The 288,358-nt window shown below is 35.8% G+C and overlaps 15 protein-coding genes, 4 non-coding genes and 1 pseudogene across 20 annotated transcripts; 17 read left to right on the plus strand and 3 right to left on the minus strand.

Moving 5' to 3' along the window:
* Nucleotides 1-29,088: 29,088 nt before the first annotated feature.
* LOC131990687 (E3 ubiquitin-protein ligase TRIM39-like) lies at nt 29,089-30,669 on the plus strand. Its single transcript, XM_059355797.1, has 2 exons — nt 29,089-30,300; nt 30,478-30,669. The coding sequence occupies exons 1-2, from the start codon at nt 29,089-29,091 to the stop codon at nt 30,667-30,669; spliced, it is 1,404 nt and encodes a 467-aa protein (XP_059211780.1).
* Nucleotides 30,670-35,233: 4,564 nt separating this feature from the next.
* On the plus strand, nt 35,234-36,747 carry LOC131991464 (E3 ubiquitin-protein ligase TRIM35-like). Its single transcript, XM_059356919.1, has one exon. It carries the CDS (start codon nt 35,234-35,236, stop codon nt 36,632-36,634), a length of 1,401 nt encoding a protein of 466 aa, XP_059212902.1. The 3' UTR covers nt 36,635-36,747.
* Nucleotides 36,748-40,657: 3,910 nt separating this feature from the next.
* Nucleotides 40,658-42,055, plus strand: LOC131991471 (E3 ubiquitin-protein ligase TRIM35-like; annotated as a pseudogene).
* A 3,058-nt stretch (nt 42,056-45,113) lies between these two features.
* On the plus strand, nt 45,114-50,899 carry LOC131990737 (E3 ubiquitin-protein ligase TRIM35-like). The gene is made up of 4 exons (XM_059355851.1): nt 45,114-45,631; nt 45,692-46,325; nt 50,433-50,556; nt 50,757-50,899. The coding sequence occupies exons 1-4, from the start codon at nt 45,114-45,116 to the stop codon at nt 50,897-50,899; spliced, it is 1,419 nt and encodes a 472-aa protein (XP_059211834.1).
* A 1,753-nt stretch (nt 50,900-52,652) lies between these two features.
* LOC131991230 (E3 ubiquitin-protein ligase TRIM35-like) lies at nt 52,653-54,050 on the plus strand. Its single transcript, XM_059356569.1, has one exon. The coding sequence runs from the start codon at nt 52,653-52,655 to the stop codon at nt 54,048-54,050; it is 1,398 nt and encodes a 465-aa protein (XP_059212552.1).
* Nucleotides 54,051-57,300: 3,250 nt separating this feature from the next.
* On the plus strand, nt 57,301-58,695 carry LOC131991662 (E3 ubiquitin-protein ligase TRIM35-like). Its single transcript, XM_059357155.1, has one exon. It carries the CDS (start codon nt 57,301-57,303, stop codon nt 58,693-58,695), a length of 1,395 nt encoding a protein of 464 aa, XP_059213138.1.
* A 5,635-nt stretch (nt 58,696-64,330) lies between these two features.
* Nucleotides 64,331-65,728, plus strand: LOC131991618 (E3 ubiquitin-protein ligase TRIM35-like). Its single transcript, XM_059357084.1, has one exon. It carries the CDS (start codon nt 64,331-64,333, stop codon nt 65,726-65,728), a length of 1,398 nt encoding a protein of 465 aa, XP_059213067.1.
* Nucleotides 65,729-67,373: 1,645 nt separating this feature from the next.
* LOC131991361 (E3 ubiquitin-protein ligase TRIM35-like) lies at nt 67,374-68,833 on the plus strand. Its single transcript, XM_059356748.1, has one exon. The coding sequence runs from the start codon at nt 67,374-67,376 to the stop codon at nt 68,769-68,771; it is 1,398 nt and encodes a 465-aa protein (XP_059212731.1). The 3' UTR covers nt 68,772-68,833.
* Nucleotides 68,834-77,235: 8,402 nt separating this feature from the next.
* rnaseh1 (ribonuclease H1) lies at nt 77,236-85,862 on the minus strand. Of its 2 annotated transcripts, none has more exons than XM_059355697.1 (9): nt 85,721-85,862; nt 84,564-84,767; nt 83,475-83,599; nt 82,945-83,139; nt 81,195-81,294; nt 81,029-81,083; nt 80,801-80,885; nt 80,541-80,665; nt 77,236-77,475 (listed from the first exon to the last, which is right to left on the minus strand). In XM_059355697.1, the coding sequence occupies exons 2-9, from the start codon at nt 84,689-84,691 to the stop codon at nt 77,386-77,388; spliced, it is 903 nt and encodes a 300-aa protein (XP_059211680.1). In that variant the 5' UTR covers nt 84,692-84,767; nt 85,721-85,862; the 3' UTR covers nt 77,236-77,385. The 2 variants fall into 2 exon arrangements, with proteins under 2 accessions (XP_059211680.1, XP_059211679.1); XM_059355696.1 differs by having other exon boundaries at nt 85,690-85,862.
* A 434-nt stretch (nt 85,863-86,296) lies between these two features.
* rps7 (ribosomal protein S7) lies at nt 86,297-94,231 on the plus strand. Its single transcript, XM_059356980.1, has 7 exons — nt 86,297-86,368; nt 87,919-88,004; nt 88,946-89,017; nt 89,415-89,558; nt 91,584-91,648; nt 93,054-93,204; nt 94,113-94,231. Exons 2-7 carry the CDS (start codon nt 87,930-87,932, stop codon nt 94,188-94,190), a joined length of 585 nt encoding a protein of 194 aa, XP_059212963.1. The 5' UTR covers nt 86,297-86,368; nt 87,919-87,929; the 3' UTR covers nt 94,191-94,231.
* LOC131991740 (small nucleolar RNA SNORA73 family) lies at nt 89,084-89,303 on the plus strand. The gene has a single exon (XR_009396172.1). It is a non-coding gene; the product is annotated as a small nucleolar RNA SNORA73 family (small nucleolar RNA).
* Nucleotides 91,010-91,229, plus strand: LOC131991742 (small nucleolar RNA SNORA73 family). Its single transcript, XR_009396174.1, has one exon. It is a non-coding gene; the product is annotated as a small nucleolar RNA SNORA73 family (small nucleolar RNA).
* Nucleotides 92,274-92,493, plus strand: LOC131991741 (small nucleolar RNA SNORA73 family). Its single transcript, XR_009396173.1, has one exon. It is a non-coding gene; the product is annotated as a small nucleolar RNA SNORA73 family (small nucleolar RNA).
* LOC131991743 (small nucleolar RNA SNORA73 family) lies at nt 93,551-93,770 on the plus strand. Its single transcript, XR_009396175.1, has one exon. It is a non-coding gene; the product is annotated as a small nucleolar RNA SNORA73 family (small nucleolar RNA).
* Nucleotides 94,232-99,155: 4,924 nt separating the features above from the next.
* On the plus strand, nt 99,156-175,494 carry cnksr3 (cnksr family member 3). The gene is made up of 21 exons (XM_059355852.1): nt 99,156-99,427; nt 125,786-125,949; nt 135,217-135,419; nt 139,521-139,608; nt 144,398-144,439; nt 150,771-150,890; nt 151,188-151,247; nt 151,401-151,469; nt 153,013-153,162; nt 156,241-156,371; nt 156,483-156,643; nt 157,489-157,569; nt 159,006-159,303; nt 165,333-165,597; nt 166,663-166,736; nt 167,771-167,842; nt 169,354-169,409; nt 169,709-169,788; nt 171,440-172,031; nt 173,511-173,734; nt 175,006-175,494. The coding sequence occupies exons 1-21, from the start codon at nt 99,376-99,378 to the stop codon at nt 175,183-175,185; spliced, it is 3,162 nt and encodes a 1,053-aa protein (XP_059211835.1). The 5' UTR covers nt 99,156-99,375; the 3' UTR covers nt 175,186-175,494.
* A 4,430-nt stretch (nt 175,495-179,924) lies between these two features.
* LOC131991617 (serine/threonine-protein kinase D3-like) lies at nt 179,925-234,089 on the plus strand. The gene is made up of 19 exons (XM_059357082.1): nt 179,925-180,237; nt 182,818-183,438; nt 200,640-200,778; nt 203,096-203,227; nt 208,316-208,473; nt 214,609-214,801; nt 214,927-215,004; nt 215,699-215,864; nt 216,688-216,811; nt 218,371-218,448; nt 220,422-220,698; nt 225,484-225,536; nt 225,669-225,741; nt 226,030-226,136; nt 227,223-227,384; nt 227,494-227,592; nt 229,239-229,506; nt 232,284-232,369; nt 233,874-234,089. Exons 2-19 carry the CDS (start codon nt 183,142-183,144, stop codon nt 234,045-234,047), a joined length of 2,664 nt encoding a protein of 887 aa, XP_059213065.1. The 5' UTR covers nt 179,925-180,237; nt 182,818-183,141; the 3' UTR covers nt 234,048-234,089.
* Nucleotides 234,090-238,406: 4,317 nt separating this feature from the next.
* Nucleotides 238,407-250,627, minus strand: ndufaf7 (NADH:ubiquinone oxidoreductase complex assembly factor 7). Its single transcript, XM_059356500.1, is given in 11 exon segments — nt 238,407-238,942; nt 240,399-240,476; nt 240,478-240,573; nt 243,039-243,182; nt 245,276-245,389; nt 245,671-245,729; nt 246,552-246,816; nt 247,878-247,988; nt 249,037-249,117; nt 249,338-249,498; nt 250,266-250,627. Coding segments are annotated over 11 exon segments (1,395 nt in total). The 5' UTR covers nt 250,330-250,627; the 3' UTR covers nt 238,407-238,720.
* Nucleotides 250,628-251,654: 1,027 nt separating this feature from the next.
* On the plus strand, nt 251,655-268,489 carry cebpz (CCAAT enhancer binding protein zeta). The gene is made up of 18 exons (XM_059357000.1): nt 251,655-251,859; nt 253,219-254,217; nt 256,192-256,682; nt 258,207-258,438; nt 259,625-259,793; nt 260,028-260,116; nt 260,506-260,559; nt 260,676-260,778; nt 261,518-261,577; nt 261,662-261,728; nt 262,391-262,503; nt 263,015-263,075; nt 264,276-264,481; nt 264,656-264,694; nt 265,740-265,835; nt 265,983-266,050; nt 267,538-267,619; nt 268,004-268,489. The coding sequence occupies exons 1-18, from the start codon at nt 251,662-251,664 to the stop codon at nt 268,162-268,164; spliced, it is 3,288 nt and encodes a 1,095-aa protein (XP_059212983.1). The 5' UTR covers nt 251,655-251,661; the 3' UTR covers nt 268,165-268,489.
* LOC131991545 (protein CEBPZOS-like) lies at nt 268,164-272,281 on the minus strand. The gene is made up of 4 exons (XM_059356999.1): nt 272,099-272,281; nt 270,561-270,678; nt 270,419-270,463; nt 268,164-268,301 (listed from the first exon to the last, which is right to left on the minus strand). Exons 2-4 carry the CDS (start codon nt 270,676-270,678, stop codon nt 268,219-268,221), a joined length of 246 nt encoding a protein of 81 aa, XP_059212982.1. The 5' UTR covers nt 272,099-272,281; the 3' UTR covers nt 268,164-268,218.
* An 8,097-nt stretch (nt 272,282-280,378) lies between these two features.
* Nucleotides 280,379-284,054, plus strand: LOC131991181 (forkhead box protein A2-like). Its single transcript, XM_059356511.1, has 2 exons — nt 280,379-280,760; nt 282,795-284,054. Exons 1-2 carry the CDS (start codon nt 280,686-280,688, stop codon nt 283,968-283,970), a joined length of 1,251 nt encoding a protein of 416 aa, XP_059212494.1. The 5' UTR covers nt 280,379-280,685; the 3' UTR covers nt 283,971-284,054.
* The last annotated feature ends 4,304 nt before the right edge of the window (nt 284,055-288,358 follow it).

A 288,358-nucleotide genomic window follows, 5' to 3' on the forward strand; every position in this document is an offset into this window, starting at 1 on the left:
CCAAAAAGACTAAAACACATGAACACTTTTTCTTAGAAACAGTCTGAGTAAAGATTACAAACACTTTCTGTGTGGAAAAACTTGCCTTGGGAAAATGTTTTTAATATTTTGAGAACAGATGAGAGGATTAGAGTAAAATCCTTTTGACTATTTATTTAAGACATGGGTCTCAAACTCGCGGCCCGCGGGCCAATTTCGGCCCTCATTACGATATTTTGTGGCCCTCACCTTGATATGAAAGTTTAATGTGAGTTTTATATGAATGGCTCTTTACCGTGTTGTGTGTGGAAGGTCCTTTTAATTCCTTTTTTTGGTAATTTTGTGTCTTTTTTAAATAATGTTGTCTTTTTTAAATAATTTTGTGTCTTTTTTGTAATTTTGTGGGGGGTTTTGGTAATTTTAGGTCTTTTTTAAAATAATTTTAGGTCTTTTTTAGTCATTTTGTGTCTTTTTTGGGTCATTTTGTGTCTTTTTTTAAATAATTTTGTGTCTTTTTTAGGTAATTCTGTGTATTTTTTGGTCATTTGCTCATTTTGTGTCTGGAAGGTCCCTTTAATTACTTTTTTGGTAATTTTGTGTCTTTTTTTTTATAATTTTGTGTCTTTTTAAAATAAGTTTGGGTCTTTTTTTAAATTATTTTGTGTCTTTTGTGAATAATTTTGTCTTTTTTTGGTCATTTTGTGTTTTTTGGCAATTTTGTGTCTTTTTTTTTTAAATAATTGTGTCTCTTTTTTAATCATTTTGTGTCTTTTGTTAATAATTGTCTTTTTTTGGTCATTTTGTGACTTTTTTTGTCATTTTTTGTCTTTTTTAGGTAATTCTGTGTATTTTTTTGGTCATGTGATCATTTTGTGTCTTTTTTTGGTAATTTTGTGTCTTTTTTTATATGTATAAGAATATATGAGAATATGAGGATAAAGTTTTGGTAAATCTTGATGATAAAGTCCTGTTTTATAATCTTAAATTTTTATAATTCTGCAGATTATACGAGCAGACAGAGCTGTCGAATACAACGTGTGTGTGTGTGTGTGTGTGTGTGTGTGTGTGTGTGTGTGTGTGTGTGTGTGTCGGGACAGACTGTATATATCCCCGAGTGTCTCTGCTCACCTGCTTTATATTCTGCTCCTCACTCTCACTTTCACACACACTGATGGTCTCGGGACGGACTGAAAGAAAGAGACAGACAGTGAAGAGAGAATCCTTCCTCCTCTCTTCTATCCTTCCTTTTCCTTTCATCCTTCAGTCTTCTCCTCCTTTCTCTCTCCCTCCATCCCTCCCTCTTAACATGCAGATCATGCTCAGTTATCTGATTTTGAATACTACGCTTTTCAAAGTAAAGGTTTCAAATCAAACTAAAATAAAAGTCCATTTTAAGTCTCATAAAATATGTCGAGTTATGATTCTGTCAATACTTTCTGTGGCTCACACATATGAATTCTGAGCAGCTGTTTTAGTGTTTTTGTTGTTAAACAAACAGGAGGTAATAGTGCTTTTTTTTGGGGACTATTTTCTGCGGCGGATTAATCCACATTTGGTGCTGTTGTGAGTGTTTGTGGCAGCAGGACGGTGTGTGTGTGTGTGTGTGTGTGTGTGTGTGTGTGTGTGTGTGTGATTGAGTCAGAATAAACTGCAGTATGTGTGTGTTTGTGAGGGAACATTGTTCCTTTGTTCATTGTGTCTTTTTTAAATAATTTTGTGTCTTTTATTAGTAATTCTGTGTCTTTTTTTAATAATTTTGTGTCTTTTTTACTAATTTTATGTATTTTTTTTGTAATTTTGTGTCTTTTTAAAATAATTTTGTGTCTTTTTTAAAGTAATTTAGTTTTTTGTGTCTTTTTTGTGTCATTTTGTGTCTTTTTTAAAGTAATTTAGTCTTTTTTTAAATAATTCTGTGTCTTTTTGGTAATTCTGTGTACATTTTTTTAATTTTTTGTCTTTTGGGGACATTTTGTGTCTTTTTTTGTAATTTGTGTCTTTTTTGGTCATTTTGTGTCTTTTAAGTAAGTTCGTTTTTTTCTGTCATTTTGTGTCTTTTTTTGTGTAATTTTGTGTCTTTTTTTGGTCATTTTGATACTGCCTCCAGCGTCCCCCAGGTAATTAGAGTTTGAGACCCCTGATGTAGAGAGTTCAGGTGTTAATCAAACCAGGACTTCTTGTTCTTGTCCTGTATAAAAACAAAAGTAAACAATGTTATTTGAAGTAACGCCCCTTAACTTCCATGCATCATGGTTTTAGGTCCCCAACAGACTAAACTTCCAGCAGTTACGTTGCATTTATTTGACTTTTTAAGATATCATGGTCATGGTTAACGTCTAAACAAACAGCAGGGAATAAGTGCTTTTGTTGGGGATTATTTTCTGCGGCGGATTAATCCACATTTGGTGCTGTTGTGAGTGTTTGTGGCAGCAGGACGGTGTGTGTGTGTGTGTCTGTGTGTGTGTGTGTGTGTGTGTATGTGTTTGTGTGTGTGTGTGACTGAGTCAGAATAAACTGCAATGTGCTTTTTTGTGAGGGAACATTGGTGCATTTTTAATAGTTTTTTTTTTTAAACAGTGGAACAATTGGTGGAAGTGGGACACATTTAACATTTACATATATTTATATCATCAGATTATTAACTGTCATAACTCAAAGAGGTTGAAAAAGAAATTTTAAAAAAGAGAGATGAGGGATTGGGAGGACTCGTCAGGGAGTTAAACGCTGTTAATAAGTTAATAAGAGAAACTGGATTTTACATAATAGACCATGGGTCTCAAACTCGTGGCCCGCGGGCCAATTGCGGCCCTCGTGATGATATTTTGTGGCCCCCACCTTGATATGAAAGTTTAATGTGAGTTTTATATGAATGGCACTTTACCGTTTTGTGTGTGGAAGGTCCCTTTAATTACTTTTTTTGGTAATTTTGTGTCTTTTTTGGTAATTCTGTGTCCTTTTTTTGGTAATTTTGTGTCTTTTTTGGGTCATTTTGTGTCTTTTTTAATAATTTTGTGTCTTGTTGGTAATTCTGTCTTTTTTTGGTAATTTTGTGTCTTTTTTAAATAATCTTTTGTCTTTTTTTTGTCATTTTGTGTCTTTTTTTGGTAATTTTGATACTGCCTCCAGCGTCCACCAGGTAATTAGAGTTTGAGACCCCTGATGTAGAGAGTTCAGGTGTTAAACAAACCAGGACTTCTTGTTCTTGTCCTGTGTGAAAAAAAAAAGTAAACAATGTTATTTGAAGTAAGTAGTAGTGAAGTATGTGTTTTCGTGGGTTTTAAGTGGGTTTTTTGTAATAAAAAAAATAATAAAAAGTGTTTTTTATGTTTGTTTTTGTAATTTTGTGTGTGTTTTGGTGTGTTTTTTGTGTTGAAAATGTTGATCCAGTAAATCAAAATGAAAAAAAAATCAGGTCATATAGGTGAGGTTGTGCTGAAAACAATGATACCAACACGGCATGCTGAACATTTTTTAAGTGGTTTATACAGGCAGAATGAAAACGAGTCAAAAACCGACAAAATAGCCCCAAACTCCAAAGGGTTAACATCTAACCAGGCTTGGAATTTCGTCATTTTAGGGGCAAGGCCATCTGGCCTTCCTGTTCACACTTATTTTAAGGGCACAAAGGCCGTTTGGTTAAATTACGCTGGTTTTTACCTTTCAGATTAATACCTTAACATTCTCATTCACCAAGAAACATTAATGCACAATATATTAAATATATTAGAAAGGACCGTTTTGGAAAATGACAAATTAACCTGTTTTGAAAGACGGCAAATGCATATATTTTGAAAAGATGGCAAAATGAATCTCCTGCCTGAGTTCATAAGAGTAAGGAAAGAGAAATGCCTCCTCCTGCCATAAAAAGGAACCTGCTGAGGTGAAATTTACATCAGCTAAATGTGGAGCCCTTGTCCCTGAGCTAGGGAAGACGTTAGCGCTATCCCAACTAGCTAGCTATCGCTAGTTTTCATGGCGCAAAAATGTAACGTTAATGAGTCGACTTTAAATAGGTAAATACAATGGTAATTACCTATCAATAGTACTTTCTATAAAAACGGAAATGTTAAGTTCTGTCAAGTACTACCACATACTTCAGTTACAACATATCAAAACAGCTTGTCAGCTAGCTTACCTGTGCTGCATCAACACATGGCTCATTAGAATATTCTAATGAGCCATGTGTTGATGTGCATGTGATAGTATGATTTCATGTGTGGTTAAAGACATAGACATAGAATAAATAGAATAAATACGTTTGGTAAAATTATATTTAAAAAAGGGTTAAAAACTTCATAATTCATTTAAGGTATTAAAAATATGTGTTCATGGGTTAAGGGTTGAGTAAAATGCGTTAAAATACATGTTCAATGGTTTAAACTTTAAAGCTTCATAACAGTGCACAGTGATGTTGGGAGGATGTGTTTTTTCGGTGATTGATTGGTTTTGCCTGCAGGCCTGAGGAGGGAGCCTTTGCCGCTCAACGCTTCACTTGTAATGAAGCTGGCAAAAGGATTCAATCGTGTCCTGTCCTTTTCATTTACATTTCCCTCTTCAGAGGGCGCAACACGCACCCGTCTCGAAGGACGGGGAGTGGGTCGGGTTAGCGTTGTGTTTACTGGAACTTTGACAGGGGTGCAAAGGCCACCTTGGCCATAAATTGAACATTTTTGAATTGAACATCACAGGGCATCAAGGCCAGAGTGTGGAAATTCCCTCCCTGCATCTAACCATGTCGTTTTTTGCCCTAACCTTAGAGAAATAGTTTTGTTTATCTTTGGAAGCTCCTCTGTGTGTCGTGTCTGAGGGAAGGAACAGATGAGGTTGTTTGGTTTGGAGGATTTGTTGATATACAAAGTCTTGATTTCCTTAATTTGCACCAAAGAGCCATTAAAAAGAATCAGATCAGTCATCTCATGGTTGTAACATCACGATGTGACACTCTGTTTAAAAATGTGTTTTATCATTTTACAACCATTTCTGTTGTAATAACTGTGTTGTTTTGGGTCACTGGGAACAGCAGGTAGGTGTGTGTGTGTGTGTGTGTGTGTGTGTGTGTGTGTGTGTGTGTGTGTGTCTGTGTGTGTGTGTGTGTGTGTCCTCTCTCTAGGTCATTCAGCTGGCTCACACACATGCAAACAGCCTAAAACTTCTGCAAACACACAGCGGGAGTCTCTGGTGCATCGTGGGTAGAGAAACATCTGGACGCTGCACACAGAAAAATCTGTCGTGTTGTTTTTTCAGTGTTAATAATTTTGAGTTGGTGAGTGTTGATTCTGGAGTTGTTTTAACACTTGTAGTGATCAAAAAGCTCTTAGAGTTAGACTGACGTTAGTTGAATGTTAATTATCACATTAGTGAAAGGAAATAACATGATTTTAGGGTTAAAAATACACTTTAATGTGTCAAAGTAACACGATGTTTGTTAAAAACTAACTCACAGTGAAAAGGAATAACATGAATTGGAGTGAAAAGTTCACTAATGAGGTGTCATAAAACACCAAGGGTCTCAAATATTTAACACTATTAAAGAGTTAAAATATTAACACTTTAATAATGTAATTTTAACTCAGAATCCATGAGAACTATATAAACTGACTCCTCCTCCTCCTCCTCCTCCTTCTCCTCCTCCTCCTCTCCCTCTTCCTCCTCCTCCTCCTCCTCCTCCTCTCCTCCTCCTCTCCTCCTCCTCCTCTTCCCTCCTCCTCCTTCTCCTCCTCCTCCTCCTCCTCTCCTCCTCTCTTCCTCCTCCTCCTCTCCTCCTCTTCCTCCTCCTCATCTCCTCCTCCTCATCCTCCTCATCTCCTCCTCCTCCTCTCCTCCTCCTCTCTCTTCCTCATTTCATTGACATTTTTCTTTCTGTCCTCCCCCTCTGCTTAAATTAATCCTCCTCATCTCCTCTTATTCTCTTTATTCTTTTTATGCCTCTATGCTTCTTCTCCTCCTCCTCTTCTCTTTTCTCCTCTCCTCGGCCCGCTGCACGCTTCCAACAACTCCTCCAAACCTCCAAACCTCACGTGTCATTTGTAACTAACCTTAAATACCTACAGGAACATTCACAAAATGTCCCCACTGCAGGATAAATAAAGTTTTATCCTGTTTTATCTATAAAAACAGCGCCCCTGCTGGTTGCAGGAGATCAACACATCCTCATATAAACGTAACAATCAGCGTTGTAAAAAGGCAAATTTGCACCATAAATGCGACATAATGACTTCTCTAAGGTTAGAGCTGAAAAGTTCCTTGTTTGGCATCATAAAAGACAGTTTAAAAAGTGAAATAAATACACAGGAATGTCAGAAATAAAGTGGTTACTATAACGACCAGGTAACTACCAAAGTGACGTAATGTTGTTGGTTACTTACCTACTTACTATTTACTTTTATGATGGTTTGTTTGACCTTAAAGTAACTTTTCGTACCATACACTCCACCTTGGTGTCATTTATAATGACTACATTTTATAGAGGGCTTCGCTTACTACAAAAGTAAACCTGGGGTGATATTTTTAGGGAGGACAGTCTCTTCCTTTCGGTTGTTTTTCGGCTTTATTTGATAGTAGTAGAGACACAGAGTGAATGGGGGAGACTTGCAGGAAAGGACTCGGAGCTGGATTCAAACCCGGTCCTGATGCACCAGGACGCCTCAGAAAAGATAAAAACATGATGCATGCAAGTTAAGTGACGTTACCTTGAAAAAGATTGTTTTCACATGGTGGTCAAGGAGTAATCAACAATACTAAACACCTAATTCAAAGAACACTGAATATACTGCCATTTAGTTAAAAGGGACAAAAGGGACAAAATTAATTGCTACGTCTCCATTATTCTGAATAGGTGTTTAAGTACTTCACGTTTAATAAAAAAAATTTAAAAAAGAAGAAGAAAGGTCTATGTATTTAAAAAAATAAAGTAACAATCTCAGATGTATACTCGGGTAAAAAAAAAGTTAAAATCTTAACTTTAATTTTCCTTCAAATCATTAGAATAAAAATGTTTTGTCACGAAGATATTCAGCAGAATAAAGAGTCTCTTCACAGTTTAGTTAGAGAACCACTGACCTGCAGGATCTTCTAACCTGTTCAGAATCTGGAACACCCCAAGACTGTCGGGAGGAACCAATCAGACCTAAAATCCGTCCGGTTTTCCTCTAGTCAGGGCCGGTTCTAGGCAGCATACATGAATAAAATCAAATAAAACATCCTTCATCCAGATTTCAACCAACAATCGTGTATCTTGTGTCCCTTTTTCGTCGGATTTTTCCGCTACTGCAGATCATTTTTTTCTAATTGTAAAGTATATTAATTTTGTGAGTATATTAAAATGTGCTTTCTCAACTTCTAAAATTTTGATTTGAGCGGGCAAGACATTTATTTACTCTCCTTTTCTTCTTCTTCTTCTTCTTCTTCTTCTTCTTCTTCTTCTTCTTCTTCTCTTCTTCTTCTCTTCTTCTCTTCTTCCTCCTGAAAGAAAGTTTCACCTGTGGTTTCTCAGCGTTGGCGCCTCAGGCTCAAAGATCTCCTCCTCACACCTCCTCAAAGCCTACCACCTCCTCATCACACACACACACACACTCTTGTAGTGCTATCTTTGTGAGGGCCCTCATTGGAACAGTGAATTTTTCATTAGTTTTAGTTTCGTTGTGAATTTTTGTTTTCAAATTCAGTTAGTTTTATGCGTTTTTAGAGTGAGTTTGCTAGTTTTAGTTTGGTATTTATTTTTTGAAATGCTTTAGTTTTAGTGTTAGTTTTTATTAGTTGTAGTTTTTTGTAATGGGGTATTTGAAATGAAAAAAGTTGACAAAGACGAAAACGTAGGACATTTTCACTATAATTTTAGTTAGTTTCGTAACCACACAATACAGTTTCAGTTATTTATCATTATCATGTAACCTTTAACCCTTAAAACAAGGTCTGAAATCTCAAAAAAGCCTTTAAAGAAGTGAGGACCGGCCGAAATGTCCTCACTTTGCAAAAATGTCCTCACTCTGTTGGTTAATAACGTATCCCGGTCCTCACTATGTAGGAAGTACAAGAACACACACACACACACACACACACACACACACAGACAGACAGAACTCCATGTTTGGATCCAGTTATCTAACGTTATTGAGGCCTGTCATGTTGCGGTGGGCTCTACCTTCGATGTTCAGATGGGGGGGTTTCGGGGGGGTTGGGGGGGTTCGGGGGGGTTTGGGAGTCGTGTGTGCGTAAATTATTCATCGCCCCTTGAAATGCAAACGACAGCCGAGGCGAGGGAGCCGCCACGCTATGTAGGTCACTTCCTATCCTCGCACGGCCGCCGAGCTGGAGGAGAGAGAGAGAGAGAGGTAGTGAAGTGATGAATCGCCAATCAGAGGAACACGCAATCACAGCGACAGGAAGAGGAAGAGGAGGTGATAGTGGAGGAGGACCAACATCTCTCTGAAGGAGAAGGAGGAGGAAACTCTACTCCAGCACACACCACTTCTACTCTAGTTTTACTTTAGGCAAAGTAGAATTTCTACATTATTATTATTATTATTATCATTATTATTATTATTATAAACTCTTATTTAACATCACTAATATTTAAATCTAATAAACAACAACCTGTTTCATAGATTGTTTCAATATTTTTTGATGACTTTGTTTTTCAATTTATATAATTTATTTAATCTGATATATATATTTTTATATCAATAATATTCAATAAATAATATACATAAAAATATAAAAATGTAGAAAATGTATTAAATTATATGCAAAAATAAGTTTAAAAAAATACATTTTACATGTTTAATGTATATGTATACATGATTAATATATATATAAAATATATATCTCATTTTATTACATACACATAATACACATACATGTAATATATAAAATGTTACTTATATTTTTATTTATATAATTCAATTAATTTATATATATATATATATATATATTAAACAAATTATATACATTTACAAAAATATAAATTATATCATTTTTTTAATTACATATCTATAAAATTAAATAAATTATGTACATTTAAAAATAAAATATACATATTTACACATTTTACATGTATATGTTCATGATTAAAAAAATATTTATACATACATATAATTTTATTACATACATGTAATACACAGACATGTAGTAGTAATAATAATAATAAAAAATAATAATACAATATATTTTTTTATTTAAATTATATATTAATACATTATAATATATTGCTGCACTATTTTATGCTTTGGATTTTTTTTTCCGATTTTTCTTTTAGAGAAATTCATTTTTATAATACATATCTGTTAGAATGCTAATTAGTTCCAAGATTTTAATTATCAGCTACTGCTTCACTGTGAATATTAAGCATATCACAATAAAATACTGGAACTTGAACGCAATATCTAATCCCCAAAAATACTCAGATATGACAGTTTGACTTCAGCAGTTAATAGAAAGTCATTAGATCTCTAATTTCCATCGTTTTAAACTTGAATCTAAACAAACAAACTCTGTTGAATTTGTGCTTTCAGACGGAACTTGAAGGCATCACGACTCTCTCTAGCAGCAGTGAATGTGTTTCTTCATTCCTGTGTGAAATTAAAGAGAAGCTGTGACCTCTTTGTCTCTGCTGGAGGAGAGAGAGGCTCATTCATCTCGGCGGCGGCGGTTTGGGGACTGAGGGGGCGTCTGTTGTCTCCGTGGAAACAAGCAGCCATTTTGGATCCTCACAGGGAAGCTGATGGTGTAAATGTGGCTGCCATCAATCAAAGTGTGGATCCCCGTGGTGACGGTGGCGTCTGATCAGCTGCACACACACACACACACACACACACACACACACACACACAGCAGAGGCTCAGATAAGCATCCTGATGGTTAACGTACAGATCATTAATTCACAGAGAGATTATATTATAAACTGCATTTCTCTCTGTGAAAATGCAATATTTCATGCCGAATCCACTTATATTACATCCCACATTCACCATATATTAGAGCAATTCATTCATATTATTATTATTATTGAGATATGAGATATCCTAATATTGCATTTATGTTTCCTGGTTATAAAGGCTGCAAAACAGAAAAATAACATAATTTTCTAAACTTACCGTCTCTTCTATCTGTTCTATAATTTGTCCTTTAACCACTTTCTCATTAAACCTGCTGCAGCATTAAAGTGATTAACACATTAATGCATCAATAATCATAATCTAATATATGTTTCAAGACAATTTAGCATTATAATAAGTACTTTTACTGAATTGCTGCTTATGTCGTAGCTCTAGTGAACTTTTTTGCTTCTTTTAGCTCGTAGTTTTGGCTAATTGGCACGTTTATTATTAGTTTCAGTCTCAAATAAGCTCCAATAAAGCCTATGAACACCAACAAACAACAGACAGACACAGTTAGAGACGAGCTGATGAACAAAGTGGAGCTTATAGCAGCTAAAAAGACAAAAGAAAACTAAATATTTTTTCTCAGGAGGTGGTGGAGACCAAAAATGGAGCGAAAAGAGGGTGAAAATTGGACACAAACACAACTGGAATATGATGAAAATGAGTCTGCTGGATATAAACAGGCAGATATTCACTAACAAGTTCTTCAGAACAACTACAAATTGACGAGAACTGTGCTGTGGATATTACAGCTCTCGGGAGGATGAATCAATTACTACCAACGTTGCAGCTCTACTGAACTTTTTAGGTTCTGTTAGCTCATAGTTTTGGTTTTCTGTCCCATTTATTATTGATGTCAGTCTCAAATTAGCTCCAATAAAGCCTCTGAACACAAACAAACAGACAGACCCAGTTAGAGACAAGCTGGTGGACTAAATTGAGCGTTTAGCAGCTAAAAAGACAGATATTGTTCTCAGGAGGTGGTGGAGACCAAAACCGGAGCAAAAAAAGGGTGAAAATTGGACACAAACTCAATTGGAATATGATGGAAATGGATATTGCAGCTCTCGAGAGGATGAATCAATTGCTACCAACGTTAGAGACGAGCTGGTGAACTTTTAGCAACTAAAAAGACAGATATTTTTCTCAGGAGGTGGTGGAGACCAAACATTGAGCAAAAAAAGGGTTAAAATTGGACACAAAGACATCTGGAATATGATGAAAATGAGTCTGGTGGATATAAACAGGCAGATATTCACTAACAAGTTCTTCTGAACAACTACAAATTGAGAGAACTGTGCTGTGGATATTACAGCTCTCGAGAGGATGAATCTTAATGATTTTGTCGACCCCTTGACCTTTCCTCTGCCACCACCAGGGCAAAGTTTCCACCTGTATCCAAGAAAATATCCAGATCTGTGACCCCGTGACCCTCCTCCTCCGGTGGAGTCACCCTGAAGACAAGCTCTAAAAATAGCCGTCTGTTTATCTACCTCGTATTTAGGGAGCGTGGCTTGTCTCTCCGCTGGGTTTTTTGGCTTTGAAAAGGCTCCTCTTTTTATTTTTTTTTCAGGCTGATTTCTGCATAAAGAATGAGGAGAAGATTTGGAGCTGAATTAAGAAACACGAAGCCGGAGAGAGCAGCTGAGTCTGCAGGAGGCTGATTAACATTTAATACAGCAGAGAGACAGACAGACTGAAGGAATCTGTACCAGAAACAATACCACAACATTCAAACGCCTCATTATGATTTCCTGATAAGTATCCTGTCTCGTCGTATAAAAATTAATTTCAAAGCCCCCGACAGTATTTCTCTATAATTAAATGGTCATTCCAGTGATTCTTACACCTGAAGTTCAGTTACGCGGGGAACCACTCAGCCAAAACAGTTGTATAATATCTTCTGTGGCGCTGGAGGAGCTTTATAAAGTTTGAAAAAACAACACTGATGATGTCGACAGAGGTCTAATGAAAAACACAACTGAGGAACATCATGGAAATTGTCATTCGGGGGGCTTGACTCGTTCTATAACGGAGAAAAGTCGAGATATCTCAGCCTCTGCTGCTTCGATTTCAACTCTTTCTTTTTGTAAATCCTCAGCGTTTTGACTCCTTTCGTAGAGAATCGTTGGGGGGGATAACTGGGTATTTAGGGGGAGATAGCAGGTCAACAGTAGATGCCACAAAGACGTCAACTGAAAGCTGGAACCCTGGAGATTAATGGGCTAAGAACATTATTATATGAGTATAAAAAGTCCATTCCCAAGCTCAGTTATGTCCCATAAGTTGTTGCAGCATTTTTTTGTGTTGATGCCATTTATTACACAAAATTGGTGCTAAATTTAACCCCTTTTGACCACTAAAGAATTAATAAAAATGGTCAAAAATCCCTCCAAAGTACCACATAAAGACACCAAGACCTTTAGGAACACCAGAGAAAAGTCCATGCTGTGATTTGGTTTCAAAAACTTTGACTTTTTGGAGCTTTTGCATAAGAATTATGATTTTTTTGGTGATTGTATGGCAAGCTCGTGTTGTGTTTCCTGCTGAGAAAGCCCCTTATGGTGAATCTAGTGTGTCAGCCATCCATCCTCTGAATGCTCCAGGTCTCTAGTTTGAATGCTCCAGGTCTCTAGTCTGAATGCTCCAGGTCTCTAGTCTGGATGCTCCAGGTCTCTAGTCTGGATGCTCCAGGTCTCTAGTCTGAATGCTCCAGGTCTCTAGTTTGTGGTTGTAAAGTTTCATGAGGCTGTGATTCTCCTAGAGGTCACAGCAGCTCATTTTATACACTGAGCTCAAGTTTCACTCACTAACATCATCACACATGAAGAACATTGGGCTCATTGGATCCACAAGAGTCTCAGCTTTACACTCAGACCCCATTTATGCAGCTCACAGACTGTTTACGGACCCCAGGATGCACAAAGATTCACATACAGTAGACAAAAATTACACATTTAATGCATGAGAAACACTTTCTGCCCCAAAATGCATGAAATCAGCATAAAGTGGGCATGTCTGTAAAGAGAAGACTCGTGGGTATGCATATAACCCAATTTTCATTCAGATATTTTGAGCTCAGGGACCCCTTTAGGGACTAACATCATCACTTTTTAATAAAATTGGATTTGAATCCACAAGAGTCTCAGCTTTCCAGTCAGACCCGATTTATGCAGCTCACAGACAGTTTAGGGACCCCAAGATTCACATACAATAGGAAAAAATGACATTTTACTACAAGAGAGAAACTGTGTGGTTCTTGCCCAAAACAGCATGCTATTAGCATAAAGTGGGCATGCCTGTAAAGAGACGACTTGTTGGTATCCATAGAACTGAATTTCATTCAGATATCTTGAGGTCAGAGGTCAAGGAACCCCTTTGAAACTGGCCATGTCACTTTTTCCCTCTCTAAAACTTTGGAGTGTGCTTTAAAAAAAAGTTTCAAATCTGCCTGCAGTCGTTACCGTGGGCAAATATTCCCTGCTTCTCATAGGCAATGAGTCATTTGTGTGATGCTTTTTTTGCCCTGAGTTTTGCCTCTCAGGCTGCCCCATTCTATTTCTGGATGCTTGCAGCCACAGCACCCTGAGCACACCCAATCCAACCAAATTCATTTTCATTTTCTGAGCTGCTGAAACCAAACCCCTGCTTGTCGATGTTTTCTTTCTCTCCCCCCATATTGAGTTTTCAACAACAGCACAACACATACACAAAAAAAATCGAAATAAAAACAATTACTGGACCACAGCGCTGGGAGAATCTATAAAAATCTGTTTTGATAAGTGATTTTTATGATTCTGCTCATCAATACACGCAGCACAGTAAAGTGTGCATCATTTCTGTTTGGAGAAAGATCCTGGCAGCGTGCTACAGTGGGATCTGGATCAGCTTTTGAAGGAGGAATTTGGGTTTGTTGACTCATTTGACCAAAAATAATTAGTCCAAGCAGAACATCATAATAATTAAAAATCAATAGTCCTTAAAAAAAGTCACTCAAAACCTCACGTAGCTCTTTGTTGTGTGTAAAAACTGACATTTCGGAGCACTAAAGAGAGATTACTGTAGATGTATTTTTTTATTTTATTTCTTAGTCAATTACGACTCGCCCACGTAATAATAATTCCTCCTATTAACTGCGGGCTGAATCACAGAGGAAGCTCCGGCTCCCCCGAAGCAAAACGATGTGAAACACTTGATACAGAGTGAAGAAATGAGCCAAAAAAACTAATTTATGTAGAAATATGCAGATGCTCATTGGCCTGTGGCAGCTCTCACAGGGCTTCACTTTGGCTCCCTGTAATCAAGTGATACAGCAGGAGCACACGATATGTTGCCCGTCATTGTTTGCGTTGCATCAACAAAACAAAAAAAAATTGGGACCACATTTCCCAGCAGCCCCCTTTTTTCCCCCTCACTGAAGAGGATAAAAGAGCAGCTTTTCCCTCTCAAATCTGATCCAGAATTCTGTCTTTACTTAATATGTTTGTGTTGATTTATCGGCGCTGAAACACGAGCTGAAACGCCTCCAACAGCCCGAATGTGTGGATGAAGATGTATTCTGTGGAGGCAGGATGTGTGTTTGGGATTCAGACTGTCTGCCTCACTGGATCTCAGCCTGCTGCAGACCTGAACAGCATTTTTAACAGCCAGCAGGCAGCTCGCAGCACCACAGTGTCCCATTTCTACCACATGCAGTATACTGAGAGCTCAGAGAGTACATTTACTCAAGTACTGCACCGAAACACAGCAGAGGTAGCTTCATTCCCTCCTAAATATCCTTAACTCAGCCTCATTTTAGAGTCAGTACAGCTACATTTATCCATCAGAATCAGGAGCTGTTTCATTAGGCCTGTCATGATAATTACAACATGGATTTATCGTATGATATATGGACGTGACGACAATAATCTTGTGTGACCTGGATATCTCCCGTTGAGTTTCCATGCGGGTTTGTTTACCTAATAATGTCAGAAACACTTTAGCCAACATGATGTTTGACCAACAGCAGGTTTGACCCATTATTATGAGCATGTTTTCACAGCATTGAAGCCCAATTTCATCCCTGTCTCCCATTTGTCATATTATATGTATGTTATGTATATGTTTGGACGGGTTGGTGGCTAATTTTGTTGTCCTAGTACTTGTTACTCTGTTAATGACAATAAAGGTGATTCTGATTCTGCTTCAGTGAACAGCATCATTTCTGCTCTGTTGTTGTATTTATTGAGGATATTTTATTGTTCTTTGAAAGGATGTACTTGCATTAAATTCCTGTTATATTATCATCATATTAGCGGTATAAATTGGTCTTAAAATTACAATAATATCATTTATCGTGATTATTTGCGGGACAATATATATCGTCTGACAACAATAGTTATTGTGACAGGCTACTGAGCATACATTAAATGTGTCCTGGTACTTTAGTTGTTGTTTTTTAACTACATCTACTCTATAATAGCAAACATCGAAAATCAAACATATAGCTTCTTTACATATTTTCCTTCACTCTTTTTTCTGTTATAAGCATTTCTTGTCATTTCTGTCTTCCTTCATTTTAGAGTCAGTACAGCTACATTTATCTATCAGAATCAGGAGATGTTTCATTAGGCCTGCCACGATGATTACAACATGGATTTATCCTATGATATATGGACATGACGACAATAATTGTGTGTGACCTGGATATCTCCCGTTGAGTTTCCATGCAGGTTTGTTTACCTAATAATGTCAGAAACACTTTAGCCAACATGTTTGACCAACAGCAGGTTTAACCCATTATTATGAGCATGTTTTCACAGCATCTAAGCCCAATTTCCCCTTTGTCATATTGTATGTATGTTATGTATATGTTTGGACGGGTTGATGGCTAATTTTGTTGTCCTAGTGTTGTTACTGTTGCTGCGATTCTGATTCAATGAATAGAAATAAAGCATAATTTCTGCTCTGTTGTTTTATTTATTGAGGATATTTTAATATTTCTTTGCACATTCATGTGTGAATATTTTTAGTTAAAAGTCGATTAATCTTTGAAAAGGTGAACTTGCATTATAAAACTGTTATATTATCATTATATCAGTGGTATAAAGTGGTCTTACAATGACAATAATATAATTTATCATGATAATTTGTAGGACAATATATTGTTTGACAACAATAGTTATGTAATATAATATTAATAATAATAATCCTTTAAATATTATTTATTAGTTTTTTGTGCTATTACAATGACTCGTGTGTCTTCTGACCAGATCTTTACTTGTGTATGAGTTTTTATTTTTTATGTAATTTATAAATTAAGGTTCGAAATAAAATGTCTATCTCAACTTCGCCTGGTTTTAAAAAAGCTATATTTTTAAATATACTTTATTAAAGAAAAAAATATAGAAAGAAGAGAAACATGCAGGTGAAGCCAGTCAATAAGTTTTTGTTTTTTTTTAATTGCAAAACTTTTCTCCCATCCTCAGTCAGGACCTTAAACGCACCATCACCTGCAACCGGACGGCTGATTTTTGAGGAATTTTATTGCTTTTTTCCCTTCTCCATTTCTATTTTTCATGCTTTTTCCTTACAGGTGTCTCTCATTTCACTTCCTGCTGATTCTTCTCTCTTCTCCATCTGTCTCCATCCTTCATCTCTCTTCCATTCCCTCGACCACCTTCTTCCCCGGCTCACTTTTGTCTTTTTCCCTCTTTCTTCCTCGAGTTCCTCCCACCTCCTCCCTCCTCCTCCTCCTCCTCTGTTTCTGTCTATCTTTGTCTTTCTGTTTCCTCAAATGTCCTCCTATTCCCTCACCACCACCGTCACCACCGTCGCCTCCTCGCTCCCCGTCTCTCCCTCCTCACTCTCATCTTTTCCCCCTTTCTTTTTTTTCTACTTCCATCACGTCCGTCCTGTCTTTCGTCTCCTGTTTCCTGCCTTCTGAAACATCAGCGCTCACAGCGGGCTGCCGAGCCACCCGCCGATTCTACCCACAATTCACCTCTCCTCATAATGAGGACGACGGGCGCTCGCGGTGCAGAGTTCAAACATTGAAAGCAGCAATTAAAGGAAGTTTATGAGTCAGTTTTGGTGAGGAGGTGAAAGAGGGAATGTGCTGTTTGATGCTGCAGTCAGCTGAGTGTTTCCCTCTGATTTAGACATTTTTACATCGTTTTTTTTGGTTAAAATTCTGACAGAAAGACTTTTATTTTGCTTCGTCTGCTGGTCAGATCTCTACCGGTCCAAGCACACATCTTTCTATAAAGCAAGAAGCGTCTGTAGGTGTGTGTAGGTGTGTGTGTGTGTGTGTCTCGTGTTGCGCATGGCACGAAGGTGTACATCCTCGATTTTGAAGATTTTTTAATTCATTTTTCTAAATATCATTATTTACGTAGGCTCATAGACTGTATATAAATAACTGACATAGTCACCGTGACGTCACCCGTTGGTTTGTGGCCCGTTGGAAGCATCGAGTTCAGCGTTACTCGTCGCCATCTTGTTTCCGGTACGGGGAGCAGACCATATTTGGACTGTGAGCGACACCTCCACCTGACTGACTCATGTTAGCATTAACTGGAGCATTAACTGGGATGTTAGTTTTGGCAAAGAACAAAAACAAAATGTTCATTACTGACCTCAGAAAACTGAGCAGCGACTCCTTGGAGTGTCTGTTAGTCCAACCAAACACTGAACAAGACATTTAATGAACAAAACGTTCAAATAAACTGTCATTAAGTGAAAATACAGTGAAAGGGTCAAAGTTATGAGACCAAACCGCTAAACATCCTCTTTTCTATCTATATAACGTTATATATAACTTTATTGACACGTTGCTGTGGATACGAATTGTTCTGCTTCTCTCCTGATGACGGCTCACCTTGTCAGTGACCTGTCAATCAAAGGTAGCCCCGCCCCAAATCATACGATTCTTTATCTTCTATTTTCTTCTAAATGGGAACATTATTTACACTATTAACATGAAATTGTCTTGAAGAAGATTTTTTACTAGTGATTGAGACCATAGTGTTGTCCTAAAAAATGTTTTTGAGGTAATAAATCAAGTGAGAAGTTTTCTCATTTTGCACTGAAATAATTTTTTTTGCAGCCAAACTTAGCGCCCCCTGCTGGAATTTTCAGTAGATTGCAGCTTAAGGCACTTCCTAGCTTGCCTCCCTGCTAAGACCCGGAGGTTGCTGCCTGCGTAGGACGTGTTGCTGCATTGCACTGCATTGTTTCCGATCGGACGCCTTTTAGTGGAGCTCCGCCCCCTTTTAGGGGAGCTCCGCCCCATTGTGTGATAGGCCTACACCTGGTCAGTAACACAATTCACTCTGGATTTCCACCCTGACTCATCTCATCTGTAAGTCGCAAGAGGGTTTTTTTAACAGCATACTGCGTAATGTGCTATCTCACTTTTTTTGTTCATTTTGTGTCTTTTTTTGTTCATTTTGTGTCTTTTCTGGTCATTTTGTGTCTCTTTTGGTCATTTTGTGTCTTTTTTTTGGTCATTTTGTGTCTTTTTTAAATCATTTTGTGGTCAATTTGTGTCTTTTTTGGTCATGTTGTGTCTTTTTTGGGTGACCTGAACTGTGAGTGTGAGATTGTGTTGAGTGAGCGGGGGTCGCGGACAACATGCATGTTAAATTGGGGGTCGCGACTCAAAAAGGTTGAGAACTACTGCGTTGAAGGACAAAATAACAAATCCGTACTTCCTACGGGCACGGCACTAGTCCTACATAAAGACTTATCTAATGTACAGAAAGTGGTATATCACCTTTTCCACACAGTGTGACATGCATCAAGACACTTATAGCTCCTGTTTAAAAGGTTTGAACTTTCCAAACCGTACACCTCTACAGAGTCACTTTGTCCTGTGAGACACTGCAGCTTCCAGCTACACTGCCTCAGATAATGAATGCACACACACACACACACACACAGACACACACACACACACACACACACACAGGCAGGCAGATGAACAGTGATGCAGGCTGACAGACACACAGACAAACAGACCCTCTCTCCTCTGGAGCTCCATCTGTGTAATGACATCTCACGCTTGGTTAGGACTCTGCTGCATAATTAGAGCTGTGGCAGCTGATGGATGGCGCTGCAGCACCTCCACCCTGCCGACCTTGGCCTCACCGAGGGCCGGGGCCCAGGGCCCGGGCCTGCACAGGGCCCAGAATTCACCCGACCAGAACTGGAACCGTAATGTGGACCAAAAGCGAGAATTAACACTCACTGCATTTTTTTAAAAAGAAAAAAAAAGGGATTTTTAACAGAGAACAGACGTTTGGAAAAACCGATGTACACTGTTAACTTTAGATGTAAATTCGTAGTGAAAAATGAACAATATTCTACTGTATTGATGTCATACTGTGTCATACTGTATACTGCAATGCATTCTGGGAGAATAAATAAGAGATTGCGATTATTTAGTGTAAATTTACACTGATAAAATTGACAGTGTAGTGTAAATATTCAGTATTTCACAGAATTGCATACAGGAATACTATAATAAACTCATAATTTGTCCGTAATTTACTGACAAAACTGTGAACAGTATTGTGTTGTTGTTAGAATACAGAAAAATACTGCAAATGTATATCTAGTAATACACTGTTTCTAAAACACAGTAAGATTTTTTTTTAAAGAGTCTTTTCTGTCACGTTGACTTATTTCAATTAGACTTTTTTCATAATTTCCATCCAATTAAGACAAGTAATTCTAATATAAGCTAAAAAAGTATAATTTAAGCTAATAGAATTGCGTAATAAGAGTACATGTGTCGTTTGTACAGCAGCTCATTACAACCCGTGTTTATTTAGATAACAGCACCCTCTGGTGGCCATAGTGTATTTTGAATGATGCGAAGGCAGAAGTGACGTTGTGAAGTGTGAAAGCAAATGGCAGAAACAGAAAAAAGCACAATGAGGTCTAATTTGTACAGAAGAGGATTAGGGCCAGGGAGGAGAAAAAAACATTATTAATGCGAGAAAAAAGTTGAAATACAATGTCGAAAAAAATACATGTATAATATTTAATATAACACAATATATGTCTAAAAAAGTCACATAAATAACATAAAAGCAGTTTTTCCCCAAAACAATAGTTGTGACAGTTCACTACCAAGAATATCTAATTCATGTGTCGGGGGATTTTAGTTCTACTGCACCTTAAATATTGTGGTTATTGCTCATTTTATCACATTGATGAAAATCAGGTTGTAGCTTGCAGTCAACCGAACTGTTCAGATAGACACCGTTTCTCTAAAACAATGTTCCTCTGATGACTTATTGACAGGAATCTGTGAATATAATTTTTTGGGAGCGTGTTCTTTTTGGGTTTTAAATGAAAATAAATACTATTTGAAGTTATATAACTAAATTTCTGTGTGTCACGTTTTTACATCACCAACACAACCACCTCACTTCCGGCAGTTATGTGCATTTATTTTGCATTTTAACCATTTTTAAAACCCCTAAACCACCCACCTTTACCAACAGAAGAGCCAACGTTGCGCAAAAAAAGAGAAAAAAATGTCAGAATGGAGCCATAAACCTTATTTTGAGCGTCACAGTGAAGAAAAACAGCCTACTTAGTCTAAATTACCCTACCAACATTACTAATAGGTCATAATGAGCATTTATTCACATGCTTTTGTCAGAATGCAGCAAGGACCCAATTGCACATTAGAGGCCTAACCATGTCGTTTTTTTGCCTGAAACTTAGGGAAGTTGTTTTGTTGCAGAAACTGGATGGAAACTTCTGCATTTTCACATTGTTAATGTGTTTAAAATGGTGACAGTTATGTTTATGTATGAAGGTATCCTGCCACCAGCAAGAGTACAATTTTTGGAAACTCCTGTTTGTCGTGTTTGAGGGTAAAAACAAAAAAAATGACCCATAAAGACGCATGTTATGGAGGACTTGTTTATCGACCATGGAAACATCCAAGAGGATACTTTTGCAATATGTAGTTTGTTTGTAATTTATTAAAACAGCAGTTCACTGTCATTTTTATCAAATATACCGGTGTAAAAAATGTGTTCATCAGCGACACATAATCATGCTTTCATACACACACTAACACGTGCTAGTTCATTGACTGTTGGTTTTGGTCTTTTTGTTAGATTTTTTTGACAATAAAATAAACTTTTCTTTTAATAAGGAGTCTAATAAAAACAAATAATTTCTGATGTCTTTATCTTGGACTTGTTAAGGGGATAAAAACGTCACCTTTCTATATTTGAAAAACACAGAATTCTTCCTGAAAACTGTCTCCTCATTTGCAGGCAAATCCCATGAATAGTCAATAAGTTCAATGTATTTCCATAATGAGTTTTACTTTCATGGCAGTATTGGATTTTTTTTTTTTCTTAATCAGAGTAGGCGTCATAATTTCCAAATGTTGGAAATCTCATTTCAGAGTGAAACTTTAGATGGCTGCAGGGATGCAGAACTCTCCACGAGGGCACAAATTGATTCATAGGTTTCTGTCCACGATGCAAATCAGCCGGGAGACGAGATAATGAAGCCCCTCATGACAGGAACCTGCCAAGCTGCTAATAGCTGATGCACTGATCGGTTAACATAATGAAAACATTGATCTGATCAGGCTCCATCACAGAGAGGTCTGACTGAGGCCAGTGGTGCGTTCACTGACCTGGCTGTCCAACACGTTTAGCCACAAAAACATCCATCTGTCCACTTTAGCTTTACTGTGAGTTGTGTTGGCATATGGATGATTTTGTCCATATACGAAAGCTTTAAAGGGCACTATTGCACGACTGAAATCCAAATCCAGACTTGTTGATGACATCCAGTGAAGAACTGCACTTAGATGAGCTCAGAAACTCAAAACAGCGAGTAAAAGGCGTTTCATTATGAAAGAAAACATCTGTAGCTTCTTGCAGACATCCATTTTTGGAGGAAATAACTGGCTTAATGTAGTTTTGATCACTTGTGTTTTGTGACACCTGTAATGTGATCAGTAATCAGCAATCAGACGACTTTAACTCTATGGAGTTTTGGGCTATTTTGTCCATTTCTGAATCCTTTTCATCCTGCCTGTATACACCACTTAAAACATGTTTAAATGCCATGTTGGTTGTTGTTTTTTTCCAGCACAACCACCTATAAGACCTGACAATAATTTATTTTTTATTCTGACTTGCTGACCAAAACAACCAAAAACAAACCAAAAAACAAAGAAAGAAAAACCAACATAAATGTGATCTTGTCAATAAAAACTCTGTTTTTTATTCCAGTGGGACTCTATTTTATTTGTGTCTTGTGTGTTTAGCGTAACAATTTTGGTCATTTTGTGTCTTTTTTTTTTGTCATTTTGTGTCTTTTTTGGTCTTTTTGTGTCATTTTGTGTCTTTTTGGTCATTTTGTGTCCTTTTTAGTCCTTTAGTCCAACATAAAATGTGATTTTGAATCTTTTTTTTTACTTTCAAAAACACTATCATGCTCAATAAAGAATTGTAAATGTGTCAAATGTGAACAAAGGTGTCAAATCTACCATATAAGAGGGTTCCATCCAGTGCTATCATTTGATACTAAATCTATTTGAGCTTGTCTCCAGTTTTACTTGGTATATCATCATCAAACTGAAACTGGCCTCATGGAGTTTACAGCCAGAACTTTAGAGGTAAATTTACAGTAGGGCTCCACGCTGCTTTGTTTTCTAGTCTGGATGGAGTCAACAAGTCTGGATTATTTGGTGCTTTTGGACACTCCAGAGGGTTAAAGTTCCTACAGTGTGTAAGAAAGCGAGTAAAAGGCGTTTAAAACACAAAAAGGTCCAGTTTGGTCGGGCTGGAGGAGTGGAAGGATCAATAAATAAATAAATAAATAAAACCTTCATGCCTAAAACTTAGGGAAGTAGTTTTAATGCCATTGCAGCTACGCAAAACGTAAATGTGTTTAAAACGGTGGCCGTTATGTTCACGTATGAGGACAAGGGCACAATTTTGGGGCATTTTGAGCGTAGGAACAAACGGACACATGGATGTTTTTGAGGACTTGTTGTTTACCAGCCATGGGGGCATGGAAGAGGGCATCTACTGCACCATCTACTGCAATTAGATGAGCTCAGAAACTCAAAACATGATCTCATTGATCTGAGAAAAAGTCCCTCAGATGTTCTCGGACACGGCTTGGTTTTTAACAAGTGACCTCAGTGGACTTTGACATCAACTCCAACATGAGCTCTGCAACACAGAAAACACACACCTCAGCATCTCCACACATGAAGTCAGAGGGTTTAAAGTCCATTTTAACTGCTGGTTGTGGCTCTTAACTCAGTGACTTGCATGTGGCCATGGAAACTGACCGAAACAATGAAAATAAACTTAGCGACTCCGGCATCACCTCAGTGACTCGGACCCTGACTGAGCTGTGACCTCAGAGACTAAAGCATGAGCTCATCAATCTGGACAGGACCTTGGCAGGACCACAGCCAGGTTTTAGCCCTGATTTTCCCTCTGCCAACAGTTTTTTTTTTTTGCTTTGTTTTGTGACCTCCAACAAAAAGTCCCAGATCAGAGGCGAATGGCAGCTCACTCCTGTGATTTGCTGCCCAGCAAACACTGGGACGTTTAATGAACAACACCGTTTGAACTTCAAATCACGACGTCCCATTATGGTTCAGAAACAGCTTCAAAATAAAAAGACAGCTAAACATATTTCATGTTTAAAAAATGCAGTTGAGTAATACTAGTCTTTGGACATCACAGAGTCACAACCATAGACTATAAATAATGGACGTAGTCACGTTGGTTTGTGGCCCCTTTGAGGCATCGAGTTCAGCGTTACACTCATCGCCATCTTGTGTCGCCATCTTGTTTTTGGAAACGGGGAGCAGACCATATTTGACAAAAACAAAATGTTTAGTCCAACCAAACGCTGAACAAGACACTTTTAATGAACAAAACGTTCAAATAAACTGTCATTAAGTGAAAATACAGTGAAAGGGTCAAAGTTATGAGACCAAACCGCTAAACATCCTTTTTATATGTATATAACGTTATTTATAACTTTATTGACATGTTGCCGTGGATACGCATTGTTCTGCTTCTCTCCTGATGACGGCTGGCCTTGTTAGTGACCTGTCAATCAAAGGTAGCCCCGCCCCAAATCATACGATTCTTTATCTTCTATTTTCTTCTAAATGGGGCCATTATTTACACTATTAACATCAAATAGTCTTGGAAATTTTTTACTAGTGATTGAGACCATCGTGTGAAAAAAAAAAAACATTTCTGAGGTAATAAATCAAGTGAGAAGTTTTCTCATTTTGTATTGAAATGAATGGACCAAAATCAGCGCGAAGTCAGCGCCCCCTGCTGAAATTTTCAGTAGAATGCAGCTAAAGGCACTTCCTGGTTTGTCTCACTGCCGTTTGGTCACGACCAAAGACATTGTCAATCAAACATTATTGTGTTTTTTTTATTTTAAAAAGACAAAGACACATGCACTTGTCCTTTTCTATCCAATAGTATTATTATGTCTTGGTTTGTAAGAGAGAGTCTGACTGGACAATTATTGGACGTGGAAACAAAGTCTTGTTCTTACATCCACCTGAGAAACACTTTGCAGTTTTTTTCCCATCTGACCAGGACCAATTTTTGGCCAAGGACACAACACCACCGTCTGACCAATGTTTGCTGGGTTTGTGTGAATCTGAGAGATTTGCTGCAAACACCTGAGAGATATCTGGCGGGTTAAATATCTGGACCTGTCTGCAAGGCCATATCCTGGAGTCGTAAAAAGGTTTTTTCAGACAAAAACCAGCAAGAGCCCAGGACACAGGGTGAGGAAAATACCTGCAACGGAACATGGGCAACAATGGTGGTTCTTTACTTTCTTTTGCCTGTTTTTTTCACTAAAAATACTTGGATCTTGGAACTTCTTGCAGAGCCCATTTTTGGAGGAAAGAACTCTCGTCTCGTGTATTGTCTTGCATCTTTTCCCATGTCTCTTCTGCTGTGTTAACATAGTTTTGATCGCTTGTGTTTTGTGCACACCACAACATCTTCCAGATAAAATAAGAGGGACAGCAATGTGACGACTTTAAAGTTCTTACAGTGTGTGTAAGTGTCACTCGATGCGACCACGGGGACCGGACGTGACCGTGACTCGGATGCGATCTCCAACTTCAAGACTCGACTACAACGCCGGCTGCAGTCTGGGTTTGTTTCCTGTCAAGACACTGACTGTCTGCATGAAGTTTTCTTTCTTCCCCATTAGCTCTGCGAGCACTTTAGCGAACATCCTCCGCTCCGTGTCAGACGGTTTGTGGTGTCAGAGAGTTCTTCAACCCCGGCAGAACATTCCGGTTTATTTTAGACACTGTTGGTCTAAAAATTGACAAAACCTCTAAGTGAAGTGCGAGCAGGATGTTTCTAATGTCTGGTTTGTTAAGTTTCTTTACAGTTTGCTCGGTCTTCTTCCCCTCCAGCAGGGCAGCGGTGGACCAATGCCAGAGCTCAGTCTGCCGAGGAGAAATGTGTGTGTGCCGAGGAGGAGTGCTAACGAGGCTCAGCCAGCGAGGAGGTGAAGCTGCTGCAGGGCGACCTTTGACCTCCGAGAGGCGCTCTCTCTCAGACTGGGCTGCCTCTGGCGGGGTCGTGGCGCCCCACGCTCGCCGCGAGGCAGCGGTCGAGGTCAGAGCGAGGAACCCCGAGCCTCCGTCCTGCCGTTTCCAACATCGACACCGACCGGCCGCAGGAGGACGGAGGAGGAGGAGGAGGAGGACGAAGAGGAAGGGAGCGAGGGAGGACATGTGAGTCTCTAATTTCTCTTTCTCTCTCAGTTTCCATCAGCAGAAACAAAGCTGATGATGTTTTACCAACACAAACACTTTGTCTGCCAGAGAGAAGGAGGCGAGAAGCAGCAGAAGAAGTACTCGGATACTTTACAACAGTCAAAATACTCCATTACAATGTAAAGCCTGAAGTAAAAGCTGCAAAAAATGTACTTAAATTACTTGTTTGGTGGTGTTTTATATACATTTAAACTATATTGTAGGAATATTATTGCTGGTGCAACAATGTGTGACCTTTTACTGCTGTAGATTGAGTCATTTTAACTAGATTATAAACATTTATGTACATAATTAGGTCTTAAAAAACAGTTATTTTTTTCCTGAAACAACTGCGAAAAGAGCATTACATTCATCCAGTTTTATTTTACATCTGTTTGTTTACGTTGCTCTGGAAAGATGTCTGCACCTGGAAACAAGGAAGCACCAACACAGCTTTGTTTTAGTAAATAATTGAGATGCAGAATTTGTGCAGGTTGTAATATTCTAACTGCACTATCACTTATTTAAAAAGGCTTAAAGACTAAATTAAAGACTAAAACAAGTCGATAAAATTATCTTGTGCATCCAACGATTAGCATCAGAACTTTCTCTTACTTTATCCTTTATAATCTATGGAGAATTTTCAAACTCAAAAGTGCTTCAGAATAATTAAATATACAATAACTTCTTAAAAAGCTGCACGACTCCTACAGAAGGTCAGGACCACTTATAAATTGTTGTTTGTGCAGAACAAATAATTTAAAAATGGGAGAATGTGGCAAATAAGACATGTAAGAATGAACCTTTATTTGCAAGTGGTTCTTGCATGAGGCCCAATTTATTATATTTATGTGGTTTATATTTATATTTATTGTGCAAATGTAGTTTTTGCAGCTTATTGATAACATTTATTGTTTATAATTTGTTTTATCTTTCCTATTTTGTACTGCAACTGCTGCACAGTTATTTTCCTCGGGATAAATAAAGTCATATTTTATCTTATTTTTTGGTTGTTCTGTATTAAGACTTTTATTCTGCAAAGGAACAAGTAAATATAGCTGCCAAATGAATCAAGTGAAGTAAAAAATGGAAATTAGAAAAAAAAGAAATACTAGAAATGTACTTGCTTACAGTACTAGAAGTAAAGAGAGAAGGGAGGAGACGAGGAGGTGAAGAAGATGAGGAGAGAGAAAAAGAAGAAGAAAAGAAGAAGAGGTGGAGAGGAAGGAGAGAGAGAAGAAATCACATTTCACCCTCATGTACTGCAGCATCTTTTGAAACTTTGAGAAACTCCACTAGAATTTGAAATAAAGTTCTGTCTGGCTGAAACATGAATCTGTAAAGATGGAGACAGAGAGAAAAATCCATGCTGTGATTTGGGTTCAAAAGATTCAGACATTTTGGAGATTTCTGCAAGAACTGCATTTTTTGGCGGATGGATGGCGAGCTCTTGTGTTGTGTTTCCTGCTGAGAAAGCCTCTTATTGTGAATCTAGTGTGTCAGCCCTCCATCCTCTGAATGCTCCAGGTCTCTAGTTTGTGGTTGTAAAGTTTCATGAGGCTGTGATTATCCTAGAGGTCACAGCAGCTCATTTTATACACTGAGCTCAAGTTTCACTCACTAACATCATCACACATGAAGAACATTGGGCTCATTGAATCCACAAGATTCTCAGCTTTACACTCAGACCCCATTTATGCAGCTCACAGACTGTTTAGGGACCCCAGGATGCACAAAGATTCACATACAAGAGGACACAATAACACATTTTAAGGGATGGTTTCCACCTCAAACTGCTTGTTATCAGCATAAAGTGGGGATGTCTGTAAAGAGGAGACTCATAGAAACCGTTTTCTTTCAGATATCTTGAAGTCAGAAGTCAAGGGACCCCTTTGGGGACTAATATCTAACATGAAAAAAACAGCTTTCCAGTCAGACTCGATTTATGCAGCTCACTGTTTAGGGAGTATGTACAAATATTCAAATCCACCATTTTTAGCATATTTATATGCATGGAATCAGCATAAAGTGGGCATGTCTGTAAAGAGGGGACTCATGGATACCAATATAACCCATTTTCATTCACATATCATGAGGTTGTAGGTCAAAGGACGGCTTTGAAAATGACCATTTGGGGTCATTGAATGCACAAAAGTCTCAGCTTTTCAGTCAGACCCGATTTATGCAGCTCACAGACTGTTTAGGGACCCCAGGATGCACAAAGATTCACATACAAGAGGACAAAATAACACGCATGTTACAGCATGTCTGTAAAGAGACTTGTGGGGAAACACAGAACTTATTTTCATTCAGAGATCTGCAGCTCAGAGTTATTCACCAGTTTGGAATGAGACTCAACTTGATAAACTGAGTTAAAGCTCCGCCCCTCAGCTGACTCACCTGAGATGAACCAGGTAACAGGCTGTTATTCTGCCTCACTGAGATGAAGAGACACACACACACACACACACACACACACACAGAGAGAGAGAGACAGATAATGTTTTTACTTTAATTGGGCATTAAGTGTTTCACAAACTTTTACTGTTTTTTAAATTATTCTTTTAATTATTTTACTTATAATTTAAAAGTTTTAATCTAAGAAAACAAAACGTTTCCTTAATTTTACATTCAGCAATGTGTTTTTTTTTATTTATTGTTTTTGTTTTTTTTATACGTAGAATTAACTGTCATTTAACATTCAAGATAATTAAGCAATTTAATAATACTGAAAAAATACAATTATAAAAATATTTCCCATTGTTTTAATGTACAGATTTCTACTTTCATGTTCTGGTTAATATTTGTTATTAATATAATTAACTGTATGCCATTTGCAGTGTTGCATTATTGGGCTTTTGTTGTGAAGGGTGGTGCTTTTATTGTGAAGGGTAGGGCAGGTTTGTGGCAGTAACCAGTAATCTCACATTCAGACTCCAAGAGAGAAAAATTCATTCTGTCATTTGGTTTCAGAAACTTTTGGCTTTTAGTAGATTTGTGTATTTTGTGCGATTGTATGGCAGCACTTGTCTTGGAAACACAGAACTTGTTTTCATTCAGAGATCTGCAGCTCAGAGTTATTCACCAGTTTGGAATGAGATTCAACCTGATGAACTGTTAAAGCTCCGCCCCTCAGCTGACTCACCTGAGAGAAACCAGGGGACAGGTTGTTATTCTGCCTCACTGAGATGAAGAGACACACACATTCTTTCTGAGAGACGGACGATAAGATTCAGCTTCGGACTAAAACCTCCACTTTGACTGAAAGAGGAAAACTTCAGGAGATTACTGGTAATACTGGAACAGCTCCACTTCACCCAGCTGCTGAATCCACAAACTGAACGACAGTTTTACAGGAAAGTAAAGTAACTTTGAGAGAACAGGGAGTGGCTGAGCTGTTTGTCTGCTGTGTTTTCAGCTTCGCTCAGAGACTAAATGGCTTCCAGATTAGAGGACGATCTCTGCTGTTCTGTCTGCCACGACATCTTTAAAGATCCTGTCGTCCTGTCATGCATCCACAGCTTCTGTAAAGACTGTCTGCAGAGCTGGTGGACGGAGAAACAGACCAGAGAGTGTCCAGTTTGTAAGAGAAGAGAGTCAAGGGAACCACCTCTGAACTTTGCGTTAAAGAACCTGTGTGAGAGTTTCTTACAGGATAGAGATCAGAGAGCTTCAGAGGCTCTCTGCAGTCTGCACTCTGAGAAACTCAAACTCTTCTGTCTGGACCATCAGCAGCCAGTGTGTCTCGTCTGCATAAACTCAGAAAAACACACCAACCACACATTCAGACCCATCAATGAAGCTGCACAACAACACAAGAAGAAACTTCAGGAAACTCTGGAGCCTTTAAAGGAGAAGTTAGAGGTTTTTGAGGAAGTTAAAGTGAAGTTTGATCAAACAGCAGAACACATTCAGGTCCAGGCCCGACACACAGAGACGCAGATTAAGGAGCAGTTTAAGAAGCTTCACCAGTTTCTAGAAGAGGAAGAGGAGGCCAGGATGGCTGCACTGAGGGAGGAAGAGGAGCAGAAGAGTCAGATGATGAAGGAGAAGATGGAGGCTCTGAGCAGAGAGATAGCAGCTCTTTCAGACACAGTCAGAGCCACAGAGGACGAGCTGAGAGCTGAACACGTCTCATTCCTGCACAACTACAAGGCTGCAGTGGAAAGAGTCCAGCAGCGCCCCCTGCTGGAGGATCCACAGCTGCCCTCAGGAGCTCTGATAGACCAGGCCAAACACCTGGGCAACCTGGCCTTCAACATCTGGAACAAGATGAAGGACATGGTCTCCTACAGTCCTGTTGTTCTGGACCCAAACACTGCTGGTACAGAACTCATCCTGTCTGAAGATCTGACCAGTTTGAGACGAGAAGAGAAACAGCAGCTTCCTGATAATCCAGAGAGGATTGTTTATCCCTGGTCTGTTCTGGGCTCTGAGGGCTTTAACTCAGGGTCTCACAGCTGGGAGGTCGAGGTTGGAGACAATATAAGCTGGCAGCTGGGTGTGTTAGCAGAGTCTGTCCAGAGGAAAGGAGACATAGAGTCTGGATTATCGGGAATACAGTTCTATAAAGACAAATACTCATCACATTCACCACCAGGTGAAGGAACTGCTCTCAGAGTGAAGAAGAAGCTCCAGAGGATCAGAGTGAATCTGGAGGTTGGAGACAGTAAAGGCTGGTCACTGGGTGTGTTAGCAGAGTCTGTCCAGAGGAAAGGAGACATAGGGTCTGGATTATGGACTATAGATTTTTATAAAGATAAATACTCATCATGGTCACCATCAGATAAAGTCACTGCTCTCGTAGAGCAGAAGAAGCTCCAGAGGATCAGAGTGAATCTGGACTGGAACAGAGGAAAGCTGTCGTTCTCTGATGCTGACACTAACACACACATACACACCTTCACACACACTTTCACTGAGAGGATGTTTCCATATTTTGGGAACAAGGATGATGATCTCCCACTGCAGGTTTTACCAGTGAAGGTCTCTGTGGCTGCAGGACAACAGAAATAGACGATCAGCATCGTTCTGTTCAAGACGTCCTGAAGTCTTTGAGGAACATGTGACTATGTTGTCCTTGTGATGTTTTTTTTTTCTCCGTCAGTGTGAGGAAATTATGTCATGATGATGTCATGGTGATGTGACATCAGCAGAATCAACAACTCGGATCAAAGAGCTGTCAATCTGGCAGGCGTCTCTGTGGTTTCCTGTTCGATTATTGATCAAATCTTTCAAGGTAATTCTCTGTAAAACTTAATTCTCATTGATTGTTTTTTCTTTTATTGGTGTTTGAGGGTGTTATATAACAAAATATTGTCAAATAACAGAAAACAACAAGTTATTTTATAGATAATTTCTTTAAAATAACAGATATAAACAGCTAATAGCTGTATTTAAATCTATCTATAGAATAACTAAAGTGTCTTTACTTTAATTCGAAAGTAAGTACAAACGTACTATTTTTTTGTCTTTTTACATTTTTTTGTGATTTCTTTTTATATTTTTTATGATAGATTTAAAGTTCTACTGTAAGAAAACTCAGCAATATGACATACATTTTGTATTTTTACATAGAATTAACTGTCATTTAACATTCCAGACCATAAAGCAATTTAATAATACTGTTAAAAAAAAAAATCTTTCCCATTGTTTTAATCAACAGATTTCTACTTTCATGGTCTGGTTAATATTTGTAATTAAAGTTATTAACTTTATGGCATTTGCACTGTTCATGCATGATTAGGCTTTTATTGTGAAGGGTGATGCTTTTATTGTGAAGGGTGGGGCAGGTTTGTGGCAGTGGGCGTGGCGTCATGTACGGCGGCTGACAGTAACCAGTAATCCCACATTCAGACTCCAAGAGAGAAAAATCCATGCTGTGATTTGGTTTCACAAACTTTTTACATTTCACAGATTTGTGTATTTTGTCCAATTTTATGGCAGTTTATTTTAAGAGTTGAGAAAGCCCCTTATTGTGAATCTAGTGTGTCAGCCATCCATCCTCTGAATGCTCCAGGTCTCTAGTCTGAATGCTCCAGGTCTCTAGTCTCTGAATGCTCCAGGTCTCTAGTCTGGATGCTCCAGGTCTCTAGTCTCTGAATGCTCCAGGTCTCTAGTCTGGATGCTCCAGGTCTCTAGTCTGAATGCTCCAGGTCTCTAGTCTGAATGCTCCAGGTCTCTAGTCTGAATGCTCCAGGTCTCTAGTCTGAATGCTCCAGGTCTCTAGTTTGTGGTTGTAAAGTTTCATGAGGCTGTGATTATCCTAGAGGTCACAGCAGCTCATTTTATACACTGAGCTCAAGTTTCACTCACTAACATCATCACACATGAAGAACATTGTGCTCATTGAATCCACAAGAGTCTCAGCTTTACACTCAGACCCCATTTATGCAGCTCACAGACTGTTTAGGGACCCCAGGATGCACAAATACTCAAATAAAATAGATAAAAAATGCATTTTTGCTTTGTTTTGCATGTTATCAGCATTTTATCCGTAGACATGTCCGTAAAGAAGAGGCTTGTTTGGTTTCAATAGAGCATATTTTCATTCAGATATCTTGAGGTCAGAGGTCAAGGGACCCCTTTAAAATGGCCATGTTTGTTTTTTCCCCCTTAAACTTTGTAGCGTGTTAAAAAAGTGTCAATGTGTTTATTAAATGCCTGCAGTTGTTAACGTGTATATAATATTCAATACTTCTCATAGGCAATGAGTTGCATATATGTTGTATTTTTGTTGCTTTGTTGTCAAACGTTTTGCCTCTCTGTCTATTTTATTCATGTCTGAGTCAAAGTCCGCCCCTCCTGATGCCCTGAGAGAAGCTCTGCACTACTTCTATTTTGTCATTTTCCCAAAGAGTTCAATAGAGCTGCAGATGGGTTTACATTATAGTCAAAAGGCTAAAAGGCCATTAAGATGTTTGTTGTGAGTAGTGTGTTGATTTATATAGATATGAATGTGTACAGATGGGTGTAGGTGTAAACTGTTTATATAGATTGTGTAGGTATAAAAATTAAAGGAAATTGAAAGCCACACGAGGGTGGAGGGTGGGGGGTGGGATGGGTCTTTTATTTATTTCTTTATTTTTACTTTATTTTATTCTTCCTTGTCAAAAAAAAAAAGTCATTATGCTTGTACGGTGTGTCTGTAAAGTTATGCATTTGTTCATGTTCCTTTTGGAAAATACGACTTTCAATGTAACAAACTGAAGATGCTTGCTGTACACCATAAACATACTGTAAGAGCTTCTGTTAATAAAAACAAATCTTTGAAAAAAAAATTGTACGGACTGATTTGCCAAATCTTTTTTATTAAGTCTTACCTTACACACTTACAGTAAAAAATCATTTAAGACTTATTTTACAGATAATTTGTTTAAAAATACGGATAATATACAGTAAATCTCTGTATTTGAAATATGTCTATATATCTGTAGAATAACTAAGGGTTTTAATATGACTAAGTGTAAATTTTGCTGCCAGATTTTTCCATGATTTTCTTTTTGCAATAAATTTAAAGTTTCACTGTAAGAAAACACAGAAAGTGGCCTTAATTTTACTTTCAGCAATATGATGTGTATTTTAACGTAGAACTTCACTGTAATTTAACATTCATGACCATTAAGCAATCGAATAATATTGCAAAAGAAAACATACAATGTCCCATTGTATTAATTTACAGATTTTAACTTCTATTTTATGGTATTACTTGGAATAAGAGTAATTTCGTTTATTATAGAATTTGCCTTTAACAAGAAAAACCCTGTAAAATAATACTGTACATTTCTAGAAAATGACTGCTTATAATTTTTACAGTGTAGTCCAGTATATTTCCATATCAGCCAGTTTTCTCCAGAGCTGGTGGAGACCAAACCCGGAGCTTAAAGAGGAGCGAACTTCATCAGGTGGACACAAACTGAACAACTCCACATGAATCTAAATGCTGCTCCACGTCTGCTGGATGTGAAAACTGTTTGCGAACAACTGTAAAAACGTTATAAGGTGATATGTCAGAGCCTTATGTGTCGTGTAAAAAAATTTGATTTAAGCAACTTTAACATACTGAAGCTGTTCTTCAGGTCTCCGTTGGCCTCAGAGAACTCTGTGGAGTTACTTATTGCCTCGGGGGAAGAGGGAAGACGTCCGCTGTTAGCCGACCAGGTCTGCGCTCAGCACGGAGTCACGTTATAGGAACACCGGCAGGTTGGAGAACGGGGACACAACCGCCAGGACCAGAGGGAACGGACAGGTAGAAACACCTTGTCAGGGCTGGAACTTCATCACCGCTAGCCGACTTTCTTCTGTGCTAACATCCCACCGCACGCGCTAGCTTGCGCACCGCAAGCAATGCGCCGGTAAAGGATGTCAGCCACCGTAACCGATTCTCCCTCTGTTACCGGCAGGTTGGAGAAGCTTGTTCTTGCCCGCTGTTAGCCAGCTTTATGTCTCCGCTCAGCACGGGTCCACCGCACAGCTCGTTAACTCAAGAAGCCGTGAGCAATACGCCAACGCTGAGAACACAACCACCGGGACCAGAGGAGATTGACAGGGAGAAACACCTTGACATGGCTGAAACAACATCACTGGTAGCCAACTTTCGTCTGCGCTAGCATCCCACCGCACGCGTTAGCTTGCGCACCGCAAGCAATGTGCCGGTAAAGGATGTCAGCCACCATAACCGGGAAGCACTCTCCAACTGAAGCACCGTCACTGGGATTACCAGAGACAGGGCAGAAACAAACACAGAAACAAACAAAGAGAAAGGGAACAGCAATCAAGGGAGGCTGCCCGTAGACAGACGCCCAACTTGCTGCCTTGTTATGGTAAGTTGATACAATGCTGCCCCCCATACACTTTTCAAGATTGTCACACACACACTGCACCCTGACTCAGGTGCAGATCAAACAATCACTGATTGCACGCCAACACAGACAGACGATAAGATTCAGCTTCAGACTAAAACCTCGACTTTGACTGAAAGAAGACAACTTCAGGAGATTACTGGGAATACTGGAACAGCTCCAGTTCAACCAGCTGCTGAATCCACAAACTGAACGACAGTTTTACAGGAAAGTAAAGTAACTTTGCCCCCCCTCATACACAGACACATTATTGAAGAAAAGAAGAAAAACGAAGATTCACCAGATTTATGTTTCTCAACTACATACTCTCTGACATCACTCTGACATTATTTCTGTGTGTATATAACAATTATTAACCAGTTTGCAATGAGACTTTGGAATGAGTCCTGGTAAACTGTTAAAGCTCCGCCCCTCAGATGACTCACCTGAGATAAACCAGGTAACAGGTTGTTATTCTGCCTCACTGAGACGAAGAGACACACACACTCACACATTCTGAGAGACGGACGACAAGATTCAGCTTCAGACTAAAACCTCCACTTTGACTGAAAGAGGACAACTTCAGGAGATTACTGGGAATACTGGAACAGCTCCACTTCACCCAGCTGCTGAATCCACAAACTGAACGACAGTTTTACAGGAAAGTAAAGTAACTTTGAGAGAACAGGGAGTGACTGAGCCGTTTGTCTGCTGTGTTTGCAGCTTCATTCAGAGACTAAATGGCTTCCAGATTAGAGGACGATCTCTGCTGTTCTGTCTGCCACGACATCTTTAAAGATCCTGTCATCCTGTCATGCATCCACAGCTTCTGTAAAGACTGTCTGCAGAGCTGGTGGACGGGGAAACAAACCAGAGAGTGTCCAGTTTGTAAGAGAAGAGCGTCAAGGGAACCACCTTTTAACTTTGCGTTAAAGAACCTGTGTGAGAGTTTCTTACAAGAGAGAGATCAGAGAGCTTCAGAGGCTCTCTGCAGTCTGCACTCTGAGAAACTCAAACTCTTCTGTCTGGACCATCAGCAGCCAGTGTGTCTCATCTGCAGAGACTCAGAAAAACACACCAACCACAGATTCAGACCCATCGATGAAGCTGCACAACAACACAAGAAGGAACTTCAGGAAACTCTGGAGCCTTTAAAGAAGAAGTTAAAGGTTTTTGAAGAAGTTAAAGTGAAGTTTGATCAAACAGCAGAACACATTCAGGTCCAGGCCCAACGCACAGAGACACAGATTAAGGAGAAGTTTAAGAAGCTTCATCAGTTTCTAGAAGAGGAAGAGGAGGCCAGGATGGCTGCACTGAGGGAGGAAGAGGAGCAGAAGAGTCAGATGATGAAGGAGAAGGTGGAGGCTCTGAGCAAAGAGATAGCAGCTCTTTCAGACACAGTCAGAGCCACAGAGGACCAGCTGAGAGCTGAACACGTCTCATTCCTGCACAACTACAAGGCTGCAGTGGAAAGAGTCCAGCAGCGCCTCCTGCTGGAGGATCCACAGCTGCCCTCAGGAGCTCTGATAGACCAGGCCAAACACCTGGGCAACCTGGCCTTCAACATCTGGAACAAGATGAAGGACATGGTCTCCTACAGTCCTGTCATTCTGGACCCAAACACTGCTGGTACAGGACTCATCCTGTCTGAAGATCTGACCAGTCTGAGACGAGGAGAGGAACAGCAGCTTCCTGATAATCCAGAGAGGATTGATCATTATTCCTGCTCTGCTCTGGGCTCTGAGGGCTTTAACTCAGGGACTCACAGCTGGGAGGTCGAGGTTGGAGACAATATAATCTGGCAGGTGGGTGTGTTAGCAGAGTCTGTCCAGAGGAAAGGAGACATACGGTCTGGATTATGGAGAATAGTGTTCTATGAAGATAAATACTCATCACATTCACCATCAGATAAAGGAACCGTTCTCGTAGTGCAGAAGAAGTCTCAGAGGATCAGAGTGAATCTGGACTGGAACAGAGGAAAGCTGTCGTTCTCTGATGCTGACACTAACACACACATAAACACCTTCACACACACTTTCACTGAGAGGATGTTTCCATATTTTTTGAATGATGATAAGGATGATCACTCACTGCAGGTTTTACCAGTGAAGGTCTCTGTGGCTGCAGGACAACAGAAATAGACGATCAGCATCGTTCTGTTCAAGACGTCCTGAAGTCTTTGAGGAACATGTGACTACGTTGTCCTCGTGATGTTTTTTTTCTCTGTCAGTGTGAGGAAATGATGTCATGATGATGTCATGATGATGTAACATCAGCAGACTCAACAACTCGGATCAAAGAGCTGTCAATCTGGTAGGCATCTCTGTGGTTTCCTGTTCGATTATTGATCAAATCTTTAAAATGAATTCTGTGTAAAACTTAATTCTCATTGATTGTTGTTGTTTTTTCTTGAATTGGTGTTTGAGGGTGTTATGTAGAAAATACTGTCAAATAACAGAAAGGAACCGTAAGTTGTTTTACAGATAATTTCTTGAAAATACAGATAATGAAGAGTTAATATCTGTTATTTATATATATATATATATATATATATATATATATATCTGTCGAACAACTGAAGTGTTTTGACTTTAATTGGGCAATAAGTGTTTCACAAACTTTTTACTGTGTGATGATTTCTTTTTACCTTTTTTTTTACGTTAAATTTAAAGTTTTACTGTAAGAAAAAAAAATGTTTCCTTTATTTTACCTTCAGCAAAATGTGTTTTTTGTAATTTTGCATGAAATTAACTGCCATTTAACAATCAAGACCATTCATCAATTTAATAATACTGTAAAAACACAAAAAAATAATTTGTCTCATTGTTTTAATTTACAGATTTCAACTTCCATGTTCTGGTTAATATTTGTGAATAAAGTCATTAACTTTATGACATTTGCACTGTTCATGAATTATTGGGCTTTTATTGTGAAGGGTGGGGCAGGTTTATGGCAGTGGGCGTGGCTTCATGTACGGCGGCTGACAGTAACCAGTAATCCCACATTCAGACTCCAAGAGAGAAAAATCCATGCTGTGATTTGGTTTTACAAACTTTTGACTCTTCGCAGATTTGTGTATTTTGGGAGATTTTACGACAGCAGTAAATAATTAAGATGCAAAATTTCCGTAGGTTGAAATATCCTAACTGCACTGTCACTTTTTTAAAAGGCTTAAAATCTCAATCACAGACTAAAACAACTCAATAAAATGGTTTTGTGCACAGAGCGATTGGACTATTCTTATCAGAACGTTCTCTTACTTTATCCTTTATAATCTGTGGAGAGTTTTCAAACTAAAAAGTGCTTCAGAATAATTAAATATACAATAGATTCTTTAAAAACTGCATGACTCCTACAGAAGGTCAGGACCACTTATAAATTTTTGTTTGTGCCGAACAAATAATTTAAAAATGGGAGAATGTGGCAAATAAGACATGTAAGAATGAACCTTTATTTGCAAGTGGTTCTTGCATGAGGCCCAATTTATTATATTTATGTGGTTTATATTTATATTTATTGTGCAAATGTAGTTTTTGCAGCTTATTGATAACATTTATTGTTTATAATTTGTTTTAATCTTTCCTATTTTGTACTGCAACTTCTGCACAGCTATTTCCTCGGGATAAATAAAGTCATATTTTATCTTATTTTTTGGTTGCTCTGTATTAAGATTTTTATTCTGCAAAGGAACAAGTAAATATAGTTGCCAAATGAATCAAGTGAAGTTAAAAAAAAATGGAAATTAGAAAAAAAAGAAATACTAGAAATGTACTTGCTTACAGTACTAGAAGTAAAGAGAGAAGGGAGGAGACGAGGAGGTGAAGAAGATGAGGAGAGAGAAAAAAGAAGAAGAGGTGGAGAAGAAGGAAAGAGAGAAGAAATCACATTTCATCCTCATGTACTGCAGCATCTTTTGAAACTTTTAGAAACTCCACTAGAATTTGAAATAAAGTTCTGTCTGGCTGAAACATGAATCTGTAAAGATGGAGACAGAGAGAAAAATCCATGCTGTGATTTGGGTTCAAAAGATTCAGACATTTTGGAGATTTCTGCAAGAATTGCATTTTTTGGCGGATGGCTTGCATTTTTTGGCCGGAGCTCTTGTGTTGTGTTTCCTGCTGAGAAAGCCTCTTATTGTGAATCTAGTGTGTCAGCCATCCATCCTCTGAATGCTCCAGGTCTCTAGTTTGTGGTTGTAAAGTTTCATGAGGCTGTGATTATCCTAGAGGTCACAGCAGCTCATTTTATACACTGAGCTCAAGTTTCATTCACTAACATCATCACACATGAAGAACATTGGGCTCATTGAATCCACAAGAGTCTCAGCTTTACACTCAGACCCCATTTATGCAGCTCACAGACTGTTTAGGGAGCCCTTTGCGGACTATTATCTCACATGAAAAAAACAGCTTTCCAGTCATACCTGATTTATGCAGCTCACTGTTTAAGGAGTATGTACAAATAATCAAATCCACCATTTTTAGCTTATTTATATGCATGGAATCAGCATAAAGTGGGCATGTATGTAAAGAGGAGACTCATGGATACCCATATAACCCATTTTCATTCACATATCTTGAGGTTTTAGGTCAAAGGACGGCTTTGAAAATGACTATTTGGGCTCATTGAATGCACAAAAGTCTCAGCGTTCCAGTCAGACCCGATTTATGCAGCTCACAGACTGTTTAGGGACCCCAGGATGCACAAATACTCACATACAAGAGGACAGAATAACACGCATGTTACAGCATGTCTGTAAAGAGACGTGTGGGGAAACACAGAACTTGTTTTCATTCAGAGATCTCAATTTGAGAAACATGTGACCACGTTGATGATGCTTTTTTTTTTCCTTCGTCAGTGTGAGGAAATGATGTCATGATGATGTAACATCAGCAGAATCAACAACTCAGATCAAAGAGCTGTCAATCACTCTGTGACTGGCAGGCTTCTCTGTGGTTTCCTGTTTGATTATTGATCAAATCTTTAAAATTATTTCTCTTTAAAAATTAATTCTTATTGGGTTTTTTTCTTTTATTGGTGTTTGAGGGTGTTGTATAGAAAATACTGTCAAATAACAGAAAAGAACCGTAAGTTGTTTTACAGATAATTTCTTTAAAATACAGATAATGAAGAGTTACTACTGTAATTCAAATATATATATCTATATATATCTATATCTATATATATATATATATATATATATATATATATATATATGTAGAACAACTAAAGTGTTTCTTACTTTAATTGGACAATAAGTGTTTTACAAACTTGTTCATTCATGATTTATTTTCACATTTTTTTTACGTTAAATTTAAATGTTTTACTGTAAGAAAACAGAACATTTCCTTAATTTTACATTCAGCAATATGATGTGTCATTTAACATTGAAGACCATAAAGCAATTTAATAATACTGTAAAAAAAAAAAACAATTCAAAAATATTTCCAATTGTTTTAATTTACAGATTTCCACTTCCATGTTCAGGTTAATATTTGTAACTAAAGTAATTAACTTTATGCCATTTGCAGTGTTGCATAATTAGGCTTTTATTGTGAGGGGTGGTGCTTTTATTGTGAAGGGCGGGCAGGTTTGTGGCAGTGGCCGTGGTTTCATGTACAGCGGCTGTAACAGCAACCAGTAATCCCACATTCAGACTCAAAGAGAGAAAAATCCATGCTGTGATTTGGTTTGAGAAACTTTTTGCTTTTAGTAGATTTGCGTATTTTGTGCGATTGTATGGCAGAACTTGTCTTGGTAACACAGAACTTGTTTTCATTCAGAGATCTGCAGCTCAGAGTTATTCACCAGTTTGGAATGAGACTCAACCTGATAAACTGTTGTGTTAAAGCTCCGCCCCTCAGCTGACTCACCTGAGACAAACCAGGAAACAGGCTGTTATTCTGACTCACTGAGACAAAGAGACACAAACACACTCTCTGAGAGACGGACGATAAGATTCAGCTTCAAACTAGAAACCTCCACTTTAACTGAAAGAGGACAACTTCAGGGGATTACTGGGAATACTGGACCAGCTCCACTTCGCCCAGCTGCTGAATCCACAAACTGAACGACAGTTTTACAGGAAAGTAAAGTAACTTTGAGAGAACAGGGAGTGGCTGAGCTGTTTGTCTGCTGTGTTTTCAGCTTTACTCAGAGACTAAATGGCTTCCAGATTAGAGGACGATCTCTGCTGTTCTGTCTGCCACGACATCTTTAAAGATCCTGTCATCCTATCATGCATTCACAGCTTCTGTAAAGACTGTCTGCAGAGCTGGTGGACGGAGAAACAAACCAGAGAGTGTCCAGTTTGTAAGAGAAAAGATTCAAAGGATTATCCACCTCTTAACTTTGCGTTAAAGAACCTGTGTGAGAGTTTCTTACAGGAGAGAGATCAGAGAGCTTCAGAGGCTCTCTGCAGTCTGCACTCTGAGAAACTAAAACTCTTCTGTCTGGACCATCAGCAGCCAGTGTGTCTCGTCTGCAGAGACTGAGAAAAACACACCAACCACAGATTCAGACCCATCGATGAAGCTGCACAACAACACAAGAAGGAACTTCAGGAAACTCTGGAGCCTTTAAAGAAGAAGTTAAAGGTTTTTAAAGAAGTTAAAGTGAAGTTTGATCAAACAGCAGAACACATTCAGGTCCAGGCCCAACGCACAGAGACGCAGATTAAGGAGCAGTTTAAGAAGCTTCACCAGTTTCTAGAAGAGGAAGAGGAGGCCAGGATGGCTGCACTGAGGGAGGAAGAGGAGCAGAAGAGTCAGATGATGAAGGAGAAGATGGAGGCTCTGAGCAAAGAGATAGCAGCTCTTTCAGACACAGTCAGAGCCACAGAGGACGAGCTGAGAGCTGAACACGTCTCATTCCTGCACAACTACAAGGCTGCAGTGGAAAGAGTCCAGCAGCGCCTCCTACTGGAGGATCCACAGCTGCCCTCAGGAGCTCTGATAGACCAGGCCAAACACCTGGGCAACCTGGCCTTCAACATCTGGAACAAGATGAAGGACATGGTCTCCTACAGTCCTGTCATTCTGGACCCAAACACTGCTGGTACAGGACTCATCCTGTCTGAAGATCTGACCAGAATGAGACGAGGAGAGGAACAGCAGCTTCCTGATAATCCAGAGAGGATTGGTTATCCCTTCTCTGTTCTGGGCTCTGAGGGCTTTAACTCAGGGACTCACAGCTGGGAGGTCGAGGTTGGAGACAATACATTCTGGGCACTGGGTGTGTTAGCAGAGTCTGTACAGAGGAAAGAAGACATTAAGTCTGGATTTTGGAGAATACGGTTCTATAAAGATAAATACTCATCACGGTCACCATCAGATAAACGAACCGTTCTCGTAGTTCAGAAGAAGTCTCAGAGGATCAGAGTGAATCTGGACTGGAACAGAGGAAAGCTGTCGTTCTCTGATGCTGACACTAACACACACATACACACCTTCACACACACTTTCACTGAGAGGATGTTTCCATGTTTTTTGAATAGGGATGATGATCCCCCACTGCAGGTTTTACCAGTGAAGGTCTCTGTGGCTGCAGGACAACAGAAATAGACGATCAGCATCGTTCTGTTCAAGACGTCCTGACGTCTTTGAGGAACATGTGACTACGTTGTCCTAATGATGTTTTTTTTCTCCGTCAGCGTGAAGAAATGTCATGATGATGTCATGATGATGTAACATCAGTAGAATCAACAACTCGGATCAAAGAGCTGTCAATCACTGGCAGGCGTCTCTGTGGTTTCCTGTTCGATTATTGATCAAATCTTTCAAAGTAATTCTCTGTAAAACTTCATTCTCATTGATTGTTTTGTTTTTTGCTTTTATTGGTCTTTGAGGGTATTATATGAAAAAATACTGTCAAATAACAGAAAAGAACCGTAAGTTGTTTTTACAGATAATTTCTTTAAAATACAGATAATGAAGAGTTAATATCTGTTATTTAAATATAGCTGTCGAACAACTAAAATGCTTTTACTTTAATTGGGCAATAAGTGTTTCACAAACTTTTTACTGTGTTTTGATTTCTTTTTACATTTTTTACGTTAAATTTAAAGTTTTACTGTAAGAAAAAAATGTTTCCTTTATTTTACTTTCAGCAATGTGATGTGTGTTTTTTGTAATTTTGCATAAAATGAACTGCCATTTAACAATCAAGACCATTAATCAATTTAATAATACTGTAAAAACACAAAAAAATTAATTTGTCTATTGTTTTAATTTACAAATTTTAACTTCCATGTTTTGGTTAATATTTGTAAATAAAGTAATTAACTTTATGACATTTGCACTGTTCATGCATTATTGGGCTTTTATTGTGAAGGGTGGTGCTTTTATTGTGAAGGGTGGGGCAGGTATGTGGCAGTGGGCGTGGCTTCATGTACGGTGGCTGACAGTAACCAGTAATCCCACATTCAGACTCCAAGAGAGAAAAATCCATGCTGTGATTTGGTTTTACAAACTTTTGACATTTCGCAGATTTGTGAATTTTGGGAGATTTTATGGCAGCAGTAAATAATTGAGATGCTGAATTTCCGTAGGTTGGAATATTCGAACTGCACTGTCACTTTTTTAAAAGGCTTAAAGTCTTAATTAAAGACTAAAACAACTCAATAAAATGATTTTGTGCACAGAACTATTGGACCATTCTATAGAACGTTCTCTTACTTTATCTTTTATAATCTGTGGAGAATTTTCAAATTTAAAAGTGCTTCAGAATAATTAAATATACAATAGATTCTTAAAAAACTGCATGACTCCTACAGAAGGTCAGGACCACTTATAAATTGTTGTTTGTGCCGAATGAATGATTTAAAAATGGGAGAATGTGGCAAATTATCCTAAATCAGTCATACAAGACAAGTAAGAATGAACCTTTATTTGCAAGTGGTAATTGCACGAGGCCCAATTTATTATATTTATGTGGTTTACATTTATATTTATTGTGCAAATGTAGTTTTTGCACCTTATTGATAACATTTATTGTTTATAATTGTTTTAATCTTTCCTATTTTGTACTGCAACTGCTGCACAGCTATTTCCTCGGGATAAATAAAGTCATATTTTATCTTATTTTTTTTGGTTGTTCTGTATTAAGATTTTTATTCTGCAAAGGAACAAGTAAATATAGCTGCCAAATAAATCAAGTGAAGTAAAAAAAAATGGAAATTAGAAAAGAAACACTAAAAATGTACTTGCTTACATTACTAGAAGTAAAGACAGAATGAAGGAGACAAGGAGGTGAAGAAGGTGAGGAGAGAAAAAAGAGGAAGAAAAGAAGAGGAGGTGGAGAGGAAGGAGAGAGAGAAGAAATCACATTTCACCCTCATGTACTGCAGCATCTTTTAGAACTTTTTGAAACTCCACTAGAATTTGAAATAAAGTTCTGTCTGGCTGCAAACATGAATCTGTAAAGATGGAGACAGAGAGAAAAATCCATGCTGTGATTTGGGTTCAAAAGCTTCAGACATTTTGGAGATTTCTGCAAGAACTGCATTTTTTGGCCAACCCGTTCTCATTCCCAAAGCGCAATATACCGACGATTTGTCACACCCCTAGACGTATCATACTGAGGCAAAGGGTACCCTTCCATTATTATTCCACATTATAGTCCATGTCAACACCTTTCTATAACAGTAGGTCTCATGTCTGTAACCCTTTTTGTCTCTTAGTTATAATCATTTAAATATGCCCCAGGGTTAAGGTTCAAAGGTCAATATCTCAAAGCAAGAATATTATAGAACCTTGAAATTGATATATGTTACTCTCCAGGCCAAGACCTTTCCGGTGATGTATTTGGTTTAGCTCTATGACAAAGTTTTATTTTTTTCAAACCTTGGAAATCTGCCCTAACAGACTTAGATTCCCACAGCCCTTTGAGTGCTCTGAGTGCGAGATGTGAAAAAAGTGCGAGACGTGGAAGGGTACCCTTTGCATCAGTATGATACGTCTAGGGGTGTGACAAATCGTCGGTATATTACGCTTTGGGAATGAGAACGGGTTGTTTTGGCGGATGGATGGCGAGCTCTTGTGTTGTGTTTCCTGCTGAGAAAGCCTCTTATTGTGAATCTAGTGTGTCAGCCATCCATCCTCTGAATGCTCCAGGTCTCTAGTTTGTGGTTGTAAAGTTTCATGAGGCTGACAGACAAGAGGACAAAATAACAAATTTTACTGCATGTTACAGCATGTCTGTAAACAGACTCATGGGGAAACACAGAACTTATTTTCTCTCTGAGATCTGCAGCTCAGAGTTATTAACAGTTTGGGATGAGACTCAACATGTTAAAATGTTGTGTTAAAGATCCGCCCATCAGCTGAGTCACCTGAGAGAAGCCAGGTAACAGGCTGTTATTCTGCCTCACTGAGACGAAGAGACACACACACACACTCAGAGAGACGGACGATAAGATTCAGCTTCAGACTAAAACCTCCACTTTGACTGAAAGAGGACAACTTCAGGGGATTACTGGGAATACTGGAACAGCTCCACTTCACCCAGCTGCTGAATCCACAAACTGAACAACAGTTTTACAGGAAAGTAAAGTAACTTTGAGAGAACAGGGAGTGGCTGAGCTGTTTGTCTGCTGTGTTTTCAGCTTCACTCAGAGACTAAATGGCTTCCAGATTAGAGGACGATCTCTGCTGTTCTGTCTGCCACGACATCTTTAAAGATCCTGTCATCCTGTCATGCATCCACAGCTTCTGTAAAGACTGTCTGCAGAGCTGGTGGACGGAGAAACAAACCAGAGAGTGTCCGCTTTGTCAGAGAAGATCTTCAAAGGAACCACCTCTTAATTTTGCGTTAAAGAACCTGTGTGAGAGTTTCTTACGGGAGAGAGATCAGAGAGCTTCAGAGCCTCTCTGCAGTCTGCACTCTGAGAAACTCAAACTCTTCTGTCTGGACCATCAGCAGCCAGTGTGTCTCGTCTGCAGAGACTCAGAGAAACACACCAACCACAGATTCAGACCCATCGATGAAGTTGCACAACAACACAAGAAGGAACTTCAGGAAACTCTGGAGCCTTTAAAGAAGAAGTTAAAGGTTTTTAAAGGAGTTAAAGAGAAGTTTGATCAAACAGCAGAACACATTCAGGTCCAGGCCCGACGCACAGAGACGCAGATCATGGAGCAGTTTAAGAAGCTTCACCAGTTTCTAGAAGAGGAAGAGGAGGCCAGGATGGCTGCACTGAGGGAGGAAGAGGAGCAGAAGAGTCAGATGATGGAGGAGAAGATGGAGGCTCTGAGCAGAGAGATAGCAGCTCTTTCAGACACAGTCAGAGCCACAGAGGACCAGCTGAGAGCTGAACACGTCTCATTCCTGCACAACTACAAGGCTGCAGTGGAAAGAGCCCAGCAGTTCCCCCTGCTGGAGGATCCACAGCTGCCCTCAGGAGCTCTGATAGACCAGGCCAAACACCTGGGAAACCTGGCCTTCAACATCTGGAACAAGATGAAGGACATGGTCTCCTACAGTCCTGTCATCCTGGACCCAAACACTGCTGGTACACAACTCATCCTGTCTGAAGATCTGACCAGTCTGAGACGAGGAGAGGAACAGCAGCTTCCTGATAATCCAGAGAGGATTAAAGGTTATGGCTCTGTTCTGGGCTCTGAGGGTTTTAACTCAGGGACTCACAGCTGGGAGGTCGAGGTTGGAGACAATAAAGGCTGGCATCTGGGTGTGTTAGCAGAGTCTGTCCAGAGGAGAGGAGACATCCTGTCTGGATTATGGGGAATGCAGTTCTATAAAGATAATTACTCATCATGGTCACCATCAGATAAAGGAACTGGTCTCGTAGTGCAGAAGAAGCTCCAGAGGATCAGAGTGAATCTGGACTGGAACAGAGGAAAGCTGTCGTTCTCTGATGTTGACACTAACACACACATAGAAACCTCCAAACACACTTTCACTGAGAGGATGTTTCCATATTTTTACAATGGGGATGAGGATCATCACCCACTGCAGGTTTTACCAGTGAAGGTCTCTGTGGCTGCAGGACAACAGAAATAGACGATCAGCATCGTTCTGTTCAAGACGTCCTGAAGTCTTTGAGGAACATGTGACTACGTTGTCCTGATGATGTTTTCTCCGTCAGTGTGAGGAACATGATGTCATGATGATGTAACATCAGCGGAATCAACAACTCGGATCAAAGAGCTGTCAATCACTCTGACTGGCAGGCGTCTCTGTGGTTTCCTGTTCGATTATTGATCAAATCTTTCAAGGTAATTCTCTGTAAAACTTCATTCTCATTGATTGTTTTTTTTTTCTTTTATTGGTGTTTGAGGTTGTTATATAAAAAAATACTGTCAAATAACAGAAAACAAGTTATTTTATAGAATAAATAGTAAGTATATCTGTATTTTAAAAATATATACATATATATATATATATATATATATATATATATATATATAAATGTATGTAGAATAACTAAAGTGTTTTTACTTTAATTGGGCAGTAAGTGTTTGACAAACGTTTTACTGTTTTTTAATGATTTCTTTTTACATTATTTTAGGTTAAATTTAAAAGTTTTACTGTAAGAAAATAAAACCTTTCCTTAATTTTACATTCAGCAATATGATGTGTGGGTTTTTTTGTTGTATTTTTTACATAGAATTAACTGTCATTTAACATTCAAGACCATTAAACAATTTAATAATACTGTAAAAAAAAAAAATCTTTCCCATTGTTTTAATTTACCGATTTCAACTTCCATGTTCTGGTTAATATTTGTAAATAAAGTAATTAACTTTATGACATTTGCACTGTTCATGCATTATTGGGCTTTTATTGTGAAGGGTGGTGCTTTTATTGTGAAGGATGGGGCAGGTTTGTGGCAGTGGGCGTGGCGTCATGTTCGGCGGCTGACAGTAACCAGTAATCCCACATTCAGACTCCAAGAGAGAAAAATCCATGCTGTGATTTGGTTTCACAAACTTTTGACATTTCACAAATTTGTGTATTTTGGGAGATTTTATGGCAGCAGTAAATAATTGAGATGCAGAATTTCTGTAGGTTGGAATATTCTAACTGCACTGTCACTTTTTTAAAAGGCTTAAAGCCTCAATTAAAGACTATGACAACTCAATAAAATGATTTTGTGCACAGAGCTATTGGACTATTCTTATCAGAACTTTCTCTTACTTTATACTTTATAATCTATGGAGAATTTTCAAACTTAAAAGTGCTTCAGAATAATTAAATATACAATAGATTCTTTAAAAACTGCATGACTCCTACAGAAGGTCAGGACCATTTATAAATTGTGGTTTTGTGCCGAACAAATAATTTAAAAATGGGAGAATGTGGCAAATTATCCTAAATCAGTCATACAAGACAAGTAAGAATGAACCTTTATTTGCAAGTGGTAATTGCACAAGGCTCAATTTATTATATTTATGTAGTTTATATTTATATTTACTGTGCAAATGTAGTTTTTGCAGCTTATTGATAACATTTATTGTTTATAATTTGTTTTATCTTTCCTATTTTGTACTGCTGCACAGCTATTTCCTCGGGATAAATAAAGTCATATTTTATCTTATTTTTTGGTTGTTCTGTATTAAGATTTTTATTTTGCAAAGGAACAAGTAAATATAGCTGCCAAATAAATCAAGTGAAGTAAAAAAAAAAAGGAAATTAGAAAAGAAACACCAAAAATGCCCTTGCTTACAGTACTAGAAGTAAAGACAGAATGAAGGAGACGAGGAGGTGAAGAAGGTGAGGAGAGAAAAAAGAGGAAGAAAAGAAGAAGAGGTGGAGAAGAAGGAAAGAGAGAAGAAATCACATTTCACCCTCATGTACTGCAGCATCTTTTGAAACTTTTAGAAACTCTAGAATTTGAAATAAAGTTCTGTCTGGCTGCAAACATGAATCTGTAAAGATGGAGACAGAGAGAAAAATCCATGCTGTGATTTGGGTTCAAAAGATTCAGACATTTTGGAGATTTCTGCAAGAACTGCATTTTTTGGCGGATGGATGGCGAGCTCTTGTGTTGTGTTGTTTCCTGCTGAGAAAGGCTCTTATTGTGAATCTAGTGTGTCAGCCCTCCATCCTCTGAATGCTCCAGGTCTCTAGTTTGTGGTTGTAAAGTTTCATGAGGCTGTGATTATCCTAGAGGTCACAGCAGCTCATTTTATACACTGAGCTCAAGTTTCACTCACTAACATCATCACACATGAAGAACATTGGGCTCATTGAATCCACAAGAGTCTCAGCTTTACACTCAGACCCCATTTATGCAGCTCACAGACTGTTTAGGGACCCCAGGATGCAAAAATACTCAAATACAATAGGTGAAAAAATGCATTTTTTGCTTTGTTTTGCATGGTATCAGCATTTTACCAGTGGACATGTCTGTGAAGAAGAGTCTTGTGGGTTTCCATAGAGCACATTTTCATTCAGATATCTTGAGGTCAGAGGTCAAAGGACCGTTTTAAAAAAGGCCATGTCAGTTTTTTCCCGCTTAAACTTTGTAGCATGTTAAAAAAGTGTCAAAGTGTTTATTAAATGCCTGCAGTTGTTAACGTGTATATAATATTCATTACTTCTCATAGACAATGAGTTGCATATATGTTGTATTTTTGTTGCTTTGTTGTCAACTGTTTTGCCTCTCTGTCTATTTTATTCATGTCTGAGTCAAAGTCCGCCCCTCCTGATGCCCTGAGAGAAGCTCTGCACTACTTCTATTTTGTCATTTTCCCAAAGAGTTTAATAGAGCTGCAGATGGGTTTACATTATAGTCAAAAGGCTAAAAGGCCATTAAGATGTTTGTTGTGAGTAGTGTGTTGATTTATATAGATATGAATGTGTACAGATGGGTGTAGGTGTAAACTGTTTATATAGATTGTGTAGGTATAAAAATTAAAGGAAATTGAAAGCCACACGAGGGTGGAGGGTGGGGGGTGGGATGGGTCTTTTATTTATTTCTTTATTTTTACTTTATTTTATTCTTCCTTGTCAAAAAAAAAAAGTCATTATGCTTGTACGGTGTGTCTGTAAAGTTATGCATTTGTTCATGTTCCTTTTGGAAAATACGACTTTCAATGTAACAAACTGAAGATGCTTGCTGTACACCATAAACATACTGTAAGAGCTTCTGTTAATAAAAACAAATCTTTGAAAAAAAAATTGTACGGACTGATTTGCCAAATCTTTTTTATTAAGTCTTACCTTACACACTTACAGTAAAAAATCATTTAAGACTTATTTTACAGATAATTTGTTTAAAAATACGGATAATATACAGTAAATCTCTGTATTTGAAATATATCTATATATCTGTAGAATAACTAAGGGTTTTAATATGACTAAGTGTAAATTTTGCTGCCAGATTTTTCCATGATTTTCTTTTTGCAATAAATTTAAAGTTTCACTGTAAGAAAACACAGAAAGTGGCCTTAATTTTACTTTCAGCAATATGATGTGTATTTTAACGTAGAACTTCACTGTAATTTAACATTCATGACCATTAAGCAATCGAATAATATTGCAAAAGAAAACATACAATGTCCCATTGTATTAATTTACAGATTTTAACTTCTATTTTATGGTATTACTTGGAATAAGAGTAATTTCGTTTATTATAGAATTTGCCTTTAACAAGAAAAACCCTGTAAAATAATACTGTACATTTCTAGAAAATGACTGCTTATAATTTTTACAGTGTAGTCCAGTATATTTCCATATCAGCCAGTTTTCTCCAGAGCTGGTGGAGACCAAACCCGGAGCTTAAAGAGGAGCGAACTTCATCAGGTGGACACAAACTGAACAACTCCACATGAATCTAAATGCTGCTCCACGTCTGCTGCATGTGAAAACTGTTTGCGAACAACTGTAAAATCTTTATAAGGTGATATGTCAGAGCCTTATGTGTCGTGTAAAAAAATTTGATTTAAGCAACTTTAACATACTGAAGCTGTTCTTCAGGTCTCCGTTGGCCTCAGAGAACTCTGTGGAGTTACTAATTGCCTCGGGGGAAGAGGGAAGACGTCCGCTGTTAGCCGACCAGGTCTGCGCTCAGCACGGAGTCACGTTATAGGAACACCGGCAGGTTGGAGAATGGGGACACAACCGCCAGGACCAGAGGGAACGGACAGGTAGAAACACCTTGTCAGGGCTGGAACTTCATCACCGCTAGCCGACTTTCTTCTGTGCTAACATCCCACCGCACGCGCTAGCTTGCGCACCGCAAGCAATGCGCCGGTAAAGGATGTCAGCCACCGTAACCGATTCTCCCTCTGTTACCGGCAGGTTGGAGAAGCTTGTTCTTGCCCGCTGTTAGCCAGCTTTATGTCTCCGCTCAGCACGGGTCCACCGCACAGCTCGTTAACTCAAGAAGCTGTGAGCAATACGCCAACGCTGAGAACACAACCACCGGGACCAGAGGAGATTGACAGGGAGAAACACCTTGGCATCAATGAAATCAAATCAATCAAAATTACTTTATTCTTCCCCGAGGGGAAATTCAGTTAGTCTGGTAGAATCTCTTGAAGAATGAGACAGCTTGATGGCTGTAGGAACGAAGGATCTTTTGAATCTCTCCGTCCTGCAACGGAGAGAGAGGAGCCGTCCACTGCTGTTTTTTTGGTCCATAAAGGTTTTCTGTAGTGGGTGATCTGGGTATTTCAGGATGGCCTGGAACATGTTGACAGTTCATCTCTCCACCACCTCCTCCAGTGTGTCCAACCTGGCTCCAACCCCAGAACCAGCTTTTTTGACCAGTCTGTCCAACCACCTTGCATCTCTGTGTCTGACATGGCTGTAACTACATCACCGCTAGCCGACTTTCGTCTGCGCTAGCATCCCACCGCACATGTTAGCTTGCGCACCGCAAGCAATGTGCCGATACATGATGTCAGCCACCACAACTGGGAAGCTCTCTCCAACAGAAGCACCGTCACTGGGATTACCAGAGACAGGGCAGAAACAAACACAGAAACAAACAAAGAGAAAGGGAACAGCAATCAAGGGAGGCTGCCCGTAGACAGACGCCCAACTTGCTGCCTTGTTATGGTAAGTTGATACAATGCTGCCCCCCATACACTTTTCAAGATTGTCACACTGCACCCTGACTCAGGTGCAGATCAAACAATCACTGATTGCACGCCAACACAGATTCAGCTTCAGACTAAAACCTCCAGTTTGACTGAAAGAGGACAACTTCAGGAGATTCCTGGGAATACTGGAACAGCTCCACTTCACCCAGCTGCTGAATCCACAAACATAACTTCCTCGTGTCTGGAATTTATGTGCAGTTATTCTTAACGTCGAACTGAATACTTTTTTGGGCCTAATCTGAGCCTCGCCTGCAGCAGGAAATGTTGGTATAGTACGTGTCTGGAAACCACAGATCTGTTAATTAGCAACTTCTCTTTAGTCCAGTGACAAAGTATTATGTTGTTAAAAGCCACCAAGAGCCACTATCAGGTGGGAGGGTCAGATTACCTCAGGACTTTAGACCTGTTCATGTCCTGCTGGTGGAAGTTTTGTCTGGTAGAGGGATTGTTAATAACCCTGTTATTTTTACCTGACCTTAAACCAGTGGATTTGGTGCCTAACCTTAACCAAAATGTTTTTATTTTTCAGTGTTAAAAACAGTGATTGTCATGAGTTTACAATAGCCCCCAAATACATAGACACATTATTGAAGAATAGAAGAAAAACGTAGATTCACCAGATTTATATTTCTCAACTACATACTCAAGGCAAATAAAGAAGTAGTCTGACATTAAATAATTTCTTTATTTACATTGTATATATTTCTATGTACATAACAATTATTAACCAGTTTGCAATGAGACTTTGGAATGAGATCTGATAAACTGTTAAAGCTCCGCCCCTCAGCTGACTCAACTGAGACAAACCAGGAAACAGGCTGTTATTCTGCCTCACTTAGACGAAGAGAGACACACACACACACACTCTGAGAGACGGACGATAAGATTCAGCTTCAGACTAAAACCTCCACTCTGACTGAAAGAGGACAACTTCAGGAGATTACTGGGAATACTGGAACAGCTCCACTTCACCCAGCTGCTGAATCCACAAACTGAACGACAGTTTTACAGGAAAGTAAAGTAACTTTGAGAGAACAGGGAGTGACTGAGCTGTTTGTCTGCTGTGTTTTCAGCTTCACTCAGAGACTAAATGGCTTCCAGATTAGAGGACGATCTCTGCTGTTCTGTCTGCCACGACATCTTTAAAGATCCTGTCATCCTGTCATGCATCCACAGCTTCTGTAAAGACTGTCTGCAGAACTGGTGGACGGGGAAACAAACCAGAGAGTGTCCAGTTTGTAAGAGAAGAGCTTCAAGGGAACCACCTTTTAATTTTGCGTTAAAGAACCTGTGTGAGAGTTTCTTACAGGAGAGAGATCAGAGAGCTTCAGAGGCTCTCTGCAGTCTGCACTCTGAGAAACTCAAACTCTTCTGTCTGGACCATCAGCAGCCAGTGTGTCTCGTCTGCAGAGACTCAGAAAAACACACCAACCACAGATTCAGACCCATCGATGAAGCTGCACAACAACACAAGAAGGAACTTCAGGAAACTCTGAAACCTTTAAAGAAGAAGTTAGAGGTTTTTAAAGGAGTTAAAGTGAAGTTTGATCAAACAGCAGAACACATTCAGGTCCAGGCCCGACGCACAGAGACGCAGATTAAGGAGCAGTTTATGAAGCTTCACCAGTTTCTAGAAGAGGAAGAGGAGGCCAGGATGGCTGCACTGAGGGAGGAAGAGGAGCAGAAGAGTCAGATGATGAAGGAGAAGATGGAGGCTCTGAGCAGAGAGATAGCAGCTCTTTCAGACACAGTCAGAGCCACAGAGGACGAGCTGAGAGCTGAACACGTCTCATTCCTGCACAACTACAAGGCTGCAGTGGAAAGAGTCCAGCAGCGCCCCCTGCTGGAGGATCCACAGCTGCCCTCAGGAGCTCTGATAGACCAGGCCAAACACGTGGGCAACCTGGCCTTCAACATCTGGAACAAGATGAAGGACATGGTCTCCTACAGTCCTGTCATCCTGGACCCAAACACTGCTGGTACAAGACTCATCCTGTCTGAAGATCTGACAAGTCTGAGAGCAGGAGAGGAACAGCAACTTCCTGATAATCCAGAGAGGTTTGGTGTTTATTCCTGCCCTGTTCTGGGCTCTGAGGGCTTTAACTCAGGGACTCACAGCTGGGAGGTCGAGGTTGGAGATAATACAATCTGGTCACTGGGTGTGTTAGCAGAGTCTGTCCAGAGGAAAGGAGACATTAAGTCTGGATTTTGGAGAATACAGTTCTATAAAGATAAATACTCCTCATGTTCACCATCAGATAAAGGAACTGCTCTCATAGTGCAGAAGAAGCTCCAGAGGATCAGGGTGAATCTGGACTGGAACAGAGGAAAGCTGTCGTTCTCTGATGCTGACACTAACACACACATACACACCTTCACACACACTTTCACTGAGAGGATGTTTCCATATTTTACCAATAGGGATAATGATCACCCACTGCAGGTTTTACCAGTGAAGGTCTCTGTGGCTGCAGGACAACAGAAATAGACGATCAGCATCGTTCTGTTCAAGACGTCCTGAAGTCTTTGAGGAACATGTGACTACGTTGTCCTGATGATGGTTTTTTTCTCCGTCAGTGTGAGGAAATGATGTCATGATGATGTAACATCAGCAGAATCAACAACTCGGATCAAAGAGCTGTCAATCACTCTGTGACTGGCAGGCGTTTCTGTGGTTTCCTGTTCAATTATTGATCAAATCTTTCAAGGTAATTCTCTCTAAAACTTCATTATCATTGATTGTTTTGTTTTTTGCTTTTATTGGTGTTTGAGGGTATTATATGAAAAAATACTGTCAAATAACAGAAAAGAACCGTAAGTTCTTTTTACAGATAATTTCTTTAAAATACAGATAATGAAGAGTTAATGTCTGTTATTTAAATATATCTGTCAAACAACTAAAATGCTTTTACTTTAATTGGGTAATAAGTGTTTCACAAAGTTTTTACTGTGTTATGATTTCTTTTCACATTTTTTACATTAAATTTAAAGTTTTACTGTAAGAAAAAAAAATGTTTCCTTTGTTCTACTTTCAGCAATATGATGTGTGTTTTTTGTAATTTTGCATAAAATTAACTGCCATTTAACAATCAAGACCATTAATCAATTTAATAATACTGTAAAAACACAAAAAAATGTATTTGTCTCTTGTTTTAATTTACAAATTTCAACTTCCATGTTCTGGTTAATATTTGTAAATAAAGTAATTAACTTTATGACATTTGCACTGTTCATGCATTATTGGGCTTTTATTGTGAAGGGTGGTGCTTTTATTGTGAAGGGTGGGACAGGTTTGTGGCAGTGGGCGTGGCTTCATGTACGGCTGCTGACAGTAACCAGTAATCCCACATTCAGACTCCAAGAGAGAAAAATCCATGCTGTGATTTGGTTTTACAAACTTTTGACATTTCACAGATTTGTGTATTTTGGGAGATTTTATGGCAGCAGTAAATAATTAAGATGCAAAATTTCCATAGGTTGGAATATTCTAACTGCACTGTCACTTTTTTAAACGGCTAAAAGTGTCAATTACAGACTAAAACAACTCAATAAAATGATTTTGTGCACAGAACTATTGGACTATTCTTATCAGAACTTTCTCTTACTTTATACTTTATAATCTATGGAGAATTTTCAAACTCAAAAGAGCTTCAGAATAATTAAATATACAATAGATTCTTAAAAAAAACTGCATGACTCCTACAGAAGGTCAGGACCACTTATAAATTGTGGTTTGTGGCGAACAAATAATTTAAAAATGGGAGAATGTGGCAAATTATCCTAAATCAGTCATACAAGACAAGTAACAATGAACCTTTATTTGTAAGTGGTAATTGCACGAGGCTCAATTTATTATATTTATGTAGTTTATGTTTATATTTTCTGTGCAAATGTAGTTTTTGCACCTTATTGATAACATTTATTGTTTATAATTTGTTTTATCTTTCCTATTTTGTACTGCAACTGCTGCACAGCTATTTTCCTCGGGATAAATAAAGTCATATTTTATCTTATTTTTTGGTTGTTCTGTATTAAGATTTTTATTCTGCAAAGGAACAAGTAAATATAGTTGCCAAATGAATCAAGTGAAGTTAAAAAAAATGGAAATTAGAAAAATACTAGAAATGTACTTGCTTACAGTACTAGAAGTAAAGACAGAATGAAGGAGAGGAGGAGGTGAAGAAGATGAGGAGAGAGAAAAAAGAAGAAGAGGTGGAGAAGAAGGAAAGAGAGAAGAAATCACATTTCACCCTCATGTACTGCAGCATCTTTTGAAACTTTTAGAAACTCTAGAATTTGAAATAAAGTTCTGTCTGGCTGAAACATGAATCTGTAAAGATGGAGACAGAGAGAAAAATCCATGCTGTGATTTGGGTTCAAAAGATTCAGACATTTTGGAGATTTCTGCAAGAACTGCATTTTTTGGCGGATGGATGGCGAGCTCTTGTGTTGTGTTGCCTGCTGAGAAAGCCCCTTATTGTGAATCTAGTGTGTCAGCCATCCATCCTCTGAATGCTCCAGGTCTCTAGTCTGAATGCTCCAGGTCTCTAGTCTGAATGCTCCAGGTCTCTAGTTTGTGGTTGTAAAGTTTCATGAGGCTGTGATTCTCCTAGAGGTCACAGCAGCTCATTTTATACACTGAACTCAAGTTTCACTCACTAACATCATCACACATGAAGAACATTGGGCTCATTGAATCCACAAGAGTCTCAGCTTTACACTCAGACCCCATTTATGCAGCTCACAGACTGTTTAGGGACCCCAGGATGCACAAAGATTCACATACAAGAGGACACAATAACACATTTTAAGGGATGGTTTCTGCCTCAAACTGCATGTTATCAGCATAAAGTTGGCATGTCTGTAAAGAGGAGCCTCTTAGAACCCGTTTTCTGTCAGATATCTTGAAGTCAGAAGTCAAGGGACCCCTTTGGGGACTAATATCTCACATGAATAAAACAGTTTTCCAGTCATACCCGATTTATGCAGCTCACTGTTTAGGGAGTATGTACAAATATTCAAATCCACCATTTTTAGCATATTTATATGCATGGAATCAGCATAAAGTGGGCATGTCTGTAAAGAGGAGACTCATGGATACCCATATAACCCATTTTCATTCACATATCATGAGGTTGTAGGTCAAAGGACGGCTTTGAAAATGACCATTTGGGCTCATTGAATCCACAAAAGTCTCAGCTTTCCAGTCATACCCGATTTATGCAGCTCACAGACTGTTTAGGGACCCCAGGATGCACAAAGATTCACATACAAGAGGACAAAATAACAAATTTACTGCAGGTTACAGCATGTCTGTAAAGAGACTTGTGGGGGGAAACACAGAACGTGTTTTCATTCAGAGATCTGCAGCTCAGAGTTATTCACCAGTTTGGGATGAGACTCAACATGTTAAACTGTTGTGTTAAAGCTCCGCCCCTCAGCTGAGTCACCTGAGACAAACCAGGTAACAGGCTGTTATTCTGCCTCACTGAGACGAAGAGACACACACACACTCTGAGAGACGAACGATAAGATTCAGCTTCAGACTAAAACCTTCACTTTGACTGAAAGAGGACAACTTCAGGAGATTACTGGGAATACTGGAACAGCTCCACTTCACCCAGCTGCTGAATCCACAAACTGAACGACAGTTTTACAGGAAAGTAAAGTAACTTTGAGAGAACAGGGAGTGGCTGAGCTGTTTGTCTGCTGTGTTTTCAGCTTCACTCAGAGACTAAATGGCTTCCAGATTAGAGGACGATCTCTGCTGTTCTGTCTGCCACGACATCTTTAAAGATCCTGTCGTCCTGTCATGCATCCACAGCTTCTGTAAAGACTGTCTGCAGAGCTGGTGGACGGAGAAACAAACCAGAGAGTGTCCAGTTTGTAAGAGAAGAGCTTCAAAGGAACCACCTTTTAATTTTGCGTTAAAGAACCTGTGTGAGAGTTTCTTACAGGAGAGAGATCAGAGAGCTTCAGAGCCTCTCTGCAGTCTGCACTCTGAGAAACTCAAACTCTTCTGTCTGGACCATCAGCAGCCAGTGTGTCTCGTCTGCAGAGACTCAGAAAAACACACCAACCACAGATTCAGACCCATCGATGAAGCTGCACAACAACACAAGAAGAAACTTCAGGAAACTCCGGAGCCTTTAAAGAAGAAGTTAGAGGTTTTTAAAGGAGTTAAAGTGAAGTTTGATCAAACAGCAGAACACATTCAGGTCCAGGCCCGACGCACAGAGACGCAGATTAAGGAGCAGTTTAAGAAGCTTCACCAGTTTCTAGAAGAGGAAGAGGAGGCCAGGATGGCTGCACTGAGGGAGGAAGAGGAGCAGAAGAGTCAGATGATGAAGGAGAAGATGGAGGCTCTGAGCAGAGAGATAGCAGCTCTTTCAGACACAGTCAGAGCCACAGAGGACGAGCTGAGAGCTGAACACGTCTCATTCCTGCACAACTACAAGGCTGCAGTGGAAAGAGTCCAGCAGCGCCTCCTGCTGGAGGATCCACAGCTGCCCTCAGGAGCTCTGATAGACCAGGCCAAACACCTGGGCAACCTGGCCTTCAACAACTGGAACAAGATGAAGGACATGGTCTCCTACAGTCCTGTCATCCTGGACCCAAACACTACTGTTACAAGACTCATCCTGTCTGAAGATCTGACCAGTCTGAGACTTGGAGAAGAACAGCAACTTCCTGATAATCCAGAGAGGATTAAAGGCTACGGCTCTGTTCTGGGCTCTGAGGGCTTTAACTCAGGGACTCACAGCTGGGAGGTCGAGGTTGGAGACAATACACACTGGTTACTGGGTGTGTTAGCAGAGTCTGTACAGAGGGAAGGAGACATAGAGTCTGGATTATGGAGAATACTGTTATATGAAGATAAATACTTATCAGGGTCACCATCAGATAGAGGAACTGTTCTCGTAGTCCAGAAGAAGCTCCAGAGGATCAGAGTGAATCTGGACTGGAACAGAGGAAAGCTGTCGTTCTCTGATGCTGACACTAACACACACATACACACCTTCACACACACTTTCACTAAGAGGATGTTTCCATGTTTTTTCAATGGGGATAAGGATCACCCACTGCAGGTTTTACCAGTGAAGGTCTCTGTGGCTGCAGGACAACAGAAATAGACGACCAGCATCGTTCTGTTCAAGACGTCCTGAAGTCTTTGAGGAACATGTGACTACGTTGTCCTGATTATGTTTTTTTTCTCCGTCAGTGTAAGGAAATGATGTCATGATGATGTAACATCAGCAGAATCAACAAGTCAGATCGTCTCTGTGGTTTCCTGTTCGATTATTGATCAAATCTTTCAAGGTAATTCTCTGTAAAACTTCATTCTTATTCATTGTTTGTTTTTCTTTGATTGGTGTTTGAGAGTGTTATATAAAAAATATTGTCAAATAGCAGAAAACATTAAGTTATTTTATAGATAATGTCTTTAAAAATACAAATATAAACAGTTAATATCTGAATTTAACTCTATCTGTAGAATAACTAAAGTATTTTTACTTTAATTTTACAGTAAGTGTGTAATAACATTTTTACTGTCTTTTATGTCTTTTTACATTTTTTCACGTTAAATTTAGAGCTTTACTGTAAGAAAAAAAACAACTTTTCCTACATTTTACATTCAGCAATATGACGTACGTTTTGTATTTTCACATAGAATTAACTGTCATTTAACATTCCAGACCATTAAGCAATTTAATAATACTGTAAAAAAAAAAAATCTTTCCCATTGTTTTAATCAACAGATTTCACCTTCCAGGTTCTAGTTAATATTTGTAATTAAAGTAATTAACTTCATGACATTTGCACTGTTCATGCATGATTAGGCTTTTATTGTGAAGGGTGATGATTTTATTGTGAAGGGTGGGGCAGGTTTGTGGCAGTGGGCATGGCTTCATGTACGGTGGCTGACAGTAACCAGTAATCCCACATTCAGACTCGAAGAGAGAAAAATCCATGCTGTGATTTGGTTTTACAAACTTTTTACATTTCACAGATTTGTGTATTTTGTGCAATTTAAAGCAGCTTACGTTAACAGCTGAGAAAGCCTCTTATTGTGAATCTAGTGTGTCAGCCATCCATCCTCTGAATGCTCCAGGTCTCTAGTTTGAATGCTCCAGGTCTCTAGTCTGGATGCTCCAGGTCTCTAGTCTGAATGCTCCAGGTCTCTAGTTTATGGTTGTAAAGTTTCATGAGGCTCTGATTATCCTAGAGGTCACAGCAGCTCATTTTATACACTGAGCTCAAGTTTCACTCACTAACATCATCACACATGAAGAACATTGGGCTCATTGAATCCACAAGAGTCTCAGCTTTACACTCAGACCCCATTTATGCAGCTCACAGACCGTTTAGGGACCCCAGGATGCAAGAATACTCAAATAAAATAGGTGAAAAAAATGTGTTTTTTGCTTTGTTTTGCATGTTATCAGCATTTTATCCGTAGACATGGGTTAGGGTTAGTCTTGTTTGGTTTCCATAGAACATATTTTCATTCAGATATCTTGAGGTCAAAGGTTAAAGGACCCTTTTAAAAAAGGCCATGTCAGTTTTTTCCCGCATAAACTTTGTGGAGTGTTAAAAAAGTGTCAAAATGATGATTATACGCCTGCAGTTGTTAACGTGTATATAATATTTGTTACTTCTCATAGGCAATGAGTTGCATATATGTTGTATTTTTGTTGCTTTGTTGTCAAACGTTTTGCCTCTCTGTCTATTTTATTCATGTCTGAGTCAAAGTCCGCCCCTCCTGATGCCCTGAGAGAAGCTCTGTACTACTTATATTTTGTCATTTTCCCAAAGAGTTCAATAGAGCTGCAGATGGGTTTACATTATAGTCAAAAGGCTAAAAGGCCATTAAGATGTTTGTTGTGAGTAGTGTGTTGATTTATATAGATATGAATGTGTACAGATGGGTGTAGGTGTAAACTGTTTATATAGATTGTGTAGGTATAAAAATTAAAGGAAATTGAAAGCCATATGAGGGAGGAGGGTGGGGGTCGGGATGGGTCTTTTATTTGCTTCTTTATTTTTATTTTATTTTATTCTTCCTTGTCAAAAAAAAAAAATCATTATCCTTGTACGGTGTGTCTGTAAAGTTATGCATTTGTTCATGTTCCTTTTGTAAAATACGACTTTCAATATAACAAACTGAAGATGCTTGCTGTACACCATAAACATACTGTAAGAGCTTCTGCTAATAAAAACAAATCTTTGAAAAAAATGTGTGTGGACTGATTTGCCAAATCTTTTTTATTAAGTCTTACCTTAAACACTTACAGTAAAAAATCATTTAAGACTTATTTTACAGATAATTTGTTTAAAAATACGGATAATATACAGTAAATCTCTGTATTTGAAATATATCTATATATCTGTAGAATAACTAAGGGTTTTAATATGACTAAGTGTTAATTTTGCTGCCAGATTTTTCCATGATTTTCTTTTTGCAATAAATTTAAAGTTTCACTGTAAGAAAACACAGAAAGTTTCCTTAATTTTACTTTCAGCAATATGATGTGTATTTTAACATAGAAATTCACTGTAATTTAACATTCATGACCATTAACCAATTGAATAATATTGCAAAAGAAAACATACAATGTCCCATTATGTTAATTTACAGATTTTAACTTCTATTTTATGGTTATTACTTGGAATAAGAGTAATTTCGTTTATTATAGAATTTGCCTTTAACAAGAAAAACCCTGTAAAATACTGTAAATGTCTAGATAATAACTGCTTTTTTTACAGTGTAGTACAGTATATTTCGATATCAGCCAGTTTTCTCCAGAGCTGGTGGAGACCAAACCCAGAGCTTAAAGAAGAGCGAACTTCATCAGGTGGACACAAACTGAACAACTCCACATTAATCTAAATGCTGCTCCACGTCTGCTGGATGTGAAAACTGTTTGCGAACAACTGTAAAAACTTTATAAGGTGATATGTCAGAGCCTGATGTGTCGTGTAAAAAAAATTTGATTTAAGCAACTTTAGAATACTGTAGCTGTTCTCCAGGTCTCCGTTGGCCTCAGAGAACTCTGTGGAGTTACTTATTGCCTCGGGGGAAGAGGGAAGACGTCCGCTGTTAGCCGACCAGGTCTGTGATCAGCACGGAGTCACGTTATAGGAACACCGGCAGGTTGGAGAACGGGGACACAACCGCCAGGACCAGAGGGAACGGACAGGTAGAAACACCTTAACAGGGCTGGAACTTCATCACCGCCAGCCGACGTTCGCCTGCGCTAACATCCCACCGCACTCGTTAGCTCGCGCACCACAAGCAACACGCTGGTAAAGGATGTCAGCCATCGTAACCGATTCTCCCTCTGTTACCGGCAGGTTGGAGAAGCTTGTTCTTGCCCGCTGTTAGCCGACTTTATGTCTCCGCTCAGCACGGGTCCACCGCACAGCTCGTTAACTCACGAAGCCGTGAGCAATACGCTAACGCTGAGAACACAACCACCAGGACCAGAGGAGATTGACAGGGAGAAACACCTTGGCATCAATGAAATCAAATCAATCAAAATTACTTTATTCTTCCCCGAGGGGAAATTCAGTTAGTCTGGTAGAATCTCTTGAAGAATGAGACAGCTTGATGGCTGTAGGAACGAAGGATCTTTTGAATCTCTCCGTCCTGCAACGGAGAGAGAGGAGCTGTCCACTGCTGTTTTTTTGGTCCATAAATGTTTTCTGTAGTGGGTGATCTGGGTATTTCAGGATGGCCTGGAACATGTTGACAGGTCATCTCTCCACCACCTCCTCCAGTGTGTCCAACCTGGCTCCAACCACAGAACCAGCTTTTTTGACCAGTCTGTCCAACCACCTTGCATCTCTGTGTCTGACATGGCTGTAACTACATCACCGCTAGCCGACTTTCGTCTGCGCTAGCATCCCACCGCACGTGTTAGCTTGCGCACCGCAAGCAATGTGCCGGTAAAGGATGTCAGCCACTATAACCGGGAAGCACTCTCCAACAGAAGCACCGTCACTGGGATTACCGGAGACAGGGCAGAAACAAACACAGAAACAAACAAAGAGAAAGGAAACAGCAATCAAGAGAGGCTGCCCGTAGACAGACGCCCAACTTGCTGCCTTGTTACGGTAAGTTGATACAATGCTGCTCCCCGTACACTCTCTAGAATTCAATTTTACGAGATTGTCACACTGCACCCTGACTCAGGTGGAGATCAAACAATCACTGATTGCACGCCAACACAGATTCAGCTTCAGACTAAAACCTCCACTTTGACTGAAAGAGGTCAACTTTAATGAACCTTTATTTGCAAGTGGTAATTGCATGAGGCCCAATTTATTATATTTATGTGGTTTACATTTATATTTATTGTGCAAATGTAGTTTTTGCACCTTATTGATAACATTTATTGTTTATAATTGTTTTAATCTTTCCTATTTTGTACTGCAACTGCCGCACAGCTATTTCCTCGGGATAAATAAAGTCATATTTTATCTTATTTTTTGGTTGTTCTGTATTAAGATTTTTATTCTGCAAAGGAACAAGTAAATATAGCTGCCAAATGAATCAAGTGAAGTTAAAACAAAAATGGAAATTAGAAAAGAAACACTAAAAATGCCCTTGCTTACAGTACTAGAAGTAAAGACAGAATGAAGGAGACAAGGAGGTGAAGAAGGTGAGGAGAGAAAAAAGAGGAAGAAAAGAAGAGGAGGTGGAGAGGAAGGAGAGAGAGAAGAAATCACATTTCACCCTCATGTACTGCAGCATCTTTTGAAACTTTTAGAAACTCCACTAGAATTTGAAATAAAGTTATGTCTGGCTGCAAACATGAATCTGTAAAGATGGAGACAGAGAGAAAAATCCATGCTGTGATTTGGGTTCAAAAGATTCAGACATTTTGGAGATTTCTGCAAGAACTGAATTTATTGGCGGATGGATGACGAGCTCTTGTGTTGTGTTTCCTGCTGAGAAAGCCTCTTATTGTGAATCTAGTGTGTCAGCCATCCATCCTCTGAATGCTCCAGGTCTCTAGTTTGTGGTTGTAAAGTTTCATGAGGCTGTGATTCTCCTAGAGGTCACAGCAGCTCATTTTATACACTGAATTCAAGTTTCACTCACTAACATCATCACACATGAATGAAAGGGCATGTCTGTAAAGAAGAGCCTCATAGAACCTGTTTCCTTTCAGATATCTTGAAGTCAGAGATCAAGTGACCCCTTTGGGGACCAATATCTCACATGAAGAACATTGGGCTCATTGCATCCACAAGAGTCTCAGCTTTCCAGTCAGACCCGATTCACTTATTATTCACTTACAAGAGGACACAATACCAAATTTACTGCAGGTTACAGCATGTAAGAGAGACGTATGGGGAAACACAGAACTTGTTTTCATTCAGAGATCTGCAGCTCAGAGTTATTCACCAGTTTGGAATGAGAGTCAACCTGATAAACTGTTGTGTTAAAGCTCCGCCCCTCAGCTGACTCACCTGAGTCAAACCAGGTAACAGGCTGTTATTCTGCCTCACTGAGACAAAGAGACACACATACACTCTGAGAGACGAACGATAAGATTCAGCTTCAGACTAAAACCTCCACTTTGACTGAAAGAGGACAACTTCAGGAGATTACTGGGAATACTGGAACAGCTCCACTTCACCCAGCTGCTGAATCCACAAACTGAACGACAGTTTTACAGGAAAGTAAAGTAACTTTGAGAGAACAGGGAGTGGCTGAGCTGTTTGTCTGCTGTGTTTTCAGCTTCACTCAGAGACTAAATGGCTTCCAGATTAGAGGACGATCTCTGCTGTTCTGTCTGCAACGACATCTTTAAAGATCCTGTCGTCCTGTCATGCATCCACAGCTTCTGTAAAGACTGTCTGCAGAGCTGGTGGACGGAGAAACAAACCAGAGAGTGTCCAGTTTGTAAGAGAAGAGCGTCAAGGGAACCACCTCTTAATTTTACGTTACAGAAGCTGTGTGAGAGTTTCTTACAAGAGAGAGATCAGAGAGCTTCAGAGGCTCTCTGCAGTCTGCACTCTGAGAAACTCAAACTCTTCTGTCTGGACCATCAGCAGCCAGTGTGTCTCGTCTGCAGAGACTCAGAAAAACACACCAACCACACATTCAGACCCATCGATGAAGCTGCACAACAACACAAGAAGGAACTTCAGGAAACTCTGGAGCCTTTAAAGAAGAAGTTAAAGGTTTTTGAAGAAGTTAAAGTGAAGTTTGATCAAACAGCAGAACACATTCAGGTCCAGGCCCGACGCACAGAGACGCAGATTAAGGAGCAGTTTAAGAAGCTTCACCAGTTTCTGGAAGAGGAAGAGGAGGCCAGGATGGCTGCACTGAGGGAGGAAGAGGTGCAGAAGAGTCAGATGATGAAGGAGAAGATGGAGGCTCTGAGCAGAGAGATAGCAGCTCTTTCAGACACAGTCAGAGCCACAGAGGACGAGCTGAGAGCTGAACACGTCTCATTCCTGCACAACTACAAGGCTGCAGTGGAAAGAGTCCAGCAGCGCCCCCTGCTGGAGGATCCACAGCTGCCCTCAGGAGCTCTGATAGACCAGGCCAAACACCTGGGCAACCTTGCCTTCAACATCTGGAACAAGATGAAGGACATGGTCTCCTACAGTCCTGTCATCCTGGACCCAAACACTGCTGGTCGAAAACTCATCCTGTCTGAAGATCTGACGAGTCTGAGAGCAGGAGAGAAACAGCAGCTTCCTGATAATCCAGAGAGGTTTGGTCGTTGTTGCTTCTCTGTTCTGGGCTCTGAGGGCTTTAACTCAGGGACTCACAGCTGGGAGGTCGAGGTTGGAGACAATATAATCTGGGAACTAGGTGTGTTAACAGAGTCTGTCCAGAGGAAAGGAGACACCCGGTCTGGATTATGGATGTTACTGATCTATGAAGAAAAATACTTATCATGGTCACCATCAGATGAAATCACTGTTCTTGTAGTGCAGAAGAAGCCTCAGAGGATCAGAGTGAATCTGAACTGGAACAGAGGAAAGCTGTCGTTCTCTGATGCTGACACTAACACACACATACACACCTTCAGACACACTTTCACTGAGAGGATGTTTCCATATTTTTGGAATAGTGATGAGGATCTCCCACTCGATGTTTTACCAGTGAAGGTCTCTGTGGCTGCAGGACAACAGAAATAGACGATCAGCATCGTTCTGTTCAAGACGTCCTGAAGTCTTTGAGGAACATGTGACTACGTTGTCCTGAAAATGTTTTTCTCTCCATCAGTGTGAGGAAATGATGTCATGAAGATGTAACATCAGCAGAATCAACAACTCAGATCAAAGAGTTGTCAATCACTCTGGCAGGCGTCTCTGTGGTTTCCTGTTCGATTATTGATCAAATCTTTAAAGTGAATTCTCTGTAAAACTTCATTCTCATTGATTGTTTTGTTTTATGCTTTTATTGGTGTTTGGGGGTGTTATATAAAAAAATACTGTCAAATAACAGAAAACAACAAGGTATTTTAAAGATAATTTCTTTAAAAGTACAGATAATAAACAGTTAATATCTGTATTATGTATATATCTGTAGAATAACTAAAGTGTTTTTACTTTAATTTGACTGTAAGTGTTTGATAAAATATTTACTGTTTTTTAATGTCTTTTTACTGTTTTTACGTTAAATTTAAATTTTTACTGTAAGAAAACAAAACGTTTCCTTAATTTTACATTCAGCAATATGATGTGGGGGTTTTTTGTTGTATTTTTTTTTTTACATAGAATTAACTGTCATTTAACATTCAAGGCCATTCAGCAATTTAATACTGTAAAATAATTTAAAAATCTTTCCCATTGTTTTAATTTACATATTTCAACTTTCATGTTCTGGTTAATATTTGTAATTAAAGTAATTAACTTTATGGCATTTGCAGTGTTGCATTATTTGGCTTTTATTGTGAAGGGTGGGGCAGGTTTGTAGCAGTAACCAGCAATCCCACATTCAGACTCCAAGAGAGAAAAATCCATGCTGTGATTTGGTTTCAGAAACTTTTGACATTTAGTAAATTTATGTATTTTGTGCGATTGTATGGCAGCACTTGTGTTGTGTTGCCTGCTGAGAAAGCCCCTTATTTTGAATCTAGTGTGTCAGCCATCCATCCTCTGAATGCTCCAGGTCTCTAGTTGGTGGTTGTAAAGTTTCATGAGGCTAGAGGTCACAGCAGCTCATTTTATACACTGAGCTTAAGTTTCACTCATTAACATCATCACACATGAAGAACATTGGGCTCATTGAATCCACAAGAGTCTCAACTTTACACTCAGACCCCATTTATGCAGCTCACAGACTGTTTAGGGACCCCAGGATGCACAAATACTCACATACAAGAGGCAAAATCACACATTTTACTGCATATTACAGCATGTCTGTAAAGAGACTTGTGGGGAAACACAGAACTAATTTTCATTCAGAGATCTGCAGCTCAGAGTTATTCACCAGTTTGGAATGAGACTCAACCTGTTAAACTGTTAAAGCTCTGCCCCTCAGCTGAGTCACCTGAGATGAACCAGGTAACAGGCTGTTATTCTGCCTCACTGAGACAAAGAGACACACACACACTCTGAGAGACGGACGATAAGATTCAGCTTCAGACTAAAACCTCCACTTTGACTGAAAGAGGACAACTTCAGGAGATTACTGGGAATATTGGAACAGCTCTACTTCACCAAGCTGCTGAATCCACAAACTGAACGACAGTTTTACAGGAAAGTAAAGTAACTTTGAGAGAACAGGGAGTGGCTGAGCTGTTTGTCTGCTGTGTTTTCAGCTTCACTCAGAGACTAAATGGCTTCCAGATTAGAGGACGATCTCTGCTGTTCTGTCTGCCACGACATCTTTAAAGATCCTGTCATCCTGTCATGCAGCCACAGCTTCTGTAAAGACTGTCTGCAGAGCTGGTGGAGGGACAACCAAACCAGAGAGTGTCCGCTTTGTAAGAGAAGATCTTCAAAGGAACCACCTCTTCATTTTGCGTTAAAGAACCTGTGTGAGAGTTTCTTACAGGAGAGAGATCAGAGAGCTTCAGAGGCTCTCTGCAGTCTGCACTCTGAGAAACTCAAACTCTTCTGTCTGGACCATCAGCAGCCAGTGTGTCTCGTCTGCAGAGACTCAGAAAAACACACCAACCACAGATTCAGACCCATCGATGAAGCTGCACAACAACACAAGAAGGAACTTCAGGAAACTCTGGAGCCTTTAAAGAAGAAGTTAGAGGTTTTTAAAGGCGTTAAAGTGAAGTTTGATCAAACAGCAGAACACATTCAGGTCCAGGCCCGACGCACAGAGACGCAGATTAAGGAGCAGTTTAAGAAGCTTCACCAGTTTCTAGAAGAGGAAGAGGAGGCCAGGATGGCTGCACTGAGGGAGGAAGAGGAGCAGAAGAGTCAGATGATGAAGGAGAAGGTGGAGGCTCTGAGCAGAGAGATAGCAGCTCTTTCAGACACAGTCAGAGCCACAGAGGACGAGCTGAGAGCTGAACACGTCTCATTCCTGCACAACTACAAGGCTGCAGTGGAAAGAGTCCAGCAGCGCCCCCTGCTGGAGGATCCACAGCTGCCCTCAGGAGCTCTGATAGACCAGGCCAAACACCTGGGCAACCTGGCCTTCAACATCTGGAACAAGATGAAGAACATGGTCTCCTACAGTCCTGTCATCCTGGACCCAAACACTGCTGGTCGAAAACTCATCCTGTCTGAAGATCTGACCAGTCTGAGACGAGGAAAGAAACAGCAGTTTCCTGATAATCCAGAGAGGATTAATAATTATGGCTCTGTTCTGGGCTCGGAGGGCTTTAACTCAGGGACTCACAGCTGGGAGGTCGAGGTTGGAGACAATATAATCTGGACACTGGGTGTGTTAGCAGAGTCTGTCCAGCGGAGAGGAGGCATGAGGCCTGGATTATGGATAATAGGGTTCTACAAAGATAAATACACATCATGGACACCATCAGATAGAGGAACTGTTCTCGTAGTGCAGAAGAAGTTCCAGAGAATCAGAGTGAATCTGGACTGGAACAGAGGAAAGCTGTCGTTCTCTGATGCTGACACTAACACACACATACACACCTTCACACACACTTTCACTGAGAGGATGTTTCCATATTTTTGGAATAGGGATGAGGGTCATCTCCCACTGCAGGTTTTACCAGTGAAGGTCTCTGTGGCTGCAGGACAACAGAAATAGATGATCAGCATCGTTCTGTTCAAGACGTCCTGAAGTCTTTGAGGAACATGTGACTACGTTGTCCTGATTATGTTTTTTTCTCCGTCAGTGTGAGGAAATTATGTCATGATGATGTAACATCAGCAGAATCAACAACTCAGATCAAAGAGCTCACAAGAGTCTCAGTTTACCAGTCAAACCTGATTTATGCAGCTCTCACACTGTTTAGGGACCCCAGGATGCACAAATATTCACATACAATTGGAGAAAATAACACATTTTAAGGGATGATTTCTGTCCCAAACTGCATGTTATCAGCATAAAGTGGGCATGTCTGCAAAGAGGAGACTCCTGGGTACCCATAGAACCCCAGAAAGTCAGAGGTCAAGGGACCCCTTTGGGGACTAACATCATCTCACATAAATAAAATTGAGCTAATTGAATCCACAAGAGTCTCAGCTTTCCAGTCAGACCCGATTTATGCAGCTCACGGACTGTTTAGAGACCCAAGGATGCATAAATAAAATAGGTGGAAAAAATGTGTTTTTTGCTTTGTTTTGCATATTATCAGCATTTTACCAGTGGACATGTCTGTGAAGAAGAGTCTTGTGGGTTTCCATAGAGCATATTTTCATTCAGATATCTTGAGATCAGAGGTCAAAGGACCCTTTTGAAAAAGGCCATGTCAGTTTTTTTCCCGCTTAAACTTTGTAGCGTGTTAAAAAAGTGTCAAAATGATGATTATACGCCCGCAGTTGTTACCGTGTATTTAATATTCCCTACTTCTCATAGGCAATGAGTTGCATATATGTTGTATTTTTGTTGCTTTGTTGTCAACTGTTTTGCCTCTCTGTCTATTTTATTCATGTCTGAGTCAAAGTCCGCCCCTCCTGATGCCCTGAGAGAAGCTCTGCACTACTTCTATTTTGTCATTTTCCCAAAGAGTTTAATAGTGCTGCAGATGGGTTTACATTATAGTCAAAAGGCTAAAAGGCCATTAAGATGTTTGTTGTGAGTAATGTGTTGATTTATATAGATATGAATGTGTACAGATGGGTATAGGTGTAAACTGTTTATATAGATTGTGAAGGTATAAAAATGAAAGGAAATTGAGAGCATTATGAGGGAGGAGGGTGGGGGGTGGGATGAGTCTTTTATTTGTTTCTTTATTTTTTTAAATTGTATTCTTCCTTGTTTGAAAAAATAAATCATTATCCTTGTATGGTGTGTCTGTAAAGTTATGCATTTGTTTATGTTCCTTTTGGAAAACACGACTTTCAATGTAACAAACTGAAGATGCTTGGTGTACACCATAAACATACTGTAAGAGCTGGGGGTTGTCAAAAGTATCAATACTCAAAAAAGTATTGATACTTGTTAATTTAGTTAAAAAAAAGTTTAGTTTAAAGTTTAAAAGTTTAATATTGATACTTGATAATTGTTAGCCGCAGCTAGCAATTAAAGGCTGATTTCACGTTAATGATTATAAACAACGTAAATAAATAAATAAATCAGGCACGTAGTATGCCCATATTACGTTAATTGACACAGTGTCAGTATACATAAGCATAGAGTTAATAAGTTTACATAAATGTTGGTGACTGAAAAGTGTTATTTTCTCTCTTGAAGTCTCAGAATGAAGCAGAGAAAAGTCGACCTGCAACCAAACAGCAACACACACAGCCGACTCTACCTCTTTTTTATCAAGCTTTCCTAATATTGTGCACAGCATACAACCTCAAAATATTGTTCTCATTGTTATTGTTTATTGTATTTATTTATTTTTTGCACTACTTCAGACCTGAAGCTTGTTATCATAGTGGCAGTTTCTTTTTTATTATGACTATTTAACCTGTGGTTCTGTTAATTTTAACATGTTGCATTTTTCTTGAGAGTACCGGTATTGAGTTGAAAATTTTAGTATCATGACAACCCTAGTAAGAGCTTCTGTCAATAAAAACAAATCTTTTAAAAAAAAAATTGTACGGACTGATTTGGCCAAATCTTTTTCATTAAGTCTTACCTTAAACACTTATAGTAAAATATAATTTACAAGACTATAATATATGGTAAATCTCTGTATTTGAAACATTCCTATATATCTGTAGAATAATTAAAGGTTTTTTTCTTAGCTTTATATGACTTTAAGTATCTTTTCCTGCCAGATTTTTCATGATTTTCTTTTTGCAATAAATTTAAAGTTTTACTGTAAGAAAGCAGAAAGTTGCCTTAATTTTACATTCAGCAATATGATGTGTATTTTTACATAGAAATTCACTGTAATTTAATGTAGCGCCTTTAACATTTCCAGATACAGTACATATACTGTTCCAATCATTGTAAATGGTGATGTACACATTTAGGGTGAGGGTTAGGGTTAGTACAAATATTTTAACACAATTATTCATTATGAACTTGTATTTTAACGTAATTAAGCTTGTTCATGTCATTAAGCAGTATTTATATTTTTAAACAACTTTTTAAATCAGTATTTATCTTTTCAACAGTAAATGAACTGTATCAATTCACTCCTTTTTAATCAACATGAGTATCTAAATAACCTGACATCATATTCCATATCTTTCTCTCTCATTAAATATGCTAATGACATGGTAGTTTAACCAGCTACACATTAGCCACATTGAACACCAAGGTATACCTGAGTTAGCTTAGCGATGCTACCCGCGACTAGCGTTAGCGCGGTAGCTAGCGATCTTTCTAAAGTACTTTTTTCACATATAACAATGATACAATAGTACCCAATGGGTTAAAACATTGGATAACATATATGCAGTGTTGGAAAGTAACTAAGTACATTTACTCAAGTACTGTACTTAAGTACAATTTTGAGGTACTTGTACTTTACTTGAGTATTTCCATTTTATGTAACTTTATACTTGTACTCCACTACATTTAGAGGCAAATATTGTACTTTTAACTCCACTACATTTAGCTGGCAGCTTTAGTTACTTTTCAGATCCAGCATGAAAAAATACCATATATTTAATATGATTAAACATTTATAAAACATAACAGTGTGTTAAGTAATTAACGTTAGTCCTATCTGGACAACAGTAAAATGATACAAACATAAATGCATCAATACAAATAATCTTATAATATATTTAAAATATATAAAACAATCTGAGTGTGTCCATTCTGCATAACGAGTACTTTTACTTTTGATACTTTAAGTACATTTATACGCTGATACTTTTGTACTTTTACTTCAGTATGTTTTGAATGCAGGACTTTTACTTGTAGTGGAGTAAATTCACAGTGTTTTATTAGTACTTTTACTTAAGTAAGGGATATGAATACTTCTTCCACCACTGCATATATGCAACTCCGACTGGTTTTTATGAAAGTATCTCAGTTAGCAGCATGTTCACATGAGCTAACATCAAGAAGCTAATAACGTCTAGCCTAGCCTGTTAGCATGTAGCAATGCTCTTACCAGAGTCCTCTCTTTCTCTCAACAACTCACAGGCTCTCTCCTAATAAACAACAGATTTATAAATACACTATGCGGCGATTAATCATTCATTTATGAGGTTTATATCACGTTTCATACCTGCATTCATCAGCTCACTCAACAAACGGCTCTCACGGTCAATATCTCCGGTGAGTCTCCGGACTATCGCGCACTGCGTGGTTGTAACCATGGATACTGGTGCGCCACCTTGTGTGTTAAGCAATTAAAAAAATACTTTAAAAAATATGTCCAGTTATATTAATTTACTGTTTTAACTTCTGTTTTATGGTTAATATTTAGAATAAGAGTAATTTAGTTTTTTTTATAGAATTTGTCTTTAACAACAAAAACCCTGTAAAATAATACTGTATTTGTAGAAAAAAAATTGTTTACAGTGTAGTACAGCAGCTATTCTCAACCTTGGGGTCCCGACTGTGTTAAAGTGTTCATGTGTTAATGTGTTTTAGTCTTTTTGGTGATTTCATGTCTTTTTTTGGTAATTTTGTGTCTTTTTGGTAATTTGGTGTCTTTTTGGTCAGTTTCTGTCTTTTTTTTGGTAATTTTGTGTCTTTTCTGGTAATTTTGTGTCTTTTTGGCCATTTTGTGTCTTTTTTTTTTAATCATTTTTTGGTCATTTTGTGTCTTTTCTGGTCATTTTGTGTCTTTTTTGATCATTTTGTGGTCAATTTGTGTCTTTTTGGTCATTTTTCTCCGTTTTTGGTCATTTTGTGACTTTTTTGGTCAATTTGTATCTTTTTGTTGTCATTTTTTGTCATTGTGTGGTCAATTTGAGTCCTTTTTTGCTTAATTTTATGAATTTTTGTTGGTCATTTTGTGTATTTTTTGGTCATTTTGTGTCTTTTTTTATAATTTCATGGTCAATTTGAGTCCTTTTTTACTTAATTTTATGTGATTTTTTGGTCATTTGATTCTTTTTTGGGTAATTTTGTGTCTTTTCTGACAAATCCCAAAGTATCAAGTTGTTACTTTCCAAGGAGTCTCTGGCTTGAAGCTGACTGTTACACACTCAGGAGGTCAGAATGGACCTTTAAACTGACAGCAAAGGACTTAGATTAAAAGTAACAATAAAATATAGAAAAATATATATCAATGCACAGACAGAGAGATGTTTTAGTTGTTGTCTGCTTCATTATTTGTCCAAAATTCGTCGCATCAACTGAGTTTGTATGATCTGAACTGTGAGATTCTGTTCAGTGAGACAACAAGCATGTTAAACTGGGGGTCACAACTCAAAAAGGTTGAGAACTACTGTAGTACAGTATATTTCGATATCAGCCAGTTTTCTCCAGAGCAGGTGGAGACCAAACCCAGAGCTTAAAGAGGAGCGAACTTCATCAGGTGGACACAAACTGAACAACTCCACATGAATCTAAAAGCTGCTCCACGTCTGCTGCATGTGAAAACTGTTTGCGAACAACTGTAAAAACTTTCTAAGGTGATATGTCAGAGCCTGATGTGTAGTGTAAAAAAAAATCGATTTAAGCAACTTTAACACACTGAAGCTGTTCTTCAGGTCTCCGTTGGCCTCAGAGAACTTCTCTTCTTCAACTTGCTCAAACTCTGCAGTCTGACGGATCCTTTGGCTCTCAGCTCTCCGTCTGCAGGTCCTGGGTCTGGAGTTCTGCTCGCCCGGTCGACATGCCCGTTTATTCCTCGTCCTGCTAGCTGGTTTGCCCGTCGGTAGACCCACAAGAGTTGAAACGTTGCCTGACCGGTCTGAGAAAGTTCGAAAGTTATAACCCGGCGTGCGGAAAGTCTTTACAGAATCTGCACCTGACCTAAATAGAGAGAAGTGCACTAAACTACCTTTCTGTGCAGGAAGTTTATCTATTTCTATCTCTGCATATCCAAAGTTTCTGCTCATTCTTGGCTCTTTTGTGATAAATCTATGTGTTACTAACTTGTCAGAGTTAATTTACTTTATTTTGAATGAAAGAGAATATAGATTAGCATATTAGGCAAGCTAAAAAAAGGTCAATTACAAAAGTTCGAAGTTTACTGAAGAATATTATAATATATATAGAGATATGGATGGAAGATTTGTAGAAGAAACATGAGGAGATTATTTAAGATATATCTAATTAACTCTAGGTGAATATTTGGGTTGTATATAATAGCAGAGGTGTAGTTTCTGAGATGTATATGTGATAAATACTGAGATTATATTATTATATGGACTGACATGTTCCTAACCTTTCTCCATACTTCTTTCTTCTCCTGTAATAATCTATATTTTTAATGTTTTTCTTTATGTTGTTTATGAGAATTAATATTTTTGAGAGTTTGCTCGATGTTTGATGTTCATTTTCTTTTTTTTCTTTCTTGTTTTGTTTCCTGTGCTTTGTTTTTTTTAAGTTCTTTTATTCTTGATTCGTTTGTGTTTTTCATTCTTTACTTAATTGTTATGTTTGGAATAAATAAATAAATAATATAAAATGAAAACGGATGGAACCTTTTACTTGCAGTTCAGGAAACAGGGAAAATATTTTCTTCAAACAGCTTCTCCTGGCTCAGTCTCACTCTTATAATTTAATATATTTAATGCTGAGTTGAAGAAGACACTCAGGCATCATATTCATCTCATTAAGTTGTTGAAAACTGTCATGATTAATAATTATTTAGAGAGATATACAAGGCACTTAGAAACGTTGTATTACTTACCTTTAAAAAATACTTTTATTTAGGGAGTTTTTCTTGTTGATACATTATTATTATTATTTTTGCCTATTATCTCTTTATTATGTTGTCTGATAACTCAGTGTAAGATTGGGAAAGTCTCTGTTTGATGATGCTAAAGAGGATCCTAATGAATTATTATTATTATATAAATGTTATAAATGTTATCCAGTCTGAGATGATAAGAGCTTTAAAGTGAGTCTGTCAAACTGTATTCTCCATAATAAGAAGTTATTTATAATGAGAAAAAAAACAAGAATAATTGATTTTAATACCTGTAAAAGCAGCCGATCTATACAAGCATTTAATAAACATTGTTTAACCCTCTGGAGTCCATCTATTTATTGAAAAGACACATGTTTTATTTCCAGTAATAACTTTATTTATATCTGATATGTAGACAAGCTGAGAAAGCCAGTTAAAGCACAATCATAGGAGCTTTCACAGTGTGACATTTATGTTTCTAGACCATTTTTAAAGTGTGAATTTTCTTTCTACAATGAAAACTATTACTATTTTTAATTCACATGCAAATAGACTGTTTTGTAGTTTTATTATTTATTATTTTTTCTGCTGTTTTTGTGTGTATAAATGGTACAAAAAATGGTACATTTCCATAGACACCTGTGTCTTTTGTTTGTTTTTTGGGTTCCTGGCAGCTTTATACTTTGTTAATTAAAATAAAATGAAAAATCTGACCGATAGCCAAGTTTGTGTGGAGAAAAAGGAGCCATGCATGTGATGTAAGGACAGACTGGAAGATGATAAACAGAGACAGAAATGAATGCAGAGGAAGTTAACAAATTTGAACCAAAATCTCCTGGACTTCAGAGGTTTAAAGTAATAATGTTTACTTTCACAGGTTTTATTCCCCTTCCTCTCTATTGAGTTTTACTGCAATAAACATTATTTAAATATAGTTTAAAAACAATATTTCCAAAGTGTTGATGTGTCTGAAACAACATGCATCAGATGTGTGAATCAGTATTAAAACTGATCCTAAAACAAACCCAAATCCTCTCCATGTGGAGCTCTAACAATGACTGGAGCTCCTCCTGCTGGACAGTTCACTGTATTACAACTAATCTAAATCATTTCTACTTTTCTGAACCTAAAACTATTTTTTTTTCCTTTTCCACCCACACCACACCACCTTTCTTTTTCTCCCTAGTGCAGGGGTTGGTAACCTTTACTACAAAAAACTGTCTGGAGCTGCGAAGCATATTTGGGGCTTATAATGAAGGTGACACGGCCTATTAAGCCTAAATTAGCCCATCAACATTACTAATAGGTCCCCCGAGGCTCCACACTGAAGACACATCTAAACAGGCTGGGAAGAACTTTTTAGCTCACTGAAACTTTTTTTAATTTGGTGTTTAGGAGACATAGTTTGAAAAATGGACAATGTATTGGATTAAATGTGTTATTTTCGTTTGTGTATTTGTGTTTTCGTGTCCGAAATGTACATTTTCTGCATTAAATAAACTCATACGGTCATGGAAAAGTTTATTATACCACCCTTATTTTCTTCCATTTCTTGTTCATTTTAATGCCTGGTACAACTAAAGGTACATTTGTTTGGACAAATATAATGAGAACAACAAAAATAGCTGATAAGAGTTTAATTTAAGAGCTGATATCTAGACATATAACATGGTTTTATTGTTAATGATTTTGGTTATTAGCAAGAAAAACATGGAAAATGTCATGTTATTTAATGTTTGCTGTGTATTTCTGTGCTCTTGTGATCTTTTGATACCAACTTATTTTATGATTGAATATTCCAAGTATTCTTTAAATATCTTTTATTGATGACAACAGATCATTATTTCCATTTTGCCTCTCATACTTTATGAAGAAAAAAGTTTTTGTATTATTAGATAGCTAACTACTTAGCCAAGAAGTTAGCTAAGTAGTTAGCTAAGCAAGGTACTTAGCCAAGAAGTTAGCTAAGCAGTTAGCATAGCAAGCTACTTAGCTAAAAAATGGATATGGGTCATTTTTCACCCATGTTTTGCATTAGAAGAGTAGTGACACAAGAAGGGATTTTATAAAAATAAAAATAAAAACTTAGGATGTATGATGATCAAAAACAAACTAATTGGGGAAAACCTGGAATACTGAATGATGAAAATAATTTATTGCAAAGATATAGAAGATAAAAAATGTCACTGGGTCACTTTTGATTCTCTCTTTCATCCCTACTCTCCTTCACTTTCTTCCTTGTCTGTATCTCCTTCCCTCAAAAGAACAAAAGAACAATCCTCAGAAGAAACCTCGACTTGCTGCATCACAAAATGCAAAAACGGGCAGTTGAAGCAGAAGAAACTTTATTTAAAACACAAATTAAAATGAACATTTAACAAATAAACTCTCAGTTTTCCCTCTGTGTGTTGCTGAGAAGAAAAACAAACATGACAGTGGTGCAGCAGAGCTCTCCAGCTCCATAAATCGTCTCTTTCTTTACTCCTCTAACGGCTTCACTGCTCCTTCTCTCGACAGTCTGTCGGCCTCCTCGTTGCCTCTGTAGCCGGCGTGACCTGGAATATGTATCTGGAGGAAGAAGAGGAGGAAATCATTTCCCTGACCTGTAATGTCACCGTCTCAAGACGAAGCGTTTGCTGTTATAAACTCCAGTTCAACAGTTCTGACTGTTAGAGGGTTAACAGTAACAGCTGATGCTCCCAGCAGCTGAGACTCAGGTCAACTCAGAGCTACAGCAACTGCAGGTTTAGGACTTGTAAATGTCCTTAAAGTCCATATTTAAGTTGTAAATGCAACTCATAAACTCAGATTTTTTTCTGAAAGCACCAATGTAACAGTCCTTGAACTTAAAAATAAAGAAGAGCCTGAAAAGCCAAAGAAATATAAGATTTACTCGAGTCAGCTGAAGTCCATTATTTAAAAGGTAATTAAATGTAAATGTGGGTCTGTTTCAAACGGATCCAAGTGTCTTTAACCCTTTGATGCACAACATGGTCTAAAGTGACCCGACAGAGTTTTTATCTTCTATATCTTTGCAAAAAAATATTTTCATCATTCGGTATTCCAGGTTTTCCTCAAGTAGTTTGTTTTTGATCATCATACATCCTAATTTTTATGTTTTCCTTTATTATTTTTTAAATAAAATCCCTTTTTGTGTCACTACTCTTCTAATACACAACATGGGTCAAAAATGACCCATATCCATTTCATAGCTAAGCAGCTTGCTAAGCTAACTATTTAGCTAACTTCTTGGCTAAGTATTTAGCTAAGTAGCTTGCTAAGCTAACTACTTAGCTAACTTCTTGGCTAAGTATTTAGCTAAGTAGCTTGCTAAGCTAACTACTTAGCTAACTTCTTGGCTAAGATTTAGCTAAGTAGCTTGCTAAGCTAACTACTTAGCTAACTTCTTGGCTAAGTATTTAGCTAAGTAGCTTGCTAAGCTAACTACTTAGCTAACTTCTTGGCTAAGTATTTAGCTAAGTAGCTTGCTAAGCTCACTACTTAGCTAACTTCTTGGCTAAGTATTTAGCTAAGTAGCTTGCTAAGCTAACTACTTACCTAACATCTTGGCTAAGTAGTTAGCTTAGCAAGCTACTTAGCCAAGTAGTTAGCTATGTAATAATACAAAAACTTTGTTTGTTCATAAAGTATGAGAGGCAAAATGGAAATAATGATCTGTTGTTATCCAAAACAAGATATTCAAAGAATACTTGGAATATTCAATCATAAAATAAGTTGATACAAAAAGATAGAGCACTGAAACACACAGCAGTATTAAATAACATGTGAAATGAATGCGGGTCATTTTTGACCATGTTGTGCATTAGAAGGGGTTTAAATATGTTGTGCATCAAAGGGTTAACAATGCTGACATTCAAATTCTAAATCAACAGTCAAAAGCTGTGCAGTTGTTTATTTTTTGCATGACCATAAATTATCTTTATATAACTCCAATAACAACACATTTATTTATTGCTGGGTTTTTTTGTTTTTTTTCAATTGACGTAATAAAATATGATGACAGACATTCAAAGCTTCATTCGAAAACAACAGAAGCTTTGAACTTTAAAGCAAACAAAAGAACCAGCCTAAACCTTTATGAGCCAGATATTGCAACATTTAACTACAAAAATAAAATCACTCAAAGAAAAACATATATTAAACTGTTTATCACTCCGTTTTTAAGTCTGTCACTTAGTTTGTCTCAGATTGAGTCTGTGCACCAAAAAGTGCAGTCCTGACATGATATATTTCTATTAAAAAAGCACTCCAGGATCATATTTGCTTTACTTGTGAAATGCCGCTTTATAGCCTTAAGTTTTGATACTTTGACGAGCTAACACTCTGACTGTAGTGCTCCTCCAGCGCCCCCTGTGGCCGATGTTCTAACTGTTGTAAATCAATCTGCCTCTCTCAGTGTGGAGCTGACTAACTCCAAAAACAAAACAGGACAGAGCTTATATGATGACAATTAGCACAGAATCACCCACCAATAAGTGTAAAAACTTTGCCTTTTCTTGTAAAGAAATAAAATAACAAATTACTCTTAAAGATTTTAATATTCAAAGACATTCAGTTCATATTTTTAAGAGCAAACGTAAGACTTATTTTTAATTTGGCTTTTAACTTGAACCATTTATAAAGATTTTTCTGTTCATGCATCTTAGTGTTACAACATCTTCTCTTACTTATTTATTTGCTACTATATATATATATATATATATATATATATATATATATATATATATATATATATATATATATATTTATCATGCTTTACTTCTTATTTATTTATTGTTTTTATCTTTTATCTAGCTTTTTTCCCTACTTTTTATTGTTATTATTTACTTTTGTTTTTTATTTTATTTTATTTTTATTTATTCTATCTACTTATTTTCTAACCTGCCTCCAGTGTTTCCTCACTGCTCCACTTTGAGATGGAGCTTCCTCAGTTTGTACTTTGTTTATAATATGATGGAGGGTGTTTGCTTGTTTTTATGTTTTATTGTTATCATTACTATCATTATTACTTTCTCCTTTTTTATGTAAAGCACTTTGTGTTACATTTCTCTTGTATGAAAAGTGCTATACAACTAAAGTCTGATTGATTGATTGATTGATTGATTGATTAAAGTGCTAGTGATCACATCTCAGATACTGATCTAACTCTATATGCTTTCTTTAACTGTTAATTCTATTTAATCGTCTAATATTAATTCTAGAGAATATCCTTATGTTTGATATAAGAAACAGCAGCAGAATACACAAGAAAAAGCTATAAAAAATGATATAAGTACGAATTTAAAGCTGCAGGCTAAAATTATTTTTCCAGCCAGTATAAAAATAAATCTATAATATGACTTCAGGTAAAGAAAATATATACATTTATCCCCACAGTTAGGGCAGAGCAACACTAAAGTTATGAAGCAGCTCGTCTTCACTGCTGCTTGTCTTGAGGAGAAGTTAACCCTGTAAACCAATGATGGTACGACAGTAAAACTAAGTAATGTGGTGATTTTAAATTCTAGATTTTACAGTGACAACCCCTTAGTCTCGACTCTTCTTCAGTGATTGTGGAATGACTAAAGTGAATGAAATAAAGCCTGTGAGTGGCTGATGTTGGTGATATTTACCCAGACCACCTCCACCTCTGCATTCAGTCTGTCCAGCTTCACAAAGTCCTCTTTGTTGGTGATCTGACCTCCAGATTTCAGCCGCCAGCCGTTCAGCTTCCAGTTCTTCACCCAGCTGGTCACACCTGCAACACACACACACACACACACACACACACACACACACACACACACACACACACACACACACACATACACACACACTTCAAGGTCTGCTATGGTGAAATTAAAAACCTGAATTTGACCTTTTAGTGACTCACCATTGATGGTGAACTTGCTGTCGGTGTAGAGAACTAACTTCTTGATGTTCTGCTCTTTGGCTTGTTCCAGCGCTCTGCAGGCTGCCTGGTTTTAACGAACAAACACACACAAACAGTGCAGAAACATACTGTCAACCTGGTTTCATCTACTAAACACACTGTTGTATCAGAGTTGCTGCAAGATGACGAAATGTTTAAAAAAAAATCTGTGCTTTAAAAGCTGCTTACCTGTATTTCTGCACGCTGGTTGGTTTGTCTTCCGTGCAGCCGATCTGCAACATTTCTGCAGGAAAGCAGCAAGAAATGTGCCAATTCATTTGATTTTTACTTTAGTGTTGTTTTTATTATGGAGAACTGTTCTAAATGCAGTTGAATGTGCATCTAGTTTCCTCACAGCGGGTGGTTGGGACCCCAGTAGACCCCGATGCCGGCTCGGGCTCCTTTCTGTCCGTTACCTGAGCAACAACCGTCTGTGTAGACGACTACAGCGTCACCTGGGAAGATAACGTGACACTGAAGTGAGTTCAAGTTTTATTCAATACCACTATTTCCTCCACTTAACTTTAACAGAGCACAGTGTGTCTTAAGTAGCAGCTAAAATAATCCATTTACAGATTATCAACTAGGGGTGTGCCATATCATATCCTTCATGATAATACCGGTATATTTTTGTTATGGTAAAAAAAAAATGCATATCATGATATTGGCAATATTCCTACTTCTTGATAGCCTGGCTAACACCAGACTATTCTCAAATGAGGGCTAGTCTGGCAACGAGCAGTGTATTTCTCCGTAGAGGAGGTGTGGTTTACGATCCTCCGGAGCCGTTTATTGGACGCTTAGAATGTCTATCAAAGCGTCTGTAGGTAGCTCTTAGCCAATCAGATCAGTTATACCAGATGACGTAGTAGAGCAACAGAGATGGATGTTTGTTGTGTGTGTGTCTGTGAGAGAGTGTTGTTTGCTGCTTTGCTTCTCCAGTTTTCGCTTTCTGCAAGATTATTTATTTTCACGCTTTATTCCCCCTCATGTCATTCTGCCACACACATCCACTGATTTTATGGGCAACAAACAAGCTGCTGCAGGCCTCTGGGGGCTCCGCTGTCCGCGGTAGCGGGGCTATTAGCCGTTAGCGGCTATTAGCCGTTAGCAGCTATTAGCGGCTATTAGCTATTAGCCGCTAACGGCGCTAATAGCCGCTAGCGACGCCAATAGCCCCGCTACCATAACGCCGGTGATCTCAGCGGAGCCGCCGAGAGACCTTTCGCCTTTCAACTTTCGCTCTAAACTATTTAAAACACCATCTGCAGCTAAAGAGAGTTTCGCGTCTGCAGCAGCCATGTTGGATCCGGAAAACTACAAGTGCCGAGTAGTACGCGTCATCGTCTTGCCGTCCCTCCCCGCTCTGTGATTGGATCCCTAAAACAGGGATAAGAAACTGGCTTGGTTGCCAGACCGTCTGGAGGTTCGAAATTAAATTTGAGCGTGCAAGGCAGTCTGGGTATACCCAGGCTAGCTTCTTGACGTAGTGGCGTAATGATTTCCCATTAAATACCTAGACTGTGGCGGCCCGCTATAGTCTCTCATGCTGCCCGGCTGTGAAAAATGTTATGTAAGCTGTTTGCTCACATTTAGCTCTCAAAGTGCACAAGATTGATGCATTTAACTGAAAACTGTCAAAAAATTTCTCCCAGGGGGGAATGCCGTTCAGGAAATTATTATGGATAATATATGGATTCAAAACCTGAGAATATATATTAAAAGTCTGAGAATACATCTTAAAAGTTTGAGAAAATATATAGAAACCTGAAAATATAAATTGAAACTTTTTATAGATGGTTATTTTTTATTATTTGCTAATACTCAAGAGTAATTTTTTTTGTATTTGGCAACTGTTGAGAGTTGCACTTTACACAATATTTTTAGATTTTTATTTTGTTGTTCGTTGTGATTGTTATTTATTTATAAAGACAAAAATAATTTTCAGTATTTTGTAATATCGTCAAGAATATCGTTATCGCAAAAATACTCTGAAATATTGTGATATTTTTTTGGGGCCATATTGCCCACCCCTATTATCAACCCACAGTTTTATTTAAAAATGTCCTTACAGAGTGATTTCTGCAGATGTTGAAACATCTTACCCATGTATGTGAATCCGTCTGTGCTGTCTGAAGTGGAGCTTTCTGCAGATGAGCTTTCTGAGGGTTTGACCCGTTTGGGTTGGGACTCTGTCTCCTCCTCTGAGTGACATCTCTTCTTACCCAGAGGGATGTACTCCAGAGCCTCCGGGCCTCTTTTAGGAAGCAGAGCGGCGGCCGACTCCACACACTGAGCCACTGGAAGACAAAAACAAAAAGCCATTTTAGAGTTTCTACCTTCCTTGTTTTACTGGTTGCATAGAGGTATTTAACCCAGACCCAGTATACAAGATCGACATAAAACATCTATAAACTGCATGGCTATCTCCTAAAACTTTAGCAAGGATCTGATAATAGCATTTGTTACGGGAAGATTTTTGAAAGTACAAACTTGCCAGATGGTGGTAACTGGGAAAAAATGGCACCATAGAAGTATAAATAAATGCAAGTAACAAAACCTCTGGCTGATTATTAACAGCCTCTAAAATAAGATGTTTTTGTGAAGGTTGTGCAGAAGAAAAGCCTCAGCTGACCTTTCTTCACCTCTGGAACTGGAGAAGGTTCGGCTCCTCTGAAGAACGCCCAGGCATCTTTCTCTGATGCAAACTTCTTGAAGGCAGCAGCCGGAAATTTGTCCACCTGGCTCTTACATTCATCCCTAAATCAGTTTAAAAAAAAAAAAAGAAACTAATGATAAACAATTCTAAAAAGTCTGAACATGAATCCTGCAAACCTTCCAAAATGTTATATTTTTTCTATATATTATCTACTCGATAGCTTCTCCATCAGATGCAAACTGAGCATCTATTGAACATTATTTTTGATTAGTGCAGGTGTTGTGATGTGAATCCACTGCTCTTTATTCTGCACAAATCAATTAACTGATCACTAATCCACACCTTTGTATGAAACTAACGGTTTTCCAACATGGAGACTATGTAATGTATATTTTAAACAACATTTTATAAGTGATGTATGGACAACAGATGTAAAGTAGGAATTTAGCTCAGTCATTGGTTGTGTTGTGCATGGTCCCTTGTTAAATTAACTCAATCTTTTTCCAGCATGCTCCTCATATCAATACGTTTTCTGGACAAAACCTCAACTAGAATTTGACAATTTTAAGTCTACTTGTATTTCAGCTGCTTAGCAGAACACATCTTAACACCCTTTATAGATCATTAGGGCATTTTAATAAATTCGGCATAGCGTTAAATGTCTTTTAGAGCGTCGTTAACGCTATTCAGCATTCATTCACCTTTATTTAACCAGGCAGGTCATTAAGAACAAATTCTTATTTACAATGGCGGCCTGACAACGCCCACTTCTGGGCGTATGTTTTGATGGAGAAAATGAAATATTATTCACATAAGCGGTTGCTCATCGTGTTTTTCTTCTCAGCCGAATTGAAGAGTGGATTGATGTGATTAGACAACACTCCAAAAGGATCTTCTAGCTGGTGTTTTTTTTCCGCTGAATACCGGGGAAACATTAAAACACCGGATTTCTGAATGGGATTTGGCATGCCCCTTTTCTAGCTCTAGCAAATGCCCTTTAAAAGATGAATAACTTTGGTTTTCTTGCAAACAGATGTTGTGAAAGTAAGTTGTAAGCTGTCTCACCATGAGCTGTAGACTCCTGGTTTGAATCCTTTCCTTACAGCGTAGAAAAACTTGCCCTTGGCCATGTCGTCAGCTGTGCTGCAGAAGGTCCTGCGTACTGCTCTGAAAACACCAGTCAGTCTAAACATCAGGGCCGGCTCTAGGCATAGGCGACATAGGCGGTTGCCTAGAGCGCCATCTGCTGGACGGGTGCTGCCAGTCACCCTTGAGGGAGAAAAAAAAACAATAATAATTTTCGATGCTCACTGTCGCCCTTGCTTCGTGTTCTGTCTTGAAAATAATAAATATTAACAAAAAAAATAAACGGATTAAAAAAAAAGACATTTAGTCACTTGTGGTGCTGAGTCACTTGACGTGTGGTCATTGCCTTGCCCCCCCTTTAGACGGTCAGATCGGTGTCACAGAGATCAGGTCATCGCCTAGGGCAGTAGTTCTCAACCTTTTTGAGTCGCAACCCCCAATTTAACATGCATGTTGTCCGCGACCCCAGCTCACTGAACACAATCTCACACGCACAGTTCAGATCACCCAAAAAAGAAACAAAATGACCAAAAAAAGACACAAAATGACTAAAAAAAAAGACACAAAATGACCAAAAAGACACAAAATGACTAAAAAAAGAAACAAAATGACCAAAAAAAGACACAAAATGACTAAAAAAAGACACAAAATGACCCCCAAAAAGAAACAAAATGACCCAAAAAATACACAAAATGACCCCCAAAAAAAAGACACAAATTGACCAAAAAAGACACAAAAAGACTAAAACACATGAACACTTTAACACAGTGGAGACAGAGCTGACTTCCAAAATGATTTGGAGACCCCCAGAAATCATCTCGCGACCCCAGCTGGGGTCGGGACCCCAAGGTTGAGAATAGCTGTGTACAGAGGAGCTGCTGAGAAACGGAGGTGGCTAACATCGTGGTGTTAACTCAAAAAACAATACTATATCATTAAATCTGACTGGTCGATGTGTGTTCGGCTATAAAACCGTAAACACGTGGGTGACATTCAGCAGCACGTTAAGTAACGTTATGTCAAAACCAAAACAATAGGTCAGAACTAGCTGGTGACGTTATTAGCTAGTTTGCTTTCTCTAAATTACAACAAAAAACCCACATACACACGCCAAAAAAGTACTCCGACAGATTAACCTCTTCTGTAGTCTTCAAATTCCGACGTTAAACGTTGTTTAAAGCCTGAAAAGTGCAAAAAAATAAAATAACAACCCTCCAACATAGTCTGGCTGTAGAACTGCACTGTGAGGTCCGGAAGTTGCCGTTCAAAATAAAAGCGAGCATACCGGAAGCTCGTATTTTTCGTTCCCCGTGTTTATTTTTTTGGTTCTTTATTTTATGTATACATTGTAAAAATGTTTATGTGTTTTGATGTGTCAATTAAGAAATATTAAAAAAATGTATACCTTTCTGCTTCAACTGGATAAGGTGAAAAAACGTAAGAAAATATCAAGATAAAAACCAAACAAAATATCATATATATATATATGCTGTAGAAAAATCCTAGAAGTGGTCATAACGTTTTGTATTTTCTTATATATATATAAAAAGAAAATACAAAACGTTATGACCACGTCTAGGGTTAAAAAGGCAGAAAACGTTGAAAAAGTAACGTTCAGGACATGGTTCAGGACAACGGCTGTTCTCACGCAACTCTCGCGATGCTTCTCTTATCCCTCCAATCGTGAACTCCGCAAACTCTCGCGATACAGAATGCGCCGCTCGCATTGGATTAATACAACTCTCGCGATGTTCCGGCCTCTTCCTTGGCCGTCGTTGACAGAGGTTAGTCGTGCCACTTTTCACAGAAGTGGCTTTTCTATCCCAAAATGTGCTTTAATGGCGTTAAATTGCTGTGTTAACCCATCGTAACACATCTTAAGGCTGTGATACGTTAGATTGTGTTGTTTGTGGGGACGGATGGCTGTTTTATACCATAAAATGAAGCGTAGTAGAGAAGCTCCAGTAAATGGTGTTCTTGTATCAGGGAGTAGCGTCAGCTAGCAGGCCGGACATGTGTCCACATGGCGCAGGCTGTTTGTTTTTAATGGCTGTAACTTAAGTTCATATTGTGGCTGAATGTTATGTCTTCTTGTATTCATTTATGCCAAAACTTTCCCTCTAAACCGGCTATCATGGTGAGGCAGCCCGCTGCTGCTGGTTAGCATAGCGCTGCTTGTTAGCCTAGCCTAGCCTTTCCTTGGTACATGCTGGTTTGCAGGAGCTCCTTCGGGATTCATGTTAGGGAAATTGCTGATTAAATAGAGGGCACTTTGGAATCTCCACGAGTACATTATCTACCTGCTTCTGGTGTATGTAGACATGACAATTGTATAACTTTAGCCTTAGCATTAAGGGTTATGGTCTGTCATACACTTCAGATCATTTTAATGTTTCTTATAAGCATCTTTTGATTGCTGCCTGATTGGACCCCTAGCTCACCTGTAATGGCTTGTCCTCATTAGTCTTGTGTTTAAATGGCTGTTATTTGATATCTACAAAGCACACAGTGAAGCAGATATAAACTAGTATAAAAGTGGTGCTTTTATTCTTGAAACTTGAACTTGCTCCTTGACTTTAGGAACAATCTACATGTGTCATCAGACAGGGTCAGGACAGCAGTACCATAACAGCATTCCCATCGAGTCAATTGAATTGAATTTATTTTATTTGATAGGGACAATGCAGTTAGCATAGATACAGGACATACATCTGATGTGCTGCATACAGAGATATAGCTTCAGCTAATTTTCAACTCCCGTCCCTAGTTGGGCTTTTACAACTACATACAAAATCACAATACTAAAAAAATCCAATATACAATTACACCATCTACAAAATATAATACAATTACAAACAATTACAATATACATTTACCCTGAAAAAAAAATATATATATATAAAATAAAATAAACCCTGTATAAATATAGCTTAGAGTTTAAAATCATCATAAATCTATACAACAATAAAGGAGAAAAGAAAGAAATAACAGAGAAAAAGAAAGAAGGGAAAAAAAAAAACTACTTAAGACTATAAAACTTTAAGAATGGGTACAGCTCTGGTTTGCTTTGAGCCAACACTTAATGTTTTTTGTGAATTGAGCCAATCGTTTTCCTTTCAGTGATCATTGTACACTACTCAGCGGTCAAGTAAAATAAAGCAAAAGGTGCCTCTGTTGGTAGTCTTTGCTTTATCTTAAAAGGGGTCTTTACAAGCGCATGTATCCCAGGAAGAACAGATAAAACAGGTGTCTTGTACCATGTTAGGTCAAGTGTGTGTGTGTGTGTAAGGCTAACTGTATATGTAACCCCACATGTATTAATTTCTCTCCACAGAGACAAAGGCCATGTTCAGTACCAGCGCCAAAATAGTGAAGCCTAATGGCGAAAAGCCAGACGAGTTTGAGTCTGGGATCTCCCAGGTAAGAAGACCACATCATCATCATCATCATCATCATCATCAAACCATGTGTTTACTTTATTTGGGTTTATGTGTAGTTGCATGTGAGTGATACTGCTTGTGCTCAGTCCAGAGATTTGTATTTAAATTGCAGCAAAGCCTGGATCATATCCATGTCTACTATCAGGGATCTTAAAGTTTTACTGTTGCCTATAAATGCTGAACTCCTGCTTATCTTACAATGGAGATCTGGCTTAAATAAATCCATAATGTGACTTAAATTGTAATTTTAGTATGTTTTGGCCACATGAATTAAGTCCAATGTGGGAATTTCAAAGTATCAGCAGATGAGGTTGGAAGTTGATAGCTGGAGGAAAAACGTGAAATGTTTTTGTACATGAATTACTCTTCTGGAAAGGAACAAAAAGCAGTGGACATGTTTTTATATTCATATTTTTACTGATTATTACTAATGAAATGGAAAACATCTTAACAGTAATTAAACATTTTGGTTACAAGACAGATGTTACAAGGCAGATTACACTTTTAATGTGTGTTTGACCAGTTTTTCTGACATTATGGCTGTCACTAAATGTCTGCCAATAATAACCAATAGCAATTTATCTGCATTTCCAACAATTTAATTAAAAATCAAAATTCCCCAAAGCTTGAGGTGATGTCTTCAAATGTCTTATTTTGTTCTGAAGGGGGGAAAAAACAGTGAACAAAACAATTGTCATGTGCTTTTTTAGAAGGATTAAGGTTTTGTTCAGTTGCATGCAAACAGAAATATGAACTGAATAGAAACTTAGGATAAAATCTGTCCAAGTATAAGTTATTGCAGTGCATGTAAATGTGTCGGGAAGTGGTGTTTAAATAATTAGAAGAAGAAGATTACTTTATTAATCCCGCAATGGGGAAATTCAACAAATTAAGATGCTGATTCTACTTGTGTCCCTTCAGGCTCTGCTCGAGCTGGAGATGAACTCCGACCTGAAGGCTCAGCTGAGAGAGCTGAACATCACTGCAGCAAAGGTAGGAAACCCTCTCCAGTCATCCTCATCTCTTCCTGAGTGTCTATGTTTGAAACTGAGATGAAACCCGACGTGGATACCCAGCGAGGTTGCTCTCCTGGCTCTGTCCTGGTGGCGTATGGGAGCGTAGCCTTCAGGCTGAGACGTACAGTCCCGTTCCACAACGTCGGAGACAAAGCTCTGTCCCCGGCTTCTGGTCGGAGAGGACGGGCGTCCTGCATATTCCTACATCTTCCCAGAGTCCCTTGGGGCCGTTACTGGGGAGCTAAACCATGCAGTGCACATTATTTGATACCAGAACTTGAATGATCTGGATGTTTTCTCACAGAAGTTAAAGTTATAGAGATGTTCTAAAGTGTTGTTTCATCCTGTCTTATTAAGTCTGTCCTTGTCTTCAGGAAATCGAAGTTGGTGGCAGCAGGAAAGCCATCATCATCTTCGTTCCCGTTCCTCAGCTGAAGTCCTTCCAGAAGATTCAGGTGCGTCTGGTGAGGGAGCTGGAGAAGAAGTTCAGCGGAAAGCACGTGGTCTTCATTGCACAGGTGAGGATGATGATGATGGATACTGCAGGGCTGTGGGTGTTAGTCCACATGTGTTTTGAGGCTGTGCTGGAGGGTTGCAGGGTCCATTACACTTGAACTAGAGAGAAGGCTGTATCAACACTCATTCTATCTGTGTTTATAACAGCTTCACTACATCTGCTATCTAGACAGCACGGCTGTAACAGTCATACGATTTTGCTGAAAACTTGATTTAATCGGCATAACTTAAGCTGAGTTTCTCCACAAAGAATCAGGCAAAAGCATCACTTTAACCCATTGAGGCCTGAAAAATCGCTGGGCGATTTTAAAATAAGCCTCTAATTTTCTGGAAATTCTGGAAAAATTCTGGGAAAAAAAGTGTCAACGCTTCTACTAAATAATAGATTTTTCAGCCTCTGTAGCAGATAGAAATGAAATTCAAAAAGGTATTTGACAGCTTATACAAATACTACAAAACGACGTATCCGCTTTCCAGGCTTCAATGGGTTAAATCTTGTTTGCCAGATTTGTGTTAAGTTTCTTGGAAGGCATTCGGCATGAAAAAAAAAGGATAAACCATTAGACTAAAGAGATCTTGGTCCATTAGTCGACTAACCAGACATTCTGGTCTTGGTCTTCTACATGTGTTGCACCTAGGGTTGTCACGATACGGAAATTTTCAACTCGATACTCAGGAAAATATTCAATACTTGATACCATTTTTTTTACCACAAGGATAAAAACAAAGACCCCAAAATTTACCAGAAATATTTTTATTAACAAGAAAAATGCAACATGTAAAAGTTAACAGAACCACAGGTTAAATATTTATAAGAAAAAACAGTTGTGCAAAAAGAAACTGCAACTATGATAACAAGCTTCAGGTCTGAGGTAGTGCAGAAAATAAATGAATACAATAAACTAACAGTTAGAACAATATTTTGAGGTTGTATGCTGTGCACAATATTAGGCAAGCTTGATTTAAAAAAATGACTAACTTAACTTAAGTGTTCATTCTTTGGCTAGGTATCAATACTTTTGAAAATGAGTATCGTATCCGGATACAACGTTTTAGTATCAATACTTTTTTGAGTATCAATACTTTTGACAACCCTAGTTGCACCAATTTATTTTAGAAAATCAGAATCGTCTCAGTATTTGTAATTACTGTGATGGACTCAGGCTATTGTGCACTTTTTTTGAAAGTAAAGCCCTTTTTTACTGATTTTAAACAAAAACAAAAAGCATTTTTTTTGGTCCTAAACAGTCTGAAGCTAAGTGGCAATATATTTGAGATACTTCCAAACTGAATTTCTAAAGAAATCATTTTTTAGATTCACAGATCTTCACCACATGTAGCAGTTAAATTTGATGCTTTATTTTACTTTTAACTTGCAAGGTAAATTAATCTGATACAAGAAGGATAGATTGGGGATGATATGAAATGAGACTTTAGTGTCTTGACTGTTTGCCCGACGTGGATACCCAGCGAGGTTGCTCTCCTGGCTCTGTCCTGGTGGCGTATGGGAGCGTAGCCTTCAGGCTGAGACGTACAGTCCCGTTCCACGACGTCGGAGACAAAGCTCTGTCCCCGGCTTCTGGTCGGAGAGGACGGGCGTCCTGCATATTCCTACATCTTCCCAGAGTCCCTTGGGGCCGTTACTGGGGAGCTAAACCATGCAGTGCACAATATATTTTTTATTTTATTTAAAAGTCACATTGTTTAAGTTGATGATAGTTTGAACTTCTACCAGTCTTTGAATACAAAATCATCACTCTTGTCTCATGTTCTATTCATGTTTATTATGAAAGTGTCTGAAACATTTCCTATTTTAATGTTTGTTTAATGCAGAAAGAAGTAAATTTTTCATGGTGAAGCTACCAAGTTGAACAAATATGAACATGAATATCAGCAGTTATTGACCCAGAATATCAGTCTGAGTCTGACTCATTTGGTCATTTTCCTTCTTGAATTATTTGAATTTATAACTGTTAAAATGTTTGACATGGATGAGATAATAATGAGACAACGTTTTTGATTTTCAGAGGAGAATTCTGCCCAAACCCACCAGGAAAAGTCGCACAAAGAATAAGCAGAAGCGTCCCAGGAGGTGAGTAGAGAAATGAATGATTCTTGTTGTTGGAGCATGGAAACAATCAGGACAGTTATCATATAGATTTACTTTCTCTATTTTTTTGTTTTTCTTGTCTTTATGCTGTGTAATATTTCGGGGTTCCTGACATTTGTATCACTAAGTGAAATGAACTCTGGTTGTGTAATTTATGGATCTGGTTGTAATATTAGCAATCAACCAGCAGGGCAGCTTTCTGAGAATTTGAGTTAGTTACTTTCACCTGATTTCAGTCATTGTTATGCAAAAAAACCAAACTTGATCCATCTTAAATGTGAATGTTGTGGTTTAATAAATCATCTATTATAAAGGAAACAAAAGTGTTGGACTGCTGTACGACTAAAGCAAGTCATTTAAATAAAGCCCATAGAGGCATATTAGTGATTTTTGGGCTGTATAAAGTATTTTGACTCTTAAAATATGTCCGCTTCAGCTCTCTGGAATAATAAGGGACTGTTTTTTTTCGTTATTAGAAACCGTAAATGTAGTTGAGATGAGTTTGACCCCTTGTTAAACCCTTTTCTGACATTTAATTGATGAAACAAGTGAATAGATGAAGAACAAAGCTAACACTTTACATGGTCATCATAATGTTTTAGTTTACCCGACGTGGATACCCAGCGAGGTTGCTCTCCTGGCTCTGTCCTGGTGGCGTATGGGAGCGTAGCCTTCAGGCTGAGACGTACAGTCCCGTTCCACAACGTCGGAGACAAAGCTCTGTCCCCGGCTTCTGGTCGGAGAGGACGGGCGTCCTGCATATTCCTACATCTTCCCAGAGTCCCTTGGGGCCGTTACTGGGGAGCTAAACCATGCAGTGCACATCATCTGTTTATATAACATTCACAACATGACCTGGAAATGCAAATCCATGTTTTTATATTCAGATTCTTATTGATTTTGACAAATGAAATGGGAAAACATCTTGAAAATAACAGTAATTCATCTTTTTGGTTTCAATATGAGACATGTTCAATAATTCGATTTTCTTAAAGCCAATTTACAAACTTTTAATTTAGGTTAAACCCGTTTTTCTGGGGTTAGGGCTGCTACTAAATGTTTTTTTGGTTAGTCTGCCAATAATTATTTGCCTTTTATCTGCATTTTCTAACTAATTTCCTCAGCCTGCAGTGATTATCTTTATTGTCTTGTTTTGTTCTACCAGCAGTCTAACACTCACATATTGAACTTGGCGATATATAACAGAGAAATATGGCTAATACTCAATTTGTAGGGGATGTAACTAGTATATATCTGGCTCTTTGACTTGATAAATGACTCAATAATTTAGAATATTAGTTGTTGCTAACCACAGACGTGAGCTTGGTGTCATTTTGCGTGAATGTCTGTTATTAATGTGATGTCTCTTGTTGATTTCCTCCCTCAGCCGTACTCTAACCGCGGTCCACGACGCCATCTTGGAGGACCTGGTGTTCCCCAGCGAGATCGTTGGTAAGAGGATCAGAGTCAAACAGGACTGCAGCCGGCTCATCAAGGTCCATCTGGACAAGGCGCAGCAGAACAATGTCGAACACAAAGTAAGTCAATGTAGAAAAAAACTAACAAAAAAAAAACAGCTGGAGTCGATATCTGGATGTTCAGTTACATGATCAGAGCTGCAGTGGTCTGCTGCAGGCTTTTATTTAGTGATTTAACCTAGAAAACAGTGGAAGAAAAGCCTGATTTAACAGCATTTTACTGCCTTTTTTCCCCTGAACAACTCAACACGCCAACTTTATTATATTAGACCAAGAAAAGCAACTTTCAAAAGGCTGAGACCATCAAAAGTTTGAGATTTTGATTGACAACAGATCACTCTGATCCCAAGTAGAATCCTGTGCAATTATTATGTGGTAGACTTTTATTATTATTATTATTATGAACCCGACGTGGATACCCAGCGAGGTTGCTCTCCTGGCTCTGTCCTGGTGGCGTATGGGAGCGTAGCCTTCAGGCTGAGACGTACAGTCCCGTTCCACGACGTCGGAGACAAAGCTCTGTCCCCGGCTTCTGGTCGGAGAGGACGGGCGTCCTGCATATTCCTACATCTTCCCAGAGTCCCTTGGGGCCGTTACTGGGGAGCTAAACCATGCAGTGCACAACACCGGTCTCAGAAATGTTTATCTTCCTGTCTGAATATAAAAATCTAAAAACTGAGTGTCCATAACTGGATATGTTGAGTGTTTGTCTCCTTATGGTCTGGATTTGTGCAGAATTTAGTCACCTGGTCCATTGAATAACCATTTATGATGCAGAATACAGTATTTATTTGATGCTTTCGTCTTCCTAAATGTGAATATAAGACAGTTTCACTATGGCAACAAGACAAAGATCTTGTAATTCTGCTATATATTTTTTTAATAAACTGAGAATTTTCAGTGTCCTACCTGTGGTAATATAACTGTTCTAACGTGTAAGCTAATTTATTTTTTGTTCTCTTTTGAAGGTTGAGACTTTCTCTGGTGTCTACAAGAAACTCACAGGCAAAGACGTCGTGTTCGAATTCCCAGAGTTCCAGCTGTAAATGCAGATGACAAAATAAATTTGTTTACTGTCACTATTGTTGCTGCTTGTCTTGGTTTCTTTTATTTCTTGCAGATAATCTTAACAGGCTGAGTTTAATTAAACAGCACATACATTAAGCTTAAATGGTTGGTTTGTCAAACATTAAAGAAATTATTAAATGTTAATTGAAGTGTGTGCTGAGAAGCGAAAATCATACAAGCTAAACAATGTAAATATACTGCAGACATGTAGAATATTCACAAGCATCTAACAGATCTTTGATTTTTGCGATGTTTAAGAAAAAGTATTGGCAAAAAATATAAAAAGCATGAAATGTGATATGCACAATGAGAGTAATTCAGATAATACGTATATTAATGCATCAAGTTATTGCCATTGTGAAGGTGGAGCTTATTTTCAATTACTTGATATTCTAAGGGGTTTTCCCCTGGGAATTAAATATTTCTGAACTAAAATAACCACAACTTGGTTATATTTTGTATTCATCAAAATCTGAAATTCAACTAAGGCATTTGAAATATATATATATATATATATATAGTGGAGTAACACTATGAAGTTGCTGAGAATTGAAATCATACCTGAAAAGTAAAGAAGCCCTAACTGTTATCAAACTTTACCAACTAAAGAGCATCAGAGCAGAAGCTCCGCCCACATCTGCTTGTCATAATGCTGCATTCAGGTGCTATCGGACAAATCAGTTTTCTACATTGCTCAATTTAAAAGCCCATGGGGAGTGAATGGTGTGCTATAAGTATTAGACCATTGTTTTCTTCAATTTCTTGTTTATTTTAATGCCTGGTACAACTAAAGGTACATTTGTTTGGACAAATATAATGAAAACAAATATAGCTGGTAAGAGTTTAATTTAAGAGCTGATATCTAGACATTTAACATGGTTTTATAGATAACCAAAATCATTAACAAAACCATGAAAATGTCTAGATATCAGCTCTTAAATTAAACTCTTATCAGCTATTTTTTAATTATATTTGTCCAAACAAATGTACCTTTAGTTGTACCAGACATTAAAATGAGCAAGAAACTGAAGAAAACAATGGTGTTCTAATATTTATTCACAACTTTCCATGACTAAGTATATTTTGCAATATAATTATGACATTTTATATTCAAAATGTCTAATTTACTATCACATTATGTATTGAAGAAAACAATTTTCTCAGAAATAGAAGGGGAGAAACTAATCTGCAAAACATGACAACATGTTGATGATAGATTTGAACAACATTTGGTTCAGATATTCATGCTCCCCAGAGGATCAGTCTTTATGATTTTGGTGATTCTCTGAGTTTTCCTGTTGCACCAAAAGCTGGTCAAAACAATTAATTTATCTCGAAAAATAAGTCAACATGTTGAGGATGGATAGGGACAAAATTTTATTCAGTTATGTGTGTGAAGAATCCACTGCAGCAATTACTCAGAAAAACAGAAAAATTGTCAGAAAAGGAGAAAAAATGACACAGAAAAACAGAAAGAAAAAAACATGGCTACATACTGTATGAGTCAGAACAAACATGTATGTAAACTGTAACTTGGCTATTTTGTGAAGACCAAGAAGCAGTGATGAATAACTTGAGGACTTCAACATTTTTTTGTTTTCAAAAGTCACAAGCCCCAAAAATGTGTGAGCCACAGATGGTTGGAGGTCTGTGGTTTCCACAGAAATCCAACATGTAATTAGTATGAAAATGCAATGTTCTGCAGTGTTACTTCAGTGTTTGGTGGTTAAAGAAAACATTTTTTACTTAAAGGGAACAAATGCTCTTTTTCAGGTTCATACTTGCATTTTATGTTTCTATAAGAACATATTTACAAAGATGCACAGTAGCTGCATTCCACATCATGTACTTCTTTTGTACTTTTAGTACATAGAGCAGCTTCTCACATAAAGTATGTACTGCTGCATACAAACACCTGGGACATGCTACTTCATCATAACATGGTCAAATCACTAAAAGAACACACAAAAAGACACACAATGACTAAAAAAAGACTAAATGAACAAAAAAAAGACACAAAATTATTTTTTTTTAAAAAGACTCAAAATGACAAAAAAAAGACACAAAATGAACAAAAAAAAGACTCAAAATGACTAAAAAAAGACACAAAATGAATAAAAAAGACACAAAATGAATAAAAAAAAGACACAAAAAATGACACAAAATGACTAAAATAACACAAAATGGACAAAAAAGACACAAAATGACTAAAAAAAGACAAAATGAACAAAAAAAGACTCAAAATGACTAAAAAAAAGACTAGATGGACAAAAAAGACACAAAATGACAAAAAAAGACAAAATGAACATAAAAAGATTCAAAATGGCTAAAAAGAAGACACAAAATGACAAAAAAAAAGACAAAATGAACACAAAAAGACTTACAAAGACACAAAATGACTAAAAAATACAGAAAATGACTAAAATTGTTACGAGACACAAATAAAATCGAGTCCCACTAGAATAAAAACCAGAGTTGATGACAGGATCACAAAAGATCACATAATTCTTTTCTTTGTTTCTTTTTGGTTCTAAATGTTAATCCAGTCAGTCAGAATAAAAAATCAATTATTATTATTAGGTCATATAGGTGAAAAAAATATACCAACATGGCATTTAAACATGTTTTAAGTGGTGAATACAGGCAGGATGGAAAGGATTCAGAAATGGAGAAAACAGCCCAAAACTCCATAGAGTTAACCAGCTTCTCTCGTGTGTTCTCAGTGTTTCTGGTGTCAGTCCGACGCTGCAGATCTTCGGCCATGTACGGATCTTTTTATCTATTATGGTGGAGATCTCTAGATCCACTTTTAGGACAAACTTTACAATATTACTGCCTGATATATTCTGTTCCAGCACATTCAGATAGTGGAGTAGAGTGAATAATGTCTTATCTGTGTTGTGTTTTCACTCCGAGCATGTTTTCCTGCAGCTCCGAGCGTGCTGAGCTCTTCCCATGGGAAACGTCTGCACACCCTAAAAAAGCCCAACAAGCCAACACCCAGCAGCACACAACACAGAGCTGCTGCTGCTGCTGCTGCTGCTGATGAAAGATGTGATTAAAGGCTGAACGAGGCATTTTTAATGTGATAATGTGAAGGATTGTTCCATAAGGAGGTCCAGACGGCCGGCCTGGATCAACACTTTACACATTTATCTTTATCTTTGCATGCACTGGAAGAGATTTATAGTCTAAATGTCATCAGAAAAAGCTAATTAGTAATTTGTTGTGTCTTGCAGGAGAACAGGTTCATGTGTCTGCACAAAAAAAAGCAATGCAACTTATAAACAAAGTTGATTATAAGCATCCAACCAATCAATTATTTATTAATCTAAATGAACTGAAATGCAAAGAACTGGTGATTTTAAAACAGCACAGTTTATGTTCAAAATTAACAACAACATGCTGCCTGACTGTATTCAGAAAATGTTCAATCTAAGACAAAGCCATTATCATTTCAGAGGGGTGTATTTATAAAGTTAAAAACCAGAACACTAAATCATGGTGCACCACGGTAACAGCTGTTAATTTATGGAACAAATTGGAGAAAGACTTAAAAACATGCAATACCATTAACTTATTCAAAAAAGTACTTAAAAATAGGATGATTAATTTATATGTTAGAGTAATGAGTGGTGACACGTTCTATGTGGCTACTATTTAGGAAAAAGAAAAATCAAGCAGCTTCTCTCTTTTCTCTCTTGTGACTGCTTATTTCTTTTATTAATAAATAACAGATTGTAAATTTCTAATTTTTAAATTAACTTGAGTTGTAACAGGGTAATAAGCTATGCTTCAGCCTTTTCGGTCCAAATGTCTATTATCAATTTTCTTTCTCTGTTTACTTATTGTTTACTTTGATCAATGTTTTTTTTCTGGTTTGTTACTTCTGTTTTAATGACATGTATTGACTGAAATAAACAGATACAAATAAAACAGTATATAACTGTAATATACAGTATAGTTTCAACATTCAGCATTTGGTTTGTTTACATCCATTGAAAACTGCAAATTATCACGTCATATTATATGAAAATTGAAGGGCCTCAATTTTTTTTTAGATTATGTTCCATTTCATGAATCCCTACATGGTCTATACATTAACATACATCATATGCATACATATGTAAAAACAATTACAGCATTTGTTTTTTGCATAGATAGATTTAAGTTTGCTGTAAAATCAGGCTTGAGATAAAATAAATGAATGCATAAATCTCATAATAATATATATCTATATATTGCTGTATCGTGTATATGTTCATATTTTCAAAACGATGGAAGGAGAAACCAATTTTCGTATTACAACTTATTATTTTAGTTAAAACAGAGCTCTTACCAATATGATTTTTTATAGTTGGCTCACAAGGTATTTTATTAATCATCTTAAATAAAATTATGTAGTTTGCAAATGTTAAATAAGTATATATAATATATTTAATATAAAATATAAAAATAAAAATATACTTAAAAACTATATAAGTATACAGTATATTTACTCAAGTAATGTGCATAAGTGCAAATTTGAGTTACTTGCACTTTACTTTTATATTCACCAATATCATGTAAATTATCCAGCACCTCTCACATCATTTATATATATAGTTTCTTTCTCTACAAAGTGCAGAATAAACAAACTTAAAGTTGAATTTGACTGATCATCATGACTGGCATCATTTTTTTTTTTCAAATATTCTATAGATACCGCGATGGTGTCATTTTCATGAATTAGTTTTGGAGAAAGTCTAATATCGTGACAGTCCTGACCTATTAAACACAAAAGGTGCATTTACAGTCTCATCAATGTCACTTTTAAATCGAAATCTTATTTACCCAGTCTAAGCCTGTGATGTGTTAATTTTCCGTGATATCCACAGTACCCGAACGCAGCGTGTACAGACTCTAATGTGATTGGAGGAGAAGCGATAAGGGGGCGTGGTTAGAGAACTCAGTAACCTGACACCCTGCTCTCGCGCGTGTGTCCTGCTATAAGTGTAAACTTTCTCCAGCAGCTCATGCAGTCAGTGAGCGGCGGACCGTTGGTCTCTCCCTGCGCTCTAACGGATACTACCCGCTGATTATGACCCAGTAACGGGTTACATTCGGTGTTTTTTATTTTGTTTTTGGTGAAGCGTGAGATTAAAATAAAAGCCGGTTGGAGACATGGAGGCTGTGAGTAAGTGGATCCCGCAACAAGTGGTGGACTGGATGAGAGGTGAGAGCGACCGTTTATCTGATGGATCAGTCTTTATTTTATTTTTTTAAGATTATTTTTCGGAGCTCAGGCCGGATTCGAACCCGGGTCCACCGCAGAGAGGACTGTAGCCTCTATACATGGGGCGCATGTGTAACCCACTACGCTATAGATATACAAATAACGGCTGATTCTGCATTTGTTTGTTTTAAAGGTTTAACCTAAAAAAAAAAAAAAAACGGTTTAAGCTGCTACTTGGTCCAAAAAAAGTCAAATACAGTGGAGGAACTGAGTACATTTACTGTAACGTTACTTTAGTAACTACAATGTTGAATTAACGTTACTTTATTGATATACATTGTTGAATTAACGTTACTTTATTGATATACATTGTTGAATTAACGTTACTTTATTGCAGTGGAGCAGTGTAACTTAGTATAATTTTGAGGTACTTGTACTTTACTTGAGTATTTCCCTTATATCTTGTCATCCCAGTTTTGCAGGAAACACAAAAAACTTCGCCAAAAGTGTAACTTTTATATATACTTTTATATATGTATATGACATTTATTGATCATTTCACTCAAAAAGGATGTAACAAAGGATGGCTATTGGCATAGTAATAACAGTGTGTAAATGATGTAACTTAAGAGAAATAAATGACTTTTTGAACATGCCTTTGTGACTTAAGTAAGATATGGTAACACTTTATTTTGAAGGTGTCTACATAAGAGTGACACAAGCCTGTCAGAAACATGACATGACAAGTATCATGAGCATTAATGTTACTTCAAAGTGTCATTAATGTTCATGACACATCCCATGTCATGTTTATAACACGCTCATGTCACTCTTATGTAGACAACTTCAAAATAAAGTGTTACCATATCTTGCTTAAGTCACAAAGGCATGTTCAAAAAATTGCCTTAGTCACATTTTATTTTGACTTTGACATAATAAATTCGCTTAAGTCACACACTTGACATAGGACATTATCTTAAAGGGGTAAAATCACATGATCTGATTTAGGCAAAAAAAAACAGTTTTGACAAAAAATGACTCAGGCGATTATTTTAACAGTGTGACGATATGTAACTTTATACTTCTACTTCACTACATTTTGAGGCAAATATGGGTCTAATCTTTCTGTATTGATACATATTTTATATACTGCTGCTGACCTTGTCAAATAATAAGTAAAAAGTTCAATATTTCCAACCAAAGTGGAGTGGAGTACAAGTACTAAGTAACAGAATATTGAAATACTCAAGTAAAGTTCAATTATTTACAAAATTGTATACTGTATCTTATGTACAGAGTACTTGAGTAAATGTACTTTGTTACTTATTACCACTGTAATAGATTATATGGTGTTAAAACAAATATAAACCTGTTTTCTACTAAACCATTTAACAATCAACATGGCAATGCATTCAAATGGTAAATGTCTAAACCATGGGTCTCAAACTCGCGGCCCACGGGCCAATTCCGGCCCTTATGACGATATTTTGTGGCCCTCACCTTGATATGAAAGTTTAATGTGAGTTTTATATGAATGGCACTTTACCGTGTTGTGTGTGGAAGGTCCCTTTAATTACGTCTTTTTTTTGGGTCTTTTTTTGTCTTTTTTGGTAATTTCGTGTGTTTTTTTGGTCATTTTGTTTCTTTTTTGGTAGTTTTGTGTCTTTTTCTAAAATAATTTTGTGTCTTTTTTGGTAATTTTGTGGTTTTTTTTTGGTCATTTTGTGTCTTTTTTGGTAGTTTTGTGTCTTTTTTTGGTCATTTTGTGTCTTTTCTAAGTAATTAATTTTTTTCTGTCATTTTGTGTCTTTTTTTTAGTAACTTTGTGTCATTTTTTGGTCATTTTGATACTGCCTCCAGCGGCCCCCAGGTAATTTGAGTTTCAGACCCCTGGTCTAAACCCATGCAATACAAGTACAAGAACTTTGCTCAAATAAAACATGTCTAAAATTTACATTTTAAATCAGGAACAATCAAATAATAAGATTACAGTAGATTAAACATACATTCTACTGTATGTGTTGTGTGAGTTGGCTCAGTAACAGGCTGCAGGTTCTTACTCTGTTTACCTTTTTTTTTTACTGGCTTTCGTGTTGCTGCCTGATTGTTGAGCAGCTGGATGGCATTTACACACAGCAGCCAGCCCAGGCTTCATTTTCATTACAGTGTGTCATTAAGCAATAAACAGGCCCGACCAGTTAACTGATCAGCCATAAAATGTCAATCAGGCTCACAATCGTTGCTTGATAAAGACCAGTTTTAATCACCAGGAGGTCTGAACAAGCAGCAGCAGGAGAGTGAAGCCTCAGTCTGTTTTATCTCATAATTGTTGTTTTTACTTTCTAATATTAGATGCTGTTGGGTGATTCTCATGAAGCCGGTCTAAGTTCTGTCTGTGAAGATTATAAGGACATACTTTAGTAAACTAAATATATTTACCTTTTATATGAATGAACAATATAGCCATAATGAGGCACAACTCATTGTTTTGTGTTAAAATTATATTTTCTATATTTTTAAACATATTTTTGATTAACAAATTCATCACTGTATACTTACACTTACAATACATATTTAATAAACTATATAAAAATAAATATACATTTGTTTAAATATGTATAATTTAACAGAATATAATCAAACATAATGGTATAAAGAACAAAATCTGAATGAAAATCAATGAGATTTTTTTTTTAAATGTTACGGTGATGATAGAATCAATTGCATTAAACTATGTGAATATTTTGATAAAATACATGTTGGTGATACCAGCTACCCTTGAGCATATTTAACTGCTTGCCAAAGAAAAGAAAAAAAAACTTTTGTTGTTTTTTTTTTATTTAAAAATGTGTTACAGTAATGAATTTCGCTCACAGTGTCTCTAAAAATGTCAGAAATTACCTTAAATTTTTAAAAACAGATAATAAATTCATATTAAACAGTGACTTTAGATTGTATATGTTATAAAGGGTCAAAGAAAATATGTATTCAATGCTCTTGGATTTTTGCTATGAGCTGCACCATGTTCATGAAAATCACCTTTTTGCATTCTAATTCGCAAGTGAAACATTGAAAGCGTGCACAAGATTAATAGCAAGCCCCAAAAAAAGAGAATTTATTTCTTTCTAAAGGCCAAATTCTGTAAATCTAAGTGTCTTGTCTTTGTTGCTTCATCACGTCTTTGTACGAGTTGAGTTACTGTTGTGAGAAAGTGAGCGACCGTTAGCCGTTAGCTTGTCCTCCTACAGCACAAACACACATACATACCAATACACATGTCATTTAACAGCAGAGACAATGCAGAGCTGAGAGCTGCTGCCGGTGAATAAAGAGCGGGACAATAGCAGCTCTTGACAAAGGTCGGCCTCCTGTCGGGTGGAGGGTCAGCAGGTCGCTGCGACTCTTCTCTGAGGCTGCAGCGCCGCCATTAACCACATCTGAATATCACACTTTTGTTTAGCAAACACTCAGGGGTCAGTCACATGACCTGGACGACTTCATTAAGCTTGTTCTCTGCCCGTGTTTCCTGTCACGTTTAAAACAAGAGAAACGTAGAAAATTGTCTTCTAAATTATGAGTTTTCTCAACACAGCCTGTTCCATACTAGGGCTGGGCGATATACATAGATATAAAATAATCTTGTTGTATTTTTAAATGTGATATGGAATTAGACCATATCGCATATGTCGATATAGTTCACTTTTTTTTTCTTTTTGATTGCAACAATTTGAAGAAATCCCTCATTTATAAAGCAAAAAGTCCAAACTCGGATGTGAGTTTTGTAGCTTTTATGTGTCTAATATGACTCTAAAATGAATATTTGGGGACTCTGGGAACTTGTGATTGACATTTTTTGTTATTTTCTGACCAAAACAATAAATTAACTAATTGAGAAAATATTGGCAGATAATCTGATCATGAAAAAAATCATTAGATGTAGTAGGGCTGGGCGATATATATCGATATATTTTTAAAAGTGATATGGAATTAGACCATATCGCATATATTGATATAGTTCAATTTTTTTTCTTTCTTTATATACAAATGCTGCCCTTACTAGGGTTTGACATATATAGTTCTTTTGAAATGTGCATTATTCTTTTTTTTTTTTTTTTAAAGGTACTCCTGTTGTTATACAGTATTTATGTTCGCTTAAATCAACGGTTTCAATAAAACTACTTGTTACATGTCATATTTGGCTTTGACTTTGACTGAACATTTGCTCTCATTTTGCGATAAAAATATCAGGATATATATCGTATATCGATATTCAACCTGAATATATGGGGATGTGACTATTGGTCCATATCGCCCAGCCCTACTCCATAACCGTTTAGACTTTGTGCTGCCAGAAAAGGATTGTTTGCTGTTGTTGTGGTTCATTAAGTGAACCTGGGTGTGGTAGACTTCAGGTTCAATTAGATGTTTTTAATTAATTTACTGACCTATATTCTGTTGTTGTATTGCCTCTGGCTACAGGCGCTGAGGGTGTGTGTGTGTGTGTGTGTGTGTCTGTGTGTTTTTTTTACTCTCAGTGTTCGACTCAAGCAACAGGTTCTTTTTCATTGGAGGTTCAGTCGGTCTCGTTAAAATCCTGTTTGATCTGGAGTTGGTTCCCACACACCGGCTGTCACTGAGCCGCACCAGCTGACCACAAACTCCACAAACACTTGGTCCAGATTCCTGGAATAATCCTGGAATATCAAAGCAGTTGGAGGTATATTCCAGGAGAGGGGTAGTCAGGGAATTCCATGAATTCTTTGGGGAAAGTCGGAGAATATGGGTCAACTTTTATAGTTTTACTAGTAAAAGAAATGTTCACATCCGGCGTGGTAACTTCGACTTGTTTATAAAGAATATCCCCAATTATAGAATTTTTATTTTTTATTTTTATTTTTTTATTTTTTATTAACGAAGAAACAAAGAAAAGAACAGTGGATTACTTATTAGGAGCCACAATATGAAAACAAAACGCTAAAACACAATTCTAGACAACAAAGACTCAGGAACATATTTACAAATTAGACAATGTACACACAAATAACATACAAAGAATAATATAAAGGATAACAACAAAAACAACAAAAAATGAAAACAACGATACACCAGTACAAAGCCACACAGCGAAAACAGACAGACAACCAAAAAAAACAAAAAACAACACACACAACAACAATCAATTATAGAATATGAAGGATTTCCCAGAAAAAAGTTGTCACATGCTCTTTTCTAGTTGTTATACTTGTCAAAAATTGGATTTAAATTGGAATTAAATGTCTTGAGACAGCCGCAGCAGAAGCAGAAGTGAAGAGACAGATGTGAGAGATGGAGCTGAGCGTGTTCAGACACATCCACATTCTTCTTCTGTGCTCGTCTGGCAGGTGCAGTCACACATCACAGCTAAATGATGACAGGCTGGTTAGAGAGACTGAATAAATAAGACGACACATCCACTTCTCTTTATGAAGGCCTGTGGAGAAACTAAGCCAGTAAACAAGGAAACAGTGTACTGGGGATTTTGTTAAGTAGTAGTTGAATCAGGTAGGAACAATATTATTGGCTGAGGAATGCCACGTGTTTGTAGTAATTTGGAAAAAGTGTAACCAGTCTAGGGCTGGGCGATATGGACCAAAAGTCATGTCCTGATATATTTAGGCAGAATATGGATAAACGATATATATCCACCCTGAGAGCACCACAGTCCATAGACACTTTTTAAAAAGGACTAAAAACTTTCCTTTTTAGCAAAATATTTGGTTCCTCCCGTCCAGATGGTTTTAGCTTGTATATGTATGTATTTATGTATACTTTTTCTTCTGTTTTTAGCTGCTTTATCCTTTTTTATCCGAATAATCTGTAGCACTTTGAGATTTCCTTTAATGTAAAGTGCATTACACATAAAATGTATTATTATTTATTATTATATCCTGATCAACACACACAAAATACTGTGTAACAGGAGTACCTTTTTAAAAAAATTCAAAGCTCCGTAAAGTGCACATTTAAATAAAGAAATATCTTAAATAAAAATAGCCTATGAAATAAAATAGGCCAATCCTTTTCTGAAATAAATATATTTATATGAGAAAAGAATAATGAATATTACAAAATAACTAAATATGACAAACCCTAGTAAGGGCAGCATTTATATATAAAGAAAGAAAACATTTGAACTATATTGATATATGCGATATGGTCTAATTCCATATCAAATCAAAAAATATATCAATATATTTTTTATATCGCCCAGCCCTAAACCAGCCTCTTATTTGTTAACCTTTTCATTTTTAACACCAAAAGCAAATCTGTTATTCCTGGACCATTATTATATATTGTCTTTATGAGGTATTTGCTATCAAAACAACTGAAAATATAATGTCTTTGACAAAGAAAGTAAAACTTCTTTACCTCATTTATTAGTTAAGTATTCAGCTTCTTAAATCCCTCGTCATATAAAACCCTCACCACCTCCAACTGTTTTTCTTTTCACCTCATGAAAAGTTAATAGTTTGTAAAATCAGATTTCTATGGTGTACTTTGACTCTTTGACCGTCCTCTTCCTCCCTCCTGATGTTTTGCCAAAATAAACTTGTTTTATCTCTGAAAATGTTGAATAATGGAGAGCAGCCAAAAGTCTGCATCATTGTGCTTTTAGTTTGAAGAATTTGAACCAACAAAGACCTTCCTGCCCGGTTCTTTTTTTGTTTTTGAGATGAAGGAAGGAAGATCAGAGGTCTGAGAGAAAATATTCTATTCACAGTTATTAAACAATGTGCATTCATTTAGCTGTAAAGAGGCTCACAGACACAGCTGGAAGTATCTGTTATTTATAATCTGATCTTATCTCTCATATTACCATCATAAACTAATTGCTTTACAGTCTCTCACCACACAAAATCCAAAAAGGATCAGTTTCAAGGGTGTGATCAAACTTCTACTCATGGAAAGTCCTCAGGCAATAAACTCAAATATGAAATATTAGGTTACATGACTGATTTTAAATGAGATCTGAAAGTCTGCAGGAAATCAAACAAAAATGGGAATAATATAAAGAATCGAGCTGGAAGCAGGCCTGTCACAATAATTACTATATCGACTTATCGTTCAATATATAAAAATGGACACGATAGGTTTTTCTGGACTCAATATTTGTTGTTTACATCCGTGACTTTTTGTATTTTTTTGTGTTGTTTGACAGGCAGTAAGAATAGCTGAAAAAATGTTATATATATATATATGTATTATATTATAAATATTTCCTAATTATTATTATATTTTCCTAATTTCCTAGTTATTTTAATAATAAAATCTCATCAATCTCATTGCAATGTTTTGTTAACAGAGCCTGAAAGTCTATTTTATTTGTTTTGGTTGTAGTTTATCTATTTGTTTTATTTATTTTATTTATCTAGGAAATTTTAATTTTTCTTTTCCACATTTCAATTCCAATGTTTAATATTCTCAAGATTAAAAAGTCATTGTTGTGGAAAAGGTTGTTCTTATTATGCTCAAATTTCGTTATCAAACTAAAACAACATTGATACAACGATAATATAGTTTATCATGATAGTTTCTGGGAAATATATATATCGTCCTACAAAATGTGTTATGGTGACAGTCCTAGCTGGAAGTGATGTCAGTATTGATGTTTTCTTCTGTGGTTTTAATACCATTAAATAACAAAGACAGAACTGCTAAATAATAGCATCAGTCCTCACTATTTCATCATGAAAGTCTCAGGCCACACCCTCTCAAAAGTCCACTCACTCTGTGTGTCTCCACTACAAGTTAGCCCCCAACGGGATTTAGAGACTCCGGAGGTGACGTATGGTTTTCAACCGTCGCGTATTTGCTTAGCGACTGTTTCGACCGTGATGTCACACGGGACGGATTAAGCACGGGAGACTCAACTGTGCCCGCCTTCGCTAACTGTGCACAACGTCAGCATCTGATCATACACATAGTGATCGTGAATTAACCAGCATCGCTAACTGTGCACAGAGCACTGTACTGCTACGGAGCTAACTGTTAGCAATATGCAGACTGGACGCTAAGGGGTTAACATCCCCTCTGGCTCTGCAGCTGGGAGAGACTGCTGCAGGAGGACTGTGCCGTTCGAGAAAGAGTCTCCAAATAACACCAGAAAAAGTCGCTGGATTTGTCTCCAGTCGCTTTCTTGAAAAATAATCACTAACGGGGTCTGAAAAGTTGCTAAATATAGCAAAAAAGTCGCTAAATTGGCAATACTGCTTCGCCGGCTTTTACAAATGGTGCGTGTTGTTGTCGTGTAGAGTACTACGTCACATCCTGCTTAGCGTTCTATCCAATCAGCAACCAGGCTTTTTTCAGGGGAGAAAAAAGACCCTGCTCTTCTACAGGGACGAAAAAAGTCCTGAAAACCGCTCCAGACGGCTCGTATTCAAATTAGGGGCATTTTGGCGAGTGAGACCCGCCTCGTTCCGGGTACTGGGTGGTAGTGGAAACAGCCCTATTGTCTTCTAACACATCAGCATCAAATAGAAGGCAAAGCCTCCTCTCCTGACCCGTGTGCACCTGTGTGCAGGTGTGCTGTTTAAACTCCTCAGCTGGATTGAATCCAAATCTCATCGCATCTCCTCCTGTAAGAGAGATAACAGAAACTCTGTGCTCTGATAGGGAGGTGCACGTGGTGAGGTTTCCATCGGATCATGGTGATGGTTGTTTGATCAGTGGGAGGAGAACGTTTCTCACCTGAGAACTGCGTCAGTACGTCCTGATGTACAGCAGGCAGAGCGAGGCATAACACTGGCACAGTGGTGAATTTTCACCACAAACACAGATGGTGGAGATTGGAGGTCCAAGCTGGTTTATCTCAGCTCTTATCCCAGCTCTCCCTTCCTCTCTTGGGGCAGTTACACTGATTTCAGTGGCTCTTTGTCTGTCTGGGTGGTCAGAAGATGTTGTGGGCGTACTGCAAATTATTTGGTTTTTACCAAGATAAAAAAAACAAAACCCTTATATTTAGAATTGTAAGATAATTGATCTTGTTTTAAGTGTTCATTTCTTATTTGTTCTTTTTCTATTTTGTTCTTCTTAAGTGTTCAACATGCTTATTTCTAGATTTAACAATCTTTATTATCTGTCCATGCAGCAAGATCATTTCCCTCAGATTTAGTGTTTTTATCTTGTTTTTTAGACACACCTTTTTTGCAGTGTGGGGATCATTTAAAGGTCCGCTGCACTTAATCCAGTCCTTGCACATCCTTTTCAAATGTTGATAAGTGTATTTCTGCCATAAGGAATGCATGCTTAAGTAAAATGCGCTTAATTGGAGCTACTGACTGAGTAGGCTACTTTAATTTTAAATACTTAATGTAGATTTTTACATTTTTTGTGCAGATTTATACTTGCATATTCTTACTAGGGCTGGGTGATATGGACGAAAAGTCATATCTTGATATATTTAAGCTGAATATTGATATATGATATATATCCTGATATTTTTATCGCAAAGTGAGAGCTAATGTTCAGTCAAAGTCAAAGCCAAATATGACATGTTACAAGTAGATTTATTGAAACTTTTTATTTAAGTGGACATACATACTGTATAACAACAGGAGTACCGTTTTTAAAGTCAAAGTTCCATAAATTACACATTTAAATAAAAATATATCTTATGATATATCTTATATGAGAAAAGAATCACGAACATTACATAAGAACTAAATATGAGAAACCCGAGTAAGGGCAGCATTTATATATCATTTAAAGAAAGAAAAAAAAATTGAACTGTATCGATATATGCACAGGTGGATATGGTCTATCTCCATATCACATTTAAAAATATATCTATATATTTTTTATATCGATATATTGCCCAGCCCTAATTCTTACCAAAGATATGTTTTAAACCAGTTCTTATTTGGAATCGATTGTTATTAGCAGCTTCACTTAAGTAAATAATCTGAATCTTTCTTCCACTACTGGTAATTTATAGTATATATAAACCAGTGTTGTGTGCATGTAAATGGTCAGATTCTCCTGATCGGCAGATAATAATTTTTGCTCTCTTTGCCGTTGCTCTCCCACCCTGTTTGTGTTATCAGTGAAACTGAGTTCACTGGCGCTGAATCAGAGGAAACATCCAGATTCTCTCCTCTGAGCGCCTCTTCCTGCCTTTTTTTCTCATTTGTATGGGACATTGAAGTCGTTCAGGAGTGAGAGTTTCCAGCCACATTCACAGTAGGGCTGGGCAATATGGACCAAAAGTCATATCCTGATATATTTAGGCTGAATATCGATATACAATATATATCCTGATAGTTTTATCACAAAGTGAGAGCAAATGTTCAGTCAAAGTCAAAGCACCAAATATGATATGACACAAGTAGTTTTATTGAAACTGTTATGTAAGTGAACATAAATACCGTATAACAAAGGAGTACCTTCTAAAAAAAAAAAAAAAAATCTAAAATCAAAGGACCATAAATTGCACATTTAAATAAAAATAGCCTATGAAATAAAATAGGCCAATCAAATATATTTATATGAAAAAAGAATAAAGAACATTACATAAGAACTAAATATAACAAACCCTAGTAAGGGCAGAATTTATATATAAAGAAATATTTTTTTAAACTATATCTATATATGTGATGTGGTCTAATCCATTCCATAACACATTTCAAAATATATCGATATATTTTTTATATTGATATATCGCCCAGCCCTAATTCACACTCACTCCTGTAGAGCTGAAACATTTATTTGTTAATGTACTTATGATTTCAATGATCAATTGGCTGCAAAAATTAAAAACAAAACAACACCCATATATTCAGTTGTAATGATATAAAACTGAAAAACAATGCATTATTCATAATAATTATGATATGATATTTAAAGCTCGTATTGGTGCTGCTGTGAGTCAGACGTACACGTGTATGTTCTGTGGGAACTGAGCCGTGTTTGTCTTAACATCATGATTCATGTACGCCTTATTAATGGTTTCTAGTAAAGCAGATTGAGAGATTTGTTGGACCTGCGTCAGAGCTAAAGGCTCCAACAAGCTGAACGTCATGAATAACTTAATGATTACAACCTGCAGGACCGGCCTCTGTGATATAACACGTGATGTATAGTGATGCAACTGGGTGGCAGAATGAGTTCCCACGAAAAAGTTCCCCCATTTATTGCTTGTGGGCGGATTCCCCACAGTGTTTGGTGCAGACAGTCATGATCCCCCGAGGGAGAATGTCTTTGAATTCATAGTGACTCTGATGATCCTCATTTAGTGCCATAAGAACATTTCTACCGCTCCAACGCTTCACTTCATAGGATACCTCAGACACTATTCACTGAACATACTAAACATGCAACTAACAGTTAACATGTAACTTTTGTTATTGAATAATCAGCCAATCAATTCATCATTTTGTCAATAATATGTCAGAATATAAACATGCCCTGTGTCAGTTTTGTCTTCTCATGGTTCGTTTCATCCAACCAGCAGTCAAAAAATCCAAAGCTGCTCATTTTACTATCATGTACGACAAAGAAAATATTTAAATTCTCATATTTCATGAAGCAAATTCTTTGGGGGGATTTGCCTAGAAAATTACTTCAATGGTTAGTCGCTCATCTAAATAGCTTCCTAATGCGACCGGCTAATGTGCTACCGGCTAATGCGACCGGCTAATGTGCTACCGACTAATGCGACCGGCTAATGTGCTACTAACTAATGCGACCGGCTAATGTGCGACTGGCTAATGCGACCGGCTAATGTGCTACCGGCTAATGCGACCGGCTAATGTGCGACTGGCTAATGCGACCGGCTAATGTGCTACCGACTAATGTGACTGGCTAATGCGACCGGCTAATGTGCGACTGGCTAATGCGACCGGCTAATGTGCTACCGACTAATGCTACTGGCTAATGTGCTACCGGCTAATGCGACCGGCTAATGTGCTACCGGCTAATGCGACCGGCTAATGTGCTACCGGCTAATGCGACCGGCTAATGTGCGACTGGCTTATGCGACCGGCTAATGTGCTACCGACTAATGCGACTGGCTAATGTGCTACCGACTAATGCGACCGGCTAATGTGCTACCGGCTAATGTGCGACTGGCTAATGCGACCGGCTAATGTGCTACCGACTAATGCGACCGGCTTTCTTGGATGTTTTTGTTCCGGAGTCATACTCCAGCGTGGGGGGTGGAGCATGTATGTGTTGTCTTGTCATACATGCTGGCGAAAATCCTGTTCTAATCACATTATCTGGGTGTTCTAATCAGAGTTGGAGAGCTCCGACATCAGTCGGACTAACACGTTTATATGCACTTCAGTTGTCCCATTATAGTCAGATTAAGGCAATAATTTGTTTTTTTCAAGTGTCATGTATATGTACTGAGTGTGGACCACAGCAGTAGATCTGCACCCGTGTCCGGCTGTTCCTGGTTAAAGTTGGATCACTGCTCTGCTTTCCACACAGTGAACTCCCACAATTCCTGTTTGTTTGATTTCATAAGACTTCTGAGCACAAATCTGCACAACGCTCAAGGAAATCCTTTTTCCTCTTGAATAGTGTTTGTTCAACAGTGTGTTCCCCCCACTGCCTCGTACCAATGGGATGAATGGCCAGTGTGTGTGTGTGTGTGTGTGTGATATAGTCTAGGGTTTGACAGAGGCCCAGTGAAGCTATGAATAGCCTCAGTGCTCTTTTGCCACTTTTCCTCTCCACCCTCGTCCTGTTGTGATGGAGGTGGGGTAAATATTCCTTTTGTTGGGGAGTGTCGGGTCCGAACTCCGTCTTTGTGCTTCAACAACACAACACGTGCCATTTGTTGGAATGAACCGGCGATTTAGAGTTCAACTGGTTCAGTTTCACAATGTAGAGAGCAGTTTAATCCTCTGTGGGGTCTTTTCCTTAAAATCAACAATGTCAAACTACACGAGTGATGTTATTTCATTTAAATATTTCCCCTAAATCGAGTGAAAATGGTTCAAAACAGCTGTTTTGAATATTGTTGGAGTTGATTATCCTTCAGTGGTTTGTCAGCTTAAGAATAAATTGACTGAAGTTAATTAAATGAATACTTCTAAACATTATTATTTAACTTGTGCAACAACAGTGTAGGCTTAAGTGAGATTATATCAGTTGCAGGACAGTCCAACATTAAATAATTGCAAGACACTACAGTCCTATTAACCTTTTTAACAGTTGTTTCTCTAGAGCTCAACAGAAAATGAATTGCCAACTTTCTTCATAATGCAATAAAAATTTTAGTCATTTTTCAAGCAGAAAATGACAATAATGAACTGATTCTAGCTTCTCAAATGTGAAGATTTGATGTTTTTGTAGATGTTCATGAAGGTAAACTACGCACAGTGCTGTTTTGGACTTCTGACATCTGAAGGTCTGGGCTGTGTGAAATAATAATGACCTTTCAGCATTATTTGCAGCCCGAGGTTTGTTACTTTCCAGCATGAATAAGTATGATGAATATCTTTCACATGTTCCCTTTCATTGAGGAAGATTAGTGTATTTTGGCGGTGGGATGTCTTGTCATGGCGCTCTGTAAAATGAGGCCAACATCTTGTTTGTTTTGATCTTTCTGACCAATGATTAACTGGACTGTTTATGAGCAGCTGGAGTTTCACCTGCAGCTCTTTTTACTCACTTCCTCACGTGTTGGACTGCAGCCGGAGGGGCTAACCCACTTTATCTTCAGCACGCCTTATAAATACTTTCTGTCACGCCAGGAATTTAAGACACAATCCATAACTGTAACCATGTCAACAAGCCATGTTATTGAAAGATGACCGGGGTTTAAGTTGTGAGACCAAACAATGAGTACGAATATGAACAAAATCTAAATTGTGAACAAAAACCTATTTGATTTGACTCAAAATGACCCATATTGGTATACACTACCAGTCAAAAGTTTTGGAACACCCCAATTTTTCCATTTTTTTATTGAAATTCAAGCAGTTCAAGTCAAATGAACAGCTTGAAAGGGTACAAAGGTAAGTGGTGAACTGCCAGAGGTAAATAAAAAAAGGTCAGCTTAACCAAAACTGTAAAATAATGTACATTTCAGAATTATACAAGTAGGCCTTTTTCAGGGAACAAGAAATGGGTTAACAACTTAACTCTATGGAGTCTTGGGCTATTTTGTCCATTTTTGAATTCTTTTCATGTCTTTGTAAGTCATTTTGTGTCCTTTTTTGGTCATTTTGTGTCTTTTGGTGTCTTTTTTTGTCATTTTGTGTCTTTTTTTTGGTCATTTTGTGTCTTTTTTTAGTCCTTTAGTCCAACATAAAATGTGATTTTGAATCTTTTTTTACTTTCAAAACACTATCATGCTCAATCAAGAATTTTAAATGTTGCAAATGTGCATTCATTTCAGACTACACTGAGACATTAAACTGCATAATTTTCAATTAAATTCTGGAAAAGTTGGTGTGTTCTAAAACTTTTGACCAGTAGTGTATATATTGCTAAACCGGTCAGCAGCCCATACCTAGTTTTTGCATAATTTTTTGTTCACTGAGCGTCAGCCTGGTAGAGCAGTGACTGGGTCTGATGGGTTTTGAGGTTTTGACATCGTAGTAAGAAGTCAAACTTTCCCACCCTGAGCTGCTGCTGCTGCTGCCTGTTGGTACACAGAGAGTTTCCCACCAGCAGCTGAGTGGCAGGAGGGCAGAGGCCCAGAGTCTGAGTCTGCAAATATAAGACTGTCAGAGACCAGACCACAGACGGAGAGATCAACTCTTCTAACATGTGTGACTAAAGTCAACTGTGGAAACTGGTGATTGTGGAGAAGCACTGCGAAAATATCAGTCCCTACAGATTCATTTAATTTATGTCTGAAAATCAAAATTCGCTCCTTACAAGTTTTCTAAAATCATAAGACATTCAGGGTTCGTACGGGTGCTTGAAATCCTTGAAAATGCTTGAATTTAAATCTTGTATTTCCAAGGTTTCAAATGTGCTTGGATTTTGGATAAAGTGCTTGTAAATGCTTGAAATTCTTACTGTATTTCTCTTGCAATCTGACTATATGCATCTATAGACTATAGATCAGGGGTGGCCAACCTGTGGCTCCAGAGCCTCATGTGGCTCTTTAGGCTGCCTGCAGGGGCTCTCCGTGGCTGAGACAAAAAAAAATTATATACATATTTTTACACTAAAATGTTAATTTATCAATGGTATAGACCAAAAGCTATTTCTATTCATCAATTGTAAAATTGTATAGCCTTTTTGCAGCATATTAAAAAGGTTTTGACATTTTAGTCAACTAAAAAGTGCTCCATAGCTTACAAGTCTCCGGCCCGGCGCCTTAACCTTTAAGTTTTTCCAACTTTGAGTTTAGTTTTGAGTTCCCCTAGATAGACTAGTTTTCAAAATCATATTAATAAATGCTCAATATTACTATTAATAATGTTAGTAAGCTAATTTAGACTTATTGGGCCATTTAATTTTCATTTTAGGCTCAATATAAGGTTTGCGGCTCCATTCCGCGATTTTCTCTTTTTTTTTGGCCAACAGTGGCTCTTTAGTTAGTAAAGGTATAGATGATCACATGTTCAATGTAAAAAATAATGAGTAGCCTATCTGAAATGAAGACCGTTCCTCCTGAAAGTGTAACACCATCACTGTTGGTATGGTTCAGTGAAATCTCCCCCTTTTAGTATGTAAGTACTAAGTAAAAACATGCAGTTTACAACGGGTGTAAGATACTGGAAAAGCTTGAAAATTTACCTTGAAAGTCCTTGAAAAATGCTTGAATTTGACCAGTGCTAAAGTGTACGAACCCTGGACATTACATTTCTTAAGGTATCACTAATCTGTGATCAGCTTTTTCCTGAAATATTGCCATTATTATCAAGACAATCACAAGTAGAGTTTGGATTCAACATTTACTGGCTTGTATAGGAAGTGAATGAGAACGTTGTCAATGTTAAAGTGCACTTTTATCAGTCTCAGCTGTGCTTTCATGTTCATAAGTCAAATTTATTCTGTCAACAAACCGGTCGCTTTCAAAGCGCTATACAAAGAGCAAAGATTAAAACAGGCTCCTTTCTCATGTGAACTGTGCCGTGACCTCACAGCTGATTAGATTAAGATTTGTGGTAAATCAGAAACGGTTTGGAATAGTTCTGCTGCTGAACACAAATGTTATTAATAGATTAATATGAGAGAGAATTTTAGTATGATTTCAAGTTCTGTATTTAGACTCAATCCAACCCAACATAAAACATCTCGTTGCCACAAATACTAAAAAAACCAAATGTGGATTAATCCACCACTGAACAGTCCTCAAGAAATGCACAGTTTCCCTGCTGTTTGTTTATATATTTGTGTTTTTAACGGTGTATTTCTTCATGATGTTAGAGACAGCATTTTCCTCTACAGTAGGCAGAGTTATTGAGACAACAGGACTGCTATGTAAAACACACAAAACATGAAAATCATCTCATTAACCCTTTGATGCACAACATGGGTCTAAAGTGACCCAACAGAGTTTTTATCTTCTATATCTTTGCAATAAATGATTTTCATCATTCAGTATTCCAGGTTTTCTTTTGATCTTCATACATCCTATTTTTTTGTTTTGCTTTATTATTTTTTTAATAAAATCCCTTTTTGTGTCACTACTCTTCTAATGCAAAACATGGGTGAAAAATTACCCATATCCATTTTTTAGCTAAGTAGCTTGTTAAGCTAACTACTTAGCTAACTTCTTGGCTAAGTAGTTAGCTTAGCAAGCTACTTAGCCAAGAAGTTAGCTATGTAACTTGTTAAGCCAACTACTTTGCTAATTTCTTGGCTAAGTAGTTAGCTTAGCAAGCTACTTAGCCAAGAAGTTAGCTAAGTGGCTTGTTAAGCTAACTACTTAGCTAACTTCTTGGCTAAGTAGTTAGCTTAGCAAGCTACTTAGCCAAGAAGTTAGCTATGTAACTTGTTAAGCCAACTACTTTGCTAACTTCTTGGCTAAGTAGTTAGCTTAGCAAGCTACTTAGCCAAGAAGTTAGCTAAGTGGCTTGTTAAGCTAACTACTTAGCTAACTTCTCGGCTAAGTAGTTAATTTAGCAAGCTACTTAGCCAAGTAGTTAGCTATGTAATAATACAAAAACTTTTTTTTTTCTTCATAAAGTATGAGAGGCAAAATGGAAATAATGATCCGTTGTTATCAAAAACAAGATATTTAAAGAATGCTTAATATTCCATCATAAAATATCTTGATATCAAAAATAGAGAACAGAAACACACAGAAAGCATTAAATAACATGGGAAATGAATGAGGGTCATTTTTGACCCATGTTGTGCATCAAAGGGTTAAATGCAGAAACATAGATTTGGTAAGAGGCTGAAGGTTTGTAGGGACACTGAATTTGTTCAAATAAAACTTTATTTGTCTCCAGGATGGACTGTGAGCAGTGAGTGTGTTTTAGCTTGTAGCCCGGCCTGCTTCCTCTCATCTGTTGTTTAGCAACAGCAGGCCTGAGCTGTGAATATTTCATCATCTGAGTCATGAACATGGATTACATGAATATGGCCAGAACAACAATATTCAAACACACATGAGCATTAGTTGTAGGGGTGGGCGATATGGCCCTAAAAGAATATCACGATATTGCAGGCATTTTTTGCGATAACGATATTCTTGACGATATTAGGAAATACCTAAAAAGATATAGAAAATATGATATTTTTTTAGTCTGTATAAATAAATAAAAATCTAAAATGTAGTTTGAAGTGCAAATCTCAACACTTGCCAAATAGAAAAAAATGTACTCTTGACTCTTGAGTATGAGCAAAGAATAAAAATAACCATTTAGAGGTTCCGGGGGCATATTTTAATGAAATATTGTAAAGGAGAATAAAGGTTCTTGTATGTTTTATTTAAGGCATCTTATTTTGACAGTCTTCTTGTAAATTCTGTGGTGGATTCTCTTAACACACTGTCAGAATCAGAATCACTTTTATTGTCACTGTACCTGGGTACAATGAGATTAATAAACACCATCAAGTCAGTGCGAGAGACAATGTCTCAGAAATAATAGTAATAATATACAAATAAAATACAAACAGACATAAGGTGCACACTTTGAATTGCAGTAGTGAAAACTAATAAATATGGTCCATATACATGTGAGATATTGCACTTGTTTGGAGTGCACTGTGCTCTTATTTTGAAAGCTGCATGTGTTTAGCGACAGGGAGTAAGTAGCTTTTTGTGATTAAAACAACTTTAAGCACTACATCAAGAAGTAGGAACGTTGCCAATATCATGATATGCATTTTTTATAACCATGAAAAAAATATACCGATATTATTGTGAACGATACGATATGGCACAGCCCTAATTAGTTGTTAATAGGTATAAAGTTGATTTAAACGGTCTTATTGTCACAGAGCTTGTCGGTAGTTTGTGCTGTGCTCACTGTGTTTCATTAATCCTGCTGCTAGAGAAGCATCTCCGGAGCCAAAATCTCAAAGCGCTCAGCAGTATTTCAGTGTTGGTGATCCTGATCGCTCCTCCGCCGCCTGCCAGCCGTCTGAAGCCGATTCCAAACAGTTTGGGCCCAGCGCCAAACCCCACAGCGATGTTCAAAATGTGGAATGAGAAAAATGTCTCAACTGTCACATAAATTAATGACAGTTTATTTCTCACGAGAACATTGGATCCAGCTACGGATGTTGGCACTGTGCTGCCCTCAGGAAGCCTTTTAGTTGCATATTAACAGTTATTCAACAGTGTAAATCGCCTTGTGGAAACAGATTTACCAGCAGAGAGTAAGCTTTCTATTGTTTGAGGAATAAAATAAGAAGGGTTAGACAGCTGAAAGCAGTAATATTGGACCATCGATATAATCTGACTACAGGACATTTGTGCTTGTGTTTAATCCGTAGAAGTCTAAGCATTCACATTACTTAACCCTTTGGAGTTTGGGGCTATTTTGTCGGTTTTTGACTCCTTTCCATTCTGCCTGTATATAAACCACTTAAAAATCTTTACCATGACGTGTTGGTATCATTGTTTTCAGCAGAACCTCACCGATATGACCTGATTATTATTTTCATTTTCAATTACTGGATCAACATTTTGAACACAAAAAAACACACAAAAAATTACAAAAAACACACATAAAACATGAAAAACAAACCAAAAACACACAAAATTACAAAAAACACATACAAACAAACTCAAAACACACCAAAAACATAATAAAAATACAAAAAACACAGATAAAAACACAAAGAAATTACAAAAAACACACACAAACACACTCAAAACACACCAAAAACATAATAAAAATACAAAAAACACACAAAAATGACAAAAAACACAAAGAAATTACAAAAAACACAGATAAAAACACAAAGAAATTACAAAAAACACACACAAACACACTCAAAACACACCAAAAACATAATAAAAATACAAAAAACACAGATAAAAACACAAAGAAATAACAAAAAACACACACAAACACACTCAAAACACCAAAAACATAATACAAATACAAAAAACACTAAAATTACAAAAAACACACAAAAACAGTTAACACAAAAGATTGCATTACAAATGCTAAATGCACAAGGCTAAATTAGAAAAATCTCTGCAAAAAAAAGTAAAATCATGTTAAAACACTTGGTCGAGGTGTTTTTTTTTTTGCTAAACCTTTGCTAAAAAAGGGTTGATGCATTAAATTGGACATGGAAACTTCCATGTCCAATTCAATTGGACATGGAAAAACATGCTGCTGAAGTTTTTACGTTGTGACATCATGAAGAAGTTGTGCTCCGGCGCTTTCATGGACTCCAGAGGGTTAAGGAGTAATCACATGTAAAAGGCCAACAGGAGCTCAGATCGGGAAGGTTCTGGCCCTGTGCTGGTGCTCTGCAGGGAGGCTTGGCCCAGCGTTGTCATGCTTTCATTAGCAGGTGATTTGGCTGTCGCGTGACATTTAGCCGACCCTGCTGTGCAGCTGAGAGCTTATCGGCCTCCTCGGGTGTCAGTAATGTGATCCCGGCTGTCGCCAAAACACATTCCTGATGACCGCAAACTGTCGCCAGCCACTGTCACACAACAGCGGAAGGTGTGTTTTTTAAAATATGTTGAAATATTGAAGCAATTTCACCATCAGACCTTCTGGAGTTACGAGGAGTGTGTTCATGGCAGGGAGTTTGAATATTTCTCTGAGGAAGTTTATGATCATGATGGAAGTTTGCATCTGGGCATCTTTCCAGGAACATGTAGGAGCAGAACATGTTTTCTGACTTGTGTCACAAGTTTGTTGCAGCAGCTCAACTGGAGCAGAAACAAAAACAAACTCGTAAAGAAGGAGATCTGCAGAGTAGTCAGAGAAGTTCAGGGCTGCAGATCTTTTTATTTGTGCAGCTCCCATTGGCCTGTTGTCATATCTTGCCTTTTTGCACAATATTTGACAAAACGAAATTCAAATTTGAGTTGTTTTAAAAAAAGAATGCAAAGATGCATCTTTGCTGCCAATGTAAAATAAAAAAAATAACACTCACACAAGCTTTTGGGGGTTACAGTTTGTCAAAAGTGGCCATTTGCTTCTTTTCTTTATTTCTTTTCATTCAATAACGAACTGTTTGTAGCCATCAACTGAGTCCATAAAAGCCAATGCTACATTTTAGGGCTGGGCGATAAGAACCAAAAGTCATATCCCGATATATCTAGGCTGAATATCCATATACGATATATATCCTGATATTTTTAACGCAAAGTGAGAGCAAATGTTCACTCAAAGTCAAATCTGACATGTCACAAGTAGATTTATTGAAACCGTTTATTTAAGTGAACATAAATACTGTATAACAACAGGAGTACCTTTATTTTATTTTTTTAAATCAAAGCTCCATAAAGTGCATATTTAAATAAAAAAAATATCTTAAATAAAAATAGCCTATGAAATTAAATAATATATAAAATAGGCCAATGTTTTTCTAAAATAAATATATTTATATGAGGAAAAGAATAACGAACATTACAAAAGAACTAAATATGATAAACCCTAGTAAGGACTATATCGATATATATGCAATATGGTCTAATTCCATATCACATTTAAAAACATATTGATATATCTTTTATATCGATATATCGCCCAGCCCTACTACAGCTAATGATTTTTTTCATGATCAGATAATCTGCCAATATTTTCTCAATTAGTTGATTTATTGGTCAGAAAATGTCAGAAAATAACAAAAAATGTCAATCACAAGTTCCCAGAGTCTCCAAATAAGACGCATAAAAGCTACAAAACTCACATCTGAGGGTCTAGAACAGGGGTCTCAAACTCAAAATACCTGGGGGCCGCTGGAGGCAGTGTCAAAATGACCAAAAAAAGACACAAAATGACTACAAAAAGACACAAAATGACAGAAAAAAAACGAAATTACTTAGAAAAGACACAAATGACAAAAAAGACACAAAATTACTAAAATAAGACACAAAAAAGACACAAAATTACTAAAATAAGACACAAAAAAGACAAATGACACAAAATTACTAAAAAATGACACAAAAAAGACACAAAATGACACTAAAAGACAGAAAAAAATAAAATACTTAGAAAAGACACAGAATTACTAAAAAAAAAGACACAAAATTATTTAAAAAAGACACAAAATTACCAATAAAAGACACAAATTTACAAAAAAAATGCAAAATTACCAAAAAAAAGACAGAATTACCAAAAAAAGGTAATTAAAGGGACCTTCCACACACAACACGGTAAAGTGCCATTCATATAAAACTCACATTAAACTTTCATATCAAGGTGGGGGCCACAAAATATCATCACGAGGGCCGCAGTTGGCCCGCGGGCCGCGAGTTTGAGACCAGTGTTTTTTTTTGGTCATTTTGTCTTCTCATTTTGTGTCTTTTTAGTTCATTTTGTGTCTTTTTTTGGTAATTTTGTGTCTTCTTTAGTCATTTAGTGTCTTCTTTTTGTCTTTTTTTAGTCATTTTGTGTCTTTTTCAGTTATTTTGTGTCTCTTTGTGTCTTTTTTTAGTCATTTTGTGTCTTTTTTTTAGACATGCTTTATAAATGAGTGATTTCTTCAAATTGTTGCAGATCAATTTTTGTCTCTCTCGACTTCTCACTTATTTGACTAATGCAGATTTCCTACTTCCTACTTAGCAGAAGTGCCTCTGCACGGCGTTAACTTTCAAACCTAAAGAAGTGCTGCTGCTCTTCATTGTGCTGCGTGTCCCAGAGTGATGTTCTTGTTGTTCCTGATGTCAGAGGTGTGGGATGGTGAGAACACCGAGGTGTCACATCAGCACTTAGTTCAAGAGGAATGTCTCCTCCCTGCTGTCTCCGTGAGTGTCGGCCATCTGTCGTCCTGCGTGTCCGTCTCAACACAAACTGGAGTCACAGAGTTTCTTCTGGACGCTTTAATGACCACATGCAGGGCCAGTTGTTGTCTTCTCCACTGTTCACACCAGCTCAGGCATTTTGTCCGCCAGCTGATCCGGCTTCACAACATCTGCCATTTGTTGGACGCTTCAGTTGCAAAAGCTTTCTTAAACTATCATATAATTTTAGTTTAGGATAGTTCAGAAGGAGTAAAACACCAAGCTGTTACTTTTAGTTCTAAAATTGGTTGAAACAGTGCATAATAATGTTAAAGTTATATCAAGTCAAGTCAAGTCAAAGTTTATTTATAGAGCACATTTAAAAACAACCTCAGTTGACCAAAGTGCTGTACAGTTATTAAAATAGAATAAATCATACACAACTGGGTATAAATAAAAACAATAAAAAGAATAAAATACTAAAAACAGTAAAAAATATATGTATCAACACAGCCTTGTAGAACCTGATAATCAGTGGTGGAATGTAACTAAGTACATTTACTCAAGTACTGTACTTAAGTACAGTTTTGAGGTATTTGTGCTTTACTTTTTTTACTTTACTTTTTTATTTTTATTTTTTTTATGTAACTTTATACTTATACTCCACTACATTTTGAAGTAAATATTGTACTTTTTACTCCACTACCTTTAGTTGACAGCTTTAGTTACTTTTCAGGTTGAGATATAACATCAAATATAAGATCAATTTAAAGTGATTAGACATATTTTTAACTAAACCCCATAACAGTATTTTAAGTTGATACAATGAGTCCTGTCTTTACTAAATCAAAACACTGGTTACATAAATGGAACATTAGAAATAATGTAATAATATATTTAGAATATATAAAATAAATCTGAGTGGGTTCATTCTGCATAACGAGTACTTTTACTTTTGATACTTTAAGTACATTTTGATGCTGATACTTTTGTACTTTTACTTGAGTAAGTTTTGAATGCAGGACTTTTACTTGCAGTGGAGTAATTTCACAGTGTGGTATTAGTACTTTTACTTAAGTAAGGGATCTGAATACTTCCCCCAACACTGCTGATAATGTAATAAATTCCCGATAATGTAATAAAAATCTGCACTTGAGTCCATTCAAAATGTAATAAAACCTGATAATGTAATACCTTCCCATTAATGTTATACTTTATTACATTATTGGTAAAAAGTGTATTACATTATTGGGAAATGATCTTCATTATATTATCGGGAAGTTATTACATTATCAGGTTTTATTACATTTTCAATGGACTCAAGTGCAGATTTTTATTACATTATTGGGGTTATTACATTATCGGGAATTTATTACATCATCAGGTTCTACAAGCCTTCTGGCTACCTTTTCATAACCATGTTGGTGCAAAACCGGTGCACAATCCACATAGAAAAGGTATTTTTAATTCCAGCACAAAAACTCAATATATTGGCTGCATTATCTGTGAATTTTACCACTCTAAAATCGGTATCGGCCTCAAAAATCTCATATCAACTCTACTTGGTGATTTATTCCACCATATTGAAGCTGAAATGCTATTTTAATGTACTTTAGTGCAGTTTATCTTAACTTCACACTACAATTTATATGGTAATAATTAAAGGCACACTATGCAGGTTTTTCCTCCGAAATTTGAATGTAAATTGTGCAGATTTTACATTTAAACCTACATTTAAACACCAAATTTCCAATAAGTTATCAGGACATTAGTTAAGATGAATACTTGTTCCAATCAATGATGTGATCTGCAACATATTTCATGAATTTCACACATTCCTCAGCGTCTCAGTCGTCAAAGCAAACACGTGGTGATTCTCCCCGAGGCCAGCGCTGTCTGCTCCTGCTGATGTGTGTCAGTAGAATCATGTGGAGGATGTTTCTTGATGCTCCTCCATCGATCCAGCGCTCAGAACTCTTTTATCTGGTCTCCTGCTGCTGCCTTTCACAGAGAGGTCAGAGGTCGGAGCTCAGGGTCGGGCACTGAGCGGCGCCACTCGAGCTGGCGGTGTCTCGCTCTAAGTCACATGAGGTCACGGGGATACTGCTCATGCAAAGGGTCCAGGTATCGTCTGCAGGATGGATCAGGACAAGGACAACAATATGAAAACATCTGTGCTTTTGTCAAGAAATTGGAGTCAGCTTGATTGATGTAGTAAAATTAGCTTTGAGACTGAAATTCAGTATTGCTTCCTTTATAAATAAAACCAACGCTCAACGTGTCAACGATCCCTATTAAATAATAGATTTTTCAGCCTATGTAGGTTATTTTGTGTCTTTTTTTGTCATTTGGTGTCTTTTTTGAGTCTTTTTATGTCTTTTTTTGGTCATTTTGTGTCTTTTTTAGTCATTTTGTGTCTTTTTTTGTCATTTTGTGTCTTTTTTTGTGTCTTTTTTTGGTCATTTTGTGTCTTTTTTTTGTCATTTTGTGTAATTTTTTGGTCATTTGTGTCTTTTTTGGTGATGATTTCAAAGTTCTGGAAAAGTCCCATGTAGGTTATTTTGTGTCTTTTTTTGTCATTTTGTGTCTTTTTTTAGTCATTTTGTGTCTTTTTTTGGTCATTTTGTGTCTTTTTGTGGTCATTTTGTGTCTTTTTTTGGTCATTTTGTGTCTTTTTGTGGTGATGATTTCAAAGTTCTGGAAAAGTCCCATGATGCATTGTGACACTCCCACATGTATTCTGATGCATTTCATTGGCCAAGAGACTGAAAATAGTTGGAAAAAACTACAAATACTACAAAAGGACGTATCCGCTTTCCCGGCTTTAATGGTAGAAAAATGCAACAGCGCCCCAACAGGTTTTAATGGTAGAAATAAAATGATCAGGATATATATTGTATATTGATATTCAGCCTAAATATATCGGGATATGACTTTTGGTCCATATCACCCAGCCCTAGATGCACCCTGTATCAAGAGCTACTTAAAGATGATCAGTGTCAAAGTATAAAAAACGTTAGTTAAAGTTTGATTTTTGCCCCAATATTTTGTTGAAACTAAGCTTTAATTGACAACAGATCATAGCACAGTTGATGGTGATGAATGTGAGAGATCAAACCTGAGGCCTTCTGTGTGCAGGTCTGTCAGTTTAAAGGCGTAGTGATCCTGAGTGGAGGTGTGGTGAGGTGGCAGGATGGTGTTAGCTGTGATGGATCAGCAGAAAGAGTCAATACGTCGTGTTGACTCAGCAGCTCTGTTTGCTGTCAAACTTGAATGGATCATAACAGATCCGACTTCCACTGAAACTCAGCTGCTCAAAGAAAACTCTCTGAGTATCGTTTATTCTCTCACACATGCAGAACGTGTCATCATCTTTCTCCCTGTGCCACATGAATACATTTGGTATTGCTAATTTAACCCTCTGGAGTCCATCTATTTATTGAAAATACACATTTTATTACCAGTAATAACTTTATTTATATATGATATGTAGACAAGCTGAGAAAACCAGTTAAAGTTCAATCATAGTGTGACATTTATGTTTCTAGACCATTTTTAAAATGTGAATTTTCTTTCTACAATGAAAACTATTACTATTTTTAATTTACATGCAAATAGACTGTTTTGCAGTTTTATTATTTATTATTTTTTCTGCTGTTTTTGTGTGTATAAATGGTAAAAAAAAATAAAAAGGTACATTTCTATAGAAACCTGTGTCTTTTCTTTGTATTTTGAGTTCCTGGCAGCTTTATACTTAAAATAAAATGTTAAATCAGACTGATAGCCAAGTTTGTGTGGAGAAAAAGGAGCCATGCATGTGATGTAAGGACAGACTGAAAGATGCTGAACAGACAGAAATTAATGCAGAGGAAGTTGACAAATATGAACCAAAATCTCCTGGACTTCAGAGGTTTAATGCTGTAAAAAAAACAATCTAGATAAAGCTCAGACATGCTTCATCCAAGTCCTGTCTCACTCTTGGCCCTTCCCTTGGTGTCCCCTCTCTGATGTCTGATGTGTCTCCATGTGTCCCTCAGGTCTGGACGACAGCGTGCAGCAGTACATCCCGTCCTTCCAGCGGCAGCAGGTGGACGGGGAGAAGCTGCTCAGGCTGTCCCACCAGGAGCTGCTGTCTCTGGGCATGTCGCGGGTCGGACACCAGGAGCTGGTGCTGGAGGCCGTGGACCTGCTCTGTGCACTGGTCAGTAACACGACACAGCTTCACATCCTTTTAAACTTTAATGGGGTATTTCATCTTTGTCAGGGTGTTTCCTCAGCATCAGTATTAGTGGGGGCAACTGAAATCCACAGTTCAGTGTGTACATATATGCAGTCATGGAAAAAATATTAAGGCCACCCTTGTTTTCTTCAGTTTCTTGTTCATTTTAATGCCTGGTACAACTAAAGGTACATTTGTTTGGACAAATATAATGATAACAACATGAATAGCTGATAAGACTTTAATTTAAGAGCTGATATCTAGACATTTAACATGGTTTTACTCATAATGATTTTGGTTATTATCAAGAAAACCATGGAAAATGTCTCGATATCACAAAAAGACACAAAATGACACAAAAAAGACACAAAATTACAGAAAAAGACACAAAATGACAGAAAAAACTAAATTACTTAAAAAAGACACAGAATTACCCAAAAAGACACACAATTACTCCAATAAAGGACAAAATTACCAAAAAAACCCACACAAAATTACCCAAAAAAAAGACAAAATTACCAAAAAAAGTAATTAAAGGGACCTTCCACACACAACACGGTAAAGTGCCATTCATATAAAACTCACATTAAACTTTCATATCAAGGTGAGGGCCACAAAATATCATCACGAGGGCCACAATTGGCCCGTGGGCCGCGAGTTTGAGACCCATGCCTTAAAGGCTTAATGGTCCCAAGGAGGATTATGAGGAGCATGCTTTTTCTATTAATCTAACAGTAAATATATAATGTGACTCTGAGGAGAGAAAGAATAAATGCTTCATCAGCACAGAGTGTTAATTATTTTATTCTTAACTCTATAGTCAGGGCAGCAGTGATGAATCTGAAGCTGTCTGTTTCTTTGTTTGAATCTGCAGTCAGAGGCAGCTTGTGTCTGCTTCCACTCTCTCTGTGATACTAATGAGTTCATATGTTTGATGTAGCTGTTTACAGACAAATACTATCACATGACTTGGCTCCAGCCGTTTTAATCCCATCCACTGCTCTTTGTTCAGCTGTTCTGTAATTATCTGCTGTCTCATTGGCGTTCAGTGTCCTGGTGATTCCACCTGTGTGGGCGGGGCTCACCTGACCAGCATGCTGTAACTAACAGTCAACAACCAACAAACTGACAACAAAAACCCTCTCAGCTCTGTTCACCACATGCTGAGACTGAGACACAAGTTATTCTAAGTCTGTAGCAAACCCAAACATCTGCCTTCTGTTACACCCCAAATAAATATTTCAAGCAGCAGCAGCTTCGTGCATGGGTGACCTCAAGTTGCAGCCAGTTATCTGATTTTATTTTTTTTAGACTTTAAAAGCCACCAGAAATGCTGTAACATCAGTAACCAACATTCAGCATGGTCACATTATAGGCAGAGCAAATTAAAGGGACATTCCTCTATTTTCTTGTGTACAGAGCTGAGAACAGACCTGACTCTAAATAAGTGTGCACTGTGAAAAACATAATACAGTAACGACTAAACAGAATGCTTTATGTTCAAACTGATAAACGTTTTTTATATATTTATACTAGTGCAGAGCCCGTAGGAAGTATGTATTAGTACATTACATGCCACACTACAACGTCTGCAACTCAATAAAACACTTACTTTTCATAGGTACCACACCATCCAGCACATACACATTGAACATTGATATTCTCTGGAAACTATTAGAATATTATTGGGAAATCGAACCTTGTAGCGCACTTTAAAACTCCTAAAGATAGGTAGGCTAAATAGACTTACAGATGAGATGGGTGGTGGTGCATGGCCGTTCTTAAGTGGTGGGGCGGAGCTCCCCTAAAAGGCGTCCGATCATAAACAGTGCAATGCTGCAACACGTCCTACGTTAATAATGATATTTTGAAAAATGAATTCAAAAATCTTCAAAATCGAGGATGCACACCTTCGTGCCATGCGCAAGCCACATACGAAATCTCTAGATTTAGCGACTTTTCAGATCCCCCTAGCGACTATTTTTTTTAAAAGTGACTAGCGACTTCTTCTGGTGTTACTGGAGACTTTTGGAGACTTGTTCTTAGTAAGAATGAGTCAAAGTGGCCGAGTCCTCCCGCAGCAGTCTCTCCCAGCTGCAGTCACAGAGCCGGAGGGGATGTTAACCCCTTAGCGTCCAGTCTGCAAATCGCGTATGCACGAAATCGCTGCTGGCTGGTTTACAGTCAGAGTCTCTTTTGGGAGGGGGCACGGTGGCGCAGTTGGTAGCGCTCTCGCCTCACAGCTAGAAGGTCCTGGGTCGATTCCCGCCAGGACGCTGTGGGCATTGGAGGCGTACCCGCAGAGGTGGTTGGTGTCGGCAAAAGGGCCAATGGAGGAGGGTTGAAATTGTGACAGAAGACAGTGCACTTGCAGTTCTAAACATATTTAGAGTGTTTTTTACTCACTTTTTGTCTTCCCCACAACGTTATTCCTCTCTCCTACAGCCTCCATTACAAGTACATGCACATGGTCAATTATGCAAATTAGGCGATGACGTCATTTAGCAACTTCTAGCAACTTTTTTGAGCCAATAGCTGAGGAGTTGGTAACACTGCTCATGGCCACGGACACAGCAGCACCACTATTGAAAACACTTCTAGGGGAAACACTGTAACTGCTATATGAATATGTATGCGTCATACAAATTGCACAATCAATACTTTTACTATAAGTATATTTTCCTAATACATGCTCTTACTTCAGTAAGGTTTTGAATGCATGACTTGTACTTGTATTGGAGTGTTTTCACAGTGAGATATTAGTAGTTTTACTTGCCAAAAAAAGGTAATCTGAATCTCTGTTCATGGGTAATGACACTGTCCTGCTGACAACAGCTGCACACCAACAACATCGTCTCCAGACGTGTGAATGTGTCCAATCAGAGCATCCGGCTCATGAAGCAGCTCCGTGTCTATCACACGCTCCCATAGCAGAGGTTTATACTGGGCCTGGCTCTCATGCCAGAGAATGTGCTGATGTAAATAAAATGCACTCTGTTAAGACTTTATCAGATCTGGCAACCCGCCCATGCTGCTGGCTTCAATACTTCTACACTGTAAAACAAACTACTGTGGCAAAGGTTTCTGCAGAGAACTCATTTGTTTATTTTTTTAGAAAGAAAGTTTAATAGAAACTGTCCTTGCACTTAAAAAAATATGCACTTATAAAAGTTGTGTTTCATTGTTCAAACTAAAACTTGTGTTGAAAAGATACATTTTGTTGAAAGATACATCTTTCTCCTAACTTAAGTTAACTTAAGTTTAAAAAAAAATCCCTCAAACCAACTAGAAACCTGGAATTGCTGCAAGTTTTAAATATATTATGTTATGTGCTACCAGGCCGTTTATTGGAAGAAGTGGAAATGTTATAAAATGTAATTTTGTGACTTTTTTTTTGTAATTTTGTGTCTGGGGTTTTTTTTTGTAATTTTGTGTCTTTTTTTGGTAATTTTGTGTCTTTTTCTGATAATTGTGTGTCTTTATTAGTAATTTTGTGCATTTTTTTGGGTCATTTTAAGTCTTTTTAAGTAATATTGTTTTTTAAGTAATTTTGCTTCTTTTTAGTAATTTTGTGTATTTTTTGCGTCATTTTGTGTCTTTTTTAAGTAATTTAGTTTTTTCTGTCATTTTGTGTCTTTTTTTAGTCATTTTGTGTATTTTATTTTGGTCATTTTGTGTCTTTTTTAAGTAATTTTGTGTAGTTTTTTGATACTGCCTCCAGCAGCCCCCAGGTAATTAGAGTTGGAGACCCCTGCTTTAAAGGATTAATGGTCTATTAATCTAACAGTTTAAAAAAAACATCAAACCAACTAGAAACCTGGAATTGCTGCAAGTTTTAAATATATTAAGGACTTAAAGTATGAATGACCTAATTTTTGGCATGTTCTGCAGTTATGAAAACTCTTTTTTTCCTATTTTCTAAGTGGATTTATGGGTTTATTGGGATGGAGATAATGATATGTTCAGGAAATGCAAATCACACTGAATCTAATAAGTGCCTTAAAGGATTAATGGTCTATTAATCTAACAGTTAAAAAAAAACCTGAAACCTGAAAGTTTTTCAATATATAAAGGACTTAAATTGATCATGTCAGTCTGCTGTGATATAACTTTACTTTGCCAGATGACCAGAGTTGCAAAACCAAATGAGGAATTTGTCAAACTCTATTAAAATGTTTATTTTAAGTCACAGTATTTGACCTGAGTGGAAGCAAACACAACATGACAAAAGCCAAACACTTTAAACTTGTTGTGTGAAACAGAGAAAGTGTTGACGTGCACACAGAGCCCCTCAGTCAGCTGTTTATGAGCCCTGTGTGTCTGTGTGGCAGTGAAAAGGAGGATTTACAGTCAGTGCTGAGCTTTAATGGTGTTACAGAGCTGAATGGGATCCAGCAGCCTTTCAAACGGAGCTGACACTCTGCTGTCACCGCTGACAAACAGAGCAGACACACAACTACTGTTTAATGTTGCCTTAGTCAAATCATTTATTCATATATCCATCAATGAATTCTGTGTCTATGTTAATGAAAATGGCTTTAAAGTTTAGTCTTTTTAACCCATTTAAGGCGGGAAAGCATCGCCGCATTTCTACCATTAAAACCTGTTGGGGTGCTGTTGTGTTATTCTACCATTAAAGCCGGGAAAGAGGATACGTCATTTTTTAGTATTTGTAGTATTTGTAGTTTTTTCCACCTATTTTCGGTCTCTTGGCCAATGAAATGCATCAGAATACATGTGGGAGTGTCGCAATGCAACATGGGACTTTTCCAGAATTTTGAAATCACACAAAATGACCAAAAAAAGACATAAAAAGACAAAATGACTAAAAAAAGACACAAAATGACCAAAAAAAGACATAAAAAGACACAAAATGACTAAAAAAACACACAAAATGACCAAAAAAAGACACAAAATGACTAAAAAAATACATAAAAAGACACAAAATGACAAAAAAAAGACACAAAATAACTAAAAAAAGACACAAAATTACCAAAAAAGACACACAATGACTAAAAAGACACACAATGGCTAAAAAAAGACCAACACGCCGATAATAATAAAGTGATTAAATAATGGGGTGACATCACCTCTCTGTTGCACCTTGTTTGTAGCTCATAGAGTTGTGCAGTGTAGTCTGAGCCCACCTATTTATTTATGTATGTTCTGATTAGGGACTGAAGCTGCTTATATTTTTTGTGCTTTTTGTGATTTTGTTTGCACAGTGCAGATTGAGTCGTCACATATCGGGCTCCTGTTTTAAGTTAGATTTGAATTTAAGCAGCAGTCTGTAAGGTACATGTAGTTTTATTCAATTTGGGTTTAATTGCTGTACAGTTGCACTTTTCACATGTTGCCAGTGAACACAGGTTATGTTTACTTATTATGTCAATTGGGAAATTGGCCAAATTTGCCCTGATTGTGGGTATTAGTTGTGCGGGAAAATCGGCATATCGGATATCGGCAAAAAATCCAATTTCGTGCATCCCTACCTAAAACTCCTCCAGAAAGCTATTTATTTTAGCTGTAAAGGTTGAATGATGGTTCAGAGCAACATTTTTTGCAGTGTGGGATTTCCCCAAAAGTTGTCATTTAATCAGTTAATAGGTGCTAATGGGTTACGATAAGTTTGTGTCTGATATGACTCAGCTTGTTTCTGAGACTTGTTGGACATGAGGGACATGAAAGAGACTTGGGCACTTGTTGACTTGTGACCAAAGTTTGTGCTGATAAACCTGAACTTTACTCAACAGTGACAGAATATTCTAAAGTTAAGGTTCACTTGCATTCTTTTTCCAAAGCTTTTGAACTTCCGTTTTATGAGGAACTAGCAAATGAGTCATTATGAGACCAAAGTACAGAAGTTGGACATGACATCAGACCGCACAGAGTCATGAATAGATCTTTCATCAGCTCGAGTGCTTCAGGGAGAGTTTTCCTGTCAGACTCAATTGAAGGTCAGGGGACGTTTGTGTGGATATTTTTTGTAGCACAAAGCCGAGTTTACTGCTCTCTGGTGTGGAGCAGGAAACAGATGTGACCCCTCCCACCTGTCAGAAAGACCCCACACCCTTCCCCTGACACACACACACACACACACACACACACACACACACACATTCTTGTACTTCTATCTTTGTGAGGACCCTCATTGGAACAGTGACTTACCTTGCAAGGTTATAATAGTTTTGGATTTTTCATTAGTTTTAGTTTTAATTTCGTTGTGAATTTTTTTTTTTCAAATTCAGTTAGTTTTAATCAGTTTTTAGAGTGAGTTTGCTAGTTTTAGTTTAGTATTTATTTTTTTGAAATGCTTTAGTTTTAGTTTAGTTTTTATTATTTTTAGTTTTTTGTAATGGGGTATTTGTTGGGTGGGAGATTAAAAGAGGTCACAGAAAATTTTGCCTTTATTTCCTTTGTCTGATCCATCTTCATTATGTATGAAAAAAGTTGACAAAGATGAAAACAAAGGACATTTTCACTATAATTTTAGTTAGTTTTGTAAACACACAATACAGTTTCAGTTAATTATCATCATCATGTAACCTTTAACCCTTAAAACAAAGTCTGAAATCTCAAAAAAACCTTTAAAGAAGTGAGGACCGGCCGAAATGTCCTCACTTTGCAAAAATGTCTTCACTATGTTGGTTAAAAACGTGTCCTGGTCCTCACTATGTAGGAAGTACAAGAACACACACACACACACACACACACACAGGCTTTCAAACAGAGTAGAGGAAGAGCCGTTGCAGATTTGTTCCAGCAGCAGTTTCCGTTGACTGTCAGATGATCAGTTTTCCACCTGAGACACTTTCAAACACCAACGGCTTTATTATCCAAGTTAAAGAACACAGTCGTGCTGTTTAGAGGGCTCAGTTAACAATAAAACTCTGAATGTAAGACAGTTATCTGTTATCTGAAGACCTTTGTGTTGTAAAAAGTCCTACAGAAGATAAATAAATCTTGTTAATGTTACTAGTCAGTTCTACCAACCAAGTCTCAGAGACACAGTTCCTGCAGACGTATTGATATGGTTTCAGTATCAGTATGGTTTATTGTTCATCACAAAGAGTTATGATATGAGCAGAGTTGTTAAATGATTGGACGATAATCAGATAAGTAAGTCAGTGGTCATCCATCAAGTGAAATGTCAAACATTCTTTGGTTCCGCTTTCTTAAAGACATGACGTTTTTCTGCTTCTTCCTGTCTTAAATTGTAAATTTAATTTCTGTATTTTGATCTGTTTGTTTGAAGACATTAACTTTCTTTCTTTTCTGACATTTAATTAAAGAAGCGGAAAACAGATTAAGAAGCTAATTAACAATGAAAATAATCTTGGTTGCAGCTCTAGAGGAAAGATTCTGTTAATCTGCATGTCTTTAGTTTTTCAATACAAAAAGTTTTAATTTGTCTTACGTGAACCGAAGTGAGACTCACATTGGTTTTCAGTCAGTTTAACAGACTGACTCTGCCTGTGTCACTCCAACAAAGGTCTAACTTCGTTTCACAGCTCTTCTCTGATTGACATTTCTGATGATTTCACTTCACACATGATCTGAAAGTGGATCTGAAACATGACGTGAGCTCCCTGTCAGGTGTCATGTTTTGTTACGGAGGATTTTTTTCTCCTTTTTTTTTTTTTTACAGTGCAGTAAGTCGACAGGTGAAATGTCAGTTTGTCTGCAGATGTTTTTATTGGCTCTGAGCAACACGACGCCTCAGACATCTGGGCCGCCTCAGGCGTGTTCACACCCTCAGCTGACTATAAGTTAGAGATCTGATCATCTGATCGGCTGCAGTTATTGATAAGATTGGCCCAAAAGTGAAGTCACACATGTTGTGTTTATGGACTGACTTATTGATTGAATCACTGATGAACAGACTGATTGATCAGAAGCCTTTCGGTGCTGTGAGATGTTCCAGCAGCATCAGCATCATTCTTTACAAATCAAACTTCTCTTTTTGTTAATTTGTCACAATGGCAACCAAAGAGTCCTTATTGAACACTGATTGTTATTGATCACTATCCTGTCAACTGTCACTCTAACTCATTTTGGGTTTGGATTTAGTTTGAGGTTGGTGTTGTGGAATGTTATTGTTTCAGTGAGATCATTGCTATGGTGACTGGTTTTTAGGAATGTGTGTGTGTGTGTGTGTGTGTGTGTGTGTGTGTGTGTGTGTGTGTGTGTGTGTGTGTGTGTGTGTGGTTTGGGTGTGCTGAGGTGTTGTTGATCATGAGAATCTCTTCCCTCGTATGATTTTATAATTGTGGTTGTTTTTTTCTTTACCTGAGCTTGGTAGTGTTTGTGGCTTTCTGAATCTAGCTAATTCTTACATTTTTACCATTCTAACGTCAATATATATTGCAATCAATCAATCAATCAAACTTTATTTATATAGCGTTAAAGTTATAGTTACAGTTAAGTATTTTCATACATAGAAATGTAACACAAAGTGCTTTACAAAAAAGAGGAATAAAAAGAGACAATAAAAATGAGAAAACCCATCCCCACATACACATACATGCACACACACGCACATAGACACGTATGCACACTCACACAGCACTTATTAATTGACAGTGTAGAGACGTGGCAAGGCAATGCAACACATTTTAACGTAAAGTTTTTTGTATAGTTTATAATTCCTATAAGGATTCCAGCCCACAACAAAACAAAAAGGACAAAAATCAATAATAATAATAGTGTGTTTGTTTATTTAACAACAGCTGATTTCCAACTTTCCTTTGGGATGGGATAAATATTTTTTTTTATTTTTTTTTTAAGGATTAGCAAAGAACAATCTAAGTGTCAGGATATAAACTATTTGAGAATCACTATAAAATACATTCTAAACTGCATTATCACTTTTTTCAATCAATTTACTATTCTTGCATTAATAGCATTCTATAATTGCACTTAATGTTAGTTATTCTACTGTATTTTTGTACCTTGCCGTGTATCTTGTCCTTTACCTGTATGTGCAGCTAATGTTGACTGGTTCATTCATTTGTTTTGCACCTGGACCAGGTAAATGACGTCCCTCTGTTTACTGTACGGCACAATGAAGTCTCTTATCTTATCTTACCTTATCTAGAAATGACTCAGAGCCGGAGCAGATGTTCTCCCTCTTAATTATAATAATCCCGCCTACTGCAGCTTTAACATCCTGTATTATGAAACTATTGTTTAAAATGTAACACCTATAGTTGTTGTATTTGAATCATGTTTTTTAATGTATTTGTACAGAACTACGGAGTGGAGAAGGACAACCTGAAGACTCTGGTGGGGAAGATGAGAGCGGCGCATCACAACCTGAACAGCTCGGTGTCTCAGCGCAGGAAGAACCCCGCCTACCACAACAAGATCTCCCATCAGCCCTCCAACGAGTTCCTGACCGCCGTGGTGGAGCTGATCGGAGCCGCCAAGAGTCTGCTGGCCTGGCTCGACAGGTACGGTTTACACCAGGCCGCAGTCATCTCAATAGCCGTGTTTGCTTTAGGGCAGGGGTCAAATTACCTGGGGGCTGCTGGAGGCAGTATCAAAATGACCAAAAAAAGACACAAAATTACTAAAAAAAGACACAAAATGACAGAAAAAAACTAAATTACTTAAAAAAAGACACAAAATGACCAAAAAAAGAAACAAAATTACGAAAAAAAGAGACAAAATGACAGAAAAAAAGACACAAAAATACACAAAATTTCTAAAAAAGACACATAATTATTAGAAGAAGACACAAAATTATCAAAAAAAGACACAAAATTACTTTTTTTTGTAAAAAGACACAAAATTACAACAACAAAAAATGACAAAATTGCAACAACAAAAAAGACACAAAATTACCAAAAAAAGACACAAAATTACATTACATAACATTTCCACTTCTTCCAGTACCAACAACACGGCAGATAATAAACGGTCCGGTAGCAGCTGCCTTTCTTTTTGTTAACGTCGTCATAGAAACGAGTGAAACAAGCAACGTCAGCAGCTGATCATAAAACAAACCAGCATGGCTAATTATGCACATCGTCTCCGCTGATCATAAACATAGCGATCGTGAATTAACCGGCATGGCTAACTGTGCACAGAGTGTCCGGTGCTTGTTGTAAACAAACAGAGATCGGTAAGTGAACACCTCCTGCAGCAGCGGCACATACACACTGTACTGCTACAGAGCTAACTGTTAGCCTGTTAGCAATTTGCAGACTGGATGCTAAGGGCTTAACATCCCCTCCGGCTCTGTGACTACAGCTGGGAGAGACTGCTGCAGGAGGAATGTGCCCCTTCGACTCGTTCTTACTCTTCTTAACGAGCCGCTGGCCAGCAGCTCGTTAAGAAGAGCCGAAAAGTATCTAATTATAGCAACATAGTTGCTAAGTTAGCAACACTGCTTCGCTGGCTTTTACAAATGGCGAGTGTTGTTGTGGCGTCGAGTACTACGTCACATCCTGCTTAGCGTTCTATCCAATCAGTAACCAGGCTTTTTTCAGGGGAGAAAATAGACCCTGCTTGTCAACTGGGACAAAAAAGTCCCGACAAAAGACTGCTCCGGACCCGTGAAGGTTTTGTTTGCTCTAATTATTCCTCATGTTCATACTGGCCTTAAAGAGATTCCTGTCTAATGCAACTATAATGTGAATAACAGGCGACAAAACCCACAATCCTCTGGGAAACACAGAGACAACAATTTATACTAAAAAGAAGGTGTCCTTTTTTAATTATTCACTTGATTTACATGATTTTAATTCCCCCCCAACCATTCAGTGATCTGCATTTTTGTGTGTCTCCACTCTTTTTTTTCAGGATTTTTCTTTTAATTATTTTAATACATTTTCCACCTTTAAATCTTGTTATTTTTATTACATTTTTCGGTTTTATTCAGTTTTTTCCCTTTAATTATTTTAATCAATTCATCCTGTTTAAATCTTTTTATGTTTATTGATTTATTCAGGTTTTTTTTTTTCTTTTTTTACATCATTCTTTTATTCATTTTTCCCCCTTAAATTCTTTAAATTATTTTTTTCCCGGTTTAAATCTTTTTATTTTAACCCTAACCTGCCTCATTCCGGGTATTGCCCGCTAGTGGAAACAGCCCTAATTAACTGTAATAGATTCTGGTTCAGTAGGTGTGTACGAGGAAAACAAACGCGTGTTAAATATCACTCTCACTATGACAGCCAAGGTAACTGTGTCAGATCTGGTCCTGGTTAACGTGTCTGTCAGCTGTCAGTGGGACTGTCTGCCTGCTGCCTGTCTCTCTCTCAGCTTGTAGCAGCTTGAAGAACATTCCAGCTCTCTGCAGCTGTTACACACAAACACTGACAAGTTCCTGCAGCCACGCCCAAAACACACCTGACACATCTGTCGTGTGTCACGTCACGTGGAGCAGAGTAGCAGTCTGAGGCCCCGTTCACACGAGGACGCTCGCGGGTAAAAACGACAAAATATTTTATCGGAAGTGCCTTTCGTTTAGACGGTGACGGCGTTTTTGGGGCTTAAAGATGCAAAAATCTGAAACCACCCTCCAAAGTGGAAAAGTTAAATCCTCTCCTCCGTAGCGTGTCGTCTACACTGACAAGACACAAAACTCTGATCTGATCTGCTCACGTCACGTATGTGTTTATGTCACATACATGCTCCAGTACAGGAAATAAACAAACGTGGGATTATTTCCATGGTGGGACCTTCTAGCTGCTCTGGCAGCTCTAATAAACTTGCAGGAGTCTTTCCACCAAATGTCCAGGATATGTACAGATAGTATTAGTGAACAGAGAAGGATCTGGAATTACCTCCATCACATTCTGGATGCAGCGATTGGTGGGAGGAGCCAGACGGCTGTGAACGAGACCTGGGAGATCTAGTGATGGAGGAGAACTTTGTGGAAGGAGTAGCTGATGAAAATGTGTGGCGTGAAAACTTCCACATGCCCAAAGATGCTCTTATTGCTTTAAGTGATGCCGCCTGGCTGCAGACAATCCAATTTCACACACTTTTGCGTCACCGTATGCAGCAGATTTCCTCCCGAAAACGCTCGTCTAAACGAGGAATAAAAAGTGAAGACGCGACGCCACTTTTGCGTCTTCTGTTCAGACCGTCCTCGTGTAAACGGGGCCTGAATCTAGTGTTGAATCCAGATTATCTGAATCAGGTTCGGCTTTTAGAAACTTCACCTGGCCAATAAATGCTCACAGCCTGTAGCTGCAACCTGAAACCAAGATGCAGCAGAATATATTCAAATATATTGAAATTAAATGTATGTAACAGGTGTTGCTTGCTTAGTTTCCTGGAGCTTCGTTTGGCTGAGAACAGACAGCAGCTTGCACAGAGAACAAGCGTCTCCTGCAACAAACTCCTGCACCAACAGATTCGTTCTTAAGTTTCTTGCATGAGTGATTTAGGTGAATTTTCCTATTCTGTATTTTCTCTCAGGCACAATCACAACTTAAGAGTGGTCCAGACCTGCTGCAGGAGTCGTGTGAAGTTTTTCCACTAATGTATATTTCATAAGTTTGAAGCGACTTTGAGGTTTTTTTTTATTCTGCATAAATTATAAAGTAATAAAAGGTTATAACAGGAATATGTCGCTGCATGAGGCCCATTAATCAGACTACTATCTTTCATTATAGCTTGTTAGGAAATTATTCATTGATACATTAATCAACTACAGTCAACATAATCTGCTGATGTTCATGAAAATCAGCATCACTGCCTTAAAAAATGCTCTCTTAAGATCTTTTTAACCTAAAAAGAGGGTTAAAATACTGACAGTGAACAGAAACGTCATTAATTCAGATCTGACTTCTATCCTCTACTATCACTGTCTAATAATGAAAATCTAAAAAAAGCAAAGAAACATGGACTATTTACCACCCACTGTTCACCCTGCAGTAGGGCTGGGCGACATATTGATATATTTTTAAATGTGATATGGAATTAGACCATATTGCATATATCGATATAGTTCAAATTGTCAAGATGGGAATCTGCATTGTCCACAAAGACTAGTAGTTGTCCACTTCTTCATCCATTAAATCTAAGTCTTTAATGTAGTTGATGAAAGGCTCCATATGTCCTCAAATACATGCTGTTTAGCCTTTAATATGTCAGTTATTCCCTCTAAAGGAAGGCTTGTTAACATCTGTCTTATCCATTGAGTCGTACTTGGTCTATAAATCTTTTTCCACAATAATGCAACACATTTCTTTGAATAAAGCAAGCTGAGGTCTATAAATGTCCGCTCATTCCTACTATAGTTATGTTTCTCTGGGTATAAGCCAAACAAAAAAAGTTTTGAAATGTTTTTTTGAAATAATCCTCTCAACTATAGCTCTTACCTCTTCCCAGAATATTTATACTTTCTACTTATTACTTATATCTACTTAATACTTTCTGCATTCATTGCAGCCATTTTTAATCTGAATGTCAAAGGGTTAAAGTGTAAGAAAAAAGGACCCCAACATGAATGAGTCAGTATACTATTATCAGTATCAGATCATGGTTTTGCTGCCAACCAGCTCACTGAAACAAAACCATCGTTCTCTGTTCTCCAGGACTCCTCTGACCAGTGCCAACGACTTCACCTCCACCAAAAGCAGAATCATCCAGCTGTGCCTGGAGCTCACCTCCACCGTCCAGAAGGTGAGTGAGCCTCAAACGTCCCTCTATTGCTCTTCACACCAAACTTTTCCATCGAAATCATCATCTTCTCCAGCTCTGTTTGTGATGTTTGACACAACAAACAGAGAAAAGGTCGTGACTTCTCCTGTTGTGACCCCTGGGACTGTTTATTTACAGGCTTTGATGATGATGATGATGATGATGATGAAGCAGATATCTTCTGTTTACACGTTCAAAGTCCTTTTGATGATGATTCTCTTTCAGATGTCTGTGTTACCAAAACAAAACGTTTTTCATTTTAACTTGATCATTTCATCATAATCCTCATCCTTCAAGACTAAACACGGAGCAGTTTATTCCTCTAAAGATCAATGAAATATTAAATCACTTTGTTAGGACTCGTGCTTTGTTGACAGTTATTTGTCAATCGTCAGACATTTATCTGTCTATTTTTGTTGCTGCTTCTTGTTTGTTCAGGTCTCACTGTTTTTAACCTTTGAGTTGGATCCACAATAAACACTGATCACACGAAACTCCCTCAGAGTTTCTACAGTCATAAAACACCTCAAACCTGTGGTAGCATTGTCTGAGCATGGCAGTAAACTAAACTCAAATTACCTGGGGGCCGCTGGAGGCAGTATCAAAATGACCAAAACAAGACACAAAATGACAGAAAAAAAAAAAGAAGACACAAAATGACAGAAAAAAATGACTTAAAAAAGACACAAAATGACCAAAAAAAGACACAAAATTACAACAAAAAAAAGACACAAAATGACAGAAAATTTTTTAAAAAAGACACAAAATGACCAAAAAAAGACACAAAATTACTAAAAAAAAAAAAAGACACAAAATGACAGAAAAAAACAACTTAAAAAAGACACAAAATGACCATAAAACAGACACAAAATTACTATAAAAAAGACACAAAATGACAGAAAAACTAAATTACTTTAAAAAAGACAAAAAATACACAAAAATAGTAAAAAAAAAAAAAAAAGACGCAAAATTATTAGAAAAAGACACAAAACTACCACAAAAAAACCCACAAAATTACTTTATAAAAAAGACAAAATTACAAAAAAAAAAAAAAATTACCACAAAAAGGACACAAAATTGTTTAAAAAAAAAAAGACACAAAATTACCCCAAAAAAGACACAAAATTACATTCCATAACATATCCACTTCTTCCGTTTGAGACCCATGCAGGAAACACAACAGCTTTTATGAGACGCTCTTTATGTTTTCCTTTACAGGTCGTTTAGTGGAGACGTGTGATTATTTTGAGTTTTTATGAAACAAAAAAAGCTCTTAAAATAAGGAAAGAGCAACAAAGAAGCCCAGGTGAATGTGTAAAGTGTGTTTGTAGGATCCCAGCAGTGTTTGGCTGTTCTGTGCAGCGTGTCACCTCCCTGCATGTGACTGCAGAGTTTGAGGCGTCTCCCCGCCGCGCTGTCATGCAATCATCCTGTCAGCCGGTTACAGGGAGCTGTTATTTCACCCACCGCAGGAGGAATCCTCTCAGTGTCTCCTCCCTCCCTCCCTCTGCTTTCACTCTCCTCTAGGCTCTCATTTCTCAAATATTTGTTTTCCCGCTGATTCCTTTTTTTCTCTCTCTCTCTGTCTGTCTCTGTTTGCCCACACTCACAGCTCCTCACACACACACAGACTCCTGAAAAGGAAAAAGATGGATTATTTGATATGATGGACTAAAAATTTGACTTAATATCAAACTTAATATTTACTTTTATACAGTGTAAACGTAATAAAGTATCTGCACTACAATATAGGCTTATTAAACCTCTGAAGTCCAGGAGGTTTTGGTTCAAATTTGTCAACTTCCTCTGCATTAATTTCTGTCTCTGTTTATCATCTTTCAGTCTGTCCTTACATCACATGCATGGCTCCTTTTTCTCCACACAAACTTGGCTATCAGTCAGATTTTTCATTTTATTTTAATTAACAAAGTATAAAGCTGCCAGGAACCCAAAATACAAACAAAAGACACAGGTGTCTATGGAAATGTACCATTTTTTCTTCTGTTTTTTACCATATATACACACAAAAACAGCAGAAAAAATAATAAAACTACAAAACAGTCTCTTTGCATGTAAATTAAAAATAGTAATAGTTTTCATTGTAGAAAGAAAATTCACATTTTAAAAATGGTCTAGAAACATAAATGTCACACTGTGAAAGCTCCTATGATTGAACTTTAACTGGTTTTCTCAGCTTGCCTACGTATCATATATAAATAAAATAAAGACAGAAAATGACCAAAAAAAGACACAAAATTACAAAAAAAAGACACGAAACGACCAAAAAAATACACATAATTACTTTTTTAAAAAGACACAAAATGACAGAAAAAAATAAATTACTTAAAAAGACACAAAATGACCAAAAAAGACACAAAATTACAAAAAAAGACACAAAATGACAGAGAAAACTAAATTACTAAAAAAAAGACACAAAATGACAGAAAAAACTAAATTACTAAAAAAAAGACACAAAATGACAGAAAAAACTAAATTACTAAAAAAAAATACACAAAATGACCAAAAAAAGACAAAAATGTTGTATGTAAATTAAAAATACTAATAGTTTTTATTGTAGAAAGAAAATTCACAATTTAAAAATGGTCTAGAAACATAAATGGCACACTGTGAAAACTCCTATGATTGAACTTTCAACTATATATATATATAAATACTTTATAAATAAAGTTATTACTGTAAATAAAACGTGTATTTTCAATAAATCGATGGACTCCTGTGGGTTAAAGGATATGGCTGACATTATTTTACATTTTTTCTGAGTAAAAACAACAATACATCTCGCAATAATTACCCACTCAAATATTCCCATTATTCCCATAAAATCTCTCCAGAATTGGATTCAATTGTATTCCAGTCACAGTCTCTATTTTACACGCTTCTTGTTTTCCACTAAAGCTGCAATAAATCACACTTTATATTGAGTGAAATCTTAAAAACCTGCTCCCAGTCTGTGCCTCTCATGTAGACTGTCATCATAAGTTTTGAGTCACGCAGCATCAAAGATGAATCTCTGGCGATCTCTCAAAGAAATCTAACATGTCAGGATTTGGGAGGCATCTCCAGAAGCATCTGGATTATAAAAACAGACTTCACTCATGAAGTTTACTCGTCACGACGAGGAGTTTTTGAAAACAGTTGTATAAAGTCTCCCGTAGCTCTGAAAGACTTTCAAAAGCTTTTCTAAAAGTCATAACATGTGTCTCGTCTGCCCACCAGCTTTCTCACAGAAACGACTTGGGAAACAATCTAAAAAATCCTTGCTGGAATATTATTTTATCCAAATGATGAGAAGAGTCTTTGAGGAAATATCTTCAAAATACTACATTAAAAAATAAGATTAATTGGGTTCTTGCTCTGTGACTTGAATGTAACAATAATCCACAAGAGGCTGAAACATCACATCGGATAGAAAATGTCAGAATTAATGAATGGATTGCCTTTTAATTATTGACTCATTCATGCAAATGTGCCCAACCAGCATCATTAAATCAAACCAGCCAGGATCAGAATCCAGCCATCCAATTTAAGAGCAGATATCTAGCCATTTTCCATGGTTTTCAGTTTTCAGATTTAATTTCAGATTTTCAGATTTAATTAAGTAAGAGCTTCTTTTAACCCTCTGGGGTCTATATGATCGTGTCGTCCTGATCAGTTCATGTGACGTTTAACAAAAAAACTAGGTCACATGGTGCGCTGCTATCAACTTTACTCCAAAGTACAGACTTGAGACTTTCTCCCAGTTTTTGTTTGACATTCCTAGCTCATGTAAAACTAAAGATATGATAGTTTTAATTTGATAGTAATATTAGAGCGCTGGTGTAGCTCTCTGTGTCATTTTGCACATAGTTTGTTTTGAAGAGTTGCAGCTAACAAGGAAAAAAAGCCTCTAAATATACATGTTTTTATGGGACTTTTTTGTATATAGTTTTATTATATATTTAAATTTTACCTTTTTATATGTTCATATTTGTATCCTATGTTTACATTTTTTAAGTTCCAAAACAGAAGAACATGAAGGGCAAAATCAAAAGTTTTCAAAAACTGCCAAAATCGGCTCAAACCCCAGAGGGTTAAGAGCTGATATCTAGACATTTTCCATGGTTTTATTAATAATGATTTCTGTTATTATCAAGAAAACCATGTTAAATGTCTAGATATCAGCTCTTAAATTAAACTCTTATCAGCTATTTTTGTTGTTATCATTATATTTGTCCAAACGAATGTATATTTATTTGTGCCAGGCATTAAAATGAACAAGAAACTGAAGAAAACAAGGGTGGTCTAATATTTTTTTCCATGACTGTATATTCAAACAACACTAGAAGTAGAGAAAATGAATTCATAGATAACTCATACAGCCGTATTAATTAACCCTCTTTCAGTGTGTTTTTTATTCCCGTCACATTTTCTCACTGTGGTTTCATTTTTTGCTGTTACTTACCGTCTAAATGTGTCCACTGGTGGTTATATAACTGGTTTTTATCTGACTTTGAGTTTATGATGTTGACTTCAGTACAAAGTAAACTGTGCAGCTTTTGTTTAAAAAGAGGAAACCAGTCGAGTCTCATCATCTCTCTATGTCTTCTCCTATTTTTCTAAAAAAAAACAAAAGTAAATGAATCAGAGAAATAAATCAGATCACATTATTATTGGTATTATTATTAGGAGGCATGTTTTCCAGGACTGTTTTGTGTTGTTTTGGTGTTTTACTATGTGACATCATTCGCTCTGTGTGTCTCTTTAATTTCAGGATTGCACTGTTTATGAGATTGAAGAGAAGATTCTGGAAGTGGTGAGTTCTGCTTCTCCTTTTTAACTCTGGCTGGTTTCTGGATGTTTGGAGATGCTGATCGGAAACACACACACACACACACACACACACACACACATTCTTGTACTTCTATCTTTGTGAGAATCTAAAAAAAGCCTTTAAAGAAGTGAGGACCGGCCAAAATGTCCTCACTTTGCAGAAATTATGTCCTCACTCTGTTGGTTAAAAACGTGTTCTGGTCCTCACTATGTAGGGAGTACAAGAACACACACACACACACACACACACACACACACACATACACACACACACACACACACACAGAGTGAACACACGTTTCCTCTTCCTGTCCTGTCCTCAGTGTCCCGTGGTGTCCACTGTGTGTGTGTGTGTGTGTGTTTATTCAGTTCAGGACCATCCACTTCCTGTCTTAGATCTGCTTCCTGTTGGTGGTCCTGTTGTTCCCAGAACACTGGATCAGCTGACGTTAAATCACTTTCTCTCTAACTATCACTTTCTAATGACACCTCAGGACCTCACACCAAATATAACATTAATGCTGCAGCATTATTAATGCACAAACATCATATATAATAGGAAACAATGACTGGGAACACAATGAATATTTTTACTTTTTATACTTTAAGTCAATTTTGCTGATACTTGTATGGGTAACACTTTACAATAACCATCATTTTTAACAGATTTATTAATGTTTAATCATCATTTATAATATGTATATAGACCATTTAGAATGGTAAATACATATTTTTATTAATGTTTAGCTAACTAAATCATTTATATATGGCAAACAGATGGTATATTAATGTTAGTTTATAGATATTTTACCATTGACAAAACAATAAATTATAATTAATAGTTTATTAATAGTTGTAGTTGCACTCATTTTAACACTTTTAAATGATTCATATACCTTTAAGAAATTGGTTAGCACTTTGTAAATGGTTAATAATTGGTTTATAAACCATCTATAAACATCACTTAGTTGGTTATTGTAAAGTGTTACTCTTGTATGTTACTAGGTACATTTTTGAGGTACCTGTACTTTACTTTTACTTAGTATTTCCATTCTATGTAACTTTATACTTCTACTCCACTACATTTTAAGGGCCAATACTCTACTTTTTACTAATTTTTATATATATTTCACATTATCTGGCAGCTTTAGTTACTTTTCAGGTCGGGATTTAACATGAAAAAACATGGTAAATGTAATAATTACACATTCATTTATTTTTAAAATTAAATCTCATAACAGTGTATTAAGTAGCTAAAAGCCCTATCTTACAAAATTATAACACTGCTTAAATAAATGCATCAATTCAAATAATCTAATAATATATTTAGAATATATAAAACAATCTGAGTGGGTCAATTCAGCATAACGAGTACTTTTACTTTTTATACTTTAAGTACATTTTGCTGATACTTTGCTGATATGTAACTAGGTACATTTACTACATTTAGTTACTTTTCAGGTCGAGATATAACATGAAAAACATTAAAAACTTAACGTTATTACACTTCTTTTTTATTATTAAACCTCACAACAGTGTGTTAAGTCATTACAAAGCCCTATCTTTACAAAAGTATAACATTGCTTACATAAATACATCAAAACAAATAATCCAATTATATATTTAGAATATGTAAAAGTGGAGCCATTCTGCATAACGAGTACTTTTACTTTTGATACTTTAAGTACATTTTGATGCTGATACTTTTGTACTTTTACTTCAGTGAGTTTTGAATGCAGGACTTTTACTTGTAATGGAGTAACTTCATAGTGTGGTATTATATACTTTTACTGCAGTGGAGTAATTTCAGGAACCTGAATACTTCTTCCACCACTGTTTCTAATGATTCTGTAGATCTTTGACAAAAATGGAAACACTCCAAAGATAAAGAGCCTGAGAACTAAACACACTTCCACACTGTGTTTTAAACCTTTCTTTAAGCCGTTCAGTTTTGTATGAATACAGTCAAGTAAAAAACAAACAAATATGTTGTGTAATTTATTACTATAGACTGTTCTCCACCCCGGAGACGAGCACGTCATTTATAAGCAATATAAACCACCAAGAATTTTCAAGAACAGAAGGAGTGAACTCCCCTAAATGAGCATGTTTTTCTGCTTTCCTTGTAATTTCCTGTGGGAAGCTCGGACCCCCCGCTGGGCTCCAGGAGCCTGATGACCATATGAGTGTTTGTTCAGGCCTCGGGCTCCAACTAGATCCTCTCGTCTGTTCTTCAACACAACCACAAGTTCTCTAACATTTATCTGATGCTGCTCAGGTCCCTGAAGGGGTCATCAGCCACAATAAGAGCGCCGGGCTTTAAATACAATTGGACATAGTGGCTAAACAGTGGAATTGTAATTTCCAGGTCAATTGATGATGATGTCATGAGGCCCAGGAACACTTTTTCCCACGGTCCTCAGACTTATATTGTGAAAGAGTCTTCTGTTAATCAGCAGATATCATTTTTTTAACGCAACAAACCCACAAAATGACTCGTCAGCCACAAGATGAAATCATTTAATCCTCTGGGGACTATGATCGTGGCGTCCTGATCTAGAAAGTTCAGACTTGAAACTTTCTCCCAGTTTTTGTTTGACATTCCTAGATCATGTAAAACCAAAGATATGATAGTTTTAATTTGATAGTATAGAAATATTTGAGCGTTGGTGTAGCTCTCTGTGTAATTTCACACATAGTTTGTTTTGAAGAGTTGCAGCTAACAAGGAAAAAAAACCTCTAAATATAAATACATTTAAACATTGTGTGACAGAGGTTAGAAGCCAAAAATAGCTCATGAAGATATCTCCACAAAATAATAATCATATTTTTACAAGAAAAAAATAAAAAAATTTTAAAAGCTTTGCATAATTCATTAAACTTACAAGCAGTAATTGATTTTTTTTTTTTTTACATAAAAGTTTATATTTAACGAGCTTATGTTTGAAATGTATTACAATGGAAAATGAAAAATGTTGTAGTTCTTGGCTTTTTTCAACTTCTCTTTATTGGGTTTTTTTTCCTTTCGTTCACATACAAAAATGAAGAAGATGCATGTTAATTTATTATTTAACCCTCTGGGGTCTATGATGGTGGCGTCCTGATCAGATCATGTGACATTTAACTAAAATACTAGGTCACATGGAGCGCTGCTATCAACTTCACTCCAAAGTTCAGACTTGAAACTTTCTCCCAGTTTTTGTTTGACATTCCTAGCTCATGTAAAACCAAAGATATGATAGTTTTAATTTGATAGTACAGAAATATTTGCGCGTTGGCGAAGCTCTCTGTGTAATTTCACACATAGTTTGTTTTGAAGAGTTGCAGCTAAAAAGGAAAAAAAGCCTAGAAATATACATATTTTATGGGACTTTTTTGTATATAGTTTAATTATATTTAATTTTTTATCTTTTTATATGTTCATATTTATATACTATCTTTACATTTTCAAGTTCCAAAACAGTTCATCGAGCATATTTGTGGTTTTTATTGTAGTAAATAGTATAATTTTTCAACTCGGATTTCATGATCAGATCATATAGAGAAGAAGAAGAAAAAATGGATACTAAATATGGGTATAGTAAACATTTGTATGTTATACATGAAGGGCAAAATCAAAAGTATTCGAAAACGGCCAAAACAAGCTCAGAGCCCAGAGGGTTAATTCACATTCAGGTTACTAAAGTTTATGTACGGTAGTTTCTTCTAGTTTTTGGCTTCAGGAGCCACTGAGCAGCTTTTATAGTCTTCCATCAGTCTATTTATTCTTTTCCTTTTCCACAGAGAGGTCAAAGGTCAGGGACAGACGGCTTCAGAACGGATGTTTGTCATCACAGGAGACAGAAACTAGACAGAGGGTGATTCTCATGAACATGTACAGTTTATAGCAATAATCCAAAAGCATTGAATACATATTTTATTTGACCCTTCATAACATATACTATCTAAAGTCACTGTTTAATATGAATTTTTCATCTTTTTAAAGAATTTTAAGGTCTTTTCTGACAATTTTAGAGACACATTTTTAAATAAATAAAAAACAACAAAAGTTTTGGGTTTTTTTCTTTGGCAAACACTTAAATATGCTCAAGAGTAGCTGGTATCACCAAAATGTATTTTATTAAAATATACACATATTTTAATGCAAATTCTATCATTACCGTAACATTTAACCATTTTTTCTCATCAATTTTCATTCAGATTTTGTTCTTTATACATTGTCAAAAACCATTATGTTTGATTATATTCTGTTAAATTATACATTTCAAAGAAATGTATATTTATTTTTATAAAGTTTATTAAATATTTATTGTATATAAGTGTGGGGAAACTATGACATTTTTATCTGGACGCATTACAGTAATGAATCAAAAATATGTTTAAAAATATAGAAAATATTATTTGAAACACAAAACAATGAATTGTGCCTCATTTTGGTGATATTGTCCATTCATTTAGAAGTGAAATATATTTAGTTTAATAAAGTATGTCCTTATAATCTTCATAGACAGTACTTAGACTGGCTTCATTAGAATCACCAAAATAAGAGCGCCGGGCTTTAAAGACAGTTTGACATAGTGGCTGAACACTGGAATTATAATTTCCAGGTCCATTGATGATGATGTCATGAGGCCCAGGAACACTTTTTCCCACGGTGCTCAGACTTATATTGTGAAAGAGTCTTCTGTAAATCAGCAGATATCATTTTTTTAACGCAACAAACCCACAAAATGACTCGTCAGCCACAAGATGAAATCATTTAATTCCCATTCAGGTTACTAAAGTTTGTTCATAGTAGTTCTTGGCTGTAGGAGCCACTGAGCAGCTTTTATAGTCTTCCATCAGTCTATTTATTCTTTTCCTTTTCCACAGAGAGGTCAAAGGTCAGGGACAGACGGCTTTAGTGCCTCATTCAGCATTTTAGAGTCATAGGAACGGATGTTTATCATCACAGGAGACAGAAACTAGCAAGAGACCAACGTGCTGCCAACCACTTCCTCCGATTTCTGATTTTATTTTATGTAGTTGGGTTTTTTTTTCCAACTTCTCTTTATTGGGTTTTTTCTTTCGTTCACATACAAAAATAAAGAAGATACATGTTAATTTATGCTTCAAATCAACACGAAAGAACAGAATGATAGTAGAAAAATAAAAGCAATTAAAAAAAACAACAACAAACAAACAAAAACCTAGATGGAGTCAAATCAAATACCAAATCAATATTAATGAGGTTTACAAAGTGTCATGTCAAGTGTTCTAAAAATTTTCATGGGATTATAATTGGTATAATAGTCCATAAATGGTTGCCATATTGTGTAAAAGGTATTTATCTTACCTCTCAGGGTGAATTTTTTAATTTTTTTATTAGTTTATGTATTTTTATATTAAAATGTGTTTGACGCCTCTCTGACGCTGTGAAACTTGCTCAGTGTACAAATAAATGTGAAGCGTTTCAGTTCAAATAGAAGCCAAATGAAAGGTTGTTATTTAAACGATGCAGCATAGTGATTATGTTTTTATCTGAAAATGGTTTAAAAACGTTATGTCATATATGTTAGTTCTGTAGGGCTGCAACCAACACATATTTTCATTATTGATTCATCCTCAATAAATCGTTGAGTCTACAAACCTTACAAGAATGTAAAAAAAGTTGTTTTTTTTAAAAAAGCAAAATTATTTTTTTTTTAATTTAGTGTGTTTTGCAATTTATATGTAAATAAAAGACTTATTTCAAAGCTGAAGAAATAAATGTAAACATTATGTGAGAGACGTTAGAAGCCAAAAATAGCTCATAAAGTTACCTCCACAAAATAATAATCATACTTCTACAAGAAAACAGACAAAGCTTTGCATAATTCATTAAACTTACAAGCCGTAATTGATCAAATGAATTGATTTTTTTTAAAAATAACATTGAAGTTCATGTTTAACAAGCTTATGTTTGAAATGCATTACAATGAAAGCCATAAACTATTGAAAATTTAGCAACTTAAAGTTGTTTTTAAATGTTTTTGAATTACCCATCAGTCTTTAAATTGTTTGTTGTTCTTAATTGAAAATATTGTTTACAGTAGACCAAGAAAAGTAGCAATTTTATTTATTACTGTAAATTCATTTGAGAACCTGGAATAATAAAATATTTACCATTCTTGCTTGAAAAATGACCAAAATTAGTAGTTAATTATCATAAAAAAATACTGAGGATTCATTTTCTGTCATTAACTATATATTAATGGATGAATATGTTCAACTCTGTGTCAGTTTTAACTCATTTTGTGATTTAAACTCTTGACCTTGATTTTTTTGTGTTTCAGTCCCGAGCTCTGAACGGCGTCTGTGAGAAGACGGTTGCGGCGACCTCTGACCCCTCGAAGAGCGAGATGTCGTGTCTGGAGGAGGTCCTCATCACCAACATCAAGCCTGGAGAAGGACTGGTGAGCTCAGAGGACCAGATAAAACAGACAGATAAACTCCGAGCGTATCAGCAGGACGTCTCTGTCAGCTCCGTAAAAAGAAAAGCCACAGTTTAAACCGACTTCCCCTCAGAAACACTAGCAGGTAGTTTAGAGCTGCACCATCAACCACAACCAGCACCCAGTTAGAAACAGAACCAGATGGAGCTCCGTCAGGAAAAACCACAGATGCAGCGAGGAATCATAGAGAAACCACGTCAAGTTATTTATACTGAAGATTCATATATACATTCTCAAACACTTCTTTAAATCTTTCAGGGTATTTACATCAAATCCACCTACGACGGGCTTCACGTCATCACAGGCACCACTGAAAATGTGAGTTTGCTGCTTTATCACAGAGGGTTTTTTAAACTTTTTAATGTGTTTTATGCTGAAAAAACAAATTTAATGGAGTGTTTTATATTTCTTCAGTTTACCTACAAACAAGCATATAACTATAATAATAATATGTGTGATTCTGCCTTTCAGTCTCCTGCAGATAAAACTCAGAGGATTCATGCTGGAGATGAAGTCGTTCAAGTCAACAAACAGACAGTGGTGAGTCAAAAGTCCACTCTAGTGTGAGCTTAGCTGAACATAAAGACTCTAAACCAGGGGTCTCAAACTCAAATTACCTGGGGGCCGCTGGAGGCAGTATCAAAATGACCAAAAAAAGACACAAAATTACTAAAAAAAGACACAAAATGACAAAAAAAAAGACAAAATTACTAAAAAAGGACACAAAATGACTGAAAAAACACTAAATTACTTAAAAAATTCACAAAATGACAAAAAAAGACACAGAATTACCGAAAAAGACATAAAATTATTTTTATAAAAGACACGAAATGATTAAAAAAAGACACAAAATGACAAAAAAAGACACAAAATTACAAAAAAAGACACAAAATTACTAAAAAAGACACAAAATTACCAAAAACAGACACAGAATTACCAAAGAAGACACAAAATTATTTTAAAAAGACAAAATTATTTTAAAAAAGACACAAAATTACCCAAAAAAAGTAATTAAAGGGACCTTCCACACACAACATGGTAAAGTACCATTTATATAAAACTCACATTAAACTTTCATATCAAGGTGGGGGCCACAAAATATCGTCACGAGGGCCACAATTGGCCCGCGGGCCGCCAGTTTGAGACCCATGCTGTTAAGAAATGGAAACAGCCAGCATGGCTCTGCTGAGTGGTTAGAAAAGCAACAAACTGTGGTTTTACAGTGGGAGAAAGAGATGTAATATGTAATTTGTCTGCATTAAAATGTCTAAAAACAACAAAACCTATGTTATATTTAGTTGAATTATGTACTTATATAATCTTAAGTGTTTCAAACAAACGACAAACCATAGAAATCTGTTATTTTCTTTATGGTAGCAGTCTGCTTCATTTAGTTTCTTGTCAGTGGCTTCATAGATAAAGGATAGATAGATAGATAGATAGATAGATAGATAGATAGATAGATAGATAGATAGATAGATAGATAGATAGATAGATAGATAGATTATTACACACAATATAGACAATGAGACAATAACAATACAATTAAATAAAAAGAACAACCTAGGCATATTTAAGCAATAAAATGCAATAAAAAATGTCTAAAGAAGGAGTATTGATCATATATCCAGTGTTGTGTTTGTATCCAAAATATTTTTTATGATACACTTTTTAGATCTTGGTTGTTTGTAACTGTATATTATGAAGGATTTTAATCATCTTGATCTTAAGTTATCAGAGAAACAAGCAGAGAAAACGTCACAGCCTCCAGGACGTCCTCTTCTTGCAAAACTGGCTCAAAGAAACACAGATTATAACCATGAAACAGCTTTATTCAGTGTTTTACTGGTTTAAATCAGAGGGTCAGTGTGTGTTGGAGAGGAGGAGGAAACCTCTGTGGATAAATCAGCTGACAGTAAAAACCTCCTGAACAATGAACAGTGAAGGAATCCAAACCAAGAGAGTCCCACCATCCCACATCACCAAACTATCCTTTAAAACTGTCTCTCTTCTGTCAGACAACAGCTACATTTAGTAAAGAAATGTGAAATAGCTGAAGAGTTGTGGTGTGTGATTGGTGCAGGTGGGCTGGCAGCTGAAGCACCTGGTGGAGAAGCTGAGGGCGGAGTCTGGCAGCGTGGCCCTGGTGGTGAAGAAGAGGCCGTCTGGGACGTCTGGAGGCTTCGCTCCCGCTCCGCTGAAGAACCTGCGCTGGAGGCCGCCGCTCGTACAGGTCAGCTGCTGGAGAGTCTCTGAGCAAAACACACCAAGGTTATAATAGTTTTGGTTTTTTCATTAGTTTTAGTTTTAACCCTGTAAAGCCTGAACCATGAAATAATTGCCAGAAAATTCAATTTTTTTTTTAAAACCGAGTGCTTATTAACTTGCTGACGAATTTTAAAAAATAAATAAATTGCATATATGAATTCTAATTTGTATCATATTTGATACATCAGGTCTTTTTGTGCAATTTGTTGCTCACAGTTTGTTTTTCTTGAACTAACAAAAACATCAAACAACAACATTTTTAACTTTTCCCTTTTCCTCAAACATGCAAAATACATATTTTTTCCATATAACACAACATCATACATCTGCTGATATGAAGTTTTTTAATGCAGCAATAACTGATCCACTCGCGGAACCTGCATATCATTTTTGCTACATCTGATATTTTTGTGCAATTTGTTGCTCAGTTTGTTTATCTTCAACACATGTATACATCAGGTTTTTGATGATGTAGAGGTCTCAAAAATGACTGTATCTAATATGATACACTTGGCTTTATAGGGTTAATTTCCTTGTGAATTTTTGTTTTCAAATCCAGTTAGTTTTAATTAGTTTTTAGAGTGAGTTTGCTAGTTTTAGTTTAGTTTTTATTTTTTGAAAGTGCTTAGTTTTAGTTTAGTTTTTATTAGTTTTAGTGTTAGTTTTAGTATTTTTGTAATGGGTATGTGCCTTCATTTCCTTTTGTTTATCCATCTCAGCCCCAATAAGGTTATTAACTCTTACAGTTCTGGGTGTTTTGTATTTTGGTTGAAGAGTAGACAGCCCAGTATCAGTAAATATATTTACCATGTGTTCTTGCATGTTGAAATAGAAACAAGTTGACAAAGACGAAAACTAAGGACATTTTCACTATAATTTTAGTTAGTTTTAGTTAGTTTTGTATCCACACAATACAGTTTCAGTTAGTTATCGTTTTTTAAAAAACTCTTGTTTTTCTTTTTATTTCAGTTAACGAAAATGTTTTTTCAATTTTAGTTTTCGTTATTTTGTTAGTTTTCATTAACTATAATAACCTTGAAACACAGGAATCAAACCAGCTGCAGAGCACTCTTTTATATATTTATATCCTTTATTTAACCAGGTAAAAGTCTCATTGAGATTTAAAAAATCTCTTTTCCAAGAGAGAGCTGGCCAAGAAAGCAGCATCAAAAGAGACAAGTTACAACATTTAAACACAGTTATCATAAACAATTAAATACAAATGCAGCATCACAACAACACTGAAGTGCATAGTCGGGTCACTTTAGACCATGTTGTGCATCAAAGGGTTAAAGGAGCTAAAAGTTCCACATGTTGATTAATAAGTGAATCAATCACTTAGTTTTCTGTATGGAAGTGAAGCCGAGTGTTTCAGAGAGGCTCCTGGGTAAATAAAGAGGTGCGTTCTCCTTCTGTCATCGCAGCGTTTAGTTTGTGTTTGTGATCAACCAGTAAACAGAGCAGCCACCCAGTCTGCTGCTGCTCTGAGGTGTGTGGGAACAATGGATCCCTTCTTCCCTTTTCCTGAAAAAGAGAAAGGAGAGGAAACAGTCCCAGCATCAGACTTCATCTTTAGAAGGTGACTCACTGGTTACTCCACAATGTGACGGTCCTGGACTCAGTAAACGGCCTTGGGGGGGTTTTGTGTTGAGAGACGTGCAGGATGTGTGTGTTTAGGGAAGATAGCAGTCTTAACGGCCCGACAGCCGGGTCACTCTCTCCGCTCCGCTCCGCTAGCAAAACATCTCAAGTCTGTTTTTACCTCTCCACCACTCCTACTGTCAGGGTCAAAGGTCATCTTCAATCAAGACTCACATCTCCTCTACTTGTTCTCAGCCCCGTCGGGAAATATAATGTAGAAAAGATTATAAAGTGCTTTATAATAGAGGTCATTTTAACTGTAGATTCATTAAAAATATACATTTTTAGACATTTTTTCATCTTTCAAATGTCAAAAAAGGTTATTATTGTTTGTAATTATTGTTGCCAAATTTGTTGTTAACTTAATTAATTATTACATAAACTTACATTTTTTTATTCAATTTCAGCAGTATTTACATTTTTATATATATTATTATTATTATTATTAATAATAATAATAATAATAATAACCTAATAAAAAATGAAAATGTAAAGGGAAGGTTCCAAAAAAACATTTTTTCTTTCTTTTTCTTTTCTTTTTATGTTTTAATTTTTTTATTTATTCCTTTTAAATTTATATTTCATATTATTTCATTTTTTTATTATCTTTTTATTATTTAAATTTAATTTATTTTGCATTATTTATTTATTTTTTATAATGAGGTCCTTGGTCAGGGATTGTTCTATTCTGTTAAAATGAAAAAATAAATAACAAGTCTGAGATTAATCAATTAACAGTAAAAAACAACAACAATTTTACAATCAATTAATCGTTTTAAATAGTTTAATTTGTCATATTTGTTTTTTTATTTCAAAAGAAATTCCCTAGAAACAGCTGTTCACTGTAGTTTCATCAAACAAACATTTGGTAATAATGCATTCGTTGGGGACTATTTTCAGCTGCGGATTAATTCACATTTAGTCCTCTCACGAGTGTTTGTGGCAGCATGAAGGTGTGTGAGACTGGTTCAAAATAAACTAGAGTGTGTGTGTGTGTGTGTGTGTGTGTGTGTGTGTGTGTGTGTGTGTGTGTGTGTGTGTGGATCTTTAATCAGCAGAAGTCGACGTTTCTCCTTTCAGACGTGTTTCGGCGACTTAGACGAAGCAGAAAAGGAGCTGAGTAAAGTTCCTGTGTTTATAAAAGTACAGAAACTTTGGAGACGAGGAAGGAAACAGAAACGCTTCGTCGGCTGTTTCTCCTCTCCAGCTGGAACGTCTTACTGTTGTTTTATGATAAACACCATTAAAGGAGTCATTACCTCCTCCTTACCACCGTGTGACAGAAACACACTTTAAAGCTCCACAGAAACACATCATACAAGAAGTTACAGCAGGGAAATGTGTCAAAACAAATACTGTTGTTTCCATAATTAACGTGCTATGTAATATTTGTGTTGTCCAGACCTCTCAGGGAGCTCCGGCTGTCTACAGATCTCGACAGAGTGAACCCTCGGAGGCTCCTGGGAAGAGAGGGAAGACCACCATCTTGGACCTGTACGTCCCTCCTCCGCCTGCAGCTCCTTACGTACCACTGTGAGTCCCAGCAGGTCCTCATATAAAGCTTACAGCAGCAGTTATAGAGCAGAACATATAGTTTCTTTCTGAGTTTGAACGCCTCTCCTCCTGCTCTGGTTCCCTCTGCAGGGACGGGAACATGGACTTGTCTCCAGGAGTCAAAATGAGGCCCAAGTCTCCCAACTCGTGTCTGGACACGGACGTGAGGCGACGCTTCACTGAGGACTCCAGGACGCCTGAACACAACCAGCCACTTCCTGTGTGTCTGAGGCAGCGCTCGTCTACACGCTGTCAGTACACACACACTTCTATACTTATGAGGACCCTCATTAATGTACAATATTCTCAAGTCCCTGACCCGAAATTTAGCCTAAAACTTTAACCCCTAATCCAAGTCTTAACTGGGGCGGGTGTGGCTCAGTTGGTAGAGCGTTCGTCCAGCAACCGGAAGGTTGTTATTTATCTTTAATATTGTTATTATTTATCTTTAATATTATTATTATTTATCTTCTTTAATATTATCTTTATTATTAATTATTTAAATGTAATTTTTTTAAATACATTTTCAGCATTATCTACATTTTTATTAGAATTTTTAAAATAATGATGATAATAACCTAATTAATTTTTTTTTAATTATTTCTACTTTTCAACTTTTATTTTTTTTAAATGTTCATATTTTTGATTTTTTAATGTATTCCTTTTTAATTTAGATTTCATATTTTATTTTTTATTAATTCAATTTATTTTGTATTATTTATTTATTTTATATAATGAGGTCCACAGTCAGGGAATATTCTATTCTGTTAAAAAAGGAAAAAATAAATAACAAGTCTGAGATTAATCAATTTTCAATACAAACAACAACAATTTGAGAATCAATCATTTTAAATTGTTGAATTTTTTCATATATGCACTTTTATTCAAAAATAAATTCCCTAGAAACAGCTGTTCACTGTTCACAACTTCAACAGTTGGTAATAATGCATTTGTTGGGGACTATTTTCAGCGGCGGATTAATCCACATTTAGTGTTCTCGTTTAGCTGTAGAAGGAAATCTCACAAACAGAAGATGAAACTGTATTTATTCATGCATATTCTAACTGTTGTTGTGTTGTTGTTGTGTGTTGTTTAGGTAAACCTCGGCCCGTGTCCATGCCGGTGGAGGCGTTGTCAGGCGAGCCGTCCTTCAGACCCGGAGCTCAGGGAAGGAAAGGTGAGCTCCACCTGCTCCACCTGCTGCCGCCTCTAATCTGAAACATTATCAGTATTGGCCGCCTGTCTGCCTCATTAACAGCCTGAAGCATAAAACCGCAGCGTGCTTTGAATTTTTACCTGGTGGATTATTAACCAGAGAGCCGCGGCTGCACTTCACCTTCAGGAACTAAAGTGTGCATGTGAATGTGTGTGTGTGGCAGTTTGTCCAAGATAGCGAGCCGCTAATGGAAGTCAGAGCCGTCAAACAGAGACACATTAAGAGCTGGACGGGTTTCCACTGGCGCTTGAATAGAGACCAACAATAGAACTCACTCAGCTGTGGCATGTTTCGTGTTGAGTCATTTACACGTGATTTTATCTTTAAGACTTTTCCCTTCAAGTATTTTTAGTGTCTTGTATTTTTATCCTTTTTGTTTCAGTAATTTCTTCTGAAGTCACATGATCTTTAAACACGAACTGATCAATTTTTAGTAGATTAATTTAAAAAATATTTTTTCGTCTTTCAAACGTGAAAAAAAGGTTATTGTTGTTGCCAAATTTGTTGTTAAAACAGTTGAATTAAGATAAATCAGAGATTATTTTTTATTAAATTAATTTTCAGCATATTTACATTTTTATATTTTTAAAAAATAATAATAACAATAAAAATAACCTAATAAAACATAAAAATGAGGTTCCAAAAAATGTTAGTGTGTTATTATTTGTTTATTCCTTTTTAATTTATATTTCATATTTTTTTATTATTTAAATGTAATTTATTTTGAATTATTTATGTATGTTTTATAATGAGGTCCTTGGTGAGGGATTGTTCTATTCTGTTAAAAAAAAAAGGGAAAACTAAATAAATTTGTTATTAAAACAATTGTATTAAGATTAGTCTGAGATTATTTATATTTTTTATTATATTTTTTAAAAATAATATATGTATACATGTATATGTATTTACATTTTTATTTATTCCTTTTTGATTTATATCTCTTTTTTTCTCTCATAGTATTTCAGTAATTTCTTCTAAAGTCACATGATCTTAAGACACAAACTGATTAATTTTAAGTTTTGGTAAAATGAAGAAAATCCTCAACAAATAAATGCTTTTAAATTTCAGGTGAAAAGGAGGTTCAGAGGTTTATCTAAAAGTTCTCTAAGGAACTCATTTGTTTTTGTGGTTTCTTAGTTAAAAAACTTTGTAAAGGAGTTCCTCAGGGAAGCGTTTCAGATCCTCTGAAGTTTACAATCTGAGGAGCTCCTTAACTTTCCTCAGAGATGTTTTTTTTTTCTTTTGTAAAGAGTGTTTCTGGTTCATGTTAGGTGCCTTTATACAATGAACAATGAACAAGTTTGTAGCCTGAACCAAGGGGGTCAATAAAATTATCTCTCTTACAAGAGAACCACTAATTAAACGTATAACCTGGTTGCTCCCGTGTGCTCCAACAGGTCAGAACATCCTGCACAGATACCTGAGCAACGAGGGGATCAGCAGCATCACGGAGGAGGAGCCCTGCTACCCTCTGCCCTACCGAGGTCACCCGTCTGTCCGCGGCGTCGACCACATCAGAGGCAGCCAGTGCTTCATCAACGCCAACCTGCACAACACCGCCACCATCCCTTACCAGGAAGCAGCGTCCAAGAAGCCCGCCTCCCCTTCCTCCTCCTCCTCCTCCGCCGTTTCTCCTCCGCTGGCCGTCACCAAACAGTCGACGTCGCTGCTGGGAGGCTGGCTGGCTCGCCTCCGGCTGCTCAGCCACTGACCCGCTCCCAACGGGACGTTCATAGGATCAGGATGTCTACAGGAAAAATATTTTATATATCTGCAAGTTTAAGACCTTCAGCAAGTCATTTTAACAAGGAAATACAGCAGTAAATGGAAAACCGACTTCTGGAATAAACCAAAGACGCCAGAGAAAAGGAGAAAAACAGCAACGGTTGCTTGTTTTTCTACACTCACAGTTTTCTCAAATCTCTTTTTCAGGATTTTTCATGTAACGTTTCACCACAAACTTCACTATAGAGACTTTATGTTGCCGCTTGTCAGTTCAATGTTCCATTTAAATTATTTATCACTGAAAATTGGAAATTTTAATTCAATTTAAGCTCTGATCATCTTGTGTGTTTAATCAGAATTTCTACTTTTGAGGAATTACTTTAGAAATCTTTTTTTTTTTCTGACTTCCAGTGGTTTAAGATAGCACCATCTATCTGTTACAGGTGCAACACCCAAACACATTAGCATTTTTCTGCTTTCAATAGCAAAATTATTTTCAAAATTCCAATTTTTTACAGTGATCTGATGACCTAAAACTACTTTTTTTTGCTAGCATCACGTCTCTATGGTAACAATAAAAATAGCTGATAAGAGTTTAATTTAAGAGCTGACATCTAGTCATTTTCCATGGTTTTCTTGATAATGATTTTGGTTTTTATCAATAAAAACCATGTTAAATGTCTAGATATCAGCTCTTAAATTAAACTCTTATCAGCTATTTTTGTTGTTATCATTATATTTGTCCAAGCAAATGTACCTTTAGTTGTACCAGGCATTAAAATGAACAAGATATTGAAGAAAACAATGGTTTCCATGACTGTATTTATGTTCCCCCTCAAGATGAATACTACTGACTTAATGACTGCTGTATCGAAGTTTTTAAAAAAAATGGAAGATTAAACTGACGAGCATCAGATGGATCCTCCAGTTTGGGACGTGACGGATGGATGCAAACATTTTCAGTTTAAATCTGGCTCTGGACTTTTTCATAACTCACCAGATTTTGAGAAGACATGTGAAGCAACCACCACATCTGAAAAAAACTCTCTTCAAGCCTTAAAGACACTTAAGAATTGAATTTAGCTGCTGAAACCTCGACATCTAGAAAATGTGGACTTTTATTTTCAATTCAGCTGATAAAAATATAGTTATTATGTATTTCACTGTGGCTTCAAAGAAGTATTAAAATACCTGCAACGGTTTTTAATGTATATGAAAAACTGTTAGCAAACTATCATATCAATGTTGCTTTTTGAATGCTGAAAACAACCTTTCATCAACAAAGTTTGGACCTGCTGAGCTTCCGTACAGGAACTCAAACTCAAGGATAAATATGTGGTAAACACCAGGTTATGGCCTGGACACAGAAAATAGTTAAACTTTTTAGTTTTGGGCCTTTTAACCCCCTAAAATACCTCATAATTTCTGTTTATGGCAGTCTGAATCTGCTGAAGATGAAGCTGGTTTTTGTTTTCAACAGTTTTTGGTTTGTTTTTATCGCTTAAATACGACAAGAATCAATAAGCAGAATGAGAATCAGTAAAGTCTAAACTTTTTGACATTCATCTAGCAAGCTCTGACTCAAAAAGAGCAAATAATCTGTAAATAAACTGTATTCCCAGTTTATTAATGGTGATGCATTCGTTAACATCAGAGCTGCTGCATCGAGTCTTTTCCTCTCAGGAGCCGCTAGTGCCTCTCTTATCCTCGTCTGTAAATATGTTTGATAGATTGTTTTTATTTTATCACTGCAAAGATGTGCTTTTCAGTTATCAAGGAGGTGAAAAAGTTAAAATACATGAGCTCAACATTGTTACTAAACATTTCTGAAGCTTCACAAGAGCCTTGTTACAACAATGTAAACTTGTTTTTAGGAGAAATAATAAAAAATATAGTAACAAAAATACTTAAACAGTAAAATAAACTGTAAAAATAACAATAAAATGTTAATCAACACAAAGTTTATCAACAGGGCTTTTTACCACAGAAAGCATTCTTGAAGTTATTGTAAATAACAAACTAGATAATGTTAACCTGGAATAACTCTTTATAAAATCTGTTAAATTGTTTTAAAATGTTTTGGATTTAAAGAACTCAAACTGAAGAAAACATAAAACCCTCAGTTAGAGGTAGTAAGAGAAAAAGTTCCTTTTTTGTTTGTTTTTATTTTGGTTTTAGAGTGACATTTAAGTGTTAATTCCAAAACATCATGTTGTCCTTTCGAGATTTTACTTTAAATTTATCATTTTAAATCTAAATCCTACTCTTGAGTTGATTCTGAAAACTGCTGCTGCCGTTATTCGCAGATACTTTGATGCATTTCTGCTGGAAGCTGCTTTGAATTTCAGGTAAAAACTAACTGATATTAAGTATTTCAGGTGTGGCTTACTGCTCCAAAACAAACTTCAGAGGTTCATCTAAAAGGTTTCTGAGGAACTCCTTTGTTTTTGTGGTTTCTTCATGGAAAAACGTTGTGAAGGAGTTCCTCAGGGAAGCGTTTCGGATCCTCTGATGTTTACAATCTGAGGAGCTCCTTAACTTTCCTCAGATATATATTTTTTTCTTTTGTAAAGAGTGTTTCTGGTTCATGTTAGGTGCCTTTATACTAACAAAACATTATGCAACAGCTTTGACAGCTTCTACAAAAGAGTGGAACTGAAACTGTAAATATCACAGAGGCGACCTCACATGTTCTTTGCTGGATAAAAATATGCAAATAAGTGGGGAAAAAAGCATTTCTCTCCAACATTTTAAAAGGTTTCTGGACATAACATTTCTATTTAAAGTGAGACTACAAATTAAATGTTATATAATCTCACTTTAAGGTAAAAATTCATCACTTTGTGTTTATTTTCCAGGATTTCTACATTTTTTATGATCCTGTTTGTGTCACTTTGCCAAACTTCATGTATGTTACGAATCTGTATTGTCCCGTAAAGTATTTTGTAAAAGTCTCTGTCTGAGTCAAACTGGTTTCATTCTTCATGTCAAAACTATAAAAGAAATAAAGTGCAATTTATTTTGAAAGATTTCAGCCTTCCATCAAGTAGTTTTTATATCTGTAAATTAATCTAGCTAATGCTGCAGAAACATGTTTTATTTCACTGTCACACAATCTGATTTACATATTTTTCTGAAAGTTAATTGTTTTTATTTTAAATGACTTATTCTTAAAAGTGTTTTGATTGAAAGTAACCAAATGGTTTCGACCCTCGACCTCTACATCCTCAATTCACATGAGAAAAAAGGAAATAAAATAAGTGTAGGGGGTTTTATTTTTGCAGAAACTATATTTATTTGTCTGTTAGGTTAATCTACAATGAGAAAATTGTGTTGTGTTGCTACTTTGAGTCAGTTAAAGTTGGGTAAAGTGCCACACATGATGCCTTTAAGTAGCTGATGTGGAACTTTTTAAAGTAACCACATGGAGTCTGAAGCTTTTTAAAATAACGAGGCTGTTGGCACCACCTGGTGGACAAAGTCACCTACTGCAAGTAACATAAGAAAAATGTGAACATAAGTTTTGTCAAAGCTGCAACTTTAGCATTTAAATGGATTGATAAGACAAACTGATTTACATTTTTCTGAAATATTTGATTCAAGATGTTAAATTTAGATTCCAGATTGTAGTTTCTGTATTTTTATGTGTATTTAAAAAAAATAAAGTGTGACTATAAACAGTAAAAAAGAAATGTATATTAATAAGAAGTGGATCACCAGGTTAATCACTAATTAAAGTTAAAAAACTTTTACACATAAGGGGCATATTTACCTCCTAATGGGGTTGTTTTCAGTCTGTCTGTTCAGCTGCAGAAAATCTAAAAAGAATTACCTAAAACTAACAGATTTCAAATGAAGTCTGGTGCAAAATGTGGCCACAAGCCAAAACCCAAGTGGTTACTTTTTGCTGTGGCTTCAAATTTGTGATTATAAACTATTCAGACCAATCAAAACAACATGCAACATGCTTTTGGTGAAGATAAATCTTAATTGTCATGTGGTTTTGGTTATAGACCTGGTTCAGAGATGCTGTTTTTAAGCTAATTTTAATGCTTTTCCAACTTTCCTAGAGTCATAAACTGATAAAAAAAAATCCTCAGGAGAGACCCTTTTATGCATTTGTTGTAGTCTGAAGTTAAGTCAAAAAGTGATATAATGCTATCTTGGCTCAACTGTTGAGTGTGTAAGCAAGTAAACTAAGAGTCAGGTGAAGCTATAAGCTGCTTTTGAAGGAAGGCAAACAGTTTCAGACATTCAAACAACAAAGAGGAAGTTTCTGCACAGAGAGTCTCTCTTTGAGTAAGTAAAGAGCGCCGAGGGGGTCATAAGAACATGTGAAACAGGAAGGATGGTGTGGGTATTATATGCATGTATGTGTGAGTGTGATTTTGACTCTGTGGTCTGTTTCTGGGTCGATGGATGACTTCTCACACGCTGTTTCCGCCTCTGCCGAGTGTCAGTCTGCTGCAGAGACATCAAGCTACTGGACGTCCAGACTGCAGCTGGTAAGATCTCGTTTTTAATGGTATTTATTCTCTCAGAGCAAATATCTAATGGCACTTTAATATAGGTGATGCAGAGTGGATCATCCTGGAAAGAAAAGCTGAATTCAAATGTTTTTTAGTATCTATATTTTGAGCGAAGCAAATAAAAGTTGATTATTCCCTCCATTTTATTTCCAGAAGTATATTTAAATATACTCAAATAAAGCAAAAACAACCAGAGAGGTGAGAGGAGACGTGTATATATTGTATATATAAAGGTATATATAGGTAAGGTACATTTTTTGGAGCTTTTCATCATAATGCATGACATTCACCCTTGGTGCATTGGGGGATGTAAACAGGAAGTGTAATGTTGCCATGGATTCAATGAGAGCCCCATTATTTGATTATTGTTAGCCTGTATTTGTTTAAATTTTTATTTAAAAAAAAAAAAATGTTCTATTAGAAGTATGCCGAATTAACTATCAGCAGTTCATCTTTGCTGTTTATTTATCATTGTGCTGATAACTATCACTGGATCACTTTGATAATGAATAAAACATAAAAACGTTAATATTCTTAGGCAAGTTCTGCAGTTATAAGGAGCGTCTTTTTTCCTGTGACGTTTACATGTTTTAATTGATTTTTTATTTTTTTATCAGTGATTGGCATCATTTAAAGTATGCCGAATTATCTATTAGTAGTTCCTGTGTGTAAAACGATAATGAATATACAGACAAATATCACTGGATGCTTTGAAAACTTCAAAACAAGAGAGAGGGAAATTCAGGAGTTATAAGGAGCGTCTTTTTTTTGTGTGACGTTTAAGCATTTTTTTTAATGGATTTTTATTAGTGATTAGCATCATTAAAATACGCCGAATTATCTATTAACAGATCCTGTTCGGAATATACATATTAATGTCCAGACATGTGACACTGGATTACTTTTACACTGAAGAAAACGCAAAAATGTCATAATTCTCAGATTAAGCTGAGTTGTGTATGTTTATTATCGATAAACATCATTAAAAGAAAGCCGAATTGCGTATCAACAGTTCCTATGTTTAAAGTACACATGAAAGTCCTGAAAATATGACTAGATTTTTTTTTTACAGAATAAAACTTAAAAACGTTAAGTTTCAATAGGTAGCGTCTTTTTATGTGATTTCTAAGCGGACTTGTGGTTATTTATCAATGACTGGCACCATTTAACATATGCCGAATTCTCTTTTATTAGTTCCAGTTTGCGTATATATCCATGAATGTGCAAACAAATATCACTGGATTACTTTTATTCTGAAATCAAACTAAAAACGCGAAGATTCTCAGGCAAGTTTTGGAGTGATAAGGAGCTACTTTTTCCTGCGATTTCTAAGCGGTTTTATGTATGTTTATTATTTGTATAATCGGATATATTTATATCTGCAGGAAGAGCAGGTCACACTGAAACTAAAAATATGTGTTTCATGTATGTGTGCTTATATTTGACCGAGTTATGACATCGGGAATAAAGAAGTGCGGTTTTGACTCCCTCGGCCTCTCTCGGCCCCTCTCGGTTCCTCTCGGCCTCTCTCGGCCTCTCTCGGCTTCTCTCGGCCCCTCCAGGCTCCTGTGCAGCCATGAGTCGGCGGCGGGTCTCGGTGAGGGACCTGGGGGTCCTGGACTGTGAGGGCTGGCTGCTCCGGAGGAAGGAGGGCCGCAGGTTCCTGAGCAGCAGATGGAAAAGATTCTGGTTCGTCCTGAAGAAACCTTCTCTGTACTGGTACAGCGACAAGATGGTGAGAAAAAACCTCACTAACTTCAACATGTGTCATGGAAAACAACCGCTCACATAACACTAATTTTTGGCCATGTAATATGTTATATATTTAGATATTTTATATTTATGTACTAATTTAGGAGGACTGAGTGCAGGGATCATAATTTTAAAACGTTATTATCTGACGTTTTAATCACTTAATTTTTTTTTTTTTTTTTAAACTTCATTATTTATTTTTTGTCATTTGACTGTTTTTGTCTCAGCCTATAATAATAATAATAATAATAATAATAATAATAATGATAATAATAATAATTATTATGATTATGATTATGATTATAATCATAATCATAATCATAATCATAATACACTTTATTTTCATAATATCTTTCATACAAGAAATGTAGCAGAAAGTGTAGTAATAATAATAATAATAATAAACTTCATTTTTTAGCATCTTTCATACAAGAAGTGCAGCACAAAGTGTAATAATAATAATTATTATTATTATTATATTTTTCAATAAGGAAATTACATTACATAAGTATACATATTTATGACACATATTTGAAAAATATTTATATAAAGTGCCATAATTAATATACAATAGGATGGGAAACAATAGCAAAACAATAAATTACAAAAGAAGATATTAAAAAATATTAAACATTTAAGGTAAAATATAAAAAACAGAATGCATTTATGGTTTATGAAACACTAAAATGTAGATTTAAGCAGATATAAGAATCTTCTTAAATCTTTTTAGTTAACAAATGCTTTAAATGAATGTCTTGAATTTGTTAAAAATCATCTTATAAAGACATATTTTACATTATTTAAACTCTACTTTGCTACTTTATCAGTTCATGCAGCAGCTTCTGCATTCACAAACACTTCTTTATTCTTCTGTTATAGAAAAAACCGATGTTGAGCTCGATTAATATAAAGTTACAAAAAGTAGAAGTAAAGTGTGCGACCACAGAGAGTCTGCAGAGATCACAGAGGAACTAGAGACGCAGCACCACCAACACATTAGCATTTTATCATTAGCATTTTATTATAATTATTTTATTATTTTTCTCAGGCGGAGAAAGCAGAAGGATTCATCAACCTGAGCGGCTTCACCATCGAACGGGCCAAACAGAGCCGCAAGAAACAGTACGCCATCTTTGTTTCTTTCTGTTTGTGTCGCCATGACAACCGCCCCCCGCTGTCTGTGGTCAGCCTGTCTGTCTGCAGCTCTAACTGTTGCTCTTCACACTCTGTTCACACTTCTTCACTTCTTCACTCTGTTAGTGTGAAACTGCAGCAACATATTAACACATACAGCAGTCTTAAAACACTATATTATATATTTTAAAAAGTGTTACAAAAAATAACACTAAAATGTTATTCATTATTTTAATTATTCATTATTTATATTTTGAATATATATTTACTTGTTTCCAGTAGGACACTTCTTTATTTTTATTGTATTTTTATTATTCATTTTTTATTTAAATATTTAAATATTTGTATAGTATTATTATTATTATTATTATTATTATTAATAATAATAATAATAATAATAATGATAATAATAATAATAATAATAATAATAACAATAATGTTAGTGTAAAACTGCAGCAACATATTAACACATACAGCGGTCTTGAAACACTCTAAAACACGCAAAAAGTAAAGTGTGCAGGAAAGAACACGAAAATGTTATTCATTTTTTTATTATCTATATATTGAATATATATATTTATTTGTTTCCAGTAGGGCACTAACACTTCTTTATTTTTATTAATTATTTTTTTAAAAATATTTGTAGATTATTATTATAATTATGATGATGATGATTATTTTATTATTAATATAATAATAATAATAATAATTATTATTATTATTGGTATAATTATGATTATTATTATTAATATATGATAATAAAAATGATATAATGATAATAATAATAATAATAATAATAATAATAATAATATGATATATTATATATATTATATTATATGATTATTATTATTCTTTTTTAAAATCTTTTTTCTTAATGTAAAAATCTGAAGACCATTGAAACATAAAGCCCGTCCTCTCAGACGTCTGACTGAACCACATTAAGTTTCTGTGGCTGCAGATTATATATATAGTTATTGTAAATGATTAATAATAGTTTATATTTATTCTCTGTGTTGTTTCAGTGCTCTGACGGCGAGTCACCCGCTGGTCGTCACTATTTTCATCGCTGCAGAGAGTTTCACTGACATGAACAAGTGAGTGTTTTATATTTTAAAATCTTATTCTCAGTAACTCTATCAGTCTGTCAGACCCTCCGTCCCTCTCACATCCTCTAACCAGCTATTAATATAAATATATATATCATTTTAATAAATGTCCCGCCTCTTGCTTGATCTGATTGGCTGCCTCGGACTAATCTGACCTTTCAGACTGCTGCAACGTGTTTAAAAATTGCTAGAAAGACATGAATCATCACACAAGAGATGACCATAAAAAGTGTTGTACCATAAAATAAAAACGTTGGTTTTTCTGCCGACGTCATTCTGTGTTTCGAGGCTTTAGCCACAAAAAAAAAAATAGTTTCAGTTTGTCCTTAGAGAATATTTCCAGTGATTTACTTTGCTGTCAGACACTGAAACGGTTCATTTATGATCTCTTTAAAGCCAACAGACTCCATTGACAAAAACAGTCATTTTATCTTGCAGAATTCATGAGTTTTATTTATATTTACTAATATTTTCACAACTGTTTTGCTACAAATGTATTTATATTTTTGATCCTGTTTGTTCTTTCTTTGTTCTTCTCTCTAATCTAGTCTAAACTGAGAAGAAATGAATAATTTTAGCTTCCTGTCAGTTCTCATGCTGCTTCTCCAAACTGCAGCAGATCAACATATTCTTCCAGTAATACAACCAAACCTTAAAATATCCAAAGTGACTTTAACGTCATTAAAGCTGCGTGTTTAGATATTTCTGCTCATCAGTGACTTTGTTCCTCTTTTGTCTTATCTCTCTCTCAGTTTTTCTCTACTTCTTGTTTTGAGCTGTGAAGTGAAGATGATGAGTCACTGCTGCTATTATTAAGTTTCCTCTTCTTCTTCTTCTTCTTCTTCTTCTTCTTCTTCTTCTTCTTCTTCTTCTTCTTCTTCTTCTTCTAAGTTTGCTGCCTCAATTGTTCTGTTTTTTTTATATATATTTAATTAGATTTCTACTACTGTTTTTGCTGCATCCTATTTGTTATATATATTTTATTATATATTTTTATTACTATTTTTACAACATATTTATTTATATTATATATATAATCTATCTTATTTATTTTAATCCAGTTTGTTCTATATATTTAATTATATTTGACTACTGTTTTTGCTACATGTTTATTTATATTTTCAGGATCTTGTTTGTTCTATATATTACATTACATAGTTTTTACTACTGTTATTGCTACATATTTGTTAATATTTTTACTACTGTTTTTGCTGCATATTTATTTATATTTTTAATCCTGTTTGTTCTATATATTTAACTATATAGCTTTTAATACTGTTTTTGATGCATGTTTATTTATGTTTTTAATCCTGTTTTTTCTATTTATTTAATTATATTTTTACTACTGTTTTTGCTGCATGTTTATTAATATTTTTGATCCTGTTTTTTTCTATTTATTTAACTATATTTTACTACTGTTAATGCTACATGTTTATGTATATATTTAATTGTTATTATTATTATTATTATTGTTATTATGATGATCAATGTTTCTGCAGGTGGATCAATAAACTGTCAGAAGCAGCCGAGCAAAGTGACGCAATCAACACTGAAGGTCAGACAGAAACACAGAAAATAAAACATGTAGAATAAAGCTTAAAACTATTACTGACATACCTGTCACAAGTGATGCGTTCAAGGAGCATCGGAAAGTTTAAAATCACATGATGAAGCCTGTTTCTACAGTTTATACTTGGATAAATGGTGGCATTTTGGCATTTTTTATGTTTGAGAGGACAGAAAACTCTCCACATAACCACAAATGAATACAGTAATACAACAAAAAACACACTTTTAAAGCCACTAATGTGTTTGAAACATTAATAAACTGAGTATTTCTGTGTGTGTGTGCAGAGTGCTACAGTGAGGACAGCGACCAGGACGGAGACGAGAGTCTGTCCACGACTCAACAGGAAACAGCTGATTCTGAAAATGTGAGTCATAAAGAGACTTTATTTAAATCCTCCTCACAGTCTGTGCTTTTACATGAACAGTTTAATCGAGCTATGTAAATATCGATATTGGCGTCTAATAGGACTTCTGTCCTTGTTCCAACTGAGAAAATCAAATAACTGACGGGAACGTGTCCTCCTCCTCAACACTGGGTGGAGATATGCTTCGTTTCAGCGGGTTAATATGGCGCCCTGTCCAGTTGACCTCAATTTGACACTTTGTGCCGTTGCTACTGACCGGCGACCAGCTAATGTTCGACCGGCTAATGTTCGACCGGCTAATGCAACCGGCTAATGTGCGACCGGCTAATGCAACCGGCTAATGTGCGACCGGCTAATGTGCAACCAGCTAATGTGTGACCGGCTAATGTGCAACCGGCTAATTCGACCGGCTAATGTGCGACCGGCTAATGTGCAACCGGCTAATGCAACCGGCTAATGCGACCGGCTAATGTTCGACCGGCTAATGTGCAACCGGCTAATACGACCGGCTAATGTTCGACCGGCTAATGTTCGACCGGCTAATGTGCAACCGGCTAATGCAACCGGCTAATGTGCGACCGGCTAATGCAACCGGCTAATGTGCGACCGGCTAATGTGCAACCAGCTAATGTGTGACCGGCTAATGTGCAACCGGCTAATTCGACCGGCTAATGTGCGACCGGCTAATGTGCAACCGGCTAATGCAACCGGCTAATGCGACCGGCTAATGTTCGACCGGCTAATGTGCAACCGGCTAATGCGACCGGCTAATGTTCGACCGGCTAATGTGCAACTGGCTAATGTGCAACTGGCTAATGTGCGACCGGCTAATGTGCGACCGGCCAATGCAACCGGCTAGTGTGCGACCGGCTAATGTGCAACCGGCTAATGCAACCGGCTAATGCGACCGGCTAATGTTCGACCTGCTAATGTGCAACTGGCTAATGTGCGACCGGCTAATGTGCGACCGGCTAATGTGCAACCGGCTAATGTGCGACCCGCTATTGTGCAACCGGCTAATGTGCAACCGGCTAATTCGACCGACTAATGTTCGACCGGCTAATGTGCAACCGGCTAATGTGCGACCGGCTAATGCAACCAGGTAATGTTCAACCGGCTAATGCGACCGGCTAATGTGCAACTGGCTAATGTGCAACTGGCTAATGTGCGACCGGCTAATGTGTGACCGGCCAATGCAACCAGCTAGTGTGCGACCGGCTAATGTGCAACCGGCTAATGCAACCGGCTAATGCGACCGGCTAATGTTCGACCTGCTAATGTGCAACTGGCTAATGTGCGACCGGCTAATGTGCGACCGGCTAATGTGCAACCGGCTAATGTGCAACCGGCTAATTCGACCGGCTAATGTTCGACCGGCTAATGTGCAACCGGCTAATGTGCGACCGGCTAATGTGCGACCGGCTAATGCAACCGGCTAATGTTCAACCGGCTAATGCGACCGGCTAATGTGCAACCGCCTAATGCGACCGGCAACTCCGACATCAGTCGGACTAACACGTTTACATGAACTCCAGTTGTCCAGTTAAAGACAGATTAAGACAATAATTCGTTTTTTTCAAGTGTCATGTAAACGTTCTGAGTCTGTTAGTATCTGTCTGTCTGTCTCTCTGTCTGTCTGTCTGTCTTATAGCGAGACGCTGCTCAGCCTGCAGGGGGGAGAAGAAGAAGCACCTCGGAGGTTGGAGGACTGAGTGAAGACAGAGGAAGAAGAAGAAGAGGAGGCTCAGAGGGCGGGGAGCGTCTCTCCTGTCCCGACCTCTCAGGAGGAGCTCCACCAGGCTCTGACCTCCTCTCAGGAGGAGCTCCACCAGGCTCTGACCTCCTCTCAGGAGGAGCTCCACCAGGCTCTGACCTCCTCTCAGCTGGAGGAGTTCCACCAGGCTCTGACCTCCTCTCAGGAGGAGCTCCACCAGGCTCTGACCTCCTCTCAGGAGGATCTCCACCAGGCTCTGACCTCCTCTCAGCTGGAGGAGCTCCACCAGGCTCTGACCTCCTCTCAGGAGGAGCTCCACCAGGCTTTGACCTCCTCTCAGGAGGAGTTCCACCAGGCTCTGACCTCCTCTCAGGAGGAGCTCCACCAGGCTCTGACCTCCTCTCAGGAGGAGCTCCACCAGGCTCTGACCTCCTCTCAGCTGGAGGAGCTCCACCAGGCTCTGACCTCCTCTCACCGTCGGTCCCTCTGCTGCTGGTTGGAGGAGAAACGGAGGAGCAGGTCGTCCACGGTAACACCTCCTCACCTTTTTATTTATTTAATTATGCTTTTACCACTTTAGTTGTTCTATATTAAATTATATTTTTGTTGCTGTTTTTTATATATTTAATTATATTCTTTACTACTGTTTTTTAAACATATTTAATTATAATTTTTTGTTTATTTTTAATTTTATTTATTTATTTTTATATATATGTAATGCATATTTTAGTATGTATTTTTGCTATTGTTTTTCTTCTATATTAATATATTGTATTTAATTTTACGTATTTTCTATATAGATATAATTATATTCTTTACTACTCTTTTAAAATATATTTAATTATGTTTTTTCCAATATTTTTCTGTGTATTTAATGCATGTTTTAGTTTAGTTTTTAATATTTATAAATATATTTTCAATATATTTAATAATATTTCTTCAAATGTTTTTGTTCTATTATTTTTTTACTGCTGTTTAATATAATTAATTTTATTTTACTACTGTTTTTTAAATATATTTTCAATTATATTTTACTACTGTTTTTTCCATTATATTTAATTATATGTTTACCAATGTTTTTTCAATATTCTTCTTCTTTTTACTACTTTTTTTACTATAATTCATTTTATTTTACTACTGTTTTTTTCTATTTATATAACTATATTTTTTACCACTGTTTTGTTCTATATTAAATGATGTTTTTCTTGCTGTTTTTTTATATATTTAATTATATTTAACTACTATTTAGGTATTTTTTTTTCGAATGTTTTCTTTATAGTTAATGCATATTTTAGTTTCATTTTTTTGTACAATTTTTTCTATATATTCAATTATGTTTTACCAGTTTTTTTTATTATATTTAATTATGTTAATTAATGTTTTTGTTCTATATTATTTTTAACTGCTGTTTTTAAATACAATTCATTTGATTTTACTACTGTTTTTTGAAAATATAAAATAATATTTTTTACTACTGTTTTTTCAATATATTTAATTATATTTTTTACCAATGTTTTTGTTCAATACTATTTTTTTACTACTGTTATTAAAATATATAATTATAATTTTAACACAGTTTTTCCTATATATTAGGTACTTTTTTCTACTGTTTTTGCCATATATTAAATATATTCTTACCACAGTTTTTTTTCTATATATTTAATATATATATAATAACAAATATTCCATATTATATTTTCTGCATATTAAATTATAATTTTACTAATCTTCTTTAGCTACATTAATTAGTATTTTAGTACATTTTTTTCTATATATTTAATTATATTTTTCACTTTTTTTCCCAATGTATTAATTCAGATTTTTACTATTGTTTTTTTCTATATATTTAATTATATTTTTCACTTTTTTTCCCCAATGTATTAATTCAGATTTTTACTATTGTTTTTTTTCTATATATTAAATTATATTTTTACCATTGACGCTGCGTTGCATTGTGGGTAATGTAGGCAACAGGTGCATCATTTTTGGTCCTTTCTTTCTTTGTTTTTTTTTACTGTTTTAACTGTAATAGTGACCTCTTTGTCTCTTTGTTGTGCAGAGAAACCTCGTGACGAGCTGGAGAGTCTCTACCAGAACCTGAAGGCGTCCAGCTTGTCTCCCCTCGGAGCGTCTAGTCAGAGAGACTTCAGAGCTTCGTTTGTTCGCCGCTGTCAGAACGACAAGATGAACGAGAAGCTTCACCTGCTGCGGATCCTCAGCAGCACGCTGAAGGTCAGGAACAACAACTCAGAGACTGTAAACAGCTCTAATATCACAGTGGTTCAGTCAGAGTCCTGCACTAGAAATGTTTCTTCATGATTGTTTTCATTATGGATTCATCCGTGTTGATTGGTTTGTAGAAATAGTTAAAATAGTGAGAAAAGCCGTCACAATTACCACCTTCACTTCCCATAAACAGTCCAAACATCAACATTATTATTAATATAATAACAATATTACAAAGAAAAGCATCAAATCTTCACATGACTTCAATGATTGTTAAAATAGCTGCCAATTAAATTCTCTTTACTCAGTTCTCTTTAGAATAAATGTCCAAAACATTTTAGGTTAATTACCAAAAAATGTTGCAAGACTATTATTTAAATAGCAAAAAAATGTCAGAAAAATTAAAGTAAAATTACCCAAAAATATTAATAAAATTTCCATTACATATTAGTCAGATGTCCATAAATAAATAGATAAATTATTAAAAAATTAATGAATGAAAAATATTAGTAAAAGTCAACAAATATTAGCAAGGTGACCAAAAAATGTAAAAATATCAAATGTAAAATTACCCAAAAATTCAGAAAAAAAAGTCAGAAAAATATTAATACATTTTCCATTAAATATTAGTCAAATGTCTAAAAATAAATTATTCAACAATGTCCTAAAAATTTTTAATAAATAACAAAAAACATAAGCAGAATGAGCAAAAAATGTCAGAAAAATCTAAGTAAAATTACCCAAAAATTATGTCAGAAAAAAATGAATAAACTTTTCATTAAATATTAGTCAAATGTCTAAAAATAAATAAATGATTCAAAAATGAATTAATGAAAAATATTAGTAAAAGTCAATAAATATTAGCAAGGTGGAGTCAGACAAAATGTTTATACAGTTTCCATAAAATATTAGTCAAATGTCAAAAATCAAATAAATAAATAAATAATTTAATAATGTCCTAAAAATATTAGTAAAAGTGACCAAAACATTTACAAAAATATATTATTAAATGGCCAAACAATGTTATACTAAAATGTCCAAAAATTGTCTGAAAAATATGAAATAAAAGACTGCAAAACAATTTTAATATTATTAAAAGAAAACCAGCGAATTTTTACCATTTGTGAAGTTGAAATGACATTTTTGTGCATGAAAAACGACTAAAATGTTCATCAGAACTGATGCCAATGAATCTAAAATCGACTAATTAAATCTTTCAGATGAATGTGTAATAAAGTAAAGTCCAGTTAAAGTGTTTGTGTGTTTGTGTCCTGGAGGCCCGGGAGGCGGAGCTTCATGCGGTGGATCAGATCCTCAACCAGCCGACGCTGGCGGCGCCGTCCTACAGGAAGTGGAGAGTCTCCAACGCCGTCCTGCTGCAGGAGATCAGTGAGCGGCGCCAGGCAGCAGGGGGCGCTGCCGAGACGCCAACTCAGGACGCAACAACACACACATGAACACGTTAATACGTAATAATAAGTGTTTTATCACTGAGAGAACCGGGACCAAAGGGACCAAAGGGACCAAAGGGACCAGAGGGACCAAAGGGAGCTGGGACTGTTTATATTCTGGTCTCATGTGGTTTCTGTCCAGAAGGCAGCTTCATTTCCTCAGGTTTTTACTCGAGTACACAAGTATTGAGTATTCTTTGCTACTTTTTTACTTTTTCCTGCACTGTATTTATTATAAAGCTTTATTTGCATTGATTTAAACAGTTATCGTTATAATTTAAAGTGTAAAAGATATTTTTGGACACTTTTTTTTTTTTTTTTTAACAGATTTTTTAATTGTATTTTGTGGACATTTACTAATATTTTTTCTGACATTTTTTGGACATTTCACTAAGAGATTTTTGATATTTTTCCTACATCTTACCTTTTTTTTTTTTTTTTTGACATTTCAAAAATATTTTTTCATCCATTTTTTTTTACATTTTACTACGTTTTTGTAGATAAAAAAAAACATAAATTTTTTTTGACATTTAACAAATAGTTTTTGGTCATTTTTGGAACATTTTAACTTCAGGACTTTTGATATTATTTGTACATTTTATAGATTATTTAAAATGTATTTTGTGGGCATTTTACTAATATTTTTCTAGACATTTTTTGTACATTTTATCAAGTTTTTGTACTGTAAAATATATTAAATTAAAATAAATATTTCAATAAAAGAATTTTGATATTTTTTGGATAGTCTACTAATTTGTTTTTGGACATTTTAAAACTATTTTAGTACTTTTATTTTTTATTTTTTTATTTATATTTACAAAACCTAAATAAACATAGAAATTATGCACCAATTGAAATTTGGCATTAGAGAATTATTGTTGTTATCAAATTAAAGAAGAGAAATAAGAGCAGCTGCTGTTTTCTGTTTGACTTTATTAGCAGTTTGGTCGTCTCTCCTTCCTCCTGTGACCTTTGACCTTCTGTGTTCATTGTGCTCCTGTGAGAGGTTTTTTTTTTCTTCTCTTCCTCGTTCTGAAAACATTAACAGCCAAATCTCTGAGCCTCAGGATTCCTGTTGCAGGAGGCCGAGCCGCAGCAACGCGCCTCAGTATTTACTGTGACGGCTGCAGCGCTGCTCGGGACAATAGCTGCAGATAAGAACAGAACAATACGTATTATTATTGTTGTTATTATTATTATTAAAAACACGGCAGCTCAGGAAAAGGTCGGGTGGACTCCCTGCAGCTGGAGAGCCTGAAAACAAAAACATTCCTCAAGTCGTAAAATGTGTTTTTGTTTTGTTTTTGTACACTTGCACACTCCATACAATGTTTATATTATTAATTTAATCTAAATTATATTAAAGTATATTTACTCGAGTACTGCACTTACTTGCAGATTGGAGTTAATAATACAAAATATTTCCAGCAAATTAAATACTATGCATTTTTAGAGATTAAGAGAATTAATCGGTTTATGTAATGACGTGTTTCCACCAGCAGGTGGCGCCAAAGAATTATATGAATGAATTCAACGGAAGTTACCAGACAAAGATTGTCTATTGTTGGAAAGATGACCCACTCCAAGATTATTATTTTTTAAAACACATAACTTGAATTTCCTTTTTTTTGTCATTTGCTTTTTATTGATTTTTGATTTTACATGTAAATGAACAAACAAACAATCAACATGAAGACCTATAGACAAATACAGAAAATATCAAGGGGAAAGTAAAAGCGTACAAAAGGGGATTGGAAAACACCTCCAGTCGTGAAAGTGGGGGGGGAAAAAAAGCAAAAAAAAAAGGAAAGGTACAAAGAAATGAAAGTATTCTGATCGTGCAATCTGAGATTACCTGAAGTCCGGTTTTATGGTAGAGACATATGTAATCCATTTTTGCCAATTTTCAATAAATATCTATTTTTGTGTTCTTAAATTGAAAGTAATTATTTCCATTACAAAGATGCTGTACACAATATCAATCCATTCATCTGCACTAGGTGCCTCCCTCTTCAGCCATTTCTCCGTTATTTATTTCTTACAGGCCACCAGTAATATTCTCAGTTAATATTTGTCTTTATTCCTCCACTCTAGTTCCTCTAGATCCACCAAATATAACTTGCATTTACTTTTTAATAAAAATGTTTAACTCTGCCCCTATACACAATGCTATCTGCCATTCATTTTTTTATTGATTTTTCTTATTCATTCTTTGTTTAAAGGCTGGTGTCTGTTTTAAAATAAATATCTCAGAAACAAACATTTTCTGATTTTGGTCATACCAATAGAGCAGAGTATGAGATATTTTTTATGGTGAATTAAATTAAATTCAAAATGTTTTCAGAACAATGTTTCCAAAGCAACAGATACTACAATTGGTCCAAATATTTAGCTGAGCTAGCGTAAAGTAAATGTTAGCTGAGTGTAAAATTGGGCTAGCCTAGTATTAGCTTTTGTTAGCTTGGTGTTAGCTAATTATTAGCTAGTTTTAGCTAAGCTGAGTCTTAGTGGGGAGTGTCGCCAGGCGATCCGTACCACAAAACCTGATTTAGTCTTTTCCTGTCACCAATGTTGTTTTAACAAAGTTGATAAATTCACATAAATATTTTAAAATATTATTTATTTAAGTTTTAGTCATTTGATTTTGTAAATCAGCATGTAAGCTGGGTTAGCTGAGCATCAGTTAGTGTTAGCTGAGTGTTAGCTAACCATTCGCTAGTGTTAGCAGAGGGATAGCTACTTTAAGCTGAGTGTTAGCTCACATACACTGAGAGCAATAAACTAATTTATTTCCTATCACCCCTGTTGTTTTGTATCATGTTAATAAATTCAGTTTTATTAATAATTTATTGAAGTTTTAGTAATTTTATTTAGTAATTCAAAGTGTGGGTGAGATGAGCATCAGATAATGTTATCTGAGTGTTAGCTAGTGTTAACTGTTAGCTAACCATTAGAAAGTGTTAGCTGGGTGTTAGTTTACCACCTGTTAAGCGTCTTTGAGTACCTAGAAAAGTGCTATATAAAATAAATGTATTATTAATATTATTATTATTATCAGCAAGTGATAAAAAATCACATACTTTTTTTTAAATTTTAGCTGAGTCTTAGCTATCAACCGAGTGCTAGTTAACCATTAGCTTGTGTTAAAAAAAATCACATACACTTTATTATTATTATTATTTATTTAAGTAATTGGCTTTAGTAATTCAGCAAGTAAGCTGGGTTAGCTGAGCATTAGATAGTGTTAGCTGAGTGTTAGCAAAAGTTAGTATCAACCATTAGCTTGTGTTAGCCTTGTTTCTTAAGGTTATGTTGTTAGCTGAGCGTAAGCTAGTGTTAGCTGGTTGTTAGCTAGTGTTATCTGACTGTAAACTTGCGTTAGCTTTGTTTTTTAGTTGTTTGTTTTAAAGATACCCTCCTGATAGCTGGCTACCTTTAAGTGAAATTTTATACTATTTAAGTTGTTTATTCGGGTCAAACAATAACCAGACATTATGTAAGGTACATTTAATGTGTATATTTTCACATATTTACAGTCCTCCTTTTTACGTTTTTGCTAGCTTGTTTTATTAAGTTTCAGAGCAGTGGCGGTTCTTCACAGGGGCCTCCAGGGGCCACTGCCCCTGTGAAGAAGCCTTTGGCCCCTGCTGTGGCCCCTGTGTCAAATTAATAATGAAATGATCAATTTATAACAATGAACAATGGAACAATTCTAACCTTTTTTTTGTTCAAACAATACCTCACTGTACACAAAAGGAACCCAGAATGTGAAAATTGTATAATATTTCAACTCTATGGAGTCTTATTGGGCTATTTTGTCCATTTTTGAATCCCTTTCATGTCATTACGTGTCTTTGTAAGTCATTTTGTGTCTTTTTTGGTCATTTGTGTCTTTTTTGGTAATTTTGTGTCTACTGTTGTGTCTTTTTTAGTCATTTTGTGTCTTTTTTTGTCATGTTTATGTCTTCTGTGGGGTTTTTTTTGGTTATTCTGTCTTCTCATTTTGTGTCTTTTTTTGGTCATTTTATGTCTTTTTCAAGACATTCAAAGATTTTGAATGCTTAAATATCATCTTTGCCATTTTTTCATGTGTTAACCCTATAAAGCCAAGTGTATCATATTAGATACAGTAATTTTTGAGACCTCTACATCATCAAAAACCTGATGTATACATGTGTTGAAGATAAACAAACTGAGCAACAAATTGCACAAAAATACCAGATGTAGCAAAAGTGATATGCAGGTTCCACGAGTGGATCAGTCATTGCTGCATTAAAAAACTTCATATCAGCAGATGTTTGATGTTGTGTTATATGGAAAAAAAAAATGTATTTTGCATGTTTGAGGAAAAAGGAAAAGTTAAAAATTTTGTTGTTTGATGTTTTTGTTAGTTCAAGAAAAACAAACTGTGAGCAACAAATTGCACAAAAAGACCTGATGTATCAAATATGATACAAATTAGAATTCATATATGCAATTTATTTATTTTTTAAAATTTGTCAGCAAGTTAATAAGCACTCGGTTTTAAAAAAAATTGAATTTTCTGGCAATTATTTCATGGTTCAGGCTTTATAGGGTTAATGTGCCCCTCTGATTAAACACTGGCCCCTCCTTGGCCCCCACAGTAAAACTGGTCTAGAACCGCCACTGTTTCAGAGCCTCTTGTTGTCCGGTCCCTGAAACCCCGTCAGAGTGAGACCTCCTGCCGCGGCTCCTCCTCCCCTCTCTGCTGTAGTTAGTGTGTGTGTGTGTGTGTGTGTGTGTGTGTGTGTGTGTGTGTCGGTCGCTGTGATAATCAGATCCGCATGAAGCTGCATCTGCTCGGTCTGGACCTCTCTGTCTGCCCGGGGAAAGTTTGGAGAGAACCGGGACAAGGAGTCAAAGTCTGACGGGTTTGCTCTCCCCGCTGGTACCCCTCCGCCCCGGAGCCTGCTGGCCGGGTCCAGAGCACTCTAACCCGGCTGCTGCTCGTCGGATTCAGCCGCTGATCGGTTCGAGCCGCTGGATGACTTTTACACATTTTCTCTCCACAGTTTGTTCTCCGCCCTGTTCTCTGAGGTAAAACTTCATTTAATCACACTTTAGTTATTTTATTTCCTCTGCAGAATGAGTGAAAATACAGATGTGATCCAACAGAGATGAGCTGTAGATAAAACATTATTATTATTATCATTATTTTCATGTTTTATGTGGTTTTCTTTGCAAACTCAGGTGAGCAACATGCAAAAACATGACTACAGCTATAGAGTTTACAGTTTTAAAGGTCACAGGGTTAAAAAAAAGTCACATTTATGTTCATTATAATTAGTTTAATACATTTTATTATGTGTATCTGCTTTAACTGGCTTATTCACATGAATTAGCATAAGAAAATATGTTTAATTAACTTTTCTTTTACTTGAACTTTTAGTTTGTTGTTTGCAGCAGCTTAACAAGTCGAAAGTAACAATAGCAGGCTGTTCCTGCAGACTTCTAGCTTTTGCATTGAGTATGATAACAACAATTTGCAGTATAAAGTTGGTTTAAAAGGTCACAGGGTTTAATAGTCACATTAATGTTCATTATAATCAGTTTAATTGATTTTAATATGTGTTACTGAACAGGAAACCTTAAAATGATCTGCTTTAACTTGCTTATTCCCGCTAATTAGCATAAGAAAATATGAGAAAACATGTTTCATTATCTTGTTTTTTTTTATTTGAGCTTTTAGTTTGATGTTTTGCAGCAGTTTAACAAGTCTAAAGTAACAATAATAGGCTGTTCTTGCAGACTTCTAGCTTTTGATTAAAAGAGTATGATAACAACAATTTGCTGTATAAAGTAGTTTAAAGGTCACAGGATTTAATAGTCACATTTATGTTCATTATAATGAGTCAAATTGATTTTAAAATGTGTAACTAACCGAAAAATATCTGCTTTTAATAGCTCCATTCACCTAAATTAGCCTATAAAATATAAGAAAATATGATTGTTGATCATTTTTTTGACAATAGAAAACACAAAACAACATTTTAACAAAATAAAAGTAACAAAAAACAAAAATAACAATAGTGTTGCATAAAGAGTGTGAGTATACGGTATAAAGTTCACAGTACTATTAAAGGTCACATGGTAAAAAAGTCACATTTATGGTCATTATAATGACTGATTTTGATTTTATTGTTTATTATTTAATACATAAGATAACATGATACATCTTCACTCCTCCTTAAAGGATCCATTCACCAAAAATAAGCCTTAAATTCTTGTTTTGTCTTTTTTCTTTATTTGTTTATTGTTTTACACTAAAACACTCTGTATGTAAAAGCCTGCTATTATATTTTACATTATCTGAAGTCGTAATATGCAAGATGTGATATAATTTCTGCAGGAATATAGAAGCATTGGCCTGTTAAATTCATCCTGAAAGCTAATTTATTTGCCTCATTAGAGCGAAGCTGATGCTGGATTATTGACCGAGTTTATTATTGATATTTGAGGTTAAATTTCCCTGAACTTCTGCAGCCGCGTTAGTCTGATATGAACTGAGTTTGTAGTTTAAAACTTCAATAATAAGCTCTTTTTGAGCCAATATGTCATCAATTTAAGGTATAATATGCAATTTATTCCAGTGAAAATGTCTAGAAAAACGAATGTTTTGTCTTTTATTCTCAGCAGAAGCTTCCAGTGAAACCAGTAAAAAGAAGCTGCAGATCTTTAATACTTGTAACTGAATATAAATCTTTAAATTTCCTGCTTTAGCTGGAGAGTACGATAACAAAAATACACAGTATAAAGCAGTATTAAAGGTCATCTCATTATAATGAGTCGAATTGATTTTAAAAATATGTAATTAACCAAAAATACCTGCTTTTAATAGCTTCATTCACCCAAATTAGCCTGAAAAATATAAGAAAATATGATTCTTGATCAATTTTTTTGACAAAACAAAACACCAAACAACATTTTAACAAAAGTAACAATAGTGTTCCTGCAGATTTCTGTTTTTTTTTAGTTTAGTAATTATTTTATTGTTTTCATTGTTTTTTTTTTATTTATTATGATATTTGTGTATGATGTTATTGAATTTAAAAACTGTACAGAACTTTGGTCAACTGAAGTTGTTTTAAAATGTCTATAAATAAACTTTGACTTGACTTGAAAATACGTCATCAATTAAAGGTATAATATGCAATTTATCCAAGTTAAATCTAAAAAACGAATGTTGTGTCTTTTATTCAGCAGAAACTTCCAGTGAAACCAGTAAATAGAAACTGCAGATCTTTAATAAATGTAACTGAATATAAATCTTTACATTTCCTGCTTTAGCTGGCTTGAATGAATTGAATTATCCATGAATTATCCAAACAACATTTTAACAAAACAAAAGTAACAATAGTGTTCCTGCAGATTTTTTTTTTTGTAGTTTTAGTATTATTTTATTGTTTTCATTGTTTTTTTTCCAATTTATTACTATATTTGTGTATGATTTTATTGTATTTTGTACAGAACTTTGGTCAACTGCAGTTCTTTTTAAATGTCTATAAATAAACTTTGACTTGACTTGAAAATACGTCACCTATTAAAGGTATAATATGCAATTTTTACAAGTTAAAATGTCTCGAAAAAACAAACAGATGTTCTTTCTTTTATTCTCAGCAGAAGCTTCCAGTGAAACCAGTGAAGAGAAACTTCAGATCTGCAGAGTTTCATCGCTGCTGCAGGATTTAACTTCTATAAAACTCTTTTTGGATCGAGAGCTGCTGCTTCTATCGCGTTAGTTTCTACGTCAGAGATGCTCGTCAGCGAGAGGAAACCTTCCCTGCAGGATTTAACCGGAGAGCGATGTGATCGAGGCCAGAGAACGCTCTGCTGACCACCAACAGTGGGACTGGTCTGGGACTGGTCTGGGACTGGTCTGGGACTGGTCTGGGACTGGTGTGGTGGCTGTGGTTAGAGCCTGGTGGTCCCAGGTAGCAGGTGATGATGTCAGGTGAGAGCAGCCCCCCGCTGGCCTCGCCGCGCCCCTCCCCCGCGCCGCCGCAGCAGCCCGCCGCCCCGCCCACGCCCTCGCCGTCCCCGAGCCCGCCCGCCACGCTCTGCAGCCGGCTGTCCAACGGCAGCCTGACGGCGCCGAGCCGCACCAACTCCCGAGGATCCATCCAGGGCGTCTCCTTCCTGCTGCAGATCGGACTCACCAGGGAGACGGTGACCCTCGACCCCGGAGACCACTCGCTGTCTGCCGTCAGGGAGCTCGTCTGCTCCATCGTCGACCAGAAGGTACGCACAAACACTTTATACAGGCCTTTCAACTTAAGTCGTCTTTCCATTGACAAATCTCTCTGCACATTTTGAAGATTCTCACAAGAAAAGCTTGATAGAAAAGCCAAAATACTATAAAACTTTAGAAAATCTGCATAAAAGTTTTGACGCTCACTTCAGGTATTTTTCTTGTCTTTTTAAAAAAAATATTTAATTCTATAAACAGGAGAAGGAAACACTTTTTCTGAATCATCTTCTACTGTTTTCTCTCTTCTTCTTCTCCTGTTTACTGACGGATTAGCCTACAGCAACACATTACACCGCCATCTGCTGACCAAAGGACGTTACTGCAGCTTTGTTTATTCGCTGGAAACCAGTTAATGGAAACTCACTAATTCACATTTTCTTTAATACAGCATTTAAAAATTTGCTTCAACTTTAATGGAAACACAACTAGTGAGATCTTCTTTTTATTCCTTCGTGCTACAAAATATTCTATATTTTGTCTACATGTGAAAGCCTGATAGGAATGATAAAATATTTCATATCTTGCACAGAATTAGAAGAGAAATCCACTTTTTCCCATTTATTTTGACAGAAAGGGATTCTAATATCATACATTTAAAATAAAGATCTCTTAATTATGAGATAATAATTCTTGTGGCTCTCTTCTTCTTTTACTTCAAGATCATGGCTTTACAAAAAGTGTTCACAACTGCAAAAAAAGCAAACTTTTCTATGAAAAAACATTTTATTTACAAATAAAAAACGTATTTGTGGAGATCTGGTAGTGAAGGCTCAGTCAGACTTTAAACACAGATACATTTTGCTAAATTACAGGTTTACACTTGTATTCTGGGTTTCTACTTGAACCCGTTTACATGCTTTAATGTTCGGAAAACATATTATAATATGAACATCAATAGTTGAGAGAAAACAGCGTAACAGATCCCTTTTAAAGTGGAAAAACCCAGTTTATTCTAATGGAACACAACAATCAGAGGGTTTTGTATTTCTGAACACATTTTTCAAGTTTTATTTTGATGAAGAAACAAATTTGCACTGTTCAACAACAAAAACAAGCTGTATTCCCGCTGCCTTTCAGTAACTATTTAAAGAATTAAATTACAATTACATTCCAAGTAATAATTGCAAAGTCTAAATAGAAACAGCTGCTGAGACCCACTAGTGATGTCATGTTCCCAGTCTGGTTTATAGCCCAACAGCTTCAATTGTTCACCTACAGAAACATCAGTATTTAGTCGTCTGTCTGGTTCAGATTCAGGCCCACCAGCTGATTCTAGTTTCATTAAAGCTGATTCTAGTTTCATTAAAGCTGATTTTAGTTTCATTAAAGCTGCTGTAACTTTTCCTTCTCAACAGAACAGATTTCACATGAGTTCAGGCATCCGCCCTCCACTCTCTGCTGCTCTTTATCTCTCTTTATCTCTCACCATCTACTGGTTTTTACCGCTCACACTGAACGCACCACCTGTGTCTGCTGCTCCACATGCATTTCCAACAACTCGCACACACATTTTTTGCAGCAAACCAGATGTTTTCACCTGTTTTTCAACCTGATGATGAACTTCTTCTCCCTGTTGTTGCTCTGCAGCCATTAACTGGTTGGTTGGATGGTTGGTTGGATGGTTGGTTGGTTGGTTGGTTGGTTGGTTGGTTGGTTGGTTGGTTGGTTGGTTGGATGGTTGGTTGGTTGGATGGTTGGTTGGTTGGTTGGTTGGTTGGTTGGATGGTTGGTTGGATGGTTGGATGGTTGGACGGTTGGTTGGATGGTTGGTTGGTTGGTTGGTTGGATGGTTGGTTGGATGGTTGGTTGGTTGGATGGTTGGTTGGATGGTTGGTTGGTTGGTTGGTTGGTTGGTTGGTTGGTTGGTTGGATGGTTGGTTGGTTGGTTGGATGGTTGGTTGGTTGGTTGGTTGGTTGGATGGTTGATTGGTTGGTTGGTTGAGTTTTGTCATTTGGATATTTAGATATTTGGCTGGTGGTCTCTGGTCTCCGCCCGAGGAAAAGTCTTTTCAAAGGGAATGTCTCTTTGTGGTTGTTGTTGCTGTGTCAACGCTCCTCACTTCCTGTTTCACAGCTGTATGTTGTGTTGGAGGAGCAGGAGGAGGAGGAGCAGGAGGAGGAGCAGGAGGAGGAGGAAGGTGGTCAGTTTGTTGCTCTCTGTTCTCACAGAGTACGATAACTGTCTGATTGATAAACCTGGCAGGTGAAAATGCCTTCGTTAAGGTTATAAAACCATTTTTGATGCATCCAGATGCATCAAAACTTTTAATTTATAAATTTGATTTATTTTTTCTCACTCTGTAACTGTAGGTTTTTATGCTTTTTTAAATTTCTTGCATAAAAAACCCTGGTGGAAATGCGGTAATTTAGAAATTTGGCTCAAGTGGAAAAGGTGGAAAAGTTGCAACAAATTGCATCTTGAGGAAATGCTGCAATATGTTGTATTCTATAAACTTATTATATGTGTTTTTCAGAGCAAAGTTTCATTAAAAAGTCGCTATCAGCCACTGAAGTGGTTTCTCCAGAGTAGAAGTATGATTAATGATGATTAAAAGGAATAAATAAAATATCTGAAATTTGTAAATGAACTTACTCTCTACCACTGCTTTGTGCAGTGACAGATGATTTTTGGTTGTGTTATGAGGAATATATCGCTATTTATCTCTTATTAGAACCCCGAAACCCCAAAGAGCACTGGTAGGTTTGAAAAGTACTTTAATAAGTTGCCAAAAATACAAAGTTTATCATAGAAAGAACCCATGAAAACAGGCATTATCGTTGGAGTTTGAACTTTCCGACAGTCCTTGTTACGAAAGTTTCCATTTGAAAAAGTGACCAAAACTTCTTAAATGTTGATATTAGTGTCAGAATGTCTTTATTCTTCATGTGTCATTTAAAATAAACCAGATCCTGTTAAAAACTGTTTACACAGAGCAGAGAGGAGAGGACAGGAGAGGCTGGAAACATGATAATACTTCAAAAGGACAATATGTGGAGAAAACTCTCTTTTTGTTGGTCATTTGATGTTATTGTTATTTTGTGTCCCTTTTTTGGTAATTTTACATCTTTTTGGGGTAATTTTGTGTCTTTTTCTGGTGATTTTATGTCTTATTTTGGTATTTTCTGTCTTTTTCTGGTGATTTTATGTCTTATTTTGGTATTTTTTGGTTCATTTGTTTCTTTTTTTGGTCTTCTTGGTTGTTTTGTGTCTTTTTACATCTTTTTTCGGTTATTTTGTTAACATTCTTGACACTCGGAAAAGTGATTCAACTTGTCTTTTTTCTTCTTTTCCCTGATTTCTGTCATTCTAACTGTGTTATTCTGCACAAAGACATATTTGAGTTGTTTCCACTTCTAGCCATGATTGTGCTGATTCCACAGAGCTGCAGGACTCATAGATGTATATAGATTTTATATATTACAGTGAAATACAAGGACACAGAGAGGAAAATGTGAAAACAGCAAAAAGCAGCCTGGAACTACTACTACTAGGGCGTGTTGGGGTTCAGAGGGTTAACTGATCTAAAACCCAGACCAGGACCCTCCAGTAGGTCTTGCTGGTGGAATTGGGTTCCAGACTGGTTTGCCTACAAAGTGACATCATCACTGGAATTTTCTATTTCCTGCTTTTGTGTCCACATCACGGAGCTGCGAGGTCCGACTGTTTGTCTTCAGGTCGGCTTTACTGCCGCTGCTACCTCCACTGTGTGTGTGTGTGTGTGTGTGTGTGTGTGTGTGTGTGTGTGTGTGTGTGTGTGTGTGTGTGTGTGTGTGGTCAGTGTGGCGACCTACAGGGGAGGGGAACTTCCCTCCTTCCTCAACACCCCCATTGCTGCTACCACACACACACACACACACACACACACACACACACACACACACACACACATTGACTCTGAGGCTCTGTTTTCACTCAAAACAGATTTTTCTTGACTCTGTAAAGATAAAATTTTAAATATTTAAGCTAGATAAGATGAATTAAATATTGTGTTGTCATATCTTTTAAATCTTTATTTTATTTGTCTTCAAATTTGCATATTTTCAACATTATAATTATACAAATCTACAAAAAGTGGATTGATGTGACTCAGATTTCACATTTTGGGAACCTATAAAACATTTTATTATCTAAAGAAAAACATTTATTCTCCTTTAAAACTTCAAATCCTTAAATAGATTTTCTTCAACTTTCTGTAATTTAAAGTAAATGGTGTGAAAGACTGTAAGTAGTCAGAGTTATTATGACTGAAACCATTTAAACCATAAAAGCGGCTTCGTCTCTCTGTCGTCCCGGCGACCGCTGGTTTCCACGGTTACCAAGGACAGGAGAGAGAGAGAGACAGAGAGATGTGGTCTGTGTTTTTATACATTCATATATGTGATAATTTGACTTCTATTCATTTACATATTGGACTAATCAGATTGTGTTTCGGTGCATATATTAAGGCGTTTATTTGTCGGTTGATAATGTTGCTTTTATCAAAAGGAAATGAGGGGAAAATAATCAGTTTGTTCATGAACTGAAAGAAAAAAATGAATAAATAAAGTGGAATATATGCATCATAAATTAACTGTTTTAATTCCAACTTTTCTGGATTTGTTTTTAGCACATTTACAACTGTTATTTAGAATTAAACACTAAGTAAGATTATCAATTCTTTAGTCATAAACTTAGAATAAAAACAATATTTCATTATTCTTTTTGAAGCCGAAAGTCTAAAAGGCTGATTCATATAATAAGTAATGAAAACATCCTTTATGTGGGTTGAGAAATTAATAAAACAGATGATTTATCAGCTGACGTTTATTGCACAATCAGTGAAAAAACGAAATAATGCAATAATGCGGTTTTTGACTCATTTATTAAACTTGTTTCTTATTTTCTCATGTGTAAAATATGTGTTTGTGTATTGATTGGGATGTTTTTCAAACAGCCAGATAAGATAAAACTTCTATCAACAACTACAGAGAAATAGTGAGAAATAAAAAAGAAGAAATGGACAATTAAATAGATTTAAATTCAGGAAAAATATGACCTGTGCAGGTGGAGTTTTGGGTTTTTATAGGTGATTAAAAAACTAAAACTTTAATCCGCCTATTAAATTTATTTTATGTAAGACGTTAAATTAACATCCATTAACGACATCTGTCCGCTTCTCTCTCGTCTCTTTTAACTTTTTAAAATCCGGCTTAACTTCTTCAACTCATTAGAAACAAAGTTCCCAGTCGACCCTGAACGCCTCATGCAGCTGCTGTCTGAAGCTAAATGGTTTTTATATTTAAAAAAAAAGCTTTTTATCTCGTTAAGTTCTGTTTCCTGCTCTCACTGAGACAAACTGTCAAAGGTCACATGTTGGGAGAACGACTAAATATTAATCTACAAAACATTTTTAATTTGGGAGAGGTCATTTTGTTCCTGTTCAAATCCCTCTAAAACATGGGTCTCAAACTCGCGGCCCGCGGGCCAATTGCGGCCCTCGTGACGATATTTTGTGGCCCCCACCTTGATATGAAAGTTTAATGTGAGTTTTATATGAATGCCACTTTACCGTGCTGTGTGAGGAAGGTCCCTTTAATTACTTTTTTTGTAATTTTGTGTCTTTTTTTTTGTTATTTTGTGTCTTTTTTAAAAAGTAATTTAGTGTTTTTTCAGTAATTTTGTGTCGTTTTTTGGTCATTTTGTGTCTTTTTTTTAGTAATTTTGTGTCTTTTTTTGGTAATTTAGCATCTTTTTTTGGTAATTTAGTGTCTTTTTTTAGTAATTTAGCATCTTTTTTTTGGTAATTTAGTGTCTTTTTAAAGTAATTTACTGTTTTTTTCAGTCCTTTTGTGTCTGTTTTTGGTCATTTTGTGTCTTTTTTTTGTAATTTTGTGTCTTTTTTGGTAATTTTGTGTCTTTTTTGAGTAATTTATTTTTTTTTTCAGTCATTTTGTATCTTTTTATGATCATTTTGTGTCTTTTTTAGTAATTTTGTGTCTTCTTTTGGTCATTTTGATACTGCCCCCAGGTGCCCCCAGGTAATTTGAGTTTGAGACCCCTGCTCTAAAGTAAAAACCGTAACGATATAACACATAAAAAGTGTCTAAAAAAGGAAATCACATCTATGTCCTCTTCCTCTCTCACTACAGAGTTCTGTATCTGGCCTCCGCACGAAAAAAACCACCGAGATCCACCGGTGAAATTCTATTGAACGATTAGATCTGATTCTGTTTGTGATAAACTGAACATTTAATCAGAAATCCCCTCCGTCACCTGCGGCGGCCGTACCTGCAGCTCTGATAAGAAACAGGAAGTGACTTAGTTTCCGTCTGGCTGATGTCATCTGAAGAGAAACAGGAAATCGATCCCAGTTTAACCTTTACTTTTCTCCTCTGACGGCTTCAATCTAACCAGGATGTCTGACGAGTATTTGCATCCAGATTATCACATTAAACAGGTCAGCAGGTGTCTTAAAGGGACAGTACGCTAAAAAAACACTTCTCAGAAATCACTTTATTTCTCACACATTCTGTGTGTGTGTGTGTGTGTGTGTGTGTGTGTGTGTGTGTGTGTGTGTGTGTGTGTGTGTGTGTGGTTTTGGCGGCTGTCTGTCTGTGGTCGACCATGTGACCTCTGAGGTCAGTGACACTTTCTACAATAACCGTTCAGTTCTTTTACTTTTACATCTTATTGTCACTCACAATTATTATTTTTTAAATAATTAGTCTTTATTACTGTCTTATAATAAGGTGAATAATTATAAAAAGCTTTAATTTCTAATTTTATGATAATTTTACCTCCTGTTTTTCAACCTGTTTACCTGTACCTTTAAAGATTTATTACTTTTTATGATGCTTTCATTATTATTTTACACCCATCTACCCTAAATGTATTATTATTACATTTATTACATTTTCCACAATTAAAAAAAGGTTTAATTTCATATTTTATGATATTTTTACCTCATGTTTTATAACCTGTTTTCTTTTCCATATATATATATAATTAATCAATCTTATTTATTTTCTAAAATATTTGATAAATTAATCTGATTTTTTATAAATACATTTTTTATATCCCTGTATTTAAACTTCTGTATTGATTTTTTTTTAACCAATTCTTTTTATAATTTTTATACACATTTAGATTTAGATTTTTTTCCCACTTTTTTCATTTTCACATAATCAGTTTTCCACTTAAAAATAATGAATTCAGCTTAACAAACAGTTAAACAACAATAAAAGTTTCTTCCAAACCCTTTAAACTCATACTTTATACTCAATTAAATATTTAATTGCTCTCATAGTTTTCACATTTAAGAAAAACATTATGTTCAGTTAAAAAGCACTGTTAAAATATGAATATAAAATAAGAAAAAACGACTTAAATCTATGTAATATTAGTGTTTGTAACCGTATAATTCACACATTTCTGCTTTAACTTTACCTTAATGTTTCCTGGGTACATGTCAGACTTGTTGGGAAGTTTTTTATTTTATTTATTTCTCAGTAAAGACAGAGAGTTGTAGCGGAGGTGTAGTATAACGGGGTGGATGTGTGTTCAGCTGGAGTCTTTAGAGCAGTTTGAGTTCTTCCTCTGTGGTTTCTTCAGCAGCAGATGTGTTTTTAGTTTTGGTTCCCTCTTTTATCTCCAACTTCTAGTTAAACTGACGCCTGCAGCACTTTATTTTACCAGAGATCTTACAACATGATCTCACTAAAAGTTTGTCTGTAGTTCTCTTTTAGTATTTTGTAGAATTTCTCACTAACTGACTGATTGATTGATTGATAAAGTTCATCAATAAAACAGAATCAAATCTCAGTCAGCTTCAGTCACTTTGAGCCTCACAGGCTGAGAAAGTTTTTGTGTGTGTGGTCGATCTGCTGCTGAATGAATCCAGAGGAAACACTGAGGTCACTCTAACACACACACACACACACACACACACACACACACACACACACACACACACACACACACACACACACACATGGTGAGGTATCTGAGGAGGGAGGATGTTGTTGTGGTCACAGTGACAGATGTAGAACATAAAACACTTTGGTGTGTGTGTGTGTGTGTGTGTGTGTGTGTGTGTGTGTGTGAGATCCTTTTAAATTTTTATGTATTTTAACCCTTAGTGTTCTGTCCTCCCTTATCAAATTACTCGATTGATGGATGGAATAATTGTTAGAATACTTGATATCTAAAATAAGTAATAATAATTATTAGCTGCAGCACTAATAGACACAACTTTCTGTTGTAAATTATAGAAACAAATACATTTCTGTTTTTGCTTTTTGCTTTTATAACCACTTGCTTTTTACTTTCCTTTGTTGATTTCCATAAAGAGCCCAGTCTTCTGTTTTATTAAGTTGATTTAAGACAAAATTATATATATATATATATAAAAGCAAAAAGCAAAAACAGAAATGTATTTATTTCTATAATTTACTATATATATATATATATATATATATATATATATATATATACATATATTATTTTAAAGTTATTTAAAGTGGATTTAATATATAATATAACATTTTTTAAAGTCGTTTTGATATAGTTGTTAGTTTGTTTTTTTGTTGCAGTTTTATTTAATTATTTATTTTTTATATTCATTATTTGTTGGTGGTTTTATGTGGCTTTTTTTAGTTGTTTTGAAAAAATAATATTAATTCATTATTTATTTTTCATTGTTGTTTTGATACCAAAAAAGATCCTAGTTATAAACAAAACAAGATTTTATTAATAATTTATCAATTAATTATTTATTCATTTATTGCGGTGTCGTTATATGAAGGCTTAAATAAAAGGGCGCTTCAGCATGTTTGGGGCAGAAATTATTAATTGAAGAGAAACAATTAAATTAATTGCAGGACATTAATTCCTAAATGGAGGTTCACAAAATTAAATGGAGGCCATAAATTGTTGAGACTCCATTTATTGTTTGGACGTCCAAATAAAACACTGAATGGAGGTTTTTTCTATTTTTATTGTTTGAATATAAAGTGAGTGATTTTTCACGACCTTTAAAGCAATTACTGTACTGTGTGTGTGTGTGTGTGTGTGTGTGTCTCCAGTCCTTTTAAGCGCTGGATGAATGAGCCTCCCACTCGCTCTGACAACCTTGACCCACTGGTTGCTGCTTCCTGTTGTTTCCTGGTGGAGGTGACGGAGCGAGCGGATGCAGGGAAATCAGACGCACGCGGCTGTTTACCTCCGTGTTTCCCATCAGGTCCTTTTAGCGCCGTGCGTCCCTGCAGGCTGATTGCTGGCGTTCATTTGAAGAGTTGGAGAGTTTTATTGGAGCTGAAAGGCTCTTAGCGGCGGAAGACGGCAGCTGCTTTTATCTGCTGCTGCTCCTCTCGTTTCACATCAGTGATAAGCTCCCGTTGGTCCGTCTGTATCAGAATAAATCTTCATTATTTGATACTTTTAATAACAATGGATTAGATTCAACTTAACTTTAAGTGCTGAGACGACGAAATACAGTTCTGCATCGAACCAGAAGTGCACAAAAAGCAGTAAAGTGCAGATAAATTTATACAGTCATGGAAAAAATGATTAGACCAGCCTTGTTTTCTTCAATTTCTTGTTCGTTTTAATGTCTGGTACAACTAATTTGTTTGGACAAATATAATGATAACAACAAAAATAGCTGATAATTCAGGGGTCTCAAACTTGAATTACCTGGAGGCAGTATCAAAATGACACAAAAAAGACACAAAATTACAAAAAAAAAGACACAAAATTGCTAAAAAATAAATAAATAAAAAAGACACAAAATGACAGAAAAATAATAATAATTAAAAAAAAGACACAAAATGACCAAAAAAAAGACACAAAATGACAGAAAAAATACACAAAATTATTTAAAAAGGACCTATGGTTTAATTTAAGAGCTGATATCTAGACATTTTCCATGGTTTTCTTGTTAATTATTTTGGTTATTATCAATAAAACCATGTTAAATGTCTAGATATCAGCTCTTAAATTAACTCTTATCAGCTATTTTTGTAGTTATCATTATATTTGTCCAAACAAATGTACCTTTAGTTGAACCAGGCATTAAAATTAACAAGAAATTGAAGAAAACAAGGGTGGTCTCATCATGTTTTTTCTGTATATAATTAATCAAATAAACACTAAAGTGTACGTATGAATACACTAAGATATATAAAGTAGGAACAAAAATATTGAGTGCAAATATAAGTACAGGTAATGATAATATTAAGACAATATATACAGAATAAATGGCTTGTGTGTGATATTAAATCATGTTTAATTTAACTCTCTGAACCTCTTTCTGCTCCTGTCACATTTTACTCACTTTGGCGTTGTGTTTCACTGTAATATATAAATCTATATAAATCTATGAGTCCTGCAGCTCTGTGGAATCAGCACAATCATGGCTAGAAGTGGGAACAACTCAAACATGTCTTTGTGTGCAGAATAACACAGTTAGAATGACAGAAATCAGAAAAAAAAGAGAAAATGCAAGTTGAATGTATCTAATGGAAAATAGTTTGTATATAAATCCCATTAACCCCATTAGTATAAGTGCCCACAAGTGTCACAAATATCAGAAAAAAAATTCTCCACATATTCTACATATTGAAGTATTGTCCTCTCTGCTCTGTGTAAACAGCCTCTCCTGTCCTCTCCCCTCAGCTCTGTGTAAACAGCCTCTCCTGTCCTCTCCCCTCAGCTCTGTGTAAACAGCCTCTCCTGTCCTCTCCTCTCTGCTCTGTGTAAACAGCCTCTCCTGTCCTCTCCCCTCTGCTCTGTGTAAACAGCCTCTCCTGTCCTCTCCTCTCTGCTCTGTGTAAACAGCCTCTCCTGTCCTCTCCTCTCTGCTCTGTGTAAACAGCCTCTCCTGTCCTCTCCTCTCTGCTCTGTGTAAACAGCCTCTCCTGTCCTCTCCCCTCTGCTCTGTGTAAACAGCCTCTCCTGTCCTCTCCCCTCTGCTCTGTGTAAACAGCCTCTCCTGTCCTCTCCCCTCTGCTCTGTGTAAACAGCCATCTATAAGTCCTGCAGCTCTGTGGAATCAGCACAATCATGACTAGAAGTGGGAACAACTCAAACATGTCTTGTGTTGATCCCGGTAATTTCATACATGGAAATTAACCTTTTATGGCTTCATTGAGCAACTTTCATAGGAATGAACAGGGCCCTGCCTCCAACGCTTTATGCAGTTATCTTCGTACATTGATGGTGAGCACAGAGAAACTTTTCACAGAAAGTATAGCCGGCATGTCTGCAGACTATTTGCAGACTTTTGGTGTGTGTGTGTGTGTGTGTGTGTGTGTGTGTGTGTGTGTGCGCTGTGTTCCCTTTTAGAAGCAGGATTATTGGTCTCCATGAACACTTAGTCTCCCTGATGGCATGAGTGCTGCACAGATTAGGAGGTGATGGATACCGCTCCTCCGCCCCCAGGCTCCACAGGAACATGGTCTGAGTTAGAGAGACCCCCCCCACCCCCCCTTGCTCTTGGTCCTGGTCCTGCAGCGGGGTCAAAGGTCATGACAGGGCCTGGAGGTTTTGGCCTCTGTGACCACAACGAGACTGTGGGGTCGTCAGAAATGTGGCTTCAGTTTGGTGAGGCAGGCGGAGAATGTGAGAGGGATTGTATATATGTGTGTGTGTGTGTGTGTGTGTGTGTATGTGTATGAGCATGTGTGTGTGTGTGTGTGTGTGTGTGTGTGTGTGTGTGTGGAGGCTAAGCCCGGTTGATGGAGGATTAACCATAAAGAGGGGATCAGTGTGTATTAAACACACACTCTTGTCCATTAACGGGACTCTTGCTGCGTTCCTCTGCTCACCTCAGAGAAACGCGGCTCGCTGCGACCTGATTGGACGGCGCCGGGGTGCGTCGTCACGGTCACGGTCAGCTGAACAGAAGTGTTTTCACTTCTGGGTCAGACCTCGATCCGGTCCTCGTGGAGGATTTTCCTGCTTCCTGCTCAGGCGTGGTTTCATAACTGCTGCAGAACGAGACGACACACACAGGACTGTTTGTCCTAGAGACACACACACACATATACATATACACACACACACACACACACACACACACACACACACACACACACACACACACATATACATATACATGTACAGCTCTGGAAAAAATGAAGAGACCACTCTTCGATTCCAACACTAAAACCACAGCTGTGAATAAAGATTGAGATTATTCCACCAATAATGATTTCTAAACTCCTTCTTAGTTAAAATATTGGTGTTGTGTTGTTTAAAAATGAATATGAACATGTTTTCTTTGCATATTCAAGGTCTGAAAACACTCTTTTCTTTTTGTTATTTTGACCAGATGTCATTTTCTGCCAATAAATGCTCTAAATCAGGGGGAAAGATCCACGGGGGGTCGTGAAGCCCTCTTGATTTTAAGGGATGTAATAAATCTAATGTGTTAAATATAGATGAGTCAGCATTTAATTCATTAGTGGGACAAAAACAACTAAATAAGGGCTACATTAAACGGTTATTTATTTATTTAAATAAAAAAGTCACTATAGAAAAGTTTAAAAATAAAGGCTATATGGTGAGAATAAGGACATGTGTAACATCTAGAGATGCAACAATTATTCAATTTATCGAACAATAATTGATTATTAAATTAATCGTCGACGATTTTGATAACCGAATAATTGGTTTGAGCAGTTTTTTAAAGACAATAAGTCCAAATTCTCTGATTTCAGCTTCTTCAATGTGAATATTTCTGGGGTTTCTTTTGTTCCTTTATGACAATAAACTGAATATCTCTTTGTTTTGTGGACAAAAAAAGAGATTTGAGGACGTCATCTTGTGGTTTGGGAAACACTGATTGATATTTTTATACATTTTATTGACCAAACACCTAATCGATTAATCGTTTAAATAATCGACAGATTAGTCCATAATGAAAATAATCGTTAGTTGCAGCCCTGGTTACGTCCCTCCTGCAGTATATACAGAGGTAACGTCACCTAGCAACAGAAACACAGAGCTAATGGAAAAATGGCGAAGCGTCAGGGAAACGAAAATGCTGAATTTCTCAAAAAGAAAAAGAGAGGGTACCATGAAAGTCACTTTGAGTTTGGTTTCATAGAAGCAATGGAGGTGGGCACACAAAAGTTTACAATGGTAAAAATGTGGGTCCCTCAAGAGAAAGGTTGGGAACTACTGCTCCAAATGGCCATATTTTAATTTCAAATATGACAGAAATGCACTAAATAGACTGAAACAAAAAATGTTCATTTTACTCAAACACATCCCTATAAATAGTAAAACCAGCTAAACTGATCATTTTGCTGTGGTCTCTTATTTTTTCCAGAGCTGTATAAACACTCACTGACCAGAACATTAGGTACACCCTGCTAGTACCATGTTGGACACCTTTTACCTTCAGAACTGCTTTAATTCTTCGTGGTCTAGATTCAACAAACTGCTGGAAACATTCCTCAGGTTTTGCTCCATATTGATCTGATAGCATCACACAGCTGCTGCTGATTTGTCGGTTAGACGTGACGTCCATGATGCAAATCTTCGTTCCACCACGTCCCAAAGGTCTGTTGGACTGAGATCTGGTTGCTGTGGAGGCCAGTGGACTTATTGTCATGTTATAGAAACCAGTTGTAGATGGTTTGAGCTTTGTGACACGGTGTGGTGTCCTTCAGAAGATGGTCCACTTTGTAACAGAGGTTATTAGAGTCTCCATTCTCTCTGACCTCTGACCTCTGGCATCAACAAGCATCAGGACCCAGAGAACGTTCTCCAGATCAGAACGTTCTCCGTGTTCCTGTCTGTCACTGTCTATGTACTGGAGCGGTGATGTGTAGCCACGTGGCTAATGACTGCTGGGTGTCAGTGACAAGACTCAGCCATAATTCATGACAGACATTGTTTCTGTGTGTGTGTGTGTGTGTGTGTGTGTGTGTGTGTACTTGTACTTCCTACATAGTGAGGACCACAACACATTTTTAACTAACAGAGTGAGGACATTTTGGCCGGTCCTCACTTCTTTAAGTGCTTTTTTTGAGATTTCAGACTTTGTTTTAAGGGTTAAAGGTTACATGATAATGACAATTAACTGAAACTGTATTGTGTGGTTAGAAAACTAACTAAAATTATAGTGAAAATGTCCTTCGTTTTCGTCTTTGTCAACTTTTTTCATACATAATGAAGATGGATCAGACAAAGGAAATAAAGGCAAAATTTACTGTGACCTCTTTTAATCTCCCACCCAACAAATACCCCATTACAAAAAACTACAACTAATAAAAACTAAACTAAAACTAAAGCATTTCAAAAAATAAATACTTAACTAAAATTAGGAAAGAACTAATTAAAACTAACTGAATTTGAAAACAAAAATTCACAACGAAATTAAAACTAAAACTAATGAAAAATTCAAAACTATTATAACCTTGCAGGGGAATTCACTGTTCCAATGAGGGTCCTCATAAAGATAGAAGTAGAAGAATGTGTGTGTGTGTGTGTGTGTGTGTGTGTGTGTGTGTGTGTGTGTGTGTGTTCTTGTTCTTCATACATATATGAGGAAATGTTTTTAACCAACAGAATGAGGACATTTTTACAAAGTGAGAACATTTCGGCCGGTCCTCACTTCTTTAAAGGCTTTTTTGAGATTTCAGACTTTGTTTTAAAGGTTAAAGGTTACATGATAATGATTGTGTGTGTGTGTGTGTGTGTGTGTGTGTGTGTGTGTGTGTGTGTGTGTGTGTGTGCAGCTTCTGCTTCGTCACCTGTCGTTGAGTTTCCTGCTGTCGCTGCTCGCTGCAGGATCCACGCTGCTGCACGCTACCTGCAGGCTGCTAACATCCTGCTAACACAGAGCAGGAAGCTGCTTCACCTGCCTGTCTGTCTCTCTATCTGTCTGTCTGTCTGTCTCTCCATCTATCTATCTGTCTGTCTGCCTGTCTGTCTGCAGGCTGCAGAGATGACTGAACCCAGTATTCAGTACACACACTCCACCAACAAACACTGATCACCACGTCATGAAAGTAGATGCACTAGTTGGTTCATGTATGCACATTTTAGTTTCTAATTTGAGTTAAAAACATTTTTTTGGTGTATATAATACATCTAAAACAACTTTTAATCATCAAATTTAATCAAAATAGAAAAAGTTTTTGCCTTTTCTCACACATTTTAGGCCTTTTTAAAAAATGATTTAATCTTTTTAATGACCTTAAATCGAGCACAAAAAGCTGAAAGCTGAGCTGAAAGTTGTCTTTGCAAGAATTCAACAGAAAGAAAAAACAAAACAAAGAATAAATAATATGTAAAACAAAAGGGTTGATAAGATGTAATAAAACTTTAAGTGTTTTTGCACCAGATGCAAAACAAAATGGGTGAGTGAGTGCCAATGTAGAGTGCAAATATAAAAACGTAACAAAAAGGTGCAAATCAAAAATATAAACAATGCAAAAGTCATATTTTAAAGTTTGTAGCATAAAATATAAACAGTAAAGATCATTCTAGACGTGTTGCATGTAGATATGCATGTAAAATATTAGCTGAAGAGCAAGATATCTAACAAAAAACTGTTATAAAATGTGAATTTCTGCAGCACTCTGGGTTTTTATTCCCACTCTGACCTGCAGCAGGAACCAGAATATGTTGACTTCTGGTGCACTTGATCGTCCCTTCCTCCATTTTTCACTTTATACTTTCAGTTTTATTATTATTTTAACCCATAGAATATATTTGGCACAGCCTGAAACAGCCGTTTGTGTCTCCGAGTGGCTGGTTGCCTCAGAGAGACAGCGAGCTCTATATGAGGAGGACAGTGACCCAGACGTGAACCTCCATCACATGCTGGTTAGATTCTTTATAAAGAGCATCGAGCTGCTGCTGGGAAACCTCCACCAGAACACCAGAGGCTGGAGCTGCTGGTTGGTTTCCTGCACTGGGAACTGATTCAGCAGCCACAGTCAGAAACAAATCAAAATTAAACCACCACATTCTGGCTGCTGGTAGTTTCCCAGCGCTGGTTCTCTCTGAGCGCCATGTGTTCCTCATATGAAACGTTGGTCATGGTTACAACATGGGAACAAGGAGGAAAGATGAATAAAAGCTGGTGTTTTTATGAGGAGGAGAGGCTCTAACTGGTTATCAGGGTATTTAATTAGAGAGGTCAAAGGTCAGCAGGTTGGAGCAGCAGATCCTACCATTTACTGTTCTCTCAGGCTGAACTCCTTTATAATATCTATTCTGCTAAAACATGCATGTTTTTATATATTTGTTTTGGTTTTGCTCCTCATCCTGCTGCTCCTCCTCCTCATCCTGCTGCTCCTCCTCCTCATCCTGCTGCTCCTCCGCCTCCTCCTGCTGCTCTTTCTCCTCCTCCACTTCCTCCTGCTCCTCTCTCTCTCTCTCTCTCTCTTTCTCTCTCCTCCTCCTGCTCTTCCTCCTCATCCTCCACTTGCTCCTCCTCTTCCTCCTCCTCCTGCTCCTCCTTTGCCTCCTCCTTCTTCTCCAACTCCTGCTCCTCCTGCTCCTCCACTTCCTCCTTCTCCTCTTCCTCCTCTCCTCCTCTTCCTCCTCCTCCTCCAACTGCTCCTCTTCCACCTGCTCCTCCTCCTCCTCCTCCTCCTCCTCTTCGTCATCTTCCTCCTCCTCCTCCTCCTTCTCCTCTTCCTGCTCTTTCTCCTCCTCCTCCTCCTCTTCCTCCTTCTTCTCCTCCTCCTCCTCCTGCTCCTGCTCCTGCTCCTCCTCCTGTTTCTATATTTTTTTGGCTTGTTTTTATGTTTACATTTCTTTCTAATCCAGGATAAATACCAAATATTTACAATTACTTAATTTATTGATTGAATTGTGGAGGTCTTATTTTGCTTTTGCGGAAAATGATGTTTTTATGATTATAAAACTGACTATTTCAGTAAAAATATCATCAAAACACCATACTATAGTATGTCCAAAAAAAAAGCCATCGTATGATTTTTTTTTCAAAAACATGACATTATTTTTCAGGTTTTGGACATCTTATAATATGGTATTTTTTTTGTCATTTTTGGAAATATTATACAATAATATGCATCAATTGGCTAATTATCCCAAGTTTCTGTGGAGCTGCAAAGTTTATGCTCACGTTAAAACAATTCATCAGTAACTTCACTCTGAGTCTGCGTGAATCCCTGACCTCCTCCTCTACTCCTCTTCACCTCCTTCTCTTCTTCTCCTCCTCTTTAGTTCCCTGAATGTGGATTTTTCGGGATGTATGACAAGATCCTGCTCTTTCGCCACGACCTGAACTCTGACAACATCTTGCAGCGTCTGAGCTCAGCGGACGAGATCCATGAAGGAGACCTGGTGGAGGTGGTGCTCTCTGGTAGGAAATAAACTCTTATTTATCCTTTCCATCAGTCCAATCAACCACTTATCTGTCTAGATTATGCTGTTTTGAGGGCATAGAGGGAAGAGATAAACCGAAATATCAACTGTAAAGTTACAGTAAATTAACCCCAATTTTCTAATCTGTCAACATGACGGGCAGGCTTTCGCTCATTGCTAATAAAAGAACAAAAATGTAACACCTGGTAGGGTTATTATCGTGTTCTTGTGCAGGTTTGAACCTGTGAGTCTCTGCAGGCAGCAACAAACTGCACATCAGCATCATATATTTATATATGATAGTTTGTTTAGTCTCGGCTTCCTCTGCTCCTCCTGCTGTCTCGTTAATCCCCCTCTGAGTGCGAGCAGCGAGGTCGCCTCAGATCGTGTTTCCTCCGCGGCGGCGGCGTCGCCCCGGGTCACCCTGCACGCTCTAACCATAATATTGTGTATAGGATTGTCGTTTCCTGAGCCGTGTCGACAGGTCGGGCTGTGAAAACCAAACACTGACACCTAGAGCAGCTGAACACCCAGAAGCTGAGCAGCGGCAGCTTTAAATTACACGGGAGGAAGAAGGAGAGGAGCTGCGCCGGGTTCAAACCCACGACCACTTCCTCCTCCTCCTCTTCCTCCTCCTCCTCCTCCTCTTGCTGCTGCTGCAGAACCCTGCAGATTTTAGCTAGTTTATGCCTCTATAACTACTTCCTTCTCTTCTATCTTGCTTTGGCATCAAGCTACAAACAGAAAACTAACCTTGAACTAGAACATTTCTAAAGGAGGGCCAGGTGGCGGCCACCAATCAGAGCAGAGCAATCAACCGCAGCTCCTCCTGTGACATTTGACGCCACTGAGAGGGAAAGAAAAAAACAGCTGAAAGTTTCCCTCAAACAGAAAGCATTTTTGTCCAAACCGTAGCTCCTATCATTGATCCGACTTCACTTTGAGCATCCTGAGTTCTTCCTGAACGTCTACATATGTGTTTTGTGAAGAAAAATGAAGAAATTGTTTTTTTAGAGCGATCAGAAGAAACTGATACCTCTGCTTTTCTTCAGAAATTTTCCCTCCTTTTTAACATGGCAGTCTATGAGGCTGTGGGTGGTGTTGGTGGATAATCTGTGCGTCCTACGCCCAAACTATAACTCTGACAGCTTTACCAGAGGATTGTGAGTGAGAAGACAAATTTTCCTACGTTTCGATGTATAAATTATTTCTCAAGAGTGGCATTTGCGGCCTCGAGCGCAGTTTCCAAATGTATTTTTTGACAAATTTTTCTCTCCCTCTACACTCTAGCTAAGATGTCATCCACTCTAGCCTCTCCATAGGGTAACGTTGGGGAAATTTTTTGGCGTGTTTTTACGAAAACGTTTGCTGAAACCCTTAGAAAAGTCACAGCATTTTAAGGGGAGATAGAAGGTCAACAATAGATGCCACAAAGAAAAGCGTTTTCATCTGAAAGCTGTGACCTGAAGATTAATTTTAGATGCAGCACTATGTATCAAGATGTTGTAGTCATAAACCTTGAATAAAGAATGACTTAAGTAATCAATTAATCAAACCTAATTAAGGGTGTCTGAGTGTTTATGCATGCCTTTCTGAAGTACATTTTCCAAGCATTTTTTGGGTTGATACCATTTGTTCAATATATACAGTCATGGAAAAATGTATTAGACCAGCCTTGTTTTCTTCAATTTCTTCTTCATTTTAATGCCTGGTAATGATAACAATAAAAATAGCTGATAAGAGTTTAATTTAAGAGCTGTTTTTGTTGCTACTATTATATTTGTTATATTTGTATTTTTTTTTTTATTCGAGAATGGATAAAATGGCTCAAACGCCCTCCAGAATATTACACCAATACACCAAGAACTTTGGAACAACATCCATGAAAAATCCATGGTGTGATTTGGTTTCCAAAACATTTTTCATTTTGTAGATTTGTGTATTTTTCTGCAGTTGTTTGGCGATCACTTGTGTTGTGTTTGTGGTTGTTTCATGAGGCTGTGATTATTTAAATTACATTTAAAATGCCCTGCTTAGCCTGCTGCCCCCGCGACCCGGCCCCGGATAAGCAGAGGAAAATGGATGGATGGATGGATGTGAAACTTTTGGAACATCCCTGAAGTTCTCAATAAAGAACTTCCCCAATATGTCATGGTTTCATCCAATAAAAGCTGAAATAACTTCTTAAAAACAGAACATTTATTGATGAGTAATTGAGGATAAAAGCAGAAGATTCAAACCAGTTTCAGGACTGGAAACGCTCCTTGTTCTCTGCTGTTATCTGACTGTTCTGTATCTGTTCCTGTTAATTTCAGCTCTGGCCACAGCCGAAGACTTCCAGATCCGCCCTCATGCGCTCTACGTCCACTCCTACAAGGCGCCGGCCTTCTGCGACGACTGCGGGGAGATGCTGTGGGGGCTCGTCAGACAGGGCCTCAAGTGTGAAGGTGAGAAAGTCAGAAAGAGGCATCGAGGTGCTGCAGGGTGCTGGGTTAACTCAGGTCATGTTGTGATGACTGGGTGCCGCTGTGGTTCACACCTACAGTCAACTGAAGTGAAAGCAACTTTAACTGAAGCGTCAAATATGAAATCACAGATGTGAAGTTGAGGTTTATGTAAGTCAGGGGTTTCAAACTCAAATTACCTGGGGACACAAAAGACAAAATTACTAAAAAAAAGACACAAAATGACAGAAAAATGATTAAATTACTTTAAAAAGACACAAAATGAAAAAAAGACACAAAATGACCCAAAAAAAGACACAAAATGACCAAAAAAAGACACAAAATTACTAAAAAAGACACAAAATGACCCAAAAAAAGACAAAAATGACTAAAAAAGACAAAAAAATACAATAAAAAGACACAAAATTACCCAAAAAAGACACAAAATTATTAAAAAAAGACACAAAATTACCCAAAAAAGGCAAAAAATTACCAAAAAAAGACAAGATTACTAAAAAAGACACAAAATGACCCAAAAAAGACACAAAATTACTAAAAAGAAACAAAATTATTTTAAAAAAGACACAAAATTACAAAAAAAAAGACACAGAATTACCAAAAAGAGTAAGTAAAGGGACCTTCCACACACAACACGGTAAAGTGCCATTCATATAAAACTCACATTAAACTTTCATATCAAGGTGGGGGCCACAAAATATCGTCACGAGGGCCAGAATTGGCCCGCGGGCCGCCAGTTTGACACCCATGGTGTACAGTATCTCCCCTGTTGATTGCACACTGTCGTGGCTCTGGAATAATGACTTTATCAGCATTTAGATCTGTCTTGTTTTTGTGTTTGTGAATGTGTTCTTTCACAATAAAAGCTTGCCAGAGAGCATTTTGCTAAAAAAGCAACTAAACAAAATATAACAGCTGAATAAAACACACGTACATTTATTCTCTCCAGGTCACAGAAATGACAAAAGATTTAATCAAAGCACTGAGATCAGATTTGAAATTGGGATTTTTCTTAAACCAAAGAGGTCTGAAGTGAACCTAATGGTGCCTTTGGAGAACCGTTAGCTCCCTCGTTAATAATCAGCAGTGATGTCATTCTGTGATTAGCCGGTTAACAAGCTGACGTTCTGTAAACACAAAGTGAATGAGAGGAAACCTCCGGGAGGACGGAGTGACATCACCTGAGAAACAGAAACAGTGAAATATAAAAGCAGAAACAGGTGTGAGGGGATCGGAGACAGATCTCCAGGATATCTGGGCGTTTCAGCTTCCTGTCAGTAAAACTTTACCAGAGGAAGCGGCATGCTCCGCCAGAGTTTCTGTGGTGATGTCACAGAAATCAGACTTTAATGATTATAACAGAGACGAAGATATGTGTGTTTTTTCTTTTTGTTTTTTCTTTTTCTTCTTCTCTTTCTTTTCCTTAATTGAATAAGCAAACAATTAAAAATTAATATCTTATTTATTTATTCTTTTGGCATTGCCTCTTGTAAAAAATGCATAAATGTGGCAGGATGAATTGAATATGTGATGAAGCTGTTAATATTTGGAATTTCATAACCTGCAATAAAGTAATAAAAAAATAAAATAAAAACAGAGACGAAGATGATGATGATGATGATGATGATGAAGGAGCTGAAAATGGTTCTGTTCTGACCTGCGTCGCTCTGACAGATTCAGCATTAATTGTTTTGCAGGTTGAGCAAATTTTAGGCGCTTTTCATTCTTCATGTGTTAATAGTTTTGGCTGTTTTCATGCATTTGGCATGAATTTTGGCCAGATTGTGTATTTATATTTGCTCTTGTTATTTCCAGCTCAGCTCCTGCTGTAAGGCTAAAACACACTGAGGACAAACAATAGTTAATCTTCAGGTTGAGCCATTGAAACACATTCAAAATGACATTTTTTATCTCACCTACATTAAAGCATAATTCATGCATTTTAATAATTTTGGGTGTCAATCTGTGCTTTGGCCTTGCAATTGATCATTTTTACTACTTTCCACCAGATTGCATCATTTTGACCATATTCAGCATATAGAGAAAAAAAACGTGGAGCATGAACTGCTTCAAATAAATCAACACATGGGTCATCTTGAATCACTTTAAAGATGAATCCATCTATAAAGAAACATCGCAAACTCATGACAAAAAAAAAAAAAGATTTACTATATAATAATAGCAACAAAAACAGCTCTTAAATTAAACTCTTATCAGCTATTTTTATTGTTATCATTATATTTGTCCAAACAAATGTACCTTTAGTTGTACCAGGTATTAAAACGATATATATATATATATATATATATATATATATGTATATAATTTTTTTATTATTATTATTATAAGCCAAACTTCTTTCTTTAATTACCTGAAACCTGGAGTTTGAATCCAGAAAAAATACTCTCAATAAAGTCCTGTTTCCAAACCTTATCTAACTAAAGTTATTTTAAGGTTTTTAAAATAGATAAATATGAATTAAGTTCAATTAAATATAAATATAGATAATATAAAATACGAAAGAGCTGATTACTCACCAAAATGTGCTCAGTCAGTGTTTTTTACACGTTATATTACTGGATTATTTTTGGCAAAATAACTCAAACACTGAATGCTCAAACTTTTTTTGCTTCTTGACACAAAAGGAAAACTTAGGCCCAGCATGTATAATTTTTTTTACACTTCTTAACGGCAGATGATGAACCTGGACCCCCTAGTTGGCTTTTTTTTCATGTCACTCTAAATATATAACAGGGAATAAAGTATCACAGTGTCAGTGACAGAAACCTGGCATATAAAGGGTTAGAATATTCAAAATTCAATTAGTATTTCATATAAAAAATTAAGGCAGGTGTAGGTGAAAATGAATCAGTATAATGAAAGGAGAATATCATAATTTATAATATTTTTTATAGCTTTAGGAGCAGTACAAGTGTGAGTATTTGAAGTCTTCATGGACTCTTTGACTTCCTGCGACGGTTTCTCACATCTTTAACTAAACTGATCTCGCCGTCAGAAACCTCAGAGAGAATCCCTTTAATTACTTTGTTTTTAATGATTTTGTGTCTATTTAAATAATTTTATGGGTTTTTTTAAACAATTTTGTGTCTTTTTTGGTAATTCTGTGTCTTCTTTTGGTCATTTTGTGTCTTTTTTGTAATTTTGTGTCTTTTTTGGCAATTATGTGTATTTTTTGGTCATTTTGTGTCTTTTTGTAATTTTGTGTCCTTTTTTGGTAATTTTGTGTCTTTTTTTAGTAATTTTGTGTCTTTTTTTAGTAATTTTGTGTCTTCTTTTGGTCATTTTGTGTCTTTTTGGTAATTTTGTGTCTTTTTGTGTATTTTTTGGCAATTCTGTGTATTTTTTGGTCATTTTGTGTCTTTTTTTTAAAGTAATTTTGTGTCTTCTTTTGGGCATTTTGTGTCTGTTTTGTAATTTTGTGTCTTTTTGTGTCTTTTTTGGCAATTCTGTGTATTTTTTGGTCATTTTGTGTCTTTTTTTTGTCATTTTGTGTCTTTTTTAAGTAATTTAGTTTTTTGTCTGTCATCTTGTGTCTTTTGTTTTAGTAATTTTGTGTCTTTTTTTGGTCATTTTGATACAGCTATTTTTTTTTATAGCTTTAAGAGCAGTACAAGTGTGAGTATTTTGAAGTCTTCATGGACTCTGTGACTTCCTGCGACTGTTTCTCACATCTTTAACTAAACTGATCTCGCCGTCAGTAGTGAGGAGAGAAGAGACGCTTCAAGTTGATGTCGGCGCAGAAAAATAACACGGCTTCCGCTTATGTAACTCGTTTGGAGGTTGAAACGGTTTAAAACTCTTGGAGCTGACAGAAGAATCTGTTAGTGTGAAGCTTCTATTTTGGTAAACACTCTCACTAACCAACGTCTAAACTCTTTAAATCATCTACCTGCGTTAAAAGAAGACATGTTGCTGTCCTCCTGCAGCAGATTGAAGGTCCTGGGTTCACATCTTTCTCCTGCTCCCATCTGTGTGCATCTGATGCACCAGTGAATCATTTTATCTCACATTTTTGTGCACATAAAAGGTTATTCAGACACTTTAATCAACAGCTTCTGAAGGAAACAGTTCGATAAAGACTCGACTGAGTGTCCAGAGCAAAGAGGAGTTGGATCGATGTGAAAGGTCAAAGTTCAAGCTACAAGTTCAAAACTATTTAAATATTTACAGTGTCTTTGAGATGCATTGCTACACTTCTATCATGGTCGACAGGTCACTCTGGTACAAATCCTCCCCGCTTTATTGTCTATTTGACTCTAAATCAGGGGTCTCAAACTCGCGGCCCGGGGGCCAATTGTGGCCCTCGTGACGATATTTTGTGGCCCCCACCTTGATATGAAAGTTTAATGTGAGTTTTATATGAATGGCACTTTACCGTGTTGTGTGTGGAAGGTCCCTTTAATTACTGTTTTTTGGTAATTCTGTGTCTTTTTTTTTTGTAATTTTGTGTCCTTTTAAAATAATTTTATTTCTTTTTAGTAATTTTGTGTCTTTTGTGGGTCATTTTGTGTCTTTTTTGGGTAATTTTGTGTCTTTTTTAAATAATTGTGTGTCTTTTTTGGGTCATTTTGTGTCTTTTTTGGTAATTTTGTGTCTTTTTTGGGTAATTTTGTGTCTTTTGTGGGTCATTTTGTGTCTTTGTTTTAATATTTTTTTTGTTTCTTTTTTGGTCATTTTGTGTCTTCTTTAAATAATTTTTGTGTCTTTTTTGGTAATTCTGTGTATTTTTTTTAAGTAATTTAGTGTTTTTTTAGTCATTTTGTGTCTTTTAAAAAAATAATAATTTTGTGTCTTTTTAAATCATTTTGTGTTTTTTTTTTAATTAATTAGAAGACATTTGATAATAAAGACATGAAATATTTCATTCTGTGTGTAATAGATCTATATAATGTGTTATTTCCACTTTATGAATTGAATTACTGACACAAAAAATACACTTTTCTATGATATTCTATTTATTTATTGAGATGCACCTGTAACAGTGTGAACTAGAAAAATCTCTAATATTAATAAATATCTTCAGTAGCAGTAAACCTGTTTTCTCCTCTGCAGGTTGTGGTCTGAACTACCACAAACGATGTGCGTTCAAGATCCCCAACAACTGCAGCGGCGTCCGCAAGAGACGTCTGTCCAACGTGTCGCTGCCGGGCAGCGTCCTGTCCGTCGCTCGCCCCCCGTCCACCGAGTTCACCCCGCTGCCACAGGAGGAGGTGGGCTCATTAAACACTTTTTATCATGTTTTTTTACATAATTTTATCAGTTTTACAGTTTATACAGAATTTGTTTGTGTGGAGGAGTGTGTAATTCTTCCTGCAGGGCAATAAAAACATTTAAAATGTTATTTTAAAAAATTAAAATACTCAAACAATGCCTTTTTTAGCATGTAATGTTGATTAATATTTATATATATTTTTTTTTATTATAAGCTAACTTTTTTCTTCATTTGCCTGAGACCTGAGTTTGAATCTGGACTTAAGTAAAAATAGTAATAACATGATTTAAAAAATATTTTTATTATTATTTATTATATTATATTTATTATTTGAAGGTTTATAAATATTAATTAAGTTACATTAAATTAGTCGTGGAAAAACTTATTAGACCATTGTTTTCTTCAATTTCTTGTTCATTTTATTGTCTGGTACAACTAAAGGTACATTTGTTTGGACAAATATAATGATAACAACAAAAATAGCTGATAAGAGTTTAATTTAAGAGCTGATATCTAGACATTTCACATGGTTTTCTTGTTAATTATTTTGGTTATTATCAAGAAAACCATGGAAAAATAATAACTTTAGTTGTACCAGGCATTAAAATGAACAAGAAATTGAAGAAAAAGAAATCCACACACACATATATATATATATATATATATATATATTTAATTTAACTTAATATTTATAAACCTTAAATACCTTTAGTTATTTAAGGTTTGGAAACAGGACTTTATTTAATAATCATATAATAATAATAATAATAATAATAATAATAATATTTTTAAAAAAAGATTATTATTATTATTATTATAAAAACATATTTTAATTATTATTATTATTATTATTATTATTATTATTATTATCATTAAAAACATTTTGTTATTATTATTATTATTGTTATTATTATTATTATTATTATTATAAGCCAAACTTCTCTCTTTAATTACCTGAAACCTGAGTTTGAATCTAGACAAAATACTCTAAGTAAAGTCCAGTTTCCAAACCTTAACTAACTAAAGATATTTTAAGGTTTTTATAAATATTAATTAAATTAAATTAAATATAAATATAGAAAATATAAAGTACAAAAGAACTGATTAGACACCAAAATGTGCTCAGTCAATGTTTCTTATATGTTATATTATTGAATTATTATTGGCAAAGTAACTCAAACACTGCATGCTCAATTTTCTTTTGCTTCTTAATACAAAAGGAAAACTTAGGCCCAGCATATATTTTTCTTTTTACACTTGTTAACAGCAGATGATGTACCTGGACCCCCCAGTGACAGTTATTTCATGTCACTCTAAATATATAGCAGGGAATTAAGTATCACAATGTCAGTTTTTCCCAGTATCATACAGCACTAGCAGGCAGAATACGCAGTATATAATTAAATGTAGTGAGTTTTACTTGAGTAAATGTAGTGAGTTTGGTTGTGTTGGATGGAGGCCGTCTGTGTTTTCCTGTCGTCTGAGTTTCCTGCTGCTCCAGTTTCCTCCTGCAGCCCAAACATGCAGGTCCACTCCACTGGAAACTCTCAATTTGCCCGTAGGTGTGATCCTGTGTGTGTGTGTGTGTGTGTGTGTGTGTGTGTGTGTGTGTCAGAATGTCCCCGGCCTCTCTCGCCCTGTTGCATGCTGGGATTAACAGGCTCAGGAGTGGCCGAAGTTCACACACAGTGAAGTGAAAGTCAGTTTAGAGATTGACAAATAGTGAATGATGAAAAGACACACACACACACACACACACACACACACTTTTTCCACGCTAGCAGATCTACATTGTGCAACCAACCAATGAGCCATTTCCAGTAGTTAAACACACACACATTCTTGTACTTCTATCTTTGTGAGGACCCTGATTGGAACAGTGAATTCCCTTGCAAGGTTATAAAAGTTTTGGATTTTTATTATTTATTATTTTTTAACTTATTTTATTATTTATTTATTTATTTTTCATTAGTTTTAGTTTTAATTTTGTTGTGATTTTTTTTTGTTTTCAAATCCAGTTAGTTTTAATGAGTTTTTAGAGTGAGTTTGCTAGTTTTAGTTTAGTTTTTATTAGTTGTAGTTTCTTGTAATGGGGTATTTGTTGGGTGGGAGATTAAAAGAGGTCACAGTAAATTTTGCCTTTATTTCCTTTGTCTGATCCATCTTTGTTTTATAACCACACAATACAGTTTCAGTTAATTATCATTATCATGTAACCTTTAACCCTTAAAACAAAGTCTGAAATCTAAGAAAAAAAAGCCTTTAAAGAAGTGAGGACCGGCCGAAATGTCCTCACTTTGCAAAAATGTCCTCACTCTGTTGGTTAAAAACGTGTTCTAGTCCTCACTATGTAGGAAGTACAAGAACACACACACACACACACACACACACACACACACACTTCCAGATGGCTGGAGGCAAACCACTGGATTTTCCATCCTGTTCAAACCAGCAAACAAAGTGAGTCACAGTCACAGCTTCACGCTAACTGTGACAAACACACATTATCAGCTCCATCACACTGTTACACACACACACACACACACACACACACACAACCATCTGAACACACAGACCCACACTTTGTTTTGTTTTTGTTAACCTTCCTGTCGTCCTCGGGTCAAATCTGACCCGTTTTTTAATGTTTTCACATCACAAATAAGTGTTTTTTTCATCTTATTTGCTTCAAAATAAACTGGGTGTTTTTCTCACTTTGCTCTTCACAAGAAAATAGTTAATGAGCTCTAGTTTCATTGAACTTGTGGATGTTTTTTATTTAAGTCTACAGCATGTGTTTGTTTCTCTTCCTGGCTCAGAAATGACTCTGTGGTGTAATGGGACACAGTTACAGGTGATTAAACCTGATTTCATCACAGCTTTTACCTGATGGGAGACCAGAGCTACCAGACAACACACACACACACACACACACACACACACACACACACACACACACACACACACACACACACACACACACATCATTCCTGCTTATTTACTCAAAAACAAGAGGCAGAATCTTGTGGAAATGAAGTCTATTGACCACAAATTTTAAAGATAAGAGTAAAACTTGAGGTAATGAGGAATGAAGAAGGTGGTTTTTACAGATATGTAATATTTTAAGCTTTATAAACAGTAAAAAAAAATAAGATAATTAAAGTTGCATTGTCATGGGAGGAAAAAACAAGCGTAAATCAACAATTTATAGTAACTGCTGGTAATTCTCTGAACCACAACCTGCAACCTGTCGGCAGCTTTGAAGGCATTTCTTTGTTTTCTTTTTTAAAAATTGTCAAAATTGCACAATTTTTCATAGCCAGCAACTGTAAAAAAAAAACCCAGAAATTATTGTTATTTTTAAATTATTTTTGCATTTCTGACAGTCCTCTCAAAGTTTACAAAACACCTAAAACCAAACTTTTTGATAAAAGTAATACATGTTTTTAAATGTTTTTATATCAGAAATAAGCCATTTCTTTGTTTTTCTTTTTTAAAAATCGCCAAAATTACACAATATTTCATAGCCAGCAACTATAAAAACAGAATTTTTGGGGAGTTTTTGAATTATTTCTGCATTTCTGACATTCCACTCAAAGTTTCCCGAACACCTGAAAACCAAACTTTTTAATAAAAAATAATAAATGCATTAATTTTACTTGCACGTCTGGTGCTGAAGTGAAAAAATATACAGAACAAACTACAAAAACATGCAGGATAAGTTCTTTATAATAATAATAATACTGATGAGTGTCCTTGTCCAGTTAAAGAGCAAAAGTCTGGATCTTTTGTTTGAGTTTTATGTTTCTTGCAGAAAGAAAAAAAGAAAGAAAGAATGAAAGAAAGAAAGCGTGTTTGTTTAAATAAAGGCAGCATGTCGTCATGTTCAGCAGCAGTTTATAAGGTCAAAGTCGTTTCTTTGTCCCGTCTGATTTCGTTTGTGTGAACAGAAACAACGTGTTGTTCTGAGGCTCACAGGTTCAGACTCTGATCCATGTTCCCTCTCTGTTATAAAAACGTGTTATCCTCTTTCTATATGTGACTCAGATGCCACGAGGTTTGCAGGAACGTGATGAATGAGATGTGAGAAGGTGGATTAAGTGTTGTGAACTAATTCAGGCCCATTGTGTCACATGCTTCCTGCTCGGAGCGGGACGGCCGTCTTTAAGCTGCACGTTGCACAAGGACGGCCATTGTTCTGTTCTGGTGGAGAGAACAGATTTCATCTGCTCCGATGAGGAACCGTTCTCTGAATGTGATGTCTCAGCTCAACCTCCTCAGCCCTGGTGGTTCCCCACATTTCCCTTTCAAAATAAGAGGGAATCTGCAGCTCCTGAAAAGTCTTTAAAACCACTGAATTCACTTTTCTAAAGAAATAATTTCATGTTCAAAATATTAATCATGTTGTACATGGAGGAGAGAAGCTGCTAAAATCATAAATTAATAAATACATTTTATAAAGGGATTAATATGCACTCAAAGTTGAGGCTGTGACAATTTTTTGAATAACAGAGCCGTCATTTTATTTTATTTTATTTTATTTTATTTTATTTTAATTAATTTATTCATTTATTTAATTGAGACATGCATTAAGAATATAATATGTATATTATATAATATTTGGGAAAAATTAATAAGGAGAAATGTAATAGGAAAATAATGCATAAATGAAATGAACTAAAAATAAAATTTAAAAGACGCACATTTAAAAAATAATAAATGCATAAAAAAATAATAAATACATTTTAAAAAAATAAATAAATAATAAATGCATTTAAAAAATAAAAAATACATTTAAAATAAAAACAATTAATAAATACATTTAAAAAGAAAAATAAATAATAAAAAACAAATTTCTATTTAGTATCTTAATATTAAAAGGTTAAAATTATTTAAAAAAATGTTTGTCATGAGTTGATGACTAAATATGAATTGGTTGATCTATATTTTTAGCGTTATTACTCAACAAATATTGATCTGTGTTGTCCTCAGAAACCCAGAACAGTATCGATCGATTTACAACTGTAATTAGTGATCAGCTCGACCAGGTTATCCATTCAGGTTTCTGCTTCTGTTGTTTGTTTGTTTGTTTGTCAGCAGGATCACAGAAAAACTATTGTCATGATTTTCATGAAACTTTGCTGAAAGATGAAGCATGAGTCAAAGATGAACTCCTGAAATTTGGGAGCAGCTCAGAATCACAGAGTGGAAACACTAATAAACTGAGATAGGACATGTGGTCTTAGTGGAGGCTTGTATTTTCCTCCATTGAGTCTTACAGGGCTATGTTGTCCATTTTTTAATCCTTTTCATGTGTTTTTGTGTCTTTTTTAGTCATTTTGTGTCTTTTTTTGGTCATTTTGTGTCTTTTTTTGCCTTTTGTGTCTTCTGTGGGTTTTTTTGGTCATTCTTTCTTCTCATTTTGTTTCTTTATTTTGGTCATTTTGTGTCTTTTTTTAGTCATTTTGTGTCTTTTTTTGTCATTTTTAGTCATTTCGTGTCTTCTCCCGGGTTTTTTGGTCATTCTTTCTTCTCATTTTGTGTCTTTTTTGGTCATTTTCTGTCTTTTTTTAGTCATTTTGGTCATTTTGTGTCTTTTTTTGGCATTTTGTGTCTTTTTTTAGTCATTTCGTGTCTTTTTTTGTCATTCTGTGTCTTCTGTGGGTTTTTTGGTCATTTTGTATCATTTTTTTGGTCATTTTGTGTCTTTTTTAGTCCTTTAGTCCAACATAAAATGTGATTTTGAATCTTTTTTTTTACTTTCAAAAGACTATCATGCTCAATAAAGAATTTTAAATGTTGCAAATGTGACCAAAGGTGTCAAATCTAACATATAAGAGGGTTCCATCCAGTTCTATCATTTGATACTAAATCTATTTGAGCTTGTCTCCAGTTTTACTTGGTATATCATCATCAAACTGAAACTGGCCTCATGGAGTTTACAGCCAGAACTTTAGAGGTAAATTTACAGTAGGGCTCCACGCTGCTTTGTTTTCTAGTCTGATGGAGGCAACAAGTCTGGATTATTTGGAGCTTTTAGACACTCCAGAGGGTTAGTTAATCTTCTGATCACTAATCAAACTTATCCCCATCTCTTTCTCTTTCTCTTTCTCCTCCTCTCCTCCGGGGGGAGCAGCGCCCCCTGCTGCTGGGTGCCGGGAAGCGTAACTCCCTGCTGAGCGGGCGTCCCATCTGGATGGAGAAGATGGTCCTGGGGCGGGTCAAAGTCCCTCACACCTTCTCCGTCCACACCTACACCCGACCCACCATCTGCCAGTTCTGCAAGCGGCTGCTGAAGGGCCTCTTCCGCCAGGGCATGCAGTGCAAAGGTCCACAAACAATCATCTTTCTTCTCTGAATTATACAGTTCAAACCAGCAGAAAACCATGTGCATGGAAACGGAAGGATGTTTGATTAAAAATGTTTTTAATTCAATGTATTTTTTCTACTTCAGATTGTAAATTTAACTGCCATAAGAGATGTGCGGCCAAAATCCCTCGAGACTGTCTCGGAGAGGTCGACTTTAATGGAGGTGAGTTCACTTCAGTACAGTCTTGAGGTACTTTTACTTTAATTGAGTGTTTCCATTTAAATTCACCACATTTTAGATGAAAAATATTGAACTTTTTACTCAACTACATTTATCTGACAGCTTTTGTTGCTTTTCAGGTCGAGATTTAACATAAAAAACATGATAAATCTAAAAATAATTACACTTTTCTTTTAATTCATAACTCATAACAGTATATTAACTAGTTAAACACAAAACAGTACAGAGAAAACACGTGCAAAAACATTAAAAACAGTTAGAGTGACAGGCAGAGTTATTGGTTATTATAGTTTTAAACTGGCCCAGAGTTATAATTGTGTTGAGTTTGAGTGAATGTTGTAAGATAAAGAGTTTTATTTAATTCTTTAAGTAATTTTTGGGCCATTTTAAGACTTTATTTGTAGTCTAGAGAGACAGAGTGAGAGGAGGAGACATGCAGGAAAAGGCTCCGAGCCGGATTCAAACCCAGAGCCTGCAGCTCGGAGGACAAAGCCTCCGTGGCGTCTCTAATTGTCCTTACTGTTGGAGTGACGTCTCTCATATATAAACTGTCCTGAGTCCACCAAGGTCGGCTCCTAAACTAAAGTCTCAGGTTAAACTACGTGACTGTGAGGTGGGACGTGCTGTGGAGGGAGAACCCAGTGATGAGAACGTTCTCCTCTTTCTGTCCCTGTAGAACCGGCCAGTCCCAGTCTGGACTCGGAGGCCACCATGGAGGTGGACAACAGCGACGCCAACAGTGACGGAGGACACAGCATGGACGAGACGGACGACAAGCTCTTCTTCATCGAGGGGCCCGGCGCCGACGGGGACAAGGACGACGAGACCATCAGGGCCATCAGGTACAGAACCTCTACTCTCCTTGTCTCTTTGTCTCCTCTCCTTGTCTCGTTTCCTTGTCTCCTCTCCTTGTCTCCTTGTCTCATTTCCTTGTCTCGTCTCCTTGTCTCCTCTCCTCTCCTTGTCTCGCCTCGTCTCGTCTCCTTGTCTCGCCTCGTCTCGTCTCCTTGTCTCGTCTCGTCTCCTTGTCTCGCCTCGTCTCATCTCCTTGTCTCATTTTGTCTCCTCTCGTTTCCTTGTCTCCTCTCCTCTCTGTTCCTATCTCCTTGTCTCGTCTTGTCTCATCTCCTCTTGTCTTGTCTCCTCTCCTCTCCTCTCCTCTCCTCTCCTCTCGTCTCCTTGTCTCGTCTCCTTGTCTTGTCTCCTCTTGTCTCGTCTCCTTGTCTCATCTCCTCCCGTCTCCTTGTCTTGTCCCCTTGTCTCGCCTCCTTGTCTCCTCTCATCTCGTCTCCTCTCATCTCCTCTCGTCTCCTTGTCTCGTCTCCTTGTCTTGTCTCCTCTTGTCTCGTCTCCTTGTCTCATCTCCTCCCGTCTCCTTGTCTTGTCTCCTTGTCTCGCCTCCTTGTCTCCTCTCATCTCGTCTCCTCTCGTCTCCTTGTCTCCTCTCCTTGTCTCCTCTCCTTGTCTCGTTTCGCCTCCTCTCGTCTCCTCTCGTCTCGTCTCGTCTCGTCTCCGTTCCTATCTCCTTGTCTCCTCTCCTCTCGTCTCCTCTCCTCCATCATATTAATCCATGCCTCCAGTATTTCCACATAGTAAAAGTGTGTGTCTGTGTGTGTGTGTGTGTGTGTGTGTCTGTGTGTGTGTGTGTGTGTGTGTGTGTTTCAGCCCGTCGACCAGCAGCAACATCCCTCTGATGCGAGTGGTTCAGTCCATCAGGAACAACAAGAGGAAAAGCTCCACGGTGGTCAAAGAGGGCTGGATGGTCCACTACACCAGCCACGACAACCTGGTAGGAGCATCACCACGTCACCATGGTTACCAGGGAACAGCTTCATTCACCATGGTTACCAGGGAGGAGTCACCACAACACAGCTGATAGGAGGCACTTTAGAGATGTGGTTGAAATGAGGAGGTGGAGTTCAAGGCACATAAATGAATGAACCTGGTCTCACAGGAATCCGTGGAATAGCCACGGAATCACTCAAATTTCCATAAAACTGACACGGATTTTGCTACAATGCAAGTTAATGACAGTCATATCCCGTGGCTATTCCATGGATATTTGTTCCTATTGGTTTGTTCCAGGTCACGTGACTTTTAAGGTCCCGGCGGTCAGAACAAAAAACATGGCGGACAGTTCTCTCATTTTTAGTGAAAAAAAATCAATATTTTGACTTAGTTTCTGCATAAAAATGGATTTTGATCCCATTTCTAGCGAGAAATATATGTTTTATTTTCTAAATCTTCACTCAGTGAATGTACATAATCACTTTGTATGTTGGAATAGCCACGGGATATGACTGTCATTAACTTGCATTGTAGCGAAATCCGTGTCAGTTTCACGGAAATTTGAGTGATTCCGTGGCTATTCCACGGATTTTGAGTTAAGCAAATCCGTGGCTATTTCACGGATTCTTGTGAGACCATGTTGGATCAGAATGAATACAAGTAAAAGAACATTGAGGCAGTTTCATACAGTCATGGCTCAGATATTTTGGTTACATTGAAAGTTGCTTTACATAGTAAAGTTGTCACCATGCATAATAAATGGTCATTTTATATGGTCAACACATTCCTAACTATCATGTTTACGCTGAGCTTATGAATAAATGCTGAGCAGGAACATAGAAACACAGAATAACAAGCGTTGATGCCTAAATTCTGAAAACGTGATGGCACTGAATTTCCCCTCAGGGATGAATAAAATAATTTTGATTTTGATTTTGATTTTAATTTAAACTGTGGCCCCAAGATAAGTATTTGAGTTAATGTACTTAGTTACTTTTTACCTCTAATTTTGCCTCAATAATGGCAAGTTTAAAGTTTTTATTGACCTGCCTGACTTGTATCATGCATCACTGACTTCAAAATAAGAGCTCTGTCAAAATCCTGCAGCTTGAATCCACCTTTTATTTGTATGTATATTTTTTTTCCCCCCAACACTAATTAACTAACTCTTTATTTATTTTCAGACATAATAACACATACATATAATTACTGGGACTCAAAAACATATGCCCCAAACCATGTAAAACAACACAAATAGTAAATTAAATCACTAACAAAAGAAGGAGACTTAAATACACAATAACATTTTTTTTTAAAAACGATACAAATACTACATAAGTAAATAAAAATAAATAATAAAATGATAAATAATAGAAATAAGAATACAGATGGGGGAGAATAAATACAAAACCAACCATACACTGCATATAAATGCATAAACACATGAATTAGAAAGTGGTCAGTCAACACCAGACAAACATTTTTTGTATGTATATTAAAATGCTTTGTAATCTATAAAGTTTTTCCCCTGATGTCCTTCTATTTATTTTCTCTCCCCAGAGGAAGAGACATTACTGGAGGCTGGACAGCAAGACTCTGACTCTGTTTCAGAATGAAAGTGGAGCCAAGTATTACAAGGTAGGAGACCCAGTGGGCTCAGATCTGGTTTCAGCCGCTCGGCCAAACAAAGCAGCGCCGTGAAGGAGAGAGCGGAGGGAGTCGGGTTCAAACTGGACAGCAACATCCGTCACGTCACCTCTCATTATTACCACATCGTTCACTCTGATTAGAGAGTCTGAACCTTCAAAAAGGAACATTTAGTAAGGAAAACTCTGAGAAACGCATGAAAATTTGTACATGAATTAACATTTCAGCCATGTTTTGCATTTCTAGCACAACATATATGAAAGGATTGAGCATGGAGAGCATTTTAAAATCACCTGAGATTATTTTTGATTCATGTTCTTTTAGGATTCGTTCTGCAGCATTAAAATAAAACGTTTTATTTTGTTCGTAGGAGGGAAAATTGGTTTTATATTAGAAAAAAATGTCACCACAAGATCTATTTAGTAGGTTTAGTAGAACTTTTGTACTATAAAACACAGTTATAATGCCATAAATCATAAGGAAATAAATTAAAAAAAACATGAGGTTAAAAGTTAACCCCTCCCCAACCAAAAACGTTTTTGAACTTCCAAGAAAGACATTTTTCCTCAAAATGTGAAATGTTTTGAAATGTTTCCATTAGAAAAAGTAACATAAACAAAGCTTACAACGTTGATATGTTACTCTACATACATTCTGCCAAAAATGGAGCAGGAGAGGCTGTTTACACAGAGCAGAGAGGAGAGGACAGGAGAGGCTGTTTACACAGAGCAGAGAGGAGAGGACAGCAGAGGCTGTTTACACAGAGCAGAGAGGAGAGGACAGGAGAGGCTGTTTACACAGAGCAGAGAGGAGAGGACAGGAGAGGCTGGGGAAAAAATCCATTATTGTTGACACTTGTGGGCACCTCGATAAGGGTTGTTTTTATACATGAGATTCCATTTTATTCCTTTTTTTTTTTTTTTTTTAAATAATGAAGCAAAGAAATTCAAGTTTTGTGCAATAAAAACACAGTGGCAACACCTTTTGAATTTCCTAGAAGGAAAGATTCTTTCCTGGAAATATGAAATGATGACATGTGACTTCAGGTCAGCTGCAGCAGCTTTCATCCCCTCGTCCTTTCATCTGGTGTCAGCCGGCGACCTGCTGACCTTTACCACAAAGAGCTGCAGAAGCCATCCTTTGAAGAGCGAGAGAGGCAGCGTGGAGAGGGCGAGAGGCCGGGCGGGAGGCGAGGAGGCAGATAAGGGCGGGTTCCTGCTGGTTCCTGGTGGTTTCTGGGACCTCTGGTTGCCTCCCTGCCGGGTCTCTGGCTCGCCGCCACGCTGCCTCGTGCCCAGAGCGGCCGAGGCACGTCCTGCCTTTAATCAGACATGAAGAGATGCTGATCGGAGGTTGTGGTTTTGGAGAGAAGAAGAGGAGGAGGAGGAAGAGGAGGAGGAGGAGGAGGAGGAGATTTTGGCAAAGCACGAAACGTTCAGATGACACTGAGGGGCATGAAGACACCGCTGGGCCGATCACTCTCCTTTATGTGTTTGATCTGGCAGCGTTTAGGCTCTTTTGGAAGGGCGGAGGGTTTTTTATTCTTCCAGAAAAGGAAGGAAGGGAAGTTTAAAACACTGAAAGTCAAAGAGAGTCTCACAGTTCAGCAGAGAGGAGAGGTGTTCGGATGAAGCTGAAACCTTTTTTAAGACTTTGGAGATGCTTCTTATTGTCTAAAAAGACATTTAAAATGGTTATAATGAGAAAAATGTGCCATGTTTGTTAATGAAATACGACATATTTCAATCTCACATGGTCCCAGATGTGATCCCTGAGGCACACCACGAGTCGTCAGGACTACACAGGAGACAATTGGATGTAAAAACAACAACTATTAATACATTTTCAATTATTATGAAGCCCTTCCTGTTTGAGCTTTAAGAGGAATTGACCAAGAAAAAGAAGGTTTTTATGATTAATTCCATGCCACGGAGTCTAAATGTTCTGTGTTTTTGTTCTGACAGGAGATCCCGCTGTCGGAGATCCTGCAGGTGGAGCCGGCGCAGGACTTCGGCAGCCAGCCGCCGGCCAGCAACCCTCACTGCTTCGAGGTGATCACAGCCAGCATGGTGTACTACGTCGGGGAGGACAGCGGCGGCCTCCACCACAACCCCGTCCTGGCGGCGTCCGGCGTGGGGCGGGACGTGGGCGGCAGCTGGGAGAAGGCCATCCGGCAGGCCATGATGCCCGTCACGCCCAAGGCCAGCGTCGGCACCGGGCCGGGCCAGGGGAAGGACCACAGTGAGTCACCGACAGAAAATACACTTTAAACCAAGGGTCTCAAACTAAAAAATACACAAAATTATTAGAAAAAGACACAAAATTACAAAAAGAAGACTAAAGTATTAAAAAAAGACACAAAATTACAAAAAAATACACAAAATTACAAAAAAATACACAAAATTACTAAAAACGACACAAATTTATTAGAAAAAGACACAAAATTACTAAAAAAGACACAAAATTATTAGAAAAAGACACAAAATTATTAGAAAAAGACACAAAATTACAAAAAAATGCACAAAATTACATTACATAACATTTCCACTTCTTGCGGTAACAACAACACGGCAGATAATAATAATAATAATAATAATAATAATAAGCTCCGGTAGCAGCTGCCTTTCTTTTTGGTAACGTCGTCATAGAAACAAGTGAAACAAAGCTCCAGCTGGAGCAATAAAGGGACCTTCCACACACAACACGGTAAAGAGACATTCATATAAAACTCACATTAAACTTTCATATCAAGGTGGGGACCACAAAATATCATCACGAGGGCCGCAATTGGCCGGCGAGCCGCGAATTTGAGACCCATGGTGTACACCCTTCTACATCTTTTGACCTGCTATTTCCCCCTAAAAATCCCTGATAATCTCTAAAAATGGGGGCGAAATGTGAAGGTTTGTTAATGAAATACGACATATTTCAAATCTCACATGGTCCCAGATGTGATCCCTGAGGCACACCACGAGTCTTCGGGACGACACAGGAGACAAAAAGGGTGTAAAAAAAACATATTAATACATTTTCAATTATTAGAAAGCCCTTCCTGTTTGAGCCTTAAGAGGAATTGAACCTTTGAACCTGTTAATTTTTATTTTTTCTGCTTGTCTGCGTCCTCCGACTCAGTAATGGAGTCACTTCTTTTAGACCAGATTAGACTGATATGTTTTTAGGTTTTTAATGGATTTTGTGTCTGAAGAGCTTCCAAATATTGTTTTCAGGAAACGACTGTTACACAACCCCACCACACACACACACACACACACACACACACACGCTGACATTTTAACGTGATTGAAGGGATTTCAGAGGATTTTCCGCTCTGATTCATCTCAGGTTAAAGTGTCTTTTGTCTGAGTTTTAAGTTTCATCCCAAAATGAGATCTGCAGCACTAAATACCTAAATGGACCATTAACTATCAGAGAAAACCTTCATTGTTATAAAACACTCATTTTTTCCCGCCTGTGTTCTCCACCTGTTGAGTAATTAATGTGCAGCTTTGCTTTCTCTCCCAGAATAGATGTTTGGTTTTGCAATAAAATTGCAGCAACACACATCAATAAGTTAATGGACAGATGATGTAACAAGGCTTTGTTTATGACAAACAGTCCAACAGTTTATTACTGTAATAATACATAAATAAAAGACATGTGAGAGTGAAAACACAGCAGGTGAATATTAAACCACATTATCAAACACACTGAGGCTCTAATGCAGCAGGAAGTCGTGTCAATAAAGTTATATAAAGTCAGAGTAGAGATCTAACAGCAGCAGTCACGCAAACACTGATGCTGCGTTCACTGTCAGCACGTTTATATGAACGTCAGCTCGAAGCTGTTTCTGTGTGATGAAATCCAACATGTTAAATATGTAAATATGGCACTTTGAATCTGAGAAATGATCCAATATCATTTAGAAACTGATAGAAAATGTTTTTTGTTTTACTTAAACAGTTTTTATTTAAAGCATATTTTTAATTTTATAATTTAATATTTTTCTAGGACACTGTGAAGTGATTTAAAGTGACCAACCAATTTCAACAAATGACCCTTAAACACAAGTGACTGTGGATAGAAGAAAAACTTTTTCTAACTTTTTAGACGTCATTCAGGAAAATGTATCTGTTTTTTTTATCCTCTGAACTCCAACAAGCTGTTTCAGGTAGTTTTTTGCTCTTTTTTCCATTTTATTCTCTGTGTCCTTGTGTTTCACTGGAACATATAAATCTCTATAAATCTATAAGTCCTGCAGCTCTGTGGAATCAGCACAATCATGGCTAGAAGTGGGAACAACTCAAACATGTCTTTGTGCAGAAAAACAGTTAGAATGAAAGAAATCAGAAAAAATAAGTTGAATTTCTCTGCTAATTATTATTTTTAAAAAATTTGATTAAAATGGAATTTATATATAAATAAACACTTTTCCCCACAACAGTCATGGTTGTTGTAGGAAAAAAACACCAAATTGTCAAAAAAGATACAAAAAAACACGTAAAATGACTAAAAATGACACACAAAAAACGATATAAAATGACAAAAACAAGATGTAAAATAACCAAGAAAGTTTGCTCCACATATTGAAGTATTTTCATGTTTCCAGCCCCTCCTGTCCTCTCCTCTCTGCTCTGTGTAAATATTTGTCACGTGACCGTTGGTCTCAGCAGAATCAATCATGTCTTCAGTGTCTCTGAGGAGAATTTAATGTTTTTAACAGGATCTGGTTTATTTTAAATGACACATGGAGAATAAAGAGATTCTGACACAAATATCAACATTTTAAGACAAGACAAGTTTTGGTCACTTTTTATAACGGAAACTTAACAGATGATCCGTTCAAGGGCTGCGAAAATAGTCTAACTCTGACAATAATGCCTGTTTTTACAGTTTTTTGCTACGATAAGCCGTTTGTTTTTTTACACGTTTTAAATGACGCATATAGAGTAAAGAGATTTAACACAAATATCACTATTTTAATCTAAGATTTAGTTATTTTTCCTCATAGAAGCATTTATCACACATGATTCATTCAAAGACCATCGGAAAGTAAAAAAAATGACAAAAAATTCTGCTTTTACACTTTCTCACTATGATTAATTATTGAATTTTGGCGATTATTTATTTATTCAAACATGCCTTTAAACCGTGTGGTGTGCTGCGGGGTTCAGAGGGTTAAATATTCATCGTGTGACTTCACGTCTGGACTTTACACATTTTACATTTGTGTCGATAAAGTTACATAAACTGTGTGGATGTTGACCTGAACATGAGCAGACGGAGGTTCTGATCGATCCCCGGCCATCGATCAGAGATCAATAGAGTTCATCAGCGTCGAGGCGGGTTTCCTCTGGACAGAACGCGCCCTCGGCTCTTCAGCGTGCGGCTGAGTGGACGCGGCGGCGTGCAGCGCTCTGTACGGGAAACACGCCGTTAATGTCTGTTGAATGTGGAGGATGATGATGAGGAGGAGGAGGAGGAGGAGGAGGAGGAGGAGGAGGAGGAGGAGGAGGAGGAGGAGGAGGAGGAGGAGGAGGAGGAGGAGGAGGAGGAGGAGGAGGAGGAGGTGGTTATCACAGCCGGACACTTCCTCGTCTTCTTTCATCATGTGGTGAACAAACACTTCGTCTCTCTGTGGAACAGGCGAGGAAACGTAGGAAATGAGATTTTAATGATTTGAAGGTTAGAAAAATAAAAGCTCACACGTCTCTGCTGCAGGTGATGGAGTTTACACGTGTGTGTGTTTTACAGGCTCTACAGTTTATTACTCTCTTTTATTCTGAGTTTTTTTTTATTGGTTTTTATTACTTGCACTACATATTATTTCTTTATTGGTCAGCTTTTGGTCTTAATTATTATTTAATTTTTTTTTTTTTATTGTCCTTTACTTATTGTCTTTATTGGCCAGCTTTTAATTATTTATTAGAATATATATTAATACAAAATTATTAGAAAAAGACTAAATTATTAGAAAAAAAAGACACAAAATGTCCAAAAAAAGACACAAAATTACCAGAAAAGACACAAAATTACAAAAAAAATACTCAAAACTACTAAAAAAGACACAAAATTACCACAAAAAAACCCCACAAAATTACCAGAAAAGACACAGAATTACAAACAAAACATAAAATTATAAAAAAAGGACACAAAATTACAAAAAATACACAAAATTACTAAAAAAAGACACAACATTTCAGCTTTTAATTATTTATTTGGTTTAATGTATTTTATTCCTATTTTTTTTTCTAATTTTTATTGATTTTAACATGCTTATCATTTTATTATTATTGCTCAGATTTTACTTTTTATTATTGTATTGTATTGTTTATATGGTTCAATTTATTTTATTACTATTCTTTTTTGGTTTTAATATGCTAATCTTTTGTTTTTCATCGCTCAAACTTTACTTTTTATTATTATTTGATTTATTTAATTAATTAATAATTTTTTATTGGTTTTAACTACTTTTTATTGCTGAAATGTTGCTTTTAATTATTATTTGATTTAATTTGTTTAATTCCAAGTTTGATTTTTAGATTTTACCAATTTCATACTTTTTATTTTATTTTATTTTAACTGTTAAATTGATTGTAACTCACAAATCTTATTATTCAATGGTCAACTGTTGCTCTTAAATATTATTTAATTAAATTAAAAAAATATTTTTAATGGTTTTAATTCACATATCTTATTTTTATTGGTCAAATGTTGCTTTAAATTATTATTTTATTTAATTTATTTAATTCAAAAAATGTTTGAACTAACATCTTATTATGTTACTAGTCAAATGTTGCTTTTAATTATTACTTAATTAATGTTTTTCTTACTTTTTATCTGTTATTTCACATGTCTTATTTTTGTTATCAGTCAACAGTTGGTCTTAATTATTATTCAATTTAATTAAATTATTTTCAATAGTTTTAATTCACACATTGTATTATTTCTTACTGGTCGGTTGCTTATAGTAATTACTTTAATTTATTTCTTGTACATTAATGTGTTTTTTTGTTTCTGTCTCCTCAGAAGAACTTTCTATCAGCATATCAGTGTCCAACTCCCAGATACAAGAAAATGTGGTGAGTCCTTTGTGTTTCTACAATTATTTATTGCCACTAAATTATAATCAGGACACACAAATGTAAAACATGTTTATTAACTCGTTTTTAATAGTTTCATCTTGTGACTAATATGATCTCTTTGTTGTTCAGGATATCAGTTCAGTGTATCAGATCTTTGCTGACGAGGTTCTCGGCTCCGGACAGTTTGGGATCGTCTACGGAGGTAAAAAACAAACTGTCCTGACACTTTAAGAGTTTAAAACTAATGAAAATAATGAGCTAAAGCTTGATATGATCACATCATCTTCCTACATCTGCCAAAGAAGCTTTTTTTAAATACATAAAAAAATGCATTTTTTCTGAAAAATGTGTGAAAATCTAAAAGCTAAACATTGCTGCATGTGTGTCTGTTTTTATTCCTGCTGATTCCACATTTCTCCCTCTAAAGTTCACTGAATTACAGTTAAATAAGAATATATGAGTCATTAGAGCTGAATCATTATTTCTGCAGGTAAACACAGGAAGACGGGCCGAGACGTGGCCATTAAAATCATCGACAAGATGAGATTTCCCACCAAACAGGAGAGTCAGCTGAGGAACGAGGTGGCCATCCTGCAGGTCTGGAGCAGTAAACACAAACAATAACATAATAACACACAGTCTCAAACTATAACACTCTTTTTAAGTGTCTTTTTTTCCTTATTTTTCTTTCTTTAATTATTATTTTATTTAATTTATCAGGTCCTATGTCAGGGAATGATCTTTTCTGTTAGAAATAAACATGAACTCCATAAACATTAAGACAAAACTGTCTTAATGTTTAGTCTGTTCTGGTAAATTTTGTTTCTGGTTTGTTATGTTTATTTGTTCTTTTTTTGTTTGTTTTTCTGATAAAAATGTTGATGTAGGTATGTGTGTATAGTATATGTTTATATGCTTGTTTATATATATATAAGCATGTATATTTTTTATTATTATCTTACTATCTTACTATCTTATTTTTTATTACAATTTTACTTTTATTATTATTATCATTATTATTATTATTATTATTATTATTTTGTTATTTTTTCCCATTTTTGTAGATTTTTTTTTTTGTTTATTTTTTCTCACTTTAACCTAAAAACACTAAATAAAAAGTATGAACAAAAAAAAATCCTAAAAGCCAATAAAAGCTTTAATTATAAAATAAATAAAGTGTTCCAAAAGCAAATTTAAATAAAACCTGAATAGAAAAAACACACAAATGAGCTCTTAGACTTCTTAATTTATGACTTTTAGAAGCTTAAAATCTGCTTCAGATTTAATAACTCACATTCATCTTTTTATAATCATCATAATAATAACAATAATAATAATAATAATAATAGTCTTTTTCAGTCCATTTTCTCTCCCTTCTTGATTTATTAACTCTCAGGGCAGGTTGAGCACATTTTACACACTTTTCATTCTTCATGTGTTAATAGTTTTGGCTGTGTTCATGCATTTGGCATGAATTTCAACAAGATTGTGTATTTTTATTTAATTTTGTTATTTCCAGCTCAGCTCCTGCAGAAAGGCTAAAATACACCGCGGACAAACAATAGTTACACTCTTAACTTGAGCAGCTTAAAATGAAATATTAAAAGAAATAACTAAGAATGGAAAATGTAGCCTAAGCTGAAGTTAACAGTTTTCTAACAGTTTATTTAATGTTCCCACTAGAACCTGCACCACCCGGGCATCGTGAACCTGGAGTGCATGTTTGAGACCCCGGAGCAGGTGTTCGTGGTGATGGAGAAGCTCCACGGAGACATGCTGGAGATGATCTTATCCAGCGAGAAGAGCCGGCTCCCTGAACGCCTCACCAAGTTCCTGGTCACTCAGGTCAGAGACCTGATGAGACCTGATGACATCACAGTCTCTCTCTGATCCTCGTTAGTCTCTTTGTTTGTTTGTTTGTTCTCAGTGGTATAAAGTATATTTGTGTTTCCAGATCCTGGTGGCTCTCCGACATCTCCACTTCAAGAACATCGTCCACTGTGACCTGAAGCCGGAGAACGTTCTCCTGGCCTCAGCTGAACCTTTCCCTCAGGTCTGAACAACTCAAATCACAGTCAGTTTATTCCTCTGACCCCCAACAAGCTGTGTCAGACTGTTTTTTTGTGTGCTCTTTTTACATTTTCACTGCAATATATTAAATCTATATGAATCTATAAGTCCTGCAGCTCTATAGAATCAGCACAATAGCCAGGCCTATAAAAATGGTGGCATCATGACACAAACCTGGCATATAAAGGGTTAAAATATTTAAAAAAAATCATATTAGATGTTATCTCTTTATTGGTCAGCTTTTGGTCTTAATTATTATTTTATTTTATTTGATTTATTTCTTCCTTTTTTATTGGCCTTAACTCACATGTCTTATTATCTTTATTGATGCTTTTAATTAATATTTGGTTTAATGTTTTTTATTCATACTTTTTTATTGGTTTCAATACGCATATCGTTTTTATTTTTATTGCTCAGATTTTACTTTGAATTATTATTTGATTAAATTAATTTTATTATTTTAATTTTATTGGTTTTAACTCATTTTATTGGTCAAATGTTGCTTTTAGTTATCATATGATTTAATTAGTTTTATTCCAAAGTTTGATTTTTTAAAATTGGTTTTAATGCACATATCTTATTATCTAATGGTCAAGTGTTGCTCTTAAATATTATTTAATTTTATTTAATTAATTCAATATATTTTTTTTATTGGTTTTAATCCACATATCTTATTTTTTTGGTTGAAATGTTGCTTTAAACTATTATTTAATTTAATTTAAATTATTTCATTTAATATCAAAAATTAGTACAATTAAAGTGGAATATCATAATATATAATATTTTTTCTATAGCTTGCTATTGCTTTTAGTAGTGCATTTAACCCTATAAAGCCTGAACCATGAAATAATTGCCAGAAAATTCAATTTTTGTAAAAAACCAAGTGCTTATTAACCTGCTGACGAATTTTAAGAAATAAATAAATTGCATATATGAATTCTAATTTGTATCATATTTGATACATCAGTTCTTTTTGTGCAATTTGTTGCTCACAGTTTGTTTTTCTCGAACTAACAAAAACATATAAACCCTAACATTTTTAACTTATTAAGACTTTAACTTTTCCGTTTTCCTCAAACATGCAAAATACATATTTTTTCCATATAACACAACATCATACATCTGCAGATATGAAGTTTTTTAATGCAGCAATGACTGATCCATTCGTGGAACCTGCATATCATTTTTGCTACATCCGGTATTTTTGTGCAATTTGTTGCTCAGTTTGTTTATCTTCAACACATGTATACATCAGGTTTTTGATGATGTGGAGGTCTCAAAAATAACTGTATCTAATATGATACACTTGGCTTTATAGGGTTAATGTGCCAACGGTTAATTAAGTTATTATTATTATTATTATTATTTATTTATTTTTATTTTTATTATAGCTGGGGCTTATGTGGTCAAAGTATAAATTCAGCTGTTGTGGTTGTATCTTAAAATGTTAAAATGTGGTTTTAATCACTAGAATAACAATAATCTTAGCTTTTCAATGATATGTAGCATGAATATCAAGTCAAACACAGTGGTTTTGTACATAAACAACCCTTAAGTTCCACCCACGGAACGCTAAGAGTTTGATGGGATTTCAAAATAAAAGTCTCTCCTGGCTGTGCTGTGGTGCAGGTGAAGCTGTGTGACTTCGGCTTCGCCCGGATCATCGGGGAGAAGTCGTTCCGGCGCTCGGTGGTCGGCACGCCGGCCTACCTGGCGCCCGAGGTCCTCCGCAGCAAAGGCTACAACCGCTCGCTGGACATGTGGTCGGTGGGCGTCATCATCTACGTCAGTCTGAGCGGGACCTTCCCCTTCAACGAGGACGAGGACATCAACGACCAGATCCAGAACGCCGCCTTCATGTACCCGTCCAACCCCTGGAAGGAGATCTCAGAGCACGGTGAGAAACCCATGCTTCTGGTGCTTTAAATGTGCAACCAAGACATAAAGAGAGGCTGTGGAACCACTGAGGACATTATAAGTCATAATAAAAATTATAATTATTCAGAATAAACATAATATAATGTCAAAAAGATGTTTCAGATTTTTAAAAAGTCACAAAAATTTTAAAAACTCTTTAAAAGCCAGCTAATAAATGCAGAAAACTGCACCTTTTTATTTTTTGGTTTCTTGAAAGGCACTTTTATAAATTAAAGTAATTATTTTTTATTTATTTAATTATTAAGACATAAAGAGAGACTGTGGCACCACAGCGGACATTATAATTAATTAAAAAAAAAAAAAAATTACATAAATTGACAAAACTCCTAAAAATCCAGCTAATAAATGCAGAGCTGCAACAGTTTGGCTGCACAAAAGAGAATATCAACTGAATTTTTTTTTATATTAATATTTATTTTGTTCAATAAATGACCCACTATAATTCATAATAAAAATTATAATTATTCAGATTAACCATAATATAATGTCAAAAAATTGAAAAAACTCCTTTAAATCCAGCTATTAATGCAGAGCTGCAACAGTTTGGCTGCACAAAAGAGAATATTAGCAGAAAACTGCACCTTTTTATTTTTGGGTGCCTTTTGTGTTCAGTTTAATATTTATTTTGTTCAATAACTGCCTCATGTAACACGTCCTTGGGTTTCTTGAAAGGCACTTTCATAAATTAAAGTAATTATTTTTTATTTATTTTATTATTACAGTTTTTCTCAGTCGCTTTGGTACAATTCTCAAATCATGCTCGACATTTGCAAAACAGTAAGTGCATTTCTCAAAACAATTTGTACAAATAGCAAAACACCATGGATGACCTGCAAAAGCCAATCTCATGCTCAAAATCCTTAGTTCATCTCTCAAAACTAAATATCCGTGTCAATGAACATGTCAGTGCATCAGAATGACAAGTCCTTGTGTCATTGTGTACGGATAAGACAGTCAAATTGCTTAGTCATGTTGTCAATATAACAGTGTACTCTGGAGGGATGTTCTGATGTAAACTATGGCTAAAGTTTTGATGACAATTATTGTAAATTGTAGGTTACACCTTAGTGTATGTGGAGTTTGAAAGAGACTGGACAAGATTCACATTTACGCTTTTATTTTTTTCCTGATAAAGAAAAGAAAAGACAGCACTGCATAGCACAAAGAAAAAACAAAAACAAAAGTAGAAATGTAAACATAGGACAATCTCCTTAGGGAAAACTGTACATGTGCCTCTATTTTGCCTCCCAAGTCCTCCGCCACGCAGCCTCACTCCTCTTCTTCTTCTTCTCGCTGGCTGTTGACCCCGTCCAATTCCTTGTCCGTCCATTTTCAGAAATTGTAACACTGTGTTGTGCTCCGGCTATATACGTATATACTTGCCAGTTGATTGATTCGTTTGAGAAAGTCAAGATTCATCTGGGAGCAATTTACCAATTCAGGACAGACTTAGAAAAAAAGTCTCATGGAAATGTATAGAAATATGCTTGACATGTAATGACAACGTGTTCAACCATTTTGCATGTAAAGACTTATGCTATGAACTAATGCCTAAATGTTGTGGGTGGTGAGACTATTCAACAGAGACCCATGATAATACATTTTGATCAACATGACATAAGCAATTGATAATGTAGGAAACAGAAGAGAATTGTACATAATCATTTGCATGGATGTACCAAAGCATTTGCAACTTGCTCAAAGAAATGAGAAACTGCTTTTTTGATGTGCACAAGTGACACAATGATGTGAAGATTGAACAGGTAGTTTTGAGAATTTCAGTTCTGATCTGAGAAATGTACCAAAGCGACTGAGAAAAACTGTAAGACATAAAGGGAGACTGTGGCACCACTGCGGACATTATAATTCATAATAAAAATTATAATAATTCAGATTAAACATAATATAGTGTCCAAAAGATGTTTGAGATTCAAGAAAAAAAATCACAAAAATTGACAAAACTCCTTAAAATCCAGCGAATAAATGCAGAGCTGCAACAGTTTGGCTGCACAGAAGAGAATATCAGCAGAAAACTGGAGTTTTTTTTTTTTCATTCGTGCCTTAACTTTAGTTTAATATTTATTTTATTCAATAACTGCCCCATGTAAAGTGTCCTTGGGTGACTTTTTTAATCTCAAAGCTTTTTTAAAGATTTTTTTTAAGAGAATATCAGCAGAAAACTGAACCTTTTTTTTTATTTGTGCCTTTTGTGTTCAGTTTAATATTTATTTAGTTCAATAAATGCCTCATATAAAGTGTCCTTGGGTTTCTTGAAAGGTGCTATATTTATATGTTATTACTTTTATTATTATTAAAAGAGTGTTGGAAATAGTTTCCTCTCATTGTATTATTTCAAAAAGCCATTTGTTGTATTTTAGTGGTTAAAAAAGCAGCAGAAAGGTAGAACTGAGTCAACTTTATTTATTTATATCAAGTAATATTGTTACAACGTTATCTTGTATTTTCTCCTGTTACACAACAGACATTTAAATAACAGCTAGTTTGTTGTTTGAGACATTTTTAAAAGCATTTTTTTCTAGTTTCAGCTTTTTTTATATTTTGTATTTATTTCTTTTATATAATTGAAAATGTGATATATTTGAGTTGGAAGACATTTTATGATGTGAGCAACATTTTTCTCATTTTTTTTATTGGAGCATTTAAATATGTGAATGTATGAAATAACTGAAAGTGACTGTGGATTTGAAGCGTTTCTCCTGTGTGTTGCTCCCTCAGCCACAGACCTGATCAACAACCTGCTGCAGGTGAAGATGAGGAAACGTTACAGCGTGGACAAGTCTCTCAGCCACCCCTGGCTGCAGGTAAAACACTGGTTTTAATTAGTAAAAATAAAAAACTGTCTGCTGTGATTCTGAGTACTCTTATGAAAAATCTTTCCTCGTTGTGAGAGTTCAGCTGTCAGCTGTTAAAGACTGTTGAACATCACATTTCTATATCAAAAATGTAACTAAATGAGCTTATCGCTGCCAACTTCCATGCATCCAAAGAAAAAACACTTTGACACATTGTAGTTTAGAGGAAAATTCTCTTAGGTCAGGGGTCTCAAACTCTAATTACCTGGGGGCCGCTGGAGGCAGTATCAAAACGACCAAAAAAAGACACAAAATGACCAAAAAAGGCACAAATTTACTAAAAAAAAGATACAAAATGACCAACAAAAAAAAGACACAAAATTACAAAAAAGATACAAAATGACCAAAAAAGACACAAAATTATTAGAAAAAGACACAAAATGACCAAAAAAAGACACAAAATTATTAGAAAAAGACACAAAATTACTAAAAAAAAAAAAGACATGAAATTACCAAAAAAAAAAGACACAAAATTATTTTAAAGTAAAAAAAAAACCCATCCCTACTTGTGAGAGTTTAACAGTCAGCTGTAGGATGTCAGGATTACATTTCCATATTGAAAATGTAACTAAATGAGCCTGTTGTTGCAAACTTGCATACATCCAAAGAAAAAACACTTTGACACATCGTAGCTCTCTAGTAGGCTGCAGCTGCACCTTCTCAGACAGTCTGACCACTGCTGGAGTCAGAGATGAAGGAAAAACAAGAGAGGAGGAAGATTCTCTCAGAGAATAATGACAGCTGTAATCAGCTGATCTGAGTCTTCAGGACTGTTTGTGTGATCAGATCAGATTTCATGCTGGAACTTGTTCTCAGTGAGAAGCTGCTGGAGAAAATGTGTTTTCAGGGACTAAAACTCTTGTGTCTCATATGTCCTAAAGCCTGATTTCCAGCGGGCGCGCTGCAGAACGTTTCAGCAACGTCTCAGCCGCAGCTCTCCGCTAGCATTAGGTAGGACTTCTATTTTCACACCGGACGAGTTACAGCCGCGGAGCGGCAGCTTAGCTAGCCGGCCGTATACACGCGAGATAACGACAACACGATATAATCCTGACCATACGGGAGACCGCGAGATCCCGTGATAAACTGTGTGTATAAAGTAAACAACAACAACAACCACCAGCTTACTTTGCTTCTCTGACGTGCTTATAAAAGCAATATGTGATGTCATAAATGATTGTATGATGTTATCATTATATTTGTCCAAACAAATGTACCTCTAGTTGTACCAGGCATTAAAATGAGCAAGAAACTGAAGAAAACAAGGTGGTCTAATAATTTTTTCCACGACTGTAATTATTTCTGGTCCTCCTGCTGGTTATTTTAACATCGCCCCGAGGTTTTACAGGCATTTTTTACAGCCGTTTTAGGCCTAAATGGGTTAAAAAGAGAAACCTGTCTCTGACTGATGCACTAGTGTTAACTGTAATTATTTCTCCTGGTCCTCCTGCAGGACTACCAGACCTGGTTGGACCTGAGGGAGTTTGAGACGCGGCGTGGCGAGCGTTACATCACCCACGAGAGCGACGACGCTCGCTGGGAGGAGCACGCTGACGAGCAGGGCCTCCTCCTGCCCCGACACTTCATCATGTCCCCCAACCTGGACGACATGGACGAGGACCCCTAGAGGCCCCAGAGACCCTCAGGGTCCTAAGACCCTAAGGGTCCTGAGACCAGGGCCCTCCGAGTCCCTCAGACTGACTCGGGGTCGGGGGTCAAGGGTCGAGGGTGGAGGCGTCACCTCCACGCTGTGACCAGCGTTCAGGTCCAGAGAGTTTATTTTCACACCTTTCTCCTGTTTTTCTACAAGACATAAATAAATAAATAAAAACAGTGTGAGGCCAGAAGCTGAACCACCTTCAGTAAAAGTCTCTCAAACTGCTCTCAGCTTCTATAAACACCAACAGCTTTTATAAGGAGACGCTGAGACGAGGAGGAGGAGCTGAGAGAGTTTCTATGTGACGCTAACAAACAGCTAACTCTTCTTTCTTTCTTTCTGCTTCCATCTTCACATGTCTGATTGTCTGATTGTCTTATTGCACTATTTGGAAAACTCTTTAAAAAGGAGAAATCACTGATGGAAACTTCTGGTTTGTTTCTCTGCAGAAGGAAACTTCTTCCTCATCTGTTAATCTTATTAGTCCCAGGAAAACTCAACTACTGGATGGATGAAGCAGGACAATAGTTGTAAAGTTTGTCCTGAAAAGTAGCGACTCACTATTATTTTCATTATATAAACCGATAAATCTGCCTGTTATCTTCTCAGTTAATTTATTTGTCTACAAAATGTGTTAAAACAGTGAAACATGACCTGTTTATTTTTTACTTTTTGGTTGTTTTTTTCTGACCAAAAGTCACAAAATCCAAAGATACTCAGTTTATCATCATCATAATTATTATTATTATCTTAAAAATGCATCAAATTCTCTGATATAAGAAGTTAAAGTAGCAAAAAATATATAAGTGTTGCTCAAAAATACTCAAAAAGGATTATTCAATTAATAAAAAAAGCTGCGTATTACCTTTCTGTCAATTTTTAGGACATCACAGACATTATTTATACTTTGAACTTTAATTTTCACAACAAAATATTAACAATTTAGGGCTGCAACTAAAAATTACTCTAATTTTTGATAAATCTGCCCATTATATTCTCAACCACTTTATTTGTCAACAAAATGTCTTAAAACAGTGAAACATGGCTTTATTTATTTGTTTATTTTTTACTTTTTGGTTGTTGTTTTCTGACCAAAAGTCACAAAATCTAAAGATACTCTAGATACTCTACTCTTATTATCATAAAAACACATAGAATTCTCTGATTTAAGAAGCGTTAAAGTAGCAAAAAAATGTATTTTTTACTCAAAAAATACTCAAAAAGGATTATTCAATTATTTAAAAAAGTTGCCTATTACCTTTTGGTCAATTGATGAAGACTAATTTTAGCATCTCTAATCAAAACAATGAAATATTAAGAAAACATATTCTTCAACCTTAGTCTTATTTTCATATTTCTAACTATTATGCAACATGTAAAATGTTTAAGACAAAAACAACTATTCAGATATTTAACCTGGGTCTTTTTCCTTTTTTTAAAGCAAAAATACCATCAAAATGATATTTCTTGGTTCCAAAATGTTAGTATTTAATGATTTTCTTGGTCTTACATTATATTAAATTGAATATTTTTCAGTTAGGTAACAAACAAGACATTTAATTAAATCATTTTAGGCTTTAGGATGAAAAAAACAGGCTTTTCTCACCAGTCAAACTGATGCAGGGCTTTATTTTTTAAGTTTAATTCAGATATTTAACCCGGGTCTTTTCCTCGTAGTTTTGGCTATAATAAACTAATATTTCATGTTATTTTTTCCCAAAAGCAGTTGCAAACATATCAAGGAAAAGCAGCTTGAATTTCTGCATAAAATCTGCATAAATCATTTTAAACTGAGTAACTTTGATTAACTTTTGCAGCCAAATAATTCAGGATCTTTAATTTCCCGTCTAATATAACTGTCAGTGATGAATCTTAAAAAAGTGAATATTTAGCCTCTTAACCTGCATTAAACATGTTTTATTAAACATATATTAAACATGTTAGTAGTTTCAGATTGATTTGTAGGTTGAAGTCCTGAAACTTTCCCTCTAAACTTCTGCAGAGAAACAAACGTGGATTTATTTCTGAGATTCTGAAGCGTTTGTGATGAAGACGAGCTGCTAATGTCTCCGAGTCTTTCTGTGGAAAAACCTGAAACCTGAGAAAAACTGGACCCGGATCCACTCCAGTCCCACAAATTATTATTATTATTATTATTTTTATCCACACGTTTTATATTTTTGCAAGAAAGAAATGTTGTTGTTTTCTTCTTTTTGTGTCATGTGGACGTCTTTTAATGGGGAAATATTAAATGGTTTACTTTGAGAAAATCTCATTTTATCTTCTTGTTTTCTACCAGATACTCATATATTATATTATATTATATTATATTATATTATATTATATTATATTATATTATATTATGTTATATTATATTATATTATATTATATTATATTATATTGTACTATATTATATTATATTATTTTTTATTATATTATATTATATCATATTGTAATATATTATGTGATATTATATTATATTATATTGTAGTATATTATGTTATATTATATTATATTAGAAATATCTTATCTTATATTATACTATATTATATTATATTGTAATATATTATATTTTATTATATTGTAGTATATTATATTATATTATATTAGAAATATCTTATGTTATATTATACTAATATTATATTATATTGTAATATATTATATTTTATTATATTGTAGTATATTATATTATATTATATTAGAAATATCTTATCTTATATTGTACTATATTATATTATATTTAGAGCAATGTTACAGTTTACTTTTGAGACATTTATTCAGTTAGAGCTGCTATAAAAAATAGTCAAAATATTATTGAATTATTTAACAGGACATGTATCAGGGAAAACTGTATTGGTTTGTATTTATTTTACTTTTTATTTTTATTTTTTTTACAATTATTAACTGTGTCCCTGAAGTCGTTTCACAGCGTTTTTTTGTAGTTTCTTGCTTTAAAAAAAAATATATATATATATATATATATATGTATATATATATATATATATATATATATGTATATATATATATATATATATATATATATATATATATATATTATTTTTTTAATTTTTAATTTTTATATTTTTTTTCCTGACCGGTAAACATGTCACTATTGTTATATAATAAAAAAGAAACTTACAAAAAAAAAGTAATAATAGTAAATGTGCAGTAAAAAGTATAATATTTTTTAACTTTACTGAGGTTTATAAATAATAATTAATAATTATTGTTATTGTTAATATATTGTTATTATTATTATTAATTCATAATAAAATAGTGTTTATTTAATTATTTAACAGGACACGTATCAGGAAAATATATATATATATATATAAATATATATATATATAAAATATATATATAAAATATAATATAAATATATAAAATTATTTATAGAATTTATAGATATATATTTATTTATTTTTCCTGACAGTTAAACATGTCACTATTCTTATATAATACAAAAGAAACTCAAATAAAATAAATGTTGAAGCGTTTTAATAATAAAATCCTGCTAATTTCTTCCAAATGACTCAAACATCCAGAACAAAAGAGCAGAGAAAGAAAAGAGAAAAAGAATCTGATAATGATCCTCAGCAGGAAGTTTAAACCATCAGTTCATTAACAAACATGAACACGATCTGCCCCCAACACTGGAACTGGAGCCTTTAATTACTACAGGAGGAGGAGGAGGAGGAGGAGGAGGAGGAGGAGGAGGAGGAGGAGGAGGAGGAGGAGGAGGAGGAGGAGAGACGGCTAACGGCTTCAAGATGTGGAGGAGAGACGAAGAGACGACCTTTGACCTCCTGTTTTCTCTCAGGTATCTCAGGACAGAAGTGGCAATTTTTTTTGATTAAATCCTGTTTTATTTTATATGAAATGGAAACTAAAAAGTGTCTTTGTCACCTTGTTAACCCTCTGGAGTCCTTCTATTTATTGAAAATACACATTTTATTTCCAGTAATAACTTTATTTATATGATATGTAGACAAGCTGAGAAAGCCAGTTAAAGTTCAATCATAGGAGCTTTCACAGTGTGACATTTATGTTTCTAGACCATTTTTAAATTGTGAATTTTCTTTCTACAATGAAAACTGTTACTATTTTTAATTTACATCATGGGTCTCAAACTCGCGGCCCTCGTGATGATATTTTCATACAAAGTATAAAGCTGCCAGGAGGGGGATAATTCATCACATTGACAGGATAATTTCACGTTTTTTTCACAATTTTTTGGATTAAATACTGTTTTATTTCACAAAGAATGGAAAATAAAGTGTCTTTTTCACTTCTTTAATAACAAATGCACAAATTCTTTATTCTGTTATGTCTTTGGATGTAAATGTTACAGATATACAATCATCTTTCTGTCTGAATACTCCGTGGTTTGTTGTTTTTTATGTCCTGTCCCATGATCATATCTTCATAAATCGTCTGTCTCAGCTCTAAACGTCTCCACTCAGAGTTTCATGGTCTCATGAGAAGGTGAGTTTGTCTCATGAGAAGGTGAATTTGTCTCATGAGAAGGTGAGTTTGTCTCATGAGAAGGTGAGTTTGTCTCATGAGAAGGTGAGTTTGTCTCATGAGAAGGTGAGTTTGTCTCATGAGAAGGTGAGTTTGTCTCATGAGAAGGTGAGTTTGTCTCATGAGAAGGTGAGCTCAGTGAACCCGGCTACAGGAAGTGGCGCCGGGCTCTTCTTCTCCAGCGTGAGGCCGCGCGGTGCGGCGGGCGTGGCGATGCGGCTGCGCTGCAGGAGGCAGAAGAAGAGGAAACGTTCTCCCATCTGAGACGGACTCATCAACATGTCGTAGCTGCTGATCAGCTGCTGCCTGGTGGAGGCCGAGCTGCAGCTCCTCAGCAGGACCTGCAGGAGGTAGAACACCTTTATCTTCCCTCAAATCAGCAGAAAATACTCGTTAAATACATTTATTTAACCCTTTATCAGGCAAAGAACTATATTTGGTAACTTCAGGTGATATTTTGAGAAAAAAGTTGCAAATTTACTAGATCAAAGTGGCAAATCTGCACCAAAAAAGTTGCAGATTTGCCACTTTAATCTTGTAAACTTTTTCCTCAAAATATTATTTTCGTATGTTTTTTTTAAACAAATTTTGGCTGTATGTAATATCCTCCAATAGCCTGAAATTTGGAATTTGCAAGTATTTTCAATGAGTGTCCTATTAAGGGTTAAAGTGGTGAATCTGGGAGAAAAAAGTTGCTTTTTTCCACTTTTTTCTCGTAAATCTGAGACTTTTTTTGTGCAGATTTGCCACTTTATATCTCTTAAATCTGCGACTTTTTTTCTCGTAGATTTGCCACTTTAATCTAGTAAATTTGCAACTTTTTTCTCGAAATATTACCTGAAGTTACCAAATATAGTTCTTTGCCTGATAAAGGGTTAATACATGTGATTCCATTAATAACAAGATGTTACAGATTTGTTTGAGGCTATTCCAATCCTATCCACTTTGTTTTTACAGCACATTTAAACAACAAAAACGTCTCCAAAGTGCTGTATAAAAAACAATAAGCAATAAATAAATAAATAAGCGCATGAATCTAAAATGATGTTATAAATCAAACAGATAAACATAATAAGATAAATAAAAGACAGTAAATAATTTTCTCCACTGAAATGTATATTTTGTATCAAATATCTCACTACAGTTGTACAATGATTTAATAATAAATTTAATTGCTTCCTATCACAAATGTTTTATCTTATCTTAAATAACATTAATTAAAAATAAACAATAATTAAAATAAAGATTGAAATGGAATTAAAAATAATTAAAACATTTAATTGAATAGGAAATATGTACAGCATTTTAAGAGTTAAATTCAAGAACTTTCAATGGACTTCAAGGAATCTAAACCAAATATGTTGTAGATTTTCATAAATAAATGAATGAATTTTTTTTTTTTTTCCAGAAAATTAGGCATTTTAAGGAGTATATTTCACTCCATTACTCATATTTTTAAGAAGCTTTTTTTAAATTCTAGGAAAAATTAAGCAATTTTTTGTACGACTTTTGTAAGACTTTGTACGAACCTATGTCATTAGTTATTAAATATCTAATTTATATCTAAGTACAAATAAATAAGTAAAAAATATCTTTTTAAAAACTACAACTAATTAACAGTTAAAAAAATAAAAATATGTGATAAAAAAGAGAAGATTAACAATAGCACACTTCTTTTAAAAAGCAAAGTTATAATTGTAAAAATATATATTCTTCAATAAAGTAATGATATAATAATCATGATCCTAATATCTTCTAAAATGTAATCAGTGATAATAAAGCAGCTGACTCTCTGACCTGCATCCTGGAGTCGATGCCCATGTTTCTGAGGAAAAGCCTTTGAGTGACAGGTCCCAGACAGGCCACGCCCCCCTCCGGCCATCCGCCGCAGGAAGCTGAAGTCCACGTCGGCGGTGAGGTCAGCGGCGCCCGGAGAGGTCAGCACGTCATGCAGACGGTGACCTTTGAACCCCTGGAGGGTCAAAACAAAGAGTTCAGCATCTATTATAATAATCAGCATCAGATAGATAGATAATCAGAGAGGAGAAACGTTCACATAGTAACCAGACTGGAAGAAAAACTGGTTTACTTTCTTATTTAAGTACATATCGCTGTATATGTTTAGGTTTATAGTTGTTTTTTTTTACAGAATATAAATGCAGAAATGTGATTTAGAAATGCTGCTATTAATTTTTTTAATTTTAATTTTAAATAGAAATAGTCAAACTGAACAGTAATTATGTTTATTTTAACTATTTTATTAATTTTTATTATTTTCTCAGTTGTCATTTATAGAATTGGCTGACAATGAAATACATTGATTGTATAATAATAATAATAATATTACTTTATTATTATTATTATATACAAACAATGTAATACAGTGTTTGTATTATTATAATAATAATAATAATAAAGTAATATTGTTATTATTATTATTTTATTACATTGTTTGTATAATAATAATAATATTACTTTAGTATTATCATTATAATTATTAATATTATTATTATTATTATTATTATTATACAAACAATGTAATATAATAATAATAATAATAATAATACTTTATTATTATTATATAAACAATGTAATACAGTGTTTGTATTATAATAATAATAATAATAATAAAGTAATATTGTTATTATTATTATTATTTTATTACATTGTTTGTATAATAATAATAATAATATTACTTTAGTATTATCATTATAATAATAATAATAATTATTATTATTATTATTATTATTATTATACAAACAATGTAATACAGTGTTTGTATAATACTACTACTACTAATAATAATATTACTATTATTATTATTTAATTAAGTTTTATGTCTGATAAAGTAGCTCTCTGGGTACATTTGCAGAGCAAATCTTTGCACAATCTACATAAAAAAGGTTTATTTTTATTCCAGCTAAAAAATGTTTACTATATCAGCCACCATATCTGTTATTGATGAATTATCCTCTTCTGAAATAATATTAAAAATATGTGTATTTCATCATCAATAAATCTGCAGAAAATACTAATTTACAGGATAATTTGACTTGTTTTTGGTAGAAAATGACCTCGTCTTTAATCTTTTTGTCCTCATCCAGAGGAAACAGACAGAATGTGTTAAAATAATTAAACTAATGATGAAAGTGATTATAGGAGGAGGAGTCAGGAGGCAGATCCTGTTTCCTCTCCTTCTCTGCTTCCTACATCTGTTTCCTTCAGCTGAAGACAGACGGACACATGTCCCAAACATCCACAAATATTAAATATAGTTATATATTTATTATCCTCTCAGACAGCCATCAAGTCCTGGAATCAGTTATATTAGATTCAGGCATGGAAAATAATATCAGACCTCCTGGTTTCTTTAATTATTGTTCTTTTTAATGTCTGGTTCAACTAAAGGGACATTAGTTTAGACAAATATAATAATAACAACAAAAGTAACTGATAAGAGTTTTAATTTAGAGCAGGAGGAGGAGGAGGAAGAGGAGGGGAGAGAGGAGGAAGAAGAGGAGGAGGAGGAGGAAGAGATGAGGAGGAAGAGGAGGGGAGGAGGAGGAAGAGGAGAAGGAGGAAGAAGAGAGGGGAAGGAGGAGGAGGAGGGGGAGAGGGAGGAAGAGGAGGAGGAGGAGGAAGAGATGAGGAGGAAGAGGAGGGGGAGGAGAGGAAGAGGAGAAGGTGGTGGAGGAGGAGAGGAGGAGGAGAGGAAGAGGAGAAGGTGGTGGAGGAGGAGGAGGAGAGGAGGAGGAGAGGAAGAGGAGAAGTGTGGAGGAGGAGGAGGAGGAGACGGAGGAGGAGAGGAAGAGGAGAGGAGGAGGGAGGAGGAGGAAGAGGAGAGGAGGAGGAGGGAGGGGGAGGAGGAGAGAGGAGGAGAGAGAGAGGAGCGGAGGAGCGGGGAGAGGGAGGAAGAAGAGGAGGAAGAGGAGGAGGAGAGGAAGAGATGAGGAGGAGGGGGAGAGGGAGGAAGAAGAGGAGGAAGAGATGAGGAGGAAGAGGAGGGGGAGGAGGAGAGGAAGAGGAGAAGGTGAGGAGGAGCAGGAAGAGGAAGAGGAGGGGAAGGAGGAGGAGGAGCGGGAGGAGGAGGAAGAGGAGGAGTCAATAGTTTTATTGATAATGATTTTGGTTTTTTATCAAGTAAAACATTTAAAATCTGTCGGCTCTTAAATTAAACTGAAACTGAAGAAAACAAATCTGTCTAATCATTATAACATGACTGTTTATATTCATGTTTGTAAAATAATAATAAGGAGAAACATCAGAAACTAATAATAATAATAACATATTATCTAACTTTGACCTCAATAAAAAACATAAAATCCACCAATAACTGAACATTATGAGTAGAGTGAATCTAGATGTGTTATGGCTGGATGTTATAATGCTGCGTAGGTGTTCCTAATAAAGTGACCAGCGAGTGTTAAAGCGTCTCACTCTGAACGTGTCCGTCTTCGTCCCGTCGTGTCCGTAGTCGGCGATCAGCGCCGCGCCGCCGTCCTCCTGGATCCTCCTGGAGAGGAGCTGCACCAGCACACCTCCTTCAGCACACACCTCCACGTGGGGCCGCCGCTCCTCCTCCTACACACACACACACACACATATAAATATATATATATATAAATATATATACACACACCTCCACATGGGGACGCCGCTCCTCCTCCTACACACACACATTTCTTTTTTTAGTAATTAGTAATCTGAATCTGCAAACTAACTGATAAATGTGCAGTAAAAAATACAAATTTTCCCTCTGAAATTAATTACAAATGTCTTAAATGATAGATTATCTATAGGTCATCTTTATCACATAAACTTTTTTGCACTTTAAATATATTTTTTAATTGTTTTATGGTACATATGCAAAATTCTGTCATGTCCCCATCAGCCATTTAATTATAAAAAATACTCAAAATATTATTTAATTATTTAACAGGACATGTATCAAGAAAATGTGTGTATTTTTATTCACGTATTATTTTTTTAAATTATTTTTTATTTTATTTTTTACAATTATTGACTGTGTCCCTGAAGTCGTTTCACATGTTAGTTTGTAGTTTCTTGCTTTGAAATTTTTTTTATTTTTTTTTTCCTGACAGGTAAACATATCACTATTCTCATATAATACAAAATAAACTTAAAAAAAATCTATTTTTAACTTAAGTAATGAGGCTGAAATGACCTAAAAAACCAGCTAGAACAGCTGATTGTTTACATTTTAAATCAAGGATGAATTTAATGAGGACTTTCTAAAGTTTGGTGGTTTAATGGGATGAAGTCTGAACTCTGTGATTTAAGAGCAGGATCTTCCTCCACACAGACTGAAGATGATGATGATGATGATGAAGATGATGAGGATGATGATGTCATGTCTGGCAGCAGGTTCAGAGTGTGAGCAGCGAGGCAGAGAGACGTATAGAAGCTTTAATGTGGCAGTAAAACGCAGATGGAAGCTATAAAACAAGTCTGCAGCAGTTTATCTGGAGAGTTTCAAGGATTAAAGACTTCTTCATCTTTACTCTGAAGTTTAAATTATCTTCTGATCTGACCAGAGTTAAACCTCGTAAAACATCTCATCCGGATCATTTCTACGCTCGTTAAAAACGTCTTATTAAAGGGACAGTTAATAACTTCTATAATCAGGAACAAATGTTGAAATATTTAAAAAAGAGTGAATATTATTTAAAAAATTATAATTAAAAGAGTAAAAATTATTTGAAAAATATAAATAAAAAAGAGTAATTATTATTTAAAATAAATTAAAAGAGTAAATATTAAAAAAATAATAAATGAAAAAAGAGTAAATAATATTAAAAAAAATATAAATAAAAATGAGTAAATATTAAAAATATATAAATTAAAAAAGGGTACATATAATTAAAAAATTATAAATAAAAGAGTAAATATTATTTAAAAATTATAAATAAAAAAAGTAAATGTTATTTAAGTTATAAATAAAAAAGAGTAAATATGATTAAAAATGATAAATAAAAAAGAGTAAATATTATTAAAAAAATAAATAAAAAAGAGTAAATATTATAGAAAAAATACAAATAAAAAGAGTAAATATTATTAAAAAAATATAAATTAAAAAAGAGTAAATATTACTTAAAAATTACCTCTGTTATCTTCTCATATGGATAATTTCTCCGCTCATTAAAAAAAATCCTGTTGTCTTATTAAAGGAACAGTTAATAACTTCTATAATAAGGTTTTATAACTTTATTTCTTATTTTTCTATAATCTATAGATTAATAATACATTCTCATGCTCTGCTTGGAGTATGATCTCCTTATTTAGTACATTTTATTTTTTAATTTTTGTAGTTTTTGTGCATTTTCTGTTGTTTTTCTATTGGATTTTTTTTACATTTTTATTTGATTTGATTTATTTAGTTTGATTGTTTGTCCCCCTGGGTGTCATTCAACTATTTTTTTGCTATTTTTAAAATTTTTTATTTAATTTTTTATGTTTACTTTTTGTTTTTTTTGTTAATATATTGTCTAAATGTGCAAATATCATCACATCCTGCTTTAAAAAGTCTTAAAACTTGTTTTTTATGAGCATCTTTAAATTGTTAATTATCCTTATTTCTGTGAGCTTTTTTAAGGACTTCTCCTCCACGCTGACATTAATAATGTAATTTATTGTTTATCCTGCAGGTAGTTTACCTGTATGAGCGTGGACGAGGCCAGAGTGGGAGACGGCAGCAGGACGAACCTCAGCTGGTCCTGTTTGTTGGGGTGGATGTCCACCATCACCTCCCTCCAGCCTTTAGGAGTCCTCTACACCACACACACACACACACACACACACACACACACACAGTTAATATAAAGTTAAAAAGTTAAACATGAAACTAACTGAGAGGTTTGTTCAGTAGCAGAGAGCTGCAGGATCCAACAGGAGACGATCTGACTTTGTTTCTCTCTGGCTCCACCTGGTGGCCGTTTAGTGTAATGACACTGTGGCGCTGAAGGACACTACAACACATATTTATATAAATATTTATAAAAAATGCTGAAATCACATTAGGATTTCTTCACATAGTAGCTTTAAAATTCACCTGAAATTTATGGATCGGCAGAGCGTCAAAGAACTCGTGAGCGAGAAAGATGCTGAAACCTGAAAGAGAAGAAAAAAGAAATAAGATATAAAACCAAAGTCGGCAATTGACTAAATAAAAATAATATAACATCATTATTTTAATTGTAATTTATTTTCTTTATTACTGTATCATTATTCTTGCTATCATCATTATTTTTATTGTTAGACAAAAGTAAAATTATTATTATAATATAATAATTAGATATTATTAATATATTATTATTAATTGTATTGTTTTTATTATTATTAAATATTATTATAAAAATATTTATTATTAAAAATAATTTTCTCTGAAAATAATCATGATTTCAAAATCTAATATTGTGTCAAAACACAAACATTTATATGAAATAAGTGTCACAAAATTAATTAATTTCCTTTAATTCTACACTTTAAATATTATCTATTATTTGCTATCAATTTCTTCTTTTTTAAAAATTTTTCCTTAAATTAATACCGTCAATACTTTTATTTATTTTCTTAGTTACTTTGTAATTAATGCTTTCATTATTATTATTATTATTATTATTATTATTATTATGGTTATTTTCTCAATTGTTTTTCTACAATATTTTTCTTTTTAATTATTTTTCACTAAAAATGTTCCATTATTTAATTTATTTATCTTCTCCCACATTTATTTTCTCTTTATCCAACTCCATCTTTGGCTCCATCTGCCTGACTGGTTTCTGTCTGTCTGTCTGTCTGTTTTGCAGTAGGGAGAGAACACTAACAGGAGGAGGGGAGGAGCAGTGATTTTAACTGTGTCTGTTATATAAAAAACAAGAAACAAACATCTAGAGACACTATAAACCATCAGTGTGTCTCTGCTGTGTGAACCTTTGGGGACGTCCTCTAGTCGGTGGTACCAGGACACCGGCAGCCCTCCAGCAGTTACCCCACGCCGGTAGACCCCCTCCTCCTCCTCCTGGCTGGTCTCCTCCTCCCTGCTCTCCTCCTGGCTGGTCTCCTCCTCCCTGGTCTCCTCCTGGCTGCTGCTCCCTGTCAGAGTCTGGGCCTGGATGAGGCTCAGAGCTGGACTCACCTCCACCAGGTGGAGCGACACCGAGGCTCCGCCCAGAACGGACCTCAGCTGGTCCAACACCTGGACACACAGAATACAGTTATTACAACCTGAGGAGGACAAAGACCAGAAACACACTCCAACATCTAACTAAACCTACCTACCAGCAGCTTTAAACTCAATCATTAACATGTTTAATCCTCTGGGCACATTTTAGTTTACTCCCCTTTCAGACACTCCAGGCTGAAAATGTCCACTTCCAAAAAAAACAACGCTAAAAACTTTACAGTAATGAATTTGTGAATCAAAAATGTTTAAAAATATAGAAAATATTATTTTAACACAAAACAATGAATTGTGCCTCATTATGGCTATATTGTTCATTCATATAAAAGTGAAATATATTTAGTTTAATTAAGTATGTCCTTATAATCTTCACAGACAGAACTTAGACTGGCTTCATGAGAATCACCCACTCGGGACGTTTTCAGCCATATTTGTCATTTATCACTTTTGTTTTGGTAATAATTTTGGCTGTGATGCTGCAAATGGCCTGATTTTTGGAAGAAGGTTTTTTTTCTTGATATATTCTTTGAAATTGAAATTGAAATTTTTCTAATGGGTCTATAATAATACACTAATAATACACATTTACTACCCTTTCAGACCACATGTCCACCTACAAACAAATGCTATAAAAACTTAACAAATTAATATTTTTTCTACTTTTTTCTGCATAAACTTCTTAAACAACTTCCGTCCCGCTCAAAACTACCAAATGTTTAAATATTTTTGGCATTTTAACCCTTTAAATGCCAGTTAGATTGCATGGTGTCACTGATGTTTTTATGGGGAAAAAAACCCCACAAAAGTTTGTTATTTTCCAGATAATAAATTATTTTTTTCTGACCCATTAGAAAAAAAAAAAAAAAAAAAAAAAATTATTCTTCCAAAAATCATGCCATTTGCAGTATCACAGCCAAAATAATTACCAAAACAAAAGTGATAAATGACAAATATGGCTGAAAACGTCCCAGAGGGTTAATCGCTTCTCACATTGAGGACGAAACACTTTAATCTTCTGATGTATTTCTAAACTTTTCAGACTGATCTGATGATATGAGGTTAAATAAAGTTCTCACTCTGAGGACGTCGCTGGCCAGAGAGCCTCTCCCAGGTCCCAGCTCCACCAGCTGCAGCTGTTGGGGTCGACCGGCTCCCATCCACTCACTGAGGATCCACACACCCACCAGCTGCACACACAAACATGTTTAAATGCTTAAAAACAGCACAAAGAGCTGCTGTTACATGTTTTATCTCACTATTAACAAATGTGCTTTTTCTTTTTTAGCTTTCCTGCTAAAAACATAAAGATTTATATAATTTTTTGTGTTTTTTTTAAAGGATCCTCTTTATGAGTCAGTCTGCAAGAATGTGATGTTTAATTAACTTTTCTTAATTTTGTTTGACACTGGGTGGTAAACTACACAAATACTGAACTAAAGTAAACATTGCAAATGCTTTTATTTTATATGAATAATATAACATCTTCTATTATAAGATGTCTGCATAAAAAACATATCAAAAGCTTATTCAATAATAATAATAATAAAATACAATAAAAAGAAAAAAAATATCTCAAATTAGAGAATACAACAGGGACCCCCTCATGTAACTCATGTCCCAAAAAAAATCATTTAAAACAAATAATTAAATTATGTTTAATTAAAGTGTATTTTTTCTTACACAACTATAGTCCAGGGTTTGAAACATAACTTAACTTAATTTTGTTTGACTCTGGGTGTTTGTTTTTATTACCGATCAAGCAAATGTGACATAAATTTTATTTAAACTTGACTTCACTTTTTAAACCTGTTTAAAAGCCAAAAAGGTACATTTAAAACGTGACAGTGTTATACAGTAAATACAAAGGATATAAACAAGAGAAAAATTCAAAATACAATAAAATTAAGATAATTGATCTGGTTCTGTGATATAAAAAAAACTGTTGTCATGTTGTAAATATTGATTCTAACATTTTATAACTTTTTTATTCATTTATATAAATTTGAATTTATATAAATACAATTTAATAAAATTGTATTTATTGAATTAATTATTTATATATATATATATATATATATATATATATATATATATATATATTTTAGTGATGAAGTTGCTTTATAGGTGAGATGTGATGAGTGGATAAATAATGTAAAATAAATAGTTAATGTGAAATTAAATCCTGTAATAAAATAACAATTTTTTCCTTTCAAGGTGGAATTTTTTCAGTCTCACCTCTCCAAAAATCTGACTGATTTCTGGTGACGTGATGAAATCTCCGTCAGGTCCCAACATGTTGTTCCTCACATAATAACCCTGGAAAACAAAATCAATCAGTCTGAATGACAAACAATGAAGAAAAAATCATCTTAAAACAGGAAATTAAAGCGTCATTCATATGAATAAAGGACAACTGGTGGATTATGTGGCTCAAACATTTAAAAAAAAGACTGATCGATCTGATTTTCAGTGCAGCTGAGTTAGATTATAGAGTGACTGAATATATATATATATATAATATATATATTTAACTCACGGTGACTGGGTTGGTGAGCACCTCCCTCATGTACTCGGCTACTGTTATTGGACCTGTGGCTTTTATTTTGGAGGTGAGGTGTCTCAGCATGGAGTGTCGAGGTTTTTCTTCTCCTGATGAAGAGCTGCAGAAGAGTCGCAGCGGAGCTGATCGCCATCGCACTGAAACACACACAACAAATATATGTTTTATTATTAAGGGAAAAAAGTCTTCAATGAAATGTCCAGTAATTTACACACATTTGCATTTGGTTAGTGTAAGAAATGTGCATTCTGAATAATTTTACTTCAAAAAATTCAAAATGACTTTATTTATCCCCGACGGGAAAATTCAGTATTAACCCTGTGTGTATATACTGTACATAATCAAAAAAATTATATTTATTTATTTAGTATTTATTTATTTTCACTATTTATACAGCTAACCTACTGAACACTTGACTTATATATGCATATTGACGTTTATTTTGTATTATGTGTGTGTGTGTATATATACATATATATATATATATATAATAAACGTATAATTATACACATATCTAGTTTTCACGTAATATTCCTGTCTACTTCCTAAAAAAATCTAGTTAACAAAACTTATAATAACTCGATACTTTTTATTTTTATTATTATTAATAATAATAATAATAATAATATTATTATTAATAATAATAATAATAATAATAATAATAACAATAATAATAGGTGATGAACTTAACAGAACAAAAAACAAGGCAATTTACGTGAAATTAAACCTTATAAAAAACCTATCCAATATGCCAGAAAACATACATATAATACAATATAATATGGCATTTAGGTTTTGCAGAATTATGTTGCCTAATAATAAAACAAATATGAATAAATATCTGTCCGTTAATCTGAATAAAATCGTGTTTAATTATAAATATTGATCAGTTCAATGAACTCACCTGCTGCTGATGGATGATTGAAGACTCTGCTCATCAACATCCAAACCCTCATCCTGCTGGTCATGTGAACCAAAACACAGCTAAGACTCTGTTTTACAACATATGATAATTAATATTTGACCTGGTGTCATAATTCAACAGGAAAATAAAACTTTAAACCACGTGGACCAACTCTCTGTTGACAGGAGAGCTGCTAACCGGAAGCAGCCGGATATAAAGATTTAGTTTCGGGTACAAAATATCAAAAAATATATTTGTTTATTTGTGTCTGTCTGTCTTTAAAGAAGCTTAAAACAGGAAAAGTCCTTGTGCAAGAGCAGAATGCTAACAGAGAGAGAGACGACCTTTAAACTAACCGGAATGAAGCGAATCACATCCGGCTGACCTTTCACAATAAAACACCTTTATTTTGACGTTTGTTGTACTAAATAAAAATGAATAATACTGTTTTTAAATCAGTTTTTAAATGCGAAAGCCTTAAGTTGAAATACCCAGAGCAGCAAAAAATAATAATATTAATACATTTCATTTATTAATTTAACTCACTGCATTTCAATTTACTTTTCCTCCAAAAGTCCTCTAAGTACTCTACATTAATAGAGATTTATGTACAGTACATACAAATAATGTATGAGAAAATGAATAGGTTTTTAATAGACTTTTTAAGATTATTTTAACAACTGGGGTCGAGTATATAAGTATTGTGCATTAAAGTGTAAATAGTATTTTTTTGTGATGCTCATTGTAATAAGGGTAGAATAACAGAAAGACCCATGCCATACATAAATAATATTGAATTAAAAAAGAAAACTTGAACTTCTGAAACTTGAAAAGTGTATTTCTTTATTATTTATGCATTTATTTATTTATTTATTTTATTAAATCCTCATTAAATTACACTCATTTTATATCATTTTTTAAATTCATATTCATATAATTTACATATATTTTTTTCATATTCATATTCATATAATTTACTTTCTCTTTACAGAGTTCACATTGTCCTTAAATACTATTATAACCCTAAAATATTTTTTATAAAAACATATTAATATACTTTTAAAAAATGTTTAAAATTCAGCTTACAGTAGCGTTTACTTTATTTTGAAAAACACACTCCTTGCAGTTCCTCTCTAACTCTCTGATTGGAGAAACGCTGGTGACGTAGTAAGATAACCGTTTGCTTTTCGTTTGACAGGATTATAAAAAAGGCAGTGGTTTTTATTTTAATTTTAATTCCTCCATTAAAATTTGTTTTTTCGTAGAAAAAAGTAACGTAAAAAAAGAAAAGAAAAAAGTATTCATTCATTTATTTATTTATTTTTCTTTTCCGGAAACGGTGCTGTAACGTCCACATCCGGGTCACGTTCCTCTCCCTCATGCTGTAGCAGCAAGCATGGCGGCGAAAAACAAGCACCGTAAAAGATCCAAAGCGACTAAAGTGAGTTTCCAGCCCGCTGAGGACGACATGGAGGCCGGACAGAGCGGCGGGGAGGAGGACGGAGAGGAGCCGGCTAATGGAGGACAGGACGGCGGGAAGAAACAGGACGAAGAGTTCAACCTGGACGAAGTTTTAAAGCTGGGAGGAACACAGGTGAGTTCACATAAAAATAAACCATTAAAGACAACACGTTTATTAATTAATAACAGTGGTGGAAAATACATTTATAATACACAATAATGCTGAACTAATGTAAACATTAAATATGCTTTTATTTTATATGAATATTATACCATCTTATAAGATGTCTGCATAAAAACATACCAAGAGCTTATTAAATGATAATAATAATAATAATAATATAATTAGAAAATAAAATAAAAATTCCCTTTCAAGATAGAGAATATAAAAGGGACCTCCTCTTGTAACTCATGCCCCCAAAATAATTTAAAATAGCCAAAAAATTTTTACACATGTATAGTCCAGGGTTTGAAAAGTGCTTGAATTTCATATAAAATGCTTGAATTTGTTTGACTTTAGGTTATATATGATGCCAGGTGTATTTATCAACAGGTGACACGTTTGAAAATATGAAATTTGTATTATTAGTTATTATTTGTATTGTATTTTTTTAAGGGAGTATGTTAAAAAAAGATTTTTTCACTACTGTAAATGTAGAATTTTCTGAATTTAAATGTAATTTTTCACTATTTTACCATGTTTTATTGTATTTAAATCTGTTTTAAAATTACTAAATTTAGAATTATTATTATGATTAATATTTATTCAATTTGTCAAAAGTATTTGATTATTTATGTGAATTTAATGTCTTTTTTAAATATCTATTATTTTCATTATACATTTCTGCATTGTGCAAATAAGAGGGCTGTTGTTCACAATGTGTCATTTATCAACTTTTCTTCTATTCATTTATTAACTTTGAGTGCCTTTTTAAAAGCACTTTATAAATTAGATTTTTTATTATTATTGTTATGTATCGAGTCTAGGGTTGTCACGATACTAAGATTTTCAACTCGATACCGATACTCAGGAAAATATTCGATACTCTATACCATTTTCGATACCACAAGGATAAAAACAAAGACCCCAAAATTTAACAGAAATATTTTTATGAACAAGAAAAATGCAACATGTTAAAATGAACAGAACCACAGGTTAAATATTTATAATAAAAAACAATTGTGCAAAAAGAAACTGCAACTATGATAACAAGCTTCAGATACTCGATACTTTTGAAAATGAGTATTGTATCCGCATACAACTTTTGAGTATCGATACTTTTGACAACCCTAATCGAGTCATTCATTATTTATTTGTGAATTTATTAATGAATTAATCTTATTTTTGTCCGCAAATATTGAAACATCATCACTTTGTTCTGGTAGATGAATTACAGATGGGTCACATTAAATTACTTGTAATACTGTAAATGACAATGATGTTCCTGACATCATGTTTTCTTCTTCTTCTTCTTCTCTCGTCCGTCTGCAGGCTGACTTCATCATGCTCGCCAGCCTCAACGACTCCAACGAGCTGGTTGACGGAGGAAAGAAAGGAGCGATCGACGACCTGGAGGACGGCGAGCTGGAGAAGTTCATCACCAAGCTGGGCATCCGGGCGTACAGCGGCCTGCAGGCCATCCCCGACGAACCGGAGCCCGCCGCCGCTGACACGGACGCCACGAAGACGGAGAGTCAGAAGGAGAAACCAGAGAAAGCTGCAGCGGAGGAACAGCCGACCAGCAGCTCTCAGCAGGTCGCCGAGGAGAAACCGAAGAAGAAGAAGGCGAAAGACGCGGCGGCGAAGAAGGCGAAGCCGAACGTGAACGTGTTTGAGTTCCAGCGGCGCCAGATTCTGCTCATCAAGCCCGGCGGGAAGTGGTTCGACCTGGAGTACAGCGCCGAGGGCTCCACGGAGCCGCAGGACGCCGCGCTGGTGGCGCAGTACAAGGCGCTGGCGCAGCAGCTGTACGAGGCCGACGTGGCGCTCTACCGCAGCAAGAAGAACCTGCAGAAGGGCGCCAACTCCAACTGGATGAAGACCGTCGTCTCCTCCGGCGTGCTCGCCGACCGCATGGCCGCCATGACGGTGCTGATCCAGGACGCGGCGGTGCACACGCTGGAGCACGTGGAGAGCCTGGTTGCCATGGTGAAGAAGAAGGGCAGCCGGCGGATGGGGCTGATGGCGTTGGACACGCTGCGGGAGCTGCTGCTGTCCGACCTGCTGCCCGAGAACAGGAAGCTCCGCCCCTTCGCCCAGCACCCCTTCGACCAGCTGGAGGAGAAGGCGAGCGGCAACCGGGACGCCCGCGACCGCCGCCTCGTCCTCTGGTACTTCGAGCACCAGCTGAAGCACCACGTGGCCGAGTTCGTGGCGTCGCTGGACGTGGTGGCGCACGACACGGTGGCCGCCACCAAGGCCAAGGCGCTCGCCACCGCACACGAGCTGCTGAGCAGCCGGCCGGAGCAGGAGCGCGCGCTGCTCGTCCAGGTAGGTTTTATTTATTTACAAGTAACTTTCCACACGAGGGTTGTCAAAAGTATCGATACTCAAAAAAGTAAAGATACTAAAACGTTGTATCCGGATACGATACTCATTTTTAAAAGTATCGAGTATCTGAAGCTAGGGGTGTGCCATATCGTATCGTTCACGATATTATCGGTATTTTTTTATTTATGGTTAAAAAAAATGCATATCATGATATTGGCAACATTCCTACTTCTTGATGTAGTGGTTAAAGTTGTTTTAATCACAAAAAGCTACTAACTTCCTGTAGCTAAACACATGCAGCTTTCAAAATAAGAGCACAGTGTGTTAAGAGAATCCACCACAGAATTTACAAGAAGACTGTCAAAATAAGATGCCTTAAATAAAACATACAAAAACCTTTATTCTCCTTTACAAAATGTCATTAAAATATGCCCCCCGAAATTCTTATTATTTGCTCATACTCAAGAGTCAAGAGTAATTTTTTTTGTATTTGGCAACTGTTGAGATTTGCACTTCAAACTACATTTTAGATTTTAATTTATTTAACAAAAAAAAAACATATTTCCTATATCTTTTTAAGTATTTCGTAATATCGTCAAGAATATCGTTATCGCAAAAATAGCCTGAAATATATCGTGATATTCTTTGAGGGCCATATCGCCCAGCCCTAAAACACGGTATGTAAAGTGTCTGTTTTAACGGGGATAGCTCTACAACAGGGCTGTCAAACTCAAATACACAATGGGCCAAAATTTAAAACTTGAATAAAATCGCGGGCCAACATTGAACAAATAAACCTTTTAATATATACCAAACATGTTTTGCTTTAACATTAAATATGGAACCAGCAACGCTTATAAACATACAATATATAACTAAATAGTGCAGACATGCAAAATCAAATTTCAAATAAAAACACATCAATGTCATTAATTTATTAAATAAAAATCGTATGCCTCTTTTCTATTTGCATCCTTCTGATTTAAATATCAAAATAAACTTTTTCAACAGGTTAATAAATTCTGCCTTTCTTTTCTCCATTTTTGGGAAGGGGTAGCTGGGAGACAGCTCTAGCTTGAGGTTGCTATGACGACTGTCACAGAGGAGCGTTTCTGGGTCCTGTCCTGATTGACGCGCCAAAACAACAGCAGGGCATTGTGGGATTTGTAGTATTAGCGGTACATGCGGCGTATAATACCGGCAGGTCAGCTTTTATAGTACAATAATAATATAATAATTTGGTATTGCCTCGCGGGTCAAATAAAATTACACTGCGGGCATTTTGGAATTTTGTTTCCTTTTTTGGGTAATTTTGTGTCTTTTTTTTTGTAATTTTGTGTCTTTGGTCATTTTGTGTCTTTTTTTTGTAATTTTATGTCTTTTTTTAATATTTTGTGGTCAATTTGTGTCTTTTTTAATCATTTTGTGGTCAATTTGTGTCTTTTTTTAATCATTTTGTGGTCAATTTGTGTCTTTTTTTTGGAATTGTGTTTCCTTTTTGGTCATTTTGTGTCTGTTTTGGTTATTTTGTGTCTTTTTTTGTCATTTTGTGTCTTTTTTTAATCATTTTGTGGTCAATTTTGTGACTTTTTTGGTCATTTTGTGTCTTTTTTGGTCATTTTGGTTTTTTTTTTGTAATTTTGTTTCTTTTTTTCGTCAATTTGTGTCTTTTTTTGTGTCTTTTTTTAGTCATTTTGTTTCCTTTTCTTGTAGTATTAGCGGTAAATGTGCCGTATAATACCGGCGGGTCAGCTTTTTATGGTACAATAATAAGATAATAATTTGGTATTGCCTCACGGGCCAAATAAAATTACACTGCGGGCCAAATCTGGCCCGCGGGCCAGAGTTTGACACCCCTGCTCTACAGGTTTGTGCAGGAATAAATCTCTTCAAAGCATGAAAGGATGATCGCAACACCAAAACTGTCTGAATGTTTGTTCTGAAACTAATATTAAAGCGTGTGTGCGTGTCCAGGTGGTGAACAAGCTGGGCGACCCCGAGTACAAGACGGCGGCCAAGGCGTCCTACCTGCTGGAGGCGCTGCTGCACAAACACCCCAACATGAAGGCGGTGGTGTGCGTGGAGGTGGAGCGGCTGATGTTCCGGCCCAACGTCAGCGCCAAGGCCCAGTACTACGCCGTCTGCTTCCTCAGCCAGGTGATGCTGAGCCACGACGAGGCGCCGCTCGCCGCCAAGCTCATCGCCGTCTACTTCTCCTTCTTCCGCGCCTGCGTGAAGAAGAAGGACGTGGAGTCCAAGATGCTGAGCGCGCTGCTGTCGGGCGTGAACCGGGCGTACCCGTACGCCGGCGCCGGGGACGAGAAGGTGAAGGAGCAGCTGGACACGCTGTTCAAGGTGGTGCACCTGGTGCGCTTCAACACGGCGGTGCAGGCGCTCATGCTGCTGTTCCAGGTGATGGACGCTCAGCAGAGCATCTCAGACAGATACTACGTCGCTCTATACAGGTAATAATCACCTGATGCCTTGTTTTTCACCCACCACAATATAATAATATTATATATTTTATATATTTATATTTATATTATATATCCACTGTATTATTTTTCATGATTTAAGTCTTGATTAATTCCAGGACCATCACAACTCTAAAAATCAGATTTATTTATTTATTTATTTTTATTAATTTTAATTACATTTCTGGCCATGAGAAATGGTCTAATTTTACAGATTTTGTATAATTCATAAATACAGTTATTATTAATCCCACCATGGCCTTGTTTTTCACTACAATATATCTATATTATACAATATTATATATTTATATTATATATCCACTATATTATTTTGTATAAATATATCCACTATATTTATTTGATATGTATTTTATTTTTTTATTAAGTTTCTGGCCACGAGAAATGGTCTAATTTTACAGATTTTGTATAATTCATAAATACAGTTATTATTAATTATTTTATTTTATTAATTTAAAGATACTACATGGCTCTCTACAGGAACGCTCACCAGCTGCCTCCTCAACATCTCCTGACGCTGGTTATTAATAATCTCTACTACCCATCAAATCCTTCTAAAATCAAGTCAGAGAATATAATACTAATTTAATTTAATTTAATTTAAAGAAACTTTATTATGTAGCCTTTCTTTACTAAATGGTTGACATTGAAGTGCCCTCAATGAATTTATTTACTTTCCCGTGTCTGAACAAAAGAAACGATTCTAAGGATTCTATTCAGACGTAGACAAAATTAATTTGCTAGAAGTATGTTATTATTATTTTATTTTTTTTTAAGTGCAATTTTTATTGCACATCCTGTTTTTATATATTGTTCTGGTTGCGTCATGTTTATTTTTTAAATGGATATTTAATTGAATTTTTTTTTTACATTTTAATTCCAATGTCGGAATAGTCAGAATATTATTATTATTATTATTATTATATCAATGGCATAAATGGTCTTAGAGTAGTAATAATGACAAATAATAAACCCTCAACTTATAATAAAAAATAAATAAACACACAAAATCCATAAATATCATATATATATATATATATATATATATATATATATACATGATATTTCTTTGTTTTATATATAATATGTTCAAACAAAAAACAACAACACAATATAGAGATTTATATATTTTTGGTATGTCTGCACTGCTTATTTATATATATTTTTAAATATTTTACAATGTGTTGTCAAAATGCTGTACTTTTTATTTTTTAAAAGCTAAAAATACATTTTTAGCCACAACATCTATTTTGAAATATTCTAGAGGAGCTGAGGTGAAAGACAACAGATGAAAAAATAATTTATAATAATGATTTAAAGAAGGAGAGAATGTTTGGGTCATTTAGTCATAACATCTGGACTTGGTATTATTGCAGAAATGTCATAAAATGATGGTAAAATGTCAGATAAGCCAATAAAGACCAGCACAGAAAGAAAAAATGAATAATATTGTGACAGTAGAACCTCTAGATATTGAGATATTTTCTCCCCCTGCAGGAAGCTGCTGGACCCTGGTCTGGGGGCCTCGTCCCGACAGAGCATGTTCCTCAACCTGCTCTATAAGTCCCTGAAGGCCGACATCGTGCTGCGGCGCGTCAAAGCCTTCGTCAAGCGTCTGCTGCAGGTGAGCGCCGAGCAGAGCGCCAGCTTCGCCTGCGGGGCGCTCTTCCTCGTCTCCGAGGTCATCAAGTCCAAACCCGGACTCAAGCTGCTGCTGCAGGACGGAGGGGTGAGGACACACGGGCTTTATTATCTATTTAACATTCAGCTATGTGTTTTTAGTTTTTATATATGCATATTATTTTCTTTATACATTTCTTCATTATGCAGATAAGAAGACTGTCATTAAAATATGTCACGGGTCAACTTTTATTAACTTTAAAGTTTATTATTAACTCTATTATTATATATTATATATCATATTTTATTTTATTTATAATTATTTTATGTTATCATATTGTTACTATTTATTATTACATATTATATTATATATTATATTATATACTCTACTATTATTATTATTATTGTTATATACACATTATTTTCTTTATACATTTCTTCATTATGCAAATAAGAAGGCTGTCATTAAAATATGTCGTGGGTCAACTTTTATTAACTTTAAAGTTTATTATTAACTTTATTATTATATATTATATATCATATTATTTTATTTATTTTTATTTTATCACATTGTTACTATTTATTATTACATATCATATTCTATATAATATACTGTACTATTATTATTATTATTATTATACATCATATTTTATTTATTATTTTAATTTATTTTATTTATAATTATTTAATTTATTTTTATTTTATCATATTGGTACTATTATTACATATCATATTATATATTATATACTGTACTATTATTATTATTATATATATCATGTTATTTTATTATATTTTATTTTATTTATAATTTTATTTATTTTTATTTTATCATATTACTATTTATTATTACTTATAATATTATATATTATATACTGTACTATTATTATTATTATTATTATTATTATTATTATATACTGTCTAGTCACTATAGCATTATTACCATCATATCATCAGTATAATTACCATATATCTTATTTTTAACTTCTTAAGTGTCCTTGTTCTATTTTGTGTTTTTTTTATTCTACCTCAGTATTTTATTCTATTGTATTTTATTGTACTTTTTTATTGTACTTTTTTTGTCTATCTATCTTTTTCCTATTAATTTATAACTTTGAGATTTTTAAAAGCACTTTCTTAATCTAAATGTATTATTATTTATTGAGTCATTAATTATTTATTTATGAATTAATTCATTCATCTTATTGTTGCAAGTATTGAAGTCATCACACCTGTCAAGAGTTTTTATTAACGTTTATTTATAATAAGTTTAATTCTAATTGTGTCTGTTGTGTCAGGACGGTGAGGAGGAGGAGTTCAAAGACCTCGCTGAGGAGGATGAAGATGATGATGAAGAGGAGAGATTTGTTGACGCTGATAAACAAGAAGAAACAGAGAAATCAGAGAAATCCGAGCCGACGGAGCCGAAGCCTGCAGCGTCCTGGGTTCATCACCAGAACCTGGAAGGTTTGTCAATAATCAATAATTATCATTAATATTCAACTTTTGTCTGTTATTTGTTGTTTGTGAATAATAATACAAGTTTATAGCACATTTCACTAAGAAATATACAACAATAACAAGATTATAAAATCATGCAAATGATACAAACCAATGCTAGATAGATAAATAAGCTTCATCTCCATGTTTCCTGTTGTTTTTCTTCTTGAACACTGATTTATTTATTTATTTTTCCTCCAGGAGGAAAAAGCATCCAGAGCTACGACCCGCTGCACAGGAACCCCTTATTCTGTGGCGCCGACCACACCACGCTGTGGGAGCTGCAGAGGGTGAGACACAAACAAACAAACAAACAAACAAAACAAAATAAACACAAACATGTTGATTAGACACTGAAGCTTTTATTCAGATGGGAGCCGGCTGCTTTTTGCATGTTATTTTATCCTAAAATTGCATTTATAATGACACTTTTTGTTCATTTTTCTTTATTTGACAGCCTTAAAATATGTAAAAATTAAACAAAATATAGCCATTCTTATTTTTTTTATTTCATTTTATGCATAGTTGAAATCCTAAGTAAGTTAGCATGACCTCACATAAAAGTTTAACTGTTGGTTATATTCACCAGAATATAAAGGAAACATTAGAAATACAGAGAATTAAACAGTTACAAAACTTTGAACTCATCTAAAGTGTTTTTGTTGTCTTGTGTCTGCAGCTCTCCGTTCACTTCCATCCTTCTGTGTCGCTGTTTGCAAAAACCATCCTGGAGGTAAAACTTTTATTCTGAAAGTCAAACATCTGTTAGTGTGTATTATTGAGACTTTGGATGAAACGTTTCCTCTCTAAAACCTTTTAACTGTGAGTATGTGTTGTTGTTGTCCTCAGGGCGGCTCGGTGCTCTACTCTGGAGACCCTCTGCAGGATTTCACCCTCACCAGGTTCTTGGACCGATTCGTCTTCAGAAACCCCAAACAGATGAAGGGAAAACGTGAGAAAAAACTTTATTTATTTATGATTAACAGTTTTATCTGACATGGTGAAACACATACAGAACAGATCAACTCTCTGAATCCAAAACAAACTGTTTCAGGACGCGGTTATTTCCCCTTTTTTCCTCATATTTTTCACCACAATATATTTCTGTTATATAATATTATATATTTATATTATATATCCGCTATATTATTTTTCCTGATTTAAGTCTTGATTCATTCATCAGAACTCTAAAAATCAGATTTTTATTTATTTATTTATTTAAGTTTCTGGCCATGAGAAATGGTCTAATTTTACAGAATTTGTATGATTCATAAATACAGTTATTAATTATTTTTATTTTATTAATTTAAATATATGTTTTTGTTTTTTTGCCCTTGATTCCTGAAAGCCATTTTTTTTAATTGAATCCCCCTTTTTTTTTTTTTTCTGTTGTTGTTGTTTTGTTTTTTTTGTTTTTTGGCTTAATACATCTGTCTAACTTTACAGATTTTTATTTATTTATGTATCGTAGATGTTATTTTTTGTGTGACTGTCTTTATTATTGTCCTTTTTTTTTTTTACAGTTTCTGGTTATGATAAATGGTCTTATTTTGCACATTTTTATTTATTTTATAAAAGTTTTATGTATTTAAAGAAACCTGTTACACCACCAGGCTGGTTTTGGGCTCCAGAGGTTTAATGTTCAGCTACAGAATAATGTCAATACTAATGTTTTTATTTGTTTGTTGTAGAGAACACAGACTCTGCAGCGCTGACGCCCAGACAGAGATTACCGCTCAACTCTCTACCAGGTCGGCTCACTAATCACTCTGCTCTAGTTTTTAAATATTTTCATCAGTTTTCCTCAGTGAAGTGACCCGTTTCCTTCCTCTCAGTGAACTGTGAGGAGTTTCTGGCTAAAGACGAGAGTCAGATCCGTGTGGACGAAATCTTTTTCCATCGGTGAGTTTGAAGTGAATTTATAGATAAATTATTGTCAAAATGTTTCTTTAATGCTTCTCCTCACACAAATACAGCAAAACTAATTTATTTTGTTTGTAGAAATGTGTTTGCAGCTGTTAAATGCTGCGTTTTACCTGCAGAAAATAAAATAAATAAATACAGATAAATGACGGTGAGAAATGCAATCACAGAAAGTTAGAAGCAACAAGAAGTTTAAAAATGAGCTGCAAACTTGTATTTTTATTAATTTAAAAGAATATGTGAGAAGAAGAAATGTGATCAAGGAAACTAAATATCATCAGAAGAAGGATTGTGGATTTGTGAAGTAACATTTTTTTTATTTTGCCCTTGATTCCTGAAAAACAACTTTTTTTAGTTTTGTAAAAATACGTTTTTGACCCCTTTTTTCCCTAGTTGTTTCTAAGTTGTATAACTTTATTATTATTATTATTATTATTATTATTATTATTATTTAGATTCACACAAAAAAAACCTCTTAAGTCTCAAATATCAAATCTGTAAGTGATTAACCAGCAATAATCAGTTCAACCTGCTTCATCAAACTGCTGCTGTTCTTTTGCACGTTCACTCAGATTTTGAACAAAATGTTTCTGATTTCTGCAGGTTTTGATGTTTGTTTTTATTTATGATTTATTCCTCAGCTTCTTTAGAAAGCGTCAGCAGGAGAAGCAGCAGCAGAACCGTCGTCCCAGAAGAGAAGGAGACGACGAGAGCGTGGAGGACGTAGACGACGAAGAGTTTGAGAAGATGCTCGGTGAGTTGAAGCTGCAGAGCTAAAAGCTTTTAGTTCTGCTAGCTCGTGTTAGCTCACTTTATCCTGCAACATCTCAACTGACCAAAAAAAATCCACACCAGTAATCAGTAATGAGCTGATTTTTAACTAAAAGTCATGTTTTTAAAAGGGGTTTTACAAATTAATATTGCACTTTATTTTGAAATTCAGGGAAGTTGCACACATTGTTCATAATGTTACTTTATACTGTGAACATTTATAAACTCAGTCCTCTCTTTTAAACACTGTTTTAAACAGATATATTTTACTTTTGTGGTGTTCTAACTTTGTATTTAATGCATTAATTTGCAGTACTCGTTTAGTTTTCTTCTATATAAATAAAATAAACCAGATCCTGAGTTGTGTAGTTACAGAAGGAATAATTAAAACTGGACTAATGTGTTTATTTCTCCCTTTTGTATAAATTATTTAATTCAGTTTAAGTTTTTGTGACTTTTAACCTGATTTGACTGTTTTTTATATATAAATATAGATTCGTGTGAGGCGGACTCGTACTTCACTCAGATGGCTGCTGATGATCTGGACTTTGCAGGGTGAGCAGCAGCTCAGTTATTATTATTATTATTATTATTATTATTATTATTATTATTATTATTTATGAATAAATTACCTCTCAGGTCAGTTTCTATTCTGCTCCATGAAAACAACACACAACAATGAATTCTGCATTTACCCATTCAGGCCTAAAACGCCTGGAAAAAATGCCTGTAAAACCTTTGGGTGATTTTAAAATAACCCCCTAAAACCTGAAGGTTTTTGGATAATTCTGTGACTTTTTTGGTAATTTTGTGTCTTTTTTTTGGTAATTTTGTGTCTTTTTTTGGTAATTCTGTCTTTTTTGGTAATTTTGTGTCTTTTTTTGGTAATTCTGTGTCTTTTTTTTTGGTAATTTTGTGTCTTTTTTTGGTAATTCTGTGTCTGTTTTAATAATTTTGTGTCTTTTTTGGTAATTTTGTGTCTTTTTTTTGGTAATTTTGTGTCTTTTTTTGTGATTTTGTGTCTTTTTTTGGTAATTCTGTGTCCTTTCTGGTCATTTTGTGTCTTTTTTTGTAATTTTGTGTCTTTTTTGGTAATTTGTGTCTTTTTTTGTAATTTTGTGTCTTTTTTTTGGTAATTCTGTGTCTTTTTGGTAATTTTGGGTCTTTTTTGGTAATTCTGTGTCTTATTTTGGTAATTTTGTGTCTTTTTTTGGTAATTTTGTGTCTTTTTTTGGTAATTTTGTGTCTTTTTTGGTAATTATGTGTCCTTTTTGGTAATTTTGTGTCTTTTTTTGGTAATTCAGTGTCCTTTCTGGTCATTTTGTGTCTTTTTTTGTAATTTTGTGTCTTTTTTTGGTCATTTTGTGTCTTTTTTGGTAATTTTGTGTCTTTTTTTGTAATTTTGTGTCTTTTTTTGGTAATTCTGTGTCCTTTTTGGTAATTTTGTGTCTTTTTTTGGTAATTTTGGGTCTTTTTTTGGTAATTTTGGGTCTTTTTTTGGTAATTTTGGGTCTTTTTTGGTAATTCTGTGTCTTATTTTGGTGATGATTTCAAAGTTCTGGAAAAGTCCCATGATGCATTGCGACACTCCCACATGTATTCTGATGCATTTCATTGGCCAAGAGACCGAAAAAACTACAAAGACTACAAAACGCTGTATCCTCTCTCAGGCTTTAACGGGTTAATAACTCTGTTAGTCGTAGTTTTGACGCTGAGACGTTTCCAGATGTTTGACGTGGTCTCGTCTGTTTTCAGGAACGTAAAAAGTAAAAAAGGGAAGAAAGGAGCCGAGGACTCAGACGACTCGGAGGAGGACTCGGACCTGGACGACCTGGACGAGGAGGAGGTGTCTCTGGGCAGCATGGACGAGGAAGACTTCGGGGACGAGCTGGACGAAGACGGAGGGACGTTCATGGAGCCGGACGGAGCCGGGGACCATGATGATGATGATGATGATGAAGGTAGAGGAACGTTTTCTGCAAGAATGTTTCTGTTTTTCTTTCTTAAAAAATTTGCAAATCTGGTAAGTATTCATGCATTTTATTGTGCATGATTTTGTCCAGGTTCACTGACCTTTAAACTAAATTTAATATATTTATTTATTTTATTTATTTGTTGTTTTTGTCTTGTTTCAGTTCCAGAACTGGACGACAACGACGACGCTGCGTTCGGTGGTGAGTTCAAGTTCATAAACAAAATATTACAGTTTCAAACAGACTGAATCAAATATACATCAGAGTGGTTCTTTATTAAATATTCACATTATAGCACAGAGTCGGCTGTTAGAATAAAATATTAAAAACAACATAAAAACAGGGGAAAAAGACAAATAAAAAACTAAAAACTAGACAACAAGTTGTTATAGACTCCATCAGTGCAACATTAATTAAAAATATAATAATATTTTTTTTTTTATCATTGATTATATTTATATTTTATGTATTATTAATTATATATTATTAATGTTGTTTTATGTATTATCAATAATATGTTGTTTATTAATAGTAATGCTGGTAAAGACATTCATTTTAATTATTTTTATTAAATTAAATTTCCCCAGAAATCAATAAAGTTTCATCTTAAATCTACAGTAATAAATATAATAAATAATATTTATATTTTATTCATGTATTATTTTATTTATTTATAAATAAGAATAAGTAAAATATAAATATAATAAATAATATTTATAATTTCATTTATGTATTATTATTATTTATTTATAAATACAATATTAATATAATAACATTTGTATTTATTTATTATTTTATTTATTTATTATGCTAGATTTTGAGCTGAAACTTTATTGACTTCTGGGGAAATTTACCGTCAGTAAATAAAATAATTAAAATTAATGTCACCTTTACCAGCATTACTATGAATCAATCATGTATTGATAATGAATACATAATATAACATTAATTATATATTGTTATACTTCATAATGGGTACTTTTACTTTACTGAACATGTTGATGCTGATCCTGAATATTTAAAAGCAGGATTTAAGGACAATAATAAATAAATCATGTACATGTAAATATTAACAGAAGAAAGATTTAATGTAAATAAATGTATAAAAAAGAAGGTAATCTTGTCAGATTTGTAAGAAAAATGTGTTGAATGAGTGAAAAAAATCAGATAAGTGTATAAAAAAAATTATGACTGAAACTTTCCTGTTTTTTAATAATAAAATAACAATAATAATGTTTCTGTGCAGATTCAGACGATGAGATGGACGTTCCAGATATTACTCCCCAGAAGAAGAAAGGGAAGAGGAAATCCTCCGAGGAGCTCGACTTCTCTGGGTCTTTAGGTTAGTTTTATTATAAATCAATTATAATTAACATACATTTATACTTTTACCCTTCATTAAAAATCCATAAAGTGTTAAACTGAAGGTTTCCATCTGACTGTGCAGTTAGTTTAGTATTTTTTTACTGATTGTTGTTTCTTCTCACAGGTTCTAAACCAGGAAAGAAGAAGAAGAAAGGGAAGAAAGACGCGGCCATGTTCGCCTCTGCTGAGGAGGTCAGCAGATTCTTTATGACGTCTTCTGCTTTTAACCTGATAAATGTGACGTTCTGCTGGGTTTTAATGCATTTTTGTGACAAACAATCATCCTGTTTTGTTTTTTATCTGTCATTTTTGGAAATATTCCGCTCTAATATGTATCAACAGACTATAATATGACCATTTTAAGCATTTTTAGGCATTTTGAAATTTGACCATTTTTCAACAAAATTCAATTTCTCGCTATTTTTGGAGAAACTATACTGCAACACATCTCAACAGACTATAATTGACCGATTTTAAGCATTTTAAGGCATTTTCAATTTTGCCAATTTTTGACAAAAAATAGTATGACCTTTTTTTTTTTTTAAAGGGTCATTTTTGGACATACCATAATATGGTGTTTTCTCAATATTTTTGGACAAACTATACTACTAATATGTATCAACAGACTATAATTGACCCATTTTGAGCATTTTTACACATTTAGAAATTTGACAATTTTTGACCAAAATCGACATGCTATAGTATGACTTTTTTTCTACGAGGGTCATTTTTCGAGATCCCATAATTTGGTGTTTTTCTGTCATTTCTTGACATATGATACTCTCATATGTATCAACAGACTATAATATGACCGTTTTAAAATTTGACCATTTTTTGACAAAAACCACATGCTATAGAATGACTTTTGTTAGTGGGTCATTTTTAGAAATTACATAATGTTTATTTCTCGCTATTTTTGGAGAAACTATACTGCAACATATCTCAACAGACTATAATTGACCCATTTTTGAGCATTTTAAGGCATTTTCAATTTTAGACAAAAAAAGTCATACTATAGTATGACTTTTTTTTGTTTTTCTACAATTATTGGACGTCCCATAATATGGTGTTTTTCCGTCATTTCTGGCCATATTATGCTCTAGTATGTATCAACAGACTATAATTGACCCATTTTAAGCATTTTTAGGCATTTTAAAATTTGACCATTTTTGACCAAAATCAACATGCTATAGTATGACTTTTTTTTTAGACAGTCATTTTTTTACATCCCATATATGGTGTTTTCTTGCTATTTTTGGACAAACTATACTACCACATGTATCAGGAGACTATAACAAAGTCATTTTTAGCATTTTTAGGTATTTTAAATAAAACGAATTTTGACCAAAATCGACATACTATAGTATGACTTTTTTTTTGAGGGCGTCATTTTTTTCGACATCCTATAATATGGTGTTTTGATGCTATTTTTGGACAAACTATACTACCACATGTATCAACAGACAATGATTGGCCCATTTTGAGCATTTTAAAATTTGACCATTTTTGACAAAAAATCAACATGCTATAGTATGACTTTTTTTTTTATCAGGGGATCGCTTTTAGACATCCCATAATATGGTGTTTTTTTGGGTGGGCTATTTTTGGGAATATTCTACATATAAACAGACTATAATAGGGCCATTTTAACTTTTCATATGTGGTGTGTCGTTTTTCAGTTCGGCTCTCTGTTGGACGAGAACGCTGGTTCCAAGTTTGACAACATCGGACTGAACGCCATGGCCAACAAAGACAAAGCAGGTAGGAAGATCAGACTGATGGTATCATCAGGACACAAACAGTGTTAACAGTCTGATGTAGTGCAGGTATATCATATAAAAACTATAAAAGATGGTCAAAAAGTAACAATAGGGTTTTTAATTCAGTTTGCTGGACACCAGCCATGTTTAATGACTTCTCCACAAAGAGAAACAGATCAGTTTAATAACAGTCATCTAATTTAAAAAGAAAAAAAAGATTTAATGAATTGGTTATTTAGCAGATAAACTAAAACTTCCAGAGGTTTTGGCAGTTATTTCATTGATAATGTTGGTAAATACAGTACATATATGAACACTTCCTGTTTATAACAACATGACGGAGGACTTCCTGTCCGTCTCTAACACTTCCTGTTGGTGTGATCAGGCCTGAAGCAGCTGAAGTGGGAGTCTCAGCGAGACGACTGGATCCAGGGACGAGACGTCAAGACGCTCCGCAAGAAGAAGTCCCAGTTCAACAGGAAGAGGACGGCCGGGTTCAGGGCCGGAGGAGGGAAGCTGCTGGGGACCAGGAAGAGGAGGAAGTAGCTGCTGTTTGTGTTGGAGGACCCAGAGCTCAGTCCTGATTGGCCGACCCAGAGCTCAGTCCTGATTGGCCGACCAGGCCTTGCGGTCGCTCTCCCTGATGCCGTGGACGCCCGCCCACTCGTTGGACTGGTAGTAAACTGGGAGGAGACAGAAGCACAGATCAGATCAGACCCAGTCTGGTGTTCTGGACTCTTTGTATAAAGAAAAGACTTTAATATACATGATGTTGTATTGTGTGGACCAGTTTTAGCCAAAACTCTGTTCAAGTGTTGATTTTCATACATGTAGTCAACAGTAATTAAAGTTATTTACATTTTCTCATACAGTCAATGGTTTATTTTGTAATCACGTTATGTATATATTATCTCTTCATATGTCCAAAAATGAAAAACGCCACTTTGAGTCCAATAATGACCACTTCAAAAAAAGTCATACTATAGACAGGAAAACATGTCCAAAAATGACCCTCTAAAAAAGTCCTACTATAAGATGTTTTTTGTCTAAAATGGGTCAATTATATATATATATATATTTATTATGTGTAGTGATATAGTTTGTCCAAAAACACCATATTATGGGATGTTTAAAAATGCCCAAAATTTTTTAAATGCTCAAATGATAGAAATGGTCCAATTATACTCTGTGGATACATGAAGTGGTAAAGTTTTTCCAAAAATGACCATCTTTAAAAAAATTTTTTAAAAAAGTCATACTTTAGCATGTTGATTTTGGTCAGAAATGGTAAAATGCCTAAAAATGCTAGAAATGGGTCAATTATAGTCTGTTGATACATATTAGAGCATAATATGGCCAGAAATGACAGAAAAACATCATATTATGGGATGTCCAAAAATGACGCCTTCAAAACAAAAGTCATACTATAGCATGTCTTTTTGGCAAAAATTGGCAAAATTTAAAATGCCTAAAAATGTTTAAAATGGGTCAATTATAGTCTGTTGATACACGTGGTAGTATAGTTTGTCCAAAAATGGCGGAAAAAACATATTTTCGGATGTCTTAAAATTACCCTGTTAAAAAAAGTCATTTTATAGCATGTTGATTTGTTAAAAATGGTCAATTTTTTAAATGTCTAAAAATGCTTCAAATGGGTCAATTATAGTCTGTTGATATGTGGTACTACAGTTTGTCCACAAATACCGAGAAAACACCATATTATGCTTCAAATGTGTCAATTATAGTATCATGATACATATCAGAGCATATTATGGAAACAGAAATGACAGAAAAACACCAAATTATGGGATGTTCAAAAATGACCCGCATAAAAAAAAATGTTTTTTGTAAAAAATGCTCAAAAAGGGTCAATTATAGTCTGTTATTACATGAAGTGGTATAATTTGTACAAAAATAGCGAGAAAACAACATTATGGGACGTCCAAAAATGACCCTCTAAAAAAAAAAGTCATACTATAGCATACTGATTTTTGTCAAAAATGGTCAAATTTTAAAATGTCTAAAAATGCTCAAAATGGGTCAGTTATAGTCTGTTGATACATGTAGTGGTATAATTTGTCCAAACAAAGCAAAAAAACAACAAAATATTTTCCGATGTCTTAAAATGACCCTCTAAAAAAAGTCATGTCGATTTTTGTCAAAAATGGTCACATTTTTAAAAACCTAAATATGCTAAAAATGGTTGTATTATGTAGTCTGTTGATACATGTATTAGTATAGTTTGTCCAAAAATAGCAAATAAAAACACCATATTATGGGATGTCTAAAAAAGACCCTCTAAAAGAAAGTCATACATGTTGATTTTGGTCAAAAATGGTCAAATTTTGAAATGCCAAAAAATGCTTCAAATGGGTCAATTATAGTCTGTTGATACATATTAGAGCATAATATGGAAACAGAAATGACAGAAAAACAACGTATTATGGGATGTCTAAAAATGACTCCTTCATAAAGAAAGTCATAGTATAGCATGTCGATTTTTGTCAAAAATGGTAATTTTTCAAAATGCCTAAAAATGCTTAAAATGGCCCTATTATGGTCTGTTGAAACATATCACAGCTTTATATTCTGAAAAATGACAGGAAAAAAAACCCAAACCATATCATAGAATGTCCAAGATTTGGGGGGAAAAAAGTCATACTATATTATGATTTCTGATCATGGTGATAGTATTATTGTAGCAGGTCAAAAGCATCTTAAAATAATCTCCCTTTTCCTGAATTAAACTCTGACACAGACCGTGAGGAATAAACAAAGAGGGTAATAAACATGTTGAGACCTTCCAGCACTGAGGGGAACCTCCTGTTCATGGTGCTCCTGAAGTCTGCAGGAAATAAAACACTGAGTCTGAGTTCAGGGACACATTTAATAATATAAGAATCTCTTCATGTTGTTAGTAGTGATGCAGAGTGATGTGGTACCTTGGCTGTGGTTCATGCCCAGGTAGAGAGCGTACGCCCCGAAGACGCCCAGCAGCTCCGCCACGATCACTCCCTTCACCAGCTTCCTGGCCAGAGGCTCCAGAGGTTTGGGAGACATCTGAGCAAACAAACAAACAACTTTATTTACACAAACATGTTCATCAACTCACACACAAAAACAGCTCCTTCAGCTTTTTCACCTCACAAAGGTATATTTTTTAAATATTATTTCAATGTAAACCATCAATTTCTGAATCAAGAATATAATTTAAATGAATATTTCAAATTTAATTCGTTATTTTATTTTATTTCAATCAATAGTTGTTGTTTTTTTTTGTTTTTTTAACATATTCTTACTTTTTATAAACACTTTATACTTTATACTACACTTTATAAAACTTTTATAATTATTTAATTTCACACATCAATAAAGATTAAAAAATATTTTAATTCATTCATTTTTTAAGTTTTAACATCTAACATATTTTAATATTTTTTATTTCAATCAATAGTTTTTTGTTTTTTTTACATATTCTTAATTTTTTATAATCAATTCACTTTAATGATTACATTTCACACAGCAATGAAGATTAAAATATATTTTAGTTGATTATTTAAGTTTTAATATCTTACATATTTTAATATTTTTTTCTTATTTTTTATTTCAATCAATTGTTTTTTTTAACATATTCTTACTTTTTTATAATCAATTAATCTTTTTAATTATTTAATTTCACACAGCAATGAAGATTAAAATATATTTTAGTTAATTATTTAAGTTTTAACATCTTACATATTCTAATATTTATTATTTTTTTATCTGTTGTCTGAATTCCTGACTTTATCACGGCCAAGAAATCATTTATTTATATTTCAAATTTTATTAAATGTTATTACATTATTAATTAAATTAATAGTTTCTTTTTTTCTTTTGATTAGTTTCATAATCAATTAATTTTTTTATCAGATATTTTTCCATAATTCTAATTTTAAAACTCCATTCACTTTATTCAAAATGTTTCAATTTTTTTTCATCTTTCCTTTATTTTATTTTATTAATGACTTTGTAATTTGACTATTTCTTTAAGTGAACTGATTATTTTTGCAATTACTTCTTTCATCAGCATTATTATTATTATTATATAAAATGTTAATAACATTTTACTGCGGAACAAGTACTTTTACTTTTTCTAACTTTGCTGCTAAACTTCGTAGTTTTACACAGATTTTCAATGCAGAATTTTAGTATTTTCAGTATTTTTAAACACATTAATCATATTAAATAAAGGATCAGATTAATTCTTGCACGCCTGAATACCAGTAATAATATCCAGGTTGCTGAGAACTACACTGATGTATTTACTGTAACGTTTTTAATGTTTTTACTACATAAATATCATTTATTTCCATCAAAACTTTTACAGCTATACATGATTAGCATCAAAAGCTACTAGCATCAATAGTTTTAGCCTTCATGAATAAATATAAATGTCTCTTTAACGTCACGTTTAACACCTCTAACTGCTAAATAAACTCACCTTCCGATATACGGTGAAGGAGAACAGCAGGACGAGTCTTTATGAGTTAATTAAAGCAGTAAAATGTGTTAAAATAACTTGATTTGTTATCAAATGTCCTTGTGCTGCACAAGAGAAGCTAACAGCTAACGTTAGCATCAGACTGAGTGAGTACGGAAGCTCGAACGGGACAAACAGCAGCAGCGACTTTTCCACTTCAACGGAAGATTTTTCGCGTTTTGTAAAATAACTTGTAAACACACTAACTCTGCTACGAATAAATAAACAATTAAGTTAAATAAAATAATAAAAACTACTACTACTACTACTACTAAGAATAATAATAACAATAATAATTGTATTAATAATAATAATAGTAATAGTAATGGTAATAACAATAATAATAAGTGGTTCACTTCAATTTAATTAATTTTAATTTAATTAAATTACATTTTAACTTGGAAATTTCAGTGTTACACATTAAAGTCATTTGGAAAAGAAAGATAACACATACACACACACACACATACACACACACACACACACACACACACACATACACAAAAGGAAAACATTTACTAAATTTGCTGAAAATAATAAGTGCAAGATATAGTTAAAACAATAATAAAGCCAACTAATTAGGGAAATAAACATAATAATAATGATAATTATTATTATTATTAATTAAATCTCTTGAGCAATCACAGGGTCAGCTAATAAATAATTTACCATGATTATTATTGTTATTATTATTATTATTATTATTATTATTTTATTTTATTTTATTTTATTTATTTATTTTTGTGAAGGCTTGCTGCTTTTTAATTTCATTCTCTGTGAAAATATCATAAAGCCATTAAAAATACATGTATTTTTGTTTTATTATAATAAAAATATAATAAACTATATCATATGTTATATGATATAATATAATATAATTATATGTAAATTATTTAATGTGACTTAAAATAAATAAAAATGTAAAAAAAGATTGAAAACTTAAGTTTTAATTTAGCTGCAGTTGCAGTATTTCACCTCTAGGTGTCAGCGTCGTCACAATGTGCAACAAAAACTGATTTTTCTTTTTGAGGTTTCAGGCGAGAAATTCAGTTAAAAACAGTTTTAACAGCGAGGACGAGGACAGATTCACTAATAAAAATAAAAATAAACACACATTGAGGAGAATAATAGTTATTTAAAAAAGAGGTATATAGAATAAAAATAACAACTAAGCCAGAGCAATTGACTTCAAACTTATGAAGAAAGATCATAAGAAATGTATAATAAATATTAACAGTGCGAACCAGAAAAATATATAATATGATTGATAACATTATAATTTGTTTTTTGACTGTGTTAATATAGAAATATGATATGGTATATAATGTATTATAGCTAACGTGTAATGTACTGTGGGATGAATATAATAACAAAAATAATAAACTCATATTATGAATAATAAACTAAACAATGATGCACTTAATAAACTTAAATAATAACAAAATAAACATTGTTTATTTAGCGTTTTCTTAACAATGTTACAAAGTGCTTTAACAAAGAAAATATACCCAGGAAAATGTAAATAATATGAGAATAAGGTCAAAAGACAGGAGCAAAGAAGAAATAATGTCAATAAAATATTAAGATAAAATAAAGGTCCAAATAAAAGGACGTATTACAATATCATCATGAAGAAAAGCTAAAGAGAAATAAATTTGAGACAGTAAATGTACTGATATTATTCAAATTATTTAATAAAACATGTAATTAAAATACAAATTATCTCTATGTGATTGTGTGTGATCCTGTCATGAACTCTGGTTTTTATTCTAGTGGGACTCTGTTTTATTTGTGTCTTGTGTGTTCAGCATAACAATTTGTCATTTTGTGTCTTTTTTTGTGTCTTTTTTCGTCTTTTGTGTCTTTTGTGTCTTTTGTTGTGTGTTTTTTAGTTATTTTGTGTCTTTTTTTGGTAATTTTGTTTCTTTTTTTAGACATTTTGTGTCTTTTTAAAGTCATTTTGCATCTTTTTTTGGTCTTTTGTGTCTTTTTTTTAGACATTTTGTTTGTTTTTGTGTCTTTTTAGTCATTTTGAGTCTTCTGTGTGTGTTTTTTGGTAATTTTGTGTGTTTTTTGGTAATTTTGTGTCTTTTTTGGTCATTTTGTGTCTTTTTTGTAATTTTTTAGTCTTTTTGTGTCTTTTTTGTCATTTTGTGTCTTTTTTTAGACATTTTGTGTCTTTTTGTGTCTTTTTAGTCATTTTGAGTCTTCTGTGTGTGTTTTTTGGTAATTTTGTGTGTTTTTTTGGTAATTTTGGGTAATTTTGTGTGTTTTTTAGTCATTTTGTGTCTTTTTTGTAATTTTTTTTGTCTTTTTGTGTCTTTTTTTTAGACATTTTGTGTCTTTTTTTAGTCATTTTGAGTCTTTTTTTTTTTTTAGACATTTTGTCTTTTTTGGTCATTTTGTGTCTTTTTAGTTCATTTTGTGTCTTTTTTGGTCAATTTGTGTCTTTTTAGTTCATTTTGTGTCTTTTTAGTTCATTTTGTGTCTTTTTTGGTAATTTTGTGTCTTTTTTGTTCATTTTGTGTCTTTTTTTGGTCATTTTGTGTCTTTTTTAGTCCTTTAGTCCAACATAAAATGTGATTTTGAATCTTTTTTTTAACTTTCAAAACACTATCATGCTCAATAAAGAATTGTAAATGTGTCAAATGTGAACAAAGATGTCAAATCTAACATATAAGAGGGTTCCATCCAGTTCTATCATTTTATACTAAATCTATTTGAGCTTGTCTCCAGTTTTACTTGGTATATCATCATCAAACTGAAACTGGCCTCATGGAGTTTACAGCCAGAACTTTAGAGGTCAATTTACAGTAGGGCTCCACGCTGCTTTGTTTTCTAGTCTGATGGAGGCAACAAGTCTGGATTATTTGGAGCTCCAGGACACTCCACAGGGTTAACATGATTTCTTTCTTGACTCTAGTGTGACTGGATTTTATTTGTGTCTTTTTTTTTGTGTGTCTTTTGGTCATTTTGTGTCTTTTGTTGTGTCTTTATTAGTTATTTTGAGTCAATTTTTTGTCATTTTGTGTCTTTTTTTAGTCATTTTGTGTCTTTTTTTTTTTGTCATTTTGTGTCTTTTTTATCATTTTGTGTCTTTTTTTGGTAATTTTGTGTAATTTTTGGTCATTTTGTGTCTTTTTTATCATTTTGTGTCTTTTTTTGGTAATTTTGTGTAATTTTTGGTCATTTTGTGTCTTTTATTGGTCATTTGTGTCTTTTTTTAGTCGTTTTGTGTCTATTTTAGTCCTTTAGTCCTCATGGAGTTTACAGACAGAACTTTAGAGGTAAATTTACAGTAGGGCTCCACGCTCCACAGGGTTAATGAACAGACTCGGCTGTTTCTTGGGTTTCCTGAGAGAAACCAACAGTTTGTGTGTGTTTGAGAAGTAATTTCCTTGCTGTGGACTCAGAGAGTCTCAGGTGAACTCACACCTGCTGCAGCTCTGATTGGACGCTGCAGCTGCTGCGTCTCTACGGGACAAACTGACATTTACAGGCTGAAGTTTGGTGGAGAAGAAATCATCTGAAAAACACCACATTCCTGGATCCTTTGAACGTTTCTTTGACACATTTAAGTCGGTCGGATTCATTTTAAAAGCCGAATATCACACTGCACAAATTTTCCTAAGAGCAAAGACTGAAAGAAATATAAGTTTTATAATTTATTTCAGTAAAACAGCCATGAGTGGACTGATTTAAAACATTTAAATACTTTTTTTTTACTTAAAAATGTCAACATTTGATGGTTCCAGGTCATCAAATGTGTGCTGTTTTTCTTGGTCTTATAATAATTTAATATTTGGGGTTTTGGACTATTTAATGACATCACTTTGCTCTTTAATTCTTTTCTTATTTTTTTCATCCAATCCAGGAATTTTTTGTTACTTTATTTTATTTACTTTTTTATTTGATTATTTTTATTAGTTTTATATAATAGTGAAAAATATAATGTATTTTTAAAAAAATAATTCATTTTAATGAATGGATTTTAGAACTACAACACAGTTTTTTATATAATATATTTAGTTTCTAATTCGTGATTTCTGCTTTTTGTAACATTGATGACTGTGATTACTTTTTGCATTCACAGTACTATTAAAACATTTTTATATATATAATATAACATCAGTCACAAATTTTCCTGAAAGAAATATAAGTTTTAGAATTTATTTCAGAAAAACAGCCATGAGTGGCCTAATTTAATATATTTAAATCATTTTTTAACCTAAAAATGTCAACGTTTGATGGTTCCAGGTCATCAAATGTGAGCATTGATGGTTTTCTTGGTCTTATAATAATAATAATATAATATAATATTTGGGGTTTTGGACTATTTAATGCACCTTAATTATTTTTTTTAATGTTTTTCCTCTCAATACAGGATTTAATTTGGGATTTTTTAAATTACTTTTTTGTTATCAGTTTACTTTTTTTTATCAGATTATTTTTTATTATTTTTATATAACAATTAAAATATAATATATAGTTTTTAAATTTAATTCACTTTACTGAATGGATTTTAGAACTACAACACAATTTTTTAAATAATTTACTTAGTTTCTAATTTGTGATTTCTGCTTTTTGTAAACTTATTAACTGTGTGATTACTTTTTGCATCCACATTATTATTAAAACATTTTTTAGATATAATATTACATCAGTCACAGAGGACATTTTCCTGCAGAACAAGCACTTTTACTTTTAACACTTTAAGTGCACTTTTCTGTAAGAAACGTGGAAAGAATATTCTCCAAACTCTTCTCTTGTTCTTAATCATAGTTTTAACATTTTAAACGTCTTAGAAATATTAATGTAACACTTGCACTTATTAATTTTGTACCTGTGTCCTTTCGTCTTTTTATAAATGTCCTGTTCTCTCTCTAACTATGTGTTGTATCGCTGTCTTGTGTGTTCAGCATAACAATTTGTCATTTTGTGTCTTTTTTCGTCTTTTGTGTCTTTTTTTGGTAATTTTGTGTCTTTTTTTAGACATTTTGTGTCTCTTTGTGTTTTTTTTTTAGTCATATCGTGTGTTTTTTTTAGACATTTTGTGTCTTTTTTGGTCATTTTGAGTCTTCTTCTGTGGTTTTTTTTTGGTCATTTTGTCTTCTCAGTTTGTGTCTTTTTAGTTCATTTTGTGTCTTTTTTGGTAATTTTGTGTCTTTTTTAGTTATTTTGTGTCTTTTTTTGGTAATTTTGTCTCTTATTTTAGACATTTTGTGTCTCTTTGTGTCTTTTTTTAGTCAGTTTGGGTCTTTTTTTTAGACATTTTGTGTCTTTTTTGGTCATTTTGTGTCTTTTTTTAGACATTTTGTGTCTTTTTTGTCTTTTTTAGTCATTTTGAGTCTTCTTCTGGGGGTTTTCTTTGGTCATTTTGTGTCTTTTTTGGTAATTTTGTGTCTTTTTTACTCATTTTGTGTCTTTTTGTGTCTTTTTTTTGTCTTTTTGTGTCTTTTTTTTGTCTTTTTGTGTCTTTTTTGGTCATTTTGTGTCTTTTTTTGGTCATATTATGTCTTTTTTAGTCATTTTGTGTCATTTTTTAGTCATTTTGGGTCATTTTGTGTCTTTTTTTAGTCCTTTAGTCCAACATAAAATGTGATTTTGAATCTTTTTTTTAAACTTTCAAAACACTATCATGCTCAATAAAGAATTTTAAATGTGTCAAATGTGAACAAAGCTCCTGCTCTCTCTGTAACTACGTGTTGTATTGCTGTGTACCAGTATGAGTAGAGGTTAAATCAAATAAAACATTCCTGTGGTTGTTTTCAATCATTAGCTCGTATTGTGAGCAGTTTTAAAAGAGCTCGGCTGCATATTTGCACCAGTCGATCAGCTCACAAACATGTTTCAGCCTCATTCATCCTGCAGCTGACAGGAACTGATCCAAGCTGCTCCACGGAAATATTTGGCCTGTTTGACGTCCACACAGTGTGTGTGTGTGTGTGTGTGTGTGTGTGTGTGTGTGTGTGTGTGTGTGTGTGTGTGTGTGCAGAGAGCATGGTGGTCCGACCTCTCTTGTCCCGTCACCTCTGCTGTGTGTACCGTCCGTCCTGTCCTCCTTTCAGATTCATCACCAGGTAAATACACTCAGTCGGCCCACAAACAGTAAAACCCTGCAGCCGCAGAGCAGGAGGAGGAGGAGGAGGAGGAGGAGGAGGAGGAGGAGGAGGAGGAGGAGGAGGAGGAGGAGGAGGAGGAGGAGGAGGAAGGTCCCACAGACAGCCTCCACTCTGCTGGTTTACTCCTGTAGAACAGAACAAGAATGTAACGTTAGATATACGACAGTTTTGGGCTGATTTCTGTGGTTTTTCCACAAGTTTAAGTTCATTCAGATTCCCAAAATCATGCAAGAAACACAGACAGAAAGATGAATTGTTATAGATCAGGGATGGGCAACTTAAATGCTGCAGGGGCCCACAATTTTTCATGGACACTACCACAGGGCCACATATAGGACCGTGCACTTAACCCTCTGGAGTCCATGAAAGCGCCGGAGCACGACTTCTTCATGACGTCAAAAAAACACACAAAAATAACTAAAAAAGACACAAAAAAAACACAAAATGACAAGAAAGACAGACAAAATGACCAAAAAAAGACACAAAAATTACTACAAAAAGACACAAAATGACCAAAAAAGACACAAAATTACCAAAAAAAGACACAAAAAAGACACAAAAAAACATGAAACGGATTCAAAAATGGACAAAATAGTCCAAGACTCCATAGAGTTAACCAGATATGATGTAACTGCAATTTTAAATATGTTTACAGAGCAGTTACTTAATATATTTCACTTTTAAGATTTCATGCTCAAATGCATGTAGTTGTACTGAGGGCCACTTCAAGTGAGGGTGCGGGCCGTATGGGGCCCCCGGGCCTCCAGTTGCCCATCCCTGTTATAGATCTACACAGGCAAAAAAAAACAGTCAAAACTACAAAATCTAATCGAGACAAACAAGGAGTGAAACAAAAGAGAGTAGGTTCACTGAAAAGGTTCAGCAGCATGTGTGGTAGAATAAACTGTTGAAAAGTTGCACAGTTAAAATAGCTGAAAGCTCTCAGTGTGCAGATCTGTGTTGTTGTTTTGATTATTAATCTGCTAAATCAGTAAAGGAACAAAGTTTCCCCCAACAGGCTGTTTTAGGGCCTTTTTTGTTGTTGTTGCTCTTTTTAGGTTTTCCTCACTGTGTCCTTGTATTATGCTGCAATATATAAAATATATATAAAACATTTTAAAAAAGAAAGACCTGCAGCTCTCTGCACTTTGTGCAGAAAAACACGGTGAGAATGACAGAAATCAGAATAAAAAAGAAAAACACAAGTGCCCAAAAGTTTCATGAATATTGAAAAATTGAAAAAAAAAATTGTGTCTCCACATATTGTACATATCGAAGTAATGTCATGTTTCCAGCCTCTCCTGTCTGACAAAAAAACACCAAAATGAGACATAAAATTACCAGAAAAAGACAAAAAAAGACAAAAATGAGATATAAAATGACCAGAAAAAGACACAAAATTACCCTAAAAAGATGTAAAATTACCAAAAAAGGGACACAAAATAACAATAACATCAAATGACCAACAAAAAGAGCGTTTTCTCCACATATTGTCCTTTTGAAGTTTGAAGTTTCATGTTTCCAGCCTCTCCTGTCCTCTCCTCTCAGCTCTGTGTAAACAGATTCTCAGTGAATATTTGTCACGTGACCGTTGGTCTCAGCAGAATCAATCATGTCTTCAGTATCTCTGAGGAGAATTTAGGATCTGGTTAGTGCAAACGCTTTATTTTAAATGTTGTAAAATTTAAATGTTTAAATAAATATTTAAATTTTATGTAGAATAAAGAGATTCTGACACAAATATCAACATTTTAAGCTTCAGTTTGGTCACTTTTTCGAACAGAAGCCTTCGTCAGACATGATCCATTCAAGGACTGTCAGAAAGTTCAAACTCTGTCAATAATGCCTTTTTATTTTTTTTACAGTTTCCTTCTGCAATTAACAACATTTTTTGGCAATTCTTTAAAGAAAACTCAGCCTAGTTACTTAAAAGTACAATATTGAAAGTATAAAGAAGGCCAAAAATGTAAAATAGTAAAAAGTAAAATAAAATAAAATACTAAAGTAAAGAGTAAGCTCCTTTAAAATTAAATTAAATTATCCCTAAAAAAGCTACTTGAAGTTACCTGTCTATTGGACAGGTGGTGACGTCATTCTCAGAGTGTCCACGGGGCGGGAGTCTCGTGCCGGAGGTGTTGATGATGAATATTTAAATCAGATGGTTGAGCTCGCGCAGGATGGAGGGGAGGCCGCTGATTGGACGCTGGGCTCCGGCAAGCAGCGCGAGCGCAGGTGGCACAGAGAGCGGAGCCGCGTGCCCGCTCAGTCGCTCTCAGGCTCCGCTCAGGTGAGACCACCGGACCGTTACCGGACCCTTACCGGACCCTTACCGGACCCGTTCCCGCTCTTATGTCTTATGTTTTGATGTGTTTTTTTCCCGCCTCGCGTGAAGCCGTGTGGATGATTTAAGTGCTGGCGCGTGCACGATGCTGAGCGCCGTGAAGATGGAGGGACACGAGCACGCGGACTGGAGCGGCAGCAGCTACTACGGAGAGACCGAGGTGGGTGAGCTCCGGCCCGGCTAGAGGCGGAGCGGCGCCCCGCTGATTACCACACACGGTAGTCCGGAGAGGAGGGCACATTTAGGATTAAATATTTAAAAAAATGTTTAAAATATTCATTTATTAACCCGGTAGGGGTCTGACTACTAAAATAAAATATATATTCATATTATTGTTTATATTTTACTCACATGTTATTACACAAATACATGGACATACTTTTTACATCTTTATTATCTCAATTAAAAACGCATCAATTTGTTCGCATTATTCGAGTTATTGGGCCATATTAGGCCATAGCTTACATATTATTTTTTAATTGTGTGTTGTTGTTTTTTGTTGTTTTGCTTTTAACAACTTTTATTTCTGAGTTTCATTAAAAAAGATAGATTTGATTTCCATTAGATGCATTTTATGTGAAAAAGAGAATTTATGTTGTTGAAAAAATGTGCAGAATGAACTCTGAACAAGTGTTTTTGTTTGTTTGTTTGTTTGTTTGCACAAAAGCCTATATTCGTTATTTCCTTGTTTAAAATGAATTCTAAAGTTTTTAAAAAAGGACTATTTATTTTATCAAGTCTTTTAAAATAATGGTTATAATTCTTGGGATATATAATTCTTCAAACACTGCAGGTTGACAGTGGATCTCTTCAGAACAGACTGCAGTAAATGTTGTTATTTTATGAAAACAAGTTAAGTTAAAGATAAATTTCAGCTCTTTATATTTGCAAGACTTAAATATGATTTGACTTTTGGTAGATTAAAGTGTATGTGTTTTATTTTATTAGGGGCATGATACTGTAATGTCTGAAGTTTAGCATTTTAAAATGGGTGTTAGATGACTCTGGACATATACACATGTTTTATTTTATTATTATAGTAGAGAACAAAACTGAGCAAGACCTAGTGTTAAAATGTTTATTCATAATTATTAGCAATAATATAAATAATAAACAAAAGCAAACAAACAACAAATAAGTCCAGTTAAGGGCCGTAAACACTGAGTTCATTACGCTGTTTTATCAACATGGGGGAGTTTTCTTCAGTTAAAAACCTTTTTCCTGCTGCTTGAAATATTTATTAAGCTTAAGAGTTATTAATCAGCACTGTGACATTTTCTTTTATGATAAATGTCATGTATTGTGAAGTTATTATAAGGAAATGTATTATTTTAGTAGGCTAAGAGTTTATTTATTGTCATCTCCAATAGGAATTCCTTCGAAAGTTTAAAAATAAAAATTGCAGGAGAGAGAGAGGAGGTTCGGAAGACTTTGACTTCAATCAAATAAAAAACTTTAAAGGAACATTATAAGTATAATATAAAAAATCCCATGTAAACTTAACAGGCCTATACAATTAAAATAAAACATTGTTTTTATTAAAAAGATGCACAAGATAAGGTTATTTTAAAACGCAACTCACTTATGTTTGTGTATAAATTCAACAATGTGAACTGAGGAGTTGTACATTAGAGAGGCTTAATTAAGTGTAATAGAGGCACATTGTAATTAAAAAGCAACCAAGGCAAATCTACTATATTTTAATACATTTTTAAACATTATACATAAAGTTTCAGTTTATAAAATAACACTGATTTGCTGCTTTTCTTTGTCAAATATAATAATAAACTGAATATTTCTAGATTTTGGACTGTTAATTGGACAAAACAAATACAAATATGTGGCTTTTGAGAGTTTATGATGGCATCATACACGATTTCAGACATTTTAAACCAAACAATTTACTTAGATTGAACAAAAGAGGCTATTGTTTTAATTCTAATGTTCTAATTATGTGCAATTTATGAAGACCAAGCTGATGTCTCTTTTTAACATTAAAATAAAAAATAATTATAATAACTGTGTTTTTTTGTTTATTTACATGGATTTCACACAAAAAATGCGTGATTCTCTGCATTAGAGTGTTTTTTCTTATGTTGTGCAATTTCTGTAGGCCTAACTGATGTGTCTATTAAACATACAAATAAAAATAATAAAAATAATTATTATAATAACTGTGTTTCTCTGTGTTTAGTGTTACAGCGCAGCGGGAAACATGAACTCCGGTCTGTCCATGAACTCCATGAGCAGCTACATGAGCGCGCCTGGCATGACCGGCACCGGCCACATGAACGCGCATTACCCGGTCGGGGTCAACCACTCCTCGGTGCCCCCCGGGGTGTCCCAGGGCCCCGGGGCCATGGTGCAGGCCGGGGCCGGGATCCCGGGCCTGGGGGCCGCGCTGCCGCCGAGCATGAGCTCCATCAGCCCGCCGCCCTACGGGAACATGCCGGTGATGAGCCCGGTGTACGGCCAGGCCTGCAGCGGGATCCGCTCCAGGGAGCCCAAACCGGCGTACCGGCGCAGCTACACGCACGCCAAGCCTCCGTACTCGTACATCTCCCTGATCACCATGGCCATCCAGCAGTCCGGCTCCAAGATGCTGACCCTGAACGAGATCTACCAGTGGATCACGGACCTGTTCCCGTTTTACCGGCAGAACCAGCAGCGGTGGCAGAACTCCATCCGCCACTCCCTGTCCTTTAACGACTGCTTCATCAAGGTGCCCCGCTTACCGGACAAGCCGGGCAAGGGCTCCTTCTGGGCCCTGCACCCGGACTCCGGGAACATGTTTGAGAACGGCTGCTACCTGCGGAGACAGAAGCGGTTCAAGTCCCTGAAGCAGGCCGGTGCCGGTGCCGGTACCGGGGCGGAGAAGGAGGCGGCGGCGGCTGCAGCGGGGAAGCCGGGCTCGGAGGGCGGCAGCACCGGCTCCGACTCCCCGCACTCCTCCTCCTCCTCCCCGGGCTCCGAGGTGAAGACCCCCGGGGGGGAGCTGAAGCCGCACCGGGGGGACCTCGTGCCCTGCAGCCCCGTGCGCGTGCCCTCTCCGCTCGCGCACACGCAGCACCTGTTCTCGCACCACCACCACCACCACCACCACCCGCTGCTGCTGCACGAGGCCGCGCACCTGAAGCCGGACCACTACCACCCGCACGCGCCCCCGCACCACTACTCCTTCAGCCACCCCTTCTCCATCAACAACCTCATGTCCGAGCCGCAGCACCACAAACTGGAGCCGGTGTACGGAGGCTACGGCTGCCCGGTGTCCGGGCCGCTGGTGGCGGCCAAGAGCGGCCTGGACCCGGCTCACAGCGAGCCGGGCTACTACCGGGGGGTCTACTCCTCCAGGACCCTCATGAACTCCTGAAGGACTCAGAGACAGGAAACACTCCAGTGTTTTTGTTTTTTCATCATTTATGTGTTTGTTTATGTGCATCAGATAAAAATCTTTATATGAAAACAGTCTTTTTATGTTTTATTTAATTTATTCTAATGATCCAGAAAGGTTTTTATCACAGGCCCATAACCTGAAATACATTTTAAGGCAAAAACAAAACAAAACAAACAGTGGTAGAAGAAGTATTTTAAAGTAAAAGTACAACAGTATCAACATCAAAATGTACTTAAAGTATCAAAAGTAAAGGTGCTTGTTATGCAGAATATTCAAGATATATTATTATTATTATTATTATTATTATTATTATTATTATTATTATTATTATTATTAGCTTAAATAACATTTTTAAGGCAAGAAACCAGTGGTGGAAGAAGTAGGCCTATTTTAAAATAAAAGTACAAAAGAATCAGCATAAAAATGTACTTCAAGTACCAAAAGCAAAAGTACTTGCTATGCAGAAAATTCCAAATATAATATTAGATTTGTGTTATTATTATTATTATTATTATTATTATTATTATTATTATAAGCTTATAGTTTTAAGGCAAGACTAAAGTAAAAGTACCACTTTTACTCCAACAAGTCTCTTTATAGCTCCATAAATCAGAAAATACTGTAAACAGCAACAAATAAATATACTCTTGACATGTTTTTAGGAATAAACTATTGTATAATTAGGTTGTGAATAATATATGAACAAAATCCAAGAGAAATAGGAATGAAACTGGGAAGTTCTGTGTATGTAAGTGCTGATAAAATAGAAATTTATGCCTCAGAGTTTAAGAAAATAACAACTAATTCAAAGAAAACAGCCTAATAAGGAGAAGTGTAAAAGGTAGTTTAGTAAAATAAAAATGCATTTTACTCTGAAAGTCATAGTAGCAAAATAAGCCATAATCTCATCAACCAATGCATAAAAAAAACAATGTTTCTGCTTGTAATGTCCTGATTTAAATGAGATAAAATCATATTTTGTTTTAATGCAACAATGCAGCTATAAGATGCATCTTAAGGATAAAGGTCTACATACGGTGTATGTTAATGAGATCAAATGTTTCCACATTAGCACTAAATGGTTTGATTATCAGCTGCAGGGTCACAGAGAGAAGAAAGCTCCAGCAGATAAGGAGAACAATGAGTGTGAGGAGGTGAAACGTTCTGCTCTTAAATCACATTAACAGCCCACACCAGAGACGTTTAACAGCTGATAACAGACTTCTACCAGCTCTCTGGGCCTCGGACTGGGTTTTATTAGAGGAAATCTGCTGCCAGAGGAGTATAAATGCCTATGTTTGATTGTTTACTTCTCTATATATAAACAAACAGTATATATATAGTAAATATTATAATTAAGGAGAACAGAGTGCTTCAGAAATACGACTGTTTTGAATATATCAGACCTTTAAATGTGCGTTTATCAGCCGTTATCGTCTCATAAATATGGTCCACCTGCTGGAGGCCAGTAGGCTGTTATCAGCTCATTTAATGGGCTGATATGTTAACATGATGTTTAGTGGCTCAACCAAAGGCAGAAGTGACGTTATGGTGGGAAAAAAAAGTGAAACGGGAAGTAAAGAAACTGAGAATAAAGCATGAAAGGTCACAAGAGGAAGAATGTCCTGCAAGAAAACAAAACTTGATGATATCATTTGAAGTGATGTCAATTAAAATCTGTTCATCACGTTTATTTACACGACAAAATAACTCTGTCACTAACGGTACTCACGTCAGCTTCACATACGGCATTCACTTGCATTTATTTCAGTTTTTAAACCTTCTTTTAAAATGCCTCAGCAGGAAGTGTTTTGCCTTAACCCTACGGAAGTACGCTGTAAAAAATGTCCCGTTGTTTTTACAGAAATAAACTGTCAGCTGTGGTTACCAGAATATTTCCGTAAAAGATACAGTAGACATGTCAACATCTTTACAGAACAACTTGTAAAATTTGCATCCTAGAAATTAAAATAAAAAATAAAAACATGTTAAAGTTGTAGACTAAAAAAGACACAAAATGACTAAAAAAAGACAAAAAGACACAAAATTACTAAAAAAAAAAACACACAAAATGACCAAAAAAAGACACAAAATTACAAAAAAAGACAAAAAGACACAAAATGACTAGAAAAAGACACAAAATGACCAAAATGGTTACGCTAAACACACAAGACATAAATAAAATAGAGTCCCACTAGAATAAAAACCAGAGTTGATGACAGGATCACACACAATCACAAGATCACATTTATGTTGGTTTTTCTTTGTTTCTTTCCAGTAAATCAGAATAAAAAATCAATTATTATTATTATTATTATCAGGTCATATATATATATATAGGTAGCCTTCATGGAGCCGGCAGGTCGGTGGAGGAAAACACTCTAAAAAAGTCCTGATTCTAAGTTTGACTGAAGACTAAACGTTTGATTCTTCTGTAAAAAAAAAAAAAATCTGTTGCTTTTACAGAAAAAAACTGGCAGCTGCAACCAGAATATTTCCGTAAAAAATACAGTACCAATGTCAACATCTTTACAGAACAATTTGTACATTTTACATCCTAAAACTGTAGTAATTTAAAAAAAAAAAATTGTATTTGTTGATTAGTTGTAAGTTGAAAGTTGTAGATTATAGCGCCCTTTACTGCTAATTTAACAGGATGCTGCTGCTTTTATACTAATTATTTATGCAACATTTACATGCAGATTTTGCTTATTATTGAATACCAGTAAATTAACATTCAGTTATTATTTATTGTACACTGAATACCACTAAAATTTACAAGTTGTTCTGTAAAGTTGTTTACATTTGTACTGTATTTTTTGCAGAATTATTCTGGTAACCACAGCTGACAGTTTTTTTCTGTAAAAGCAACAGAATTTTTTTACAGTGCAACATAACTACGTCACTAACGGTACTCACGTCAGCTTAATACACCATTCACTTGCATTTATTTTAGTTTTTAAACCTTCTTTTAAAATGCCTCAGCAGGAAGTTTTTTGCCTTAACCCTGCAGAAGTGGTTTTGAATACTGCTGTTTGTGTCCTAGAGAAAACAAAAGTCAATGATGTTATTTGAAGTAATGTCTCTGTGTTATAACTTTACGTGACCAACATAAATATGTCACTTCCTTGGTCCTCATAGCACATTAACCCTCTGAAATCTTCGGCTATTAATATATTAATATGGCTATTAATCTGTTAAAAACTCTTCACCATGCCATGTTGGTATCAGTTGTTTCAGCGTTACCTCACCTCTATGTCCTGATAATTGTTTTTTAACTTTGACTTACTTGATCAAAATGTTGAACCTAAAAGAAACAAAGGAAAACATAAAATCTGATCTTGAAAATTATGTTTGAAAACACAGAATTTTAAATGTTGTAAATATGAACACAGGTTGCAAATATAACATATAACAGGTAAAATTAGGATAATCTCTAGTTCTATATTTTTATACTAAATATTTTGACATTATCTCCGGTTTTACTTGGCCAAATATCATCCAAAAAAATCTGGTGTGGAGTTTCAAACCAGAACTTTAGAGGGAAGCTGATGGTAAGGCCCGATGTTGCTTCATTTTTATGCCTTCACGTCATGAAGAAGTGATGTGCAGGTGGTTTCATGGACTCTAGAGGGTTAATAATGGGACACAAAAACTGGAATCTCCTGGTTGAAAGTGTGACAATTTGATCCAAACTACCACCTGACAGATTATTACTTCATCACTGGTCAAAATTTCATATAATAACAATGAATTCCAGTTCATTTCTTTTTGTAGAAAATCAAAGGACAGACTGTTGCATTAGTCCATCTTGCAATTTCCATTAAAGTTTGATTGATTGCACAGCCCTAAAACAGAGCTTATTCTCTGCAAAAATTCTAAATCTAATTGTCTCTTTGTCGAGGGAACTGAGTCATAAGAACTACCTACAAATATCTATCTATCTATCTATCTATCTATCTATCTATCTATCTATCTATCTATCTATCTATCTATCTATCTATCTAACATCCAATTTATTTTGAGGTAATTAAGATAAAAGTTATTTGTGATGTGAAAACATTAAAAAACGGGTCAAATTTGACCCGAGGACGACAGGAAGGTTAACAAAAACAAAACAAAGTGTGGTTCTGTGTGTTCAGATGGTTGTGTGTGTGTGTGTGTGTGTGTGTGTGTCAGACTGACCTCAGATTTCGTATGTGGTTTGCGCATGACACGAAGGTGTGCATCCTCGATTTTGAAGATTTTTGAATTCATTTTTCAAAATATCATTATTTACGTAGGACGTGTTGCTACATTGCACTGTTTCCGATCGGACGCCTTTTAGGGAGCTCCGCCCCTTTTAGGGGAGCTCCGCCCCATTG

This window comes from Centropristis striata, chromosome 18, assembly GCF_030273125.1.
Source record: "Centropristis striata isolate RG_2023a ecotype Rhode Island chromosome 18, C.striata_1.0, whole genome shotgun sequence".
Lineage (NCBI taxonomy): Eukaryota > Metazoa > Chordata > Actinopteri > Perciformes > Serranidae > Centropristis > Centropristis striata.

Excerpts from the sequence above, each read along its gene's own strand:
- rnaseh1 (XM_059355697.1), bottom strand. The coding sequence starts at position 84,691 with ATGTTTAGACTGACTGGTGTTTTCAGAGCAGTACGCAGGACCTTCTGC. Across the intron at positions 81,295-82,944 it reads AGACGGATTCACATACATGG|GTGACGCTGTAGTCGTCTAC; the intron begins GTAAGATGTTTC and ends TTATCTTCCCAG. Across the intron at positions 77,476-80,540 it reads CAGAGGTGGAGGTGGTCTGG|ATACATATTCCAGGTCACGC; the intron begins GTAAATATCACC and ends TTCTTCCTCCAG.
- cnksr3 (XM_059355852.1), top strand. The coding sequence starts at position 99,376 with ATGGAGGCTGTGAGTAAGTGGATCCCGCAACAAGTGGTGGACTGGATG. Across the intron at positions 156,644-157,488 it reads GCAGCGCTCGTCTACACGCT|GTAAACCTCGGCCCGTGTCC; the intron begins GTCAGTACACAC and ends TGTGTTGTTTAG. Across the intron at positions 173,735-175,005 it reads TCCTCAGCAGCACGCTGAAG|GCCCGGGAGGCGGAGCTTCA; the intron begins GTCAGGAACAAC and ends TGTGTCCTGGAG.
- LOC131991464 (XM_059356919.1), top strand. The coding sequence starts at position 35,234 with ATGGCTTCCAGATTAGAGGACGATCTCTGCTGTTCTGTCTGCCACGAC.
- LOC131991618 (XM_059357084.1), top strand. The coding sequence starts at position 64,331 with ATGGCTTCCAGATTAGAGGACGATCTCTGCTGTTCTGTCTGCAACGAC.
- LOC131990737 (XM_059355851.1), top strand. The coding sequence starts at position 45,114 with ATGGCTTCCAGATTAGAGGACGATCTCTGCTGTTCTGTCTGCCACGAC. Across the intron at positions 45,632-45,691 it reads GAGACGCAGATCATGGAGCA|GGAGGAAGAGGAGCAGAAGA; the intron begins GTTTAAGAAGCT and ends GGCTGCACTGAG. Across the intron at positions 50,557-50,756 it reads CGTTATAGGAACACCGGCAG|GTTGGAGAAGCTTGTTCTTG; the intron begins GTTGGAGAATGG and ends TGTTACCGGCAG.
- LOC131991230 (XM_059356569.1), top strand. The coding sequence starts at position 52,653 with ATGGCTTCCAGATTAGAGGACGATCTCTGCTGTTCTGTCTGCCACGAC.
- rps7 (XM_059356980.1), top strand. The coding sequence starts at position 87,930 with ATGTTCAGTACCAGCGCCAAAATAGTGAAGCCTAATGGCGAAAAGCCA. Across the intron at positions 89,018-89,414 it reads TGAACATCACTGCAGCAAAG|GAAATCGAAGTTGGTGGCAG; the intron begins GTAGGAAACCCT and ends CCTTGTCTTCAG. Across the intron at positions 93,205-94,112 it reads AGAACAATGTCGAACACAAA|GTTGAGACTTTCTCTGGTGT; the intron begins GTAAGTCAATGT and ends TCTCTTTTGAAG.
- LOC131991361 (XM_059356748.1), top strand. The coding sequence starts at position 67,374 with ATGGCTTCCAGATTAGAGGACGATCTCTGCTGTTCTGTCTGCCACGAC.
- LOC131990687 (XM_059355797.1), top strand. The coding sequence starts at position 29,089 with ATGGCTTCCAGATTAGAGGACGATCTCTGCTGTTCTGTCTGCCACGAC. Across the intron at positions 30,301-30,477 it reads AGAAGCTCCAGAGGATCAGA|AGGATCAGAGTGAATCTGGA; the intron begins GTGAATCTGGAG and ends AAGAAGCTCCAG.
- LOC131991662 (XM_059357155.1), top strand. The coding sequence starts at position 57,301 with ATGGCTTCCAGATTAGAGGACGATCTCTGCTGTTCTGTCTGCCACGAC.
- cebpz (XM_059357000.1), top strand. The coding sequence starts at position 251,662 with ATGGCGGCGAAAAACAAGCACCGTAAAAGATCCAAAGCGACTAAAGTG. Across the intron at positions 264,695-265,739 it reads CGACGACGCTGCGTTCGGTG|ATTCAGACGATGAGATGGAC; the intron begins GTGAGTTCAAGT and ends GTTTCTGTGCAG. Across the intron at positions 265,836-265,982 it reads CGACTTCTCTGGGTCTTTAG|GTTCTAAACCAGGAAAGAAG; the intron begins GTTAGTTTTATT and ends TTCTTCTCACAG.
- LOC131991181 (XM_059356511.1), top strand. The coding sequence starts at position 280,686 with ATGCTGAGCGCCGTGAAGATGGAGGGACACGAGCACGCGGACTGGAGC. Across the intron at positions 280,761-282,794 it reads GCTACTACGGAGAGACCGAG|TGTTACAGCGCAGCGGGAAA; the intron begins GTGGGTGAGCTC and ends CTCTGTGTTTAG.
- LOC131991617 (XM_059357082.1), top strand. The coding sequence starts at position 183,142 with ATGATGTCAGGTGAGAGCAGCCCCCCGCTGGCCTCGCCGCGCCCCTCC. Across the intron at positions 218,449-220,421 it reads GTGGAGCCAAGTATTACAAG|GAGATCCCGCTGTCGGAGAT; the intron begins GTAGGAGACCCA and ends TTGTTCTGACAG. Across the intron at positions 227,385-227,493 it reads CCAAGTTCCTGGTCACTCAG|ATCCTGGTGGCTCTCCGACA; the intron begins GTCAGAGACCTG and ends TTGTGTTTCCAG.
- LOC131991545 (XM_059356999.1), bottom strand. The coding sequence starts at position 270,678 with ATGTCTCCCAAACCTCTGGAGCCTCTGGCCAGGAAGCTGGTGAAGGGA. Across the intron at positions 270,464-270,560 it reads GGGCATGAACCACAGCCAAG|ACTTCAGGAGCACCATGAAC; the intron begins GTACCACATCAC and ends TATTTCCTGCAG. Across the intron at positions 268,302-270,418 it reads GTTCCCCTCAGTGCTGGAAG|TTTACTACCAGTCCAACGAG; the intron begins GTCTCAACATGT and ends GTCTCCTCCCAG.